The 252,459-nt window shown below is 45.0% G+C and overlaps 3 protein-coding genes and 1 long non-coding RNA gene across 53 annotated transcripts; 2 read left to right on the forward strand and 2 right to left on the reverse strand.

Annotated features, from left to right (window-relative positions):
* The first annotated feature begins 7,314 nt into the window (after nucleotides 1-7,314).
* PPP6R3 (protein phosphatase 6 regulatory subunit 3) lies at nucleotides 7,315-161,373 on the forward strand. 50 transcript variants are annotated; one of them, XM_034933199.3, is made up of 27 exons: nucleotides 7,339-7,491; nucleotides 8,290-8,363; nucleotides 49,737-49,863; nucleotides 64,041-64,191; nucleotides 82,490-82,722; nucleotides 89,667-89,853; nucleotides 92,900-93,037; nucleotides 95,954-96,019; nucleotides 98,983-99,095; nucleotides 103,411-103,524; nucleotides 109,220-109,349; nucleotides 111,944-112,096; nucleotides 114,671-114,820; nucleotides 115,963-116,027; nucleotides 119,319-119,434; nucleotides 121,168-121,253; nucleotides 128,214-128,300; nucleotides 133,095-133,192; nucleotides 135,834-135,888; nucleotides 136,749-136,879; nucleotides 142,109-142,230; nucleotides 146,356-146,509; nucleotides 147,879-147,985; nucleotides 149,357-149,507; nucleotides 155,639-155,656; nucleotides 155,932-156,051; nucleotides 159,073-161,373. In XM_034933199.3, exons 5-27 carry the CDS (start codon nucleotides 82,496-82,498, stop codon nucleotides 159,152-159,154), a joined length of 2,670 nt encoding a protein of 889 aa, XP_034789090.2. In that variant the 5' UTR covers nucleotides 7,339-7,491; nucleotides 8,290-8,363; nucleotides 49,737-49,863; nucleotides 64,041-64,191; nucleotides 82,490-82,495; the 3' UTR covers nucleotides 159,155-161,373. The 50 variants fall into 50 exon arrangements, with proteins under 50 accessions (XP_024786373.2, XP_054950581.1, XP_034789090.2 ...); XM_055094602.2 differs by having other exon boundaries at nucleotides 7,393-7,491; nucleotides 49,737-49,841; XM_024930605.4 differs by lacking the exon at nucleotides 8,290-8,363 and having other exon boundaries at nucleotides 7,315-7,491.
* On the reverse strand, nucleotides 160,654-166,351 carry LOC117974954 (uncharacterized). The gene is made up of 6 exons (XR_010113460.1): nucleotides 165,520-166,351; nucleotides 163,597-163,715; nucleotides 162,754-162,942; nucleotides 162,466-162,654; nucleotides 162,229-162,326; nucleotides 160,654-162,059 (listed from the first exon to the last, which is right to left on the reverse strand). It is a non-coding gene; the product is annotated as an uncharacterized LOC117974954 (long non-coding RNA).
* Nucleotides 166,352-186,052: 19,701 nt separating this feature from the next.
* LOC129392996 (uncharacterized) lies at nucleotides 186,053-198,032 on the reverse strand. The gene is made up of 5 exons (XM_034933220.3): nucleotides 197,987-198,032; nucleotides 197,584-197,700; nucleotides 197,309-197,488; nucleotides 195,953-196,501; nucleotides 186,053-190,359 (listed from the first exon to the last, which is right to left on the reverse strand). Exons 1-5 carry the CDS (start codon nucleotides 198,030-198,032, stop codon nucleotides 190,058-190,060), a joined length of 1,194 nt encoding a protein of 397 aa, XP_034789111.2. The 3' UTR covers nucleotides 186,053-190,057.
* A 31,359-nt stretch (nucleotides 198,033-229,391) lies between these two features.
* Nucleotides 229,392-239,362, forward strand: GAL (galanin and GMAP prepropeptide). The gene is made up of 6 exons (XM_003828754.6): nucleotides 229,392-232,929; nucleotides 233,121-233,201; nucleotides 233,797-233,851; nucleotides 236,213-236,299; nucleotides 237,044-237,121; nucleotides 239,097-239,362. Exons 1-6 carry the CDS (start codon nucleotides 232,225-232,227, stop codon nucleotides 239,165-239,167), a joined length of 1,077 nt encoding a protein of 358 aa, XP_003828802.4. The 5' UTR covers nucleotides 229,392-232,224; the 3' UTR covers nucleotides 239,168-239,362.
* The last annotated feature ends 13,097 nt before the right edge of the window (nucleotides 239,363-252,459 follow it).

Below are 252,459 nucleotides of genomic sequence, written 5' to 3' on the forward strand. Positions count from 1 at the left end.
CGTGCCCGGCCGGGGAGCTAAAAATTAATACAATTGAACTCATAGAGATAGAGAGTAGAAGGATGGTTACCAGAGGCTGAGAAGGGTAGTGGGTTTGGGGGGTGAGGTGGAGGAGGGATGGTTAACGGGTACAGAAATACAGTTAGATAGAATGAAGAAGATCCGTATTTGGTAGCACATCAGGGTGACTGGAGTCAACAATAATTTATTGTACATTTAAGAATAAATAGGCTGGGCGTGGTGGCTCATGCCTGTAATCCCAGCACTTTGGGAGGCCGAGACGGGCGGATCACGAGGTCAGGAGATCGAGACCATCCTGGCTAACACGATGAAACCCTGTCTCTACCAAAAATACAAAAAAAAAATTAGCCGGGCACGGTGGCAGGCGCCTGTAGTCCCAGCTACTCACGAGGCTGAGACAGGAGAATGGCATGAACCCAGGAGGCAGAGCTTGCAGTGAACTGAGATCATGCCACTGCACTCCAGCCTGGGTGACTGAGGGAGACTCCGTCTCAAAAAAAAAAAAAAAAGAATAAATAGGAAAGTATAATTAGATTTTTTTTGTAACACAAAGGATAAATGCTTGATGTGATGGTTACATCATTTACCCTGATGTGATTATTATACATTATATGCCTGTATCAAAACATCATGGCTGGGCGCGGTGGCTCAGGCCTGTAATCCCAGCACTTTCGGAGGCTGAGGCGGGCGGATCACGAGGTCAGGAAATTGAGACCATCCTGTCCCACATGGTGAAAGCCCGTCTCTACTAAAAATACAAAAATTAGCTGGGTGTGGTGGCGCGTGCCTGCAATCCCAGCTACTCGGGAGGCTGAGGCGGGAGAATCGCTTGAACTGGGAGGCGGAGATTGCAGTGCGCCGAGATCACGCCACTGCACTCCAGCCTGAGGACAAAGTGAAACTCTGTCTCAAAAAAAAAAAAAAAAAAAAAAAGTTTCATGTACCCCTAGGCTGGGCGGGCACGGTGGCTCACGCCTGTAATCCCAGCACTTTGGGAGGCTGAGGCGGGCGGATCGCTTGAGGCCAGGGATTCAAGACCAGCCTGGGCAACGTGGCGAAACCCTGTCTCTACTAAAAAAACAAAATAATTAGCCAGGCATGGTGCGTGCGCCTGTAATCCGGCTACTCAGGAAGACTGAGGCAGGAGAATGGCATGAACCCGGGAGGCGGAGCTTGCAGTGAGCCGAGATCATGCCACCACCCTCCAGCCTGGGCAACAGAGCGAGACTGCGTCTCAAAATAAATAAATAAATAAAATAAAACAAACAAAACACACACACACACACACACACACACACACACACACCAACACAAAGACCTGGAAGAAGTGCCTGGAGAGAGTCTCCTGGCCTCCCAACAGGACCCCAAAAATTGAACCCTTGATCAATGGGGCTGGATGTGCAGAGGTGGTGACAGCCCAGGGAGGCTGGGTCTCCTGAACCCGCCTTTCCTGCCCACGCAGTCAGCTGGGGAGAGTGAGGGGCTCATCCGCCGGCTGCCTACCCTCTGCCAAGTACATCCTTCAGTAAGTGCCTGAAGCGGGCACAGCCCTGCCCTTATGCCACTTATGTGCTGGGAGACCCAGAGATTAGTCAGGTGTGGCTCCTCCCCTGCATTTGCTCCAAATCCCGGAGACAGCGGGGTTCCAAAGCCATAAGGAAGCATTGTTCTAAGGTACCCTAGAGCCCAGAGGGCCGTCATATTCACACGGGAAGCCAGAGGGGGCTTCTTGGAGGAGGCAGCGTCTGAGCTGTGTCTTAAAGGAGGAGGTGAAGTTAACCTGGCTTATTTAAACTTCACAACAGTCCAGCCAGGTAGGGGGTGTTCCCAGAATCTACTTGAGGGAACTGAGGTTTGGGTAAAAAGAAGCTAAGCCAACATTTTTTTTTTTTTGCATCCGTTTAATCATTTATTTATCCAATACACGTTACTAACTGGCTACCAGGTGCTACTCAATGCGGCCAAAAAGGCATGTACCTTCTCTCCAAACCCTCTCACCTCTGCAGTGACAGCCACTACTCCCCAAGTCTCTGTCACCCCTCACTGAGCCCTGAGGGGTCTCTTGTATAATGGGCTCCCTCCCCACCAACCAGAGCAGAGATGGGTCCTTTGCTCAGCTCAGCCTTCCTTCAACCCCTCATTCCAGAATGGGTGTGGGAGCTTCCTGCCTGCCCTGGGGCACTGAGGCAGCATCGCCCAGGCAGTTGAAGAAAGTCCATGTTGCCAGTTTGGCTATTTCCACTGCCGGGGAGGCCACTGTGGGAGGTCTTGTTCCTGAGAAATGTGGGTGGTTAGGACGGTGGCTAGGGCTTGGATCCCACTCAGCCCCTGTGAGGTTCCCTCTCCTGGGCCACTCGGCTGGCAGCCTCTGGACCTCCTGGTTGGGCCACACCTTCAGATGCCACCGGGGAACCCCCTCACTGTCCTCTTTTCTGTGGTCCTCTCCCAGAGTGCCACAGCTTGATCTCTCTCCTTCCAAATGTCCTCTTCTCTCTTTCCCCATAGGCTTGACGGCAGCCCTAGTTGTTAGTAACTCAGCGGCTTCACTTTCTCCCAACACTCAGGCTCCCAACCATCCTTTATAGGAAGGGAAATACCTGCTTCCCAAGCGGGATTGAATCTTAATGCAGTGAAGAAGAAAGAGAAGCAGAAGAGCTCAGTTTCCACGTTGAAATGGGCCGACCCCTCATATCCTACATGAGACCGTAGCTGGCCTCTCCCGTCCAGCTTCAACACCTCTTGACCTGACCTGGCCTGGGCTCCTGAACACCAGCCAAGCCCTTCCTGGCATGTCCTCTTCTGGGGCAGCCCCTCTCCAGCCCGTGGATCAGCGCCAGCCTGGGATGGACTGTGCCCTGGTGACATAACAAAGGGAAAGACAATACGGCATTTTTCCCTTCAAGTTGAACTTCTTGTTTTTTTTTTTTTTTTCAGACAGAGTTCCGCTCTTCCACCCAGGCTGGAGTACAGTGGCAGAATCTCGGCTCACTGCAACCTCCGCCCCCAGGTTCAAGTGATTGTCCTGCCTCAGCCTCCCCAGTAGCTGGGATTACAGGCGCCCGCCACCACGCCCAGCTAATATTTGTATTTTTAGTAGAGATGGGGTTTCTCCATGTTGGCCTCAAACTCCAGACCTCAGGTGATCCGCCCACCTTGGCCTCCCAAAGTGCAGGAATTACAGGTGTGAGCCACACACCCGGCCTGAACTTCTTCAATTTAAGCTCTTCTTTATTCAGAGCTAGTTTTTCCTGTGTTAGTGTATGTGTGTGTTAGCATGTCCTTTCTTTTATGAAATTATGATAATAGTAAATACTTAAAAAAAAATCATTACAGAATTAAAATTGGGGGCCGGGTGCGGTGGCTCATTCCTGTAATCCTAGCACTTTGGGAGGCCAAGGCAAGCGGATCACCGGAGGTCAGGAGTTCAAGACCAGCCTGGCCAACATGGTGAAACTCTGTCTCTACTTAAAACACAAAATTAGCTGGGCGTGGTGGTGTGTGCCTGTACTCCCAGCTACTCGGAAGGCAGAGGAAGGAGAGTCGCTGGAACCTGGGAGGCAGAGGTTGCAGTGAGCCAAGATTGTGCCAATGCACTCCAGCCTGGGCAACAAAGCAAGACTCCATCTCAAAAAAAAAAAAAAAAAAAAAAATTAAAATTTGGCAGCTCTGAGTCTGTTCCCAAAATTTAAGTCATGATAGCCAGGTGATGGGTGCGTGAGCATGCAGCCTGCTCTTCTCTCTGCTTTTGAATATGTTTGAAACTATTCAGTTACATGCGTTTTTTTAATAATTTGTTATTAATTTTTGCAGGTACATAGCAGGTACATATATTTATGGGGTTGTTTTTTTTTAAAGTCTAGATGGATTGAAAAGTTGAATATTAATATGAAACATTAAACTACAAAAGGATCAGGAGGAAAGACAGAAGGTGGTGATCCCTGAAATCTAGAAGTTTTAGGGTAGAGACGTCAATCTGTGTAGAATGCAAAGCTTCTAAGTCATTCCTCTGTTTAAAGCCTGTCAGTAGCTCCCCATGGCTCTCAGGACCCAGGCTGAGCTCAGATACCTCCTCCTCCAGGAAGTCCTCCCTGACTTCAACCTTCTGGTTAGGTTAGAAGCAAACCATAAGTGGAGACCTTAGGGGCCCACTTACGTTGGGCAAGGTACTGTATGATTTCATTATAATGTATATGGCCCTGTGACCCACCTCAGAGTCAGGGATGGAGGAGCCTGGTGCAGATACTGGCAAATCCTTTGATGATGAGTGAGTATAGGGATGCAAGTGTCGGTGGGGGTGTTGGGTCCTCCCTGGGCTCCCCAGCAGGGAAGGACGGATGGGAGCCCAGCCCTGGCTGCCCCCTCCTGCCCATGGCCCAGCCTCCCTCTCAGGCACCAGCCAGTCCCAGGACTCTCTGCAACCTTTCCCGGGCTCCTTAGTCCAGCTCCAAGCTGCCCCTCTGGCCCTGTGCTACACCTGGTGCTCCCTGCTCTCGCTTCCAGCCATCTTCTCTAGAGTATGGCCAGCCCTTCTTCTGCCCGGAAGCTTTCCTTGGCTTCCATGGTCTGAGCATAAACCCAGGTTCCTCCGCCTGGCTTCCAAAGCCTCCATGGTCCCTTCTGCACCTGCTTCTCGTGCTGTTGCCCCAGACCTGAGATCAGCCCCACCCTGCCTTCCACGGGGTGTGCTCCTTCCACCTTGCTGCCTCGGCCTCTCTCCCTGGTATGGCCGCTCCCGCCCTGCCCAGGTGATCAGCCTGTGAATCCCCTCCCTAACCCCCGCACAGAGCACACCTCCCAGGCTGGCTTCCGGCTTGACTATGTTCCTCCATGCCTCTCTGAGTAGCAGGATCAATGTGAGAAAGGTCTGCCCTGTCTGCAGCCTCCCCAGAAGCACAGTACTTTTGGTGGCGCGTACACGGGCTGGTAGATACAGTTGTCCCTCTGTATCCGTGGGAGATTGCTTCTGGGACCCCCAAGGATTCTCAAGTCCCGTATATAAAATGGCTTAGTACAGTTAACAACGGAGATGTGTTCTGAGAAATGCATCGTTAGGCAATTTTGTCCTTTGCAAACATCACAGGTATACTTAGCACAAACCCAGATGGTCTAGCCTACTACACACCTGGGCTATATGGGATAGCCTATCGCTCCTAGACTACACATCCATACAGCATGTTACTGTGCTGAATACTGAAAGCAGCTGTAACACAATGGTAAATATTTGTGTATCTAAACATAGAAAAGATCCAGTACAGCTGGGCGTGGTGGCTTACGCCTGTAATCCCAGCACTTTGGGAGGCTAAGGTGGGTGGATCACCTGAGGTCAGGAGTTCGAGACCAGCCTGGTCAACATGGTGAAACCCCCATCTCTACTAAAAATACAAAAATTAGTGGGACATGGTGGCATGCACCTGTAATTACAGCTACTGGGGAGGCTGAGGCAGGGAGAATTGCTTGAACCCAGGAGGCAGAGGTTGCAGTGAGCTGAGATCACCCCATTGTACTCCAGCCTGGGCGACAGAGCAAGACTCCATCTCAGAAAAAAAAAAAAAAAAAAAAAAAAGTCCAGTACAACTACAATATCATAATCTTATGAGACCAGTCTTTTTTGTTTTTATTTATTTATTTTTTGAGACAGAGTTTCGCTCTGTCGTCAAGTCTAGAGTTCAGTGGTGCAATCTCGGCTCACTGCAAGCTCCGCCTTCCGGGTTCACGCCATTCTCCTGCCTCAGCCTCCTGAGTAGCTGGGACTACAGGCGCCCGCCACTGCGCCCGGCTATTTTTTTTTTCTTTTTGTATTTTTAGTAGAGACGGGGTTTCACCGTGTTAGCCAGGATGGTCTCGATTTCCTGACCTCGTGATCCACCTGCCTCGGCCTCCCAAAGTGCTGGGATTACAGGCGTGACCGCGCCGGGACCTCCTGTGGATTTTCATGGGACTCTGAGAGGCGCCTCAAATCCATTTTGGAATAAGGCAGGTTATTAGCATGGGGTCTAACCGTGGGCTGTCTCGGTGTCCCGGGCTGGCTCTTGGGGCGGGGGTCCTGATGTCCGGGACCTCGGTCCTACCTGGGAGGCACAAATATGGCGGGGAACGGGAAGCCCGGGGGAGCATTTAGAAGCTCGTGTGCACACGGAAACCCTGTCTCTACAAAAAATTAAATTAGCGGGGCCCAGTGGTGCGTGCCTGTGGTCCCAGCTACTCGGGAGGCTGAGGTGGGGGGACTGCTTGAGCCCAGGAGGTGGAGGCTGCAGTGAGTCATGATCACCCCACCGCACTCCAGCCTGGACAACAGAGCAAGACCTTGTCTCAAAAAAGACCCCAGGCCAGGCGCGGTGGCTCACCCCTATAACCCCTGCACTTTGGAAGGCTGAGGTGGGCGGATCACCTGAGGTCAGGAGTTCGAGACCAGCCTGGCCAACATGGTGAAACACCCGTCTCTTCTAAAAATACAAAAATTAGCCGGGCATGGTGGCGTGCGCTTGTAATCCCAGCTACACGAGAGGCTGAGACAGAACTGCTTGAACCTGGGAGGCGGAGGTTGCAATGAGCTGAGGTCGCACCACTGCACTCCAGCCTGGGGGACAACAGGGAAACTCCGTCTCAAACAAAACCAAACCCCAAAAGTTCTCGTCTAAATCCTTCCCCCAGGACAAGGGCACTTATCTCTTGGCGGTGCGTCACAGGTAGAGATATTCCGCGATCCCTCACCTTGGCCCCGCTACGAGGACAACCACCTCTATTCGGGTAAAGAGACCGCAATGGGAAATCATTCTGATAAAATTCCCCTGCGGCGAATGCGGGCATCGATCCCGTTACCTCTCACATACTAAACGAACGCTTCTCCACTTAAGCTGATTCCCTAGCTCGGCCTAACCTTTGCAGCCGGCGCATATTGTGGCTCACGTCACCACCGGTGTCCCCCGCCGCCCCCGCCCCGCCCGGCCAGCTCGCCACCCTATTGGCTCCCTCACGGCTCCGGCTCCACGGCCATGATTGGCTTGGCTCAATTTAGTTTGAAAAAGCATTGGCCACTCGGATTGGTGGTCCGAAGCGTCCGTCAAGCGGAGGACCTGCTGTTGCTACGGCGTAGGGGGACCCAGCCAGGTTTCTCCCCGTTTCTGATTTGTTTCTCAGGCTCCGGGGTCCTAGAGGTTCCGGATCCGTCAAGTCCATGGGAAAAGAATGCGCCCCTCGCGCTTGACTGACGAGGCTTGCGGGCCAATCGGAACGGAGTCAAAGGAGCCGCTAGGCGATCCAATAGGTAGTAGGGGGCGGGAGAGAGGGGCCAATGAGCCTGGAGCTGGGGGCGGGGACAGGGCCGCGACTGGCTGAGAGGCGGCCAGAGGGAGGGCGGGGGGAACTCAAGGCCTGCTTGATACGTCCGCCATTTTGGGCGCTTCGCTGATGGTGTCGGTGAGCGCGTTTCCCGCCTGAGCGCAACTAGCGGCGGGTCGTGGGCACCTCCAGGTAATGGGGGTGGGGGAGGCGCCGGAGCAGGCCGCGGCGCGGGGTGTGCGAGGCGCGCGGGCAGGCGCGGGGCCCCTCCACCTGGGCCTCGGCGGCTCAGGGAGGGAACGTCCCGGCCCCTCTCCCCTCCCCCCCGGAATTCGTCGCTCCGCGGGCCCGGGAGGCGCGGCGCCGAGTCCTTCCCGGCCGCTCCCCGTCCGCTCCTGTTAGCCGGGGGCCCCGCCAGGACGGGCGCCGGGAGCGGGACGCGGTCGGGGCGGCGAACTTTGTGCCTCGTTGACGTTCGCGGCCTGGCGCGGCGGGCGGGCGAGGCGCGCCCCTGACCCGGCTCTGGCTCCAGCCTTCCCGCCCGCCGGCCGCGGCCCGCAGTCTCGCCCCTCCCCGGCCCGCGCCCGGTCTCCGCTCCCGCTGGGCCTCCCAGGGGCCTCGGGGAGCGCGTCAAGTTGAGGCAGCAACTCGCCGTCAAGAGTCGCGAAGACCATTGTTGGACTCTGCTCTTCGGGAAACAAGTTTTGTGGGTTTCTGTTAATTCGCCGCAGAGTCATCGGGATCCACACCAGCCAGTTCCGAGGCTCCCAGTACCCTTCCCAGTGGCTTTTTAACTCCTGTGAGGTGGCTTGTATGTAAACTGTCTCGAATGCCTCCCTGGTGTATTTGAGCCGGGGGTGGGGGGGTGGGTGGTCCTTCTTGTGGCTTGAAGTCCATCCCTCTTAAAGAAGCCCATTCACTGTTTACTTGGAGGTGTTTCCTGTTGAGGTCCTGCTGGCTGTGATCACAATTTGGACTTTTTAATTATAGGTGAACGGGATGGGTCTTTGGATGTACCTCCGTGCCCTGACGTTTCAACCGCGTGACTTAATGTCATTTTCCTGGTACTTCACATTTTCTCTGTGGGGCTTTGGGTCTGTTTTGCTTTTATGGGAGGGGGTGCTTGACAGGCGTTCCCTTTCATCCTCGCAGCACTTGTTGACGGGGTGGTGTCCTTTATTCGTGGGACGTTTACTTTGATTTTGTCCTCAAGGTCATGTTGTAGATAGGCTTCAAGGGGGACAGGGACTCCAGGTTTCCAACCACCGAACTGTGCCTCAAGTAGCAAGTGTATGAGACCCAGTTATGGTGGTGGTTGGGTTTTCCTCACTGTGGAGTGGAGTCAGTGACCACTTTTTAGCTCTGTGACCTTGGGCAAGTTACCCAGCTTCTCTTTTTTTTTCCTCTGTAGTATGGGAATAATAATAAGTGTCCCAGCCATAAGTTTGTCAGGATAATTGCGCTAATACATGTAAAACAGCTAGAGCCGTGCCTGGCACATAGAATCACCTCAGTGGCTGATTAGTGGTTAGGCTAGTTAATGGCTATTATTGTTTAATTTAAATTTGATTTTTAAATGTTTAGGTACTATTGGGAAGTCAGATGAGCATTTGAGTCCCGAATCTTGGTGACTGCCTTTAGAAAGCTATGTGTAAGACTCAGTTGGGCTGAAAAAGTAAAACTATAAGTTATTTTAATTTTTTCAGGACAGGGGTTTTGACCATTCCTTAAATTAGGAACATTTACCGGAGTAATTAATGAGTAGTAGCACCTCATAATGTTTAAAGAGATGGTTAAATACAGAAAAGCCCATCACAAGCTTAAGTCGGGCTTTATTCCTCATGTGCTTTTGGATACTAGTTTCTGGGTGACTGCCACCCGAATCAGTAACTAGGGTTTCTTAGTGTAGTCCTCCTTGTTACTGAAGACTGTAAGGGTGCCGTGGATTGCAGTATTCTTCAGCAAAGATAGTTTGGGAAATAGCTTTTGTCCTGGAGGGATACTTTGGAAGGTATTCTCCACTTCAGCATGTCTGGTCAGGGAGTCTAGAACATTGAACAAAATGCCTGCACTCAGTCAGAAATAAACTCACAATCCTTTACCGCTTGCCCGATACTCTCCTCCATGGTGCTCGAAACCTTGCGTGCACCTTCCCCTGGTATTGTTGTGTTTACTTGGGACTTGGTTTGCTGTATTGGAGATGTGTGTTTTGATGGACTCAGTCTTAAGTAGAGATGAGTATCTTGCTGGTGGAACTTAAGGACAGGAAGAAGATTGTTTTCGGTTTAGAAGTCTAGCCTTTGTGTAAAGTATAGCAAAGCAAAGTCAACAAGCAAAAAGTTGTTAGTTTCAATGAACTAATTGAGAATTTGAGAATCAGACCATAGCTGAGCAGAAAATGAATAGAAGTAACATTGACAGGATGAGGTTGCCTAGCTTTTTAAGATAAAGCTTTGGCCGGGCGCGGTGGCTCACGCCTGTAATCCCAGCACTTTGGGAGGCCGAGGCTGGCGGATCACTTAAGGTCAGGAGTTCGAGACCAGGCCAACATGTGAAACCTTGTCTCTATTAAAAATACAAAAATTAGTCAGTCATGGTGGCGTGTGACTGTAATCCCAGTTATTTGGGAGGCTGAGGCAGGAGAATCGCTTAAACCCGGGAGGCGGAGGTTGCAGTGAGCCAAGTCCAGCCTGGGAGACAGAGTGAGACTCAGTCTCAGAAAAAAAAAAAAAAAAAAAAAGATAGGGCTTTGCACCTATTTGGTAGAGAGATTATGTGCTTGTTACAAATAAACATCTCTTTAAAACAAGTGTCACGATCGGTATTTTATTTCTATGACAACTTTCATCGTCTAGTTCTATATTTTCAGTATTTGAGAGGCAGCCTCTGTGTGTGTTTGTGTGTGTGTGTGTTTTGGTCTAAAATTTTACAATATTTTACTAAATAAGAGTAAATGATAGTGAAAATAAAGCTCTTCTATCTGCTCAACTAAAACTCAGCATTGACTTGGTCCTTAGAAGTTATGGTCTGCACCCCAGTGTTGGCTGCTACTTTTTCTAATGTTGTACTGAAAAAAAGATCTGGCCTCTTGGCTTTAAACAGCTTTCATATTTCTTTCCTTTCTTAACTTCAAATGATTGTTTTTTGATTTACTCTAGTTCAAGAGTTCTCAGTTGGGGGTGGTTCCCCCCTCACCCCCCAGGAAACATTTGGCAGTGTCTGGACATATTTTTGCTTGTTACACCTCTGGGAGTGGGCAGTGTGCTTCTGGAGGGTAGAGGCCAAGGATACTGCTAAACATCCTACAGTGTCCAGCATAGCCTCCTCCCTGCCCGCCCGCAAAAGTATCCAGTCCCAAATAGCAACACTGCTGAGGTTGAGAAATCCTGCACTTAGATAGATGTGAGACTGGCCTGCATTAGAATAAGCCTGCATTAGAATAATTAGAAATTTTTTAAGACCATGGATGTTGGACTCCACCTCTGGAAATGGTGGGATTGAGAATCTTATTAATTTTTTTTGAGATGAGTCTAGCTCTGTCGCCCAGGCTGGAGTGTGGTGGTGCCATCTCGGCTCACTGCAACCTCTGCCTCCTGGGTTCAAGCAATTCTCTGCCTCAGCCTCCCGAGTGGCGGGGATTACAGGCACCCGCCACCATGCCCGGCTGTTTTTTGTATTTTTAGTAGAGATGGAGTTTCACATCTTGGCCAGGGTGGTCTTGAACTCCTGACCTCGTGATCTACCCGCCTCGGCCTCCCGAAGCGCTGGGATTACAGGTGTGAGCCACCATGCCCGGCCACGAGAATCTATTTTTTAGAAGCTTCTCAGACAATACTGAAATGCAGCTGAATTTTGGAACCACTGTTTTACACCACAGGTTTAGGGACTGTTTGTGAGTTAAGGGTTCCTTTCGGTGATCTGTGAACTTGGTCTTTGCAGTACCTAGATCCTGCCTTGGAGATTATTTAGTAGTGGGGATTATTTAGATGGTATACTTAACCATTTTTCAGATGCCTGAAGACTGAACTTTAGAAGCATTTGTTAAATAAATTGATTTTATAAAATATCTTAGGACTTTTTTTTCTTAACCTCGTGAAAATACATTACCATACTGTGCTGAAACTAAGCAAAATTCTTAGATATTTAGAGTTTGCTTCTGTGCTGAATAATCTTACACTACTGTAATTTTTGAGTTAGTATCTTTTGCCCTCCTTTTGTCAGTCAGCAGTCAGGTCTGGTTTTAGATGCCAGCTTCAACTTTTTTTTTTTTTTTTTTTTCGGAGACAGTCTCACTGTGTCACCCAGGCTGGAGTGCAGTGGCATGATCTTGGCTCACTGCAACCTCCGCCTCCTGGGTTCAAGTGATTCTCCTGCCCTAGCCTCCTGAGTAGCTAGGATTACAGGTGCGTGCCACCACACCTGGCTCATTTTTGTATTTTTAGTAGAGATGGGGTTTCACCACGTTGGCCAGGCTGGTCCCGATCTCCTGACCTCAAGTGATCCGCCCGCCTGAGCCTCCCAAAGTGCTGGGATTGCAGGCGTGAGCCACCATGCCTGTTTTTTGTTTTTGTTTTTGTTTTAATAAAGACCTATTCCCAGAGAATTAGCCCTGGATCAATTTACCAGTTCTGCCCATTGAGGGCACAGATAGGCATACAGTATGCTCAGCCTTTAACACAGTGATCCTGCCCACTGGTAAGTTGGACTCTTCTGTGCCCTAGACTCTGATCCCAGCAGAGAAGTGTTCTTTTCTCCTGGGGAGATGAGATGCAGTGGTAGAGAGAAGGGTAGATCTTTTTTGCTCATATTAAAATTTAGATTATCTACTTTATGGAATGGAAGAATATTAGGAAAACTATAAATTTTTAGCAGCTAAATGTTAATATCTGAAGTTACAAAAGGTCATGGAGGCATTTTCTTATTCTTCATCCTGAAATTCGGCCTGTGCCTATGTTGAGAACTACCAGTGACCTCCATCTACTTCTAATGTCCATTTATTTCATCATCAAATACATTAATTGAGTCCTTACTCTGCTAGGAACTGTATTAGGGATTCACTGATGAACAGGCCCTTAAGGACCTGCAGTCTAGAGGAAGAGGCAAACAAGAGACGACAAAGCTGTTAAGAATTGTACATGGTGTCAGTGGGGCCTGGGAGGAAAGAGCTTCTGTTTGCTGGTCAGTTGGTTGATTTGTTTAAACTTTGGGTGGTTGAGATTGCCAGAAGTTTTGCAAAAGAATAAGATGGTTACACTTTGTTACTCATTTATAAGAAATGATTACTTCGACTTGCCTCCTTAGTTTGAGGAGTCTTAAAAAGCAGTGCCATTCTTCCCATACTGAAGCCGTTTTGTAATGACAGATAGGTGTTTATAGCTCCCTACACAACAGTTATCCTTTGACCAAACCTCAGACACTGACTCTCTGGTTCCAGACCCGTCCGAAGCTTGCTGTAGGTTTTTGCAAAATGTTTCCGGCATTCTTGAAATAGATGCTACTTCAAGTGGGAGTGGGTGTTTCTCCTGCAGCATTATGGATCTAGGTTGACTGGAGATTTTGTTTTGGCCTTTTGACTTTGGCTTAGATTTATTTGTCATGGAAGCCCCCTTTCCTACTTCTCACCCCCTTTAGTTTTATGAGGAAGGAGATAGTTGCTAGTTAGATCAATACTCAGTTTATTTCAGGTATTGAAAGATTACAGACTGACATTTGGATACCAGGTAGATTGGCTACGTGGTAAAGAAGCAAGTAAAAGGGCATTTGACAGTATGTGGAAAGGTATCTTATCTCTATGCCTAGCTAGGACATTTTCTTTTTTTTTTTTTTTGTTGAGACGGAGTCTCGCTCTGTCACCCAGGCTGGAGTGCAGTGGCGCGGTCTCGGCTCACTGCCAGCTCTGCCTCCCGGGTTCACGCTATTCTCCTGCCTCAGCCTCCCCAGTAGCTGGGACTACAGGCGCCGGCCACCATGCCCGGCTAATTTTTTGTATTTATTTATTTATTTTGAGACGGAGTCTCACACTGTCGCCCGGGCTGGAGTGCAGTGGCGCTATCTCGGCTCACTGCAAGCTCCGCCTCCCAGGTTCACACCATTCTCCTGCCTCAGCCTCCCGAGTAGCTGGGACTACAGGTGCCTGCCACCACGCCCGGCTAATTTTTTTTGTATTTTTAGTAGAGATGGGGTTTCACCGTGTTAGCCAGGATGGTCTCCATCTCCTGACCTTGTGATCCGCCCGCCTTGGCCTCCCAAAGTGCTGGGATTACAGGCGTGAGCCACCGCGCCTGGCCATTTTTTGTATTTTTAGTAGAGACGGGGTTTCACCGTGTTAGCCAGGGTGGTCTCGATCTCTTAACCTTGTGAGCCGCCCGCCTTGGCCTCCCAAAGTGCTGGGATTACAGGCGTGAGCCGCCGCATCCGGCCCTAGCTAGGACATTTTCATGTCACAGACTGGGCAAAGAGCTGGCTTTACCCTGAGTAGAGGCCATTTACTAATTGTCACTTACGGCTGGCTAGAGTTGACCTGTTTTAGATGCATTAGTGAAGACTATACAGTTGACTGAACTTAGGCAATTAAAGTTCGATAGGTTCTGAACATCTTTTTACAGATATAAGGAGGCTCTGATTTTGTACTTCACAGTAACTCTGGGGAAAACCACGGGATTATTAGTTCCAGAATTTCTTACAGTGGAAATACATAGTGACTTGAAGTGATTTGAATTCCCCAGAGATTGACTGCCGTGAAATCTGATGGCCCAAGAAAAGATGAATGAAAGATTGTTTTTAGGAACATTAGAGAGCAGGACTAAAACGGCTGCAGACTGATGTTGAGTCAGACAGACTTGGAGAAAGCTGTGTGGGACTGTTAGTTGGAGCCTTGGGTTTCCTATACCTACATGTAAATCTGAACAAAAATTCTGGTGGCAGAGACACACTTTGAGAAAAAAGAGCTTGCCTGAGAACACATGTCACACTGAGACCCTAATCAGGGCAGTTCACACTGCCTGCTCCATGGTTGGCTGGTCAGATTGGTTGGGCTTTGGTCCTCAGATGGGTGTAGCGGGAGGAACACTGACTAGTCTTGACAATTGACTGAGGCTTCCATTCGTGAGAATCATGGTTTTGGGCTGCAACAACACTTAGACGTCATTTATTTTCTATTTATTTTTTTTTTGAGACGGACTCTCACTCTGTCGCCCAGGCTGGAGTGTAGTGGCGTGATCTCGGCTCACTGCAACCTCCGCCTTACAGGTTGAAGCGATTCTCCTGCCTCAGCCTCCCGAGTAGCTGGGACTACAGGCGTGTGCCATCACACCCAGCTAATTTTTTATTTTTAGTAGAGATGGAGTTTCACCATGTTGGCCAGGCTGGTCTCAAACTCCTGACCTCTAGTGATCCGCCCGTCTTGGCCTCCCAAAGTGTTGAAATTACAGGCATGAGCCACCATGCCCAGCCCATTTATTCTTACAGAAAAATGGAGGCCATGCAGAAGAATGGAACCAGAAGGAGCAGAGAAATCTCAGCCCCGGTGATTCCATAGGATTGTGATGTTCCAGACCACAGTTTTAAGTGCTATTTGTTTCAAGAGTGACATCACAGCTGGATTTTACTTAGAATTCAGAATAAGTGGTTAACGTCTGGAATTTTATTTTTGGTGGTAGTATGTGTCAGTTTTTTGTCACTGTATAGTAGTTGAGGAGTTCTTTTTTGTTGACATAGAGATACACAGGGTTTGTATTGCCTTTGGACAATGGACGGGTCTCATCTGTCTCTTTTGTCTGCAAATGAGACCCTGCCCCTTCTGAGTAAACAACACTCTGTGAATGACTGTCCCTTTTCACTGTGGACTTCTTGTTATTACACCCTTAGATGGACTCAGCAGCTATGAGATCCTCCTATCATAGGTATAGTATTTTGTAACAGAAGTACAGAAACACCTCCAAGGTGCAGTGAATGATCTCAAGGAGAGAAATGGAATATTATAGGATCATAGAGAGGCCTCGAGGTCTAACCAGCTGCTCTGCGGAAGTCAGGGTGATGGTGGTTTCAGTGTTGGGGAGGTTACAGAGTTAGTGTTGATATGCAAATTTTCTTCCTCCAAATTTGGAGTATGTTATATATGTTTTAATGTATATAACTGTGAATATGAATATAACATTAGAACATATATAACATAATTTCTGCTGGTGGAGTAGAGATCATAAATTTGGTTTGCAGTTTGCTTTCTAAAACATCTTTTAAGTTTATTCTTTTCTGGCACACAGGACGTTGTAGGGTAACTTTGCTGTGGAGTCTCACATTTTATATAGAATCATTTTTTCAACATAGTGTGGATAATCACATACGCCTTGAAGGATCAATATATGTTAACAGATGATTGGATCTTTTTGATTTTGCACTTAATTTCTTTACAAATTCTGCATTATAACCAGACAGCTCTATTGAAGGTTTGCAAATTTTTTCTGTAAAGGACCAGTTAGTAAATATTTTAGGCATTGGAGGCTAAATGGTCTCTGCAAGGACTCATCTCTGCTTTTGTAGTGTGAAAGCAGCCATAGCCAATCTGTAAACAAATGAAGGTGGCTGTCTTCCAATAGGACTTTACTTATAAAAGCAGACAGAGGGTTGGATTTGGCCTGTGGGTTGTAGTTTGTCAATGCCTGCTCTAATCTGTTTTGTCTTTGTTTATCTTTTTGAGATAGAGTCCCAGGCTAGAGTGCAGTGGTGTAATCTGGAGTGCAGTGGTGTAATCCCAGGCTAGAGTGCAGTGGTTTTTGTTTATTTTTTTGAGATAGAGTCCCAGGCTGGAGTGCAGTATAGCTCACTGCAGCCTTGACTGACCTCCCTGGCTGAAACGATTCTCTCACCTCAGCCTCCCGAGTAGCTGGGACTGTAGGCACATGCTACTACACCCAGGTAAATTTTTTTTTTTTTTTCTTGTAGAGACAAGATCTTCCGATATTGCCCAGGCTGGTCTTGAACTCCTGGGCTCAAGCAGTCCTCCCACCTTGTTTTCCCAAAGTGCTGAGATAACAGGTGTGAACTACCATGCCTGGCCTCTAATCTGTTTTTTATTTTAACTTGTAATTGGACTATGAATTCAAAGAGTATATATCAGCATGTGCCCAGATATTAAACATTAGAACTGACACTTGTGTACCCACTAACCAGCTTAGGAAATAGAAGGTTGCCATACCTTTGGCTCCCTGTGTCCTCGTCTCACCACTTCCCTCTTTCTGACCTCCCCAAGGCAAATACCTTGTATGTATCATTTTTCTGCTTTACTTTATGGTGTTGCAAAGTATGAATGTATCCTTATATAATGTGACTTCATTTTTGCATTCCTTTAGACAATGTAAATGGAGTCACTTTGTCACTTTGTTCTTTTTTTGCCCCCACTCAACATTGTTTCTGTGATCCTTTTATTCAGATGTTTGAGTACTTACCATGTCTTAAACACTGTTCTACTGCTGGGCATGTTAACAGTAAGCAAAGCAGATGAAAAGTCCTTGTTTTCATGGAGCTTACATTTTGGTAGGGGAAAGACAGTTAACAGATAAATGAAAGATACAGTAGCCATATGGTAATACAAACAGGGAGAAAAGTAAACCAGGAGAGGTGGGGTGTGGGGGAGTGCTTGTCTGCAGATTGAAATACAGCAGTCAACAGAAGGAGTGGAGGGACCCAGCCACAAGGCTGTGGGTGGCAGTGGGGTAGGGGCAGCATTATAGGCGGAGGGTCAGCAGGACAAGGTGCTAAGAAGGAGGCATGTCTGCTGTGTTGGAGGGGCAGCGGAGGCCAGTGTGGCTGGAGTGAGGAGCCTGAAGGAGAGTGGGAGGAGGGTAGGCCAGATGGATGGGGGAGATGGGGGGAGGGGGTAGGTCACACTGGCCATTGTTAAGATTTTGTCTTTTTCTCTGAGTGAGATGGGTAAGTCATTTGGTGTTTTGAGCGGAGGTGTCACATGATGTGGTTTCTAAAGGTCCCACTGTCCTGTGCTGCTGGAGGGAGGTTGGACGCTCTGGCAGTGATCCAGGAGAGCAGTAATGGCAGCTGAGACTGAAGGGGAGCAGGGGTGGGAGTGAGAAGAGGTTGGCTGCTGAATCCTTCTTGAAAAGGAAGAGCAGACCGGATTTGCTGGCAGATTGGAGTGGGTGTGAGAGAGGAGTAAAGGATGATACCAGGGATTTTTGTAGCTGGTGGGCGTTGCCATGTATAAGGAAAGGGAAGACTTGGGAAGAACAGCCTGTGGAAGTAAGATCAGGAGTTGGGTTTTGTGCATGTTCAGTTTCTGAAGCTTTTGGAGAGCAGATTGGAGATATGCTGGATTGGGGTGTTCGCTGCTCAAGGGAGAGATCTAGGCTGCAGATAGAAATAGGAGTCTTTGGGCCGGGCGCGGTGGCTCACGCCTGTAATCCCAGCACTTTGGGAGGCTGAGACGGGCGGATCACAAGGTCAGGAGATGAGACCATCCTGGCTAACATGGTGAAACCCCGTCTCTACTAAAAAAAATACAAAAAAATTAGCCGGCTTAGTGGTGGGTGCCTGTAGTTCCAGCTACTCTGGAAGCTGAGGCAGGAGAATGGCATGAACCTGGGAGGTGGAGTTTGCAGTGAGCTGAGATCGCGCCCTGCACTCCAGCCTGGGTGACAGTGAGATTCTGTCTCAAAAAAAAAAAAAAAGAAAAAAAAAGAAAAAGAAATAGGAGTCTTCAATATTTAGGTGGCATTTAACAGTCCCGAGGTTGAGTGAGGCACTGAAGGAATGAGGCTCTACGGCAGCCTAGAAGGTGGAAGGAGCAGCTTTGAGGCCTTAGGAAAGTGTTGTCACGGAGGATGGAGTGGGGACCTCTGCCAGTGCTGCTGCCGTGAGGTCACCTGAGATAAGGACCAAGACTCGTCTCATGGCTCTGGCAGCGTGGAATTCATCGACGATCTTGATGAGAGCTGTTCCCACATGGTGGTGCAGGAAAAGCCTGGAAGGGAGCATTCACAAGGATTGAGAGAAGAGAAAGGCAAGTAGAGCTCCGTCATGGGATTTGCCACAGTGATGAAGGGATATTTGGGATCCTGAGGTGTTGAGGTGGGAGAAACCATACCATTTTTGCAGTGTTGGTGAAGTAATTCTCTAGAGGATGAATGACATGATGAATCAGAAGAGGTGACCCTTGCTGGAGCCACATTCTTGGGAAGGCAGCAGGAAGTGGGTGGGTGCCCATGTGGAGAGTTGGCATCCATGGGCTCCTCCCTGGTAGGAGGAGGGAGAGCAGACTAGGGGAGATGGGATAGTGGGAGCATGTGGACGTTGGCTTCTTTTTTTTTTTCTTGGTGAAATGGAAGAGTTCTCAGCAGTCAGTGAGAATGAGGGGGTGTCAGGGCTGGCGGGGTGTGAGGAGAGAGGAGGAAGTATGACATATTCTGTGGGAAAGTAAGAATGTGTGTGAATGGAATGGCCTACCTGAGGGTAGCAGTCCTGAGTTGCAGTGAAGACAGCACGATTTGTTATTTTTCCTGGAAGGAGAGTAGGCATTGCTTCATTTAACTGGGGTTGTGGTTTCCCTAATCAGAAATAGCAAAGCAAGAGAGAGGCCAGGAAGTGATGATGTTGGTGGGACGTGGTGGTAAAGCCGGGAAGGGAAGGCGTACAGACGGAGAGGTTTGCCCACATTGGTGCATGTGGTTGTGGTTTATCCTTCTTCACTTCTCTGTTACATTGCAGACTGAATATGTCTCATTTTCTTCTTTATCCTGCCATTGGAGAATATAATTGTTTCTAGTAAGAAGGAACGCTGCCTTAAACAAGTGCAGATGCATTTCTCCAGGGTACCAGCCATGTAGATAATTGCAGGGTAGTGCGACATGTACATCTTCAACTTTACTAGATGGTGCAAATTGTTTTCCAAAATGATTGTACCTCTTTACCTCACTACCAGCACCGTCCTACATCCTTGCTAGCCCTTGGTATTGTCAGACTTCAATATTTGCAGGTTTGGTGGATGTAAACTTATATCTCGGGGTTTTTTTTTTTTTTTAAATGACAACATTATTGAGAAGTAATTCACAGACTATTCAATTGATCAATTTAAAGTATACAACTGAGTGGATTTTAATATATTCACAGAACTGTGCATTTATCACCACAATCTAACTTTGTAACATTTTTGTCACCCCCTCAACGACAACAAAACCACCTTGTACCCATTGGACTATTCTGGACATTGCTTATTAATAGAATCATACAATAGGTGGTCTTTTGGGACCAGCTTCTTTCAACTTAGCATGTTTTCAAGTTTCATCCATGTTTTAGCATGTATCAGTATCAGTCCTTCATTCTTTTTAGTTGCTGAATAGTGTTCAATTGTATGGATATACCACATTTTATTTATCCATTCATCAGTTGATGGACATTTGTTTCCTGTGAAATATATAGTTGATTTTCATCCTTGGCATAGTTTCCGGGCATACAGCTCCTAAAATCTTTGGACTTTCCAAAATGATAAGTGTCTTTTTGTATGCGAATGAGTTGACTGATGGCTAGCTGACCTAGGTAGCTTCAGGTTAGGGGCTGGTCACTGGAAAGACCATGATTAGAGGGTTGGGACTTTCAGCTCCACCTCCAGCCTTCAGTGAGAGGAGATTTGCTGAACATTGAATTGATCAACTGCCAATGATATAATCAGTTGTGCCCAAGTAATGTCACTGCCATAAAAATCTGGAAAGACTGGGTTCTAGAAACTTCTAGAACACATGGAGGTTCCTGGAGGGTGGTGTGCCCATAGAGGGCATGGAAGCTCTGAGCCCCTCCCCTCTTACCTTGCCATGCGTATCTCTCCATCTGTATCCTTTGTAATATTGTTTATGATAAACTGGTAAACTTGTTTCCCTAAGTTCTGTAAGCCACTCTAGCAAATTAATCAGACCCAAGGAGTGGGTTATGGGAACCCCAGTTTATAGCTGTTGGGGGGGAAGCACAGGTAAAACAACCTGGAGCTTGTGATTGGCGTCAGAAGTCGAGGGCAATCTTGTGGGACTGAGTCCTCACCCTGTGGGATCTGACTCTGTCTCCAGGTAGATGGTGTTGGAATTGAATTGGAGGACACCCACCTGGTGTCTGCTGCAGAACTGATTGCATGATGTGTGGTCACATAAGTATCCTGTGTTGATTGTTAAGGGAAAGAATAGGAAAAACACTCTGCTTTGTTATTTTTGTCTCTTTATTACTGGATTTCTACTTTTTGGCTATTGTGAGTAATACTTCTGTGAATATTTGCATACAAATCTTTGGGTAGACATGGTTTTATTTCTCTTGGTGTATACGTAGGAGTGGAATTGTTGGATAATGTGGTAACTTTAACATTTTGAAGATTTGCCTTTTCCTTATGGCTAATGCTGATGAGTGTCTTTTTACATAGCTTGTTGGCTATTTGCATGTTAAAAAGCAATTACCTTTTTTTTTTTTTTTTTTTTTGAGACAAGGTCTTGCTTTGTCACCTAGGTTGAAGTGCACTGTGGCATGATCATAGCTTACTACAGCTTCAAACTCCTGGGCTCAAGGAATCCTCTCGCTTCAGCCTCCCGAGTAGCTGGGACTACAAGCACACACCACCATGCCTGGCTAATTTTTACAATTTTTGTAGAGACAGGGGTCTTGCTTTGTTGCCTAGGCTGGTCTCGAACTTCTGGCTTCAAGCAGTCCACCCACCTTGGCCTCTCAAAGTGTTGGGATTACAGGCATGTGCCACTGCGTCCAGCCTGATTATCTTTTAAATATCGTATTTGCTATTTGTATATCTTATTTAGAGGAAAGCTCACTTAAATCTTTTGTCCTTGCTTTTTTTTCAAAAAAGAAATGCTGTATTTTTCCTGTTTTTAACTTACCTAATGCCTTATGATTTATGTGTCCATGTTCATGGTGAGATTGGCCTGTAATTTTCCTTTTTTTATATCAACCTTGATGAGTTTTATTATCAAGATTATTCTAGTCCAATAAAACAAATTGTAGTATTTCCTCATTTTTCTCTTGAGAGTTTATGTAAAAGGGAATTATCTGTTCCTTGAAGGTTTGGTAAGCCTTGCTGGTAAGACCATTGGGGCCTGGTGTTTTCTGTCTCAGATTTTTAAATTACTTATTTGGATGTTTTAATATTTATAGGATTATTAAAATCTTTGTTTTTTCCTGAGTCACATTTGTTAGTTTATGTTAAAAAGTTTGCTTATTCTTGTCTGTATTTTCAAATATATTGGCATAAAATTCTGACTTACTATCTTTTGCATCTCTATCATATTTGTAATCACTAATATTTAACTTCCTTTTTTTAATTTTTTTAATTTTTATTTTTTTCATTGATCATTCTTGGGTGTTTCTCGCAGAGGGGGATTTGGCAGGGTCACAGGACAACAGTGGAGGGAAGGTCAACATACAAACAAGTGAACAAAGGTCTCTGGTTTTCCTAGGCAGAGGACCCTGCAGCCCTCCGCAGTGTTTGTGTCCCTGGGTACTTGAGATTAGGGAGTGGTGATGACTCTTAAGGAGCATGCTGCCTTCAAGCATCTGTTTAACAAAGCACATCTTGCACCGCCCTTAACCCATTTAACCCTGAGTGGACACAGCACATGTTTCAGAGAGCACAGGGTTGGGGGTAAGGTCATAGATCAACAGCATCCCAAGGCAGAAGAATTTTTCTTAGTACAGAACAAAATGAAGTCTCCCATGTCTACTTCTTTCTACACAGAGACAGCAACAATCTGATTTCTCTATCTTTTCCCCACCTTTCCCCCTTTTCTATTCCACAAAACCGCCATCGTCATCATGGCCCGTTCTCAATGAGCTGTTGGGTACACCTCCGAGACGGGGTGGTGGCTGGGCAGAGGGGCTCCTCACTTCCCAGAAGGGGTGGCCGAGCAGAGGCGCCCGCCACCTCCCAGACGGGGCAGCGGCCGGGTGGGGGCTGGCCCCCCCACCTCCCTCCCGGACAGGGCGGCTGGCCGGGCGGGGGCTGCCCCCCACCTCCCTCCCGGACAGGGCGGCTGCCAGGCGGCGATGCTCCTCACTTCTCAGACGGGGCGGCTGCCGGGCGGAGGGGCTCCTCACTTCTCAGACGGGGTGGCTGCCGGGCGGAGGGGCTCCTCACTTCTCAGATGGGGTGGCTGCCGGGCGGAGGGGCTCCTCACTTCTCAGACGGGGCGGCCGGGCAGAGACGCTCCTCACCTCCCAGACGGGGTTGCGGACGGGCAGAGGCGCTCTCCACGTCTCAGACGATGGGCGGCCGGGCGGACGGGCAGAGGCGCTCTCCACGTCTCAGACGATGGGCGGCCGGGCAGAGATGCTCCTCACTTCCTAGACGGGATGGCGGCCGGGAAGAGGCGCTCCTCACTTCCCAGACTGGGCAGCCGGGCAGAGGGGCTCTTCTCATCCCAGACGATGGGCGGCCAGGCAGAGACGCTCCTCACTTCCCAGACGGGGTGGCGGCCGGGCAGAGGCTGCAATCTCGGCACTTTGGGAGGCCAAGGCAGGCAGCTGGGAGGTGGAGGTTGTAGCTAGCCGAGATCACGCCACTGCACTCCAGCCTGGGCAACATTGAGCACTGAGAGAACGAGATTCCGTCTGCAATTCCGGCACCTCGGGAGGCCGAGGCTGGTGGATCACTCGCGGTTAGGAGCTGGAGACCAGCCCGGCCAACACAGTGAAACCCCGTCTCCACCAAAAAAATACGAAAACCAGTCAGGCGTGGCGGCGCGTGCCTGCAATTGCAGGCACTCGGCAGGCTGAGGCAGGAGAATCAGGCAGGGAGGTTGCAGTAAGCCGAGATGGCAGCAGTACAGTCCAGCTTCGGCTCGGCATCAGAGGGAGACCGTGGGGAGAGGAGGGAGGGGGGAGGGGGAGGGAGAGGGCTATTTAACTTCTTAAACAGTATGTTTAGGTCATTAATTTTCAACCTTTTAATATACTTATATGTACATACATATCTAAATAAAGTAGTAATTTCCTTTTAAGCACCACTTTAGCTATATGCTATAAGTTTTGCTATGTATAATTTTTATCTTTAATTCTGAATATATTCAGATTTTCATTATGATTTCAAATCTTGGCATATGTATCTTTTTAAAATCTTTGTTATTGATGACAAACTTAAATTGTGTTAATAGGGCTGGTGTGATGGCTCACACCTGTATTCCCAGCACTTTGGAAAGCCTAGGCAGGAGGATGCTTGAGCCCAGGAGTTTGAGACCAGCCTGGACAACATAGTGAGACCCCAGCTCTACATATATATATTTTTTTATTTAGCTGGGCGTGGTGGTTTGTGCCTGTAGTCACAGCTACTCAGGTGGCTGAGGTGGCAGGATTGCTTGAGCCCAGGAGTTCGAGGCTGCAGTAGTAAGCTATGATTGCACCACTGTACTCCAGCCTAGGTGACAGAGTGAGACCCTGTTTCTTTAAAAAAAAAAAAAAAGTGTTAATAAAATGTGGTCTAATGCGATTTTGATACTTTGAAATTTGTTGAGGCTAGTTTTAGTTTGTGCAGATTTTCATCACTATTCTATGTGTGTTTAAAAGAATGTGTATTTCCAGATTATAAGGTGAGGCTTTTCCATCTCTGTTCAAACTAGTATCCTTAATTTTTTTCTGCTTGTTCTGTTAGTTGGTGGGGGATGGGGGTGGGTGTTAGAATACAACACCGGATGTCCCTGACTTGCCATAGTCTGACTTAGGATTTTTCCACTTTATGATAGACTTATTGGGACATAACCCCATTGTAAGTTGAGGAGCATCTGGACTTCATGATGGCTCAATTTATGCTTTTTCAGCTCTGTGATGAGTTTATCAGGGTATTAAATTCATTTTCATCCAGATGCAGTGACTTATGCCTGTTATCCTGACACTTTGGGAGTCTGAGGTGGGAGGATCAATTGCTTGAGTCTAGGAGTTTGAGACCAGCCTGTGCAACATAGGGAGACCCCATCTCTACACAAAATTTAAAAAATTAGGTTGGTATGGCAGCGTGTGTCTGGAGTCCCAGCTACTCAGGAGACTGAGGTGGGAAGATCTGCTTGAGCCCAAGAGGTCGAGGCTGCAGTAAGCTGTGATTGCGCCACTGCACTCCAGCCTGAGAGACAGAGAGAGACATTGTCTCTTTAAAAAAAGAAAAAATATATCTATATATATATAATTTCCAACTTACAATCGATTTATTGGGACATAACCAACCCCATGGTAAGTTGAGGAGGTTCTGTACCTTCTATGATGGGATTTGTCAGATTCTGTAGCACTCAGTTTTTGCTTTTCATCTGTAAAGTTTAGATTTTTTTGTGTGTGTAGAGACAGGCTCACTGTGTTGCCCAGGCTGGTCTTTTTTTTTTTTTCTTGAGACAGTTTTGCTCTTTCGCCCAGGCTGGAGTGCAGTGGCGTGATCTTGGCTCACTGCAACCTCTGCCTTCTGGTTTCAAGCGATTGTCCTGCCTCAGCCTCCCAAGTAGCTGGGATTACAGGCACCCACCACCATGCCTGGCTAATTTTTGTACTTTTAGTAGAGATGGGGTTTTACCATGTTGGCCAGGCTGGTCTCGAACTCCTGACCTCGTGATACACCTGCCTCAGCCTTCCAAAGTTCTGGGATTACAGGCGTGAGCCGCCGCGCCCGGCCCAGGCTGGTCTTTTAACTCCTGGGCTCAAGCAATCCTCCCACTTTGGCCTCCCAAAGTGTTGAGATTTAGAGGTGTGAGCCCCGTTGCCCAAGCAAGTTAAGAATTTTAAACTTGCCTGTGACTTGCACAATTTGTCATTCTGTAAATCTTCATTTCTGTGAATATTTTCCCACTAAAGTATATATATAGGCCGAAAACTTAAGTATCTTTTGTCAAGGTGTTATGTAACTATGACAAGTGACTTTTGGTTACTATTTGCCTTATATATCTTTTTCTGCCCTTTTACTTTCAAGCTCTTTTGTGGCCTTAACGTTTTAGGCGTGCCTTTTGAAAGCCACACATAGCTAAATTATAGTTTATAATTTGACTCTCAACTGATGAGTTAGTGCACTTGGTAATTTTTTTTTCTTTTTTTTTTTGAGACGGAGTCTTGCTTTGTCGCCCAGGCTGTAGTGCAGTGGTGTCACCTCAGCTTACTGCAACCTCCGCCTCCCGGGTTCAAGTGATTCTCCTGCCTCAGCCTCCTGAGTAGCTGGGACTACAGGCATGCGCCACCATGCCCAGTTAAGTTTTATGTCTTCAGTAGAGAGGGGGTTTCACCATGTTGGCCAGGATGGTCTCCATCTCCTGACATCGTGATCCACCTGCCTCAGCCTCCCAGAGTGCTGGGATTACAGGCGTGAGCCACCATGCCCGGCCAGTCTGAACGTAATTTTATACAATATTTTCATATATGAAAGAAGTGTGTATACATTGAACCATCAGAAAGCAAAGGTGTCACTCAGCCATCCATGTTGACAGTCTGTGGTTGCTAGACATCACTATTGTTCCTGACATGAATTTATAGGCTATCAATAAGCAATCATTTTCTTACGATTATTCACATGTAAGTACTTAACAGTAAGGGATATGGCATACCATTAATACAATTAAAAAATAATGCGTGGAGGGTAACTAAGCAGCATAGTTGTATCACTGGAATACCTGTAACCGCTATTAAACAGCAGCAGATGCAGGGGGCTGGGGGGGTCTTTTTCCCCTTGGAGACGCGGAATAAACTGTGTTGTGTGCCTGCATTTTGACTGTGGTCTGTCACATGAGGTCAAGGTGGAATTTTTTACTTGTGGTATTAAAAATGTTTGGATTTTGGAGCATTTCTGATTTTGGATTGTTTGATGAGGGACGCTCAACCTATACTTTTATATTGTCATTCTTAAAAGGTTGTTTTGCCTAATACCCAGTTCTGGCTCGATGATTGTTTTCCCTTAGCACTTTGACAGCACTTTCATCTTCTTTTTCCATTGCTGGTATTGAGAGTGATAAGAAGTTAGATGTCAGTCGTTTCTCTGCAGGTCATCTCTAGCTTCTAACCTCTTTCTTTCATTTTTTAAAGTCTTTTTTTCTCCTTATTCTTCAATTTCACTAAGAATTATTTATGTAGAGTTCTTATTTCTTATCCTTTCTCTGCCTGAGTGTTGGTTTCTTTCTTTTTTTTTTGAGACAGGTCCTTGCTCTGTCACCCAGGCTGGAGTGCAGTGGTGCTATCCTGGCTCACTGTAGCCTCGGACACCTGGACTCATGTGATCCTCCCACCTTAGCCTCCCGAGTAGCTGGAACTACAGGTGCAAGCCACCACACCTGGCTAATTTTTGTATTTTTTTACGAACAGGGTTTTGCTATGTTGACCAGGCTGTTCTCTTGGGCTCAAGTGATTATCCTGCCTTGCCCTCCCAAAGTGCTGGGATTACAGGTGTGAATTATCGTGCCTGGCCTGATATATTTCTTCAATTAAAAAAAAAATTCTCAGCCATTTTTGCTTTGATATTTCTCACCTGCTTTTTCAGTTATCTCTTTGTAGTACTCTGTTTAGATCTTATATTTAGTATATTTTCTATAATGTGTTGTTTCAGCTATACGGACCATATATTCTGTAGGTAATACCAGTGGTTGCATGCTTTTCTGCTCTGATCTTCTGATGTTTCTTTCTGAAAACTTACTTCCTCTTGTGTTTGCCGGTTTTGATTTTGTGGCAGCCAATCTTTGTCTGCCATGCTCTAATTTGATGAGAATGGCCAAATGCCCTCAGTACATTTGTAGTCAATGTTCAGCAAATATTTATTGAGCTCTTCTGTACCAGACACTGTCTGGGCACTTGGTATTTACCAAAGAACAGAATGGATAATATTCTGCACCTTGGCGGAACTTAGCATCCAGTGAAACAAACTTCTAGGGTAGGGATGGAGGTAGCTGTGAGAATTTTCTTGTTTTTATCAGCCTAGCTTTGCATTTAAAGAGGTGTTTTAATATCGTGTCCAGGATTTTTACATATTCTGGGCTTAAAGTCCTCCTCATGTTGGCCAGTCCAGCAAATGTTTGTTTTGTTTTATTTTTAGGTTGCTGGTATTATCTGCTATTTTGGATTATTCTTTTGGTGTCTTGATACGTCCAAATAACCAAGTACCAGATATGTGTTTTGAATAAGCGTCAGCTAGTATTCAAAATATTTTCAAAATTACAATAGGGGATTTTCATTTTGCTAAGAGTTAGCAAATATATGATTTTTTCCCCCTCCTTCAATATGGAGTGTTCTTGTGTCAATTTCAGGAATTTCTTAGAGATTTTCAACTCTTTTACATTAGTTAGCTCATTTTTTATATCCAGAAATGGGAATGATTTCAAGGATAATTACCATTTTGAAATGGGATCATTTGCTTGCTAGAAAATGTTAACATTGACTCCAGCCAAGTACAGAACATTAAAAACAATCTGGAAAAAGGGATGTGGATCAAAATAGATTATGAGCCAAATCTGTCTCGAGGAAGGAAGAGAGTAGAGTTTAGCATTTATAATACATGGCCTATCCCAAGAGAGGGGAGGGACTATTTTATACATAAAAAAATATTAAAAGCCTTACTTTGGCCAATAAATTAAAAAGGGGCCATCAGAAACAAGAGCCATGGAGGGACATAATGACACATAGGCTGGGGCTAGTACTGGAGTTCATTTTGTGACACTCTGGTGGCAGATCCTGTCAGTTCTGGTCCTGTCTCTGCCTCTGCCATGGCCTTCATTGAGGAGGGTTAGGGGATTTGGTGGCAGCAGGAGCACACTGCTGATCCCAGAAGCATAGGGTTAAGAACTAACTGCCTTGAATACGATCTTAGTGATTTTCAGTGGAGCCAAGGAGTTTGAAATGCATAGGCAATGTAACTTCATCAAACTTCAAAGAGCCAAGCTTGATAATCTTTCAGGGTTGTGAGAAAAGGATGAGAAAGGATTGTAGAGGACATGGGTTAGAGAGAGCGAGCTGGTTTAGCAGAATTGTTGTGAGGATTAAAGATAAATATTGGTGGGCATGTTTGTATCTATCTCTAGAAGAAACTAGAGTCCATTCTCTGTTTACCATATTGTCAGGCCTAACATTTTTCACTTCTTGGTATCAGTTACTAGTAAAGTGCCTCATGGTTAGTGTAAACCTTCAGCAGCCTGCCGTGCTTACTTACCTCCACTTGCAGGAGGTAGGTGTGTCTTTATTTTGCTTGCTGAGTCCCTGCTATTAAATTGTCACTTGCGCTTGATTCTTTATATGTGTTACTTTTAACTCTTTATTCCTTCTAGATGAGTGTGAGGTAGTCATCTTGAGATGAAGCAGCTGGGAAGCAGGGAGGCAGTCTGGCCATAGCGGTTAGGAAGAGGGTCATTAAGGTGGTCAGAAGTGGGATAGAACCTTGGTTTGACCACTGACTAGCTGTCTGACCTTGGGCAAATTATCTCACCTTTCTAAGCTCCAGTTTCTTCACATGTAAAATGAGAATCATACTAAAATTATCCCGGCTGGGTGCAGTGGCTCATGCCTGTAGTCCCAGCATTTATCACTTTGGGAGGCCAAGGCAAGCAGATCACCTGAGGTCAGGAGTTCAAGACCAGCCTTGCCAACATGGTGAAACCCCATCTCTCCAAAAAAAAAAAAACCAAAAAAAACTGAAAAACAAAAATTAGCTGAACGTGATGGCGGGCGCCTGTAATCCCAGCTACTCAGGAGGCTGAGGCAGGAAAATCGCTTGAACCCGGGAGGCAGAGGTTGCAGTGAGCCAAGATCATGCCAGTGCATTCCAGCCTGGGCAACAAAGTGAGACTGCCAAAAAAAAAAAAAAGAAAAATTTCCTCTCTTTCCCATAGAAAATGACTTTGGGTAATTTGAAATTGTGGAGTGTTTTGTTTTTGCAAGTTTTCTAGTGTAGAAGTCCTAAACTTACACAGAATAAGTGGTTAAATGTTAATGAATAGTAGCCTATTTTATGGACTCTGGCTTGGTTTTGAAGTCTTGATTGTAGAGGTAGGATATTGTAAACTTTTTTATTCAACTGACTTTGTTTTTTTGGTTTGGGATAGAAAGTCTTAGTTTTTAAAAAAAAATAATATGTGATATTTATTTTGAAAACAATTATAGAGAAGGCTAAAATCCATTCTGATCACCTTTTCCAAATCCTTTTCCATCTTCTGTTGTTACTGGTTTTGTGTCTCCTTTCTTGATTTTTTTTCTGTATATTTGCATATATATGCTGGGTATGTGTGTTTTATAATATAATAGCACCATACTATTGTGCCGTTCTTTTTTCATTCATCTCTTTTCACTGAGTCCCATGTAGTACTAATAGGTCTACCTCTTTCTTTTTAATAGCTGCATACTAAGGGTATACTTTATAGCCATTTCCCGTATCAAGGGTCTTTAGATTTTGTTGTTATTATCACAAACAATTCAGCTGGCTTTTAGTTCAATGTAATAAAGTTCTTTGTTCTTAAAAGCCTTTAGAATTACATTGTTTAGTGCAGAAATAAAACACTAAGTTACAAGCTGAGTTATTTTGCTTTTTTGTCTTTGCAAGTAAAGTACAAATGTTTAAGCAAAGGGAAGAAAACTTTTCTTAGAAAAGTATTTTGTTTACCTCCTTCCAAAATGAGATACGACATTGCTTTTAAATTCTATAAATGACCAATTATTTAGCAAATCTTTTAAAATTGTGGGAAAATACATAACATAAAGTTTGCATTTTCACCATTTTTAAAAAAGTTCCCAGCAAAATTGAGCAAAAAATACGGAGGAGAGTTCCCATATACTCCTGTCCCCACACTTCTGTGATAACATCCCTCTGGAGAATGGTGCATTTGTTAGAGTTGATGAACCTACACCAACACATTATCATCCAAAGTCCATACTTTAGGGTTTACTCTTGGTGTTACACATTGTATAAGTTTTTTAGACTGGAGTGCAGTGGTGTGATCTCGGCTCACTGTAACCTCCGCCTCTCAGGTTCGAGTGATTCCCCTGCCTCAGCCTCCTGAGTAGCTGGAATTACAGGCATTTGCCACCAGACTGGCTAACTTTTGTGTTTTTAGTAGAGACAGGGTTTCACCATGTTGGCCAGGCTGGTCTCAAACTCCTGACTTCAGGTGATCCGCCTTCTTTGGTCTCCCAAAGTGCTGGGATTACAGGCGTGAGCCACTGTGCCCAGTCATATTCTAAAAGTTTTGAAAAATGTATAAGGACATTTGAGACTCAAAAAGAGTCTCAAAAAGAAAAAAATTAAAGCAGCCTTAAATACGGGATAAATATTTGGTTGTGGTATATAATTTTTTATATATAATGCTTTTTATGTATAATTATTTTTATATATTGATTCAGTTTTCCCATATTTTGCTGAGGATTTTTATATCTGTGTTCATGAGAGATATTGATTTGTACTTGCCTTGTAGTGTCCTTGTCTGATTTTGGTATTATGGTTATGCTGACCCCATAGAATGAATTAGAAAGTATTCTGTCTGCGACTGCCGGGTGCAGTGGCTCACACCTGTAATCCCAGCACTTTGGGAGGCCGAGGCGGGTGGATCACAAGGTCAGGAGATCAAGACCATCCTGGCTAACACGGTGAAACCCCGTCTCTCTTAAAAATACAAAAAATTAGCCGGGTGTGGTGGCGGGCGCCTGTAGTCCCAGCTACTTGGGAGGCTGAGGCAGGAGAATAGCGTGAACCCGGGAGGCGGAGCTTGCAGTGAGCTGAGATCACGCCCTGCACTCCAGCCTGGGCGACAGAGCAAGACTCTGTCTTAAAAAAAAAAAAAAAAAAAATTCCGTCTGCTGCTTTCTATTTTCTGGAAGCAATTTTAGAGAATTGGTATTATTTTTTCCTTAAATATTCAGTAGAATTCACCAGTGAACCCATGTGGGCCTAGTGCTTTCTATTTTAGAAGGTTATTATTCAAATTTTAAATTTATAGGCCCTTAAGATGATCTCTTTTTGTGTACATTTTGGCAGATTGTTTCTTTCAAGGAATTGTTCCATTTCATTTAGGTTATTAAAATTTTGAGCATAGAATAGTTGATAATATTTCCTTATTCTTCTAATGCCCATGGTATCTGTAGTAATGTCATTTTTCATTTTTGGTATTGGAAATTTGTGTCTTCTCTCATCTCTCTTTCTCCTCAGCCTGGCTAGAGTTGCGCTGATTTTATTGTTGTTTCCTGAAAACCACCTTTTGTCTTTTTTTCTCGATTTCCTGTTTTCAGTTTCATTGATTTCTGCTCTAATTCTTCTTTTCTTATGCTTACTTTGGAATTAATTTGCTCTACTTTTTCTGGTTTCCTAAGATAGAAGATTAGATTATTGGTTTTGGATCTTCTTTTTTAGTGTATTACTCAATGCTATAAATTTCCTTCTAGACACTGTTTTTGCTGTATCCCACAAGTTTTGATAAATTGTATTTTTCAAGGCCAGGCGCAATGGCTCATACCTGTAATCCCAGCACTTTGGGAAGCTGAGGCGGGCGGATCACTTGAGGCCAGGAGTTTGAGATCAGCCTGGCCAACATGGCAAAACTCTATCTCCACTAAAAATACAAAAATTAGCCGGGGCATGGTGACACATGCCTGTAATCCCAGCTACTCGGGAGGCTGAGGCATGAGAATTGCCTGAACCTGGGAGGCAGAGGTTGCAGTGAATGTAGATTGCACCACTGCACTCCAGCCTGGGCAACACAGCAAGACTGCCTCAAAAAAAAAAAAAAATTGTATTTTTTTTATTTAGTTAAAAATACTTTCAACTTTCTCTTGAGATTTCTTTTTTGACTCCCATGTTACTTAGAAGTATATTATTTAATCTTCTGGTATTTGGGGATTTTTCAGTTATCTTTCTGTTGTTGATTTCTAGTTTAATTTCATTGTGGTCTGAGCATACATTGTATGATTTCTGTTATGTGTTTTAAGGCTCATAGTGTGGGCTCTCTTGGTGAATGTTCTGTATGAACTTGAGAACTGTAATCTGCTGTTTTTGAAATAATGTATAGATGTCAATTATACCCAGTTGATTTGATGGTGCTATTGAGTTCCATCATGTCCTTACTGATTTTCTACCTGCTGGATTTGACCATTTCTGATGGAGGGGTGTTGAAGTTTCCAACTATAATAGTAGATTCATCTATTCTCCCTTGCAGTTCTATCAGTTTTTGCCTCATGTATTTTGACACTGTTATTAGGCAAATACACATTAAGGATTGTTATGTCTTCTTGGAATATTTCTTCCTTTATCATTATGTAATACCTCTCTTTAGCCTTGATAACTTTTCTTGTTATGAAGCCTGCTCTATCTGCAATTAATACAGCTACTCTTGTTAACTTTTGATTGGAGTTAACATGATGTATCTTTTTCCATCCCTTTCTTTTTTTTTTAAACAGGGACTTGCTCTATAGCCCAGGCTGCAGTGCAGTGGCACAGTCATAGCTCAGTGTAACCTCCAAGTGTGTGCCACCACACCCAGCTAATTAAAAAAAAAATCTTTTTTGTAGAGATGGTGTCTCGCTGTGTTTCCCAGCCTGGTCTTGAGCTCCTGGGCTCAAGCAGTCCTCCTATCTCGGCCTCCCATCTCGGCCTCCCAAAGAGTTGGGATTATAGGTGTGAGCCCAGCCCCCCATTCCTTTACTTTTGATCTACGTGTGTCTTTATATTTAAAGTGGCTTTGTTTTCTTATTTTTGGTTTTTATATTTTTATTGGGAGCTACAGGGGAACGGCTTCTTCCCTGTCAATGGAGGTGCTCACAATTTTCTCAGCCACTCCAAGCTTGGGCCCTAGAGCACCTGGGGGGTCCTGATGGTGGCTGGACACATCAGGCATGTTCTCATCATGTAGAAGGGGCACTGGGTAGTTGTAGGGTGTGTCCTGATTGATCATGATGGCCTACTTGGTGTAGGGGCTGAGTAGGGGCAGAATCACAGAAGCTGGTGATGGTTAAGGACACATTGGCTCAGGCATTCTTGAGGAATGCAACAAGTCTCGCTGCCATCTTGATCTTGAAGGTGGCAACAGCTAGGTTCCTTGTAGACAACATATAGTTGGGTCTTATTTTTTGATACATTCTGAAAATTGCTCTTTTAATTGGTGTATTTAGACCATTGACCTTTAATGTGATTATTGATATAGTTGGATTAATATCTGTGATATTTATTGCTGTTTTCCAGGTTTTGCCTTTTTTTTTTTTGAGGCAGAGTCTGCCTCTGTTGCACAGGCTGGAATGCAATGGTGTGATCTCGGCTCACTACAAGCTCTGCCTCCTGGGTTCATGCCATTCTCCTGCCTCAGACTCCAGAGCAGCTGGGACTACAGGTGTCTGCCACCACGCCCGGCTAATTTTTTTGTATTTTTAGTAGAGACGGGGTTTCACCATGTTAGCCAGGATGGTCTCGATCTCCTGACCTCATGATCCGCCCGCCTCGGCCTCCCAAATATTTTTTTGTTTGTGCTTTTGTCACATACACTTTTTCTGCCTTTTTTGGTTTTAATTGATCATTTTATATGATTTCCATTTTTATCTTCTTTCTTAGCATATTTGTTAAACTTTTTTTAGCTTTTAAAGGGTTACACTGGAGTTTGCAACATATATTTGCAGTTAATCCATGTCCACTTTCAAATAACACTACAGAGGTAGTGCACATACAGGTATTATACCTCGTTTTATTGTGGCTCACTTTCTTTCACTTTGCAGATACTGTGTGTGTGTGTGTGTGTGTGTGTGTGTTTTAATGAACAAATTGAAGGTTTATGGCAACCCCATATTTGCCAGGGTATCAGCGCCATTTTTCCAGTTGTATGTGCTCACTTCATTAGCATTTTTTATTGGTAAAATACTTATAATTAAAGTCTGTGCTTTTTTTTTAAGACATAATGGTATTGCACACTTAATAGTGTAAATATAATGTTTGCATATGGGAAACCAATATATTCGTGTGACTTACTTTATTGTGACATTTGCTTTTTTTGATGGTCTGGAACTGAACCTGTAATATCTCCAAGGTATGCCGTTACCAGTAATAACAAATATTTCTGATTCCGCCTTCCTGTCTCATTGTTGTCATTCATTTTACTTATAAGCATGCATAAATACATAAGGAAGCATACTTAATCGAGTACATTGTTATTGTTATTTTGAACAAACTACTTTTAATTAAGAATAAGAAAAATCAATTTTTTTTGAATCTTCACTTAATTCCCTCTCCAGTACTCTAATCTGTGTTTCCTACCTGGATCATTTTCCTTCTCTCTGAAGTAATTTTGGCAACATAGGTTTACTGGAAACAAATCCCCTCAATTTTGTTTGTCTCTTTCACTTTGAAGGATACTTTTGCAGGGTGCAGAATTCTAGGTTGGTGTTATTTTTCCCCCTCTCAGTACTATAAATATTTCATTCTACTCTTTCCTGCTTGCATGGTTTCTAAGAAGTTAGATGTAATTCTTGCCTTTGCTACCCTGTAGGTAAGGTTCCCTCCCACCTTGATTTCTTTTAAGATTTTTTTTTTGTTTTTGATTTTCTGACATTTGACTATGATATTGCTCAGTGTTTTTTTTTGGTGGGGGGTAAGTGGGGAGGTCATTGCTTGGCTTTTTATTGGCATTGTTTCCTGAACTTTCTGGATCTATGGTTTGGTGCCAGACAACAATTTGGAAAAATCTCTGTCGTTATTACTTCAAATATTGCTTCTTTCCTCTTTTTTCCAGATATTACCATCACATATGTTATACCTTTTGTAGTTGTCCCATAGTTCTTGGATATTTTCTGTTTTTTTTTTTTTTTGTATTTTTTTCTCTTTCCTTTTCAGTTACGGAAGTTTCTATTGTCATATCCTAATGCTCAGATTCTTTCTTCAGCCGTGTTTAGTCTACTGATAGATCCACAGAGGGATTCTTCATTTCTGTTACAGTGTCTTTTTCTCTAGCATTTCTAATTGGTTATTTCTTAGAATTTCCATCTCTCTGCTTATGTTATCTTTCTGTTCTTGCTTGTTGTCTGCCTTTTTCACTAAAGCCTTTAGCATATTAATCATGTTTTTTACAAAATTGCTAGTGGCCGGGCATGGCCTGTAATCTTAGCACTTTGGGAGGCTGAGGCAGGCAGGTTGCTTGACTCAGGAATTTGAGACCAACCTGGTCAACTTGATGAAACCCCATCTCTACAAAAAGTACAAAAATTAGCTGGGCGTGGTGGCACACACCTGTAGTCCCAGCTACTTTTTGGGGCTGAGGCAGGAGGATCACTTGAGCCTAGGAAGTTGAGGCTGCAGTGAGCCTTGTTTGTGTCACTGCACTCCAGCCTGGGTGACAAAGCGAGATCCTGTCTCCAAAAAAAAAAATTGCTGGTTTGGTAATTCTGCCATTGCAGCCGTATTTGACTCTGGTTCTGATGCTTGTTCAGTGTCTTTAATTAAAAAATTTTTTTTCAGAGTCTCAGTGTTTAAACCAGAAGGTTGTTAAGTGTCTTCAGCTGTGTGTGTGTGTGTGTGTGTGTGTGTGTGTGTGTGTGTGTGTTTGAGACAGAGTCTTGCTCTGTTGCCCAGGCTGGAGTGCAGTGGTGCAATCATCTTCTAGGTGCAAGGATCCTCCCACCTCAGCCTCCTGAGTAGCTAGGACTACAGTCAGACACCACTGTGCCCAGCTATTTTTTTAAAAAATTTATTTTTTGTAGAGATGGGTGTTGCTGTGTTGCCCAGGCTGGTCCTGAACTTCTGGGCTCAAGCAGTCCTCCTACTTCAGCCTCCTAAAGTGTCGGGATTATAGGTGTGAGCCACCAGTCCCAGCCCATTTTAACTGTTTGGAGTGTACCGTTCAGTGGCATTAAATACATCCACATTGTTGATCAACCATCACCACCATCCATCTCCTGAATGGTTTTCATCTTCCCATACTGAAACACAGTAGCCATTAAATCATCTTTTGGCTTCCCTGGGCCACATTGGAAGAAGAGTTGCCTTGGGCCAAACATAAGTTACAGTAACACTAACGATAGCTGATGAGCTTAAAAAAAACCACACAAAAAACTCAACGTTTTAATAAAGTTTATGAATTTGTGTTGAGCCTCATTCAGAGCTGTCCTGGGCCACAGGTTGGACCAGCTTGCATTAAACACTAACTCCTGCTCCCGCCCAGACCCTGGCAACTGCCATTCTACTGTCTCCATGAATTCGATTACTCTAAGTACCTCGTGTAAATTGCATCATACAGTATTTGTCCTTTTATCACTGGCTTCAAGCACAGTGTCTTCAAGGTTTACTCATGTTGTAGGATGTGTCCGAATTTCCTTTCTTTTTTTATTTTTAAATTTTTTAGAGGCAGAGTCTTGCTCTGTTGCTGGACTACAGTGGCATGATCATAGCTCACTGCAACCTCATACTCCTGGGCTCAAGGGATCTTCCCACCTCAACCTCCCTAGTAGTTGGAACCATAGGTGTGCATCACCATGCCTGGCTAAGTTTTATTTTTATTTTTTGAGGTCTTGCTATGTTGCCCAGGCTGGTCTTGCCTGGCTTCAAGTGATCCTCCCACCTTGGCCTCCCAGAGTGCTGGGATTTCAGGCGTAAGCCACTGCGCCTCACTAGAATTTCCTTTAAGGCTGACTTATATTTCATTTTATGTATATACAACATTGGTTATCCATTTATCCATCAATGGACACTACATTGCCTCTGCCTTTTGGCCATTGAGAGTGATGCTGCCATGAACATGGGTGTATAAATATCTGTTCAAGTCTCTGCTCTCAGTTCTTTAGGGTATATACCAAGAAGTGGAATGGCTAGATCATATGGCAGTTCTCATTCTACTTTTTTGAGGAGCTGCCATACTGTTTTCCATGACTGTACCATTTTACATTTCCCCAGTGGCACATGAGGGTTCCACTTTGCCCACATTAGCTAGCACCTCTTTTTGAGTGTTTATAGACATGAGCTGTACAGTGGTTTTCAAAGCATTGTTGGTTGCTTAAATCTTTCTGGCAGCAAAATCCAGGGAGGTTTTCTTTGTAGAATTTACAAGGTCTGTGTTACTATATTTTCCTGGTTTTCTTCCTACCATTCTTGGCCTCTCTTAATTTTCTTCTGGGCCACTTTCACATTTTTTTCTCCAGCCTTTCTTATTTTCCACACTGTTTCTTGGGTGGTCTCCACTTTCATGGCTGAACTTACCAGGTATGTGCTAATGATGCTCATACCTACTTCTAACCCTGATTTTCTGTTGAGTTCCGGTGCTTACTGGGCATTTCCACTTGTGCTCATTCTGCCCTCAAAGCAGTTATGACCCTGGATATGTAGGGTCTAAGTGCTAATGAGCCTGAATCCTGATACTTCCAAAGACTAGTTATTTGCTCTCTGAGCTTCAGTTTCCTCGCTTACATATGGGAAGGATAACAGTTATTTTAAGGATTAAATGATAGTTCATGTAATGTTTATATTACAGTATACATTGGTGGTAGTTAACATGTCTAGCCATTATCACTATTATTCTTTGTATAAATAATTTCTCCCTCTATTTCATAAATTTTTAAAAATTGTCATGCGATTATGTAATAAAAGGTGCTGCCGTTTTTAATTTTTAATTTTTTAGAGACAGAGTCTTGCTTTGTCACCCAGGCTGGTGTGCAATGGTACAATCATAGCTTGTTGCAATTTTCAGCCCTGGGTTCAAAGTGATCCTCCTGCTACAGCCTCCCAGTAGCTAGGACAATAGGTGTGAGCCATTATGCTTGGGGTAAAAAAAAAAAAAAAAAACCATATATATATATAATATAGATAATATATATTATATATTATCTATATTATATATAATCTATATATTATCTATATTATCTATATTATATATATAAATATAAATATATATAATATAGATAATATAGATAATATATAGATTATATATAATATATAGATAATATAGATAATATATATGAAAAAATATATAATATATAAATATATATAATATATATACAAAAAAATACACACACACACACACACACACACACACACACACAGAGTAGAGATGCCCAGGGTGGTCTCAAACTCCAGACCTCCCAAAGTACTGGATTACAGGTGTGAGCCACTGCACCTGGCCAAGGTACTGTTATTTTTATTAATCTTGTATGTCATTATAGTACTCTTTTAAAAAGCTAGCACCCGGCCGGGCACTGTGGCTCCTGCCTGTAATCTCAGCACTTTGGGAGGCTGAGGTGGGCGGATCACAAGGTAAGGAAATCAAGACCAATTTGGCTAACACGGTATAACCCCGTCTCTACTAAAAATACAAAAAAATTAGCTGGGCGTGGTGGCGGGAGCCTGTAGTCCCAGCTACTCTGGAGGCTGAGGCAGGAGAATGGCGTGAACCCGGGAGGAGGAGCTTGCAGTGGGCCAAGATTGCGCCACTGTACTCCAGCCTGGGCAGCTGAGTGAGACTCCATCTCAAAAAAAAAAAAAAAAGAATAAATAAAAAAGTATAATTAGATTTTTTTGTAACACGAAGAAAGGATGAATGCTTGATGTGATGGTTACATCATTTACCCCGATGTGATTATTATACATTACATGCCTGTATCAAAACATCATGGCCGGGCATGGTGGCTCACGCCTGTAATCCCAGCACTTTGGGAGGCTGAGGCGGGCGGATCACAAGGTCAGGAGATCGAGACCATCCTGTCCCACATGGTGAAAGCCCATCTCTACTAAAAATACAAAAATTAGCTGGGTGCGGTGGGACACGCCTGTAATCTCAAAAAAAAAAAAAAAAAAAGCTGGTACCTATACGCAAGTGTATCAGCAATAGATGAGTAGACCTGTTTCCCTATATTCCCCTTCTAGTGTTAGTTTTAATTATTTGTGATTTGTTTGGTGGTTCACTGGATATAAAGGAATACCTTATGAATTTTCATTAAGAAAATTAATGAAAAATTAATAAAAAGCTAAATATTAAATATTGGCTTGCATTTTGGTTTCTTCTTGACTGATTGCTTGATTACTGGGTTTCTATTTCTTTGGTTCCCACTAGGTATTGTATAAGCTTAAAAATTATCCTCTGGTATTTTGAGTTTACTCCCCCTTTTGAAAGGACTTTCTCTTTTGTTTTAATCTCTGTACTTCATGTCATTGCTCCTCTATTGTCTGGATCTTAACCGCCCCCCAGCCCCATTATTGAGAACTGTATTTACAGCAAGCCCCTTAAAAACAAATTTTATGTTTGTTTTTACAATATACAGTTAATTTCTTAGTGTCATCAGCTATAAATGGAGTTATGAGAAATAAGTGAAAATTGTTCAATAAATATTTCAGTGCCTGTGAAGTGCCAGGCTCAAAAATGTTTAAGAACTGCCTGGCACATATGAGATCCTCTGTAGAAGTAGTAGCCATTGTGATGTACCATAAAGTTTACTTTTCATAATTTGGGAGGCAGTAGCATGATGGAAATAGGGTGTCATTTTTGTGTTCTTCCCTAGCCACTTCCCTACTGTGTTACCTGGATCAGTTACTGTCTCTCCAGCTCAGATTATTTGTAAAAGATGATATAACTTACAATACAAGATTGTGAGGGTCAAATGCAAATGTGTGAATACATTTGGTAAAGCAAAGTACAGATGCTAAAACCCTTAAAAAACAATCTTTTCTTAGCACCTTCCTTTGCAAATATAGATTGCATTATTGTTTTGTAACAGCTTTATTGAGACATAACTCACCCACTTAACGCATACAAGTTAATGTTTTTTAGTATATTCATGGAGTTGTACAACTGTCATCACAATCACTTAGAATATTTTCATTATTCCACAGGAAACCCTATACCTGTTAGTAATCACTTTTCATTTTTCTCTCATCCCGCTATACCTAGGCAACCACTACTGTACTTTCTGTTCCTATAGATGTGCCTATTCTGGGCATTTTATATAAATGGAATCATACAAACGTGGTCCTTTTTTGGGACTAGCTTTTCCCCTCTTAGCCATGTTTTCAAGATTTATCTGTGTAACATGTATGAGTACTTCATTTCTTTCTTTTGTCAAATAATACTCATTATGTGGGGAATATTACCTTTTATTTATTCATTCATCAGTTGATAGATACTTGGATGTTTCTGAGTTTTGGCTTTTATGAATAATGCTGCTGTAGACATTTATGTACAAATTTTTCTGTGAAAGTATGTTTTAATTCTCTTGGATACATACCTAGGAGTAGAATTGTTGGGTCATATGGAGCTCTGTGTTTATCCTTTTGAGAAACTGTGAGACTATTCTCCAAAGTGTCTACACCATTTTACATTCCCACCAGCAATGTGTAAGGATTCTGATTTTGTCACATCCATGCCAGCACTTTTGTTTTTTGAGACAGCGTCTCACTCTGTTGCCCAGGCTGGAGTGCAGTGGTGCAGTCACAGCTCACTGCATGATAGCCTTGACCTCCTGGGCTGAAGTGATTCTCCCACCTCAGCCCCCCAAGTTGCTGGGACCACAGGCATATGCCACCATCTCTGGCTAATTTTTTTGAGTTTTTCTTTTCTTTTTTTTTTTTTGTTGTTGTTAAGACAAGGTTTCACTACATTGTCCAGGCTGGTCTTGAACTCCTGGGCTCAAGTGATCCTCTCCTCTCGCCTTGGCTTCCCAAAGTTGTTGGGATTACAGGTGTGAGCCACCATGCCCAGCCTTTCCCATCCCTTCCCATCCCTCCTTCCTTTTTGAGACGGGGTCTCTCTGTATTGTCCAGGCTGGACGGGGACTCATGGATTCAAGCAGTCCTCCTGCCTTAGCCTCTCTAGTGGCTGGGACTGTAGATGTGTGCCACTGCGCTTGCCTCATTTGGTTTTTTTTTTGGAGACAGTCTTACTCTGTCACCCAGGCTGGAGTGCAGTAGTGCAATCTCAGCTGGCTGCAACCTCTGCCACCTGGGTTCAAGCAATTCTTGTGTCTCAGCCTCCTGAGTAGCTGGGATTACAGGTGTGTGCCACCGCATCTGGCTAATTTTTGTATTTTTAGTAGAGTCGGGGTTTTGCCATGTTGGCCACGCTGGTCTCAAACTCGGCCTCAAGCACTTCACCCACCTCGGCTTCCTAAAGTACTGGGATTACAGCAGTCTACTGTGCCTGGCCTCGCTTGCCCATTTTAAAATTGTGTTGTTTGTCTTTATTACTAAGTTGTAGGAGTTTCTCAATTATTCCATATTCTTGTCTTTTTTTTTTTTTTTTTTGAGACAGAGTCTTGCTCTGTTGCCCAGGCTGGAGTGCAGTGGTGCAATCTCGGCTCACTGCAAACTCCGCCTCCCAGGTTCACGCCGTTCTCTTGCCTCAACCTCGCGAGTAGCTGGGACTACAGGCGCCCACCTCCACGCCCGGCTAATTTTTTTGTTTGTTTGTTTTGTTTTGTTTTTTGAGACGGAGTGTCGATCTTTCACCCAGGCGGGAGTGCAGTGGTGCGATCTCGGCTCACTGCAAGCTCTGCCTCCCGGGTTCACGCCATTCTCCTGCCTCAGCCCCCCGAGTAGCTGGGACTACAGGCGCCCGCCACCGCGCCCGGCTAATTTTTTTTTTTTTTGTATTTTTAGTAGAGATGGGGTTTCACTGTGTTAGCCAGGATGGTCTCAATCTCCTGACCTCGTGATCCACCCACCTTGGCCTCCCAAAGTGCTGGGATTACAGGCGTGAGCCACTGTGTCCGGCCTCTGTATTCCTGTCTTTTGAGACAGGGTTTCACTCTGTCACCTGGCTGGAGTGCAGTGCTGCGATCACTGCTCACTGCAGCCTCGACTTCGTGGGCTCAGGCGATCTTCCCACCTCAGCCTCCTGAGTAGCTGGGACTACAGGCATATGCTACCACGCCTGACTGATTTTTTTGTATTTTTTGTAGAAATGGGGTTTTACCACGTTGCCCATGCTGGTCTCAAACTCCTGGGCTCAAATGGTCTGCCTGCCTCGGCCTCCCAAAATGCTGGGACTACAGGCATGAGCCACTGCGCCCAACCTTGTATATAAATCTTTTATCAGATATATGATTTGTCAGTATTCCATTCTTTGGGTTTTCTTTTCACTTCTTGATGGTGTTATTACTGAAGGATGAAAACTTTTAATTTGAAGTGCAATTTATCTTATTTTTCTTTTATCTCGTGTTTTTGGTGTCATATCTAAGAAAGTTTTGCCTAATCCGTGGCCACAAAGATTAACTCCTGTGTTTTTTTCTGAGTTTTGATTGCCTCATTTTTAATGACTGTATTTCACTGGATAGATAAAAGAACCTTGGTTCAGATGAGATCATTGTTGTTTATTGTTGGATATTTAGGAACCATGTATTTGTGGATGACCTGGATTGTTTGTTCTGTGGTTTTCCCCACAGTGTCATCTTCCTCTATATTTAGACATTTCTTTTTCTATTATAAGCTCTTTGGACATTATTATATATGACTTTGTGCTCAGTATAAACACCTTAGAATAAAAGAATAATTGGACCAAGGGGTATATAGATTTTAACACCTTTTTGTTATCAGTGGCCAGAAAAATTACCCCAGTTGCTATTTTACCAGCAGTTCCAGTCAGTTTTATGTTAATACATTTTAAAACTTGTTTTATTAGGGGTAAATTTGGACATGCAGAAATTGAACAGTATAATGAAACTATCAGTTACCCAGCTCTAACAACCATACACTCAAGGCCAGTCTTGTCCCACTTAACTTCCCCATTTCCCACTTCTCTTCTATATTATTACTATTTAAAAACTCTATTGAATCACAATAGAAATACGGAAAAGTACATACAATAAGCAGATTTTCATAAGCTGAAATCCACCCGGGCAAGCAGCCATCACATGTCTCCTTGTGTCCACTTCCAGTCACACCCTCTTTAGGGGCAGCCGGTATTCTAACAGCTAACAGCACTGATTAGTTTTGCCCAGTTTTGTTTCTATTAAATAGAGTCTTACAGTAGGTACTCTTGTGTCTTTCTCTTGCCATTGTTTGTAAAATTACTGAAGTCATTGCATACAGTTGATTATTTGTTACTGTTGCTTCACGAAATTTTGTCATATGAAATTGTTCTGTTGTTGATGGACATTGGATAGATGGTAGTTTTGGGCTGTTACAGATATTGCTGCTCTGAACATTCAGTTTGTGTCTTTTGGTCAACAACATACGTATGCATTTCTGTTGTTCAGTATACCTAAGGGTGAAATTGCTAGGGCATAGAGGTATATGTATAGTAGTGGCATCTACTAAAGCTATTGTACCAAATTAGGCTTCCATCAGCAGTGTGTGAAAGTTCCACTTACTCTGGATCCTCTCCAGTATTTCATCCTTTTCATTTTAGCCATGCTGGTAGCTGTGTAGAGATGTCTTACTTAGGGCAATTTTAATTTACAGTAGTGAGGTCATACGTTTATTGGTCATTTGGATATCCTTTTTTATGAAACATATATTTAAGCCTTTTATTTTTTTCTATTATCTTTTTTCTGTTTTTATTACCTATTTTTTGCTGCATAATAAATTATCCCCAAACGTAGTGGATTAAAACAGCAATAAACATTATCTTGCAGTTTCTGGGAGTCAGAAACTTGGGAGTGGCATGGTTGTCTGCTTCTGGCTTGGGTGTGATTAGCCCTCTGAAGCCTTCATAGATCCGCTGGAGGATCTGTTCTAAGGTGGCTCATTTACATGCCTGGCAAGTAGGTTCTGGTTCTGGCTGTTGGTGGGAGACCTCAGGTCGTTTTCACATCGGCTTTTGCCAGGGATGTCTGAGTTTCCTGTTCTCAGGACATGGTGATAACTTCCCACTGAGAGAGTGATTCAAGAGAAAGAGCCCCTAAGTGGAAGCTATCATTTTTGTGACCTAGTCTTGGAAGTCACGTAGCATCTAGCTTTGCCATGTTCTGTTTGTTAGAAGAGAGGCACATTGTGGACTTTTAAAAAAGTGACAGGGTCTTATTCCGTCACCCAGGCTGGAGTGTAGTGGTGCAATCATAGCTCACTGCAGCCTTGACCTTCCTGGCTCAAGGGATCCCCCCACTTCAGCCTCCTGAGTAGCTAGCTGGGCCCACAGTTGCGCGCACCACCACACCCGGCTCAGTTTTGTATATTTTGTAGTTGGAGTTTTGCCATGTTTCCCAGGCTGGTCTCAAACTCCTGGGTTTGAGCATTCCTCCCACCTCGGCCCTCCAAAGTGCTAGGGATTTTAGGCAAGAGCCACTGTGCCCAGCTGAGATGTATTTTAAAACAACACTTAGTAGGATTTTTGTATTTTGGACAGGCATCTCTTGTCAGATGTATATATCGTGAATATCTTTACCTATTCTGTGGGTCCTCATTGTGTCTTTTGAGGTGAAGGAGTTCTATTAAATTTTTTTTTCTTTATTGTCAATTTTGTCCATTATATTTTGAAGATATTCAAATAATTATTGCTTCTTCTATAAATATGTTAGTATATGTTCTCAGAGAATAAGGACTCTTAACTGTAACAACCACAAAGCCTCACATCTTAAAAATAAAATGAACACACATTTGCTTGATATTATTCAATACTTAGACTTGAAAGTTCTAGTTTCATGTGATAACTTTTTTGTGTGATTTTCTAATTTTGGCAGTGGCAAATCAGGATCCAAATAAGACCTACCTTTTTTTTTTTTTTTTTTTTGTCTATGGGTTCCTCATTTTTTGCTCTTCTCCCACCATGCCTTCCATTTGTGGGAGGACTGGGCTCTTTTGTTTTGTGGTATTCCCCACAGTGTTGTGTAGCCTCTGTTTTATGTGCACTGGTAGTTGGATCTTGAGGAAGTTTCTCTTGGAGAATACACTTTGTTGGACTCTCACTTTAAAACTTTTTTATTTTTTTGAGACGAAGTCTCAGTCTTTTGCCCAAGCCGGAGTGCAGTGGTGTGATCTTAGCTCACTGCAACCTCCACCACCTGGGTTCAAGCAATTCTCCTACCTCACCCTCCCAAGTAGCTGGGACTACAGGTACGTGCCACCACGCCCGGCTAATTTTTGTATTTTTAGTAGAGACGGGGTTTCACCATCTCGGCCAGGCTGGTCTTGAACTCCTGACCTCGTGATCTGCCTGCCTCGGCCACCCAAAGTGCTGGGATTACAGGCGTGAGCCACTGTGCTCAGCCTAAAACTTTTATCTGAAAATGGTGCCGTTTCTTTGGTTGTGATCTGTCTCTGGAGGTTGAATGTGGAGCTAAACTGAAATTTTTAAGGGCTTCTAACCTAAATCACATTGAAATTCATTTAGACCAGAGCTGTTCAATACTTGAAGGGTGAGGGTTCATTTTGGAAGGCACTTCCGCCGCCTTCCTTTTCTGTGTGTACGGGAGGCCAGTGGCAGTCTGGTCATCTTGAGTGCATCACGCCCTCACTGGCAGTTCAGAATGTTGCAGGGCATCGTTAGCATGGATTTTGCTGTTGTTAGTTTTTTCATGTTTATTGTCTACTTGTTTTCTCCTCGTGCTGTCTGCTGGCTTTCCTTCTCTTGTTGCCAGTTTTGGAGTTGTGATGAACAATATGTTAAGGGTTGATAACTCAAAATTCTTAAGTTCTTTGTGGGTTAACATTGAATTTGTAGTGTTCTCCAGTCTCTTTCTTTTCTAACAGAAACTTTCATGATGAAAAATTAGAAGAATAAATTACAATGTGATTAACCCTGCACATTGAAGAAGTAGACAAATTATTAGTGTTATTTTGAGACAGGGTCTCACTCTGTCATGTAAGCTGGAGGGCAGTGGCGGGATCTCGGCCAGTGCAACCTCTGCTTCCCAGGTTCAAATGATTCTCGTGCCTCAGCCCCCTGAGTAGCTGAGATTACAAGCATGCACCACCACACCTGGCTGATTTTTGTAATTTTAGTAGAGATGGGGTTTCACCATGTTGGCCAGGCTGGTCTCGAACTCCTGGCCTCAAGTGATCTGCCCGCCTTGGCCTCCCAAAGTGCTGGGATTACAGGCGTGAGCCACTGTGCCCAGCCTTCAAATTATTTCTTAAAATGCGTGTGTATCCAGAGTTTAAACTGAAAGAGCAGTTTTCTTAATTCCAACTGTATTTTTAAAGTATCATTCAACTTCAAGTAATAATTAAATTTTTCATGTTTTGTTTATAAGTGAATGTATGTAAATGATACCAATTTTTGGCCACTAATTCATTCAGCAGATACCTTGGGTGCCTACCTGGTGCCAGTCCTAGCGCTTCCTGTGCTTTGGTCATACAGTAAGTCCTCACTTAACACCATTAACAGGTTCTTGGAAGTTGCAAACTTAAGCAAAATGACATAGAACTGAACCAGTTTTGTCTGCCTCATCAGTGTTATAATGGAATGGTGTTATTCAAGAACCTGCTGTATGTTGTTTTGCTTAAAGTCGCAGTTTGAAAAAACGTGTTGACACTATTAAGTGAGGACTTACTGTGTACATGGTTAAAGATGATGGACATGGTGCTGGTACCCTCATGAAATGCTCAGGACAGTGTTTCTACGAAAGACAATGCAGGCTATGTATGTAATCTTAAATTTTTTAATAGCCACATGAAGAAAGTAAAAAACGCGTAAAATTAATTTTAATATGTTTTATACAACCCATTATGTCCAAAATATTATTTCAGCATATAATCAGTAGGAAAATTGAGATGTTTTCACATTTTTTATACTAAATCTTTGAAATCCATTGCATATTTTATACTCTTAGTACCTCTTAGATGAAACTAGTCATATTTCAAGTGCTCAAAAGCCGTATGTGGCCACCATAGTACAGAGCATATATCAGAATTATTATCATTATTGTTCATGCTCACATGGGAGTTGCAGGGGGCGCTAACCAAGAACCCAAGTAAACAGTGGGTTGGAGGGGCCAGAGGAGACTGGGAGATGAATTAGGAAGCTGTGTCCAAAGGGTATCTTAAAAGATCTTTATGGATGAATGCACACTCCAGTTTACCTTATTCCAGGTGTGGCAAAAGATGCAGAGAAGGGAAAGTGTAAGGCGGAACTGACAATGTTTTGGTGAATTGGATTGGAAGGGAAAAGAGGAGCCAGGGCTGTTTTCCAGGCTGCCTTTCACAACTAGGGTGTGCCTTTTACTGAGATGGGGAGGGCATGGTGAAGAGGAGGTTTGGTTGGATGGGCAGTTTGTGATGGAGAGCAAAAGCTCCATTTTGGAGATTAAATACCATGTGCTTGTGAGATAACCAAAGGGAAATGTCTACTAGTCATTGGGTTACCTGTGTTTGAAATGCCATGATGGTTGTTTTGGTTTTATAAATTTGGACCTTAGTTGTGTTTATGGAGAGGAATTTTTGTTTGTTTGTTTTTGAGATGGAGTCTCACTCTGTTGCCCAGGCTGGAGTGCAGTGGTGTGATACTGGCTCACTACAACCTCCGCCTCCCAGGTTGAAGCGATTCTCCTGCCTCAGCCTCCCGAGTACCTGGGACTACAGGCGCACACCACCACGCCTGGCTAATTTTTGTATTTTTTAGTAGAGACAGGTTTCACCATATTGGACAGGCTGGTCTCAAACTCCTGACCTCGTGATCCGCCTGCCTCAGCCTCCCAAAGTGCTGGGATTACAGGCGTGAGCCACCGTGCCCGGCCTGGAGAAGAATATTTTAAAAACCCACGGAAACGGCTTCGTTTATTCAACAGAACTTGTCTTGAATCTCCCAGCGCTTTGTTTTAGTTGCTGGGGAAACAGCACAAATAAATGTGAATTTACTTCGAGCAAATGTGCTGCACTCAGGGAAGTGTGCTAGGTCCACAGCCTGACCTCTGTGGGAGCCTCTGTGTTATCAGTGGGACAGAAGAAGGAAGGAAGGAAGGAGAGGAGCAGCCCTCCAACTACGGAGACTGAGAAATGGCCAGTGAGAAAACAACGAGTGTGTGACATCAGAGAAGCCAGGCGAGGAGAATGTTCTAATGAGGAGCATCTTCTGGGGGACTGCCTTGCATGCTGCTGAGAGTGAGGTGTACGTGAGGACAGAAGAGTTTCATTTGGATTTAGCCTTGTCTGGAGGTTGTCAGTGACCTGAAAGAGCAGTTTGAGCTGAGTGGTAGAGAGATCGCAGATTGGAATGAGGTGAAGAGGGAATGCTATCAGACAAATAACTCTTTTTCTTTTTTTAAAATAACCCCTACAAATCATTGAGAAGACCAACCCAGTAGAAAAGTAGACAAAGGATATAAACAGACAGTTGGCAGAAAAGTGAAGTATAAATGGTTCTTCAATATATGAACAGTGCCCATCCTCACTGAAGAGAAAAGCAAATGCATTGTTGACCAGGTGTGTGGAAACAGGCTTTCACACATCACTGGGGGAATATGGGTAGGGCTGACCTCCATGGAGAGCCACTTGGCCATGTACCTCATTGGAGAGCCACTTGGCCACGTGCCTAATTAGAAGCGCACATTCTTTGATCCAGCAGAGCCACTTCTGGAAATACTGGCATATTTTGTAATAGCAAAAAGTGAAAACTAAATGGTCATCAGTGGTGGCCTGGTTAAATCAGCAGTAAAACAAAGGAATGTCTATATCAGGTAAAGCATTATATTCTTGAAGAAAGTAGAAATTGTTTTTTTTTTTCTTACTATGCTCTAAGTCAGGTTCTTTGAGAGTTACTTTTTTTCATTAAAATTTTTCAAGATTGAGAAATATACAGGTGGGTCTGGTATAGGCCACACAATGTATATAGAAAGGTGCCTTTGAAAAGAGCTGTGTAGAGCTTGTCCTTCTGCCCTGACCCTCTACTTTTTCACGTTTCACTTAAGTCAGTAGGCTATATTCCTTTCTCCAGATACCTGTTAGGATTCTTTCGAGTGGATTCTTTCCTATTTCATATATGTACTGAGTTATACGCCATAGGAAAGGATATCTTACAATATCTTTATGGATGAATGCACACTTCAGTTTACCTTATTGCAGCTAAAAGTAAGTGTACCCCCTGTCAAGAGAGCATCCCGTTTTACTTGGTTTGGCTCACTGACAAAGTAAGCAAGCTCCTGGTGCAATTTGAGAGCCCTGAAAGCAGCAATGGGGATTCTACTATAGCTGTCTAGTGTAGGAAGATTTTCTTGGTCAAGTTTTTGTTGGGGGAAAGAACAGTCCAAACCTTTGTGAGCTGTGTGTTCTCATCCCAGCTACACGCACCTGACTGTATAGAACTTTTTGCAGTTTGGCCTTCTTTGGAGATAGCAGTGTGTTTTTACGTGTGGACTAAAGCAAAAATGAAAAACTAGGCACGTGCCAGTAGACCAAATCAGCCTCCTAGCAGAGCACATTGACATTGTACAACTTTACAGCCTCTGTCATTGGGGTCTGGTTTCAATTTACTTCATTTCTTAAGAGTTTAAACTGGTTTTTATAATTTTTCCTTATTTCTTTGAGTATCTTGGTTTCACTTATTTGTTCTTTTCTATGTCTTCTTAGATCTAAAGGAATGAAGAATTTTAGGATTTGAAGTGTCTTAAGTAATCATTTAGTCTAAACCTCTCATTTACAGATAAGAAAACAAGCTCAGAGAGATGTGGTGACTTGCTCAAATAGTGACAGAACTTCCTCGGCCATATGGAGGGGTCATATAATACCCTTGTGTCTTCAGTTTGAGGTACCTCCCATAATTTTAAGGGGTATGTGGCTTTAATTACATTACTACTGTTTGAATGAAGAATATTAATTTATATGCTGCACTAGTTCATTTAGAATCGTGGACACAATCGAGTTGAACTCTTACATTTTTTGGTTGAGAAAGTTAAGACCTAGAAGATGAGAATTTATTCATCTAAGATTACAGGCCATAAACATTTATTCTGTGCCTAGATTTTTAAAAATTGAATTATTGTTTTTTATTTATTTAGAGAGAGAGGGTCTTGGTATGTGTGTGCTTAGTTTTAACGTGAGTCAGAGCAGTGCTGTCTAGTAGAACTTTGTATTAGGTTGGTACAAAAGTAATTCCAGTTTTTGCAATAAAAAGTAATGGCAAAAACCATGATTACTTTTAACCAACCTAATATAAGTAGTTAAAATTAATTTAAAATTCAGCTCCCAGGGGAGTGGGGTGGAACAACAACAAAAAACCAGCTCCTTTGCCTTCCTAGCCATGTTTCAGATGCTCAGTAACTGTGTGTGGCTGTGGAACTGGACAGCTCAGCCGTAGAGTGTTTCCCTTTCTTGTTAATCTTTTTTTAGAAATGCTAATGGTGGAGACTAAGGCATACAAGTATGACTAGAATTGCCAGCTACACGTTAGAAGGTTTAGGTTCAAAACTGGGAGTAAAGACTTAACTCTTGGAGCTTGGGATAGTGCTACAACTAGTCCTGGCCTGAGCCTTTTCTTCATTCATGTTTTATCCTTTTTTTCTTTATTTTTGGACACTGATAAGAACCTGTATGAGATTGTTTCCTTTTTTCCCCCCGCGTTGTAGGTAGCTTATTTTGCCAGTTTATTAGGTTGGTGCAAAAGTAATTGTGGTTTTTGCCATTACTTTTAATTGCAAAAACCACAATTACTTTTGAACCAACGTAATAAAAATCCCACCCTTAGGCTTGAGTTCTCCTGTGCTCAAGCAATTTTCTTACCTCGGCTTCCTGAATAGCTGGGACTATAGGCATGCACCACCACGCCTGGCTAATTTTTATATTTTTAGTAGAGACGGGGTCTTGCTATTTTGCACAGGCTGATCTCTAAGTCCTGGCCTCAAGTGATCTTCCTGTTTCAGTCCCCAAGGTGTTGGGATTATGGGCATGAACTGCTGCACCCAGCCCTTTATACCTAAAAAAAAAAAATTCCTAACTGTAAATTGATAAATTATAGCTGTTATTTATAGGGTACAAAGTGATGTTATGATTCATGTATACAATGCAGAATAATTAAATCAAGTTAACATTCATTACCACAAATACTTTTTTGTGGGAAGAAAATTGGAAATTCTCTTTGTGATTTTGAAATGCACAATGGGATGAGTATTTACTACATTCACCATGCTATGCACTATATCTCAAAGAAAAAAACCCCTTTTTCCTCCTAATTAAGGCTTTGTCTCCCCTGACCATCATCTTCCCCATTCCTCTCACCTTTCAGCAATCTTTGTACACTTATCTCAGATAATAACCATTTGATTGCCAAGATTCCATATAAGAAGTTTTGGTCTTTTTTACCTTTGTACTATGGATTATGGAAGTTTCAGCTTTTACATCAAATTAAGCTTGATTGTATACCTTGGCTGAGCCCACTAAATGTAGCTCAGTGATTGGGATCATGTAGTCATTTGTACCTTTGCTGTGCGTCCCTGCCCACTGTTGTTACAACAGGCAGAGGTAGTTCTTTGGGCCTTATTTTAGATGTTGATGTACTAATTTATGACTTGGCTCTGTTTTAATAGCAGCTTAGATTGTGTTGGCTTCATATATGCCTGCAGTGATTTGAGTGTCCATTAGGGTGCATAGCCAGACAATGATGTAGTCCAATTAGGTGCCAAAGTCTTTAATTCAAGTACTTTACATACATGATTTTGCTTTTAGGAGGTGATAGTATGGATTTACTTTGGGTGTTTTGTACTTTACACAGTAGTCTTTTTGCATTTTTTTTTTTTTGGTATAGTGATTATTGATTAATGGCTTAGAAGTCTTGGTGTTCCTACCTCGGCCTGTACTAAAATGGTTGGTGTTTCTGAAATTGGCTGATTGAGTTGCCTGTCTATAGTTATTTTTGTTGGAAGATGCCTCTGAAGACATGGGAATTAGGTTATTTATCAACAGTCATGGAAGTTGTTTGTTGCCTGATTATGGGCATTTATGCAGTTATTTTTGATGATTTTTGTATTCAAAATTTTGTGGATGATTTTTAAATTTACGGTGTGCTAGGCATTGAAGGTAAAAATGGTGAACAAGTCCTTGTAGAGATGAATTATCTTCCCATCTCATTACCTTCGTCTCTTCAAACTTGAGTGCTTTAGAAAACGTGTGAGGGTACTTGCAGCAATGGGATTTTTGAGATTTGCATTAGGAGGGCATTCTGAGGTGGCCTGTCCTGGGACTTCCTGATGCCAGTTAAAAACTAGTGTTTCTTGCTTTTGTGTATCCAAGCTTTGCGATACCACCTGTCTGTCTAATGGAGAGTGCATCTTTAGTTGTGTATGATATGTGCTCTCAGGAGAAAATGCTTTCTTGCATGTTATGCAATAGCTATGATTTCCTCTTATGAGTTTACATCAGGAATATCATGGTATTTATATTAGAAATTTATATGAGGCTGGGTGAGGTGGCTAACACCTGTAATCCTAGCACTTTGGGAGGCTGAGGTGGGAGGATCGCTTGAGCCTAAGTGTTTGAGACCAGCCTGGGCAACATAGCAACACCTCATGTGTAAAAAAAAAATTTATATGAGAGGATAGGGAGCAGATTACTACTGCTTTTTTTCCCTGGCCGAAGTGAGTTTTTTGGCTTTTTTTTTTTTTTTTTTTTTTTTGAGATGGAGTCTTGATCCATCACCCAGGCTGGAGTGCAGTGGCACAGTCTTGGCTCACTGCAGCCTCTGCCTCCTGTGTTCAAGCAATTCTCCTGCCTCAGTTTCCCGAGTATCTGGGATTACAGGCACCAGCCACCAAGCCCGGCTTATTTTTTTTGTATTTTTAGTAGAGACGGGGTTTCACCACGTTGGCCAGGCTGGTCTGGAACTCCTGACCTCATGATCCGCCCACCTCCGCCTCTCACAGTGCTGGGATTACAGGTGTGAGCCACCGTGCCTTGCCGGCTTTTTGTTTTTAAATGAATTTAGTGTCCATATAAGAGTGATTTGGGGTAAATCCTTTATTTTCCTGGACTATAAAACAGGGATGATAATAATAGGATGGAAAAGTACTTGCACAGTGCCAACGCAAAAGGTTTGTAAGGATAGTTTTCATTCCTGCTGCTCTCAAATTTTGTGATTAAGCAAGTTCACTTAGATGCTGTTTAGTTGAGAATTTGTGGTTTTGGTGTTTTAGTCCAAAGCAGTCCTCATTCTTAAATGTTATTTTTATATTATGTTGCACTTGCATTCTCTTTATTGGTGTTATCAGAGTCAGCAGTACTGAAAAGAAGAGAAATCTTTTGACAGGGTTAGGTTGTGTGACAGGGTTAGGTTGTGTGACAGGGTTAGGTTGTGTGACAGGGTTAGGTTGTGTGACAGGGTTAGGTTGTATGACTGTTGAGAAAAATGCAGTCTATTGAAGGAATGATTGGTTGCAAATAAAAGTATACTATTTTCTTTTCCTGTCTTGATTTCTTTTTTGGAGAGAGGGCTTTGGATTCATTTCCTCTAAGAGAATAGTCTAATGCTGTCAACTACTGAACCACATCTGATATTATTGATGATTAAAACCATAGTCTTCCTCGTTAGCTTCCGTGATGCTGTGCAGCAGCTCCCAGTGTTTCAGAATAGTCTTACTCTAACCGTGTCCTTTTCTCACCCTGTCCTTTGATTATGATGTAAATAGAAATTAAATACTTGGAGAATTCCCCCGTTTTCACCTTTAGTGTTCTTTAGGGAGAACCTTTCATCATCCTTATGGATTCCACCCTCATCTGTTTGTGTTTAACTTTCAAAGCATCTCTTTGTGGCTTAGCTTTTTTTAGTGGTGTTGTGCTGTAGTATGTCTGGATACTGTCAGTTAAATTCTTTCCCTGTGAGGATAGGAAACCTTGGATCTTGATTTCTTCAACCGTGCTTGTCTGACTTCTCTTTCACCATCAGTACGTTCTCAGTCCCTCTGGGCTTAAAGCAGATTTTATTTTTTTATTTTACTTCTCTATTTTTTTTTTTTTTTTACCAAGTCCTGCTTAATTTTTTCTGTAGCCACTGGTACCATGTTTAAAGCTTTGATTATTTTTATATTATAATATAAATTGTTGAAGCAACAAGAAAATTTAGAGTTAATTTACCCCACCTCTCTTATTTTTATTTTTGAGACAGGGTGTCACTCCTATCACCCAGGTGAGAGTGCTATGGCACAATCTTGGCTCATTGAAACCTCCGCCCCTTGAGTAGCTGGGACTAGACATAAGCCACTGCATGTGGCTAATTTTTTTTTTTTTTTTTTTTTTTTTTTTTTGAGACGGAGCTTCGTTCTCGTTGCCCAGTTTGGAGTGCAATGGCACAATCTCGGCCCACTGCAACCCCTGCCACCTGGGTTCAAGCGATTCTCCTGCCTCTGCCTCCCGAGTAGCTGGGATTACAGGTGCCTGCCACCACACTCGGCAAATTTTTTTTTTTTTTTTAAGTAGAGACAGGGTTTCACCTTCTTGGCCAGGCTGGTCTCAAACTATTGACCTGAGGTGATCCACCTGACTTGGCACCTCCCAAAGTGCTGGGATTACAGATGTGAGCTACTGTGCTCGGCCTTTTTTTTTTTTTTTTTTTTTTGATAAGTTTTGTAGAGGTGGGGGTCTCACCACGTTGCTCAGGGTGTCCTCTAACTCCTGAGCTCAAGTGATTGGTCCACCTTGGCCTCCCAAAGTGCTGGGATTACAGGCATGAGCCCCTACTACACCTGGCCTATTTTATTTTATAGATGAAGAAATCGATACTCAGGTTAAGTGATTTGTCTTAGCTTCTCATTACCTGTGTGACCTGATATTACAGCTCTCTGGTCTCTCAACATTTAATACCTCTTCCCAGTCCAACATTCTTCTTTGTTTTTTTTGAAACAGGGTTTTGTTAGGTAGCCCAGGCTGGAGTGCTGTGGCGCGACACAGTTTACCGTAGCCTCAACCTCCTGGGCAAGTGATCTTCCTGTCTCAGCCTCTCGAGTAGCTGGGACCACAGGCGTGTGCTACCATGCTTGGCTGATTTTTAAAATTTTTGTAGAGAATGGGGTCTTGCCATGTTACCCAGGCTGGTCTCGAACTCCTGGGCTCAGGTGATCCTCCTGCCTTGGTCTCTCAAAATGTCGTGATTATAGGCATGAGCCCCAGCATTTTTTCTTAAAAACTTTATGTTTTTCTTTAAACTAAAGCTTTATATGTCCATATTTCGGAGTCACCTATTCTAGATTGGGTAAGACAAACAGGAGTCCTTAAGTATCCCACTCTCTTTTTTTCCCTTTCCTGGAGATAGTGTAATACTTTGGACTGTTTTAACCAGTTAAAAATACTTATTTACCTCCATATGTCTGAAGACTGTATTTGAAGGGTTCATACTTGTGTGTATACTTTCTGATTTTTTTAGTTCTAACCAGTGTCTATTGATTTTCTGACATGGAAGATAAGGATTGGCTCTCTCTTCTCTCCTTTACTGCACCTTCATCCCTGTTTTCTGTCTTCCCTATCCACCCAATAGAGGTTTGTTAACATTTTGGTTAAATCACTATTTAGTTTTTTCATTACAACCACGTATACTACATTACGACCATGCATACTTTTTTTTTTTTTTTTTTGAGGCGGAGTCTCACTCTGTCGCCCAGGCTGGAGTGCAATGGTGTGATCTCAGCTCACTGCAACCTCTGCCTCCCGGGTTCAAGCGAATCTCCTGCCTTAGCCTCCTGAGTAGCTGTGATTAAGGCATGCGCCACCACGTCCGGCTAATTTTTGTATTTTTAGTAGAGACAGGGTTTCGCCATGTTGGTAAGGCTGGTCTCAAACTCCTGACCTTGTGATCCGCCCGCCTTGGCCTCCCAAAGTGCTGGGATTACAGGCATGAGCCACCGCGCCTGGCCCATGTATACTATTTATAGCTGTTAAGTGGTATAAATTACAAATACTTTCCTTTCCTAAACAACTTTTGGTTTCCTCTTGAAATGTGTTACTGTGTTAGAGTGTGTGTGTGTGTGTGTGTGTGTGTGTGTGTGTGTGTTTTGAGTTGGAGTCTCACCATGTTGCCCAGGCTGGAGTGCAGTGTCGCGATCTCAGCTCATGACAACCTCTGCCTCCTGGGTTCAAGCGATTCCCCTGCCTCAGCTTCCTGAGTAGCTGGGATTACAGGTGTGTGCCACCACACCTGGCTAATTTTTGTATTTTTAGCAGAGACGGGGTTTCGCCGTGTTTGCCAGGCTGGTCTTAAACTCCTGACTTCAGATGATCCACCCGCCTCGGCCTCCCAAAGTGCTGGGATTACAGGCATGAGCCACTGCGCCCAGCCGTGTGTGTGTGTGTGTGTGTGTTTTAAATGTACTTATCACTAATTTAGCCTCAGACTTTTAGCCAGTTACATATTCAGATCTTCCCTCATCTTTATCCTTTTGAAGGAATCTTTCTAGTTTGGACTGCTGGCTCTCCCATTCTGCGACCTTGGGGGTTCTTTTTACCTCTTTCTCCCCATTGGATCTCCTATTCCTGTGTTCTGTGTTACCTTGTTGCTCTCCTTAGTTTTAGTGGAGCATAGTTGCCAGTAGTTTTCAGTGAGAAAGGTGTATAGGAGCTAGATCTGTTGAGACTGTGTGTCTTTCTGTGTACTCGTGATTGATAAAGTTTGACTGTGTATATGCTTTTGGATTGGAAATAGTTTTCCTTCTATATTAGTCTGCTCAGGGTTGCCATAACAAAATATCATAGGCTGGGTGGCTTAAACAACAGAAATTTATTTTCTCACATTCTGTAAGCTAGAAGTTCAAGATCAAGCTTCTTGCCAATTTGGTTTCTAGAGAGTGGCCTCTTTCTGGTTTAGAGACACCATCTCTTCTCACATGTGGTGCCAATCATCATACCAGATGACACAGTCTGGAGCACCATAATCCCAAATGTTGGAATACCTAAAGATCAGAATCCCTGAAGATCAGAATCCTTAAAGATCATAATCTCTAAAATCCTGAAAATCACAAAAGATTAAAATCCTGAGTGTTGAAGCCCTGAAAGCCAATTACTGGGGAAGGGACAGTATGTTTTTGGTTGTGCGTAGGATAGTTGCATCACGTTAGACGGAACTATTACCTTGTTATTGTCTTTATTCGTAAATTAAGTATGGTTTAAGGAGATGCGTGTGGGTGCCAGGTTGACAATAGGTGGACTTGTGGACTCAGTTTTAGATGGCACCTTAACTAAGGAGTACCTAGAAACCTGGTGAAACATTAGGTTTTGGGTGTGTCTGTGAGAGTGTTTTCAGAGGAGATGGAAAAATTCTCAAACAGCATCTAAACGCACTTGCTTAATCACAAAACGTCAGGTATGAATGTCTGCCCTTACAAACCTTTTGTGCTGGCATTGTACAAGTGCTTGTCCATTCCTGTTATTAGTTATTATCCCTATTTTGTAATTGATAATACCTCACTCACTAATGCGTGAGTCTGAGTGGGCTGCGGGGAAGATCTGCCCTCAGTGTTGGCAGGTACCATCCAATCAACCAGGGTCCAGACTCTTCTGCTGCCTTGGATGTGAGAAATCCAGGGTTGCCAGCCTTTGGACTCCAGGATATACACCAGCAGCCCCCTTGGGTCCTGAGGCTTTTGTGGACTGAGTTAGAGACCACTGGCGTCCCTGGTTCTCAGGCCCTTTGGACTTGGATTGAACCTCGTCACCGGCATCCCGGGGGTCTTCAGCTTGCCTGTCATGGGACTTCCCAGCACCATAATCGTGTGAGCTCATTCCCCGCATAAATCCCCTCTCATGTATCTGTATACATATCTTACCAGTTCTGTCTTGCTGGAGGAGCTTAATACAAATCTGGTATTGGGGAAGTCAAATATTCCTTCTTACCGTGTTTCTTAAAACACAATGGAACAGATCTGTGAAATTGTTCCCTTGCAAAAAGGCTGTGATAAGTGTATGAGGCTACGTAATGGTGAAAGATAAAAATGTTAAAGTTAATTATTATTGGGGCTATGAAAGCAGAAAATTGCTTAATTGCAACAGCTGGACATAACAGACTTTGAAACAGACAGCATGTACTTAAAGAGTTTGAAGACCACAACCACTCTTCAAATACAAGTGCAACAAGTGTTTCGAAGATCATAGACGTAGTGAAGACAGACAAAAACTACAAGAAATCTCTTCTGCCAAATTATTCAGTCCTATAAGACTTCTGCCCATTCACACATAGCGCCAGTTTGCTATGCTATATATTTAGTCTTCACATCATATTCAATACTGGTGGTATAAGTTGTATATATTGTTTTTGTTTTATGCGTTTTTTGCACATTTGACTCCACAGAAGTACATTTTTACAGTGTTGACTTTGTGTGTAAGCGTTGTACATATGTGTAAAACAGTTGAAACTTCCTCAGTAAATGAAGAGATTTCCTTTTTTGTATATCTGCATTTGTGAAAGATAAAATTAAAGATCTTAGCTCTCTGAGCAACTGCATATGTGATGTTGATCCATCGTGGTTTTTGGTAGATCTCATCAAAAGACATAGGTTGTAGATGACTGCAGTTGTAAAGCTGATTGCATACAATTACCACCCGTAGTTATATGCATTTTAATGTATGTACGAATGAATGAGTGAAACAAGGTCTTGCTTTGTCACCCAGGCTGGAGTGCAGTGGCGTGATCATATCTCTCTGTAACCTCAAACTCCTGGGCCTTAAGTGACCCTCCTGCCTTAGCCTGTTGAGTAGCTAGGACTGCAGGTGCTTACTCCAAAGTCCAGCTAATGAAAAAAACTTTTTTTTTTGTAGGGGTGGGATCTCACTGTGTTGCCCAGCTGGTCTTGAACTGGCCTTAAGCATTCCACCCGTCAGAGCCTCCCAAAGCTCTGGGATCTCAAGCCTGAGCCACCATGCTGGCTGTTATATGCATTTATGCATTTTGCTTTTTTTTTAACCTATTTCTTTATGAATGTAGTTTGTCTGCTCATGACTGTTAGTCTACCCATGTGACTGTCATTATTAGACTTGAATTATACCTTGTATCCTTGCAAAAATATGCATGTGATTATTGCCTATTTTATTGTGTAAAGTGACCTATGACGTATTCTCTCATTTTTTTTATGTTTCTCAAATCCCCCTTTATTTTTTATTTTTTGAGACGGAGTCTTGTTCCGACGCCCAGGCTGGAGTACAGTGGTGTGATCTCGGCTCACTGCAACTTCTGTCTCCCAGGTTCAAGTGATTGTCCTGCCTCAGGCTCCCAAGTAGCTGGGATTACAGGTGTGCACCACCACGCCCAGCTAATTTTTGTATTTTTAGTAGAGACGGGGTTTCGCCATGTTGGCCAAGCTGGTCTTGAACTCCTGACCTCAGGCGATCCACCTGCCTTGGCCTCCCAAAGTGCTGGGATTACAGGAGTGAGCCACCATGCCTGGCCTGAAATCCCCCTTTGAAAATATAAATACATGTCTTCCGAAAGTTTTTTTAAATTATTTTTTTCCAGAATTATATTTTTGGGATTTTGATCTTTTGGGATTATAATTTTCAGGATTTTAGACTTTAGGGCTTTTGATCTTTCATGCTCAAAAGGAAAGAAAACATCTCCCAGGACCAGATGTGGAGTAGATGGGAGTTGGAGAGAAGCTGAAGCCCAGGCCCAGCAACAGGCTGGGGGCCCAGGTGCTACGGGGGTCCCAGCCATTAACAGAGCTTCGTGCAGGTGGGCAGCTGGAGCCAGGGGGGCTCACTCTCTTGTGAAACAGGCAGAAAAACAGGCCAAACTCTGCTGGGGGCTGCAGCCTTTAGGGAGCAGCTGGTCTCCTGAGGCAAAAGGACACATACTTTGTTGAGGCCAGGAACTGGACCAGCCTGTCGGGGGCTTGGTAACTCCATCCAGAACATCCTCAGGGTCTCCACAAGGCAGACACAGCACAGTACCACAGGAGATGGCTGGGACAAAGAACCAGGAGCTGGAGGGGTGAGGCAGTGGGGGGGCAGCAATCCTGAAACAATGAGAACATGGAGAAGAGAAAGAAAAGTCATACCAGCTCGGAAGAGCTTGCAAACCGACGTTCCAAAACACGCCCAGAATTCTAATGTTCCCAAAGTTATCCAGTCAATAATTAGAATCCACTGCAGATGAGCATTCAGCATTCGGGATTGTGGCATTCAGGATTGTGTCTTTCGAGATTATGACCCAGACTTTCTCAACATGGCCTTTCCTTGTGTTCATGTGCACGTGGTGTCTCATAAGGACACTAATCCTGTCAATTCAGGGTCCCACCCTTGTGACTCCATTTAACTGTAATTACTTCCTTTCTCCAAATATAACCATGCTGGGAGTTAGGACTTCAACATATGAGTGGAAGAGAGGGAGGACAGACATTCAGCCAGAACGCATCTCTTCAGAATTCTTTAGACATTGCCCCATTATCATTTTTTTATTGTAATAAAATACATATTAAAAAATTTACCATCTTAGCCATTTTAAGTGTACAGTTTAATAGTATACCTTCATAACATTGTGCAATCAGCACCATCCTCCATCTCCTGTTCTGCTTTCTGGCTCTGATTTTGACTATTCTGAGTACCTCCAATAAGTTGGAATTACATAGTCTTCTGCCTTTATTCAAAATACATTTTTGTCATTTTTGTGACTGGCTTATTTCACTTGGCACGTCTTTATGGTTCATCTACATCGTAGCGTATATCAAAATTTCCTGTTCAAGACTGAATAAGATTCCATTGTATGTATATACAGGTTAAAGCATCCCTAATTGGAAATTTCGAAATGCTTCAAAATCTGAAACTTTTTGAGTGCCAACACGATGCCACAAGTGGAAGTTTCCACACCTGACCTCATACAACACATGTGACCTCATGTGACTGGTTGCAGTCAAAATATAGACACACAATACACAGTTAATTTAAAATATTGTGTAAAATTACCTTTAGGATATATGTATAAAGTATACTTTAAACACAACTGAATTATATGTTTAGATTTGGGCCCTATCCCAAGATATCTCATTATGTATATGCAGATATTTAAAAATGCAAAAAAATTGAAATCTGAAATACTTCTGGTCTCAAGCATTTTGGACAGGGGATACTCCGTCTCTACCATACTTCACTTGCCCATTCATCTGTTGATGGACACTTGGGTTGCTTCCATGTTTTAGCTGTTGTGAGTAATGCTGCCATGAACACAGGTACACAAATATCTTTTCAAGACCCTGCCTTCAGTTCTTTTGAGTGTAGAACCATAAGTGGACTTGCTGGGTCATATAGTAATTCTATTTTTAATTTTTTGAGGAATGAACGTAACGGTTTTTCCACAGCTGCTGTACCATTTTGCATTCCCACCAATAGTGCGCAAGAGTTCCAGTTTCTCCACATCCTTATTGACACTTATTTCCTGTTTTTTTTTCTTCTTTTCCTATAGTAGCCATCCTAATGGATGTGATGTGTTACTTCACTTTTTTGTTTTCTGTTCTTGAGAAATCTGAAACTATTCAGATTTTTGGTTGTGGAAGACCTAGGCTCTTCTTTGTGCCAGGGTCATGCCGTTTAACAGTGATGTTCCTTGGTATGGGTCTGTTTTAAGTAACGGTTTTGAGAATTATTTATCTGATTTCCTCCCTTCTGTTTTTTTGTTCTTTCTTTTTTTTTTTAGAACCCCTGTTGGTTGGATGTTGGAAAATGTTGCTAAAATGTTCCATTTTAGGCTTTCAGTTTTCTTTCCTGTTTTCTGATTGTCTTTTCCTCTAACTTGCATTTTTCTGTTTGTTTTGCTACTTTTTATGGTAGAGGCTTTCTGGAGGTGTCTGGTAATCCTTGGTTTTCATTCATATTTAAAAGTCAGGGATACACAACAGAGTTGGAGCATATGAAATTGACATTCCTTCCCAGCTTTGTTTGCTATAAAAGGACAGAGGAAGTGACAGCCTCAGTATCTATGAACGTACTTTGCTCTCAGACCTTCATTTTTAAATTATCCCCCACTAAAAGGAACCAAGACTCCTTGGAGAAATGGCAGATTTCAAAGCCGAACAGAGAATGCATAAGACAAATCCAGAACATGTTACATGAGGAAATAAGGAAGTGCTTGAGAACTGTGAAAAGCACACAAGAGCATGCAGGAAGGGGCTCCCACTGGCCAAATGTGGGACAATTTGAACATCAGAATGAATAATGATGTTAATTGGCCAGGCACAGTGGCTCACACCTATAATCCCAGAACTTTGGGAGGCCAAGGCGGACGGATCACTTGAGGTCAGGAGTTTGAGACCAGCCTGGCCAACATGGTGAAATCCCGTCTCTACAAAAAATATAAAAATTAAGCAGGCATGTTGGCGGTTGCTTCTAATCCCAGCTACTCAGGAGGCTGAGGCAGGAGGATCACTTGAGCCCAGGAGGTGGAGGTTGCAGTGAGCTGAGATTGCACCACTGCACTCCAGCCTGGGCGAGAGAGCAAGACCCTGTCTTCAAAAAAAAAAAAAAAAAGTTAATAAAATACGAATCTATGAGTCCATACTGATGACATAAGGAAAGAATAAGTGGGGAGAAGGGAGCATCCCTCACTGAAGTTTGAATGTCAGGAGGAACAGTAGAGCCTCAAAAACCTCATCATTTTCATAACTGAATATCAATTGATTAAGACAAGAATTGCCAGTTGGCACTAAAACTACTGGATGAACGTTGTAAGAACATAGTCTCTTAAGTATTGTTCTACATATTATGAATTAATTACAAAGGAAAATCCTCAGTTTATAGTGAAGAAATCTGGCAAATATAATTTTAACCAAGTGATTGAAATTATCACCAATAATGGGGCAAATTGACATCATCTTGTCTCTTTCTGTGATGCTCCAGGAGAAACAAAGCTTCATTTATGTAGTACTACTGCCAGAAGCACATAACCCATATTCTTCAAAGATGTCAGTGAAATGAATGGAAAAAAACGTTGAACTGTTTCAGATGAGAGGAAATTAAGGAAATAGGACTTTAGATGTGATACATGATCCTAAATTGGAGGGAAGAGGGATTTGCCATACAGGACCTTTCTGTTTTGTCTAAGGACTCCAGCAGCACAGCCACATGGTCTGTTCTCATTTTAAGCAAAAATTTGGATGATTATACTTTTTGCAGTGTATAGTCAAAAACCACCTAACTGGTAAAATATTTTATTTTTAAAATTAAATATACTCGTTTTAATTTGCACCGAGGCTTGTTACTGTTATTTTTGTTGATTGATTTTAACAAATGTTTAACATGATTTATTATCTTACTTGAGGGAAAATGTTGCTATCACAATGTAGTATGAGTTTTATGGGGGAAAGGCAGTTTTGGAAATGCTTTGTAGATTGCATTCTTAGAGGATTTCTTTTTTTTTGGCCCTGTCAGGCTTCACTACTTAGAGGAATTCTAATTAGTTCAATGTCCACAGTTTAAGTCTTTTTCCACAGTATTAAGCTATATATGAAGTGCATACCTTGAAAGATAATTTCTATTCTTTTCATGTGCAGTGTTCGGTTAATTGACACTAGAGACTGAATTTGAGTATAGCTAGAACTTCAGTGATCTTAATGTTCTACTCACGCTTCCTGATAAAACGTATTAAGTGGACTGCCAGGGGGCATTTAAAGGAAGGAAATTGTAAAATTTTAGTATTTGAAAGTGTGGTGCCTTTATAGTGGACCCTATGTTGGATAAGAATAGAATTGATGCTTTCAGAAGACAAAGGTAAGAATATGTATTTTTCTTCTTCACTCATTGATAGTGCTATTATGACATCTGTATTTACTTCTGAGCTACTGTTTAGGGTAGGATAAAAGCTAAGGTAGAGAGATGACAGTGCTTTTTTTCTTATGTTCATATAGAAAAATTTTAGTGATTAACTAGAACTTTTTAATTCCCTGCGGTATAGTTCTGTGTGGCCCAAGACCCTGACCCAGTATGCTTTAATGGCAGCTATCATTACACCAAAAGAGAACATATGTGATTATCTGCTTTTTTTTTTCTTTTACAGGAGAGCTTGTTTCATATCCATATCCCACTTTATTCCTGCTAATCTGCTAATGCAGTAAATTGGAGGAAAACTGTTACCAGGATAACCTGTAATGGGCAAGGAGCCACAAAGAAGAAAACATTTCTTTTAATTTTTAAACTTGGTTTGAAAGGTAAGACCATTACGATTAGCAGGAGTTTCCTTCCATTAATGACATCAAGGAAAGCTATGGTTCTATTGTGAGACCCTGGAGTCTTAGCAAACCAGGTGGAGACCAGTCTCTCTGAGCTAGGTACAATATGATTCTGTGGTACTGTGGTATTTTTAGGAAGTTAAATGACAGCCTCTTCAGTCTGCTTTGGTATATCTTAAATCTACAGAACTCAAGGGATTCTAAGTTTATAGGGGGTTATTGAGAGGGGCGCCAAAGACCAGCCAGGCCTAGTAAGCTGAAGTAGTAGCATGCAGAGAAAGACTCGCCGCCCAGGCCACTGCTTCCAGGGCACCGGGACTCTGTCTCTGTGTGTTTTTGTTTTATACCAGCGAAAGGACGTTTGACTTCTGGTCAGCCACTTTTGTCTTTCTGAGTCCTAATCTCCATCACTTTAGAATTTTTTATTAAAGATTAGAGATTGAATTTGCATATTTGACTTTTGGCTCAGTTGGCATTTACTAGGAAGTGGCAGAAGTGGCGCAGTAGGTCCTTTTGGGGGACATGCAAACATAGTTAATCAAATTTCACTTGTCCCCATTGTATCTCTAGAAGGTAGACAAAAATCATTTAATCATCTACCTTCCTGAACTGGTGCTGGTGCTAGCTCTAAGACTTGAAATTTTAGTCACTTTTTACTTGGCTTTCTTTTTATCCTGATGAGCAGTGATTTACCAGGGCCTATTGGTTCTACTGTTGACTCTTGCAACTGTCTTTTTCTTTTTGTTACCACAGCTGCAAAGCTAGGTCAGACTTTGTTGCCTGGAGAGATACTATGGTGGTTTTGCTGTGAGGGGTCTCTGCTTCTCACTGGCAGGTGGATGTTTCCTAGGCATCTGAAGTACTACTTTGCATATGATGTCTCCTCAGCCCCAGCTCCTGAAGAACAGTCCTACTCAACCCTTGCAGGTTCCCCTTGAGCTTAAACAGTGATGTCCAATTCTTGCCCCTGATATTCAGATTCTCGTACATGACTTAGGATTTCCTCAGCTTTACCTCAATATTCTTCCGGATGAATCCCATGTGGAGAATTCTCTGCAAGTATTCATTCCCCTTGTGGCCCCTTGTCTCATAGAGTTTTTTTGTTTGTTTGTTTGTTTTCTGAGATAGGGTCTTGCTCTGTTGCCCAGGCCAGAGTGCAGTGGTGCGATCTCGGCTGACTGCAATCTCCACCTCCCGGGTTCAAGCGATTATCCGGTCTTGGCCTCCTGAGTAGCTGGGATTACAGGCGTGCACCACCACGCCCGGCTAATTTTTGTATTTTTTGTAGAGACGGTGTCTCACTATGTCGGCCAGGCTGGTCTTGAACTCCTGGCCTCAAGTGATCCACCTGCCTAGGCCTCCCAAAGTGCTGGTATTACAGGCGTGAGCCACCGCGTCCGGCCTCACAGAGTTTTATTATTGTTCTTTGTATTTGAATTCATGTCTTCTGGGGCTCAGCTTTCTTCCTGCCTTTTTTGTCAAACCACCTTGGATTGTTCCAGTTCCCTTGTGATCACTCCTTTGTGAACTCTCAGAGCATCTCATTAAGTTATTTTAGAATTATTTTTTTCTCTTAACTACATTTTAAGTATTTTGTGAGCAAACAGCTGTAACTTCTTTGTATCTTTAGTACTTTTCACAAAATAAGGTATCATTAATTGTTTGGTGGTAGGAGCTAAAATGTCAGAGGCATTTCTCAGGATAATATTTGAGACTTTCCCTCTCTCTCCTTGTTTATTTTGTTTTTCTTTGCTGATAGAGATTCTTAGCTTTGGCAGCTTGTGGAACAATTTCTTACCTTTAGTTATTCCTCCTCCTCCTTTTACACATCTCTGCTCGTCAGCATGCTGTCCTACACTAGAGTGAACCCTTCAAAGTCTCCAGGAGTCCTAGAATCAATGCCAGGTGGTTATGAGAGTTCCTGGAGAGGAACAGCACTGTAGGTATAGGGCACTTTAGACCAGGGGCTGGCAAACAAAGCATTTATTGCAAAGGCCAGTTAATAAATATTTTAGGTTTTGTGGGCCAAGAGGCAAAAAAGAGGATTTTATGAAGGTATTTATATACGAAGAGACACAACAATTTTTTACAGGCTTTGTTATTGATGAGATTCATAATGTAATAATTTAGTTCAATTTTCTATAATACAGCTCTCTCTTACTAGTGAGAAGACTGGAATTCTTTATTCTAGGGGGATAATATTTCACCTAATTGGTCTTTAAAGTCAGAGTTGCTCTCATCAAAATCTATTGCAAAGGTACATCTAATCTATTAATATTGATCTGCAGCAAGGTTTTACATTTTTCATCTTTGGAAATGTCTTTTTACAGAGGTAGGTACTCCCACATTCTCTATCAGTCCCCAAGCATATTACTTCAGTTGAGTATATTCATTATTTGGAAGGCATATGTAGAATTCTCTTGGATTCTTCTCTTGATACTTGCTTTTTAGCATGTCATTACATAGTAAATTAATCATTTCTAATTATAGTTTAGGCGATAGCTCCTTACTTGCACAACTGAATGGATTTTGAAATATGGAGATTGCCTTTGCCTTTGCATCAGGATCTGCAAAATGCTATGTAACTGTAGTTTCAGCTCAGAAAACATGTCCACTGCCAATCTGTATGAGAATGGAGAGCTCATCTCCTACAGGAAGTGTATGAAGCAGCTTGACCTTCCTTATCAACCAAAGTTGTTTAAATGACGTTAATGTAGTAGATGATTCACATGTCAGCCATTGAGACTTCAGCAAAGGCAGATTTCTATAGCTATCCAGTGTTCAGTAATTGTCATTTACAACTGTTCTTCTTGTTCAGAAAAATTTCGTTCTTTGCCCTGTGCTCAGAAAATCACAATAAAACTTCACCACATCAACCTGCTGTGGGATAGGGCAAACTGGGATGGTTAAGTCCATGAGTGCATGAAGTTTACTGTTGGTGCTACTGGTTCAGTAACAGGTGATGGATTTCAAAAGTCTCCAGATGCCTGCTGGCGAATAATTAAAGAATAACTGTAAGCTTTAAACACCTTACATTTTTATAGGTTTTCTAAGTTTGTTGAACTAAGCCCTTTTCTGTTCTATACACAACCGGAATCAGTTGTAGCATGTCCTATCAGATTCTACTGTAGGTTGTCTTTCTCAACTTCTTTGAAAATATTCTGCCTGTAGTTCTTTCATGAAGACTGTTCATGGAGGCTAAAAAGTCAGAGGTGTATCACAAGGTTTATAGCAAAAAATAACAATTGTTCCATCTTTCTCATCTCTGAATTACTCACTTGGGACTGCTACCTTCATCACTTAGCTGTTTTCCCTTATTTCCACATTTCTAAATAATTTGCCTATATGTAGCTGTTTGTAATCTACTTGGCTTCTAATGATGAAGAGGAGGTTTTAGTTCTTACATGGATAGCTCCTTCCCTCCTTCACCTTTTGGATAAAGTCAGTATTAAAGGTATGTATATTTTGGTTAATTATTCCCGGAATCCCTAACAAAATTTGCAAAATTCTCTTCAGTGTGGTCAGATACATCTGGCAGTCAGCTGTGTCTCTTTCTTGGACTCACTTTTTCCAAACCCTCTGCCTCATGCCTTCCTCTGTACTGGTTGCACTTGACCTTCTCCGTAACTGCTGGTGTTTCTCCTCACCTTTCTTCTGGGAGTCGTCTATCTCTTGATGTCTCGTATTTCTGGTTTTATGTATTGTCATGTTTTGGTGAAGAACATTCTGCAGTAGCTACCTGAAAATGTGTGAATAGATCCGTCAGACCTTCCATGTCTGAAAACGTTGGTTTCAAGAATTGATCCTAAGTTAGGTCCTTTTTTTGTGTTGTTTTTGTGAGTCCCCCTCCTCCCCACCCACCATTAGAAGGTTTAGATACTTCATCTCTGCTACCATGGAACTACACTCAGTACCTTGGGAGGATCTGTCGCACCACTCATTGTGATGGCCTGTGCAGGCCCTAAGGAGAGCCACATTTGTTAAGCTCTGGGAAAATTGCTTTCTTCTATTTCCTACCCATGCCCCCCTGCCCCCCCCCCCGACCTTTTTTTTTCCCTTGGCCAAGAGGTGGGTGATAGATTATAATATGTTATTCTAAAACTTCTTTTATTTGAATATTGGACTTCCTAAATTGTTTAAGTTTTTTGTCTTTTCATGAATTGTTGGCGTTCTTGGCTGTAGTTTCCTTTTTTCTCCTTTGTCCTTTATTTTGTTGTGTTACTAGAGTTTCCAGAGCAGTGGAGAATGCGTGGGGTTCAACCCACTAAGCATCTGGAAGGTTACATAATCTTTTCTATTTTCTTACTGGAGCTCCATGTCAGCCCAAATGTAGCCATGTATTGTACCTTTTATATCCAATGGATTTTGAGATTTATAAAACAGCATGTTAATCATTTAGTACAACCTTCCTGTCCAGAACAGGAACTCCTTCTGTTCCTATAGAAAATCATTCAGGCTTTGCCAGGGCGCCTCCAATTGAGAGGCCTCTCATGCAGCCACAGACCTCATCTTTAGCAAGTTTTGCTTCTACTGCTTGTAGATAATTTGCACTTTTTACTTACTGGTTCTTATTTCATCCTTGGGTACAGTACAAGACAGGTCTTCTCTTCTAAGCTTTTAAATATATTCAAAGGTAGTTACTTTATCCCTCCAGGTAGTGAGCCTTTCTGCTGTCCTGGCCATCTCTTTGGATGCCATGTGGTTGCCAGACTCTTTGTTTTCCTTCAGAACAGGATATGCTATTTCCTGGTGTGACGTGATGTGCTCAGGGTAGGCCACAGTGGGATTAATTTCTCCTCTGGTCCTAGACATTATTTATCTGTTACTATATTCTGAGATTTCTTTGCTTATTAGTTACATCGTAATATTAGAACTTTCTATTGGACTTATAATGAACTGAAATCTTTGGACTTTTTTGTTTCTTTTCTTCACTTCAGCAGTTTTCTTCTCCCTGGCGTTCTTCCTATCTTGTTTTTCAGTTTTTGTCTGAAAAGGACTTTATATTCATTCATGTTAAATAAATTTTTCTTGATTCGTTGTGTCAAATAGTGTGACTGCTGACTTACCCATTATTAGCTCTTCCTCTTAGCTTTGTGTTTTCTGTGCATTTTGACAAGCCTGTGGCATCCTGTGAATCCATGCCATCAGAGCCCCTGGCCACAAGAGCTGAGCTTGTCCAGAGCTCTTCAGGCTGAATGCCCAATTGTCTTGTCTGGGAAGTGATTCTCCACCCTGTGCACAGAGACACATGGTTCCTCTTCGTGAACTTGTCCTGAGAGCCATTGGATTACAAGGCTGACCTGCCGTTGCTGCCTTCTACAAGCTGAGGCCACACACAGCTGGCTGGGCTGGGGTCATGCTCTTGATGACTGCTTCTTTGACTAGGAAAAGTGCACACTTTGGAGCTAGTCAGACCTGGGTTTGTGTCCCATTTCTGCTAGCATGTTTACTAGCTCTGGTCTTTAGTAGTAAGTCATTTGACCTCTCAGAATTTTAGTTTTTTTCCATCTGCGAAATGAGAACAAAACCTTGAAGGTATGAAGTATCTTGTATCTAAAAGCATGAAGCCCAGAGTCTGGCAGTATGGTAGGCACCTAATAATTGGTAGCTGCTGTTAAAAATTATGTTTCCACCTTTATATAAAGTTGCAGTGTCCAGACAGTTAATGTGATTGTGGAATAGCTAGGAGAGATTGAAGATTGTTTTTCATAAGGAGCTATAAAGACCATTCTCTGTTGAGCTTTTATTCCTGAGCAGTCTCAGTAGTCTATGAATCTACTTTAACTTTTCTTGCACATTAGGTTGCATACTGTAAAACATTTACAAAAGAAAGAACTTCCTGAAGGTTAACAGTTTATTGCTGCTAGCCTGAAGCTGTTGAGATAGCCCTGAATACTTCAGGGTTATATACATTCTGATCAAAGTTTGCTAGGGAAGGAAGATTGACGATAATAGCTAAAACTTTAAAAAAACGGGCTTTTGAAAGATTTTTTTGTGACCAAGTTGCCAATCTGTCTTTCATTATAGAATTTGATAGCTCTTTTCTTAATCTGAAGTCTGCTTCTTTTTGACCATTTGCCAAAAGCATCTCAGTGTGCTCCTGAATTTCTACTTGATTAGGAAAGGCCATTTTCTTTGGGTACCTTGTCTGAAAGATATTTGAATAATAAATGACCATTGTCACTTACCTCAAGTTGGGTGAGTTATAAATGGCACATAACTGGGTTTCACTTAATACAAACCACACTGACTTGGATTTTCCAAGCTTTGCCTTCACCACGTTAGTATAGAATTCCCTTTCTAGCCAAGCAGTTTCACCATTTTTCATTTGCTGAGGACCACCTCGTATCTCTTCAGTTTTGGAGACTTAGAAACTTTTTGTGTTGTTGCAAATAGCCATGCCAATCATAACCATGTTTCCTACTCTCCTCCAGTTACCTGTTGCTTCCTTTCTGATGTTTGACTCATTTGTTCGCTCTTGGAATCCTGCCCGGTTTCAGAAATTCCAAGAATCTTGGATGCTTCAGATGGGAAACCTTTCTAGGGCCTATGAGAATTTACTGATTTTACTTTGACTAAAATTTTTTTTTTTTTAATTTTGAGACAGGGTCTTACTCTGTCAGCCAGGCTGGAGTGCGGTGGCGTGATCTCTGCTTCCCAGGCTCAAGTGATCCTCCCACCTCAGCCTCCTGAGTAGCTAGGACTACAGGTGTGCACCACCATGCCCGACTGATTTTTTGTACTTTCTGTGGTGGAGACAAGATCTCCCTTTGTTGCCTAGGCTGATCTTGAACTCCTGGACTAAAGTGATCCACCTACCACTGTCCCCTCCAAAGTGCTGAGATTACAGATGTGAGCCACTGGGCCTGGCTAACGTTGACTTTTATCATACCATCTTACCTGTATTCACACACCCTCACCTCCAGCATGCACACGTGCATCTGGAACCAGCTGGGTGTTCCTTGCCTCTCCTCGGTTTCCTTCATCTCTTAAGAAGACAACTGGCAAAAACTCGACTACCATTGTGCCATCCTTATTACTTGCCTTTCCCCACACAACCCCTCAGTCTCACTTCAATGAAACTTGTTCGTAGTAGAAATAACCCATGCTTTGCATATACTTGGACTGAAGTTTTTGAAATTGTGGAAAATAGGCACAGAAATTCCTGTACATTCAAGGTTTCATAATGAGAATTTGTAGAGGAACACGTTACTGTAATTGCTTTAATTTGAACTAGTTGACAAAAGTAAGGCTGGATTTTTTGGTTGGTGGTTGACTTTAAAAAAGTGAAGTGAATGATAAGGTTGTACATCTTGTCTTGCTGTTAGCATCTTAGCAGTGTATTTGGAGTTAGTACGGGGTGTATATATAGACATTTGCCTTCTGAGGGTTGTGTATTTCCCAGACAGCTTAGAATTCTAAAGGCAAGTATAAATTTGTATCATTTGACACCAAAGTACAGCTCCAGAATGAAGAAAAAGTGGAAATTAGACTTGGAGGAGGCAGAATGCTGGTGACATTGGAGAAGTTAATGGTCATTTAGTGTGAAATCTTGTAGCGGATACCTTGGCTTTGAACGTAGATGCCATTGCAAGGCATCATCTTCTGCTCTGGTGGGCCCCTCTTCATTAGGCTCACCCCTCTCCAATCTGTCTTTCGCGTTATTGACAGTTAACGCATTCACACTCCAGATCTGCTCTTGCAGACTCCAGTGTCTGTCTTAGCACCGTGGCCAGTCTCTACAGTGCCCCACCTCAGGCGTCTTACCTTCATCCCCTTCTTTCCTGTCCCATATTTAAGTCATATTCACACCTGGCCAGACCCAAAAGAGGTTTGTCCTCTTCCCTCTGTCTTTACCTTTGTAGGAAATATGAACTCTGTTGAGAGTGTACTAACCACAGCATCAGTGTCATCTCCACTTCACTTCCAATGTCTGCTTCTGTTCAGAATTGTTTCTGTATGTTATTAAAATACTTTGTTTAATCTCTGCTGTAGATATTTTAATGCATACTTTCCTCAGTTAAAACTCACTGGATCTGTCTGCTTCTGCAGCAAGCCTGCACAGTGCCGTGCATTCACACACAGCCCTTTGTGGTCTGGCCTTGTGTTGCCAACCTAATCCTACCACCTACCCAAAGGCTCCTTCCTGTTGTCCTCAGGGCCTTCTCACTGCTGTGACTCCTGAAGCTACTGGGTCTTCCTGTCCACTGCTTTCAGGGAGGCATCGCCTGGCCTGGAATATGTTATGCAGCTCCATTCATCACCTCCTAGCTCCCTGTATTTTGAGGCTCAACTTAGGCTTGATATATAATGAGGCATTTTTGGCCAGGTTGTCCTCCCTTGAGCTACCTTTCTGTGGAACAAGGTTGAAATGTATGCCTGCCTGTCTCTGTTTTCTCTGTTCTCAATTTTATTGTATTTTTCAAGGCTTTAGGGACCATCTGTCATATTACTCCTGTATTCCTTAGCATAATTCATATTAATACTTTAATACCTGTTGATTAATATAGCATATTAAATGGATTTGATTTCCTTTATTCTCAAAGAAATGCTTGAAATATCAAAGCAGTTTCAAGTTGAAACTGGAAAAGATTCTGGAATACCTGGGTGGTAGAAAGCTGATTGCTTTTGACACCTTCTTTGGAAGAAGCAGTTGCAGAGATACGATAAAACTGGGTTTGAGTTTGTATTACCCTCTTCTCTAAAGAAATATATTGACTCTAGTAGGCACCTGATATTTGATTTAATTTGTGTGTGTAGGGGGGGCTGCACCTTTATGAAATTGACACTTCACTAAGAATGGAGAAACAGCTACTGCGTGAACTTTCTGTGTTTTGTGGTCTTTTTCCTTAGAAGTTAGTGAGAGCTGCTTTCAAAGACCAGCTGCTTTTACTCCTTTGTGTTCCATGTTTCTGCCCCTTCTTGTGAAAATTTCCCTGGGCATTGAGCTTTGCTGTCAGGGGGAAGAGTTTCTCATTAACTTACAACACTAAGAGATAACTTCCGTGGGAGTGACTCTGCTTTTTCCTGTTAATAGACACTTTCCTCCCTGGCCCCTTCTTAGTGGCATGCAGCTTTCAGCATGCCTGGAAGCAGTCACCAGACCCTCCTGGAGCCCACAGTTTCACATTTGGGTCTTGTCAGGCACTGTTCAACTAAGCTTCCTGCATGGGTGAATCCAAGCCTAGAAGGAAGTCCTCAGCCTCCAGGTGTCTGGACACTGCATCAGTAGATGAGCCAGTATGAACAGCCTTGCCTCAGCTTGGTTGTTCAGTACATCCTGTTCCCCAGCCTGCTTATAAACTCGGCCAGAGGTTCGGTGTAAACACGTCTGCCGCTTATGGAATAATCAAGGGATGCTGTGAGGTCTGTTTTCTAGAGGTTGAGTGAGAATTCTAGTTTTTTGTCCACACTAATCAAGTATCTTTGTTTCCCAACATTTTCGAGTGGCCTAGGCATTGTTCCTTCTTCTGAAAATATATTTTGAATTAGCTTATAAAATGAAATCAATTCTCAGAGATATGTACCTGTTTTTGGGTGTGTGTGTGTGTGTTTTTCCAGATGGAGTCTCACTCTGTCTCCCAGGCTGGAGTGCAGTGGCACAATCTCGGCTCACTGCAACCTCTGCCAACCGGGTTCAAGCGATTCTCCTGCCTCAACCTCCCAAGTAGCTGGGATTACAGGCGACTGCCATTGTGCCCGGCTAATTTTTGTATTTTCAGTAGAGATGGAGTTTCACCATCTTGGCCAGGCTGGTCTTGAACTCCTGACCTCATGATCCACCCACCTCAGCTACCCAAAGTGCTGGGATTACAGGTGTGAGCCACCGCGCCCAGCCGGCATGCATCTGTTTTTAATTTTGGCTCCTTAAGTCTAAACCAGTGATGACCCACCTGTGCCTCTTGATGCAAGATCCAGCTCTTTGCATTATTTCAAGATGAAGGATTTGAAAACTTTCTTGTTATTGCTATAAATGTTTCTAGGTATTAGAGGCTACAAAACAGTTGTCGTTTTCTTGTGATCTACTTTTTTGAGTTGAAGAATATCTGCCCAAGTTGTTACATTTCAAGAATATACATGATATCTCCTGTATATTTCTATTTTAAAAAAGAGGAAAAACATGGCCTATAACCTCTTCTTACCTACCCCACATTGGCCCTTGTGTGGAAAACATCGTTAGTGATTGTAGCTGTGGAAGGAGATGGGGGCCATTTCAGTGCTGAGAGAGACTGAATCATAATGTCATTAGAGTGGGGCTGTCTAGTACAGCAACCACTGGCCATGTGTAACTCTTGAACATCTGAAATGTAGCTGGTTGAAATTGAGAGGTACTGTGAGCATAAAATACACATCATATTTGGAAGACTTAGTACCAAAAGAAATAATATAGCCCTGTTGGATATATTCTGTTAGATACTTTTAAATTTAATGTCATTAGTTGTTTTTTACTTTTTTGATGTGGCTACTAGAACATTTAATGTGTGGCTCAAAAGTTTATTTCTTATTTCTGTTAGACGGGTCTGACTTGGATGACAGAGCTTGTGTAGTTCTAGTAGTTTTAATAGTGGTGAGAGAAGGGAGTGCTGAAGGGAGACTTGGGGTGTATAGGAATTAGAACTTGGGCAGCGTGTGCTTGCATGTCTTTGTATAAGATTTTGTGAAATTTGTGTGTCAAATATTTTCTTCGTAGTGTTTTGTTAAATATATAGTATTAAAAGTCAATAACACATTTTGTTGTCTTAAGTCTTTCTTGTGTGTTTTCTTGGGTGGAAGCAGCTGCTTCTCCTATTTTGTTCTGTTTGTGCTCCATATGTTTAGGTAGCGGCAACTTCTACTAGAAATATCTTATGTGTGTTTATTGCCAGTCTGGCATATGATATCAGATATTCACTTCGATGTTGCTATCTTGAGGATTCCAATGGGGCCAGTTATTAAAAGGTATAGACAGAGCTGGTTTGATGGGTGTGTGACCTGTGCAGTCTCGCATGCTCAGAAACACTTGGATTAATGCTCTCCTGTTTGGGTTCTGTCTTGAAAGGCATCATAATCTTTGAATCTTTTTTGGAATCTCTGAACATTTTGCTCTGGGCCCAGCTAGTCCTGGGTACAGTTATTTCGCAGTTGATAGTGTACAGTTTATTGTACTTAGATATAAAGTTGCCAAATTTAAGCATAGTGAGTTCATATGAATAGGAGATTTTGAATTTGAAATTCATTGACGATCTTGTCATCCCCACAGTTGACTGCTCGTTTGTGGGTAGGATCACCAGTAGTTTCTTTCTTCAGGGTTCTAATAGTTTATCTTTTGTCATGTTTATGGTATGGTATGTTCTGCCTCTGTCTTGTTGAATGAAAACCCACTGATATCAACTTTTTCAGAGGTAGTTTCTGAAATAACACAGTACTGTTTGCACTAGTATGCTTTTCCTATGTTTTTCATGGCTGTATAATTATTTTGAATATATGTATTTAAATTTGTGAAGATGTAGATTAAAATGATCCTCCATTTATGAATTACAAGCTGTCAGCAGTGGTTTAAAATCAGGCATCAGCAGCATCTGGGAACTAGAGATGCAGAATCTCAGGCCTGAGCCCTGTTTTATTGAGTCAGAATCTGAGACTGTGTTTTATTTATTTATTTATTTATTTATTTATTTATTTATTTATTTATTTAAATTTTAGGACAGGGTCTCACTCTTGTTCAGGCCGGTTTGCAGTGGTATGATCATAGCTCACTACAGCCTCAACCTCCCAGGCTCAGGTGATTCTCCCACCTCAGCCTCCCGAGTAGCTGGGACTACAGGTGTGTGCCACCTGTTGCCCAGGCTGATCTCAAACTCCTGGGCTCAAGCGATCTGCCCATTTTGGCCTTCCAAAATGCTGGGATTACAGACGTGAGCCACCATGCCCAGCCAAGACTGCATTTTGACAAGGCCCTAGACTATTCATTCCTGTGCCTATGAAAGTTTGGGAAGCTTTAAAGCTCACTGATTTCATTGTTGGATATATTCATTGCCTTAGCAGCTTCTGTTTGCCTGAGTGTGTGTATGTTGGTGCCTGTATGTTCTAGCTGCTATTGCGGATCTTTCTTATTGACTCTCTACAACCTGTTTTGCTAAGGATCCTGAGGCTTAGAGATGAAGTAGGTTTCCTGAGGCCTCAGGGCTAGCCATTAGTGGAGCTGGTGTTAGAATCCAGGTCTGTTAAGATTCTTAGTAGTCCTAGAAGAGGTTGAGAGGATTTGTATATTTGATGAAAACAAAGGGTTGTAGGTGGTTCACATAAATTATAATTGGACCCCTATTGAATATGCTAGCATTCGACTAGCAGTGCCTTGGCAAATTTTACAGATAGACTGATGTTCTTGTTCTACCTCTTATAAATAATTTAGCCACTTTACCAGTTCCTAGTTCCTGTGTCAGAGACAGGGTGGCACCTTTTTCCAGAGAGTGTCACTGCTTGAATGCCTTGAATTCAAGGTACTTGGCCTCAGATTTTGAAAGGCTTTGATATCATGAAGGTTTTAAAACAATTTTAGAGGGTCATTAAGTAAAGCAGTTGATCTTCGATGAATAGATTTACTCAACAAATGGATCCTTTGATCCTATTTTGTGTATATAAGATGGCAGTTTTCACTTGTCTTACGTTACAGGAAGGTGGGGAACAGCAGACATTGTCATCTGTGACATCAGGTAACAAATGACTCCCCAGTGAACTGCTTTCTTAATCTTAGCCCTTTTGGAGGAAACTCCATTTTCAAACTACTTAATCCAACTTACAAAAAACTCTAGGATTTTGAAGAAAGATTAGAGGGTAGTTTGGCTTTACTAAACCCTTTGCCCCACTGACTGGTTTGTTGGAAGAAATTATCCCTAATTTTAAGAACAGTCATATGCTGCATATATGACAGTGTTCCCATAAGGTTATAATGGGGCTGAAAAATTCCTGTCACCTAATGACTGATACGAATGAAAATTCCTGTTACCTAATGACTGATATGAATGATTAGTTTTGGGGGATTCTTTTTTTTTTTTTTTTTTTTTTGAGATGGAGTCTCGCTCTGTCGCCCAGGCTGGAGTGCAGTGGCGCGATCTCGGCTCACTGCAAGCTCTGCCTCCCGGGTTCACGCCATTCTCCTGCCTCAGCCTCCCGAGTAGCTGGGACTACAGGCGCCCGCTACCACGCCCGGCTAATTTTTTGTATTTTTATTAGAGACGGGGTTTCATTGTGTTAGCCAGGATGGTCTCGATCTCCTGACCTCGTGATCCACCCGCCTCGGCCTCCCAAAGTGCTGGGATTACAGGCGTGAGCCACCGCGCCCAGCCAGTTTTGGGGGATTCTTTAAGGTGATTTTGCTACTTCAGCTAAACAACATCTTAACATGGTAGTGTCTGTTCAGATACACAAGTACTTAGCATTGTCACTACTGCGTCTATATTTCAGTACACAGTAACATGCTGTGCAGGTTTGTAGCCTAGCAGCAATAGGCTATACCAGATAGCCTAGGTGTGTAGTAGGCTAGACTGTATAGGTTTGTGTAAGTCACTCTATGATGTTTGCACAACGACGAAGTCACCTGACGAAGGATTTCTCAGTCTGTATCCCTGTCATTATTTGTTGTGTGACTGTGTAGTCTAGGTTGTGAATTTTAAAGGATAGTTATGTTTACTAAAAACAAGTTGTTGAAGTTCTGACTTTTTGGTTTTTCTGTGTAGTTTAGAGTAGTTATATTTTTTAAAGGACTCCATTTTACCTCAGGGCTCTGGCCAGTTGAACTTTGTAACTGTTATTTCATACCTGGTTTCTTTCTACTTGAAAGAGTACACATAGAAGCAAAGGCCCAGCAGGGGTGACTAATTTACCAGTGCCATTTGTTTCCAGTCAGCTTGCTGTTTGGCTAAAAGGTAAAATACATAATTTTTGCATAAGGAATTAGCTGTGGATATATTTTGGTTTTGAGTTTGTAGTATGTCCAATACAAAGAAAACTCACCATGAAAATGTATTTCAAGGTGTTCTTATTTGAAAAATGCTATTCTAACTCCGAATAGTGGGGAGCAAAAGGAATTAGCTGGCTGAGTGTGGTGGCTCAAACCTGTAATCCCAGCACTTTGAGAGGCAGAGGTGGTCGATTGCTTGAGTTTGAGACCATCCTGAGCAACATAGTGAGAACCTATCTCTACAGAAGTACAAAAAAATTAGCCAGGTGTGGTGGCACGGGTCTGTAGTCTCAGCTACTCTGGAGGCTGAGGTGGGAGGATCACCTGAGTCCTGGAGGCAGAGGTTGTAGTGAGCCAGGGTCATGCCACTGCACACCAGCCTGCGTGACAGAGCAAGACCTTGTCTCAAAAAAAAAAAAAAAAAAAAGGAATTAATCACTTTACAACAGATAATTGCTAAAGAATTCCTTTTCTTGTGTTTAAATCTCAAGTTTAAAATCAGCGTAGTAAACCCACAAAGTGATGGCTGGGGAATTGGAGGACCTCATTCATCAGTTAGGCCACGCTGCTGGAGCACACGGGCTCTGCTACAGGAGTGTTGCTTCTGGCTCACTGGAACAGCATGGGCAGGAACTTACAGCAGTAGGTGGCTTTCTTCCATGTAGTGATTTGGGGACCACGGCACGTTCCATGTTTTGGTTCTACCATCCCTCAGGTTCTTTTGGTCCTCAGCATTTAGCTAGATACAGGTGAAGGACCATGGGAGGTTTGATGGTTCCTGGCACAATGGAGGAAACTCTGTCATGTGGCCACACCTACACGGTGAGTGCCCCAGGAAGGGGAGAGTAGAGACGGGTGACTGTCAGCACCTCACTGGGCAGGGCGCAAGGGCTGTGGGGTAGACGTTGGGTGGATTCAGGAGACTGCAGAAAGCAAAGTGGGTGTTAATGGGACTTTTATTTCCTGTGGAACAAAGGACACTACACTTTCCTGCAAAAGACCAAGTAGTAAATATTTTAGGCTTTGTGGGCCGCAGATGGCCTCTGTCATATATTCCTTTTTTTTCTTAAAACAACCCTTAAAAAATGTCAAAATCATTCATAACTGGCAGGCTGTGAGCTGGATTTGGTTTGCCAACACCTTCTTATTTCATCACAACTAATTATCACTCTTCTTTAGAAATCCAGTGTTTAATGAGTTTCCTTTATAATAAGGTTGAGATTTGGGAAGTCAGTTTTTACTTGAGGCAAAAAAGTTGTATCTTGATTCATAATTCAGAAGTGTCATTTTATCTAGGTTTTAGGCATAGCTTCTCACCTGATTGGTGAATGTATACCCTGTTTATTATTAGCTAAAAATAAGTGCTTGATGCCAGATTCACTTTTTTTCTGATTTATTTCTTAGTATTTTTCATACTTTGCCTTTAATACTAAGTGTGGGGAAGAGTAGTAAAAATATATTTTAAAAAAAGGTTTTGTGATTTTTAAGAACGTAGAGGTGCATGAGCTGTATTATTCCACCAGAAGCATGGTGGGTGGCACTGGCGTTGTTATTCTGTGCCCTCAGACAGCGAACCACTTCTCTTCCTCTGGGGAATGAATGGAAACCCAACTTTTTCCCTCTTCCATTGAAGTTATCTTTTGGTATACTTTTGTCTTTTTTTCTACTTGTTAGTTGTATTAGTATCAAATGGCATAATAAAGTTACTTTGTTTACCATTTCCCACTCATCTGAAAATCACAAAAAAACATTTATTTCTAAGATTTATATCCACTGACCTTTTCCCCAAAGTTATTTTCCTGTTACTTGTATTTCATCTTTGCCCTTATTTCTTTAATATTTGTATTAGAAGTAGCTTGCTCTTGTTTCCTTCACTGGCAAATGTGTTACATTGCCCACTGGGTGGCTTCTGCGGATGCCCCTATCCACCCCTCGTCTGGAGCAGAGAAGTCCTGTTAGCCTAGCAGCATAGTGGCTGCTGTCAGTGCGAGGAGCTGTGCTTCTCTAGCATGGTCTGTGATGTCATCTGGACATAATTATTAGACTAATCGAATAGAGGAACAAGACAGCCCTGCCCCCGACTGTGGGCCCCCGCTTTGTGTCATCCCACAGAGCTTTGTGCTGAACATCAGTCCTCCACATCGACTCCTCTTGTAAGATGTTGTGTCCAGGTGGATCATCACAGTGGCTGCCATCCTTAAATATGTCTTGGTCCTGTTGCTGCTAATTGATGTGAGCTTGTTGCCATGTGTCCTTTAAAGCATTTAAAGTTTTTTTTAGAAACAAGACTTTTATAACACCCTTCACATTTTATAATATTCCTATTTAAAACTTGTTCCTTAAGGAGCTTTTGGAAGCTTCTTTAAAACTGCTTGGCCGGGCACGGTAACTCATGCCTGTAATCCCAGCACTTGGGGAGGCTGAGGCAGGTGGATCACTTGAGGTTAGGAGTTTAGACCAACTTGGCCAACATTGTGAAACCCCGTCTCTACTGAAAAAAAAAAAAAAACAGCCGGGTGTGATGGCATGGTGTAATCCTAGCTACTTGGGAGGCTGAAGTAGGGATTACTTGAACCTGGGAGGCAGAGGTTGCAGTGAGCTGAGATCATGCCACAGCACTCCAGCCTGGGTGACAGAGCAAGACTCTGTCTCGCAAAAAACAAACAAAAAACTCTGCCTATATTTTAAATTATATGCTCATATAAAATGTTCAGTGATCTCACTGCCTGTCCTGTGAAGTGGATCTACTTTTTACAGAGCCTTGAGTAACCATGGTACAGAGTTTGTTTTCCTTCTGTTATTCCTGGATTGATCAGTGTTTATACTAGCAGTGTAAATGATTTTGCCCTCTATGATCTCTATTTAAAAAACATTTTTTTTTTGAGGCAGATGTTCATAAAAGCATAAAATCAGGATGTATTCCTGTCTGATCTCCTAAAGTGGGTGGGTTTTTTTTGTTTTGTTTTTTTCTTTGTTTTTTTTGTGGAAACAGGGTCCTCACCCTGTTGCCCTGCTGGAGTGTAGGAGCACAATCATGGCTTACAACAGCCTCAGCCTCCTTAGTAGCTGGTACTACAGGAGTGTGCCACAATGCCTGGCTAATTTTTTGAATTTTTTTTTTGTCTTATAGAGATGAGGTCTCACTATGTTGCGTAGGCCGTTCTTGAACTCCTGACCTCAAGTGATGCTCCCGCCTTGTGCCTGCCAAAGTGCCGGGATTACAGGTGTGAGCCACTGTGTGCCTGGCCCAAATACATACTTCTAAAAATGTGTGCTATACATGGATTACCATCCTTTGCAGCCTCCTTCCTTTTACCTAGGCTCTTTTAAATAGCATGTGGATATTCATGCTTTTTTGGAGATAATGATAATGGTACACCTCACTAAGTGGGTAGTGAAGCTCCAGCTTATACGTAGGTTTTCGTTTGGGGGTTACAGAGAGTCAGTATGTATTAACAAACTCTGGTTTAAGAATTCTGCAGTGAGCATATAGACAGATAGGAAAGGTCTTTGAATGGTCTCTACTGAGGTCTTTTCCTGTGATGCTATCATCCTGTCATGTGTCTCAGAAGTGGCATTTGAGATCATCCCATCATGAATGGCAGCCTTTAGATCATGTAGTGAACCCTCTGTTTTATATTTCCATTTGTAACAAATAAGTACTTTTTTAGCTCTATAATTTGAAGTAGCAAACTCTGTTTTCCTTGTTGAGGAAGGATGGGCATGAAGCTGAGGAATGAATATGTATGTGGCGTAGTGATTAGGTTTCATTGTCATGTTTTCCTAGTAAACAGAGGAGAATCAGTTTCTCTAACTCCTCAAGAATTAGTTTTCAGTTTTTAGTAGTATATTAAGAATGGCACAGATTTTACCAGTTTATTGCTTCAGGCTTTTGACTATGAAAGTACTGGTTTGCAGTGATCATTTAGTTCTTTAGTCTTCTGAAGCCTTCTAGATATTTAGGCCTCACTGCTTATCACTTGTTGCTGAAGATATTCTGTTCTTCACCCTTAAGAAAAGGGTGACTTTTCTCCTTTCCCAGCATCACTTCTTAACAGTATGGATGAATTACTTTTGCAGGTTAAAATCATCCCAAGTTTTAGCTTTGAGCATTTTCAAGTCAAAATTTTTTATCTATTAAAATATTTTCTTTTCTGAGAAGGAAAAAATTCTGCCAGTAATGCATTAAAAAGTATTTTATAGGTTCAGTGTGAAGCTTATTTAACTTATGTGAGCCAAGTTGGCATTTTAGATTGTAAAACTGAACTGAAATATGAATTATGGAAAATTAATTTGTAAAGTTGAAATTTTATGAAATACTTTCTGCATTTTGTTTAGACCAGCATGTTTTGGAAATTTGATCTTCACTCATCATCCCACATAGACACACTTCTAGAAAGAGAAGATGTAACACTGAAGGAGTTAATGGATGAGGAAGATGTTTTACAGGAATGTAAAGCTCAGAACCGCAAACTTATAGAGTTTCTGTTAAAAGCAGAATGTCTCGAAGATTTAGTCTCATTCATTATAGAAGAACCACCTCAAGACATGGATGAAAAGATCAGATACAAGTAAGACAATTCAATCTTCTCTGTAGAGTGGGACTAAAGTGAAGTGGGGGTAGAATATACAGCTCTTGTTCAAGGATTCTCCAGTGTGACTGTTGCCATTTACAGAAGGGTAAGATAGTCAAGAATGACAGGCTCGGTGGAGCGCAAAATCCATTCTAGCAGTAAGTCCAGGGAATCACAAGAGTTTAAAAATGAGCGTTCTGAATTTCATTCAAAGGTTTTCTGGAAAGGCAGCGTGCTTTGTAAACAATGATGATAAATTTCTCAAAATAGTAAAATGATTAAAATATTTACTTTGCAAATAGGAAGATGGACATGATGTGACTATGCAAAATCGCACAGCAGATCTAAGTCAGAGCTTGGGGTTGTGAAGAGCATTGCTTATACAATACATTCTGACCTTTCATTCACTGAAAGTAAAGGAATGGGTACCATGGGTAACTACAGTGGATTTTGTCTGCTAGTTTAATCTGCTTACAAAGAGAACGACAGTACAGTAAGAATCCTTTATTACCATCACTGTAACACTTTTTCTACAAACCTCTGGAAACTCTCCATAGGTATGTAAAGTATTGGGGTTTCAGTTAATTATTTCTCCATATCCAACTCTATTGAAATATTTGGCTCTTTTCCCCCCAGAAAATAGAGCAACTTCAGAAACAAAAATTGATGCATTACATAAACTTAATAGAACAGGAAGAATTAGGCTTTTAGTAGTGTCTCTCTTGCCATTTGTCCCTCAGTTTACCTTTCTTTTCAGACATCTTTTCCTTTCTTCTTGGGGAGAAATGTGCTGTTAGGGAAATAATACTTGTTAATGCTTTCAAGTTGCTAGTGGCTTAGGTCTTCAGAGATGTCATGTTCTCTGCCAACCATTAACATTGACACTTTGCATTTAGTGAAAGCCTCCACTCAGAGATTAGTGTCTTAATAAAAGAGGAGGAAAGGCTGGGCGCGGTGGCTCATGCCTGTAATCCCAGCACTGTGGGAAGCTGAGGCAGGTGGATCACCTGAGGTCAGTAGTTCGAGACCAACCTGGCCAACATGGTGAAACCCCGAGTCTACTAAAAATACAAAAATTAGCTGGGCCTGGTGGCAGGCGCCTGTAATCCCAGCTACTCGGGATGCTGAGGCAGGAGAATCACTTGAGCCCGGGAGGCCGTGACAGACCTACTAGTGTGCTGTCATCCCCCAAATGATAGACACTTTGCTACTTGGAAATCCCTTCACAGTGAACTAGCATGTGGGTGGTGCTACTTGAATTGGGGCTTATCCCTGATGGAGGAGTGTGGTATGCATCAGAGAGCACAGATTTTGGATCAGCCTCCTCAGAAGAGTATGACCCTCTTCTCTTCCAATCTCTGAGAGCTTGGGCAGGGAGCTTACCCTTCTTGGGTCTGTTTCCTCATATGCTGAATGAGGCTAGTAATGTTTTAATCATTGAAGAGTAGGCATGCCTTCTATGAAGGGCTTACTTTCCACAAAAGTACTGCGCGCCCCCCGCCGTTATAACAGTGTGGCACTTGTATTATATTGCTTCGTCAGTGTTTTTGCCTTTGAGGTTGCAAGAGCAAATGCACCTCCTCTGGACACAGCCTTCTGCACGGTACCATTTTGAAAGAGCACCACTTGAGTTGGATAGGGCAGTACTCTGCCATGCTTCTGCCCTGAGCAGAGTCACCACCTGTGTGTAACATATCTTGGATGATGCCACAGCTAGATTAGCATAGAGGGGTTTTTCAGCTGGGATCTGAAAGTGTTTTCGGGTTATGGTTGACTACAGTCATTTAAGGAAGTTTAGACTGGGATTGTGTAGTTTTGGGATGACGGAGTAATTGCTGTATTGGGGTAAACCAGACTAAAAAGTCCCCCAATAGTTTTTCAGATAAGACCTCTGGAGAAAAATGAAGGATGACGAGACAGGGACTGCTGAAGGTGGTGGGGTGGGCAGAGGAGCTCAGGGAAGGCCTAATTAAGATGGTGCCATCTGGTCAGAGCCATGCAGGAATTAAGGGGGTTGCCAGGTGGGCACTTACAACCAGGAACATCCAGGCAGGGGGAACAGCAAGTGTGGAAGCACTAATGTGCTCATGTGCTTGGTGTGCCCCAAGAACATCTGGGCAGCCAGAGAAGGGGCAGCATTGTGAATGAGGGAAAATGGAAGGAGGGAGGGTTGGAGTGAAGGTGGAGCACCTCTGGAGACAGGCCATGCAGGGCCTGGTAGGCTCAGCCAGGATGCTTGCTATACTTGGGATGAGATGGGAAGCCACCAGAGGGTTTTGAGCAAATGTGTGCATGTTGGGGAATCTGCCCCGATATTCACGTAGGTTCTTTTCTGTTTTCCCTAAGCGTCAGTCGGCTTGAGAAATAAAGGGACAGAGTTCAGAAGAGAGATTTTAAAGCTGGGCGTCCGGGGGAGACATCACATGTCAGTAGGTTCCGTGATGCCCCACAAGCCACAAAAACCAGCAAGTTTTTATTAGAAGTTTTCAAAAGGGGAGGGAGTGTGCGAATAGGTGTGGGTGACAGACATCAAGTACTTAACAGGGTAATAGAATATCACAAGGCAAGTGGAGGCAGGGCGAGATCACAGGACCGGGGCGAAATTAAAATTGCTAATGAAGTTTTGGGCACCATTGTCATTGATAACATCTTATCAGGAGACAGGGTTTTGAGATCAACCCGTCTGACCAAAATTTGTTAGGCGGGAATTTCCTCTTCCTAATAAGCCTGGGAGCATTATGGGAGACTGGAGTCTATCTCACCTCTGCACTGACCATAAGAGATGACCACACCCAGGGGGGCCAGTTTAGAGACCTACCCCCAGGTGCGCATTCTCTTTCTCAGGGATGTTCCATGCTGAGAAAAAGAATTGAGCGATATTTCTCCCATTTGCTTTTGAAAGAAGAGAAATATGGCTCTGTTCCGCCTGGTTCACCAGCGGTCAGAGTTTAAGGTTATCTCTCTTGTTCCCTGAACATCGCTGTTATCCTGTTCTTTTTTTAAGATGCTCAGATTTCATATTGCTCAAACACACATGCTGTACAATTTGTGCAGTTAAGGCAATTATCACATGGTCCTGAAGTGACATACATCCTCCTCAACTGACAGGATTAAGAGATTAAAGTAAAGACAGGCATAGGAAAGCACAAGGGTATTGATTGGGGAAGTGATAAGTGTCCATGAAATCTTTACAATTTATGTTTAGAGATTGCAGTAAAGACAGACATAAGAAATCACAAAAGTATTAATTTGGGGAACTAATAAATGTCTATGAAATCTTCACAATCTACGTTCTTCTGCCATGGCTTCAGCTGGTCCCTCTGTTTGGGGTCCCTGACTTCCTGCAACCTGTGCCATAGTCTGACTTTGTTCCTTAGGAGTGCTCTGCCTGCTCTGTGGTTAGGGACTGTAGGAGGACAGAAGTGGAAGTACAGTTGGCTGCAGTGATCAGCAGAGAAAAACAAGATCTTAGTGGACCTGATTGTTGAGAAGCGGTCAGATTTCCAGAGGCACTAGATGAAGTTAGAACTGAAGGGGTTTCCTCTAGGTATGGAATGGGAGATAAAGTGTCAAGAGGACTATGAGGATTTTGGCCTGGGCAGTTGAGAGGATGGAGTGGCTTTATGGCAGTGAAATAAGATTGCAGAGGGAAAGGGCAGGAGTTTGGGTCTGGCCCTGTCACATTTGAAATGCCTGTTAGACATGAGGTGGAGATGAGGCCTAGCAGTAGGTGGACAGAGGACATGTAAAGCCACAAGGCTGAATGAGATCGCCCGCAGAGCTGATGGAGCTAGAAGAAAGCTTCTGAAACTGGAGATGGGTAGTGTGGGCTGGCCTGGGTTCCACTGAGGGATGGAGGAGTGATTGGACGCAAGAGAAGAACCTGGGGGCTGCTACCCTGGAAACCAAGGGAAGTCTGGCTTCAGGAAGGAGGGGGGACAGTGGGTTAGCGGTACTGCTCATAAGAAACCACTCAGTTTGTAACATGGAGATCATGGGCCCCATCAGTACAGGTTCTTTGGAGGGGCCCAGGTGAAAGCCTGGAGGCAAGCAGAGACAACTCTTTGAAGTGATTTCTTGTAACAGGAGCAGAGAGGAAGTGGTAGGTCGAGGCAGATTTGGAGTCGGGGTGGTGTGGGGTTTTGTTTTTTCCTAAATGGAAGTGATGACCTGTGAGAACGTTGCAGCACAGAGGAAACACAGCCAGTGTGAGGGAGCAGGCCGCCGAGTGATGCGTTGTGCTGGAGTGGGTGGGGGTGGGGGCATGTGGTCCAGAGCATACATGCAGGAGATGACCTCAGGAGCAAGGGCCACTCCCCTGGAGCGAGGAGGAAGTGCCTAGCTGTAGGTCGGGATGTGATAGGGCTGGGTTCCCTTCTGATTGCCTTCTCTGTGTTCTCAGGCAAAGGAAGCGAGGTCAGAGCCTATGGAGGAGGAGGGGTCTTGCCGAGGGTGGAGTGGAGGCATCTTTGGGTGCTTGAGAAGCTGCTGTTTTTTTTTGTTTGTTTGTTTTGTTTTTAAGACAGAGTCTTGCTCTGTCATCCAGGCTGGAGTGCAGTGGCGCAGTCACAGCTGGCTGCAACCTCTGCCTCCCAGGTTCAAGTGATTCCTGTGCCTCAGCCTCCTGAATAGCTGAGACTACAGGCGTGTGCCACCATACCTGGCTAATTTTTGTGTTTTTAGTAGAGATGGGGTTTTGCCACATTGGCCAGGCTGGTCATGAACTCCTGACCTCAGGTGATCCATCCATCTTGGCCTCCCAAAGTGCTGGGACTGTTGGTGTGCGCCACCGCGCTCGGCCTTGAGAAGCTTCATGAATGTTAAGGAGGGAGGGAAGGAGAGTAGCCCCAGCCTGTCTGGAACCAGAACTCTGAGCTTTTTGTGTAATGGCTAACATTATGCATGCTTCTTGAGTTAGGTCATACCACCCAGTCACCTAGAAAAAGTGAACAAATTTTAAAGTTGCTCATCTGGACTTTCTCTGTCAGAGTTTGGAGAAAACACTCATGCATTTGATTCACAGCCAGGAGTCCGCTGCCTTTTACTGATCTTCTGTTTGTCAGCAGTTTCCACATTAAGACAGTTGAGTGAGTGCATCTCCCCAACCCACTCTAGCAGCATTCTGCCATTTTATAGTGAAAATAAAGAGGAATGAAAACAGCTGTCATTTATTAAACACTTATTTACTTTATGCCAGGCCCTCTTCCCAGCCTTTTTTACTCCCCTCCTCCATAAGATAAGGACTATTGTCTTAATCTTACTAACTTGGAAACTGAGGCCCAGAGAGGTTAAGTAACTTGTCCAACGTTATACAGCATGTAAGTGGTAGAGGCCGGTTTTGAACTTAGCTAGTGTGACTCTAGTAGCTGCACCTGTAACTGCTGCATCAGCCCACTCCTGGGATAATGGTTACTTTACAGGGGTTTATATTCTGGCATCTTGAAGCCCATGCTACGTAAATTGAGGGAGGAGACTTTACTTCCCAAAGACCCATACATCTGCCAGGTCTGTTTTTTTTTTCCTTTTCTGTTTTCTTTATACAAAGACTCATTTTGGGACCTTCTCATACTCTTCTGTCTTTAGGCCTCACACCAGAGCCTGTCAAGTGCCGTGGCTTTCTGGTTCGTCACCAGTGGTCTTTTTGTGCCAGGGTCTTGCTGCAGGCAGCACTTGCTTGCCTTGGATACCCCAGGTGTGTCGTATACGTGTCCCTCCCGCCCCAGTCTTCCCTGGTTTCTTTTGTCATGCAGCCACGTTTGGCTATTTTGCCATCTCCCTGTCTTGCTCAGCTTTTGAGCTTGCCACTCCTGATGACTTGTTGGGGCGCTGGGTCCTGGCTGTCCAGCAGGGAGGAGTGTAAGAGCAGAGTAATTCTGGGTCAGCTAGAGTATCGTCTGGATAGGCTCAACGTCTCTGTTGTTGCTAGTGAAAACAGACACGGGATTGTCATAGTAGGAGTAAGTGGAGAAAATGGACCTGCTGCCTGTTTGCAGAGGGTCAGTGGTCTGGTTGTCAGAGGCAAGCATTTCTAAAGCCATGGGGTCTGTAGAAGAGCCTGTGTGGGTCCAGATAGAGCAGGTGTCATGTTCTTAGCCGTGGGCCTTCTACAGGAGAGACAGCATGGTGAAGACTCATGGTGGGCTGACTTTGTGTCTGTGCTGATATCCAGATACTGGAAGGCTGATGTGGAGAGCACTAGTTTTGTTTTGTTTTGGTTTTGACACAAGGTCTCACTCTTGCCCAGGCTGGAGTGCAACAGTCATAGCTCTTTGTAGCCTCAAACTTGTGGGCTCAAGTGATCCTCTAATCTCAGCCTCCTAAATAGCTAGGACAAGATTTTTTTTGTATACTGCTTCCTGCCTTGGTAGCCCAGGCTGATGTCCTGTTCCCCCCTTCATTATAGTAGGATGCTTACTCTCTTAAGATGTAATATAGACTTAGTACCATTTACAACCCATCTAAAGATAAAGGCTGGTCCAGGTCCCTACAGAGTGCCTTAAGTCATTACAAGGTGCTGCATGCAGTGCAGTTTCCTGGAAACCAGTGTCCTCCACAGTTGTCCGCAAGCTTTGCTGCTTCCCATGCCAGAGGAGGCTGTAGCCTGATGGCTCGTACGTCCAGCCGCTTTCCTCGCTGATCGTGGAGAAGGCCCGGGCCCTGCAGCATGACCTCTCTGGGCTTCTGAGTACTAGGTGTGCTCTAGTTTCTTCAGGGAAAATGTATTCTTATTAAAGCTTGGTTTAAAAACAATTTTTTAGATAGTAGAAAATTTATTTTAGTCTGGAGGTTGGTTGAACAGAATGGATTGAAATGATTTCCTGATTTCCAGTAAATGATTTTATTTTTTTCACAAAATCTTGGGAAGCCTTTCTGATTTGTGTTTATCTTTATGTAATTAAACTGTTAATAAAGATGATGATGTAAATATCCTGTTCTTCTAGGTATCCAAATATATCTTGTGAGTTGCTCACTTCTGATGTCTCCCAGATGAATGATAGACTGGGAGAAGATGAATCCTTGCTAATGAAATTATATAGCTTCCTCCTAAACGATTCCCCTTTGAATCCGCTACTTGCCAGTTTCTTCAGCAAGGTGCTAAGTATTCTTATCAGCAGAAAACCAGAACAGGTAAATATGATTTTCCAAAAGGTAAGTATTAGGGCTGATCATCCCCTTGAGGTGATCCCCCAGTACTTGTTGCTTTAAGAGTTCTAACTTTGCCTTAAGTTCAGGTTCTATAAGAGAATGTATTTTAAACTTTAAACATTCTAAGCACTCACATACTATTTGTATGTTAATGAATATTTCTAATATGGCATAATCTCAAATTTCACTTAATTTGTTAGCATACTTTGGTTTCCTCTTTTGAGAAGTGGGTAGAAGATGAGAATATTGGGTACCCATTTGTGAAGACAGGGCTTAACTAAGATGGCAAGTATAATAACTAAGCAGTTGAATATGTCACCAAACAATTGCTTTGTTTTGTTTTTCCCCCATTGATGATCAGAGATGAAGCTTAAACCAAAAACCTTTCCCACAAATGTAATTGGTGATTGGTTTGTACTAATGGTGATTCTGTTTTGATTCTACTCAAAACTTCTCCAGGGTCAGGCTTGAGACATCTGAGTGTATAGACTGCTGTGTACATTTGTAGCTGTGCTGTTCCTATCCAGTGTGGTTTGACAGAAACTTCACTTGGTTCTCTAAGTGTGGTCCCTGAACCAGCAGCCCCTCAGTATTACCTGAGAATTTGTTAGAAATGTAAGTTCTTGAGTCCTATTCCAGACCTGCTGAATCAGAAACTCTGAGAGGTGGGCCCAGCAGTCTGGGTTTTAGCAAGCCTTCCAGCTAACTCTGATGCATGCTAACATTTGAGAACCACCGCTTTAGTGGATATTGTTGTGAAAAAGGATCTGCTTATCTGGAGATTTTAGTCATTTTATGGAAATAGGCACTCAGGGAACAACTAGAGCCTCAGATATTCAAGTATAAACTATAGCAGATTTGCCAGAATTGCAAGTATAGGTGTGATGATATGGGGTAAAAGTGGTCAAACCAGTTGGTCCTGCCATCCTTCATGATAGAAAATGGCTCTGGGTGACCCATTGTTGCTATCAGCACTTGTGGAAGGACTGGAGCTATTTTGGGCCCAGTGTGTCCTGTCCTATGCCAAGGCAAAGTGGATACATGCTTTATTTTAGAAAGAGATATTTCTTTCTTTCACTTAATGGAGTAGGATAAGCTTTCTAAGTTGATTGGAAATGAGATTCTTTTCACTTTGGTAATAATCCCCAAATCATGATTAATGTAGATTGTCTCTTTTTTTCTGCCTTCTAGTTAGAAATACAAGAACTGCTGGCTGTTTTAGGAGAGTGGAAGCCATCCTATCACCCTGATATTACCAGGCAGTTCTCAGGGATGGTTGTTGTAGCCATTATCCAGACATTATGCTTCATTGTGCTTTTTCTCCTCACTTCTGTGCTGTTGGAATCCAAGTTTGCGAGCCCCGATTTTCAGTGTACACATAAAGAGAGAGAATACACTTAAAACCTTGCCAGTTATGTTCTGAGACAAGAGCCCCTCGGCCTTTTGCTTGTTACACTTCCCTGTCAGGACTGTATGAATGATAGCAAGAGGATTCAGTGGCTGTGAGTTAAGATCAAACTTGGCATTTCTTTATCCTTTGTAAATTAGGAGTGTAAATAAAGGTTTTCTGTTATGTGATAGTATTAGTAGGGATGTATGCAACTGTAAGTAAGGACAAAAATTGAGACTCAACTGGCTTAACCAATAAAGGCATTTGTTAGCTCATGGAACAGGAAGTGGGATGGTGGGGCATCTTCAGTGCTGCATGAGTCAGCACCCCAGTGGGGTCATCTGTGCCACAGGTCCCTGTTGACAGTGCTGTACTGTCCACCACACTAGCTGGGATTTATTCCTTTGGGCTCCAGGTTTGGTGTTTCTGGCACTGAATTACAGAATACTTGGGACACATGTGACTTTTTTCGTCCTTTCTCCTCTACTGTCCTTTTAAAAACTTGTGGGATCCAATTGTGAGTGCATTATTTATGTGTCATATCATTTCTTGAAGTTTTATATCATAATGCTTGACCTCATTGTCTAGAGAAGCAATGTGTGTTGGTTAATCCTGTATTTATACCTAATTGTATGAAGCAGTTTTAGTTGTCATTTCTGGCTATTAGACTTCATGTGGCATAATGGAAAGATTGTGGCTTTTGTGGCATACATATCCAATTTTAAATCCCAGGCAGCCACCTTTTAGCTCTGGAAGATAGTTTCTGAGCCTTGGTTTCCTCATCTCTAATGGGGTGTGGCGGTGGGGGTGAGTTATCCAACCCCCCACGCCCCGGGGCTTTTGAGAAATTTTAGTGAGATCCTGTTATATAGCAGCTGCGACACTCCCCCTGGGACTCGTAGAGGGTTTGGGAATAGATGACACGTGCGCACGGACAGAGGCAGAGGCAACAAGGCTATATGGGACACAGGGATGCATGGGACAGAGTCATCTCCCTGGTCTCCCAGAGCAGAAGAGACCAGCAACAGGGGCCTGATTTCCGTGGCCATTCTCACGTTCCTTCAGGGTAGCTCTCTGCCTCTCCACCAGCTGCCCTTCTTGTGCTAAGCTATTGGAGTGAATTGGTGAAGTCAAAATCAAAGGCGATGTTTGTGTAGCCAGGTGAGTTAGTTATTTTGACTGGAGTAGAAATCTTTGTTTTGAAATTTTTTTCTCATGCTTGTTAGAGTCCAATTAGGATTTTGAATATTACTTATTTTAGTGCAAAATCTAACACACGCTTTATGTTCATAAACTGTAAAATGGTATATTCTCTTGCTCTTTATAGGCATATTAAATTTTTGATCACCATTCTTTGAGAATGAATAATGAAAGTGAATAGAAATAAAAGATTCTGTTAAGTTGTATTTGTATTAATGGACATGTGCTAATTTAGGGGATTTTTTTCCAAGGGGTATTTTGAGTATTGTAACTATTAGCCAGGCTTTCCAATTTGATACCTTGTTGCTAATTCAGCATTTGCCATTTCTCAACCTAAAGTAGTGGTAGAATTTGGAGGAGTCGGGGTTGGGACTTAAAAGGTAAAGTTTATAGTTTCCAAGTTACATGTCTTTCAGTTTCTGATGTGTTCTTCTCTAGATTGTGGATTTCTTAAAGAAGAAGCATGATTTTGTAGACCTTATTATAAAGCATATAGGAACTTCTGCTATCATGGATTTGTTGCTCAGGCTCCTGACGTGTATTGAACCTCCACAGCCCAGGCAAGATGTGCTGAATGTGAGTAGAATTCTGACCTGCTGTTGACTGGGGTTAGGGTGCTGGCATGTGAGCCCACCAGGCTGCTGTGTGCTGGGAAGGAATGCATGGGATTAGGGTTGGTAGCAGAGGGTTGTCTGGGGAGCAGGTAACAGGGTGGGGAAGAAAGGTTGTTCCAAGATAGGAAGAGATCCAGATTTTGCAGAACTAGAATTTCAGATGGGCACATCCCTAGGTATGTAGGATGTTTTGTTGTGAGTATTTTTTCCTTTTGCTGGTTTGCTTTTTATGGGGGTGGCGAGACTTTATGGGTTGAGCATTTGTCTTAAAGCTGGTTCTGATGGTAAAAGCAGAAATGAGAGGGTTGGGAGCTCTAAGTCCCATTTGAGTATGTTATGAGGCCACACTCTTCAGGGCCACCTCTGAAGGTCAAAACGGAGAGATGTTGATGTATCCAGGGATTCAGGCTTCAGAAGTAATTCTCTTCTCATGGGTACAGAGGAGCAAAGGATAAGGAGAACAGAGTTTACTTTGAGAAGGACATATTTTAAAATGTAGACAGATGCTGATTTTTAGGATGTGTGCCTCTTGAATAGATGTCTCAGGTAGAATTTGGGTGGGAAGAGGGGAGGGTGTGAGTAACTTGAAAATAAGGTTTCTCCCAGGCTCCCATCTCTGCCTTCTCTTCTTGTCTTTTGTGTCTTTCCCTCTTCCTTTCTTTTTTGAGTTGGGAGTCTCACTCTGTCGCCCAGGCTGGAGTGCAGTGGCGTGATCTCGGCTCACTGCAACCTCTGCCTCCCGGGTTCAAGCAACTCTCTTGTCTCAGTCTCCTGAGTAGCTGGGATTACAGGTGTCCGCCACCACACCTGGCTAATTTTTGTGTTTTTAGTAGAGACAGGGTTTCACCATGTTGGCCAGGCTGGTCTCGAACTCCTGACCTCAGGTGATCCGCCCGCCTGGGCCTCCCAAAGTGCTGGGATTACAGGCGTGAGCCACTGCTCCCAGTCCCCCTCCCTTTCTTCCCTTTCTCAGAAGCTTTGCAGAACCATGCTTCAGTCTATCCATCTTTAATACTAACCTGCAACCTTAGAACTTACTCATTTCTTTGGAAATGAGTTTTATTGAGAATGCTAATTATTATTTAAGACCTCAAGGACTAGGAGGGCCTATGAGGAGGAAGGTCTTTCAGGTGGTGCCCAGGGCAGGGCATGTTCCAGTGAGGTAGGGAGGTGTGCCAGGTGTGCATTTATGTGATGGTGTCAGGGCTGGATTTGTTGGTGACCCAGGCACTGTGATCACTGTGAGTAAACAGCTGGGTGTGTCTAGTGGGTGTCCTGGGACTTGTCTGTTGGCAGGGACCTTAAATTGGGACACCTGTTTCCTTTTGGGTGTGTCTTTGTAGATGTATCTTTTCTCAAAAGAGGTTGAGGATTCTGGGGAAGACTGAGGACAGGGAGGGGGTTATCACCTTTATATTGGAATTATCATAGGGAGAGATTTATTCAGGATGGTTTACTGGAACCAGTTTATTCCTTTGGTTGCTTCTGGGTTCAAGTTTAGGACCTGTCTGGTTTCCAAAGGAATCAGTGTGTTTCTGGAGAGAGAGAGCGTTAGGAGGTTGATAAAGGTGTAGGTTGGGGAAAGGTTAGTTAGAAACCCCTAAATGTCTTTTGATTTTGTGGGTCCACAGTCGGGGATGACTACAGAAGTGGGCTTGGAATGTAGGTGCCTGTGAATAGTTGTGGAGACAGCAGGGGTCTGGGATTGATTAGTTCGCCGCCTGGAAAGTTTCCTGGTTTCTCCTGTAGTGGTCAGGAATGCCCCGCCCCTCACATAGATGTTTACTCTCCTCTGTTTCAGGACATTATTACTCAAAGAGTGGTCCTAGACATCACTTGTGAGCTTGTTAGAGATCTGTAATCTCAGGTCTCTTCCTTGGCCTACTGAATCAGAATATACATTTGAACAAGATTCTCGGAGAATTTGTGTGCACATTTTAAAACAGATATTAAAATATGAAGTTGGGCCTCTACCTCTGTGGTGCCTACCTAATAGCTTCAAATTTTCCTTTATTTGGTGTTTTCATTGAGCAGCCAGAGAGTGTCAGGGTTTCTTCTCTGTTCTTTAAGCAAATTGTGTTTGATTTCTGCCCCCGCTGCCCGCCCTAGTCTCCTTCAGCTTTCCGGGCTTTTTATGAGCAGAGGAGGGGTGGTGTCCTTTCTAGGTAGTGAGCTGCCTTGTTGATGATGGTGTTTTGGGCTTCTTATGGCATTAATGTTAAGCCAGATGATTTTTCCTTTATTTTTTCTGAATTTGGATTCCTTTTATGTTTTCATTCACTGTAGCATTTCATACCTGGATTAAAAGGAGATGGCCATAGCTCTTTGCCAGCACATGACAGGGCGGAAAAACTCTGCCTCTGTGCTTCCTCCAGCCCCCACGTTTCCTGCAGTGGGTTTGGTTTTGTAATCTAAAAGTCCCGTTTGTTCATCCTGTGTTTTTCTTAACCCAGAGACTTGGTGCTAAATATTGCTCTTCTCAATCTTTCTGAAGCTTGGAATGAACGTGCTCTTACAGAAAATGTATAAATTCCATCCTTCTTAATCTCCCAGCCCTCTCTTCTTAAGAACTAACCTACAAACCCTTTTAGTCCTAAATGTCTGGGGGTGACCTCATGGCTAAGAAGCTGATATATAGAATTTTAGTGTGTGGGTATTGTAATTTGGGGAGTTGTTGGTACTGTTGGCCATTGTTAAAACAATATATTCACTGGCATTTTCCTTGGGGGACTTTTAATTTTCTGTAGTGTTCAAAGTCCAGAGAAACCTGTAACATTCTACTTAAAATGTGATGGATATTTCCAAGTATGTTAATCTACATTGGGGCTTGAACAAGAGCCACTCATTGCTATGATTACTTCTACAATGTGTTTTACAGTGGTTAAATGAGGAGAAAATTATCCAGAGGCTTGTGGAAATAGTTCATCCATCGCAAGAAGAAGATGTAAGTTCACTTGTGTGACTGTAAACTTGATTAGAAAAAAAAAAAACTGTTTATTGGGCACAGAGCATACTTATATTAAATGTGAACATGATCAGAGCATACAGGGAGAATAGCAGCGATCTAGTGTTCTTAAGGTTGATACTTTCCTAAACAATATTACACTTTGCCAATACTCAGAAAATTTCCAGAAGTGTACAACAGCAGGCCCTTGTTATAGCACCATCTCCTTTCTAGAGCCGCTATTTCATGCTGAACCAGCTGGTTTTTGTACAAACCTTCTTTGTTTATGCTCCTTTTTACTTTTTTTTTCCCCTTTGAGACGGAGTCTCCCTCTGTCGCCTAGGCTGGAATGCAGTGGCGCGATCTTAGCTCACTGCAACCTCCACCTCCCAGGTTCAAGCAGTTCTCTGCCTCAGCTTCCCGAGTAGCTGAGATTACAGGTGCCCGCCACCACCCTGGCTACTTTTTGTATTGTTAGTAGAGACCGGGGTTTCACCATCTTGGCCAGGCTGGTCTTGAACTCCTGACCTTGTGATCCACCAGCCTCGGCCTCCCAAAGTGCTGGGATTACAGCCGTGAGCCACTGTGCCCGGCCTCCTTTTTATTTTTATACCCATCTGTAGCAGTTGATGTGGCCACATTTGCATTTGTTTTATCCAGTCTGATTACAGCTTTGCAGGCAGTGAAGTGGGATGTTGGTCACCATTGAGCCCCTACAGTAACTTTGTTATACTTCCTAGCCGTGGCTGTTAAGCTCTGACAGGTTTGGCCTTAGTCCTAGGTGCTAAAGGTTGACTTGGGTGTAGGATTGAAGCTAGATTTGGAGTTTGCAGATTGAACTCTGTGCTGAGGGAATGCCTGTTAGGGAATGCCTGTTGGGACCAGTGGGTGTGTGTGTCTCTAGAAGAGATCTATAAGGTTACCACCTTAAGTATCTCGGCCAAGCCGTATAAAATTGGCAGTAGTCATCCATTTTTACCTACAGACATGACAGTTCTCTATGGTTCAGCCTAATATCTACAAAGGAGTTGGTTTAAGGGCAATTCAAAGTTTGTCCTGAAGCTGGGATAATCTCCTTGTGTGCCTCTAGGTTGCAGGTTAGATGGGAGAGCGAGCACAGCAGAGGAGCTGTGCAGAAAGAGACATGCAGTGGAGGCTCCTCTCTCTCACAGAAATACATTTTCTGTGATAGTAGAGCGAAACCCTTTCACTCTGATCCATTCAGAAACTTTTCATACCTGGACTTTATTAAAGGGACTGTCACTTCCCCATTATCCCTCTTTGGGAGAATGCAAGGTATGCTCCTTTGCAGTAGTTGTTACTGTTAGCAGAGTTGACATTGTGGACACATCCAGTGCAGACATGGATTGGGAATGTGGGAGCCCCTGCTTAGAAGGTGCTCTCAACCTAGCTGGGGTGATAAGCCCTCCTCCTGTGGGCAGGGGAGTGTGGTTCTAGGAGCAGGTTTCCCTGTGATGACAGTGTGGCCTGTGCAGGCCGTGGAGAGCCATGACAGGAGTGTGGCCTGCCCCGTTGACAGGGAGGAGTTTCCATGAATGAGGCTTACTCCTTGCTAGGTTCATGTTCTTGAGCAGAGGAACTTGATTGCTCAATGGGCTAGGAAGAGGATTGCTCAGTAGGGACTGTCTGAAGGGCCCAGGAGAAATTGATAATGGAGAAGTCCAATTCTGCAACAAGTTTTTTGAGAAGGACACTGCATTGTGGACATGAGTACCTTCTCTGCATGACTTACAAGAAAGTTAATTTTGGTTTTTGGACAGTCCTGTTGATACTTCTGTTTTGTATTAAGTGATGAATTCCATGTTAAAATTATACTGGCCAGTTGATAGTTACCAAGGAAATGCTAGGCTCCTGATTCCAGTCAGTGGGTTTGGATATCCTAATCTGTGCTCTCCTCTCTTCTAGAATACAAGTGTTCTGCCTGTATTGGGAGCACATTGCTCAGTCTTTGAGTTATGCTCAGTTTCTTATTCCAGAGAATAAAATGTGTTTGGGTGCTGAGATTTTAGAGCTTTTCTGTAAGGTCAATACACTGAGAGAAGGCTTAATATTTCTTATCCATTGGCATTTTCCAGAAAACTGTATTTGCTTTTACTTTTTTTTTTTTTGAGACGGAGTTTCGCTTTTGTTGCCCAGGCTGGAGTGCAATGGCGCCATCTCGGCTCACCGTCACCTCTGCCTCCCAGGTTCAAGCGATTCTCCTGCCTCAGCCTCCCGAGTAGCTGGGATTACAGGCATGCACCACCACGCCTGGCTAATTTTGTGTTTTTAGTAGAGATGGGGTTTCTCCATGTTGGTCACACTGGGCTCGAACTCCTGACCTCAGGTGATCTGCCTGCCTCAGTCTCCCAAAGTGCTGGGATTACAGGTGTGAGCCACTGCACCCAGCTGTACTTTAACTTTTTTTTAATTCAAAAAAAGTATGTGCATCCTTCTATGCTGGTAAGAGTGTATTTTGGGGATACATGTTGAGTATCCCTTATCTGAAATGCTTGGAACCAGAGGTATTTTGGATTTCAGTTTTTTTCAGATTTTGGAATACCTGTATTTGCATTATACTGGTTGGGCATCCTGGACCTAGAAATCTGAAATGTTCCAGTGAGTATTTCCTTTGAGTGTCATGTTTTAAATTTTGGAGCATTTTCGATTTGGGATGCTCAATCTGTATTTTTTCCCAACTATTTTAGAAATTTTTCCTCATCAGAACCTTGACGACATCTCCCTGCACATAGCAGTAATGTACTGTGCACTATTATAAAGCTCATTCACCTGACAAAATACAATACTCGTGATGTGATCTCTCTTGGCCTTGACCTTTTGCTCACTGAAGCTTATGGCCAGTGTTAATTTGTTATTTCTTAAATAACTTTCCCTTTCATTTTTAAATTATAAATTTAACTTCTAACATGTTTTATGGTTAAAATTGTACTTTTTTCCTTTAGCGACATTCAAATGCATCACAATCACTTTGTGAAATTGTTCGCCTGAGCAGAGACCAGATGTTACAAATTCAGAACAGTACAGAGCCCGACCCCCTGCTTGCCACTCTAGAAAAGTATGTGTAAAACTCTGTTCTTGTTCTTCTTTCATATTGATGCTGTTCCATGTGTTACCATTGTGAGTGATTGGTAAGTGTTCCTTATGTGGGAATCATGTGCCTTGAAAATAACCTTGGGTGGGTGAGAAGGTAGGGAAACCTGCTTCTTTTATCTCAGTAGAAGTTTGGCAGGGTAAGAAGATAAATGACATTTATATCTAGACTTTGAGTTTTCCAATTATTTGTAAAATGGAATTCTGTAGAGCCATCCTAAGATGTGGTAGTCATTTAGAAATAACTGTAGTCACAGCTTCCAAGGGTCTTTTGATGAAGAATAGTCTTGTGTAAGTACGAATGTTGTGCATTTTATTCAGCAGCTTTTGTCAGATGATGTTTAAGGATTTATTGTATCTTTGCAGCCGATTAGGGACAGTTATCTCATGTTTAGGTTGAAGACAGCTTGGGGATGGGGTGCTGTTTTTTCTAGATTCACATGTTTTTAAAAAGAATGTTTACTGTCAACATGGGCATGTATATTTGACCTGCATTCAAACAGCTGAACGTTATTTTAATAGAGAATAATCAGGCCACTCCTCACTATGGGAGAATAATTGGGAAGTATGCATACAGCTAGCATTGTTAAGTACTAATGGCAATCTTGCTTCGGTTTACTTCTATTGTTGTTTTTAATGCTTTTGTCAATCCGTTTTATTCCTGCTGTATATTGAGGCTCTTTTGCATCTTTGGCTTAACTACCTATAATGCCGTTTTATTAAAATAAAATGTATTATTTCCTGGACATATGTAAGACAGGCAGGGAATACATTACAGACAAGTTAATGTGTCTTCAACCATGTCTTTGCGAAGTGGAATTGTGTTTTCCTAGCATGTAGAATACGAAGGGGTTGAGTTCTCTGAAGTAGCAAAACTACAAAAGATTGCCGGCTTCTGAGTAAAATGGCATCTTACCTGTCCCATTTTAGTAATTCTTGCACTATGGCATATATAGTCCTTTAAAACATATAAGACACCCCACATTCAAATACTAAGTGTGATATTAATTAGGTTGAACCTTGTAAAATTGCCATTTCAGTAGGTTAGAAATGTTGAATATCAGCAGTTTCATATGGCTCACTACAGTGCTGCCCAGTGGAAATAGAATCAAAGCCACATGTAATTTAAAATGTTTTTGCCCAAAGTCTTGGAAATCCAATGTGTATTTTACACTTAGAACATGCCGGTCAGACGAGTTAAATTTTGGGTGCTTGATAGCCACATGTAGTGAATGGCTCCCATAGTAGACAGTGCAGGTTCTGCCTGAATATCACACTGCTTAGTAGTCATTGCTAAGTTCTTCAGTGCCGCTCCAAGCCTTCCGTCCACACAGCTTTATTTGGACCCAATGTGTAACCTAGCCACCAGAGCCCATGTGCACACTAGCTTTTATATTTCAAGCTGTGTTTTAGTCCTAGATCAGGTAGCTAATTTCTGGATGAAGATAGGTAAATGCCTAGGATTTACATCATTAAATTAGTTGGAGTAAATGTGTTCAAATACATGGACCTGATGAATCAATGGCCCTGTTGCCAAGTAAAACCTCCATTGCATTTAACAGTGGAAAGAAAATCTGTCACAGTGCTTCCCACAGTCTGTTTGAGAATAAGAACCAACCACTTCTAATATTTGACACACTGCACATCTTTTTAGTGTCTGTTGATTCAGACAATACACAGTGAGAAAAGACTTCCATTTTAGTAAACTTATTAATCATAATAGCATCTGTATATATTTGATATATTATGTGATAATATGTAATATCTATTTGATAAATCATAGTTATTTAATAATGATGATATTACATTATTAAATCACTGTACTGGCAATACATAATGTACACATAGCTTGCCGAGCTCTATATTATGATGCCAGGTAACCCACAGTGTGGACTCCACTGTATATATGAACATCACATGCGTAAATGTTAAGCACAGATAGCACATATGGAAAAATTTGAAATGAGCTAAGGTTAAAGAAGATGCTAAAGAGCAGGTACCAAGAAATCTCAGAAAGCGGACTGAAGTGTTAAATAAAGAATGTTTGGCTTGGGAAGCAATCTGGGCTTAAATTGAATGCATTTTATTTAGTGACTGGAAATTTTTGAAGTTCAAAAATTTTTAAAAAACAGTTATGTTAGAATAGACTCTGTATCTGAATTCTTGATACTAATGACCTTATAACAAGTTGGGTTTGATCCCATTCACTTGAGCCAGTTGGTTTTTTGTAAGTGAATTTCTCATTAAAAAAAAAAAAAAAAAAACGAAAAAAAAAAACAATGAGCCATTGTCCCAAAGGCAGGGATAAAGAACCTGGATGGCTTCATGCAGGAAACAGCTCATATCATGAGTTTTAGTGATGTCTATCCAGAAACTGCTATTTTTTAAAATGTGAAAGTGAATATATTTTCTCGCATGTAATTAAATATCTTTTTATTGAAAGAATGTGAAGGCATTCCTTTTATTTTGTTTGATAAGCTTCAGTCCTTTGGTTTATTATTTCTTCTGGGTTTGGTGATACTTGCGTGTTTAGGTAAAACTCAGAAGATGGCGTAGCTATTGTGGTATTGTATTTTGACTGTCAAGTTTTCGCTGGTTATTATGTTTTTCTTGTCCATTAGTAGAATTCTTTCATGGATACAGTAGACTTCCAATTTGACACAGCGGTGAAATGGCTAGGGCCTCTGTTAGCCATCTTCAGGCATCTGTATTGACGAAAGTGACAGTGCCCTCTGATGAGTAAGAGCGCTATGGTTGAATGAAGAGAGTGTGGACCTCCACAGTCACATGCTGTCAGTACCCCTCCACCTGGGGTGAGGCTGCTGTTGAAAGAAAAACATGTTTATTTTAAAAGATAGTTTGTTTTCCAGAGCTTGGTTCCAGACCTAATAGTTAGTGTATAGACTGCTGTGTGTTAAGTGACTTTTATAGTACTCTTTTGGTGAGAGATCTCACAAGCAATTATTGCTGGTCTGAGAGTACTTGAAAAACCTCTTCTTGCAAGGGGACCTTCTCAAGTTCGGTTAGATACTAGTTTTGTTTCCCCAAAATAGAAAGAGATTCTCTCCTATTTCCTGCCCTACGTTGGCAAGAGGTGGTCAAGGAACTGGTGTACAGTACACTGAACACAGCTATACCTTGGGATGAGGTGTCAGGTGAGCAACCAAGGACAACCCAGCTGCATGTCACACTGTAAGGGAGATTCCATTTCTTTTTCTTTTCTTTTTCTTTTTTTTCTTTTTTCTTTTTTTGAGGTGGAGTCTCGTTCTGTCACCCAGGCTGGAGTGCAGTGGCGCGATCTCAGCTTACCGCAACCTCTGCCTGCCGGGTTCAAGCGATTCTCCTGCCTCAGCCTTCTGATTAGCTGGGATGACAGGCGTGCACCACCAGGCCCGGCTAATTTTTGTGTTTTTTAGTAGAAATGGGGTTTCACCATGTTGGTCAGGCTGGTCTCGAACTCCTGACCTTGTGATCCGCCTGCCTCGGCCTCCGAAAGTGTGGGGATTACAGGTGTGAGCCACTGTACCTGGCGTCCATTTCTTAATTCACATGGATTTCGAAAATTACTGAGAGGCTAAGAAACTAAAGTTTTCCTTTAGAATGTTCATATAAATTCAATGAACTGGTTTATGTTAATTGTTATCTTACTATGTATGAGAGAAGTGTAATGGAAAGAGCCTGCAGATAATGCTTTTTGGACATTTAATTTAGTCACATTTATTTCATTGCTGCCATTTTATTTTGCTTTTTCAAATTTTATTTGTAGAGTAAAATGCAACAACTGATGTTTTCTTTTTTCTGTTTTAGATCTTTGCTAATTACACATTTATGCTTTTGTAGGAAAACATTCATGGGTTCTAATTAGCCTTTCTGAATGTTTTCCCTTCTTTAGTGAGGGTGAAAGGTTCTATGTCTTCTTGCCACCCCCAGCCCCAGTCATCATCATCATCAGAGTCTTGGTTTGAGTAGGAGGTGACTTTGTCTTGAGATTCTGTTGGCTCTCAACAAAATTGGCAAAGACAAGCATGGCCCAGGTTATTTTGCTGAGGGAAAGAGATAGAAGGGTGAGTGAGTGAGTGTGTTTGTGTGCGGGTGCATGTGTGTAATTTATAAATAGGATCAATTGCCTACTTTAATAAGTATATAGAAATAAAATAGTAAAACAAATATGCCCAAGAATGAACTCTTCAGTGATGCTTGTCTTGTACCGTCGTCTTTTTTTCTGAGGTTGTTGGTGATAAGTGATACTGCAGTTAGTGATTATTGATTTGTTTCCCTAGGCAAGAAATTATAGAGCAGCTTCTATCAAATATTTTCCACAAGGAGAAAAATGAGTCAGCCATAGTCAGTGCAATCCAGATATTGCTGACTTTACTTGAGACACGACGACCAACGTAAGCTTTTCTTATATCTTACAAAATGAACCATGTTGTTTTGCTTTCAGATTTAAGAGTTAAATTCTTGGTGGATAAGCTGTAATAGCGTACCTTTGAATTGCAGTTGCTGATTCTTCTTCTGCTATATAAACCATAGCCTAATTTTATATGAATACCACATATTGGGATGCAGTTGAAAATTATGTTTTGGTGACACTATTTATTGGCAGTATTTAGACTCTAGTCATATATTTTTTTGGTAGTGGTAGTTAGGAAAATGCTACTATAATAAATGCTATAATCAAAAACATGTATAATGGCTGAAAAACAGAGAAGCTTATTTCTTGCTCATGATAATTAAAAATAGGTGTTCCTGGTCAGTGGGTAGCTCTCCTGGCCATTCAGAACGTCTCTCTGTCTTGTGATTCCTTTCATTCCTTTCTGCAGATACTTAGGCCTTTAGGTGGTGTTTTCCTGGGTTTCACATTTGAAGGCACTTGAGCAGAGGCTGTCTTAAAATGCGTGGGCAGGTGGCTTGAGCTTTAAGGACAAATTTCTTCTACATGTTTTATAATCAAAAATAAAGTCTTGTTTTTCACATGTGTGGCCTTCGCCCCTGGACCAGCCATTTCATGTGTGTCATGTTATTCTTTATAATTTATGTCCAGTGCAGATTTACTCATTATCAGAGTTTTCTAACTGCTCTTAGAGCATGAGAATCTGAAGAGGTATGTATAAGTTTTCTGGGATTGTGTGATGTAGAGGTTGGAATTTTGTATTTTTTACCCCAAAATTCATTCATTAAGCAAGGGACAGAGTCCATCCTTAGCATATGAAACTTCAGCCATTCAGGGTTTCTGGATTTACTTTTAGCAGTGTAATTATGGTTTCTAGCAAAATAGTGAAGATAACCTTACCAACCAACCCCTGCTTCCCCAATTCCTGATCTCTGTTGCTGCTTTGCCTAATCTTTGGTCAATACTAATGGAAGGGCAGTGTGATGGCACTGCTTCAAGTATGTTGTAGTTTGGGGGTTGTTTGCCTACCTGTCTCTTTCTAGGAAAATCAGTACCATCTTCCTACCCCAGGGGTACAGTGCCCTCTTCCCACCCCAGGGGTACAGTACCCTCTTCCCACCCCAGCGGTACAGTACCCTCTTCCCACCCCAGCGGTACAGTGCCCTCTTCCCACCCCAGCGGTACGGTGCCGTCTTCCCACCCCAGCGGAACGGTACCCTCTTCCCACCCCAGCGGAACGGTGCCCTCTTCCCACCCCAGCGGTACGGTGCCCTCTTCCCACCCCAGCGGTACGGTGCCCTCTTCCCACCCCAGCGGTACGGTGCCCTCTTCCCACTCCAGCGGTACAGTGCCCTCTTCCCACCCCAGCGGTATAGTACCCTCTTGCTACTCATGCTACAAGGCCATCATTGCATTGTGGAATGCTGTTAAAGCAGTAGAAGGAAATTTATAACATTAAGTGGTTATATTAGAAAAGAAGAAAGAATGTGTGTCAATGATTTAAGCTCCTACCTTACAAATTAAAGGTAAAGGCAGGACAAATTAAACCCAAGGCAAACAGAAGGAAAGAAATAATAAAATTCAGAGCAGAAGTCAGTGGACTTGAGATGAGAAAAATAATACAGAATATCAGTGAAGCCGAAAGCTCGTTCTTTGAAAAAATCAATAAAATTGATAAACTTCCATCCCAATTAGGAAAAAAGTAGAAAAGAGACAAATTACAAATAATAGGAATGACTGTGTGCTATGGACTTTAACACTGTTTCCTGTGGAGTTCAGATGAATAATAAGAGAATACTACAAACAATGCATTAAACAGATTCAGCAGTTTATATGTGATGGACAACTTCCTTAGAGGAAATAATTGCCAAAGATCACTCAAGAAGAAATAGGTAGCATGAGCAGCCCCATATCAGTTGAAGAAATTGAACTTATATTGAAAACCTTCAACAAAGAAAACTCCTGGCCTAGATAGGCTCAATTGGTGAAGTCTACCAAAGATGGAAGAACTCTGTCAGAATACAGTAGAGGGAACTCTTTCCAACTCATTTTATGTAGCCAGCATCACTTTGAAACTATAGTGAACTACACAAAATCATGGGAACAAAAGCTATATTTGTTCCTCTGTATCTGCTGAGGATTGGTTCTAGGACTCCCATGCATACCAAAATCTGCAGTTGCTCAAGTCTCGTATAAATGGCATAGTATTTGCATGTAACCTACACATATCCTCCCGTGTACTTTAAATCATCTCTGGTTTCCTTATACCTTTTTTTTTTTTTTTTTTTTTTTTTTGGGGAGACAGAGTCTCGCTCTGTCACCCAGGCTGGAGTGCAGTGGTGCGATCTCGGCTCACTGCAAGCTCCGCCTCCTGGGTTCACACCATTCTCCTGCCTCAGTCTCCCGAGTAGCTGGGACTACAGGCGCCCGCCACTACGCCCGGCTAACTTTTTTTGTATTTTTTAGTAGAGACGGGGTTTCACCGTGGTCTCGATCTCCTGACCTCGTGATCCACCCCCCTCGGCCTCCCAAAGTGCTGGGATTACAGGCGTGAGCCACCGCGCCCAGCCACTTATACCTTATACAATGTAAATGATATATGTTAAGCTGTTTCATTATTTTAAATAGTATTATTTTTTGTTTGGCATTTTTTTCCACCTTTTTTTAGAGATGCAGTCTCACTATGTTGTCCAGGCTGGCCTTGAACACCTGGGCTCTAATGATCCTTCCGCCTCAGCCTCTTAAGTCATTGGGACTAGGTGAACCACCTCGCCCAGCTTTCTCTGAATATTTTTGATTTCCAGTTAATTGAGTCAGTGGACATAGAACCTGTGGATACAGAGGGCCGACTGCAAGTAACAAAATGCCACAAGAGCTGAAATGTAAAATTCTCAAGAAAATATGAGTGAATCAAGTCTAACAGTATATTGTAAGGATAATATATATCATAACAAAGTATGGTTTGTCTTGGGAATGCAAGGCTCATTCATCCTTCAAAATCTTCACATCAACAGACAGCAGATCTGATCACATCAGATCAATGAAGAAAAAACATATCATCATTTTGTTAAATTCCTTTATGATAAAACATCTCAGCAGATTAGTATTAGAAGGGAACTTGGATGAAAACTGATAAAGCCCTCTTTCATTTTATTTATATTTTTTGAGATAAGGCCTGCCATTCAGACTGGAGTGCAGTGGCACAATCATAGCTTACTATTGACTTGATCTCCTGGGCCTAAGTGATCTTCCCACTTTAGCCTCCTGAAGTAGCTAGGACTACAGGCACAAGCCATCATGTCCAGCCAAATTTTTTTTATGTTTTGTAGCGATGGAGTCTGTGTTGCTACATTCAGAGGGGAAGGGGCGATGTGAGACTGCATCTGTTCACAGATGACAGGATTGTCTTTGTAGAATATCCTAAAGAACATTAAAGAAAAAAAAACGCATACTCCTAGAACTAACAAATACATTTAGCAAGATTGCAAGTATGAAGTCAGCACTCAAAAGTTAATTGCATTTCTATGTACTAGGAATGAGCAGTTGGAATTTGAAATTTTTTCGAAGTATTATTTTTTATAGCATAGAGAAAAGAAAATACTAAGATACAAACCTAACAAAATGTGTGCAAGGTTTAATGCCCCAAAACTATAGAATATTGATGAAATCAAAGATGACCTACATAAATGGAGAGAAATACTCTGTTCATGGATTAGAAGACTCAGTATTGTTAAGATGTCACTTCTCCCCAAATGGACCTGCAGATTCAATGCAATTCCGAACAAAATCTAAGCAGGATTTTTTAGAAATCAAGTGAATTCTAAAACTTGCACAAGAATCAAAGTACAGTAGCCAAAACAATTTTGCAAGAGAAAAGGACTCACACTCTGATTTTGAGACTTAATACAAAGCGACAGCAATCAGGACAGTGTGGTGAAAGAATAGACATACAGATCACTGGGACAGAGCAGAGTCCAGAAGTAGACCCATCCCCATGATCAGGCGGTTTTTAACAGAGGCATGGGGGCAGTTCAGCGGAGAAAGGACAGCGTTTTCAGTAAATCGTCCTGAATAGTTAGGTATTCTATGCAGAACGTTGGACTTTGATATATGTTTTGCAGATTATGCAAAAATTAACTCAAAATGGATGATAGAACTAGACATAAAACTAGTAGTTCTAGAAGCAAACAGGAGAAAATCTTTGTCTCAGAGTCATGTACAGATTGTTTAGATACATTGCCAAAACCCAATTCATAAAACAGAAGTTGATAACTCAGACTACACTAAAATTTTAAAATTCTGCTCCGAGACTCTGTTAAGAAAATTAAAAGATAGGTCACAGACTGCCAGAAAATATTGAAAACGTGTGAGAAAAGACTTACATCCAGGTATATGAAGAGTACCTAGGCTGGATGTGGTGGTTCATGCCTAGCACTTTGGGAGGCTGAAGGGGGAGGATCACTTGACAAGGCCCCATCTCTACCGAAAAAAAAAAAAAAGCCAGGCATGGTGACATGTGCCTGTAGTCCCAGCTACATAGGACGCTGAGGGAGGAGGATCGCTTGAGCCCAAGAAACAACAAAAACAAAGCAGTAATTTATCCTCTCACAGTTCTGAGTCCTAGAAGTCTAAGATCAAGGTGTTGGTGGTGCTAGATTCCTTTCAGAGGTACTAAGGCATTCCTCTTCCAGCTTCTAGTAGTTCTTGGCATTCCTTGGCTTGTGACCCCTCTGCATCCTCTTTACATCGCCTTCCCCTCTGTGTGTCTGTCTTGCCTCTTCTCTCTTCGAAGCATAGTTATGATGGCATTTAAGGCCCCCCTGGGTAATCTAGGATAATCTTTCATCTCAAGATCTTTAATTAATTTCATCTTCAGAGATCTTTTTTCCAAAGAAGGTGACATTTGCAGGCCCTACGTATTAGAATGTGGACGTATGTTTTGGGTAGGAGAGCATCATTCAGCCCACTACTTAGCTAAACCAGACAGACAGAATAGACAGTACTCAGTGCAGTATGCAGGGCAACTGGAAGTCACACACATTACTGTTGGGAATGGAAAGTGATACAGCCACTTCATAGAAATGTTTGTCAGTTCTTAGAAAGTTAAACATTTATAATGTCACCCAGAATTCTTATCCTTGAGTATTTACCCAGTTCTCATTCTACCTGTAATTGTTTTCCTGTAAGAAGTAGGTTATAATGAGTATAGATTGAACTTTATGTAGAATAATTTTAAACCTTTTAAATAGGAAATAATGTTGATTATCTAAGAAAAACTGTATGGAACAAGTATAGGCCTATTCATTAATAACACCCCAAACTGGCAGGCAATTTGGGGTGCCCTATAATCCAGAGGTTGGATCCCTTTCGCTTTCCAAATTTCCTGGTCACTTAGAGACTTGTTATTGTATAATAGTTATGAAGACTTAGAAGGTTTAGAATGGGAAGAAATCACATGTAATTTCTTACCTGATACTGTAGCTGTTTGGGTTGCAGGTTATAGAGGCTGAGCCTCATGGAGGTTTTATTAACCCTCTTCTGCCTCATTATGCTTTTTTCCTAGCCTTTTTTCCCGCAGCCAGAAAAGTTGATATAATCATTATTATATAATCATTAAGTAAAGACATATATGGTCGATAACCTTGAATGATTTGTTCTGAAATTATAATAACTAAAATTCCTTGCTTTGTTTCAAGATTTGAAGGCCATATAGAGATCTGCCCACCAGGCATGAGCCATTCAGCTTGTTCAGTAAACAAGAGTGTTCTAGAAGCCATCAGAGGAAGACTTGGATCTTTTCATGAACTCCTGCTGGAGCCACCCAAGGTAGGGGAGCTATGTTAAGCATGGCTGCCCAGCCAGTAATTTGGTTGAAACAGTCATTCGAATGTGTACGGGCCTTAGGAGTGGCAGAACTGGCTGTGGTCTGCATGTACAAAATGAGTGAAAAGATAACACTGCCAGTGATTTTTACTGCTTTTGAGTGGAGAATGGAGAATTAAACAAAATATTCACCTGTTTAGGAAGTTTACCTTTTCATTCTTCTGTAAATTCTTGGGTACTTACATGCCAATAAAGAAAAAAGAATTTTCTTCTTGTAGCATATTATTTTTGAATGTTTCAGGAAAAGCTAATCTTTCAGAAACGGATCTTTGAAATTGTGTTTTCTTACTCAGAGTTGGAGCAGTGTATGTCTGATGTATAGTCGACCTTATTTAAGAAAGAGTAGGTTGAAGTTAGTATACAATTTGGAGAGAATATGATTTGGGGGTTTTTCAGTACAGAGCCTCCCATGTGCTAATTTTAAATGACTGTTTCCTCAGTGAAGACCCACAAGAGTTTTGTCAGCAGTCTATAAATGGTGTTCTTTCGCCCCTTGGATTGATACAGATTTAGATTAGGGTGATAATCACTTGCTTTTGGAGTCTAGGGTGGAAGATTCAGTTCCGTGTGAGTTCTGTTCCCAGTAACAGTTCTTAAGTTTCCTTTTTTTTCCTGCCCTATATCATTGAATCTGGTGTATCTCTGTGGTTATCTACTGTGTGAGTTATTGGGAATTTAGAATACTAGTTTCTCACTTGTAAATTAGATGTTTTCTGTTTATTTAACTATTTGGAGTTGGGGGAGCACAGGATAACTTACATAACCAAGGGAGTCTAGTTCAGCTCCAGATCATCTTTTCAGATACCTGATGCCATTGGTGAGCAGGTCGTGGTTCCATCACTGTGCTCACAGTTTGCGTTACTCTGCTGGTTCCATTCCAGCCACATCTTATCTGCATTCAGCCTGTGTTGGATGTGGACCATAGTGTTGGTGCTTGCCCTTAGGGAAAGTGCCTCTGTTGGTGTTTGACAATGATGGTCAGTGGCATCCTTCATGCCAGTCCTGGGAAGAAAAACAGAGTAAGGAAAGAAAAAGAAAAGATTTAGAAGAGGAGAGAACATCACAAGTGGAAGACGGAGGTGGGAGAAGGATCTGACAGGGAAGAAGGTGTGTGAGGAAGGGCCCGACCTGTGTCTTAGGTGGCCCACCCATCTTCTTTCTGGGTGGACAAACAGGTGGCATCTGGTTCTGGGCCCCGATTCAAAAGTAAGGCAGTGTCTTGTTTGGACTTCTCTGTTACTCCGAGAACTGAGTGAGTTCCGTTTGCACCTGGTTTTACTGTATGATATGTCTGTCTCGGAGTACCGTTTGCACCTGGTTTTACTGTATGATGTGTCTGTAAGTAGATCCATGAAGTTTTTTACAAAGCCTGCCAATTAGAGCTGTTTTCCATAGAGAGCAGAACTGTGGGCCTTACAGCTCTGTGAGTCCTCGGGAGGATGGGAGCCAGAGGGATGAGGCTACTGATGTGGATGGGGAGGGGCAGAAAGGGCAGCCTGACCTAGGCCGTTACGTGCCACCCTTGCCTCTCAGACTTCTAAAGTTAGGAAATGTTCTGCTTCTACTTTTGTGATTTCAGACTATAGAAACTCCTGTTGATGGACAAGAACAGGTTTAGATTGATCACATTTCAGGTTTGTGATCCAGAGGCAACGTCTGAATTTGCATTTTTATCACAGATTTGGCTCAGACTGAGGATTGTATTCCAAAACCACTTGTAGCAACTACTACCACCACCACCACCACGGCTGCTGCTGCTGCTGCTGCTGCTGTTGCTACTACTACTACTTCTTCTTCTCCTTTATTCTTCCTTCCTCCTCCTCCTTCCTCCTTCTCCTTCCTCCTTCTCTTTCCTCCTCCTCCTCCTCCTTTTTTCTTCCTTCTTCCTTTTTTTGTTTTTTTGAGACAGTGTCTCACTCTCGCTCAGGCTGGAGTGCAATGGCACAATCACAGCTCACTGCAGCCTCAACTTCCGCAGGCCCAGGTGATTCTCCCACCTCATCTTCCTGAGTAACTGGTACTACAGGTGTGCATCACCATGCCTGGCTAATTTTTGTATTTTTTGTAGAGACAGGGTCTCACCATATTGCCCAGGCTGGTCTCAAACTCCTGAGTTCAAGCGATCCACCCACCTCGGCCTCTCAAAGTGCTGGGATTATAGGCATGAGCTTCTGTGCCCGGCCATAACTTCTTTTAGTTTAGATTTCTGGTCAGATTTTGAAATATTGTACTTTTTCCTAGGATATTCTGTAGCCTTCTGCTTTCTTCTCATAACAGCTTGGAATGTTGAGGCAGGGAGACACTTGATTTCTTATAAAATTTATGGTCCAGGGAAATTCCTTGCTTTTTTTTTCCTTTTTCCTGCTTGGTTATTTCATTGTATCTTACAGATATCAAGAGCAGCTTTAGATGTTGTTTCAGGTGTAAAATTCAGGCCATGTTGTTTGCAGGGTTTAAACTAGTGTCATGTCTTAGCAAATACACCATTTGCTTTGTTCATTTAACTGAATTTAATTGGAAAGCTTTTTCTTCTTCAGAAAAGTGTGATGAAGACCACATGGGGTGTGCTGGATCCTCCTGTGGGGAATACCCGGTTGAATGTCATTAGGTTGATATCCAGCCTGCTTCAAACCAATACCAGCAGTATAAATGGGGACCTTATGGAGCTGAATAGCATTGGAGTCATATTGGTGAGATTTTCCCTGCTCACAGACATTTTAATTTGCCATTGATATTTCATGGATATTTAACCAAGTTACAACCTTACAAATTTACATTATGTCAGTGACTTTTCTTGGTCTGAGCATAAATGGTGTTTTATGTAGTTTTTGCCTTGAGTTTATTATAAATTTCGAATGCTTGTAATTGTTCACTAGGCATCTACTGTTGCTTTATATAAAGAATTGTAACATAGGATTTTGAAGATGATTAAAGACATCGGCTTTTCCCTCGTGCTCCGTCTCGTGGACAATGACTGCTGGGTGCAGCATTGTTTTCTGTTCATATTTAGTGAGGGGACAAACCTTTATCTTCTTGCCACTGGGAGGTATCTGTATAACGTACCTGATGCCATATGGTCTTAATTGATTTGAGTCTGGATTGACTCTTCCTTGAGACACAGTTATTAGCCTGCTTACTGATGGAAGGAGAAGGAAAAGCCCAGGGATGATTTAGGTCTCCGTGACCCCTGAATTCCCCAGTTTCAGAGTCTGTGCTTAGAATCCATAGGCCCAGCTCTGGAGCCCATGCTTCTTCTCTCTGTGCTGCCACCCACAGCACAGAAAGCGCGAGGGTTAACACTTTAGCAGGTTTCACAAGACATCTGGTCACATCATATATTTGGGGGAGATGTGGGGGAGTTTCAAAGGAGGTGTTTGTTCACTGTATGACAGGCATTGTAGTGTTCATCTTATGTACACTATTCATGTGATCCTGGGCGATCTCCAGGACCCTCAGGTGAACATTACAGTGAGAGAGAGGATGTGTTTTTCAGATCATGCCCAGAGAGAGGATACATTCCATGGCTAGTGAGTGGTGAAGCCAAGATTTGAATTCACCCAATTTCAAACCCATACGTGCTTTATCAACCACATCATTGTGCTTCCTAGCGTCACCGAGATATTTTTGTTAGGTTTCAGCTTTGGGTTAAATCAGTATAGAGCACAGAAAACAGGAGCAATTTGGAAAAAGAGATGAAGATTTAAAGAATTACAGTTTCTTTGATAGCTAGCATGGTCATTGCCTTCTGGGGATGTAGTTTTTGTCCTACCTTCTAGTGTATAAAACTCCGGGAATATAACGTTCCTAAGTCATTGATCACTGGTCTTTAATTTTACTAATAACAATATACAGTTATTGTTAATTTATTCTGTTAATCTTTAGGACTACTTCTGATGAGACTAAATTTGATAAGACTACTGGAGGAGTTACTCATTACTTCTTCATTTTGAGATTAGATAACCAGACCCAACCATTTCCTAAATATGACATACTAAATTGACTTCCAAAATATGGCATTTTGTACTTTTAGAAATTCTTTCCCTTTTGTAATGCTATTACCTTTTCAAGTAATTTGAAAACCCTTGTACTTCCAGGAGATTCACGTTACTGCCTCTCGTACCATTTGTTTTTGCTGATAGCTCTAGTTTTTGTATGCTGGAGTTGAGTCATGAGCGCCTCAAGACTGTGGACCGTATTTTTGTGTATCTCTGTCTGCCATGTTGCATCTCATACAATACCCTGCACAAAAACCATCAGTAAATATTTGTTGCATCAAAATGAAATTCTTACAATTTTTTTTTTTTGAGATGGAGTCTGGCTCTGTCGCCCAGGCTGGAGTGCAGTGATCTTGGCTCACTGCAAGCTCTGCCTCCTGGGTTCACGCCATTCTCCTGCCTCAGCCTCCCGAGTAGCTGGGGCCACAGGCGCCCACCACCACACCCAGCGATTTTTTTGTATTTTTAGTAGAGACGGGGTTTCACCGTGTTAGGATGGTCTTGATCTCCTGACCTCGTGATCTGCCCGCCTCGGCCTCCCAGAGTGCAGAGATTACAGGCATGAGCCACCACGCCTGGCCTCTTATAAATTTTTTTGAAAATTGTAGAAAATTTACCACGCTAACTATTTGTGTTAGTTGCTTTGAAGAGAAAAAAGATACTCCCTTTCTCTTGGAGAAACGTACTCTTGTCTTTGTATGTTTGTTGTTGGTTTTTTACTAGATTCCATACCAGTTCTGGCATGTCAGATAAGCAGATAGCATGCCATTTAGGCTCTAAAGCAATACTTCACATCCCCATTTAGTCCTCGTTATTTGTGAGGGATACCTTCCAAGACTCCTTTGGATGCCTGAAACCACAGCTATCGAACCCTATATATACTATGTGTTTTTCCTATACATACCTGTGACAAAGTTTAATTTATAAATTAAGCACAGGAAGAGATTAATAATAACTAATAATAAAGTAGAACAATTATAAATCTATACTATAATGAATGTTATGTGAATGTCATCTCTTGGATTAGCATGTCTTACTGTATTATACTCACCTATTTTCAGATCATGGTTGACTGTGGGTAACTGAAACCACAGAAAATGAAACTGTGGTTATGCAAGTACTAATGTGAACTCAGGTTCCTTTTAATTGGTCCTTTTGGACTGAGAGCACATCATTTTTACTTTATTAAATCACTGTTCTGTAAATGTATTTAAGTATTGGCTTAAACATTGAGGTAACCGAATAAAACATGGTTTTTCTTTTTTGTAGAACATGTTCTTCAAGTATACATGGAATAACTTTTTGCATACACAAGTGGAAATTTGTATTGCACTGATTCTTGCAAGTCCTTTTGAAAACACAGAAAATGCCACAATTACCGATCAAGACTCCACTGGTGATAATTTGTTATTAAAACATGTAAGCTTATTTGGTCTCGTTTTTCTCCCACTCTCTCCTGGTTATAGCAGTTTTCCACTTGACTGTGATGTGAATTGAGGTTTAAAGGGCTTGAGGTTAGATTTCAGAGTCTAAATATTTGACTATCATGTGTTCGTTTCACTTTTAACATGTAAATCATTATATAAATCAAGTACTGGACAAATAACTATTAAATGAACAGTCTTGTAAGAAAAAAGGTAAGTGGCCCCCTTATTTGGTAAAATTAATAGGTTTGAAGATATATAAATTCTTTGATGATTTGAAGAATCATAGAAATTTAAATACTATGGAAAACATTTGCACTATTATTTGGCAGACCAGAGTGTAGTTTCTTTGCTGAATACGTGACTGAAAGTCAGGAGAACTGAGTTCTTTGTGATGTTGAGAGTCTCTTCCTGGGGTCTCTTTTTCTCTTCTGTCAAATATGAGATAATTTTACTAAGTCAGTCTTCAGATTTTTTCTTGCTTGGTAGTTCTATGGTACTTTTAAAATTTCTAGCCCACACTTGGTTTACTCGCAAACCTAAAATGTAGAAAAGGCTAGCTTGGAACAGCCAAGTTGATGGGAAAGACAAATGACACCTGAGAAGAACTAGCCCTGCACATTCCAGTATTGCAGCCTACAGCAGTTGTCACTGACTTGCAGACTTTGGGCAAAACCCACCTGTTTTTAATGTTAATGCAGTAATGTTAGTTCATCTGGAAGTAAGACTTGCTCACATTTTAAAAGTACAAGCATTACTTTGGATTCTAAGTTAAATTTTTGCCAAGGCATAGTTTTCTTTATTCCATTTTAATTTAGCTCAGGTTTTATATTTCTGTTCTGAATTTTCACAGCTAATAAAACCTGGCTTTCCTTTATAGTTAACTATAGGTAGTTAACTGCACTACCTATAATACTGAGTTTCCTGTAGATGTTCTGTGGAGGGTGTGGATCCTGATTTGAATCTCTGTAGTGTTGTGGGTGTCTGCAGTAGATTGATGATCACATTGCATTTGGCTTAGTAACATTTAGCTTGCTAGATTATGCATACTACTATTCTCTTTAACCTAGAGTTCTGTTTCACTTTAAAGTTTTGATGCTTTGAAGTATTAACTGGAATATTCTTTTTTTTTTTCAGCTTTTCCAAAAATGTCAATTAATAGAACGAATACTTGAAGCCTGGGAAATGAATGAGAAGAAACAGTAAGTAAATTGTTTTTTTGAAAGGAATTCAGTTTGGTTGGTAATATGAGGAAAATAATACCTCCTTGCCCTAGTCAGAAAAAAATGGAAATAATTACATGATACTGGCCATTTTACAATTTAAACTTTTCCCCAGATTATTTCATTGTAACAGTTGTTTTTATAATACTAGTAATTTCTTGTTAGGTCCTCTTGTTTTTGGGGCAAAACCAGTGAGTTCGGAGTGTTCCCCACCTCTGTGCTGCCTTTGAAACTTCCTGGTCCTTTTTGAATGGCTACTGTTCTAAGAGTTATAAGGTTAAAGTTAAGTCCTTGATGATGTGACTTAGTGTATTTGTCCTGGTCACCTTATGCTCAGAACAGAAGGTATCACGTACATATTTTCATTGCAGAGAAGAGTTGCTTTGTACAGGGACCTAGAGGAAAAAAATTGCTCAGTGTTTTCTTTTTAGAAAATGTTTGTTAGCTGATTGGCAAGGTTATGTGAAGTATTCGTTGATACATGTAAGTAGCTTTGTTACACAAAACGTTTTCTTACAGGTGTTGTCTGTAACAGCATTCCTCTCTAGTGCTCTGGGAGCCTTTATGTCACCCTGTAGATTCTGAAGCATGGTGGCATAAGGGCGTGTTTGGGAAACACTCTAAAGGCATGCTTCTGTGTTTGTTTTTAAGACAGGTTTATTGAGATATAATTCTCATATGGTAAAGCTCATTTTAGGTGTACATTCCTAGGAATTCTGACTGATGCCTGAAGTCACCATCACCACAATCAAGACATTTCTGTCACCCCCAAAATTTCTCTCATGGTCCTTTGTAGTTGATCATTTCCCAGCATTCTTGTTATGTGTCTCTGTGTCTCCAGGAAAGCTAGATGACTCTTGGGAGTCAGCCTTACTTTGTGAGGTTTGATTTTTTTTAAAAAATCATTTAATAAGCACTGCTACTAGGGTTTTGATTTGGCTTCATGTGGGAAATTGGCATTTTGTTTGTTTGTTTGTGGCAAGGGGCTAGTATTGGTAGACCTCAGATACATTCTTCCAAATGGAGCTCTTTGGAGATGCTGTTTGTGGCCCAGTTGACATCTCTGGTTATATGTCTGACTCCGTCTTGGCTTCTCTGTGCCCTTCCCAACCTCCAGTCTTGCTGCCTCCTCATCTGGCCAGGGCTCAGATATCCTTTGTGCCCTGCTCTCCTGGTGAGTCCCGTTTTCTGGAGGCCTGGTGAATACCATTCCCTCTATCTAGAGGGATCCCGAAAGAACTTTCCTTGTTTCCTTGCACAACAGCCTGAAGCAATTTGAAGCTGTGGGTCACCTTAGAGATGGGCCTTTGTTTTCTTTCACTTGTGTACTTGAGGGAGTGCAGGCGAGTGACTCAGTTGCCTGTAGGTAACACCTGGCTCTCACTGAAGAACTAAAAGAGACTCTGAGCAACTCAGTGAAGATTGACTCTGGCCAGGCACGGTGGGAGATGCCTGTAATCCCACTGCTTTGGGAGGCTGAGATGGGAGGATTGGTTGAGGCCAGGAGTTCGAGACCAGTCTGGACAACATAGGGAGATCCTGGCTCTATAAAAAATTAGCCGGATGTGGTGGTACTTGCCTATAGTCCCAGCTACTCAAGAGGCCGAAGTGAGAGAATTGCCTGAGCCCAGGAGTTTGAAGCTGCAATGAGCTGTGATTGCACCACTGCACTCCAGCCTGGATGACAAGCAAGACCTTGTCTCTACCTAAATAATCAACCCTGTACTTTCTTACCCTTAGGCACCCCCAAGCCCTCTAAGATTCTCTAGCAGATACTTTATTTTCCAAGCAAGCCTTCAAGCATAGGATGTTTTTTTTTCTTATTGCTCCTGAAAGGCTTTTCTCTCTCTAAGCAAAAATCTCTGCAGTGTTTGTTTCCTGCTATCTGCAGTCAAAAATCTTTCGTTTGATAGAGCTTAAAATCTTGGCACTTTGTAAATAGGTAGAGAAATCAGATTAATATGAGTTTACTTAATATATATATATATATATATATTTTTTTTTTTTTTTTGAGACGGAGTCTTATTTTGTCACCCAGGTTGGAGTGCAGTAGCACAATCCTGGCTCACTGCAGTCTCTGCCTACCGGGTTCAAGAAATTCTCCTGCCTCAGCCTCCTGAGTAGCTAGGATTTCAAGTGTGCACCACCACGCCTGGCTAATTTTTGTATTTTTAGTAGAGATGGGGTTTTGCCATGTTGCCCAGGATGGTCTCAAACTCCTGACCTCAAGTGATCCATCTGCGTCGGCCTCCCAAAGTGTTGGGATTACAGGCGTGAGCCACTGTGCCTGGCCTGATACAAATTAAGTGTAAAGATTGATCATGGTTGGGAAGATGAGACCCTAAATGGGAAAAGGACAAAGACTGTTTGTTTGCATGTGTTCAGAATGGTGTATGGTCAAGTACTAGTTGACTGTCTCCTATCTTGGCCAAGTCTCACATCAGCTAATATCTTAACTTGAGACATGTCATTGGTAGATAATTATTTCTATTCATTGATATAATAAAAATTTGCTATCTTTTAAGAAAATGAACCAGCAGAATTCTTACCTCAGTTCCTTATAATCTGATTAAGGTTTTTTGTTTTTGTTTTTTTTTTTTTGAGACGGAGTCTCGCTCTGTCGCCCAGGCTGGAGTGCAGTGGCGCGATCTCGGCTCACTGCAAGCTCCGCCTCCCGGGTTCACGCCATTCTCCTGCCTCAGCCTCCCGAGTAGCTGGGACTACAGACGCCCGCTACCACGCCCGGCTAATTTTTTGTATTTTTAGTAGAGACGGGGTTTCACCGTGTTAGCCAGGATGGTCTCGATCTCCTGACCTCGTGATCCGCCCGCCTCGGCCTCCCAAAGTGCTGGGATTACAGGCGTGAGCCACCGCGCCCGGCCATCTGATTAAGGTTTGAAAAAGTTTCATTAAAAAGATGTAAAATAAAATCACAATAACATTAGGCATCAGAGAAGGTTTATTTGATCTTTTAAAAAATAATGTGTTATTGACAGTGAGTGATGATTTTTGAGATTTGAATAAACTGTGGCCTGTTGACTGAGGCTGCCATATAATCTTTTACAATTTCACACCCCTCCCCGACCATGCTGCATGGTCATATTCTGGCACCTTCCATTCCTTTGTTTTTCTTTTCTTTTCTGTCCATCGTCATTTTCTTCAGTGCCTTCAGGGTTTAAAATGATTGTTTAAAAGTCCGCAGTATTTACCGAGTGTTTCATCACTTCATCCTATCAGGAATCTGAGTATTTGTCCTTTACCTCTTGTTAGGGCTGAGGGAGGAAGACGGCATGGTTACATGGGACACCTAACGAGGATAGCTAACTGTATCGTGCACAGCACTGACAAGGGCCCCAACAGTGCATTAGTGCAGCAGCTTATCAAAGGTAAGTTATTTGTGAAATTTGAATTACATTTTTGTTGTGTTGCAGGAAGGATTTAAGGGTCAAGTAGAAATGCATGTAGCATTTTTAATAGTGATTTGTGGGACTTCTTTATATTTGGCAAATTATGTATTTGAATGAGGTTCTTGAGAATGTGTTTGAACAGTGTTGTTTTTTGGCTGTATTTATGTTCATGTAGTTACGGATCATTCCATAAGCATTGGCAGGCTTGGCTGGATTCAGCATATAAGAGTCACCTATTGTCATTCTTAAAGAGCATTGCTTGGTGAATCATGCTTTTGAGTATTGTGAGTGTGAAGTACTCATATGCTAGCAGTTGAGCCACCTCAGCTATAATTTTGCCTTTTATTTTCTGAAGGCCTCTATATAGCCTCTGAATTAAGTTTCTTTAACTGGAATATTAGGGCATTTATCAGCATTTCTTTGATGTCGCTATCACTAAAATGAGGGGTATTGGCTTCTAAAGGACTCTTTCTGTATAGCATTTCAGTTTAATCAGCCCAAGCTTATTTGGAAGAAACTATATGGATGCTTTTTTACACTGGTCCCAAGCCATGAGCCTTCTTCTAAAATGAGAGAACTGTGTACTCTGGGTTTTTGTACCAACAGGATTACCAATCCTGAGACCTATTCTGAATGTGAACAGTCTTTAACATCCATGGTAAAGAATTTGTTCAGTTAAAATCATTTCCCAGTGGGTCTTCCATTTTTTCTTAAGAATGTTTGTTTGTTCAAGAGGCTATTCCCTGTTGAATGTGCACTAAAACCACAGTTGTCACCAGGGATGGAAAAAGCGGTGTGTGCCCACTTCTAATTTTGCTTCTTGAGAGAGGCATAAGAGGTATAAGCGTCTTCCTTGGGCCATTTCACCACACAGTTTATCTTTATGTCCTAACTAAGAAGAAATGGCCATGTGATATGACTGAGTTTTTAGATCAGACTTTCCTTTATGGAAGCTGCTTGCCAGGTGGTACATGTGTACACTTGTGTGAGTGTGCACACATGCATGGCTGTTTTAAACCAGAATTATCAGATGACTAGTTAGGCCTCTAAAATTACGTCATGGTTTCTCATGATTTTCTCAGAAAAGCAGTTGTTTATCCTTTTCTTTAACATTTCTCTAGAAGGTAGAATTTCACTATTACCTATGTATCCACGTTGGCCCATGACACAAATATTTAGGAAACATGATCTTAGAGCAATTTGAGAAGCCATACTAGGTTCTGTGGAACATTCATTGGCCAGCTGCCAATGAGAGCATTTCAAGAAAGTGTGCAGGAGCTGTCATTTGCAGCATTTTCTAGACTTAACTTGACCATGGAAAAAGATCCCCCTACCCCCGACACGTTAAACACCTACCACCTTTCTCAGAAAAGCTTGTTGGAAACACACTTTCCAGGTTAAGCTTCTACCAGAGCATTTTCAGAAACTTGTTAAGTTCACAAGCTACCTTAGGGCTCTTGGCCTAATCAAGCCTATACCATTGGGTAGGGGGATTCTGGTTCCTGAAAGTCCATGGGATTTGGGCCTATGGAAGGTTTAATAATTCCATTTCTCTAAGAGCACTGGGCTGGCTGTCACCCAGTTTCTCAGCTGGGTGACTCACCATTGATGAACCAGGTGAGTAGGCCCACTTTTATATTACCTGCTTACTTTATTTGTCTATGTGGAGGTCATTGTGGTGATAATGCTTTTTTGCTTTTCTCACTCTGAAGATCTTCCCGACGAAGTCAGGGAACGATGGGAGACGTTCTGCACAAGCTCCTTAGGAGAAACTAACAAGAGGAACACGGTAGATCTAGTAGGTTTTACAAGGTTACATTTTTATTCTTTCAGTGCTCTTAGCCTTTGCCCATTTATTCAGAAAGATGTAAAAGATCTTCCATTTACCTCAGTAACTGTGAGCCAAAGATAAATTCTTATCTCTTTACCAGGGAGAGAGGTCAGTATTCACAATATTCTTGCCCATTTGTCTAGTCCTCTCCTAATTACCTGCCTGGGATGACAGAAGGATATTGAGAAGTCACTGATTTCTGCTCCACATCCTACTTAGTGTCCATTTCCCTCCATGCCCTGCTGCCGAGCACCTCAACAGCCTCTTGCCTTCCTTTCATTCTGCTGGGTTTGTGGCCACATGCCACTGATAACCCTGGGTGCTTAGGAAAGTGAAAGATTCAGTTGGATATTTTTCTGATATTATTGAGTTGAGTATACCCTCGTTTTACATCATTCCCAATGGGGGAATATTTTGTAGATGACTTTGAAACCCCAGCTTTAAAATTTTTTTTACCAGAATTGGGACTTTGAGCCAGGGAATAATGGCATTGATAATTTTTTAAAAAATTATATTGGACTTTGGAATGTATTTTTTGGTTTTTAAACACATTAAGTTTTAAGGTAAGTATTGCTTTGTTTCTGCTTTTAAAGATGGGGAAAGCATTTCCTTTTACAAGTACATGCCAGCTGATAGTCGAGGGGTAGCCTTTGCTTAGACAGAAGCAGCACGTGACTCGACATTGAAGTGTTTATGTTTGGCGTTTAATTCTATATTTCAAATTTGGCAGTGGCAGTCTTGAATTTCTAATATGCAGTAACACCTTGACTGTTAGGAATTCAATGATCTGGCAGCCTGAAGCAACAGGGAAGCAGGCTCTGAAAGCCAGAGAGCAGCCACTTGGTCCTCCTGTGTCACTCCCTGGAGGGCTGTGCCTCCTACTTTGTAGATTGCCTAAAAATATGGTCATCTTTTTCCAGACTCCTGACAGAGTCACACTTTTTAAGCGGGGAATAATGATAGAATTAGGAAGTATTAAGAGTTGGAAGAATTATGAAGTTGAGGTAACTATTAAAAGGAAGCTATGTGGGTCCATTTAATTAAAATAGACCTAAGGCCTAATAGCCCAAGTGTCTCTGTGTACCACAGCCCAGCTGAGAAAATGACATTAGTATTGACAGCCCTGGGTCATCAAGGAAGGGTTAAGTCATTTTTAATGAATATTTTACCCATTGTAGATAGATACTCGGACTATCGTTTAACTTGAGTGTTCTGGATAATCAGGGTTTTTTTTGTAGAATGGAATTGTCCTCTCCCATACTGTTAAATCATACTGCTTAATTTTAGAGGTTCCCATGTTGATTCCTTTGCAGGCAATATAGTCTCTTTTAAGGGGACTATTGTCTTGTCTTATAAAGGAATATTTAGTAATCTGATTTTGTTTGGGAAACTTCTTTTAAAATTATCCTTTGATTGGCTTAAAAGTTAGAAGTCAAAAATGTCCAATTAAGCTTGTTACCAGACTTTTAAACAATTGTTTTTATCTTAGGTAACTCAAGCATATTTCTTTTGTGAGCAGTTCTGTAATAAAGAAGGACTTCATTACAATTCAGATAATGCTCACTTACTATATAGTATGCTGTCAGCAGATCTGCTCTGGGATTGTGTGTAAATGTTACTACATATATCCCCGTAGAAGGGTGTGGTCATCCCGCAAAAATAAAACGTTCAGCCCCTGGTAGACTGTGTTAGAAAAAAATTATTTTGGGCTCCATCTGTCACTCAGATTGCGTCTCGGTTCTTCTTTGCTTGCTCTGCTTTTCTGCCATCATACTCGGACTGCATAATCTAAAGTCAAACAAAATCATAAGTTGGCTTATAAAGCAAAAGTGGTTAGATTGATAGGGCCCTTTAACATTACCTATATCCCCTGTTGAGTTAGCCCCACTCCAGAATTTTGCTGTCTGTCGAGACTTTCAGGTGAATCTAAAGACTTCTTCAATTCTTTATTCCCGAGCCCTTTCTTAAATACCACTTCCGTTTAGTCTTAAGTCCTTCTGATAGGGAGTTTTGCTTTGTAGTATTGTGAGGGCTACAGCTATTCCAAGTGTTTAATATGCTTATATAGTAGGTCTAGGCACCAAGGAGATTTTAATTGTATCCTCCAGGCCATTCATTTTCCTGTCCAGAATGTGTTCAAGCTGTATCTCAGTGGGGTTGGGTACCATGTTCCAGGAAAATATGCAATTGTAAATATTATTATAAACACAACTTGGTAAATGCAGTGGGCCTTACCCTTGCAAAAGTGACATAGAAAAAGAGTGCCCATGTTTGAAATGTGGTAGTTACACTTGCCTTCTTAACATGCTTGTCACTGGAATTGGTAGTTAAATAATAGCTTGCTTATGCCCTGTTCCCTTTCCCAAATAGATAAGATTAGATACACTGCCTTGACTTCCTTGATTTTAGAATAGCTTGGCTACCTCTCTGGAAGTCATTTCAGGTATATTCATAGAAGTGGAGTCAGCCCAGTTCAGCACCACGTGCTTAAGTTAGTGCATTGTTAACCTGACATGTTATTTTTCTGTTTACAGCAAGGATACATTCATTTATACACTGAACACTTTCCTGTCCTATTGGCTGTGTACCTGAGGACTTGCTCACTTCTTTTGGATAAGCTGTGCCCAGCCCCAGGCTCCTATCACTTCTGTAACATTTTAGTTAAATTCTCTCTGAGATACTCAAAGTGCTTTAATCTTTTGGCTCCATCATACCCAAATACGTGCACAGCAGATTCATATACTCCCTGTGTTTTTATGTTTGGAGTTTATGATGAACAAAAGTTGGTGTTTTAATGATATCCAAAGACCTCTGTGTTTTGACCAAGTCCCCAAACTAAAAATTGGCAAGGATTTAGGTAGAGTGAATTTAGAGAACATAGGACATGTTTTTGTACTGACTTTGAAAAATTTGAGTTTGTTTCATTTTTTGCCCTCTTCTCCAAGGGGGAAAATGTATTTAAAATTGTTGATGCTTCTTTCCCATCATTGACAAGACAGTGTGTAGAAGAAGAGATGTAGAATGATCTGAATGTGTGCCTGTATTAATCACCAGGAGTTTCCACAGGTTGGGGTGAAACCTGAAAGTGGGTGTTTCTAACTAACCCTAGGTTATGTTGATGCTGGGGGGTCCTCAGTGGGACCATACTTTGAGGATCAAGGAATAAGTCTCTAGCTTTCACTTGTCACTAATACGGGCCTCAGAGTTTAACAGTCATTTCACACTTCTGATTTCCCTTGGGAACCTAATCAGCCAAAGTAAACACCAATTTGCTTTTTCCTGTAACAACAGTTAACGAAAATTTTATTTCGAAAGAAGATAATATCTCCGAAACTGTGTGCACTACAATAAGAGTGCACTTTACTTACGGTATATCTAGCTTGGCAAGAGTGTTATATACTTGTTGCTTTTTGCTGTATTTGTTTATATTCAGTGATTATTAGTACTCATTAATTCGGTAAATATTTGAGTGCCTACAATGTGCCAGACACTGAAGATACAGTACTAGACAAGATTGGCAAAAATTTCTGCTTCAGTGGAGATGGATAAACAATGAGTAAGAGACACGTGTGCACACACAATATGTGTAATATACAGTCATGCACTGCATAATGTTTCGGTCAGCAATAGACCGCATATATGACAGTAGTCCCATAAGATTAGAATACTCGATTTTACTGCACGTTTTTTATTTGTAGATACACAAATACTTATCACCATGCTCCAGTTGCCTCAGTATTCAGTGCAGTACTGTGCTGTGCAGGTGTGTAGCCTAGGAGCAATTGGTTGTAGCAGATAGCCCAGGTCTGCAGTAGGCTCTACCATGTGAACTCTATGATGTTTGCATGATGACAGAATTGCCTTTGTCACAATGTATCCTTGTCATGAAACAATGCATGACTGCGCGTGTTTCAGATGGTAAGTGCTAAGGAGCCAACGCATGGGAGGGAGTTAGGGAGTCTTTGGGGCAGGTGTACAGTTTAAAATCTGGTGTCAAGGAAAATCTCACTGGGAAGGTGCATTTGTGGAGTGGAGAGGGAAGAGCAAAATGCAGAGGACTCGAATTTGGGTTGTTCCTAGTGTGTGCAGGGACTTGCATGTTGTCCCGTGTGGATGTAACAGTAAGCAAAGGAGAGAACAGAAAGACTTGAGGCCAGAAAGGCGCCAAACAGCCAGATTTTCTACAGCTTTTTAGTCTATGGTAATTTTGATCTAATGAGAATTTGTTAGGTTTTGAACTAAAAAGTGCCATACCTTGATGTATATTTTTAAAAGATGGCTATGGCTATTGGGTTGAGAACAGACTGCTAGGTGGGGCAAGAGCTAGGAGGAGGGAGACTGGGGAACTGCCAGCCGTGACATTAGTCCAGGTGAGGGGAGTGCTGGCTTGCACTGGGGAGCTGATAACAGACTTGGTGAAGGGCGATGGGTCTGGAGAGGGATTTTGGCTCCATTTTGAAGGTAGAGTGGACATGGTGGGTGGGCTGGAGGAAACAAGATGACCAAGGTTTCTAGTTGAAGAAGAGTGAAGGTGGCAGTTACTGAGCTGGAGATGCCTCAAAAGGAGTGTGTTTGGAAGTGTAGATCAGGAATTCAGTTTTGTATACATCTGAATAATGAACCGATGGGATTCTGATTAGCAAGTTTCCCCCATGGGTAAATAATCTTTTTTTTTTTTTTTTGAGACAGAGTCTTGCTCTGTCACCCAGGCTGGAGTGCAGTGGCGCGATCTCAGCTCACTGCAAGCTCCGCCTCCCGGGTTCACACCATTCTCCTGCCTCAGCCTCCTGAGTAGCTGGGACTACAGGCACCCGCCACCGTGCCCGGCTAATTTTTTGTATTTTTAGTAGAGACGGGGTTTCACCATGTTAGCCAGGATGGTCTCGATCTCCTGACCTCGTGATCCGCCCGCCTCGGCCTCCCAAAGTGCTGGGATTGCAGGCGTGAGCCACTGCGCCCAGCCTAGGTAGATCATCTTTTTAGCTCATTTTGTTAATGATTTCAGACTCAGATGGTGTAGGTAGAATCAGACTCACATCTTCCATTAATGTAATTGTGAAGATGTGTGTGCATTGTGTTACTAATAAGTTGCTAAAACTAGTTTCATTTTGGAGAAAGCATTTTTAAATATCTTCTAGTATTGCTTTGAGGATCCAGTTTAAGTAGAACATGCGAAGGGGAGGTCACAATGTCTGGCACATAGTAGTTCAATAAAAGTTAGTTTCTTTCTCATCTTTAATTAAAGAGTGTTAAAATCTTATTTTGTAGGAAAAAGCGAAAGTGTGAATGAGGATACATCGAATCCTATTTTAACTTAGACAGCAAGACTTGGCTAAGAGTCGCCGACTGTGTTTTGTCCTATTTTGCTCAGTTCTTTGCATGGCCTTCTATTTCTGTGCCCCACCATGGGGTTACACCCCTAAAACACACTGGCCCAGCATGATATGTGTGCTGGCTTGCCAGCCAAGTGGCCCAAAGCTCCTCTTGAGTGCACTGCAGTACAACCACTTGACCTGCTCTTTAACATAGTCCTGTGAGATGCCAGCTGCCATGACCAAGCAGTATTCCCACTCCTCCTCTACACTCTGGCAAGGCTTTCCTGGAACATCCCCATGCCCACATCTTTACCCAGTAACTCACTAAAGCCACTCTTGACTCAAGCAGGTACCGTTCCTTGATCACGGAATCTACCTTTGATTTCATCAGGCCAGATTCACAAACAGAATGGGAGTGCTTTATCTATACCTTTGAGAGGATGGAGAGTGAAATAACTGGAAACACTGGGTTATCACAGCTTAATTTCATCCAGGCTTGGTGTCTTTACCAAAGATGGTTGGGGAAAGGAAGGGAGATTCTTCTTGTTCAGGCAGTGATTTGCTCAGAATTTTACAAGACATACCCTATACAGACCTATTTGAATTCTACTGTGGGTTTATTGAACCAATGTTGGAACAACTTCGCAAAACAGACCAGGCCAGTTAGGTACAGCTTCATGAGTTGGCAGGTAGCAGCAGCCCGTGTCTTCCCTAAGATGACATTCCCTGCCCAAAACACTTCTATGAAAAGTACAGAATAAACAGCTCAGAGAATACAGTGTAAGTTACCCGCAGAAATATAGTACTTCTTTCTAGAAGTTTACAAACTGTCCATGTTTATCCCTTGCCATATAGCAATCACTACTATTAGTGCTGTACTTAATTATTTGTTTATCTGATTTCTAATTGTTAATGCTTCCCCCAAATATTGTGTGACATTTGTAATTAATAAAAATCACTTAACGATGAATTGGTGAGCAGTTCATGTTTGTGTTTTTGCTTAATTACTGAAAGTTGGTTGTAAGTTCTGGGGGCAGGGTGCACATTTTCAAGGGTAGATGATTTGGGGTCTTTTGTGAGTGGGAAGCTGTCGACTCAAGTCACATTTAGTACTACTAGACAGTGGTTTTCTTAGTGTGGGCAGGAAGTCCAAGAATTTGAAATGGTTATATTTAAACCTGACCTTTTGAGTGGCGCACTGGTGATCCCTGGGGATTGCAGTTGGACCCTGCAGGCCCCGTACATAGAAAGGGTTTCTATGTTTCATCTGTGCCATTACCTCTGTCTTTCTTTTTGTAAACATTTAATTGGAGGTGATTATCAAAATCACTTAAATGGAGTAACTCACCTTTCTTCTTGTCTGTTTCCTGGTGATGTCAGTAGTGAGGAGTGGAATAACTAGAAGGGAGTGGCAGGGCAGCAGCCTGGCCCGAGGGAAGGAAGGGTGCCCTTGACACATTGGGCGGGTTTGGCAGCTTAACTGTGACTGACTTTCATTTTTTTCTGTTACACGTTGAGAAAAAAACTAAATGTGATTTTTCCATAAAAATGCTGATACAAATGTCCAAAACTTTTCTATGTTAAATAGTCTTTTACATTTTTATGCATATAGGTTACAACCTGCCATATTCATTCATCCAGTGATGATGAAATTGACTTTAAAGAAACGGGTTTCTCACAGGATTCTTCTTTGCAGCAAGTGAGTCACGCCTAAAGCTTTGCTTTTTGTTTTTATTTTAAATGCTTAGTTTAGTTGCCTTTTATGAATCAGCTTCAGAGTCAGATTATGTATTAGAATGTGATTTGGGGTTTCTTATTAGTTAGACCAAAGCATTTAAAATAGGAAGTGCTGGGTAAATGAAAGATAGATTTGTATTGGTTATGTTTCAAGGGATTGTTCCATACCTTATAACAGTGATGAGTCAAGTACATTTTCAGAAGATTTGAATGAACTGAATAGTTAAGAAGGCATCTCACACATGCTTGTTACACAGACCTTTACAATAGTTGAGTTGTTGCTTAAAGATTTGTGTAGTAGAGATCTGCTGGTAAAAATAATAGAAATAAGACGTTTAAAATGTAAGTAAAAGTAAACTCTCACGAATACCCCTGATGTAAGTTCTATTATAGTTACATCTAAAGTAAATTTTTAGTTGAAGTAATTCATTGCAACCCTTCTCTGCCTGCCCCTGAATTTATCATCTCCCTTTACCACCTGCTTATAATCTTTGTGGGGGAAAGCCTCGATATGAATAATAAATGTACTGATTTATCATCCATTGTTAGTTCTTGGAGAAGTGACAAATGATTTCACTTCTCTGCTAGGTATGGGAGTGAAAAACAGAAGCCCTTTTGCAGGCTATCAGCTTTTCATATGGAGAAGTTGTCCTTAGCCAGGACCAGAATGCCTTGGCTTACATGTTGCTTTGGTGCAGCAATAGAATTAACGGGGACACCTTCCCACCCAGCACGGAATGTTGTTGCTTGGCTTCTTTTTTTTAGTCTCTAAGCTTCGTCTTAGATGAAGCTTCACATGCTTATGCTGGCCCTGTCTTTTGGCTTGTAAGTCTTACACCTGTCATATTCCAGTATTGGTTGAGCTAAGCAATTGTTTGATTTTAATACTCAGACAGTTTAGAGTTTACCTTTCCCAAATAGGTCTGAAGTAGCATTTCAGCATTTGGCTGACTTCTCTGTTGATTCTTGACACTTCTGCCTTTGACAGCAGATTTCCGGAGGTTAGGGTCAGGAAGTAGCCAGTCCATAGAGGGCACTGTTGAGCAGCTCTCACAGCTTCCTGCCTTGGCTTGCTATTAGGCTGCACGGGCCGTGGCGGTGGCCCACCATGGCTCATTGTGAGCCCTTGTGCCTGCAAGCAACCCTTTTCCCAGAGCGCTCTGGTATTGTCCCAGGAAGCACCTGGACAATGGGCTCTCCCTCCACTGAGGCACCTGTAGAGTACTGAAATAGTCCACCCAGTTGGCCATGAACCTGAGTGCTGTACATTGGTCCACCCCTAGAATGAAGCTTGATGATATCAAATGTAAATTATCAAGGTAATTTTGTACCTGTTGAAATACAGCTTTAAGAAAAAGAACACCTTACTAGTAATAATGATAAACTTGGAACTTCGGCTGTCAATTTAGTCTAGATTTGGTTAAATTTAGGCATTTGGAAAGTGGATTCCTTTATTTCTCATGATATCTGGTTCCAGGGTCATACCTGTTCTGGGGAGAGTTTTCTTACATTATTTTGTTTGTTTGACCGACAGCTCACGTGCATACGAAGCCATTTCATTCACAAAACTAACTTACAACAGCCCTTGCCAAGCTCTTAGCTTGCAGAATTTACCCACTTCATATGAACTTTTCAAAGTGGAAGAATAATTACTCTTTTCTGATTGACAAGCTTCCAGTACATTTTTCTTTGTATGTTTAAACCAATCATGGATCATTTTGAAAATAAATACACTCCAAAGCACTTCTTAAAATTTTGAGAATGCAAAAAAAGTCTTGGTTAATTTATTAGAGTTTCATCATAGTCTCCATTAAGATCAGAATATTAGTTTGTAGACTTGAACTTGAAGTTGTCATTCACGTTTGAGGTTGGGCATCATGTTGATAAAGTCCCCGAATGTAGAGAGCTCAGGGCAGATAATTTAACCAGGTAACCCAGCCACGTCACCAGTGGGGAGTGCCTCCAGGCGTTTGTGCCCTGCCCATTTGCTTCTCCCTTTAGCCTTGTCTGGTCTCCTAAAGTCTGGTGTTTGACTCCCCACCTCCCTGATTCTGCCTTATAGAGTTTGGAGGGTGAGGCCCCCATGGAGGTCTGGAGAATTCAGACTGACTGCCGCATATGGGCTCTGAAACACTGACTCATCATTTCTCACTACCTCACATCACATACGGGCTTGCTGGTAGGCAATTAGGCCACATTTAGTTGACCAGTAGTTTCTGTTGCCTGGGTGGCATTACTGTTAAGAGATTTGCTTAAAGTGGTTGGGTCACTTCTCAGTGACTTGAACAGTTTCTGACTTTGGCCAGGATGACAGTACTAGGAAAGTGTGCTTTTTAAAAATAATTATACAGTTATATTGTGCTTTCCAGATATAGGTTTCTCAGAGTTCAAAGCACTTTTTATATACCTTTAAATAGGATACAATAACAGTCTTCACTTACATATATTTGTAAGTTTTGGTAGCTTTATTAGTAAAAATGAGATTTGAAATGTGAAGTTCTTTGCTAGAAGCTGTAATTGACTTAGAACTAATGAGGATTACATCTCATCATTTTCCTTTTTTCTGTGCATTATTGCATGGAAGTTACTGGTGTCTGTGTCAGTTGCTATGCATCTCTCCAGATGGATGAATAGATAAATATATGTATATGTATTCTGTATGTACATGTATGTATGTATACATTCGTATTTAGTATTTGCATTCTATTTTTGAAGCATTTAAAATATAACAACATTTTGGGGAATATTTCTTCCCCTTTACACCCAGGAGAATCACATTAGGATCACTAGAGGTATAACAATTTTGAGAGAGCTGGCTGCGATGGCATGCACCTGTAGTCTGGCTGCTCTGGAGGCTGAGGTAGGAGGATTACTAGGAGGTAGGAGTCTAGGAGTTTGAGTCCAGCCTGGGCAACATGGCAAGACCCTGTCTCTTAAAAAAAATTTTTTTTTCGAGGGGAAAAATAAAACAATTGGGAGGGAACTTTTCCCTCACGTGACCACATTTCTGATCTGTAGATAAACTCAGAGCATGGTTCATGCTGCTTACTCAACAGAATCACTCCATGGTTCTTTACCAGATCTTTGAGGTACTGAGCATCTGTTTTGCCTCATAAAAGATAAAGCTGCAGTTCAGAAGAACTGATTTCTTTTTGATGTAATTAATATTAATGCTGGCTGTCATTGTCCATTCATAGGTCCAGAACTCAGCTCAGCAGCCCAGGACTTGTCCCTACCCTTCTGCTTTCAGCCAGACCTCCATGCTCAGCCTTGGTTTACACTCCATGCCTTACCAAGTGGCCATTCCACAGCCAGTCGCTTGCTGCCCCCTGCTCCCTGCCCCCATGTGCTCATCTAATATCACCTCTGGGGGCAAGAAAGGGGGCAGCACAAAAGTGGGAGTGAGCAGAGGGGCAGTGGGTGTGCTGTTGTCTTGCATGAGCGACAAGGGAGGTTTTGGGTTCTCTCTGTCTAGTCAAACTAGACATATAGAGCTTTTCTTCAGACCTAAGCAGTATAGATACCTTCCAAAGCCTAATATAAGGTTTATTTTTAAATTATCTGCAATAATTATCCATGCCATAATTCCCTGCCACCAGAATGAGTAATCAGGAATTAATGGTAGAGGCATTTCTGCACTGTACATCTGCAAGGTGGAATCTGGAGGCTCTGCCCATATGTGGAACCAAGGAGAAGGTGGTTTAATACAGTTACAGATGCCTCCTTCCCAGCAAATGCCAGTGGGAGTGATGCCTTCAGTTGAGCCAACAGCCGCCTCCCTGCCCCTCATGGGCCCACCCACAGAAAACGGCAGTCTCATCTGTATGCAGCTCTGGTCACTGTATTTATTGTTTGGGTTAGAATGAGGAGGTGGCACTAGTTTGTCTTCATATGTTCTTTACTCCTGATTAATACGTAAGAACATACTTGCTGATTTCACTTGCTTCTTTGGGCCTGCTTGTTTTAAATTAGAATATCAACATTTTCCTGGGGTCCATTATAACACCCCCACCGCCCCCCATTTTCAACTAAAAACCCGAACAAGTCTGGTACTCTCTAGATTTGGTGTTAAGGAAACAGAACTGGCTCCTCTGTGGGTCTTCTAGTGTTAGAGAGTTTTCAGAGTGATTTTGGATAAATAGTCAAACGTTTACTCTCTTCATAAGGTAGGTAGGGTAGAAATTATTTTCGTTTTATATTCTTCCCAGCCTCTAAGACTTAATTTTTTTTAAAAAAGAAATGAAATGTCCCTGAACATTTTGTTTCTAGGATTATGCTTGTGTTCATCAGTCGGTTTTCCTCTGGTGTGATTTTGCTGTAGTAGATTGGGGGTGGAGGAGGTGGCAAGGAGGGAGGGGGTGGTCACCACTTGTTGGATCTTAGGATAAAGTTGGTTGTGTCCAGAGGTGACTGATACACCTTATAATTTCAGACTGTTCCATGTCATGTGATCACTTTAAACTAGGCTTAATCCAAACCTCTCTCTAAAGATAATTCACAATAGAGGACAGAGTGGTCACATAGTGTTTCTTACAGTGACATGTGCATTAGAATGATTTGTAGACCAAATTTCAAACGTTTCCTTTTTTGGCAAATTGTGTCTGAAATTATTTGATTTTTCTTTTAGAAAAACACACCAACTTTTATAGCCCTATGGCTATGTAAATAAGATGATTTCTGGAACACAAATGGGCAAATAGTATGTAGAATATCATTAGAATCATTATATCACTGTCACTGGTCCTGGGGTTGCCAGGCCTTTTCTGATTATCAGATGCAACAAATGACGTCCAATTTTATTGACCAGTTTGGCTTCAACGATGAGAAGTTTGCAGATCAAGATGACATTGGCAAGTGAGTATGTTTTTCTGTTTCCGCTGTTGCTCTTGCACACCCTTGCTCTTGGTAGATGTATGTGTGATTCTGCGGGATTCTTAGTCTTGAGCATTCGTGAGTGGGAGGAACCTGCTCTTTCCACGGTGTTCCTCTAGTTCCAGCAGATTGGCCCTGGGACTGGATAATTAGGACTTAAAATAACACTGCAGTGGCCGGGTGCGGTGGCTCATGCCTGTAATCCCAGCACTTTGGGGGGCTGAGGCAGGCGGATCACTTGAGGTCAGGAGTTCGAGACCAGCCTGGCCAACATGGTGAAACCCCGTCTCTACCAAAAATATAAAAAATTAGCCAGTTGTGGTGGCGGGCACCTGTAATCCCAGCTACTCAGGAGGCGGAGGTTGTAGTGAGCTGAGATGTGCTATTGTACTCCTGCCTCAGTGACAGAGCATGACGTGGTCCCTTTTTTTTTGGAGACAGAGTCTCATTCTGTTGCCCCGGCTGGAGTGCAGTGGCGCGATCTTGGCTCACTGCAAGCTCCACCTCCTGGGTTCACGCCATTCTCCTGCCTCAGCCTCCTTAGTAGCTGGGACTACAGGTACCCGCCACCACACCTGGCTAATTTGTTGTATTTTTAGTAGAGACGGGATTTCACCATGGTCTCGATCTCCTGACCTCGTGATCCGCCTGCCTCGGCTTCCCATAGTGCTGGGATTACAGGCGTGAGCCACTGCGCCTGGCCGAGACTCGGTCTTTAAAAAAAAAAAAAAAAAATCACTGCAAGGAAAGAAGCATTCACCTATAGGGTTTGACCTCTTTCACAGAAGCCTATTTTTATTAGATTACACTTTTAGGAATTCAAGTCACTGTTCTTAATTCTAGCTCTTAACGTTAAATAGTATTATCTATAAAGTCCTTAATCCTGGCCTGGCACAGTGGCTCACACCTATAATCCCAGCACTTTGGGAGGCCGAGCCGGGCGGATCACTTGAGGTTAGGGGTTCGAGACCAGCCCGGCCAACGTGGCAAAACCCTGTCTCTACTAAAAATACAAAAACAATAGCCAGGCTGGGTGGTGTGTGCCTGTAGTCCGAGCTTCTGAGGAGGCTGAGGTGGGAGAATCACTTGAACTTGGGAGGCAGAGGTTGCAGTGAGCCAGGATTGCACCACTGCACTCCACCCTGGGCAACACAGGGAGACCCTGTCTCAATAATAACAATAACAATAATAATAATAATAATAAAATTATTAATCCCTGTGTTGTTGACTGGGGCATCACGTTCCAGCAGATGACCAGGTTGGCAGGAAAAGCTCTGCCCTACATGTATTCTCATCTCTAGGTGACTCATCAGAAGGTAGATTTGGGTTTTTTGCAAGAGCCAGACACACTAACCACTCATTTTGCAGTCAGGGTAAGAAGCAGAGAAATGAGAATTATTGATACTGTACAGAATTAACGAGTAGAAAATGTGTAGGCAGTTAATAGAAATGAAAACAGGTGGTCTAGCATCTGACATTGGGATAGAAGAGATTTATAAACAAAATATTTTAAGGTAGATATTATAGCTCATTGACACAGAGTTTAAGAAAAAAAATGAAGGCAGCTGGTATTTGAATATTGGATGATGATTCTCACAGGAGACACGGTTATGCCACAGACACCCAGTATCTGCTGTGGTCTTTGGAAGCAGTAAATCCTCAATAATTTGTTGAACCACAGCCAGTGGAGCCTGTTGTTTGTCACAAATTGCAGTTTGCAGTATGTGAGAAGCTAAAATATTTTTACAGCACGCTCTTAATTGTGCTATAAACATGCCGTATGGGCACAGTGGAATGGAGGTGCCGCTGTAAACAGCAGGAGTTGAAGGCTGTTACGTGCCTTGAGAATTGGCTCATTTTAACCCAAAAAGAGCAAGAACACAAGATATTCTGTCCATACCCCAGGAGCATTCTACTCAGGCTAGGATCCACCACCTCACACCAGACCCTGCAGGTCCCTGTTTGGTGTCTCGACATTCACGTGCCTGGACTCTTGCTTCATCTTCCTATTTAGGATCTGTAATCTCTTTACAGTCTGTATTGCATGCTTGGACTAGTGATTGAGTAAAACAAACCTTTTAAGAATCATAAGATAGCCCCTCCTCTTCAAACTTATGTTTAATAAGCAATGAATTCTTTTACTCCCTCCTTGCTTTTCTAGATGATATCTTGTTAACAGCATAAGATTTCATGGGTGTCTATGTATTTTGTGTATGAGTTTGACTATCCCTGGAGAAAACTCAAGTGTCTGACAGCTTTTGTATACTTCATGTTTTGACTTGGTTCTTTGCAAATAACCTTTTTCTTGGTTATATTAGTATGGCCCATGGAACTATGGTTGTTATCGTAGATGTTAAAAATCTTTTATAGGAAGGATTCAAGGGTGTCCCAAAGGCTTTATGTCTCAGAAGGCTTCTATTGCAGCCCTCCTATCCTGCATAAATTCATTAATACCAAGGGAGCTGGCATCATTTAATATAAGAAGGTTGTTTCTGTTTGTTTTTTATTTATAGAGATTTTGATGATAGTGTAAATATCTTAAATTTGGAAACTTTCATAAATACGGTTTCTGTGAGCTGATAGTAATTAATGCTTCCTACACTTTTATTTTGTTTTTTTACAGTGTTTCTTTTGATCGAGTATCAGACATCAACTTTACTCTCAATACAAATGAAAGTGTAAGTATAAACTCTGTTGTGAGCAGTGTGGCACATGAGAGGTTAAAAATTGGGTGAGTCCCTGTGTGGATGCCACATGCTGGGACCCCTGTGCTCTAGAGCCCTAATCCTAAATTGGTGTTACATACTTCACTCTGTCCCATGGCCTACCTGGCACCTGTGGGCGTGTGATTTTTGCAGCCCTGGTTTATGACTTGGTGGAGCTAATAAGACCAGGGTCACTTGTGATTGCAGCGTAGACACTTGACTTCAAAGAGAAGGCTGCAGTTTGACACCAACCCACTGCCTTTGACTCCTTTGTATTGCCAGGAGAGAAATGTGGACTGGGTCAGGGCAAGCCCCTCATTACTAGGCATTTCTGTGGAAACACCGAGACAGTCATGTCACCTGAATGGAGACAGTTTATTGATTTTATGTTGACTAGCATGAGAGACCACTGGCTTATTTGCTGATGGAGTAAGGTAGGAACTGCTGATTTGAGCCATTGAAGGTTATCACTGCTCAGCTGGACTAGTAAAAGCAAATAAGTACGGTTGCTTTTCCTTGCTAGGACAGACCTGGGACCGCATCTCCAGGACAGGGGAGGCTCCTGGGATTACAATGATGCTTTGATGAGATGAAAGAGGATATGGTCTATGCTTCTTTTTGCTAGTCTTTTTAGGGAAACCCAGTCTTTTTTAGGGGAATTCTTGTTACGGACACAGAAACTAATGTTAGGTGTTTATATTTTATTTTGGTGTATGTGATAGGCACCATATTGTAAAGCAGTGAAAAAATGCAATTTACATTGGTAATGCTTAAGAGAAGATAACTTGACTTTAAATTTATTGTGTTATTTTTTTCCTCTCATTTTTATTTAGGGAAATATTGCCTTGTTTGAAGCATGTTGTAAGGAAAGAATACAACAGTTTGATGATGGTGGCTCTGATGAGGAAGATATATGGGAGGAAAAGCACATCGCATTCACACCAGAATCCCAAAGACGATCCAGGTGAAAGATAGTTGGTTATAGTTGTAATTATAGCGAACCTGTAAAGAAAATGATTATCATGAGACATACATTGTGTCATCACCAAACATACATGTTAACCCAGAAACCAGTGTTTTCTTTGTCATGGCCAGAAATGCCCTTGTTGGCGGGAGTTGGTGCTTCCACTGTGACAGTGATCTGCTGGGAAATGCTGCAGGTGTTTAGACACAGTTCGTGAGGTGTTGGGGCCCAGCGTCTTCCAAAGGGGAAATGTTGCAGACAAGCGTAGTCACATAGTGCCTTTTACTAAATAAATGTTCCGTCATCAGTAATTACAACAGCAGTTATGTGTTGTTTCTTGTAAAAGATGGAAAACTTCCCAAAGGAAGGGGAAATTGTATTTAAAAGTTAATCTATTTGGGGAAGATAGGGCCATGTCAATTAATATATCTGGGTCAATCCAGTCCTTTTTTTTTTTAAATCATCCGTATCACAGGAACCTAAATAAATGATGCTTCTGTACACAGACAAATCTTGTTATATGAGCATTCATTGTCAGAATCTTCATATTTAAGAGAGAGGAATATTTGATCAGCAGCTTAAGAGAGGAATATTTGAACAGCAGCTGAACTTTCATTTTTATTTCATTTATTGTTACTCATTTTATTCATTTACTTATAATAAGTAATGTTTTCACATGGCCTAGAATTCAAAGGGAATCAAAGAGTATGCAATGAAAAGTAAAACTGTCTCATCCCTTCTTCCAGCCGTCCAGTCCTCTTGCCGGGGAGTCCCTCAGCATCACCTCTCGCTGCCAGTTATGTTGCCTCTTGTAGGAATGCTTGTTGCCACAGGTTATAGCAGACTCAGCGGTGGCTTGAGCAAGTAAAGCTGTGTTTGTCCCTACAGTCCAGAGTTGATAAGGGAGTTGAATAAGGCTGTTAGACCGGGCATCTTTTATTTATTCCTGCTCTCGTCTTCTGCATGTTGAGTTATCTCCTATGATCACAAGATAGCTGCTATAGCTCCAGAGCCAGACAGCAAAAGAAAAATACCTTCATGGCATTTTTGTTTGTTTGTTTGGATAAAGTCACACTCAGACTTGTTTGCCATCATTTACTGAGATTTTGTTTCTTATGTTGAATGGATTCACTAAATGATGCTTGCCCACAGCATGACTAATATGTGTGAGGACAGTAATACAGTATATCTTCACAGAGCACCACGTGTGGAAGGCACAGAGAATTTAGTGTGTCAGGGAAGACTGTGTCCTGGGGGAGATGACACCTGATACCCAGAGGGAACACTGATGACAGAAGGCAGCTTTTATTATTTAACAACTCTATTGAGGCATACTTGACGTAAACTGCATTTATTTCAGTTGCACAGTGTGGAAATTTCAACATGTATATACATCCGTGAAACCATTATCCCAATCAACATCATGAACTTAACCATCACCCCAAAAAGTCTTCTCATGATCTTTTGTAATACCTTCCTCTTTCCTGTCTCGTCCCCCACAACCATCTGTTTTTTGTTCTATTAGTTTGCATTTTCTAGAGTTTTATATAAATGAAATCAATACATTATACTTTTTTTGTCTAGCTTCTTTCACTCAGCATAATTAATGTGAGAGCTGTCCATGTTGTCTAATGTATTAGTAGTCCATTTCTATTTTTGTGGGGTTGGGCAGGGGCTGGGTAGCATTCCATTAAGAGGATACACTACAGTGTGTTTATTCATTTTCCTATTCATGGATGTTTTGGTTGTTTCTGGTTTGAGGCCTATAATGTCACTTGAAGATAGATTGTGGTGTTAAAGGTGCATACTGTAAACCCTAAAATAGTCACTAAAATAACAAAACGAAAAGTTATTGTTAATAAGCCAACAAAGGAAATAAAATCAAATCATAAAATACAAAAGAAAGCAGAAAAAGAACAAAGGGCAGCCTGGACAAACAAAACTACTGAGCAGCAGAATGATAGAGTTAGTCCTAAATAACCATGTGAAACAAACGATGCAGACACCCTCATTTAAAAGACAGAGATTGGCTGGGCACAGTGGTTCACACCTAGAATCCCAGCACTTTGGTTGGCCAAGGCAGATGGGTTGCTTGAGCCCAGGAGTTTGAGACCAGCCTAGGCAACATGGCAAAACCCTGTCTCTACAAAAAATACAAAAATTAGCTGGGCATGGTGGCGTGTGCCTGCTGTGAGGTGAAGCAGGAGGATTGCTGGGAAGTCGAGGCTACAGGGAGCCAAGATAAAAAAACAAAAAACAAAGATGGTCAGTTTGGATAAAAAATGAGGCCTAATTAATGCTGCCTATGGGAAATGATTTAAATACAAAGAAACAAGTATATATGAAAACACAAAAAAGAACAAGATATGTTAACACTAAGAAAAAGCCAGAAGGTCTGTATTAATCTCAAAGTAGATTTCAAAGGAAAGGGATAAAGAAAGTGATATAATGATAAAGGGGTCAATTCATTAAGAGGACATAGCAACTTTAAATGTTTACACAACCTAATAACGGAGCTTCAGGATACACAGAGGAAAAACTGGTAGAGCTGTAGAGAGAAGTAGAGCAGTCCCCAATGATGGCCAGATATTTTAACACCCCTCTCTCAGAACTGATGAAATGGGAGGTACAAATCAGTAAGGCTGTGGAGCACTTGAACAACACCATCAACTAACTTGCCCTCCTTGCACGTTTATAAAGAATCCTACCCAACAACCACAGAATGGACGTTCCAGTGTGTGAAATATTTACCAAGATAGACCATAAAGCAAGTCTCAGATTTCAAAGGGTTCAAGTCATTTTCTGACCAAAATGGAATGAAATTAGTAATCAGTAACATAAAGACTTTTGGTAAATCCCCCAGCTTTTGTTTTGTTTTGTTTTGTTTTGTTTTTTTGAGACGGGGTCTTGCTCTGTCACCTAGGCTGGAGTGCAGTGGTGCGATCTTGGCACGCTGCAACCTCCACCTCCCAGGTTCAAGTGATTCTCCTGCCTCAGCCTCCCAAGTAGCTGGGATTACAGGCGCCTGCCACCAGACCTGGCTAATTTTTGTATTTTTAGTAGAGACAGCGTTTTACCATGTTGGCCAGACTGGTCTCAAACTCCTGACCTCAGGTGATTCGCCTGGGCGACAGAGCGAGACTCTTGTCTCAAAAAAAAAAAAAAAGAAAATTTGCTGGAATCTACAAAAAATCTACTAGAACAATTAAAATGACTTTAGCAAAGCTGCATGATACAAGATCAGTATAATTGTACCTCTTCATACTGCAACAAATGGTTGAAATTGCTAAACAAGCTGAGCATAGTGGTGCTTGCCAGTAGTCCCACCTGCTCGGGAGGCTGAGACAGGAGGATCCTTTGAACCCAGGAGTTTGAGGCTGCAGCACGCTATGATTGCACCTGTAAATAGTCACTGCATTCTAGCCTAAGCGATATAGACCCCAATCTCTTAAAAAAGGGAGAGAGAGAGAGAGAAACTACTAAATAATACTATTCATAGTAGCACCAACACTATTAACTGTATTAAATATGACTGGGCATGGTGGCTCATGCCTACAATCCCAGCACTTTGGGAGGCCAAGGCAGGAGGCTCTCTTGAGCCCAGGAGTTCGAGACCAGCTCGAGGAACATAGGGAGACCCCATCTCTATTTTTTTAAAAACAAAAAATTTAAATATGTAGGGACAAATCTCACAAAACATGTCCAAGACCTGTATGCTGAAAAGCCTAAAGCATAGCTGAGATAAAGACAACTTGGTAAATGTTTATAAGTAGGAAGACTCAGTATTATAATACTAAGCTGCCAGCTCTCCTCCCCAGGTTGAATCTGTAGATTCAACACAAACAAAATCCTTCCAGCCTTTTTTGTAGCTATTAACAAGCTGCTTCTTAAATTCATATGGAAATGAAAAGGATCTAGAATAGCCAAAACAACTCTTATAGAGAACAACAAAATTGGAGGACAAACACTACCTTATTTTAAAATTCAATAGTTAAAACAGTATGGTATGGGCAAGAAGGTAGGGCATAGATCAGTGGAACAGAATAGAGAGCCCATAAATACAGGCCTACGCATATATGGACAACTGACTTTTGATAGAGGCGAAAGGCAATTCAGTGGAGAAAGGATAGTCTTTTCAACAAATGGTGCTGGAACCATCAGGCATCCATATTCAAAAAAGTGAACTGATCCATACCTCTTACTATATAATACATTAACTCAAAATGGATCTTAGACCCAAATGTGAAACATTAAACTATAAAACTTCTACAAGAAAACTTAGAAAATCATTGTGACCTTGAGTTAGACAAAGATTTCTTAGATGTATCACCAAAAACACAATACATAAAAATATTTTTTTTTTTTTTTGGAGACGGAGTTTTGTTCTTCTTGTCCAGGCTGGAGTGCAGTGGCGTGATCTCAGCTCACTGCAGCCTCTGCCTCCCAGGTTCAGGTGATTCTCCTGCCTCAGCCTCTGGAGTAGCTGGAATTACAGGTGCCCGCCACCACACCCAGCTAATTTTTGTATTTTTAGTAGAGATGGGGTTTTGCCATGTTGGCCAGGCTGGTCTCAAACTCCTGACCTCAGGTGGTCTGCCCGCCTCAGCCTCCCAAAGTGCTGGGATTACAGGCGTGAGCCACCACGCCCATCCCTAAAAGAATGATTTTAGTAAGCCGAACATCATCAAAATTTAAAATTTTCACTCTTCAAATGACACTTTTAATAGAATGAAACGACAAACCATGCACTGGGAGAAAACATTTGCAAATGACACATTAGATAAAAGACTTGTGTATAGAGTTAAGAAATCTCTTTACTCAAGAAAAAGACAATTCAGTTTTTAAAAAGCACAAAAGTGTGAAAAGACAAGATATAAGATGGCAAATAAGCATTTAAAAAGATGCTCAACCTCCTTGGTCATTAGGAAAGTACAAATGAACACCACAGTGAAATGAACACCTCCACCCCTTCGAGAAGGTGGTTCTTAGATTGTGGCCTCCACTTTAAGCAGAGCCCATGTGTTCCTGTGGTGGAGGCTTAGTGTGAGGTTGGGCAGCACGCACGCAAAGCTGAGTCTTCCCGGGCATCCTGACCACGTGGTGCTCAGACAGATGTGATCCTGCTGAAGCACCGCAGGACCTTTTGTTGCTGGATGACTGTTAGAATTTTCTGGATTTAGCTGGTGGCTGATAAGCAGCGTTAAATACTTGGGTCTTGTTTTTCCTTAGCTCGGGGAGTACAGACAGTGAGGAAAGTACAGACTCTGAAGAAGAAGATGGAGCAAAGCAAGACTTGTTTGAACCCGGTGGTGCCAACACGGAGGATAAAATGGAGGTGGACCTGAGTGAACGTAAGTGGATTCATTCTTCAGATCAGCTGCCCTGTGTTGGAATTAGGTATTGTGAACAATTGGCAAAGGAGCAGTTCACAGCATCTGAGATGATATCTGAAGGAAAGGTTGGGTTGAAGCGTGTTGTCAAGTGAATTCCTCTTGGAGGTTTAAGTTTCAGAGACAGCTTCAGGGAAGGAGCACAGAATGCATTTGTGGATAAGGTACCTCCCCTTCCTGGTAGGAAATGAACGTCAGCTGTGTGGGTCTGGCTGGAGGACAGAGCCCACTGCTAGGTCAGTCTTCTGGCTGTGTACCCTGTGTGCTCTTGCAGAAGGAAAAGGCCCTGTGTTGGTGGGAAGAGGAGGACATGGTTGTGTTGCGTGGCTTCGTGAGTGGAATCAGCCAGGGGACGCAGCCTTAGCTTAACAAGCATTTCAGTGCGTTCTTCGTAGTTGATTTCAGAAGCTCACAGCCTTGAAACTTGTCCAGCTGAGTGCTTGCTTGTGCCCTGCTCCTTGCTAGGAAGACTTGAGTTAGCTGGCCTTTTAAAAATACTTTAAAAACTTCTGAAGGTTTGGGAAACAAACGTTCATGTGAATGAGCCGTATGGGCTGATAGCGAGGCTTGCCCCAAGCCTGGCCAGTCTCTGATTGCCCTGCAAGGCCTTTTTTGTGTTCATCCCAGAGGCTGAAGCCCAGCTAGGGTGGACCTTGTGGTGACTTCAGAGCTAGATGGGACCAGATCAGTCATCCAGCAAACTGCCACATGTTGCAGATAAGGAAACGGGATGGGAGAAGAAGAGAGATCTTTCTGCTGCCTCTTTTCCAGCCCACACTCAGGAGGAGGAAGTGGACTTTTCTGTCCGTAATTCAGTTTCAATCAACATGCCTTTGTCAAGTTCCTACTGTATGCCAGGTGTTAGGCCTGTAACTGTGAACGGGCCACAGACTCTGCCTCCAGGGGCTTGGGGTCGGCTGGGGAAGCCGATGGGCAGTGCAGGGGAATGGGGACAGGGTGCTAGAAGAGGGGAGCCTTCCATTAGGCCTCTTTGTAGAGGCAGGTGGGTATGAGGCTGAAGGACCCGTAGGGATTTGCCCGTGCGAGAGAGAAAACAGCTAATCCAAATGCCCAGAACGTGCTGTTTTGCATGGCTCGGGGATGAGGTGGCGGGAGCAAAGGCCAGAGGCCAGATCAGGAGTTGTATTCTGAAGGTTGTAGGGAGCCCTTGAGGATTTGAAAGATCATTATTGGTTCTGTTTCAAGACATTCATGGCAACAGTGAAAAATGGACGAGAAAACGCATGGTAGAGACAGGAGAACCATGAAGACATTGAACTGTTACACATGAGAAATAATGAGAACTGCAAGATGGGCTCCAGGCAGCAGGGAGGTGTGAGGAGGAGACAGGGCAGATGCCCTGATCTGTTGGCTCTGGAATCTGTAGGGTTTGTTGTTGTTGTTGTTGGTTTTTTTAATGTACAGTTCAAGGTTGGGTGCAGTGGCTCAGGCCTGTAATCCCAGCACTTTCTGGAGGCCGAGTCAGGCGGATCACTTGAGGCCAGGAGTTCGAGACTACCCTGGCCAACAGGGTGAAACCCTGTCTCTACTGAAAAAAAAAAAAAAAAGCTGGGCTTGGTGGCATACACCCATAGTCCCAGCTACTCGGGAGGCTGAAGCAGGAGAATCGCTTGAACCTGGGAGATGGAGCTTGCAGTGAGCCAAGATCATGCTGTGCACTCCAGCCTGGGTGACAGAGTGAGACTCCATCTGGGGAAAAAAAAAAAAGTACAGTTCAGTAGTATATTCACACTGTTGTGTAACAGATCTTTAAAACTTTTTCATCCTAAACTAAAACTCTGTACCCATTAAACAGTTCCTCATTTCTACTTCCCCAGTCCCTAGCAGCCTCCATTCTACTCTCTGTTTCTCTGGGGTTGACTAGTCTAGGGATCTCATATAAATGGAATCATACAGTATTTGTCTTTGTGACTGGCTTGTTTCCCTTAGCATAATGTCTTCAGAGTTCATCCCTGCTGTGGTGTATACAGGATTTCCTTTTGTTCGAAGGCCGAATGACATTCTGGAATCTTTGGTTCTTTCAGCAGGCTGGGTATGGTTAAGTGACAGGGAGGGAAACACACTTGGCTGGACTGCGTGCCGCTGCTGCTGTGACTGTGGGCCTGGGTGTAGGGATAAGCAGCGAGGAGGCGAGCACCCTGGATGAGGTTCGCGTTTACCTACCTCCCGGGGTTAAGTGTGGCAGGGAACCAGGCCTCCTGCTTCTCTGTTCCTTGGGAAAGACAGCTTTTGCATCTTCAGATCTCTGGAGACACAAGTGGGTAGGGTTGGGGAAGATTCTCTCTCAGGGCTTCAGGGCTACAGGGTTGCCCCAGAGAGCCTCTGCCATTCCACCAGTCTCTGTGGCTTCTGTTGGAGGTTTTGTGGACATTCAGAATCGTTTAAAATGTTACACGGACTCTGAGGAGCTCATCTGGGAAAGACTATCTCAAAGAGATAACAGAAAAGTCATTTGTGTGTAATATAATTTAGTTGTAGAGTAGAACTCAGATGGAATGATTCCAGAGCTTTGCATAGAGTGGGCAGGCAAAAATAACTGTCAAGTTGACTTTTTGGAGGTTTCAGGTGAGATTTTCAAACATTCAAGCATTTATTCCTTCTTGGTGTCAGTGGAGCCCTGTGACACTCACACAGGTAGGTGGGCAAGAAGCATGGAGCGCACCCTAATTAAATGCCTACTCTATGCAGGCCCTCCTGTGATCTTTGCTAAGTGAATAGTCATTATGAAATCAAACAGATGAAGTCAGATACCTTGGGGAAAGTCACAGTCAAGTCTGTCTTTAAACTCAGAACATTTCTATTCTACACGGGTACTTCTTAATCTTAGTCACTTGTGTCTGGGTTAAGCCCTTAAATAACTTATACCAGTTTCCCTAGCATTCCTTCCTGCAACCTAGAGATTCCTAATTATGATAATATCCCTGATGGAATGCAGTGGTTCCCACATCCGGCTTGTCCCCAGCAAAGAATTGAGGATTCAGCACTCTGTGAAGGAAAAGCATGGTGTGCAGTTAGAGCAGATCCACAGTGACCTGACTTCATCAGAAGGGACACATGTCTGAGGAGGTGACATTTAAGGAGAGACCTGCAGATTAGACCCAAACTTGGCCAGCAGGCAGCATAGTAAGAAGAGCCCCACAGACCGTAAGTGTGCTCAAGCAAGTCCTGCTGCTTCAGCCTCTGAGGCCAGACCTGGTTCTGCAGGACTTAGGAAGCCTAACTGCAGTGCACTGCAGGGAGCCCGCAGAATGGGCAAAGTGCAGTCAGACCTGGACTGGGAAGCATTAAGGTTATTTCTAGTTTATTGGAGTTGAATAATCAACATGTTCTTTTTTTAGAAAAATAACCTTTTTACTTTTGAATAATTTAGATTTATAGAAACATTGCCAAGATAGTAAGTCCCCATATATCCTTCACTTAGCTTCCCCAAGTATGAATATAGCCATGGTACGTTTGTCAAAACTAAGAAATTAACATTAATCCCTCTTTGTGCATGTAGCTTTGAATCTCTGTGTAGTATTTCTTTTGGAACAGTTGTTAGAAATGGGAGGTTTGAGGCCAGGCGCGGTGGCTCACGCCTGTAATCCCAGCACTTTGGGAGGCCGAGGCGGGCGGTTCACGAGGTCGGGATATTGAGACCATCCTGGCTAACACAGTGAAACCTGTCTCTACTAAAAATACAAAAAATTAGCCAGGCGTGATGGCAGGTGCCAGTAATCCCAGCTACTCAGGAGGCTGAGGCAGGAGAATGGCGTGAACCCGGGAGGCGGAGCTTGCAGTGAGCGGAGATTGTGCCACTGCACTCCAGCCTGGGCGACAGAGCGAGACTCCATCTCAAAAAAAAAAAAAATAATAATAATAAAAAGAAATGGGAGGTTTGAGAATGTGGGATCATTGTTAGAGTGCCCTCCAGGTGGCTGTGCCCTGTCCGCTCCTGCCCTCATTGGTGAGAGTGTCTTTCTCCCACAGCTCCAGTCTCTTTTGCTAATGTGTTTTTGATAAATACCTTGTGGTACATGAAACGACTGAAGTGTTTTCCAAATAGAATTTCTCCCCTCTTTTTAGCACCCAACTGGTCAGCTAACTTTGATGTCCCAATGGAAACAACCCACGGTGCTCCATTGGACTCTGTGGGATCTGATGTCTGGAGCACAGAGGAGCCGATGCCAACTAAAGAGACGGGCTGGGCTTCTTTTTCAGAGTTCACGTCTTCCCTGAGGTGAGCGAACATGTGCTGTCTCTACACCCTTCCACGGGGGACCTGGGAATGGTCAGGTGTTTGCTGTTAACGTGTGTTCTTCACCTTGACTGACTTCCAAGTTGAATATACTGCCCTGAAAAAGATTAAACATCAGCATACTAACACAGCTCTGTGTTGTAAGAAGAACAATCACCATCTTCCTTTCCTTTCCTCCTGGATTAATTGGAAATGGGAGTAGTTCTTGAACAAAGTAGCTTGTGAGTATGCGGTCCCAGGGAGTTAGCAGGACGCAGCAGAAGATGCATCTCCGCGAGCTTTTCTGGCTTCACAGAGCTGTCAGGACAGAATTGAGGAGAACAGGAATGAGGTGAAGCCAAGAAATCCTGACAGGCACAGCACCTCTGTGTGGGGTGTGGCAGGCAAACAAAATGGATCTTGAATTCAGTAGATAATATGAACTTACAGTTCACTTGCAGCTAATCCAGTGCTGTCAATTAAGGGCTCCCAATCATTGGTAACTCGGAAGATAGGAAGACAAACTGTTTTGGGCTGACAGTTAGTGTCTTAGACAAACTAAAGAATAGGCTGAAACCCATGTTGCTTTGTAGTAACCATAGTAATAGCATTAAGTTACTACTCAGAGGTACAAGTGAGATTTGTGAAAAATGTCTCCAAAATAATGAGTTATTTCGTCTACCCCGCTTTTCAGTACAGGACATACATTTCCGCCTACTCCTTTTTTTGGTCTGTTTATAACCCGAGGATAAGAGCCTTTGGTTACTTGAGGGTGTGATTGAAGCAGCTTGCTTCTCTTTACCCTCTGTGTGCACGTCTCTGAGTTTGTGGGAATGAGGGATAAAAGAGGAAGTGTAATGATCTCCCTCACCCCCACCCCTTACTGCTCAGGCATTTGGTGTTTTTTTACTATGTTTCCACAGTTCCAACAACAAATATCATTAAGAGGGCCAGTCTCTCCCAGGCAGTGTGACTGAAAACAAGTAAAGGTTTTTGTAAAACCAGTCAACCTGATAAATACCGTTGCCATTGCACAATGTACGTCTTTGCTGTTCAAGCTCTGGGAGCCTCATAGTGACTATGGTGGGATGAGAAGTTGGGACATGATGAGCCTGTCTAGAATGCTTTACAAAGTCCCTGTCTTACTGCCTTGCTGGCTTAACAGAACATTTGCCTGCCCGCACTCATCTCCTTCTTCAAACAGCTACTGGCACTTAGATCCATGTGTCACTGGAGTTTGTAACCCAGTGACTCTTACACAGATGCTAATGTCTCCTAACAAAAACTTAACTTGTAAAGGCTTATTGTGAATCTTGGGGTAACTGAGGACCATTCCCTGCTGCTAATATCTGAATTTTCTCTTTTTTGAAAGCACAAAAGATTCTTTAAGGAGTAATTCTCCAGTGGAAATGGAAACCAGCACTGAACCCATGGACCCTCTGACTCCCAGTGCGGCTGCCCTGGCAGTGCAGCCAGAAGGTGCGTGCAGAGAGGCCTGGGTACACGCCAGGGTCACGTGGCTGCTTTGTCAAACCAGACCTGATTCTCAGGCTCAGGGGCTAGTGGAGCCCGGGAGTGAGATGGTGGGTCTGATGTCCACAGGGCAGCTGATGAAAGAAATTGTGCCTGTCCTTCTAGAACCACAGCATGCTGACTCTGGAAAGAGTAAGGGCTCTAAGTTACCAGGCATGCAGTGTGCAGATTAGGAAACTGAGGTCTAGAGGGAAGAAGGCCTGAGCCCATAGTACCCAGGGTGAATAAAACTGGAATTAGACGTGTGCAGCCAAGCCTGTGTGTAGTTGTCCCTTGGAGTTTGCTTTGCTCAATCATGTAGGTGTATCTGGGTTTGTTTAGAGCTATGGGGCTGGTTATTTTCACTTTGCCATTGTAAGCAGATTGAATAGTCCTGGGAATCTCTAAAGTTCCAGTGGGTTTTCCTATTACTCTACCTAGTCAAATGTGTTCCTTGCACGGCCCTGAACTGTTTTCACCTTGATGGACAGGGCTTTGGGAGGAGGGGGATGCTAGCAAAGGGAGTGTGATGGGAACCAAAAGGATGTGGAGGGCACGAATCATGAGGTGGGCTTAAGGAGTGAGTTCTTAGAAAATGAAATGAGGTTTTGGTAGAAGGTGTGAGAACCCTCCTTCCCAGGGGCAAGGGAAAGGAATAAAACCAATAACTAATGCCGGTTTCATCATCCTCCTGAACATTTGATACAGATTCCCGCATTTGACTCCTCAGTGGTTCTGTAAGTGGGTTCACTGATCCCCTTTCCTGGATGAGGAAACTCAGGTTATAGATGAGGTTCCTTGTCCAAGTAGTCTACAGCTAGGAAGTGGTGATGTCGATGTTTGAATCCAGGAAGCCTCACCTCAACCAGGCTCATCACCTATGTTGGCTTCCCATTAGAGAACAAAGAAACGATCCACCAGCACCACCACAAGAAAGTAATTTTTAAAACAAAGAAAAGCAAATAGAGCCCAACTGAGGAAAACAAGTGAGTAGAGGGTAGAGTGTGTAACTGCCTGCTCTGCCTCACACTGGAACAGTTAGGAGCACAAGTGTCTGCTGGGAGAAGCTGGGTATGGAGGTGGACGCTGAGCTGGGAGGGATGTAGGGGACTTGCTAGTCTCTAGTAAAGAAAACCCATGAAACCCCTCTTTAGTGGGCATCTTTAAGAAGTCTCTCCCCATCAAGAATGTGGCCCAGACAACAGCAGGCAGAAGCCATCTCACTCTTTTTTTCTTCAAGCAGTAGATGTCACGTTGGGTAGATGGGTTTGTACAGTGGTGGGGTGCCAGTTCCTTTTCGGGCTTGCTGTGTGTGACCATCAGCTGTGTTCTTTTCAGCGGCAGGCAGTGTGGCCATGGAAGCCAGCTCTGACGGAGAGGAGGATGCAGAAAGTACAGACAAGGTAACTGAGACAGTGATGAATGGCGGCATGAAGGAAACGCTCAGCCTCACTGTAGATGCCAAGACAGAGACTGCGGTCTTCAAAAGGTAACCAGGGGTGAGATCCTGCTGGTAGCTTCAGGTTATTGGGAGGATGGTGGGGCAGAAACCTCAAACATTAAAATTTTTAATTTGATTCAAATGAATGTTCAGATACTAGCTTGATGTCTTTCTGTGGTCTCCATTAAACACAATAAATCTTAATGAAGAGATGGAGAGTTTAGGCCCCTAAGTGCCTTTTCCCCCATAAATGTGTTCAGAAGACTGTATTTTACATCTAGCAGTTTGATAGAACTATGAGAATTGATAAATCTTTAATCACAATAGAAATTGGCTTGTGTAACAGGCTACAGAGCATGGCCCATGAAAACCGGTTTCAGGTTGACTGGTTTTACAAAAACCTTTACTTATTTTCAGTAACATACAGATGATTATCTCAGGACATAATGCAGTCATGAAAATTCAGTAGCAAAATGATAGCTTTAAAAGAACGTGACCCTTAGAAATTCACTTCTAAACTCAAAAAAGGAATTGTAATGGATATTAAAAACCTAAAACTGAGAGAATAATGGGAAAAATGTCTGTCAAAACTTAAGGACTGAAGCTAAGCCTGTGCTTAGAGCTTTAGTCTTAGAGACCATTCCAGCCATTACAAGAAGGAATGCCTTCCTGCTTATTGCGAGGTCACTACAAAACAAGGAGTGAAAGAAGAAAACTGACTGTAGACTGATTTCATACATGAGCAATTATTCTCAAAACTTAAGTTAAAAGCTAGCAAACCAAATGTAGCAATGTATTTTAAAGTCATGACCAAGGATATGTGCTCCAGTGACACAATGTAAACGCCAGTGTGTACATGGTAAAAATTATTCAGAGTAATTCCCAGACAAAAGGAGAAAAGCATTTGATTACAAATTAAAGCTGTTCATGATTTTCTTTGCAGCCTAGGAATAGAAAGTAAATAGGTGAAACTGGTAAGTATCTCTAGAAAATCTAGAGTAGACTTGATTCTTCACAGTGAGGCATTAGAAGTATTCCCTTTAAAGACAAGAACCAGAAAGTGGGACCTACAGTTGCTATTTGTCTTCAGCACTGTGCTGGTGGCCTTAGCAAATGCAGCATTCCAAATAAATAGTCGCTGTTGATAGGCTATGATTTATACGTAAAAATTCCAATGGAATCTGTAGATAAGGATTAATAGAAAAGTTTAGCAGGTTTACTGGAGACATACAAAATCACTTGCATCCTATAAATCAATATAAGATATTCCATATGTGCCTGTTTTTAATAAAAATGTAAAACCTTATCTATAACTAGGAATATGACCTTTATGGGAAAACAGTTTAAAATCTCATTGAATATATTGAAGACCTGAATATAAATACCAAGATTTGCCATGTTTATCAATGTGAAGATATTTTTAGCATTTCTGAACAAGTTAGTCTATGAAATTAATGAAATTTCCATCAAAATCCCAATAGAGATTTTCATGGAAATTGAGAAACTTATTGTAATAGTCATAAGACCAAAGAGAGCCAGGAATAGCCAAAAACATTTTAAAGAAAAAAGTGAGGGGCTTCACCATATTAGATATCAAGACTTAGTAAAGCTGGCCGAGTGTGGTGGCTTGCACCTGTAATCCCAGCACTTTGGGAGGATTAGGCAGACAGATTGCTTGAGCCCAGGAGTTTGAGACCAGCCTAGGCAGCGTGGCAAAATCCTGTCTCTGCAAAAAATACAAAAATTAGCTGAGTGTGGTGGTGTGTGCCTGTGGTCCCAGCTACTTGGGGGTGCTGAAGTCGAGGCTGCAGTGAGCTATGTCCCCCACTGCACTCCAGCCTGGGGGACAAAATGAGACCCTGTCTCAAACAAAAGCGAAAACAAAACTTAGTAAAGCTACTGAGATGGTGTGGCTTTGGCAAAGAATTATACAAAGAGACCCCCTCCACTACATGAACTTGTTACATGTTAGAATGCCATTATAATTCAATGAGGAAAGAGTGGACTAGTAAATAGTGATTATCCACATAGTAGAAAAATAAAATTAGATATTTTGTCTCAACATAAATATGAAAAGCATGAACTGTACAGCTTTTAGAAGACAACAAAAGAGAGTACCTTTACAGTTTGGATGTAAGGCATTTTTTTAACCATAAAAAGCCAAACCATAAAGGAAAATCTTGGTAAGTTTGACTTTAATTTCTAATATCCCAGAAGACATAAAATGAAAAGACAAGCCACAACCAGTAAAGAACCAGTAGCCCGGATATTAGAAATAACCTTATATCAATGAGAGATAGTCTAATTTTTTTAAATGGACAAAGGATGCAAACAAGCAACTGTCTGTGGAGGAAAACAAGGAGCAAACCAAATCCAGAGTAAATGGGACCTGTCAGTTACAGTAGTAAGTAAATGCTATTTCATGCTCACCAGTCTACTAATTCCTATCTTAAGTTGTTAGAGAAAATAGAAAAAGTACAAAACCTGCCCAGCTCTTTTTATGAGGGCAGTGAAATTTGAATTCCAAAACCAGATAAAGATAATTACAGAAAATGATCAGTTCATGCCACTTACAGGCTACTGAATGCAAAAATCCTGTGTAAGGTATTTGCTGACTGGATCCAACAGTGTATTAAAAATAATTTATAATGATTAGTTAGGGTTTATCCTGGAAGGCAAGGATGACTCAAAGTCAGAGAAATCTGTCAGTTTAATCTCCATATATGGTGTTAGACAGAAAGTCAGTCATTTGATTTTTTTTATAAGGTTCCATAGCTATATATGATTAAAACTCCAAGAAAACCAGTAACAGAAGTGAATTTATTTTTCTTCTTCTTTCCTCCTCTTCCTCCTCCCTCCTTCCTCCTTCTTTCTTCTTCTTTCTTCTTTCTTCTTCAAGATGAGTGCAGTGATGTGGATCTCGGCTCACTGCAATCTCTGTCTCCTGGGCTCAAGCCAGCCTCCCACCTCAACCTCCCAAGTAACTGGGACTAGGACTACAGGCACACGCCACCATGCTCAGCAAATTTTTGTAGTTTTTTTTTTTTTTTTTTTTTTTTTTTTTTTTTGTAGTGATGGGGTTTCACCATGTTGCCCAGGCTGGTCTCAAACTCCTGAGCTCAAGCAATCCACCTGCCTCCACCTCCCAAAGTGCTGGGATTACAGATGTGAGCCACCGCACCTGGCCATGAATTTCATTAACTTGGTATAAGTTAAATACCAATACCAAAATGCTACAGCAAAACTAATACCTAATGAGGAAAGTTTAGATGCATTCACTTTAAGACGAAGCCTTAAAGGATGTCCATTTTCATTGCCAGTGTTAGGCAGTCCTGGAAGGAAAAGGAAATAGAGTTATAGGTAAAGATCAGGAGGAAGTGGTAAAACTGTTGTTCTTTGCAGGTGGTAATGATTACCTACAACCAAGTCAGTAGCAAACTTGTAACTAATAAGAATTCAGTAAAGCTATTGAGTAAGAAATCAGTTTAAAAAATCAGTAGTCTTTTTCTTCATCAGTAGTAAGCAACCAGAACATAAAATAAAAAGCAAGGTATTATTCCAAAATACCTCAAAATATAAATTATTCAGGAATGATCTTAACCCAAGTCTCTATAGAGAAATCTGGACAAGTGGAGACCATGGCATAGCTTAGTGCTGCAGAGACATCTGCCATCTTGAAGTTAGTGTTTAACGCAGTCTCAATCCAAATTTCAGTTGGATTTTTAGAAGTAACTTAATACTCTAAAATTTATATGGAAAAATGAAGGTTCCCAAATTGCTTAGAGGTAACCAAAAGGGAAGATTGAAAAAGGGACTTGCCCTGCCAGATAGTCACGCTGCAAAGTCACAGTGATTGGAACAGTTTTGATATTAGTGTCCAAACAGGTACAGGTGTCAGTGTGATTAAATAGAGGGATTAATAATGGGGAAGGGAGAGGAAGGGCTGGTTCACCAAAAGGAAAAGTCAGGCAAGATCCTCCCTAATCTACATTCTAAAACAACTCCAGCTGGATTAAAAGACAATAAGAAAAACATGTGCAGTGCTTTCTGTGCACCAGGCCCTGCTCTCTACACTCTCCATGTGTGGTAGCTCATGGATTATTCTTAGGAACCCTATAAGATAGGTACTGGGATTATTATCCCTGCTTTTCAGGTGAGGAAACTGAGGCACTAGAGTTAAGTGATGAGGCCGGAGGCCAGAGTCTCATGATGGTTAATAAAAGAAATAGAGAATGTCTTTTTAACCTGTGTGCAGAAAGGGACTTCTGTATCTATCTCATCTGTCTGTCATCTATCTATCTGTCTGTCTGTCTGCCTATCTAATCTATCATCTGTCAGTCTATATCTAATCTAGATTTTTTTTTTTTTAACACGAGGTCTCGCTCTGTTGCCCAGGCTGGAATGCAGTGGCGCAATCATAGCTCACTGTAACTTCCAACTCCTGAGCTCCAGCAGTCCTCCCACCTCAGTATCCCAAGTAGCTGGAACTACAGTTGTGTGCCACCACTCCTGGCTTAATTTTTTTGTTTGTTTACTTTTTTATTTTTGTGGCCCAGGCTGATCTCAAACTCCTGGCTTCAAGTGAGCCTCCTTCCTCGGCAGGACTTCTTTAAAAAAAAAAAAAAAGCCTTCAAAAACAGAAACTATAATGCAAAGAGTTGAGTTAGATTATATTAAAGTTAAGAATTTCTGGTTGATAAAATGCTGCAGACAAAATTAAGAGGCTGATGGCAAACTGAAAAAAACATCTGTAGTAGCTAAATCAACAAGAGACTGACATTATATATTCAAGGACTTCCTATAAACTAGTAAGAAGAAAACCCAAATCAGAAAATTGGCAAAAGATAAGTTTATAGACAAGCCTTAAAAGCTAAAACAAACAAACAAAAATGCTCAAAACTCATCAGAGAATTATAAACGATAACAATATAGGACTTGATACTCTTCTTACACGAGCAGCAGTTAAAGGTGGATGATGTTGAGTGGCGGTGGGCGGCAGCCTGCAGGGCCCTGGTGGCCTGCTGGTGAGGAATACAGACCAGGGCAGTCATTCTGGGTAGTAGCGTGGGCTTCTTTGTAGGTAGAAAAATGGCCTACAACTCTTCACTCCTGGGTGTCAAGTACTGAGAAACGCCCAGACAGGTCTGCCAGGGGCCGTGGACAGTGATGGTCGTCACAGCACCCTGCATGGAAGTGTGAGGTGGAGGGCAGCTTTGGTTGGGAGAAGCCATGTAGAGTGGTAGGTGCACACCACGGGTGCTGTGCCACAGTCAGTGGGGACAGTGGGTCTCCCCGACTTGCTGAGTTAAGAGGTAAATACAATGAGATGTAGAGTTGAATCCATCCCAGTTAGCGACTCAGAATACACATTATGTTATGACTATTTTTTAAAGAATTAGAATTAGAAACACATTAGTTGCTTTGAAGGGAAAGGAGTGGAGAATGGGGATGAAGAAGAGTAACTTTACAAAGAAGGAACCAGGTAATTCAGAGGATCACTAAATCATATGATTTTAACTCATTTTCCTACTTATAAATTGCTTGGAACTATCTGGAAACGACCCAAGAATGCATCCTAATATGAGATTTTTCATAAGCAAAATCCAGGACAGAATCAGCTCTGAGTGATGGACCTTTCACTCTTATTAGTGCCATTGTGATTATGTAAAAAGGGGAATCCCAGACTGAATAGGCAGAGTCTAAATTTCTAGCCCACAGAGCTGAGGAGAGTGTCTCTTGTGTCTTTCTCCACCAAGAACCATCTAAGGAGGAAAAACAGTCCTTCTGGGTCTCATTTTACCCAAATCCTCTGTGTCCTTAGGATCAGCTCTTGGCCCCCTCTTCTCCCTCTGGCGTTTGTGCTTCTCACACATTGTTCGAGGGCAACTCGAGGAGCCGTGAAATCCGATGCAGTCAACACGGTGACCTCATGTGACTGAGGCTTCCAGCCAGCAAGCTGATGGGGTCTGTCTTGCTGCTTTAATGGTGGGCTTGGCCCCAAAAGCAAAGTGCTTTAACTAAAGACTCATTCCTTCAAACAGGTTCTTTGACACCTTCACCGAGTCTGCAGTTTTGCTTACGTGCAGTCGTGGACATATTATTCCCCCAAATTCCTCATTTCTAGGAGTATTCTGAAACTCTTGTACATTTCTTTTTCTGTTTTGCACACTGGGCTTCAGAGTGTTGAAATCCTATCGGTATGTACAGTGTTATGGGACCGTTCTTTATCAGACGCCAGCCACATTACATTGTCCCTGTTTTGGTTCCCACCTGTGTGCGACCCTTTCCTTTTGTGATTCCCCAGTCACTGTCTGTGGTTGTGTGATCGTGCACCCTGCGCATGCTCAGTCCCAGGATGCTTTGCCTCCGCGGCAGTCATGACTCCAGAGCCATCTGCATGTGACCTCATCCTCTGGTACCTAGGTGCTGGTCCCTAGGGTGTTTGATGTGCCTGTCATCCTCTTTACTGCAGTGAGGAAGGGAAACTGTCTACCTCTCAAGATGCTGCTTGTAAAGACGCGGAGGAGTGTCCCGAGACTGCAGAGGCGAAGTGCACCGCGCCCCGGCCTCCCAGCAGCAGTCCCGAGCAGAGGTAACCACCCGCCTCCTCAAACCCACCCTGGCCCTGCCCTGCCCTGACCTTGCCTGTTGCTTCCTGGGAGTTGGGAGGGGACTAGAGGGATCGTTTACAGCTGTGCTCAAGTCTTCGGCCGCTGACCTGGCAGGACAGGGTTTTCTCAGTCCTAAATGAGCTGAGTCCGACTGAGCTGAGAACTTAGAAACAGCAGTTCCTCTCCTTAGCGCAGAAACCGAAAACCAGTTTTTAGAGACTCTTTAACATCACTCGCTCTTTTAGAAGTGGCTCCGAACAGAGGGGTCTCCTCACCCTTGTTGTTGAGGTACTGAGCTGAGGGTGGCATTGAGCCCCTCCAGGACTTGAGTTCTCATTGGCCCCACTAAAGTCATCCAGCCGCCAGGCACGAGCAGATCGTGGTGCCTATTTGCCCACATTCCTGCCCTGTGTGACACAAGGAGAACTTGCTGGAGCCCTTTCATACATGTAGCTAAATAATTCTTAGTGCTTAAGTGACTCCCTGTAATCTTAAGTATGAAATGCCCACTCCCAGAGCTGTGTGACTTAGAATGTGATGTTTTGTTTCTAGTCACTTTTTGCTTAGCCTGAGCCAGTGGTCTGAAGGGATGGGCCAGTCTAAGTCTCAGCCACCCGGAGCCCATGCCAGGCCCTTAGCAAGATTGAGCATGGCCCAAAGATGAGGCTGCACCCCTGGGCCACAGGAAGTTTTGTTCAGCACTTCCCACAATTAACTTCTGTGAACAAATGTAGCTGAGATTGTATATTCCTTCCATAAGGAATAAAATGACCTTTAAAGCTATTTCAGAGAAGTTTTAACCCCCCACCCCCACCCCATCCTCCCCCAAATCTTGCCAGCATTGTATGAGAGCATAACCAGTGGGAACCAGCAGGGAGCACTCTTTGTTGGTCCAAAATCCTGTATTCACAGTGTAGCAAGCTGTTTGTGTTCCTCCTGTGGAAATCGTAGCCAAAATAAAGCCTTTGTTTTTGTGATTAAAAATATTTTTTTTGCATATAAAACAAACAAATTAAGAACTATTTGAGCATGTTGGCTCTAGTGAAGGCTTTTGGGGGAAGAGGCAGGGTGGCCCTCTAGCACTGGGAAGCTGCCTCAACTCTGCTTCTACGGATTGGGCAAGTCACTCTCTTTCTTGGGGTTTCAATGTATTTTTTAGTGGTCCTTTATAGGTCTCATTCCCAATCAATTATTTCAGCTCTCTGATTTCTACCTATAAATTTCCTTTATATTGAGGGCTGCCTAGGCAGGATCGTCCAGGTCCATCCCAGTTTGGGGCAGTTGCTTCAGGGGAATATTCTTGGTTTCTCTGTCATAAGGATGCACAAGGCTCTGGAGTCATTTCCTTGGCTTTCTGAGCACAGAAGAATTGTTTGCATAAGGGGAAGCCACTTGCTCTCCTCTGTGGCTGGGAATGCCTGCTCTGAAGAGCCCTGCCCTAACCTGCCGGGCCAAGGGATGGAGGAAAAGATGGGGTCAGCCAGTGGAAGAAGAGGGGCATCACTTGGGTCCATGCCTTTATCCATCTGTCCTTCTTTCCTCTGACACACGTTTGTGTGTGGTGGCCACTAGTCTAGGCCGGGTCATAAAGCTGCAGCACACGGACACCCAGTGATCTCGGGGCATACTAGAGGCACATTCATCAAGAAGCCACGAAAAAGGGACAGGGGTCCATGTGAGCTGGGGTGCGGGGGAGAGGATCTCTGAGGTGACGTTGGAGTGGGCATTAGGGCAGACCTAGAGTGCGTCCTAGATTGCACGTGTTCTAAAGTGACGTATGACAGCATGGGATATTGAAGCTCACCCGTCTTCCCTGTGTGGTTCCCGTCCCAGCCAGATACCACAGTTCCTTGGATTGGCAGGCGCGCTGTTTCCTGTCACACTTAAAGATCTGCATTGCCACATGATCTCACTTTTCACAGCTGTTTTATCAAGCATGTCCTTTGTGCTTCTGATGTGCTGAGCATGCTGCACACATTATGTACTTATTTCATATGTATACTAGTGAAGCCCTGTGGGGCGTGGGGAGGGTTATTTTCCCATTTTACAGAGGAGAAAACAGAACTGAGAGGGGCTAAGAAATCTACTTATAAGATCACTCAGCTTGTTAAGTGAAGGCAAGTTATATACCAGTTATGTCTAGTTCCAGAAGTCTCGGTTCCTATGTCTCTCATACGTGGAGCCACCATCAGATGTAAGTGAGCAGAGTGGATTGTGTGTGCAGAGCTGACTTTTTGGCTCACTGTATAACCAGCAGGTGTAAGGCATGAGTAGCATTCTAGCTGTAAATTGTGAATGCTAGTGGAAAAGTGCTTGTGGGCATCCCAGTTACGGCCCTAAGCACCCTTTCCCAAGTCAAGTCTGCTTGATAAAATTTTGGTCAAGCCTTCCAGAATAGGTTATATATTCAGGTTGTAATTTTGGCAGGAAGGCAAAACCTGGACACTTTGTTATATACTGTCCCACCTGTTATTCCCTCCCAGTTTTGAGCCTAACATTTGCTTTGTGGGACATGTTCTTCAAGTGGACACCTTTTTTTTTTTTCCCAGTAATTTATTTGCAAACCTTCTTTCCTTTCCCTTTTCCCCCCCTTTCCTAGTAGCAGAATCCTGTTTCCAAGTGAAATAGTATGTGGATTCCAATCTGTGGGTCACATAAAAGCTTTCTTGAAGGAACGGTGAACACATAGCTCCTGAAGGCTCTGGAAGCCACAGTTTATACCCCACTGACCTAGTCACTCCCTGTGCTTCTTGGAGGCCGCAGTGGGGCGGTTCTCCCAGAGCATTTGCTCTGCTGCTGCCCTTGCTGAATGCCTGCTCACCCGGTGATGAAGCTTAGATGCACTCACATTTTTCTAGAGCTTTTGCTCCATTCGTTTACATATCAATCAATCAGTCATTTTATTAAAAACTTACTAAGTTCAAAACAATGTTAAAATAAGTTGTCCCTGCCCTTGGGGAGCTCAGCTAAGTAGGTTTTGTTTTTCATATTTCTGCTGCAAGTGCCTCCGATGCCTGTCTGTTGCTCCTTAGGACTGGCCAGCCAAGCGCACCAGGTGACACTTCAGTGAATGGCCCTGTATGACGGGTGACGTCTGCTGCTGCTGACTGAGGACTGCAGACCGCCACCACTCAGGGGCTCTGGAGGGGTCAGCTGGAGCCCACCAAGCTGTCACTGCTGCACTCACTCTGCAAGGGATCAGGACCAGCAACCTTTATATTCTAGATTCTAAGACATTGTACAGAGAAATTCAGAAGTGTAAAAATATTGCACATTGACAAATACCAAGAATTTTTGCGTATGTTTATATTGTATTGTTCTAAATAATGGGTAGCCTGTGAAATAAGATCTTGCCACCCATGTAATAATAGTAGTAATACTATAGTTAAAATGGCTGTAAGAATAGTTTTATAAAAGTGAATACACAGATCTATTGTATTTGAAACATAACTATTTGACAATTATTAGTGTGACCAAAGTATTAGGCGGTTTTCATACATTTTTCACCTTGTACAAAATTATGAATTCATTTTTCCTCCAGGCCGACAAGGAGTTGTAGAATGAAAATGCCCTCTAAGTGTTATTTTGGTTGTTCTAACTTACAAAAGTGGTTTTGAATAAGAAATATTTGGTGTTCTTTTTATAACCAGTTTTTGATTGGTAATTGTTTTCTGTATTGTTTAAAACGGATCAAAAATGTAAGTCTATTGGTAGAGATTAAGTATTTATTGCTACATCATAGTTGATAAATTGATGTTATTGTAAAGCCATATGTTCTGTTCCAGTCTTGTTTGCTTGAAATGATTATTCCTACAAGTGAAACACTAGACTATTTAGAGTGTATATGGCTTGTGTTTTGGGATTTTTTTTTTTTTTTTTTTTGGCTTTTGTTTTTGTTTGTTTTTTTGTTTCGTTTGGTAGTTCATCTGCCTTTTAACCCATTCACCAAAATTTACCTTGTTAACAAGCATCACCAATGAACATTTCAGAGCAATCTGCATATTTAACAGACCTAAAATAAATCCTATTAGGCAAGTCAGTTGAAAATGCTCGTGCTGCTAATGGAATTAGAGTGCGTTCATTTTACAGGCTAGTATTTTAAAAGTAGAAATCAAAATCTGGCACCGAAGCATGCTAATTGTTTACTGTACCTTGTGAGGTTTTCACTCATAAATTTAAACCAGTGTGTTTTTTTAGAACTGGTTTGTGTATATATATAGTGATTATGGATACTAATTCAATGTAATTTATAATTTTCTATGTCAATACAAAAATACATCACAGCCTTCTCAAACAGCTCAAGCAATATATTGTATATTGCCATATCGTCTGGTGAAAGGGTTAAATTACTTCACCTCTTGCACTTTTAGATGCAAATCAGTTTTTCATTTCTGTAATAGAAAATTATTCACGTATTTTTACATCATTTGTTTTTCCTGACCAGTATTTAAAACCAAAAGGATATTCTGAAAAATGGCCAATAATTTTTTTAGAAATAGCATCCCAAGCAGCGTGCCTAAACATTACATTGCATATGGAAATAAAAGAATCAAACGTCTAATGCCTTATTATTTCTGATTTCCTTTTTCATTTTAAGTGGTGTGGAGATTCCAGCACTCTCAGGACAGTGGAGTCAGCAGTAAGCCCTGGGACAGGTGGCAAGGGTGGGTCCCTTGACCTTTGCACGCCTCCTCAGGAACCCCCTTTCCCGGGTGAGCCCCTCTCTGAAGAGACTGTCCTTGGGCCTCCTCTGGAAGCAGCACCCCCAGAGGACAGGGCTCCTCCTGCTTGCCTCAGGGCTGCCTGACTTGAATGGCGTTGGACCTCGGGGATTACTGGTAGATAATATGCTCTGGTCTCGCCTGGTGGCGAGTTTTGCCAGCCATGGCCAGGGTTTGGCTCCACTGGTGGCACACGTGGCCTCCGTGGTATGGACCTGGTGGCTTCTCCATCCCACTGTGGCCTCTGTGGTATGGACCTGGTGGCTTCTCCATCCTACCCAAGGTAACAGTGTCTTGCTTCATCCCACTGACTGCTGGGAGAGAGCCTCTGGGACTTTTCTTTCTTTGGGGCAGCATTTTGTTTTGTCTTTCGTAGCAGGGAAAGGATATGACAATGGGGAGGACAGTTCTTTTGGAGGTTGGAGGGGCCAAGCCAAGGACAGGAGCAAGTGTGCCCTCATTTTGTTTCTATTTCTAATTTCTGTGTGTTGGCCATACTGAATTATGAGACTAACAGATGTCTACAATACAATACCTGTATTCAAAATAACAAAAATAAACCTGATTCTTTGTTTCTAGAAATCTCTTGTACCTTGCTTGGATTTTTAATGGGTTGATGTGTCCTGCCATTAGGTCCCGTGTTACACTAGGTCCTGTGTGAGAAAGACTGCACTGCACTGTGTGAGAGAGTGGCCTCTGGGATCAGGGGCTCATCCTCCCCACTGCCATAGCCCAGGTGCCCAGAAGAGGTGGTGCCTGACACCGGCTCTCAGTCTTGGGACAGCTCCAAGGGTTCCTCTGGACCTCCAGCTTGTTACTTTTATGTGCAGCGTGTCCCACCTATGTTGTTTGGCTCCCAGCCCAACAAGTCACAGTTAGGTGCTCCATAATGATTCTTAAGATGTGATGCTTATGTAGCTCCTTATTTTGCATTTTCCCTTCACCTGTTTGCTTAAAAACATGTTCTCTAGTCATTACCTCCTAGCAGGTCCTCTGCACAGCCTTTTGCTTTCTGGGCACGCATGCACCCCCTCCGTGCCTGGGCCCACAGGCATCTCACACAGCACTGAGTACACACCTCTGCATGCTGGGCCCGCAGGCAGCTCACTCTGAGCTGTCTGGGTACCCACCTCTACATGCGAGTTCATAGGCATCTCACTGGCAATCGTGTAACCAGGGCACAAGCTCTCCAGCCGGGTGGCTCATCACAGCCCAACTCAGCCACTCATGATGGTGTGACCTTAGGCAGGTCTTGGTGTCAGCTTTTTCTGTTGGGTGGGGAAACAATAGGAACAAGTTCAAAGACTTGAATAGCTTTTTACTTATGGTAAATGTTTAACAAACATTAGCTAACTTTTACTCACTTAACCCCATAATGTCACCTGCTAGCCTTTCTAAATTTCCACTTCAATCCCACCTATTATTTAAAACCTTTACCTTCAGAAAAGTTGAGCATCTTAATCAGATGGGTTTCACTGCCCTTCAGCTTCCAGGGTCAGCTGCATCCGTGTGCCAGGTCTGGCCACCACCTGTGTCTGAATAAAACTGGCTATCCGTATGGAAAGACATGAGCCTTTTTTCCTACTGCACGTCATACACAAGAATTCATCCAAAATAGATTGCAGATCCAAACATGAGCGCTTAAACAGTGAAGTTTTTAAAAGAAAAAATTACCTAAATTGTGGGATGGGCGAAGGCTGCTTTGGATGCAGAGCACATACCGTAGAAGAAAGACATCGGGGCTTCCATCAACGTGAAAATGTTCTGCTCTTGAAAATGGACAAGCAAGGAACGGAATGCCAGGCAAGAAATCACACTGTGTGTCCTGACAAAGGACTCAGACCTCGGATATAGGGGAGAAAACTGCAAATCAAAATTAAGATGAAAAGCCCAATTTAACAAATGAGCAAGAGACTTGAACACAGATATTCACGAAGAAGGGACAGATGTTCCCTGACTTACGATCCATGCCGGCCACTTCCCCTCGCGATGGCACAGCTGGCTGGGACTGCTGCTCCCTGCCACCGCTCAGTACTGCAGGAGGGCACTGTGCTGCGCATCCATCACCAGCCCAGGAAAAGATCGGAATTCAGAGTGTGGCTTCTGCTGAGAGCTTAATGCTTCCGAAACGCCATCGTAAAGTCCAAAAACCTGAAATTGAACCGTCTTAAGTCAGGGACCTGTGTATACATGAGTGGCCGATAAGAACATGAAAAGTTGTTTAACATCATCACTTCCTAGGGAGGGCAAGTTAGAATCACAAAAAGGTCCCATTTTCCATCTATTAGTGTTCAAATGAAAAAGACATCACCAGATAGGAGAATGTGCAGCTGCTAGAACTCACCTATTACTGTCTAAAATAATACTTCCAGTTTAGGAAACTAGTGGGCAAATTCATTTTTTGGTTTGGAGGTTTTAAAAAATTAGACATACTCCTGCAGACTCTCCTAGATACTCAGTGCAAATATATGTCCACAGGTGATTTGTACAAGGATGTTTATTGTCACTTTATTCGTAATATGTCTAACAACAGGAGGGTAGATAAGCAGATTCTGGTGTAGTCATACGATGGACTTCTACTTAGTAACCAACGGGGGTGAACCGTGATGAATGCAGCCATGTGTATACGTCTCAAAAACGTTGAAGGCTGGACACAGTGGCTCACGCCTGTAATCCCAGCACTTTGGGAAGTCAAGGCAGGCAGATCACCTGAGGCCAGGAGTTGAAGACTAGCCTGGTCAACATGGCAAAAACCCGTCCCTACTAAAATTTTAACAAAAATTAGCCCAGAGTGGTGGTGCACACCTGTAATCCTAGCTACTCAGGAGGATGAGGCACGAGAATCACTTGAATCCGGGAGGTGGAGGTTGCCGTGAGCTGAGATCGTGCCACTGCACTCCAGCCTGGGTGACAAGAGTGAGAACCTGTCTCATAAATAAATAAATGTGTTAAGCAAAAGAAGTAAGATATGTAAGCATCTATACGAAGCTCTAAAACCAACCAAACGAATTGATGGGAGAAATTCGAATAGTGTTTTCTCCTGGCAGGGAAGAGAGAAGGATTGGCTGAAAAGAGCACAGGGACACCTTCTGGGGTGAGGGAAGTCTTCCGCAGCTTGTTGGTGATGGTGGTTATGTGAACGTATACATGTGTCCAAACTCATCAAAACCTACACTTAAGACCTATGCATTTGATTGTATGTGATTTGCACCTTAATCTTTTAGAAGACCTAAGGAAAAGGAGAAGATAAAAGTACAGCATAGAAAGCATTGTGAGGGAGAACACCCCCCATGGCATGCACCGTGGCCCCGGGACTGCCTTTCCTACCCCGCCAAGGAGAGACCGAGGAGCAGGGCACGCTCTGGGCTCCAGCCTGGATTTGCCCGCCCATGGAGAGGACACGTTCCGGATCGTCCTCTTCCACACAGTAGACTTTCTGTCCTGCCGAAGGGGGAAGTCTGCATCCCTGGGTTAGACACGTCTCATGGAGTCCTCTGCCCGTGACCGGGGGGGGACATTTGTCTAATCCAGGGATGAAGTCAGAGAACTCATCCAAACCATGCCCCTCAAGCAAGGTTTAGTTTTAAAAAGAAAAAGAAAAGGATGTTGAATCCATTTGTCCGTCGTGCCTTATTTCCCAGAGGGCACTTCAGGAGGGCTGAAGGGGGCATGACCACCTCGCCAGGCATTGTCACAGGAGGCGGTGGGAAGCAGTGGTTTGTATGGAGGGAGTGATGTGAAGATGGGAGAACAGGCCGTGCCGGCTGCTGCTTCCCTTCTCGGGGACAGCCACGCTCTGACCGCGGCTCCAGGGCTGCATCTAATGGTTCAAAGGCCCAGTCACGGGGTCCTGTTGGGAGGAGGTGCTCATGCCCTGGCCTCATGTTTCTCTGTGGGATCTTGGCACTAGGTGAGTGCCCTTGGCCTCTCCACACTCCACTCTAATGGGAGCTTAGTGACTTCACTGAGAGATTTTGGTGAGGATTTGCATTTTTGGTTCAGTCAAAAATGCTTTCTAGGCTGGGCAGGGTGGCTCACGCCTGTAATCCCAGTGCTTTGGGAGGCCAAGACGGGAGGATTGCTTGAGCCCAGGAGTTCGAGACCAGCCGGGGCAACACAGTGAGACCTCATCTCTGAAAAAGTAATAAAAATTCAAAAGCCAAACTAAGGAGTTCCCCCCGCCCATTTGTCTTTCAAGTCCTAATTCTCACTTGTTTCTGAACCTTGGTGTCCTTTCCTAAACAAACCAAGAAATACATTGTTACACTAAATCTGTTTTTTCTCTTTAGAAGACAGGTGGTCAGATTGGGGTTGAAACTAGAACCCAGGAATATGCTGTTGATGTAATAATCATAAAAGCGACAGGCTGAAAATAAGTGGATAGAAAAATAGGGTACAAGCAGAAAATAAGAGTATTCATATCAGGCACAGCAGAGTTTAAAAGCACTGTGCAGGGGTAAGATGCTCTTCATCAAACTATAAATACCGCAGTGGAACAAAACAATTAGAAATGCAAGGAAAGGGTCTTCTGTTTCTAGTTGTAAGAGTAATTTTATCAGAACGCACATCCTGCCAATGATGAAAGTTGGGCTTTTTAAAAACCGGCTTTAAACTTTTTACAACTAGATTACTTGAGCCCAGGAGTCCAAGACCAGCCTGGGGAATGTGGCAAGACCCTGTCTCTACCAAAACAATTTTTTTAAATTAGCCAGGCGTGGTTGTGCGTACCTGTGGTCCCAGCTACTCGGGAGGCTGAGGTGGGAGGATTGCTTGAGCCAGGGAGGTCAAGGCAGCAGTGAGCTGTGATCATGCCACTGCACTCCAGCCTGCGTGACAGAGCAAGACCCTGTCAAAAAAAAAAAAAAAAAAAAAACACACACACACAAACAAACTAGGAACAGAAGGAAACTACGTCAACGTAAAAGCCATATGTAAAAACCCACAGCAAACATTTTACTCATTAGTGAAAGACAAAGATTATCCTCTAGGAACAAGAACAAGGCAGGGATGCCCTCTTTCGCCACTTCTATTCAGAGCACTAAAAGTTCTAGCCAGAGAAATTAAGAAGAAAAAGAAATACAGGGCATTCGATTTGGAAATGAAGAAGTAAAATTATCTGTTTGCAGATAATATGATTTGAAAATGTAGAAAGCCCTAAAGTGTCCACACACACACACACACACACACACACCAACTATTAGAACTAATAAATGAATTCAGCAAAGTAGCAGGATACAAAGTCAACACACAAAAATCAGCTGAGTGCGGTGGCTCACACCTCTAATCCCAGCACTTTGGGAAGCTGAGGAAGGAGGGTCACTTGAGCCTGGGAGGTTGAGTCTGCAGTCAAGCTATGATCACATCCTGCACTCCAGCCTGGGCAATATTGTGAGACCCTGCTCAGAACACACATGCACACACATCAGTGGTGTTTCTATATGATACCAATGAAGAATCTAAAAAAGGAAATTATAAAAATAATCCCTTTTACAATAGCATAAAAAGAATAAAATACTTAGGAATTAACCAAAGAAGTGAAAGGTGTGTACAATAGAAACTACAAGACACGGCTGAAAGAAATTAAAGAAAACATTAAGATATGGAAACACATTCCCTGTATATGAATTGGAAGACATAACATTGCTAAAATGTTAATACTACACAAAGCATCTACAGATTCAATGTAATCCCTATCGAAATCCCAATGATATGTTCTTGCAGAAATAGAAAAATCTATTCTAAAATTAATAGAGAACCTCAAGGGACCGTAAGTAGACAAACAATCTTGAAAAAGAACAAAGCTAGAGAACGCATACTTCCTTATTTCAAAATTTACTACAAAGCTACAGTAGTCAAAACATTATGGTACTGGCATAAAGAGAGACATATAAACCAGTGGAATAGAATAGAAGCCCAGGAATAAACCCTGGCATTTATGGTCAAATGATTTTTTTTTTTTGAGACATATCCCTCTGTTGCCCAGGCTGGAGTGCAGTGCAGCTCACCACAACCTCCACTCCCTGGGTTCAAGCGATTCTCCTGCCTCAGCCTTCTGAGTAGCTGGGATTACAGGTGTGCACCAGAACACCTGGCTAATTCTTTTTGTATTTTTAGTAGAGATGGGGTTTTGCCATGTTGGCCAGGCTGGTCTCGAACTCCTGACCTCAAGTGGCCACTTGCCTTGGCCTCCCAAAGTGCTGGGATTACAGGCATGAACCACCATGCCTGGCCTATGGTCAAATGATTTTTGACAAGGGTGCCAAGACCGTTCAGTGGGGAAAGGACAGTGTTTTCAACAAATGGTGCTGGGAAAACTGGATATCCACATGCAAAAGAACAGAATTTGACCCTTACATAACACTATATACAAAAATCAAAATGGATCTAAGACCTAAAACAAATTCCTAGAAGAAAACATAGGGCAAGAGCTTCACAGCACTGGATGTGGCAGTGATTACTTGGATATGACACCAAAGGCACAGGCAACAAAGGAAAAAAATAGACAAATTGGACTTCATGAAAAATTTGAAATGTGGTTCATCAAAAGATACTGTCAATAAGCCAGGTGCAGTGGCCCATGCCTGTAATCCCAGCACTTGGGGAGGCCAAAGTGGGAAGATCCCTTGAGTCCAGGAAATGGAGACCAGCCTAGGCAACATAGGGAGACCCCATCTCTACAAATAATAATTAAAAAAAAATACTGTCAACAGAGTAAGAAGGCAATTCACAGAACAGGAAATATTTACAAATCACGTCTGATAAGTGATTAATATCCAGAATATTTAGAACTCCTAAAACTCAAGAACAAAGAAACAACGTGATTCAAAAATGGGCAAAGGACGTGAATAGACATTTCTCCGAAGAAGATATACAAAGGACAAACACATGTAAAGGTGCTCATCACTAATCATTAGAGAAATGCAAATCCAAACTACCACCTCACATCCGTTAGGATGGCTACTGTAACACATGCACACTCACACAAATAAATGTTGGCAAGGATGTGGAGAAATCAGAACCCTTGTGTGCTTTGGGAATGTAGAACGGTATAGTCGCTGTGGAAAACAGTATGGAGGTTCTTCAAAAAGTTAAAAATAGAATTTCCATATAATGCAACAATTTCACTTCTGGGTATATATATGAAATAATTAAAAGCGGGGTCTTGAAGAGATATTTGGACACTCACGTTCATGCCAGCATTATCCTCAATACCTGCAAAGTGGAGACAACTCAAGTATCCACTGACAGATGAATGACTAAGCAAAATACTGTGTATACAAAAAGTGGAATATTATTCAGCCTTAAAAAAGAAGGAAATGGTACAACATGCTACAACATGGATGAAACTTGAGGACATTAGGCTGAGTGAAATAAGCCAGTAACAGAAAGGCAAATACCACAGAATTCCATTTATTTGAGGTGCCTAGAGTTGTCAAATCTATAGAGACAGACAATAGAGGGGTGGGTGCCGGGGGATGAGGAGTTAGTGTTTAATGCTTAATGGATATAGAGATGAAGTTTTACGGGTGAAAAGAGTGCTGGAGACGGATGATTGTTGTGGTTATACAACATCATTAGGGGAATTTAATACCATTAAACTGTAACTTTTTTTTTGTTTTTGAGATGGAGTTTTGCTCTTTTCACCCAGGCTGGAGTGCAGTGGTGCAATCTCGGCTCACTGCAACTTCTGCCTCCCAGTTTCAAGCAATTCTCTTGCCTCAGCCTCCCGAGTAGCTGGAATTACAGGCACAAGCCACCACGCTCAGCTAATTTTTGTATTTTTAGTAGAAACGGGTTTCACCATGTTGGCCAGGCTGGTCTCGAACTCTTGACCTCAGGTGATCTGCCTGCCTTGGCCTCCCAAAGTGTTGGGATTACAGGTGTGAGCCACGGCACCCAGGTGAACTGTAACTTTAAAAAATGGTTAAGATGGTATATTTTATGTTATGTATATTTTACTGTCAGGCCTCTGAGCCCAAGCCAAGCCATCACATCCCCTGTGACTTGCACATATACACCCAGATGGCCTGAAGTAACTGAAGAATCACAAAAGAAGTGAATATGCCCTGCCCTGCCTTAACTGATGACACTCCACCACAAAAGAAATGAAAATGGCCGGTCCTTGCCTTAACTGATGACATTCCACCACAAAAGAAGTGTAAATGGCCAGTCCTTGCCTTAAGCGATGACATTACCTTGTGAAAGTCCTTTTCCTGGCTCATCCTGGCTCAAAAGCCTCCCCCACTGAGCACCTTGAGACCCCCACTCCTGCTCGCCAGAGAACAAACCCCCTTTGTAATTTTCCTTTAGCTACACAAATCTTATAAAATGGCCCCACCCCTATCTCCCTTCGCTGACTCTTTTTGGACTCAGCCCGCCTGCACCCAGGTGAAATAAACAGCTTTATTGCTCACACAAAGCCTGTTTAGTAGTCTCTTCACACGGACGCGCATGCAATTTGGTGCCGTGACTCGGATCGGGAGACCTCCCTTGGGAGATCAATCCCCTGTCCTCCTGTTCTTTGCTCCATGAGAAAGATCCACCTATGACCTCAGGTCCTCAGACCAACCAGCCCAAGAAACATCTCACCAATTTCAAATCTGGTAAGCGGCCTCTTTTTACTCTCTTCTCCAACCTCCCTCACTATCCCTCAACCTCTTTCTCCTTTCAATCTTGGTGCCACACTTCAATCTCTCCCTTCTCTTAATTTCAATTCCTTTCATTTTCTAGTAGAGACAAAGGAGACACATTTTATCCATGGACCCAAAACTCCGGCGCCGGTCATGGACTAGGAAGGCAGCTTTCCCTTGGTGTTTAATCATTGCAGGGACGCCTCTCTGATTATTCACCCACGTTTCAGAGGTGTCAGACCACGCGGGGATGCCTGCCTTAGTCCTTCACCCTTAGCGGCAAGTCCAGCTTTTCTGGGGGAGGGGCAAGTATCCCAACCCTTTCTGTGTCTCTACCCCTTCTCTTCTTTTCTGGGGGGCAAGAATCCCCCGATCCCTTATTTCCACGCCCTAACCTCTTATCTCTGTGCCCCAATCCTTTATTTCCGTGCCCCGACCTCTTATTTCTGTGCCCTGATCCCTTATTTCCATGCCCCGACCTCTTATCTCTGCACCCTGATCCCTTATTTCCATGCCCCGACCTCTTATCTCTGCACCCTGATCCCTTATTTCCATGCCCCGACCTCTTATCTCTGCACCCCAACCCCTTATTTCTGCGCCCTGACCTCTTATCTCTGTGCCCCAACCCCTTATTTCCATGCCCTGACCCCTTTCCTGCTTTTCTGGAAGGTAAGAACCCCCGAACCCCTTCCCTCCGTGTCTCTACTCTCCCTTTTCTTTAAACTTGCCTCCTTCACTATAGGCAAACTTCCACCCTCCATTCCTCCTTCTTCTCCCTTAGCCTGTGTTCTTAAAAACCTAAAACCTCTTCAACTCACACCTGACCTAAAACCTAAATGCCTTATCTTCTTCTGCAACACCGCTTGGCCCCAATACAAACTTGACAATGGCTCTAAATGGCCAGAAAACGGCACTTTCGATTTCTCCATCCTACAAGACCTAAATAATTTTTGTCGAAAAATAGGCAAATGGTCTGAGGTGCCTTACGTCCAGGCATTTTTCACGCTTCGTTCCCTCCCTAGTCTCTGTTCCCAATGCGATTCCTCCCAAATCCTCCTTCTTTCCCTCCCGCCTGTCCCCTTAGTCCCAACCCCAAGCGTTGCTGAGTCTTTCCAGTCTTCCTTTTCTACAGACCCATCTGACTTTTCCCCTCCTCCCCAGGCTGCTCGTTGCCAAGACAAGTCCCAATTCCTCCTCAGCCTCCACTCCTCCACCCTGTAATCCTTCTACCACCTCCCCTCCTCACACCCGGTCCGGCTTACAGTTTAGTTCCGTGACTAGTTCTTCCCCACCTGCCCAACAATTTCCTCTTAGAGAGGTGGCTGGAGCTGAAGGCATAGTCAAAGTACATTTACCTTTTTCTCTATCAGACCTCTCTCAGATCAGTCAGCGTTTAGGCTCTTTCTCATCAGACCCCACTAAATATATACAGGAATTCCAATATCTAACTCTGTCCTACAACTTAACCTAAAGTAACTAAAATGTCACCCTGACTTCTACCCTTTCCCCAGATGAACGGGAAAGAGATTTTCTCTAGCCCAATCTCATGCTGATAACCCCTGGCTTCACAAGCCAGGCCTCCAGGAAGGCATTAGAGCAGTTCCCTGAGAGGATCCCCAATGGAACTACCAGGCAAATTCCCCAGGTATAGCTAGGCGAGATTACATGATTTCCTGCCTAGTTGAAGGGCTTAAAAAGGCAGCTTACAAAGCTGTTAATTATGACAAGCTTAAAGAAATTACCCAAAGTAAGTGGGCAAAGGATATGAACAGACACTTCTCAAAAGACGACATTTATGCAGCCAAAAAACCCATGAAAAAATGCTCATCATCACTGGCCATCAGAGAAATGCAAATCAAAACAACAATGAGATTGCATCTCACGCCAGTTAGAATGGCGATCATTAGAAAGTCAGGAAACAACAGGTGCTGGAGAGGATGTGGAGAAATAGGAACACTTTTACACTGTTGGTGGGACTGTAAACTAGTTCAACCATTGTGGAAGACAGTGTGGCGATTCCTCAGGGATGTAGAACTAGCAATACCATTTGACCCAGCCATCCCATTACTGGGTATATACCCAAAGTATTATAAATCATGCTGCTATAAAGACACATGCACACGTATGTTTATTGTGGCACTATTCACAACAGCAAAGACTTGGAACCAACCTAAATGTCCAACAACCATAGACTGTATTAAGAAAATGTGGCACATACACACCATGGAATACTATGCAGCCATAAAAAATGATGAGTTCATGTCCTTTGTAGGGACATGGATGAAACTGGAAACCATCATTCTCAGCAAACTATCGCAAGGACAAAAAACCAAACACCGCGTGTTCTCACTTATAGGCGGGAATTGAACAATGAGAATACATGGACACAGGAAGGGGAACATCACACACCGGGGACTGTTGTGGGGTGAGGGGAGGGGGGAGGGATAGCATTAGGAGATATACCTAATGCTAAATGACGAGTTAATGGGTGCAGCACACCAACATGGCACATGTATACATATGTAACAAACCTGCACGTTGTGCACATGTACCCTAAAACTTAAAGTATAATAATCATAATGAAAAATAAATAAATAAAGTATATTCCTCAAAAAAAAAAAAAAAAAAAAAAAGAAACTGCCCAAAGTAAAGACGAAAACCCAGCCCAGTTCATGGCCCACTTAGCAGCAACCCTTAGACGCTATACCGCCCTAGACCCAGAAAGGCCAGAAGGCTGCCTTATTCTTAATATGCATTTTATCACCCAATCCACTCCTGACATTAGGAAAAAACTTCAAAAATTAGAATCTGGCCCTCAAACCCCACAACAGGAATTAATCAACCTCGCCTTCAAGGTGTATAATAATACAGAGGAAGCAGCCAGACGGCAACACATTTCTAAGTTACAATTACTTGCCTCTGCTGTGAGAAAAAACCCAGCCACACCTCCAGCATACAAGAACTTCAAAATGCCTAAGCCGCACACACCTAAGCTCAGCAGTCAAGCATTCCTACAAGACTTTCTCCATCACGATCTTGCTTCAAGTGCCAGAAATCTGGCCACTGGGCCAAGGAATGCCCGCAGCCCAGGATTCCTTCCAAGCCATGTCCTATCTGTGCAGGGACCCACTGGAAGGCAGACTGCCCAGCTCACCCGGCAGCCACTCCTAGAGCCCCTAAAGCTCTAGCCCAAGGCTCTCTGACTGACTCCTTCCCAGATCTGCTCGGCTTAGTGACTGAAGATTGACGCTGCCTGATCGCCTCAGAAGCCCCCTGGACCATCACGGATGCCAAGCTTCAGGTAACTCTCACAGTGGAGGGTACGTCCATCCCCTGTTTAATCAATACAGGGGCTACCCACTCCACATTACCTTCTTTCCAAGGGCCTGTTTCCTTTGCCCCCATAACTGTTGTAAGTATTGACTGCCAAGCTTCAAAACCCCTGAAAACTCCTACTCTGGTGCCAACTTAGACAACACTGTTTTATGCACTCTTTTTTAGTTATCCCCACCTGCCCAGTTCCCTTATTAGGCTGAGATATTTTAACCAAATTATCTGCTTCCCTGACTATTCCTGGACTACAGCCGCATCTCATTGCCGCCCTTCTAACCCAAAGCCTCCTTCGCGTCTTCCTCTCGTATCCCCCCACCTTAACCCACAAGTATGGGACATCTCTACTCCTTCCCTGGCAACCGATCACATGCCCATTACCATCCCATTAAAACCTAACCACCCTTACCCTGCTCAACGCCAATATCCCATCCCATAGCACGCTTTAAAAGGATTAAAGCCTGTTATCACTCGCCTGCTACAGCATGGGCTTCTAAAACCTATAAACTCTCCTTACAATTCCCCCATTTTACCTGTCCAAAAACCAGACAAGTCTTGCAGATTAGTTCAGGATCTATGCCTTATCAACCAAATTGTTTTGCCTATCCACCCTGTGCTGCCCAACCCGTACACTCTTTTGTCCTCAATACCTTCCTCCACAACTCACTCTTCCATTCTTGATCTTAAAGATGCCCTTTTCACTATTCCCCTGCACCCCTCGTCCCAGCCTCTCTTTGCTTTCACCTGGACTGACCCTGACACCCATCAGTCCCAGCGGCTTACCTGGGCTGTGCTGCCACAAGGTTTCAAGGACAGCCCTCATTACTTCAGCCAAGCTCTTTCTCATGATTTACTTTCTTTCCACACCTCCGCTTCTCACCTTATTCAATATATTGATGACCTTCTTCTTTGTAGCCCCTCCTTTGAATCCTCTCAACAAGACACACTTCTGCTTCTTCAGCATTTATTCTCCAAAAGATATCAGGTATCCCCCTCCAAAGCTCAAATTTCTTCCCCATCTGTTACATACCTCGGCATAATTCTTCATAAAAACACACGTGCTCTCCCTGCCGATCGTGTCCGACTGATCTCTCAAACCCCAACCCCTTCTACAAAACAACAACTCCTTTCCTTCCTGGGCATGGTTGGATACTTTCGCCTTCAGATACCTAGTTTTGCCATCCTAACAAAACCATTATATAAACTCACACACACAAAAAAAACCCTAGTTGACCCCATAGATCCTAAATCCTTTCCCCACTCCTCTTTCTGTTCCTTGAAGACAGCTTTAGAGACTGCCCCCACCCAGGCTCTCCCTGACTCATCCCCACTCTTTTCATTACACACAGCCAAAGTGCAGCGCTGTGCAGTCAGAATTCTTACACAAGGACCAGGATCGCATCCTGTAGCCTTTTTGTCCAAACAACTTGACCTCACTGTTTTAGGCTGGCCATCATGTCTCTGTGCAGCGGCTGCTGCAGCCCTAATACTTTTAGAGGCCCTCAAAATCACAAACTATGCTCAACTCACTCTCTACAGCTCTCATAATTTCCAAAATCTATTTTCTTCCTCACACCTGACACATATACTTTCTGCTCCCCGGCTCCTTCAGCTGTACTCACTCTTTGTTAAGTCCCACAATTACCATTGTTCCTGGCCCAGACTTCAATCCAGCCTCCCACATTATTCCAGATACCACACCTGACCCTCATGACTGCATCTCTTTGACCCACCTGACATTCACCCCATTTCCCCACATTGCCTTCTTCCCTATTTCTCACCCTGATCACACTTAGTTTACTGATGGCAGTTCCACCAGGCCTAATCACCACTCACCAGCAAAGGCAGGCTATGCTATACTATCTTCCACATCTATCATTAAGGCTACCGCTCTGCATGCCTCCACTACCTCTCAGCAAGCCGAACTAGTTGCCTTAACTGAAGCCCTCACTCTTGCAAAAAGACTACGCGTCAATATCTATACTGATTCTAAATATGCCTTTCATATTCTGCACCACCATGCGGTCATATGGGCTGAAAGAGGTTTCCTCACTACACAAGGGTCCTCCATCATTAATGCCTCTTTAATAAAAACTCTACTCAAGGCCGCTTTACATCCAAAGGAAGCTGGAGTCATTCACTGCAAGAGGCATCAAAAGGCGTCAGATCCCATTGCTCTAAGCAACACTTATGCTGATAAAGTAGCTAGACAAGCAGCTAGCTTTCCAAATTCTGTCTCTCACAGCAACACTTATGCTGATAAAGTAGCTAGACAAGCAGCTAGCTCTGCAACTTCTGTCCCTCACGGCCAGTTTTTCTCCTTCACATCAGTCACTCCCACCTACTCCCCCGCTGAAACTTCCACCTGTCAATCTCTTCCCACACAAGGCAAATAGTTCTTAGACCAAGGAAAATATCTCCTTCCAGCCTCACAAGCCCATTCTATTCTGTCGTCATTTCATAACCTCTTCCATGTAAGTTACAAGCCACTAGCCCGTCTCTTAGAACCTCTCATTTCCTTTCCATCATAGAAATCTATCCTCAAGGAGATCACTTCTCAGTGTTCCATCTGCTATTCTACTACCCCTCAAGGATTGTTCAGACCCCTCCCTTCCCTACACATCAAGCTCAAAGATTTGCCCCCGCCCAGGACTGGCAAATTGACTTTACTCACATGCCTCCAGTCAGAAAACTAAAATATCTTAGTCTAGGTAGACACTTTCACTAGATAAGTAGAGGCCTTCCCCACAGGGTCTGTGAAGGCCACCGCAGTCATTTCTTCCCTTCTGTCAGACATAATTTCTCAGTTTGGCCTTCCCACCTCTATACAGTCTGATAACAGACCAGCCTTTACTAGTCAAATCACCCAAGCAGTTTCTCAGGCTCTTGGTATTCAGTAGAACCTTCATATCCCTTACCATCCTCAATCTTCAGGAAAAGTAGAAAGGACTAATAGTCTTTTAAAGACACACCTCACCAAGCTCAGCCACCAACCTCAAAAAGATTAGTTAGTACTTTTACCTCTTGCCCTTCTCAGAATTAGAGCCTGTCCTCAAGATGCTACAAGGTACAGTCCATTTGAACTTTTATATAGACGCACTTTCTTGCTTAGCCCCAACCTCATCCCAGACACCAGCCCTCTAGGCGACTATCTTCCAGTCCTCCAGCAGGCTAGACAGGAAATTCACCAAGCTGTAATCCTCTCTTGCCTACTCCAGATCCCCAGCCATAAGAAGACACCCTAGCTAAACGATCAGTTCTTGTTAAAAATCTGACCCCTCAAACTCTACAACCTCGATGGACCGGACCCTACTTAGTCATCTATAGTACCCCGACTGCCGTCCACCTGCAGGATCCTCCCCACTAGGTTCACCATTCCAGAATAAAGCTGTGTCCATCGGACAGCCAGCCTAATCCCTCCTCTTCCTCCTGGAAGTCGCAAGTACTCTCCCCTACTTCCCTTAAACTCACTCCTATTTCTGAAGGACAGTAATAACCCTTATGAGCCTAATACATCCCTTCATTCTATTAGGTCTGTTCGTCCTTACCCTACTTTTTGCAACAATGAAGTCACCCCCACCACTTAGGCCGAGCCCCAAAAAACTTGTCATCCATACTATTTTCTGTCTAGTCATACTCCTATTCTCCTTTCTCAACTACTTATAAATGCCCTACTCTGGTTTACACTGCCAGTTTACACTGTTTCTTCAAGCCATCACAGCTGATATCCCTTGGTGCTATCCCCAAACTGCCACTCTTAATTCCCTCTTAAAGTAAGTAGATGATCTTTGCTGGCAGGGCACCCTCCAATACTTCCACCCTGATGAAGTTCTATTCTTTACTTTTATACTCACTCTTATTCTCATTCCCATTCTTATGCCACCCTTTACCTCTCCCCAGCTATCTCCACTACACTATCAACCTTACCCATTCCCTCCTAGCCACCTCTAATCCCTCCTTAGTGAACAACTGCTGGCTTTGCATTTCCCTTTCTTCCAGTGCCTACACAGCTGTCCCCACCTTACAGACAGACTAGGCAACATCTCCTGTCTCCTTACACCTCCAAACTTCCTTTAACAGCCCTCACCTTTACCCTCCTGAAGAACTCATTTACTTTCTAGACAAGTCCAGCAAGACCTCTCCAGACATTTCACATCAGCAAGATGCCGCCCTCCTCCGCACTTATTTAAAAAACCTTTCTCCTTATATTAACTCTACTCCCCCCATATTTGGACCTCTCACAACACAAACTACTATTCCTGTGGCCGCTCCTTTATGTATCTCTTGGCAAAGACCTACCGGAATTCCCCTAGGTAATCTTTCACCTTCTCGATGTTCCTTTACTCTTCATCTCCGAAGCCCAACTACACACATCACTGAAACAATTAAAGCCTTCCAGCTCCGTATTACAGACAAGCCCTCTATCAATACTGACAAATTTAAAAACGTTAGCAGTAATTATTGCTTAGGAAGACACTTACCCTGTATTTCACTCCATCCTTGGCTACCTTCCCCTTGCTCATCAGACTCTCCTCCCAGGCCCTCTTCTTGTTTATTTATACTCAGCCCCAAAAATAACAGTGAAAGGTTTCTCGTAGATACTCAACGTTTTCTCATACAACATGAAAATTGAACCTCCCCCTCTACGCAGTTACCCCATCAGTCCCCATTACAACCTCTGACAGCTGCCGCCCCAGCTGGATCCCTAGGAGTCTGGGTACAACACACCCCTCTCAGCACTCCTTCTCACCTTTTTACTTTACATCTCCAGTTTTGCCTCGCACAAGGTCTCTTCTTCCTCTGTAGATCCTCTACCTACATGTGTCTACCTGCTAATTAGACAGGCACATGCACACTAGTTTTCCTTACTCCCAAAATTCAATTTGTAAATAGCACCAAAAAGCTCCCTGTTCCCCTCATGACACCGACACGACAAAAAAAAAAAAGACTTTCTGCCTTCACTATTGCTCTCAGTATTAGAATAGCAGGCATTTCAACCTCTGTCATGACCTTCCGTAGCCTGTCTAATGACTTCTCTGCTAGCATCAGACATATCACAAACTTTATCAGTCTCCAGGCCCAAGTTGACTCTTTAGCTGCGGTTGTCCTCCAAAACCACCGAGGCCTTGACTTACTCACTGCTGGAAAAGGAAGACTCTGTATATTCTTAAATGAAAAGTGTTGTTTTTACCTAAATCAATCTAGCCTAGTGTATGACAACATAAAAAAACTCAAGGATCGAGCCCCAAAACTTGCCAACCAAGCAAGTAATTATGCTGAACCCCCTTGGGCACTCTCTAATTAGATGTCCTAAGTCCTCCCAATTCTTAGTCCTTTAATACCCATTTTTCTCCTTCTTTTATTCGGACCTTGTATCTTCCGTTTAGTTTCTCAATTCATCCAAAACCGTATCCAGGCCATCACCAATCATTCTATGCGACAAATGTTTCTTCTAACAACCCCACAATATCACTCCTTACCATGAGATCTCCCTTCAGCTTAATCTCTCCCACTCTAAGTTCCCACGCCACCCCTAATCCTGCTTGAAGCAGCCCTGAAAAACATCGCCCATTCTCTCTCTCCATTCCACCCCCCAAAAATTTTTGCCGCCCCAACACTATTTTGTTTTATTTTTCTTGTTAATATAAGAAGGCAGGAATGTCAGGCCTCTGAGCCCAAGCCAAGCCATCGCATCCCCTGTGACTTGCACGTATACGCCCAGGTGGCCTGAAGTAACTGAAGAATCACAAAAGAAGTGAATATGCCCTGCCCCGCCTTAACTGATGACATTCCACCAAAAAGAAGTGAAAATGGCCGGTCCTTGCCTTAAGTGATGACATTACCTTGTGAAAGTCCTTTTCCTGGCTCTTCCTGACTCAAAAAGCTCCCCCACTGAGCGCCTTGAGATCCCCACTCCTGCCTGCCAGAGAACAAACCCCCTTTGACTGTAATTTTCCTTTACCTACCCAAATCCTATAAAACAGCCCCACCCCTATCTCCCTTCGCTGACTCTCTTTTCAGACGCAGCCCGCCTGCACCCAGGTGATTAAAAGCTTTACTGCTCACACAAAGCCTGTTTAGTAGTCTCTTCACACGGATGCACGTGAAATTTACCACATTTGAAAAACATATTGCATTACAGAGGAGTGAGTGGGTGGCAGAAAGGAGGGCAGAAATAATGGCCACACTTAAAGATCTAAAGGATGGGTGGTTCCTATCACGTCTCCATTTAATTCTCCGGTCTGGCCTGCAGAAGCCAGATGACACTGAATTTAACTAGAGTTTAGAGCCGACTTAACTAGCTCATAGCCCTGGTGGCGCTGTTGCGCCAGATGTGGTATCTTTGCTAGAGCAGGTAAATGTGGCCTCAAACACACAGTATGTAATCCTTTGATGAGGCTAAGGTCTCCTCTAGCCCAAATCTTAATGTAATCATGGGCATGATATCTCATCACATTTGCTGTATTCTACTAGTTAGAAGCAATTACGATATCTTGTCTATTCAGGCTGCTAACAAAATACCTTAGCCTGAGTACTTTATAAACAATAGAAATTTATTTCTTGCAGTTCTTGGGCTGTGAGGTCCAAGATCAAGGTGCCAGCAGATCTGGTGTCTGGTGAGGGCTGGCCCTCTGCTTCCACGATGGAGCCTCGTTCCTGTGTGTTCACGGGGCAGAAGGGGCAGGGGTGCCTTTTGACCTCTTTTATAAGGGCACCAATTCCATTTGTGAGGGTGGAGTCCTCATGACCTAAACACCTTCCAAATCCCCACCTCTTCATGCTACTCTATCGGGCCGCAACCTTCAACATTTGAATTTTGGGGGATACCAATATTTAGACTGTAGCACACAAATCCCACCCACAATCAACAGGGGAGATTATACAAGGACATGAATACCTGGAAGCAGGGATCATGGGGTTCCCTTAACGTCTGTCTACTACACCTTCTAAAATAAAAGACAGGCTGAGCACCGGGGCTCACGCCTGTAATCCCAACACTTTCAGAGGCCGAGGCAGGAGGACTGCTTGAGCCCAGGAATTCGAGACCCCATGTCTACAAAAAATTTAAAAAATTAGCCAGGTGTGGTTGTCAGGCCTCTGAGCCCAAGCCAAGCCATCGCATCCCCTGTGACTTGCACGCATATGCCCAGATGGCCTGAAGTAACTGAAGAATCACAAAAGAAGTGAAAATGGCCTGTTCCTGCCTTAACTGATGACATTGTCTTGTGAAATTCCTTCTCCTGGCTCATCCTGGCTCAAAACCTCCCCCACTGAGTACCTTGTGACCCCCACTCTGCCTGCCAGAGAACCCCCCTTTGACTGTAATTTTCCTTTACCTACCCAAATCCTATAAAATGGCCCCACCCCATCTCCCTTTGCTGACTCTCTTTGGACTCAGCCCGCCTGCACCCAGGTGATTAAAAGCTTTATTGCTCACACAAAGCCTGTTTGGTGGTCTCTTCACATGGACGCCTATGAAATTTGGGGCCGTGACTCAGATCGGGGGACCTCCCTTGGGAGATCAATCCCCTGTCCTCCTGTTCTTTGCTCCATGAGAAAGATCCACCTACGACCTCAGGTCCTCAGACCAACCAGCCCAAGGAACATCTCACCAATTTTAAATCGGGTAAGTGGCCTCTTCTTACTCTCTTCTCCAACCTCTCTCACTGTCCCTCAACCACTTTCTCCTTTCCACTCTTCAATCTCTCCCTTCTCTTAATTTCAATTCCTTTCATTTTCTGGTAGAGAGAAAGGAGACACGTTTTATCCATGGACTCAAAACTCCAGCGCCGGTCACGGACTAGAGAAGGCAGCCTTCCCTTGGTGTTTAATCATTGCAGGGGCGCCTCTTTGATTATTCACCCAGGTTTCAGAGGTGTCAGACCATGCAGGGACGCCTGCCTTGGTCCTTCACCCTTAGTGGCAAGTACTCCAACCCCTTCTCTCCGTGTCTCTACCCATTCTCCACCTTTCTGCGGGGCAAGAAACCCCAACCCCTTCTCCTTCACCCTGAGTGGCAAGTCCCGCTTTTCTAGAGGAGGGGCAAGTACCCCAACGTCATATCTCTGCACCCCAATCCCTTATTTCCATGCCCCGACCTCTTATCTCTGCACCCCATGCCTTATTTCCACACCCCGACCTCTTATCTCTGCACCCCAACCCCTTATTTCCACGCCCCAACCCCTTTCCTGCTTTTCTGGAAGGTAAGAACTCCCGAACCCCTTCCCTCCATGTCTCTACTCTCTTTTCTCTGGGCTTGCTTCCTTCACTATGGGCAACTTTCCACCCTCCATTCCTCCTTCTTCTCCCTTAGCCTGTGTCCTCAAAAACTTAAAACCTCTTCAGCTCTCACCTGACCTAAAATCTAAGCGTCTTATTTTCTTCTGCAATGCCACTTGACCCCAATACAAACTCGACAGTAGTTCCAAATAGCTGGAAAATGACACTTTCAATTTTTCCATCCTACAAGATCTAAATAATTCTTATCATAAAATGGGCAAATGGTCTGAGGTTCCTGATGTCCAGGCATTCTTTCACACATCGGTCCCTCTCTAGTCTCTGTTCCCAGTGCAACTCATCCCAAATCTTTCTCCTTTCCCTCCCACCTGTCCCCTCAGTCCCAATCCCAAGTGTCGCTGAGCCTTTCTAATCTTCCTTTTCTACAGACCCATCTGACCTCTCCCCTCCTCCCCAGGCTGCTCCTCGCCAGGCCGAGCTAGGTCCCAATTCTTCCTCAGCCTCCGCTCCTCCACCCTATAATCCTTTTATCACCTCCCCTCCTCACACCTGGTCCGGCTTACAGTTTCGTTCTGTGACTAGCCCTCCCCCACCTGCCCAGCAATTTACTCTTAAAAAGGTGGCTGGAGCTAAAGGCATAGTCAAGGTTAATGCTCCTTTTTCTTTATCCCAAATCAGATAGCGTTTAGCCTCTTTTTCATCAAATATAAAAATCCAGCCCAGTTCATGACTCCTTTGGCAGCAATCCTGAGACACTTTACAGCCCTAGATCCTAAAAGGTCAAAAGGCCGTCTTATTTTCAAAATACATTTTATTACCCAATCTGCTCCCAACATTAAATAAAACTCCAAAAATTAAATTCTGGCCCTCAAACCCCACAACAGGATTTAATTAACCTTACCTTCAAGGTGTACAATAATAGAAAAAGGTTGCAATTCCTTGCCTCCACTGTGAGACAAACCCCAGCCACATCTCCAGCACACAAGAACTTCCGAACATCTAAACCGCAGTGGCCAGGCGTTCCTCCAGAACCTCCTCCCCCAGGAGCTTGATACAAGTGCCAGAAATCTGGCCACCAGGCCAAGGAATGCCTACAGCCCAGAATTCCTCCTAAGCTGCGTCCCATCTGTGCGGGACCCCACTGGAAATCGGACTGTTCAACTCACCTGGCAGCCACTCCCAGAGCTCCTGGAACTCTGGCCCAAGGCTGACTGCTTCCCAGATCTTCTTGGCTTAGCGGCTGAACACTGACGCTGCCCGATTGCCTCAGAAGCCCCCTAGACCATCAGGGATGCCAAGCTTCGCATAACTCTCACAGTGGAAAGTAAGTCCATCCCCTTCTTAATCAATACGGAGGCTATCCACTCCACATCACCTTCTTTTCAAGGGCTTGTTTCCCTTGCCTCCATAACTGTTGTAAGTATTGATGGCCAGGCTTCTAAACCTCTTAAAACTCCCCAACTCTGGTGCCAAATTAGACAGTACTCTTTTAAGCACTCCTTTTAGTTATCCCCACCTGCCCAGTTCCCTTATTAGGCTGAGACACTTTAACTAAATTATCTGCTTCCCTGACTATTCCTGGGCTACAGCCACACCTCATTGCCACCCTTCTTCCCAATCCAAAGCCTCCTTTGCGTCCTCCTCTTGTATCCCCCAAACTTAACCCACAAGTGTAAGACACCTCTACTCCCTCCTTTGTGACTGATCATACACCGCTTACCATCTCATTAAAACCTAATCACCCTTACCCGGCTCAATGCCAATATCCCATCCCACAGCATGCTTTGAAAGGATTAAAGCCTGTTATCACTTGCCTGCTACAGTATGGCCTTTTAAAGCTATAAACTCTCCTTATAATTCCCCTGTTTTACCTGTCCTAAAACCAGACAAGCCTTACAAGTTAGTTCAGGATCTATGCCTTATCAACCAAATTGTTTTGCCTATCCACCCCACGGTGCCAAACCCATATACTCTCCTATCCTCAATTCCTCCCTCCACAATCCATTATTCTGTTCTGGATCTCAAACATGCTTTCTTTACTATTCCTTTGCACCCATCATCCCAGCCTCTCTTCGCTTTCACTTAGACTGACCCTGATACCCATGAGGCTCAGCAAATTACCTGGGCTGTACTGCCACAAGGCTTCACAGACAGCCCCCATTACTTCAGTCAAGCCCAAATTTCTTTCTCATCTGTTACCTATCTCAGCATAATTCTCATAAAAACACACGTGCTCTCCCTGCTGATCGTGTCCGATTAATCTCCCAAACCTCAATCCCTTACAAAACAACAACTCCTTTCCTTCCTAGGCATGGTTAGTGTGGTCAGAATTCTTACACAAGAGCCAGGACCGCACCCTGTAGCCTTTCTGTCCAAACAACTTGACCTTATTGTTTTAGCCAAGACATCATATCTCCGTGCAGCGGCTGCTGATGCCCTAATACTTTTAGAGGCCCTCAAAATCACAAACTATGCTCAACTTACTCTCTACATTTCTCATAACTTCCAAAATCTATTTTCTTCCTCATACCTGACGCATATACTTTCTGCTCCCCGGCTCCTTCAGCTGTACTCACTCTTTGTTAAGTCCCACAATTACCACTGATGCTGGCCCAGACTTCAATCTGGCTTCCCACATTATTCCTGATACCACACCTGACCCCCATGACTGTATCTCTCTGATCCACCTGACATTCACCCCATTTCCCCATATGTCCTTCTTTCCTGTTCCTCACCCTGATCACACTTGATTTATTGATGGCAGTTCCATCAGGCCTAATCGCCACACACCAGCAAAGGCAGGCTATGCTATACTACAAGCCACTAGCCCACCTCTTATAACCTCTCATTTTCTTTCCATCATGGAAATCTATCCTCAAGGAAATAACTTCTCAGTGTTCCATCTGCTATTCTACTACTCCTCAGGGATTATTCAGGCCCTTCCCTACACATCAAGCTCGAGGATTTGCCCCCACCCAGGACTGGCAAGTTAGCTTTACTCAACATGCCCCGAGTCAGATAACTAAAATACCTCTTGGTCTAGGTAGACACTTTCACTGGATAGGTAGAGTCCTTTCCTACAGGGTCTGAGAAGGCCACCGCAGTCATTTCTTCCCTTCTGTCAGACATAATTCCTCAGTTTAGCCTTCACACCTCTATACAGTCTGATAACAGACCAGCCTTTATTAGTCAAATCAGCCAAGCAGTTTTTCAGACTCTTAGTATTCAGTGAAACCTTTATATCCCTTACGGTCCTCCGTCTTCAGGAAAAGTAGAACAGACTAAAGGTCTTTTAAAAACACAACTCACCAAACTCAGCCACAAACTTAAAAAGGACTGGACAATACTTTTACCATTTTCCCTTCTCAGAAGTCAGACCTGTCCTGAGAATGCTACAAGGTACAGCCCATTTGAGCTCCTGTATAGACGCTCCTTTTTATTAGGCCCCAGTCTCATTCCAGACACCAGACCAACTTAGACTGTGCCCCCAAAAAACTTGTCATCCCTACTATCTTCTGTCTAGTCATACTCCTATTCGCCATTCTCAACTACTCATACATGCCCTGCTCTTGTTTACACTGCTGGTTTACACTGTTTCTCCAAGCCATCACAGCTGATATCTCCTGGTGCTATCCCCAAACTGCCACTCTTAACTCTGGAAGTAAATAAATAATCTTTGCTGGCAAGACTATGCTGAACCTCCTTAGGCACTCTCTAATCAGATGTCCTAGGTCCTCCCAATTCTTAGACCTTTTATACCCGTTTTTCTCCTTCTCTTATTCCATTTAGTTTTTCAATTCATACAAAACTGTATCCAGGCCATCGCCAATAATTCTAAATAATAAACGTTCCTTCTAACAACCCCACAATATCACCCCTTACCACAAAATCTTCCTTCAGCTTAATCTCTCCCACTCTAGGTTCCCACACGGCCCCTAATCCCGCTCGAAGCAGCCCTGAGAAACATCGCCCATTCTCTCTCTCCATTCCACCCCCCAAAAATTTTCGCTGCCCCAACACTTCAACACTATTTTGTTTTCTTTTTCTTATTAATATAAGAAGGCAGGAATGTCAGGCCTCTGAGCCCAAGCCAAGCCATCGCATCCCCTGTGACTTGCACGCATATGCTCAGGTGGCCTGAAGTAACTGAAGAATCACAAAAGAAGTGAATATGCCCTGCCCCGCCTTAACTGATGACATTCCACCACAAAAGAAGTGAAAATGGCCTGTTCCTGCCTTAACTGATGACATTATCTTGTGAAATTCCTTCTCCTGGCTTATCCTGGCTCAAAACCTCCCCCACTGAGTACCTTGTGACCCCCACTCTGCCCGCCAGAGAACCCCCCTTTGACTGTAATTTTCCTTTACCTACCCAAATCCTATAAAACGGCCCCACCCCATCTCCCTTCACTGACTCTCTTTTTGGACTCAGCCCGCCTGCACCCAGGTGATTAAAAGCTTTATTGCTCACACAAAGCCTGTTTGGTGGTCTCTTCACATGGACGCACATGAAAGTGGTGATGCACACCTGCCATCCCAGCTACTCCCGGGGCTGAAGCTGGATCACTTGAGCCCTGGGGTTCCAGGCTGCACTGAGCTGTGATCACACAACTGCACTCCAGCCTGGGCAACAGAGCAAGACCCTGTCTCTAACAAATAGAATAAAAAGGCAATTGCTAGGCCAGGCATGGTGGCTCATGCCTATAATCCCACCGCTTTGGGAGGCCAAGGTGGATGGATCACCTGAGGCCAGGAGTTCAAGACCAGCCTGGCCAACATGGAAAAAACCCATCTCTACTAAAAATACAAAAAAAAAAAAAAAAAAAAGCTGGGCATGGTGGTGTGTGCCTGTAATCCCAGATTCTCAGGAGGCTGAGGCGGGAAAATCGCTTGAACCTGGGAGGTGGAGGTTGCAGTGAGCCGACATTGCACTCCAGCCTGGGTGACAGAGCAAGACTCCGTCTCAATTGCTGCATCTTGAGTCTCCTATTGTTGCTGTTGTGAGACCTTGGTTCTCATCTTCTTAGTTTAAAATAATTTAAACAGGAGACACACAGCAGAGGAGAGGTAACATAGAGTAATTTATTGCAAAAGAAAAAGAATATTCTGAAAGTTAGATGCCGAATAGACAGTACACCCTGAGAGAGAGAATTCGGGGTGGGCTGCTTGTGAGGATGAGACAGCAAAGACTGGGACTAGGTGTGAGAAACAAACTCGCCTGTCCAAACCCAAAGGATGGACTCAAGAGACCCAGAGAACAGCGGAAGTGGGACTCTTAATGATGGTCTTGTAAGCTCGGGTGTCTGATGAGTAGGCACACCCAGCACGGTTTCAACAAGCAATTTATCCCCTAGTGCACAGGTCTCTCCCCCGTTTCCTCATAGGCTGAGTACTACGGGTCACAGTCTTCCCAGACATCGCCTATCAGTTGTTGGGTTGGGGCTGTAGGTGTTTTATTTTGGGGGGTTGTCCTGCTGCATTTTGTTGCAGCCCAAGCATCTTCCATGGAAGAGGCACCGAACCACCAGGCAGACAAGATCACTCAACCCACTGATGGGAGCCAGCCTTAGTGGCTACACCAACCCAACAAAGACAGGCACATGGACAGAGTGGCCACAGCTGAGACAGAGGGCAGGCATGAGGCCAACAGTGTGGACTGCAACCTCCCAAAACCATCTGGCTCCTTCTCTTATCTGAATGTCCAACCTGCCAGCAACAGGAGACCAGCATCCCACTGCCAGTGTGGCCCAGGTTCACAGGAGACCAACCAGCCACTTGACAGCAAGTGGACCCACTGGGCCTCTTTCATTCTGGAAAGGCCAGTGGTTTGCACAAAAATAGACATCTCTTCTAGGTAGGAGTTTGTCTTTCCTGGCTCCAGGGCCTCAGTCGGCATCACTGTCCAAGCGCTTAAAGAATGTCCTGTTCATCGGCATAGAAGGGCTCACAACATCACTTCTGATCAGGGAAGCCACTTTGCAGTGAAGATGTGGGAAAGGGTCTGTGTCCCTAGGATCTACTCATTGCGTCTCATTGTTCGGAAGCTGCTGGACTGGCTGGGTGTTGGAGTGGCCTCCCACACGGACAGCTGAAGCAATGCCCTGTAACTACAGGCCCCGTCATCCCGGATGGCGTGGGGACATTGAGTCAGAGGCCTTCATATGGCACTGTGTTCTCAGCAGAAAGCACACATGGGTCTGGGAGCTGAGGGGTGGGAGCAGGGCGGCCCACTCAACATCACTCCTGGTCACCCCTGTTTGTGTTTTCCATCTCCCCAGTCTTGGCTCTGCAAGGTTAGCGGTTCTGGTTCCAAAGGAGGTGTTTGCTTGCCAGAGGACAGAACTACAAGCTGTAGCTTCCACCAGGGTACTGCAGGCTCCTTTTGGCCCAGCCAGCAAGCCCTAAGAGGAGCCACCCTCTTAGTGGGGATGCCTGGCCCTGAGCAGCAGGGGGACATGGGGGCTGCTGTCACCTGAGAGCAGGCGGCAGAGAGGAATACATGTGGGACTCAGACACCCGATGTGGGCAGGCGCTTCTTGGCACCCCCTCTTCCGATTATGACCGGAAATGGATCTGAATAGCAACTCTGACCCCAAAAGGGCATGGTTAGCAGGGACTCACAGGGGCTCACAGTCTTCAGGAACAAGGGCTTGGGTCCAGCCACCAGATGCACCTGATGCCAACAGGAGACAGCTGAGCGCCAGGGCAATTTAGAACAGAAAGTAGAGGAGGGGACAAGAGGGACCACTGTGTTCCCAGATGAACGCAGTTGGCTATGGGGCTGTCATTTTTTCCATTAATTTCCCTCTTCTAAGTACACAGAGAGAGGGGCCCTGGAGGGGTGGTTTCCCACACGTGTGGAAAAGGGGATCTGGCCAGTGCAAGGGCGGATAATGGCAGACACAGGGCAGAATCAGACCTCCTTAGACAGAGGACGCTCTGCCCAGCAGCTGCGAGGCATGTGGTCAGGGGCAGCCTCCAGCTGCCAGCTCCCCCAGGGTTTGCCTTCCCAGCTCAGCACAGCCAGGGACTGAGCAAGGCAGCAGGACCAAGGTCACTCTCTTATGAGGCGCTCCCCCCAAGTGCTAAGCCCAGCCATCTCAGGCCAGCATGGGGCTGTTCTGCTGGCCAGCCTTCACCCTGCACTCCTGGCTGGGCGGGGATTCTTTCTCGGATCTGAGTTGTGGATTGCAGCATCCCTGCCCGACCCTTCTCCCCAACGAAGCTTCGCACTGCCAACACCATCTGCGAATTCCCACGGCACATCAAAGAGGGCAAAAAATGAGGGGAAGGAGGGCAAAGAACACAGAGACAGTGGGCGGCAGGTCCAGACCCACATCTGTGTAACTGAATTCACTTCATTAGATATAAATGGAGGCCGGGCATGGTGGCTCACACCTGTCATCCCAGCATTTTGGGAGGCTGAGGCGGGCAGATCACCTGAGGTCAGGAGTTCAAGACCAGCCTGGCCAACATGGCAAAACCCCGTCTCTACTAAAAATACAAAATTAGCCAGGCGTGGTGGCAGGGGCACCTGTAATCCCAGATACTCAGGAGGCTAAGACAGGAGAATTGCTTGAACCCAGGAGGCAGAGGTTGCAGTGAGCCCATATTGCACCACTGCACTCCAGCCTGGGTGAGAGTGAGACTCCATCTCAAAATATATATATAGACAAAATGCTCCAATTAAAAACAAATATTGTAACATTGAGTAAAATATTATATTCGATCGTATGCTACTTATAAGAGACATGCACATAGAAAGTCACAGAAGGGCTGAAGGGGACTGAAATCATACGCCATGAAGATGCTAAATGAGGAGAGCTGATGTGGCACTATTAACTATTGACACCAAAGGAGGCTGCAAGGGAAGAAGAATTACCAGAGTAAAATACAGACATTTCATCAGCATTAAGAGGGCCAGTCCACCTGGACCATGTAACAATTCTAAATGTGTGTACACCTAATAAACCTGGTCTTAGAACACAAAGCAAAATCTTACAGATGTAAAAGGAGTGGGAAATTAGGATGTAGACATCTGGGTGAGGGCCATTATCCTGCCTACAACCTATGGGTTAGTTTTCTCAGATGTAAATCATACCACAGCCAGGCATGGTGGCTCATGCCTGTAGTCCCAGCTACTTGGGAGGCTGAGGTGGGAGGATTGCTTGTGCCCAGGAGTCGGAGGCTGCAGTGAGTCGTGATCATGCCACTGCACTCCAGCCTGGGCAACAGAGCGAGACCCTGACCCTAAAAATAAGTAAATGATAAATAAATAAAATCATACCACAGTAAAATTGATCTTTTCTTTTTCAAAGTGACCGAAATCCTCTTGGAAATGTAGAAACGCTCCTTGATAATCTTTGCCATAAAATGAAAGCTACCAACTCTCTCGGAAGCATTAAGAAGAAGCACACTTCTTCACAAAGTAGATAGCACACGGCAGAGTGGGGGCCAGAAGACGTGGCTCACCTCAATGCCTGCCTTGTTCTAGAATTTTTTTTTTTTTTTAGTAACAGCTCTTCATTTTAAGAAACTGGAAAAAGAACAACAAAATATACCAAAAGAAACTCAGAAAAAAGATAAGATACAAAGATAAAAAGCTGCAAATGTGGAAAGAATAAAGTGAGACATTATAGAACAGCTTTGAAAGCTGCATACAGGTATTTAAGGCTGTATGCACCCTGGTGCACAGCAGCGTTATTCATCGGGCAAAAAAAACCCATCAAACCATGAAACAAAAACACCCACCGCCTGGGGAGCACTGGATGCCGCGGAGTTTTATGCAGCTTTTAAAAAGAATGATTTGAACGTCTGGTTAAGGTGGCGCTGTGCATTCACACTTCGGCCCTTCGTCTCCACAGACAAGATAAACTCAGCACATTCGACACGGCCCGGAGGAATGATCCATGGCCTCGACAAAGAGAAAACTAAGAAGACATTGCTGGGCTCAGAAGGAAAGTAAACATCTCCCAGGACCACATGTGGAGTAGATGGGAGTTGGAGAGAAGCTGAAGCCCAGGCCCAGCACCAGGCTGGGGGCCCAGGTGCTACGGGGGTCCCAGCCATTAACAGAGCTTCGTGCAGGTGGGCAGCTGGAGCCAGGGGGGCTTACTCTCTTGTGAAACAGGCAGAAAAACAGGCCAAACTCTGCTGGGGGCTGCAGCCTTTAGGGAGCAGCTGGTCTCCCGAGGCAAAAGGACACATACTTTGTTGAGGCCAGGAACTGGACCAGCCTGTCGGGGGCTTGGTAACTCCATCCAGAACATCCTCAGGGTCTCCACAAGGCAGACACAGCACAGTACCACAGGAGATGGCTGGGACAAAGAACCAGGAGCTGGAGGGGTGAGGCGGTAGGGGGGCAGCAATCCTGAAACAATGAGAACAGGGAAGAGAAAGAAAAGTCATACCAGCTCGGAAGAGCTTGCAAACCGATGTTCCAAAACACGCCCAGAATTCTAATGTTCACAAAGTTATCCAGTCAATAATTAGAATCCACTGCAGATGAAATTAATTTTGTAGAATAGTCTGATAAAGACTAAAATAAATGTGCTTGGGAAGCTCAAGGAGAGAAATGAAGAAACCTAGAACTGAAGATACTGTTCCCCAAACAGGAAGGAAGGAAAGAAGGAAGGAAGGTAGGAAAGAAGGAAGAAAGGAAGGAAAGAAGGAAGGAAGGAAAGAAAGGAAGGAAAGAAGGAAGGAAGTAAGGAAAGAAGGAAGGAAGGAAAGAAGGAAGGAAGTAAGGAAAGAAGGAAGGAAAGAAGGAAGGGCAGAGGGAGGGAAGGAGGGGGAGGGAGGGAGGGAGAAGGGAAGGAAAGAAGGGAGGGAGGAAAGAAGGAAGGAGGGGGAAGGAGGGAGGGAGGGAAGGACAGGAAGGAGGGAGGAAGAGAGGAAGAAAGGAGGGAGGGAGGGAGGGAGGAAGGAAAACAAAAAGCTTAAAAAGAACCAATTAGAAATCTTGAAAATAAAAAATGGTCACTGAAATAAAAAACGTGCCTCAATAGACAGGCTAAACTCTAGACTAGACATAGGTAGAGAGCTGATGAATTGGAAGCCAGTGCTGAGAAATTCAGCCAGAACCCTGCATAAAGAGAAAAAAGTTCTGAGAGGAGGAAAGGGCTGCTACGCAGTCTGAGGAGAGATCCAGAAGACCATGGAGAAGCAGTATTTGAAAAAATATTAGCCCTGAAGTTTGCAGAATTAGGGAAAGGCATGACTCCTCAGCTTGAAGCTGAGGTTTGAATACAAAGCAGGATAAAGGATAGTCTCAACCCTTGCCCAGTTGTCACTGGATATCAGAGACAAAATGCCATTTTCCAGAAAGTGTGTAAAACGTGGTCTCATTAAAGAAAGAACAAGTGAGCACAGGGCACATCCTCCGGAAGATTCTATGATGGTGTGAGCCTGGGGTGAGCACAGAACACACGGCAGGTGGTTCGTCTGGGTTCCTAGGGGAGGACGGCAGGGCTGGAGGGGACCCAAAACAAAGCCCAGAAGCCGCCCAACCATGTGAAATCATAAAATGTGGTAACTACTTAAAAATGTGGGCCGGGCGCAGTGGCTCACACCTGTAATCCCAGCACTTTGGAAGGCCAGGGCGGGCAGATCACGAGGTTAGGAGTTCAAGACCAGCCTGGCCAATATGGTGAAACACATCTCTACTAAAAATACAAAAATTAGCCAGGTGTAGTGGCAGGTGCCTGTAATCCCAGCTACTCGGGGAGGCTGAGGCAGCAGAATTGCTTGAACCCGGGAGGCAGAGGTTGCAGTGAGCTGAGATTGCGCCATTGCACCCCAGCCTGGGTGACAGAGCGAGATTCTGTCTCAAAAAAAAAAAAAAAAAAAAAAAAAGTGTAGTTACAGCCGGGCATGGTGGCTCATGCCTGTAATCTCAGCACTTTGTGAAGCTGAGGCGGGTGGATCACTTGAGGTCAGGAGTTCAAGACCAGCCTGGCCAACATGGCGAAACCCCATCGCTACTAAAAATACAAGCATTAGCCAGGTGGGGTGGTATTAGCCTGTAGTCCCAGCTACTCATGAGGCTGAAGCAGGAGAATCGCTTGAACCCAGGAGGTGAAGGTTGCAGTGAGCCAAGATTAGACCGCTGCACTTCAGCCTGGGCCACAGAGCAAGACTCTGTCTCAAAACAAACAAACAAAAAAACAAAGTGTAGTTACTGAAACATCAAGTATCGGCATACGTTCTTTAGCATCTCTTGCAGTGAAAATCAGCTGGAAAAGAATTCTCCCAGCTTTTGTTTACCTGAAAAGGTCTTTCTTTGGCTTTCATTTTTGTAGAACAGTTTCACTGGAAATAATCATGATGACAGCTTTCATTTTCTTCCGGCACTTTGCATATGTTGTTTCATTTTCCTCCAGGCACATATTGTTGTTCCCCTGTATATAATGTATTGTTTTTATTCTCTTGCAGTTTTCAAGCTTCTCTGTTTGTCGTTGGGTTTTAGTAGCTTGTCTACGATGTGTCGAGGTTTTTGTCTGTTTGCTTTATCTGACTTGAGGTTCACTGAGCTTCCCGAATCTTCAAGTTAATGTTTTTAATCAAATCTGGGAAATTTTAAGCCATTATTTCTTCAAATATATATATTTTTCCTTTCTTTTCTTCTCTCCTCTCCTTCTGGGATTCCAATTACATGCATGTTGGACTGCTTGATAGAGTCTTGTGGGTCTCTCAGGATATATTTCTTTTTCTTGGTAAAAAATGAAGTCTTTTTTCTTTATGTTCTTTGCATTAAATACATTTTATTGACCTATCTTCAAGGTCATGGATTTTTTCTCCTACTGTCTCCAATAAGCTATTGAGTCTATCCAGTGAAATTTTTATTTATGTTGTTTTAATTTTCAGCTTGAAGAATTTCCATTTGATTCTTTTTTGTAGCTTCCATTTCTTTGTTGAGGTTCCCCTCTGTTTATTCATTAAGACTATATTTTACTTTAATTATCTGATCATATTTAAAATAGCAGCTTTGAAGTCTTTGTCTATGAAATCTAACCTTTGGGTCCATTCAGAGTCCACTTCTATTCACTGTCTTTTTCCTAAATATGGATCATACATTCTTGTTTCTTTGTATGTCTAGTTATTTTTTGTTGGTAACTGGACATTGTAGGTAGTATTTTGTAGCAACTTTGGATTCTGTTATGTTCTTCTGAAGATTGTTGGGTTTTGTTCCAGTAGGCAGTTAACTTGCTTGATCTGAAACTGTAGAGTCTGCCTCCTCCACAGTGTGTAGTGGCTGATGTCTCTGCTCAGCTTTTCAACTTCCAGCTGTAGTCTTTGTAGCCAACCCTTTGCACCCGTATGCTCAATATTTAGCCAAGGATTTGAGCAGAGTTTATGTTCAGATTTGGCAGCTCACCCTCTATGTAGTTCCCTTGCTTTGGGGGTTCACCCTTAATTTTCCAGCTGCTCAGCCAGCCCTACACTTTGTCTTCTGACACCTCAAACCAATAAGGATTCAACTTTCTGCCATGCATGCTGTGCATGATTTGGGGAATACATGCACTCAAAGGAGCAGAAAACTCACGAGTATCACCTAGTCCTCTTATATCTTTCAGGGTAGACTCCTCTCTCATATCTCCCTCATTTTTCACCAAGCTTCCTCAAGTCTCTGATACGTGTTTGTAGTTTGATGGCCATCCAAGGATTGCGGCAGAGTTTAGACTCAGATTTGGGTCTCACCCCTTCTACAGCTCTCTTGTTTCAGGATTTCTTCCCTACATTTCCAGCTCCTCTGCCAGCCTTGTCCTCTGTACTCTCCCACCTTGAGCTTGGAAGACTGTGGCGCCATGGCCATGGCTGTGGGGTTAGGAGCGTGCTGAGGCAAAGGGCTGGCCTTTAATTGCCTGCATCAGTTCATCATTGGCTGTGATTTCCATCAGCTGAGGGCACTTCTGTATTGAGGGGGAAGCAGTGAGAGGTTAACAGCCAATGTTCACAGCAGCTGGGGGCTAGGGTGTACTAGGCTGGTCCAGGAGATTTGGGCAGGTACCAGTGGTAGTGAGAAAGAGTCCGTTCCAACTCTGCTTTGGAGATAAGTTGGGGCCAATTGCCCTGAAATTAGATTCCTCCAAAGAATCTCTGCTATGTGCCCCACTCGTGACCCTCCTTTCTGCTTGCCTCCTGACATATTCTTTGTTTTTTTTTTTCTGGAGACAAAGTCTTGCTTTGTCACCTAGGCTGGAGTGCAGTGGCCCCATCTTGGCTCACTTCAGCCCCCGCCTCCTGAATTCAAGCAATTCTCATGCCTCAGCCTTCCAAGTAGCTGGGATTACAGGCACACACCACCATGCCCGGCTAATTTTTGTATTTTTAGTAGAGATGGGGTTTCACCATGTTGGCCAGGCTGGTCCCTAACTCCTGACCTCAAGTGATCCATGCACCTTGGCCTCCCAAATTGCTGAGATTATAGGTATGAGCCAACACACCCGGCCCTCCTGACATGTTCTTTTTAAACCAAGAGGGAAACTGAAGTTTTCTCTCTGAGAACCCACACCTGTGCTTCTGGGTCCCTGGGGCTGAGGGATCACTATGAAAAGCTTTATTTCAGGGGATCTGACTTCTCAGCCCCATCAGTCCCATGAACTTTTGCCAACGTCCTTTCTCAGGAATGAAATTAAGCACCCAGGTTTTGTTTCACATAATTCAGCCAGACCCTGCCCCTGCCCCCAAGGGCTTCCTGTGCTCCTGGATGGAGAGAAGATACACAGAGAAAGCACCCAGATGAGTGGCTTCCTTGATGGGGATTTAAAATATTTTATTTTCATAGAATTTCTAGTGCCATAAAAAGGTATATATTTGATTGTTTTGCTTTCATTTATTTATTTGTTTATTTTTGAGACAGTCTCACACTATCGCCCAGGCTGGAGTACAGTGGTGCGATCTCGGCTCACTACAACCTCTGCCTCCCAGGTTCAAGTGATTCTCCTGCCTCAGCCTCCTGAGTAGCTGGGTTACAGGTGCACACCACCACGCCTGGCTAATTTTGTGTTTTCAGTAGAGATGGGGTTTCACCGTGTTAGCCCGGCTGGTCTTGAACTCCTGACCTCAAGTGATCCACCCCCCTCGGCCTCCCAAAGTGCTGGGATTACAGGTGTGACCCACCGTGCTCAGCTTTTGCTTCCTTTTAAAAAGCATTTTGGATTTTAGGGTCTTTCTTTTTCTATCGTGGTATTTCTCCAGTGGAGCCCCCCCTCTGAGTTCTGACCCCAGTTCTTCCATGACATCAGCATTTAATCCCAGTTGATAAGCTGCCACATCCTTTAAAAATCAGCCCACCTGAAATGTTCTACCCCAGCAACTCTGTTCTCACCTTTGAAAAGAGCACCCGACTACTGAATGCCAGGAAAAAGCGCATCCTTTTGAGAGAAATGCATATAGCCAAGGATGGAAATCCTGAAAGCAGATGTAAAATCCCCTCCATGTAGAAAATCATAGGCACCAGCGATGCTATTAGATATGTATGACTAATTGCGGTTAATGCTCGCTGCTGTCAATTAGCCTCATTAGCACAAGCAATTTGAGCACAGGACATTACTTTAATTACCACAAGCAGTTTGTTCATTTGTGGAGAATGTGCATTTCCAAAAATGTTGCGCTATTTGGAAATTAATCCTAACCTCTTGCATTGTTAAAAATTCAGGCAGATAGGGGAGAAAAAAACTGTAAGCAAGCAGATACAAAAATAAAGGTGACGAACGTTACACAGTCATTTTTACTATTATTTTTCTACTATTTTATTTTCTCTGCTAAAGCGGACTAGGGTCATTGTAAGCTTTCTTTTCTGAAATCTATGCGTGGGAGGTAAAATGACTGGCATTAGAGCTCAGCCGAGACATTAAGCCCATTAAGGGAGGCAATGCAGAAAAGCCTTCAAATCTGAGCTTTTATTCAACTCACCCCGGGGCCGGGAAAGGGCCGGCGATGACAGCCCCACCCCACCATACCTTCAACCTTCTTGCTGTGTCCCAGCGAGGACAGTTTCACTCCCACCGGACCCTCCAAGCCTCTTGCCCACGGCTGTGTCCTGGCCGCTGCTTCCTGCCTGGGCCCTGGAGTGCTCCGAGGACCCCTCCCCAAATCCCAGCCACCGCCGCCCTGTTTGGCGTCTCTGATGGAGAGCTGAGCTTCCTGTGTCCTCCGAGCCTGCAGGGAGCAGCACCCGCCACGGTAGCTCCCCTTTCCCGCCTGCTCTGCTGGATGCTGGGTTTCAGTCCAGGTCCTTCGGGCGCCCTGGAACCCCCTTCCCCTCCCCGACCTGGGCCTGTCATGGGCCACTTTAGGGCCCTGGATGGCGGCCCTGCTCCCTGGCGCCGCATCGGCCATCCGTGGCAGACTCCCGCCATCCGGATTCTCCCTTTCCTGCCCGCACCTCTCTTCTTGCGAGTGGCCCAGAAGCAGGGGTGGTCGTTCCGCTGGCTCCTGCTGCACACCAGGCCCTGGGGACATCGTGGCCCTGGGGACATCATGGTCCCTGCCTCCATGGAGCTGACGCTCTAGAGGAGCCGGACACAAAAGGCAAAATGAAAGCACGCGAGCTTCATCATCAGCCAGACCACAGGCTTAAAAGAGCGTTGGCGCCACAACTAAAATTCAACGGGCGGTGGGCGCGGTGGCTCACACCTGTAATCCCAGCACTTTGGGAGGCCGAGGCAGCTGGATCACCTGAGGTCAGGAGTTCGAGACCAGCCTGGCCAACATGATGAAACATCTCTACTAAAAATACAAAAAAAATTAGTTGTGTGTGGTGGCCGGTGCCTGTAATCCCAGCTACTTGGGAGACTGAGGCAGGGAGAATTGCTTGAACCCAGGAGGTGGAGGTTGCAGTGAGCCGAGATTGCACCACTGCACTCCAGCCTGGGCGACAGAGCAAGACTCCGTCTAAAAAAACAAACAAACAAATCAATGGAGCTGTAGTTCATAGGGACCCACTCGATGAATTTCTTGGCATGTGTGCCCCTGCAGAGCGGCTCCCAGAACATCAAGCGTCCCGAAGTCCCCACCCTGCTCCTTCCCTGTCCCCCTCCCGAAGGCAGCCCGGCCGAGGGCAAGGCTTGGTGGCTCCCGGGCTCCTGTGCTCTGAGCCTGTGCAATCCTCGTGGGGTGGTGGGTGGCGGGTGGCCGGAGCACTGCTGTCTTCGTTGCTCTGCAGTGTTCCATCCACCAAGTGAGCACAGTGTATTTTTCCATTCTGGTGGGAATGGTGACCTGAGTTACAGAAACAAAAAATGCTCATCTAAACAGTACTTTTAGGTGGCCACTAGGCTCTCCAGACCCAGGTCACAGCCAGCGCCCATCCTCACCCAGTGCAGTCTCGGGCCGGCTCCCTCCCGTCTTGGCCCCTGGCCTGTTCCAGGGCCCCTGAGAGCAGCTCCTGGCCATGCCATCTCCCATGGTGTCCCCAGGCCGGCACTGGTCCCCTGGCCCGTCCGCTGTGGGCTGGTTGCTAAGCCCCTCCCCGGGGGTTCTGATGGCAGTGGCTTCTGGCTCCCAGCAGCAGCTGGGGCTGGCCAGCAGGGGAAGTAGAGGTAGGAGCTGCCTCTCCATGAGAAGGGCCTCTGAGAGGTAAATTCCCTACCCACAAAGGGGGCCCCTGGCTTCTTGAAGGACCTGCCTGTCCTGGTGGGGCCCCAGTTGAACGGCCACCTCTCCTGGACCAGGGCTCCCACTGGGCCAGCCAAGCCCTGGCCTGATGCTGTGAGGCAAAATTACTCGCATTAGAGTTTAGCCAGACAGGAAGCTGGGAGGACATGAAGCCCCCAGCATCCCCAGTTTAGCAGGCAGGGACCGCAGATGGAGGGAGGGAGGGAGGAGAGAGGGCCCATCTCCGCTGCCGTGAGTGCCTTCTGTGGGCAGACGAACTCCTCCCTCGCGTTTGTCCTGCAAGGTGACATTTTAAGGCCCAGACACAATTCAGTTTTTATCGAGCAAGTGTCAACATGCTAGACAGGAATTTTGTAGTCTCCTGCCACTGTTCCTACCCGGGGACACAGAGTCCCAGAACAACGTGCTGTGTTCTCGCCGCATCCTTGCACCAGGAAGCAACCTGTGGGGGAGTTGGCTCTGAAAACGAGGGCAACACAGTGTGCCCAAGGGTGGGATTCTGGTGGCAGTCGAGTGTTTCTTCAGGTGGGCACCCTGCTGCCTGGGGGGCTGTGCCAGGGCCGGGAGGACCCTCCCATCAGACAGGAGCTCCGTGGACAGTGCCCCACCAGCCGGGCTCCTTGGGAGAGTGTTCCAGGACACGGCAGGAGCCCAGGTCAGCAGGGGCGTCTGTCCTGACTTGGCTGTGCCCTCTGACCTGACCTAAGTTGTCTCCCACAATGTGGGGGCAGTTTGAGCCCCTCCAGGGAGATGGTCCCCAGGCCCCCTTCATCTCCCCAGAGGAGGTGGGAGGTGGCTCAAGGCTTGTCCGTCACTGGGAGGGTATGGGAGTCGGGCCCCACCAGGAAGGGGGTAGGAAGGGGCCGCAGACGTCCTGCTCACCAGTGCCCCCTGGGACACCCTGGCCTTGGCGGCTAAGGGACCATGAAGGCTTGCTCTTAGATCCGTGTCACTTGTCCCCAGCCTCCTGAAAGACAGCCCTCATGACAGTCCAGCTCAGTATTCTGCCCCAGGGCACGTGCAATTTTAGGAGATGTTTTTGGTTGCCACACAGTGGGGAATGGGGAGGCTGTTGCTGACATCAGTGAGTGGAAGCTGGGGGGCCGCTCATGTCCTCCCAGGCATGGGACAGCCCCTCACAGCAGAGAACCATGTGGCCCCCAGTGTCAGTGGTGTGGAAGCAGAGGCACCTTGGCCTAATGGATCTACATCTGGGGCTACAGGTGGAGAGAAAGAAAAAGGAAATGAAAGCAGAGGCGTGGAAAGCAGCCCAGCCTCTGCCGTGCTGGGCCTCCTGGAAAGGAGAAGAGGGCGGGCTGGCCCCAGAGGCTCCACTGGGCAGAGCTCCCCTCCCTCAGCCCTGGGCCCCGCAGCTGGGTCTTTTGGGCCCCATTAAAGCTGGCCTTGGGTGTCCTTGGGCCTTGGCAGGACCTGCAGCCACCACAGGGGGTGGAGGCCTGCCAGGGTCCTTGGGTGGTGGCTCACGGTTTGGAGCAGGCCACCTGAGCACCCCGTGTCCAGGAGCAGCATCCCGTGCATCAAACTCCTCACATAGGGAAGGGTTTCCGAGGCCCTCCCTATACCTCGGCCTCGCTAAATGCCTGGGCGGGCTGAGCCCACTGAGCCCTAACCCCATCAAAACACTTGTCACCTTGTCACTTGGCTGTGAGTACTCAGTCCCTCTGCTCCCCACTAGCCCGTGAGCCCCTTTACCAAAGACTCCTCTCCTCCATCCCCACAGCCCAGCATGCACATCATTCATCCTCCCTGAGCACAAAGCTCGTTCTAATGCCCCAGCCTAGAGTCTCAGAGGCATCCCCGTGGACCAGTCCCGATGCTTTGCTGCAGGTGATAAAGGCAGATGTGACTCGCTCCGCTTCCCAGGGGGGCAGGCAGGGGCCAGGGTCCTCAGTGCTGGGGAGCCGTCATCTTCAGAACATTGCCTCTCATCCTCGTGTGTGTGACCTCATGGTCTTAAGATGGCTGCACAGCTAAAGGCATCACACCAGTGTCCCAAACAGGGAAGAGAGCTTCTCCCTACCCAGCTCTGCAGGCCAGGATGGGATTGCCTGGGAACTCCGTCATCAGGTGCTTGGCTCAGGCCTATCCCCAAGGGCACAACCAATGAAAGTTTGTGGGGTAAAGGAGGAGTGAGTGTAGCAAAGCAAAGCCCTTCGACGTTCTCACGTTTGTGGGGCCACATGTGGAGCGATGACTTCGGGCGCACCTCTGTGCTGCCTCCCACTGGCTTCCCAAACCTCAGGGTGCAGCCTGCCTCTGGAGGCAGGAGCAGGGCCCTGGCCGGCTGGGAGTGGCTGGAACTGGGGACATCACCCACACAGGCGGCCTGGGACACACTGGATGCGTGAGCCTGGAAAGGGGCCAGGAGGAGGGGTCTCCGCCCTTCTGGGGCAGCCTGAAACTGGCAGATGTGGCAATGCTGGTTCTGTTCCAGACCCCCTCCGTGAAGTGCCGTTTCCATGCTGCCCTCACTGGACCAAGGGCACAGCTGTGGAGGAGTGTGAGCGAGGGATCCCCACAAGGACAAAAGCAGAGACCATCCACTGAAGATGCACCTCCAATCCCTCCTGGTCACGCCCAGCCCCACGCCCAGGGGCCATCTCAGGAGATGCCCTGGCCAGGCCTCTAACCACATCCGGCTCTTGCAGCCACTGAGTCTAAAGCCACCTGGCTCAGGTCCTGGAATGGCACTGCAGGCTTCTGTGGGTGCCAGTGATGGCAGAGAAGAGGGTCCCCCAATGGCACCTGGACAGCCTGGGCAGATGCTGCCACCCAGCCTCATGGTCTCTGGTGGGGTGGCCGAGGATGGGTGGTGGGGTGCGCCTCTCTATGCATCAGCCCTAAAAGCCTAAGACGTGGGTCCTAGAAGTCACGCCTCTCCCCAGAAACCCTCCATGGCTCCCTAGTACCACAGGCGCATTCAGCCTCCTCACACGCTGGCCCCAGCCCCCACAGCCCCTCAACTTCCCTCCCCACTTCCCACTACACCCTCTGTGAAAGCCCAGCTCATCTTTCAGGCAGGCCAAACCCAGGTTTGCCGGGTCTGAGCTTATACAATCTGGGGGGCCTCTTTAAGAATAAGAATATAGGCTGCGCACAGTGGCTTATGCCTGTAATGCCAGCACTTTCGGAGGCCCAGGCGGGCGGATCACTTGAGGTCAGGGGTTCAAGGCCAGCCAGACCAACATGGTAAAACCCCCACCTCTACTAAAAATACAAAAATTAGCCGGGCGTGGTGGTGCACTCTTATAATCCCAGTTACTTGGGCGGTCGAGGCAGGAGAATTGTTTGAACCTGGGAGGCGGAGGTTGCAGTGAGCCGAGATCACACCACTGCACTCCAGCCTGGGCTATGGAGCAAGACTCTGTCAAAAACAAAAAAGAAAAAAGACAAAGAATATAAAATAACTAAGACAAACACAGGCATAGAAGTGAGTATCGCTTAGACTGAGAAATGAAGTCACAGAAAACTACAGATTTTAAAAAGCTGATTAGTGTCATCAACATTACAAAATGTGGAAAAATCACAGTTCTTCTTAGTCACCTGACTCGCTCTACAATACCTGTGCCCCGGTATTTTCGAATGTGTGTACTCATTGTTCATCTCTCATAGGACAAGGACTTTGTTTTATGATTTTCTGCTGAGAGAACAGAAAGATGATATGGCCTCTCCTCCTCCACGATGGATACGAATTTACTTTTCATTATTGATGGTGTAGAGAAAGTTCCTGAAGCTTCACAACCCAATGCTGGTGACGTTGTGTACATTCTTAGGATTGGTATCATTCGGGAAAGCCTCTCCTGAGTTTCTTTTGTGTGTCAGTGTCCACACATGGGCTCGTTTGTAGTGGGAGCTGCAGTTCCTTGTTCTGCAAACAGGAATTGTGACGAGTTTTGCTTTATTCAGTTCCCTTCACAAAAGGAAAGCATGTGCAAAAGTGGGTTTGTGGCCATGACTCGCGTGAGCGAGCGTATTCCTGGCAGGAAAGTGCTTTTGTCTGACTGGGCTGCAGCAGGGGCGGCCCCTCTGCTGACCATCCACATGTCTGCTGATTAGAGAGCGTTCCCATGGGCCAGCTTCAGTTCCATCCATCACCCAGGTTCCTGGGCACCCCTACCTCCATAGCTGGATGCTGTGGGATGGGTCATATACCACATCAGGCCTCACCTTTCTGCATCAAGCCAGCAAATTTGCACTTTGTCCCTAGACAGAGACATTCCCATGTGGGGAGGACCAGTGGCAAACTAACTGCACCAGAAGAGACCTTGAACCACATAGATATACCCCACTGTGGTGAGTTGAATTATATGCTCTAAGAGGACAAGTTCAAGCCCTGCAACTCTATGGAACTGAACTCAGCCAATGACCTGAATCAACTTGGAAGCAGATTCACCAACTGGGACTCCAGGAAGGAACGCAGCCCGTCCCGTCCCCGGGTTTCAGACACGTGAGACACAAGCTGAGGGCTGATGAGCCCTGCTGCACCCAGACTTCTGACTTGCAGCAGTGACGAGATCATAAATGGGCATTGTTTTACGGCGGGAAAAAACTGTCAAAGCCTAACCCCAGTGCCTGGGAATGTGACCTTCTTTGGAATGGGGTCTTTGCAGAGGTCATCAAGCTAAGATGAGGTTAGATTGGGTGGTGGTGGTGGGTGGGGGGGTCCTAAATCCATGACTTGTGTCCTTCTAAGAGGGAAACGTGGATTTAGGACACAGAGACACAGATACACAGACACGCAGAGGGGAGAAGACCAGGGGGACAGGTGGAGACTGGAGTGAGGCACCACCGCCATGGAGTGCCAGGCACTGCCACCAGCAGAAGATGGAAAAGGCAGGACACACCCTCACCGCTGGCCCCCTGGTTGTGAACTTCTGGCCTCCAGACTGTGGGAAAATAAATGTCTGTTGTTTTAAGCCACCCAGTTTGCGGTCATTTGTTACAATAGCCACAAAAAAATCTCACCCACCCACCCAATCCACACTAAAGGTGTCCCCAGCTCAACCTCCCCTCAGCCAGATCCCACAAATGTTTACAGCCCCTAGTACCACCGCAGCAGAGGGGACCTGAACTCCAGAGCGCAGCCAGCCTACAGTCCTCACCGACTGAACAAAGCGTCTGACTTCTGCAATTTTTGTTTTTTGAGATGGAGTCTCGCTCTGTTGCCAGGCTGGAGTGCAGTGGCGCGATCTCTGCTCACTGCAACCTCTGCCTCCGGGGTTAAAGTGATTCTCCTGCCTCAGCCTCCTGAATAGCTGGGACTACAGGTGCACGCCACCACGCCCAGCTAATTTTTGTATTTTTGATAGAGATGGGGTTTCACCATGTTGGCCAGGATAGTCTCGATCTCCTGACCTCATGTTCTGCCCGCCTTGGCCTCCCAAAGTGCTGGGATTACAGGTGTGAGCCACCATGCCCGGCCAACTTCCGCAAATTTTAAATGACTGTGTGGATGCTGCTGGGACCCTCCCAGAAGGGGTGTGTGCAAGAGAGGGGCTCTAAAAATTGAGGTCTCTCAGCCTCCAGGGAAATTGCCAGCCTTTAGAGCTCTGCTTAGTTCACCCAGCCTTCCCCAGGGGGCCTCCGTTCTGGCCCTCTGGGTCTGTCTCTTGGCACTGTGACCTGCGCTGGCTGTAGGACCCTTTCCCTTCCTCCAGGACCCCTGGAACAGGGCTTCCCTGGCAGAGCTCATCATGAGAATCTCCTGGGGGGACCTCAAGGGGCCAGGCCCCATCCTGCTAAGTCAGGGGCAGGGAATGTGGCTCTGAAACCCCCCCAGTGGGAGGCTGGGGGCAGCTGTCAGGGGCCCTGCTCACGGCTGGTTGTCAGAGAGGGGACCCTCTCCATGTGGTCTGCCTGCTGGAGGATAGGCCAGAGGCTGGAGGTGCCCAGGATTATGTGCCACTGGGACCCTCCCTAGGATGGGCCCCAGAGACCCTCCCTCCACACAGTTGGACCTCAGGACAAGGGCACAAGCACCTCCTCTCCCAGAGCTGGCTGTGGGGTGAACAAGCCCTGAGCTGCAGCGGCCACCTCATGGTGAGATGTGGGTTGCAGAGGCCAGGCACATCCCTGACGCGCAGTGGGTTCAGCCAGGCAGGCTGAGCCACACCTCTGAGACCATCAGTAACTCCCACTGGCCAGCAGGTCAGCCAGTAAAGGCCGACACCACAGTTCTTCCTACTCCAGCCCTGACCGAGTGTCTGGGTTCACCTCCACTCGGCAGGAAGCACCCAGATATGTGCCAGGATCAAGCCAGGAGAGAAGGATCAGGTAGTTTTCAGGTTGTTCTCATGTAAAATCCTGTAAACATGGCCAGAAACACGTGACTCTGATAGCTACAGATACACCTTTGATTCTGTAACTGGAGAGAGACAGGCTGGAAGAGGAAACCTCAGGAGGTGATAGGTCCAGACATGCGGCAGGGGAAAGGCAGGAGCGGGAGGAAGAGATGGGAGAGAAAGAGGCATGGTGGGAGGGAAGGCAGCCAACTTGCCGGGAAAGTGGCATAAGTAACAACTGAGGCAGAACTGGAGGAAGACAGAGAAGAGAGGCCCAGAGGAGCAGACAGGGATGCAGGACAGAGGGGAAGAACCCTTCACAGCCACGCATGGATCCAGAGTAGAGCTCAGAAAGCTACGGCCTGTGGGCTGAACTGGCCCGCTGCTTGTTTTCATAAATAAAGTTTTATCGGCACAGGGCCACACTTGTTCATTTCCGTGTTGTCTGTGGCTACTTTCATGTAGAGTTGAGTAGTTTTGACAGAGGCTATGTGGCCAGCTCAGCCTAAAATATTCACTGTCAGCCGGGCACGGTGGCTCACGTCTGATAATCCCAGCACTTTGGGAGGCCGAGGCGGGTGGATCACCTGAGGTCAGGAGTTCGAAACCAGCCTGACCAACATGGTGAAACCCTGTCTCCACTAAAAATACAAAAATTAGCCGGGCGTGGTGGTGCTTGACTGTAGTCCCAGCTACTCAGGAGGCTGAGGCAAGAGAACCCAGGAGGCAGAAGTTGCAGTGAGCTGAGATCATGCCAGTGTACTCCAGCCTGGGTGACAGAGTGAGACTCCGCAAAAAAAAAAAAAAAAAAAAAAAAAAAAAAAAAAATTCACTGCCTGGCCCTTTCTGGAAAACATTTGCTGACCTTTGGTTTACACCCATGTGGTTTTTGCTTCCAGGACTGTCCACCCTTCAGAGCTCATTGGGGAATCGAAGACTTTCCCCTTAGCTAGATCCAGGCCTGGGATGGGGAGGCGGCTGCCTGACGATCACACGTCTGCTGGCCCTAGGCAGCCCCGAGACCTCTCGGCACCCAGTCCCTTCTGTGTATGAATAACATCACAGATCCGAGGCGAGCTCTTGCGCAGTCTCCTGTGAGCTGGCCTCCACACGGAAGGGTCATTCGCTAGAATGTTCTCCGCTCACGTTCTGAATTCTGACAAATATTCTCCAAATGTGATTTTCATCGCTTCAAGTGAGACCCAAATCTTGTTAGGTGACGCCAAGGCGAATTCAAATATAAAACTCTATTTGCCTTTAACATTTTCAAATATTAAAGTTATCAACAGAAAGGCAAGTAAAGAAATAAAAGTGCAAATGCGATGGGGAGAGAATGGCCCGCAGGCAGGGGGCGGCGAGGCCCCTCCTCAGCATCATCTGTATCTTGCCCTGCGCTGGAACTTGGCCCACAGGACATCACGTTTGCCGGCACTGCCTGGGAGGTTCCGGACACAATGCAAGAGTCTGGGCTCATAGCCAAAGGCAGGGGCTCATGGCTCAGCTACACACACATCAAATAACAACAACAAGATCTAACCACAGAAATCCTGCTCCCTGGGGTTCATCTTTACCCTGTGTTCAGGGAAAACAGTCATCAGCCCTTGAGTTTCAAATGGCCCAAATTACCGATAATTTCAGCCTAAATTAGGCCATTATGTGCTCGCTGCCAGGGTTCCTTCTCTGATGAAAAGCAAGAACTGAGCGGTATCGTCCTCTCCGGGCAGATGGACGGGGCTGGGGGAGGACGGGGTCCCTGGGCCGAGCCCTCTCACCTCTCTTTTTGGAGGGTAGGGGCTGGTGCTCGGCCCACTGTGACTTGGGCAGGGACGGCAAGCTCTGACCTGCGTCGGCCCTCAGGCCCCAGGTGGTGGCTCCAGGAGGACTTCAGAGGACCAGGGCTCAGTGGGAGAGAGGCTCTGAGTGCCCTGACGGGTGGGCACTGCCCTTTTTGAGTTCCCTGGGGTGGGATTACCGACACACAGTGCCAGGCATCTGTGTGCCCAGGAGGGGCCTTGGAGGTGGAGGCAGAAGCACAGGGGCCGGGGAAGCTCGTAGTCGGGTGTTACAGACTGAATGTGTGTCCTCCAACTTCTTTTTTTTCTTTTTTTGAGACAGGGTCTTGCTCTGTTGCCCAGGTTGGAGTGCAGTGGTGTAATCACAGCTCACTGCAGCCGTGACCTCCCAGGCTCAAGTGATCCTCCCACCTCAGCCTCCCGAGTGGCTGGGACCACAGGTGCACCACCATGCCCGGCTAATTTATCTTTATTTTTAGTAGAGATGAGGTCTTGCCATGTCGCCTAGACTGATCTTGAACTCCTAGACTCAAACAATACACACCCACCTTGGCCTCCCAAAGTGCTGCGATGACAGGTGTGAGCCACCACGCCTGCTTCCCAAAACTCACGTCACAGCCCCGACCTCCAGTGTGATGAGAGATGGGGCCTTCTGGGAGGTGATCAGGAGGGTTAGATGGGTCAGGAGGGCAGGGCCTGGTCTGATGGGACTCATGTCCTTATGAGGAGAGACTCCAGAGAGTGGTCTCTCCCTCTCTCTGCGACCCCTTGAGCTTGCCCAGAGGTCATGTGAGCACACAGCCAGATGGCGGCACCCACAAGCCAAGAGAAGAGGCCTCAGAATGAGCCTCACCCGGCCCGCTCCCCGATTCTGACTTCCAGCCTCCAGAGGTGTGAGAAATAGACATCTGTGGTTTAAATCCCCCCAGCTGAGGGAGTTTGGGATAGCAGCCGCCCGCTGGGGAAATGGAGGCCCTGGGACCTCCAGGCCAAAGGCCAGCGCCTGGAAGGGCATCGCAGAGAGGGAACGGCATAAGCAAAGCTGCAGGGTGAGCAGAGGAAGGCAGGGCCAGAGAGAGCACCCCGTGGGATTTGGGGAGACTGTGAAGGCCAAGATAAAGGCTCTGACTTTATTTTGTTCTTTGGGCAGTAGGAAGCCACGGAAAGTCATTTTTTAGAGGGAAAGTGCAGAGGTGGACGGTGCTTTAAGGAATGGATTCCGGTGCAGTGTGGTTTGTTCTGTCACCTGCCTCTCCCGGCGCCGTTTCCCCATCTACTAGTCAGGGTCCCGCACACACCGTAGGACTCACAGCAGTTTCCCAACTGCAGCACCATTGACATTTAGGGCTGATTTTTGGCTGGAGGGGCTGCCCTGTGTAGTGTAGGACGTTCAGCAGCCTCCCTGGTCTCCACCCACTCGATGCAGGTAGCACCTGCCCCAGGTGTGACAACCAGCGATGTCTCCAGACATGGCCACGTGCCTCAGGGACAGAACCCCCCGACTGAGAATCCCTGTGTTACAGGATGAGAGCCAGGCCAGTGGACGTGCTTTCAAAGGCACAGTGTCCCAGCCTAAAGGGGTGCACAGACTCGGATGGGGGCCCTGACCCTGCCAGGGCGGTGCTGGGATGCCCGTCCTTGAAGCTTCTCTCTGGGTCAAACACCTCCGGCCACGCTCTCGCTCCAGATTTGCTCCAGGCAGGCGGGGGTTTGGTGGGGAGCGGAACCACTTTAGCTGAGTGTGACCAGCTGTATTGCTGAAACTGGGGCCGGGGTCATGGCTATGCCTTGGACTGTCCCAGATGGGGACAAGGTGCCAAGGGAGCATGAAATGAAGAGGGCTGTGGCAGAGACTGGCGTCCATGGAGCACCCTTCATGTCCCTGACTGTTCAGAGCTGGACACAAATCAGCCCGAATTCTCCTTCCACCCTGGGGTTGGGGATGCTGTGGGTCCCTGTTTGACAAGAGTGGTGGCTGCAGCTTTTGCTGGGTGGATGGGTGAGAGGGCTCTGTGGCCATTGCAGAGCCTATGGCACACGAAGCATGTGAGTGACTGGGGCCACTGTCATCCGAGGGACACCCTGCGACCCCAGTTGGGTTATCTGTGGCCCCGGGTGGCACAGTGGCAGCCCCGTTCCAGCTGTGGAGACCAATCACAAGCCCTGGGGAGGGGGGGCAACAAGGTGACTGCCTTCTGGTCCTGATTCCAATATTTACACCCACCCCACCATGGACCCACCTAGGAAAATCTGGGGTTCGTGTGTGAGCGGCCCCCTTGTGTCTGTTGGCTGGGAGGGGAGCTGGGAGTCTGGGCTGCTAGGGGAGGTTTCCACCAGCCCAGTGCCCCAGCTTGCACAAGGACCAAGAGATGCTCAGCGTTGAGCTGGGGCCATGGGGGCTCTTCTGGCTCCCGGAAGTCTCAGCTCTTCCCACACCTCATGTCCTGGGCCGGAGAGCTCAGGGTTTGCTCTCTGTAAGTCACCCAAGTCTGTAACAAGAGAAGCAGTCCCGTGGTCCACTGGGCTTTGCTTCTGATGTGTGGGAGGTGATTTTCTCTGTAAAGGAAATAACTGATCCGTAAGAAACAGAAGGTGGAGGGAAGTCTCTCCTCACTTCATCATCTTTTCTGGGGATTGACTTTTTGGTTTTGTTTTATGAAAAGTTCATTTGTGATCTATTATTCAATTAGGAAACGCGCCAGGCATGGTGATGCTTTTTTAAAAGGGCAGAGATAACCTAATAAGTCAAATTCAATTTGGGAAACTGGAGTCTGTACGTTTTCCAGAGTAATTGACCTGCCCATGGGCTGAGATCCAGAGGGAAGTGGGGATGGAGGGAGATGTGAGTCGTGATCCAGGCCCAGGGAGGTGGGGAGGCTGTGGGGGAGCAGGACACCCAGCAGGTGCCCCCAAGCCAATGCAGGAATGGGAGAGACAGTGTCCCTGACAGTGTCACCGCCCAGTGGATTTATTTTTTTCTTGCCCACTACCCAGATGAAGCTGATTGATCGAGATGGGGGAATTGCAGTGGAGAAAGTGTTTAATACATGTAGAGCTGGCTAAATGAGAGACCGAGGTTTTAGTATTCTTCAAATCAACCTCCTTGAAAATTCAAAGGATAGGTTTTTTTCAGGGATAGTTTGGCAAGCAGGGGGCTAGGGAGTGGGTGCCACTGATTGGTTGGGGCTGCAATCCCAGGAGTCTGGACAACAGTTCTCATGTGCTGAGCCTGCTTCTTGGTGGGGGCCACAGGACTGTTTGCGTCAGGAGTCTCTGGTCCAATGAAGTCATCTTGTCGTCAGAAATGTAAGCCTCAAAAGACATCTCAGAACACCAGTCTTAGATTCTAAAATGGTGATGTTATTTACAGGCATAACTGGGGAAGTTGCAATCGTGTAACCTCCTGAACGATGGCTGAGAATCCTGTTAACTCTGCCTACATCTTAGCAGAACTCAGGCCCCTCTCATAATCCTAACCTTGTGGACTTTTATTAATTGTATAAAGATGGTTTAATTTGGGGGAAGGGCTATTATCATTTAAACCATAAACTCAATTTCTCCCAGAATTAGCTTTGAATGACCAAGGGCAGTTTGGAGGTTAAAGGCAAGATGGGCTTGGTTATGTCAGATCTCTTTCACTGTCATCATTTTCTCACTTTATAATTTTTGCAAATGCAGTTTAAATGGGCAGCAGGGCCACCACCTGGGGAGAAGAAAAGAGTTGCCCCCACTCCAAGTCCCTGCACAGGTTGCCCTCTGACCTGCACCCCCTAGAGTCGACCCCCTCCTCAGGGCCTCAGCCCTGATTTCCTTGACATGAGCCCAGCAGGGCCAAAGATAGGAAGGTTGTTGGCACCAGCCAGAAGCAGAGGGAATTTGGTGACCCAAGGGTCAGGTCACACCTGGAGCTACCCAGGCAGACGCGCATGCACACACACTACGAAAGCACTGCAGCACACACCCTGTGTACACATGTGACACCACGTTCTGCACTCCCACGCTCATGCACACTCAGACACCTGCATGAATTATGTCTGTGCACACTCACACCATCAAACACGCTACACTCATGCTCACACACACCCACACACACTTACTCATGCATGTACACCTCCGTGTTCTTGCATGTGCATTCCCACAGGACCATGGCAGGGGGCACGACGTGTGGGAGCACCTGGGGTGCCGTGAGCAGCTGGGACCCTGGGCCGGTCCAGGGAAGGGCCTGGGAAGGACTTGGGTGGATGATGAGGGAAGGGCAGCCCCTCATCTCCACCGTACCCCTCATCTCCTGGTGGCTCACTCCTGTAATCCCAGTATTTTGGGAGGCTGAGGTGGGCAGATCACATGAGCTCAGGAGTTCAAGACCAGCCTGGCCAACATGGTGAAACCCCATCTCTACTAAAAATACAAAAATTAGCTGGGCGTGGTGGTGTGTGCCTGTAATCCCAGCTACTCGGGAAGCTGAGGCAGGAGACTCGCTTGAACCTTGGAGGGTGGAGGTTGCAGTAAGCCAAGATTGTGCTACTGCACGCCAGCCTGGGCTGCAGATTGAGACTCCGTCTCAAAAAGAAAAAAATTGACTTGCAATAATGAGTTGAAAAGGAGGACTTCTCCCAGGTGCATTTCTGGAACCTCAAGGGACAGGAAGGCAGCCAGGCCTCGGGAGCCCTGGAACCCGGGACGGAAGCGTGCCTGCACGTGCTCAGTCCCAGGCTCTACTTTCTGCCCTGTGGCTGTATTTCCTCTCTCTCCGCCCAGCCACCTCGAGGGCGGAAAGTGACATCCGGCAGGAGGCTTCCCTTCTTCAGACTGGGCTCCCCCAAGAGAACTCTTTCTTAGTCCCAGTCCCAAATTCTGAAGGGAGAGTTCTTGACTGACCCTAGTTGGAGTCAGGTGCCCGGCCTGGTCACTCCTATGATGGTGGGTTGGGTTGGGGACGGGGGACATCATGGTCCAGAAAGGCTGCCAGGCACTGGCCCGTGCAGGTGAGGAGAGGTGGTTATGGGAGTGACTGTGAGCTCATGGATGGTGCACACAGCTGATTCGAGTGAGGACTGGAGCCCAGGTCTTTTGAACTCCTGCCCTGGGTTGGGTTCCCTTCAGTGGCATCTTGGACATGGGCTTTGGTATAAGTGGTTTATGAGGGTGCCTGCTAGGAGAGCCCTGGAGTGGAGGGAGCTGGCAGGACAGAAGCAGCCAGGCCAGCCCCAGTCTGCTCCCCTGTGAAGCTCTGGTGTATGAGTGGCCCCTTGGGGTCGTCCCATCTTGAGGAAGGAAGTTGAGCTTTTCATCCAGCCATTGATCAGGGGCTCCACAGACAGGAGCTCCAGGCCTCACTGAGCCAGGCAGCTCCCATGGGCTGAGGGCAGTTCTGCAGAAAGGGTGCTGCAGTGAGTTGTGGGCACCAGACACAGCTGGGGACTGGGTGCACAGAGCCATAAAGCGGACCCCGGCACAGTGCGTGGGCATCCACAGAAATCCTGGGCGCTGCAGACCAGCTAACGGGTGGGTGATGGACAAGGGTCCAGGTGCTGGTCAGTGACGTGGGCTGGCAACGTGCATGCGGCAGCCCCCAACCACAAAGCGGGAGGAGACGAGGGAAGAGGGGTCCTGGGCTTGGCTTGGGTTTGGGGAGCACTCCCTCCTCTGTGGATGTCTGCCTGTGTCCCCCCAACTCAACACAGTCCCCCCACAGAGGGACCCTTGGGGGGAAACACTAACTACCCCAAGAAAATAAAGAGGCAGACACCATGCTGGGTATTTGCCAAGAACAATTCCATATTCAGATCCACTATTAACATGAAGCTAAATGCGAGAAGTGTTGGCTGGGATTTTCAAATCTGAACGATAATACTCACTTATGAACCTTTCCATCACAATGACCCAGAAATAAGACGTGAAGAAGTTGGGATAATGCCATCAAAAGGGTCACGGCGCCCTCATGATTCTCTTGACAGGCATGAATTTATATAATAATCAAAAAGCATTTTCACCATTAAGCAGCCCCACAGCCTGCCAAGGCCATCGTGGATGACGGTCGCATTACTCACGCGCGTCGCCACCCAACCGGCTGGGGCATCGCCGCGCTTCCCATTCTGCTGGGAACACGTAGAATTAAGATGCTAGGTTTCAAAATTATAAAAACATTTTTCCATATTACTTTTTGGGGGGAATTTGCTAAGAATCACATGACTTGAAGGATAATTATTCCCTCCAGTCATTTTATTCACTTGATAAAAAAGTGGGAAAACATAGATAATAGAATATTTACTGTTTTATACATTTCTTTTTTTTTTTTGGCAGAGTCTCACACTGTTGCCCAGGCTGGAGTGCAGTGGTGCCATCTCGGCTCACTGCAACCTCTGCCTCCCGAGTTCAAGCGATCCTCCCGCCTCAGCCTCCCAAGTAGCTGGGATTACAGGTGCCCTCCACCACGCCTGGCTAATTTTTTTTTTTTTTTTTGTATTTTTAGTAGAGACGGGGTTTCACTGTGTTGGCCAGGCTGGTCTTGAACTCCTGACCTCAAGTGATCTACCTGCCCCTGCCTCCCAAAGTGCTGGGATTACAGGCGTGAGCCACCGCACCCGGCCCAGATCTGCCCTTTCGTGTCTGGCTTATTTCAGTGAGCCTAATGAGCATTCTCACGTTTACTCCACATTGTAGCATGCGTCAGAATCTCTTTTCGCTTTTAAGGCTGAGCACTCCTCCACTGTGTGCATAGACCACCGTTTGCTTACACTTCAATTCCAGACATGTGAGTGCTTCTACCTTCTGGGTCCTGTGAACAATGCTGCTATGAACACGGGGTGCATCGTGCCTCCAGACTGAGAAGTTAGGGGTTCCCTGCCATCCTCCAAGGCTGGATTCCTTACAAAGGGTGGGGGTGGCACCGAGGCTCATTTCCGGCCTGGGGAGAGCTCCAGCTAACAGGAGGAGGCAGGAGAACCGATGGAGTTGGGAAGTTCCCCACTAATTTCAAGAGTCCTCAAAATGTTCATACTCTTTGATGAATAATTCCAACATCAGGCATTATACAGAGGGAATCAGAGATGTGGCTCAGGGCACTTGTCACAAATGTGGGTGATGCTGGGAACATTAGTTAATGGGCAAAATAAAGAAAAAACACTTTCTCTGCACAACCAAGTTGGGATATGAGTCCAATGTGCTCCCCAGGACACCTGTAAGCACACATGTATATGCGCATCAGAACAGACACGGGTATGCTGGAGACCCCCCTTGTAAACTGCCTAAAAGGCATTAGCTCCAAATGACCATCACAGAGGAGAGGAATCATCAGAGGAGACGAGGGGTGCGGAGGAGATGAGGAGCATGGGGGAGACCAGGAGTGCGGGGAAGACAAGGAGTGCGGGGGAGACGAGGGGTGCGGGGGAGACGAGGGGTGCGGGGGAGACGAGGGTGCGGGGGAGACGAGGGTGCCGGGGGGACGAGGGTGCGGGGGGGACAAGCGGTGCGGGGGAGACAAGGGGTGCGGGGGAGACCAGGGGTGCGGGGGAGATGAGGGTGTGGGGGAGACGAGGGTGAGGGGGAGATGAGAGTGAGGGGGAGATGAGGGTGAGGGAGAGATGAGTGGTACAGTGGAGATGAGGGGTGCAGGAGAGATGAGGGGTACAGCAGAGATGAGGGGCGCTGGGGAGATGAAAGGTACAGTGGAGATGAGGGGTACAGTGGAGATGAGGGGTGCAGGAGAGATGAGGGGTACAGCAGAGATGAGGGGCGCTGGGGAGATGAGAGGTGCAGTGGAGATTAGGAGTGCAGGAGAGGTGAGGGGTACAGTGGAGGTGGAGGGTACAGTGGAGGTGAGGGGTACAGTGGAAATGAGGGGTACAGTGGAGATGAGGAATGTGGGGGAGATGAGGGATCCCCACCCTCAGTGCTGGCCTGTCTTCGCCTGTATTCGTGCTCCTCCATCTGCCCACCCCAGGGTCCACCCACAGCTGGGGTCACAGCTCAGCCACCTGGGCTGAACTTTCCACATCAGGCTCCACAAGGCTCCACTCCCTCCAGCACCCCACTGGCCACCCAGAGCCCCAAGGCCAGAGCTGTCTTGGATCCAGCTCCCCACCTGCCCTCACCCCCAAAGTCACCTACAATTCACCGTGGGGGCTGGGTGAGACCAGAGGCCCTGCCCCTGCCCTCTCCACTTGGACCCACTTTGTCAACTGAAAAGTTTCTCCGAAAAAAACTGCACACTGGCAATATGTTTTGCTATGGGCCAAAAGATTTCCCACATCTGGAGTCTGAATCAACACACATACGTCCTCTGAGACTGGGAAAGCAGTCCCCATCCCCGTGCAAGTCCCCCCGCCAGCATGATCCCCAAACTACCTCGCCGGCGCAACACGTGCCTGGGCATTACGCTGAACTGCACCACCTGCTACCCCCCTTCCATGACCTGCACCCCCCACCCCCAGCCGTGCCATCAAGGCCTCTGGGCCACCGAGGACTTGGATTCAGAAAGAAAACAGCAGATGAAAGTCCTGTAATGGACCCCATTGTGCCCCATGGTGAGGCGCAGAAAGAAAAATCAAACCCAAAAGCAACCAAAGGAGTCAAATGATTGTATTTCAGACACACTGTAAAGAAGTCGGCCTTAATGCCACTCCAGGCAAACCATGCAAACCGGCAAAGTGGGTCAGCCCTTTGGACTTCTGAGAACTGAAAAGCTTTCATCTGTCTCAGAGCTCAACTGTTTGTGCCTGGAATTGCTGGTGTGGGGTGGGAATGAAGGGGTGCAGTTTCCCTCCCAGCCCCTCCTTTCCTACCCAGGTCCTTCTTGGTGGTGACTAAGTCTCATGGTGTGCCCACTGTCACTCATTCTGTTTTTAAGAACTTTTCTTTCTGGACATGTTATTCTTGGTGAATATATGTCTTTATTACTACATACTGCTTCTTGGGAACAGGAACATTTTAAGATAACTTTGAAATCTCTTCTTGGTAATGCAAACAGTCATTTTCACAGCAGAACTATTTTCTTTTTTTCTTTCTTTTTTCTTTTTTTGAGACGTAGTCTTGCTCTGTCACCCAGGCTGCAGTGCAATGGCGTGATCTTGGCTCACTGCAACCTCCGTCTCCTGGGTTCAAGTGATTCTCCTTCCTCAGTCTCCCAAGTAGCTGGGGTTACAGGCGTGTGGCACCACGTCCAGCTAATTTTTGTATTTTGGGTAGAGATGGGGTTTCATCATGTTGGCCAGGCTGGTCTTGAACTCCTGACCTCACGTGATCCACCCACCTCAGCCTCCCAAAGTGTTGGGATTACAGGCATGAGCCACCGCGGCCGGCAGTAGAACTATTTTCAAAAGGAGAAAGTGAATACTATATTCTTTTCTCCCTTGTCACAGTTATGAGACTAAATTCTCTGGGGGTTACCTGTGATTGTCTTAGTAATAAAAACTGTGTTCTTAGGCAAAGATGTCCTTTCATTGATCAAAACTGAAATAGCAAAATGAGCATAAATATCACAAATTACACGTATCTCACCCCGACTGGACGATCGTAAGCCAAGACAAAAGAGACCACTCTTCCTGCAACCATGGAGGGGACCACAGATCAGAGTGGGTTGGGGCCAGCTTTGCGGGCCAACTTCCGGGTCCTTCCTCGAGAGCCACTGTTGCTGGTGGCCCGGGCAAGGCTGCCGGCACCCTCCCCTGAGGCTGGCGTGACATCACACACTCTTCTGGAACAGAGAGGGGAATGTCTCCCTGCAGGACAGTGGCCGTTCTGCTTGTGCTGAGGACTTCTACCCCCAGTGCGCTCCCACACGGAGGGCAGTGGGTGAACGTGGGGAGCGTCACGGGTCCTTGGATGCCACCTGGAACATTCCCAGCTGCCCGGCGGCCTGCTGGTAGTGTCCTCCGGGGCCTGCTCCACACCCACCAGGGTCAGCTGACCCAGAGTTCTTTCCCTGGCTTGGGACTCAGACCCCTCCAGCTGTGAAGACAGCCCTCGGCTCTCACCCCTTCCCGTTGGAAGCTTACTTCGGAGCCCTTGACTTACCTTGGACCCGCCTGGGGCTGAGGCTGGGCCGGGCTGGGGAGCGGCCAGGAGCCGGGGCTTTCTCTGGGTCTTCCCCTCCCCTCTTCCTACAGTGGACAGCTTCCTGCTCCCCAGATCCCACCCTGACCCCTTTTCCCCAGCAGGGCCAAGCCCAGCCTTACCCAGCGTTGTGTCCTCAGGAAGGCGGTCCCCAAGCTGGGTTTCAGTTTCTACATCTGAAACCAGGGTGGGGAGGGAGGCTGACTTCCATGACGCGTTCTAGAACAAGGTTCGAACTCTGTTCCTGCAGGTGGCCTGACCGCCCCCAAAAGGCCTTCCCACCTGGGGGCTGTGGACAGTGGAGGGCGAGCGTCCTCCTGGAAGGTTTTCAGGCACAAGGGGGACCAAATTGTGGACACGCGTGAACAGGCCCTGGGAGTGAGCAAGAACCCCTGAGGCCCCTCCCAGGAAGAGGTTCAGCAGGGGACAGCATAGCCAGACCGTCCACAGTCTCGGTGGACCAAGGCCACGCCACAGACGCTCCACCCCAGGTGGAGAAGAGGCGGCTGGCAGGAGCCCTTTCTCCGGGGGCCCCCCCGGGCACTTCACAGCTCCCCCGCACGCTAGAGCTGCACGTTAGAGCTGGGCCACCGGCCTCGAGTTTCCTTTCATCCCCACAGAACCAGCTCTCGAGGGGCCCTGGGCGTGGGGACCACCCCGCCCTGCCTCTTGCTGGGCAGGCCCCGGGAGATCGGCCTTTGAGCCTGCGGCCTCTGAGCCAGGCAGGGCGTCCGGCACCCGCATCACTGCAGGAGCTGGCGTTGCCACGGTGGCCCTTGAGGCAAGAGTCAGACCCCACTCCGAGGGCCACGGGAGACGCGGCCTCTGGGAACTTGTTTAGAACCTGCATCCTGTGAAACTGCAGAGCCTCCTCAAGTCCCTTCCCCAGTACTGCTTTTGGGGACGGACGGGCGGAGGGGAGGACAGCAGGCAACTGGGTGCCGCTATGGGAGGCTCTGCAGTCCCCTTGGCCTCTCTGCACAGCTCCACTTCCCTTCACGATCACCTTCAGGCTGCAGTGATCACCTGGAGCCCCTCCCAGGGGACGTCTGGTATTTCTGTACCGTCTTCTAGAAAGAGCATCCTCTTGTGGCTGGGTTAGGATTGGCCCCGCCCCCTGCCCCTCAGAACCAGGTACCGGCACCTGACCCAGCCCAGGTTTGTCAAAGATCAGATGATTGCAGACGTGTGGTGTTATTTCGGAGGCCTCTGTTCTGTTCCATTAGTCTATATATCTGTTTTGGTATCAGTACCATGCTATTTTGGTTACTGTAGCCTTGTAGTATAGTTTGAAGTCAGGTAGCGTGATGCCTCCAGCTTTGTTCTTCTTGCTTAGGATTGTCTTGGCTATATGGACTCTTTTTTGGTTCCACATGAAATTTAAAGTAGTTTTTTCTAACACTGCGAATAAAGTAAATGGTAGCTTGATGTGAATAGCATTGAATCTATAAATTACTTTGGGCAGTTATGGCCATTTTCACGATATTGATTCTTCCTATCCATGAGCATGGAATGTTTTTCCATTTGTTTGTGTCCTCTCTTATTTCCTTGAGCAGTGGTTTGTAGTTCTCCTTGAAGAGGTCCTTCACATCCCTTCTAAGTTGTATTCCTATTTTATTCTGTTTGTAGCAATTGTGAATGGGATTTCACTCATGATTTGGCTCTCTGTTTGTCTATTATTGGTGTATAGAAATGCTTGTGATTTTTGCACATTGATTTTGTATCCTGAGACTTCGGTGAAGTTGCTTATCAGCTTAAGGAGTTTTTGGGCTGAGACAATGAGGAATGCTTCCAGCTTTTGCCCATTCAGTATGGTATTAGCTGTGGGTTTGTCATAAATGGCTCTTATTATTTTGAGATATGTTCCATCAATACCTAGTTTATTGAGTGTTTTTAGCATGAAGGGGTGTTGAATTTTATTGAAGGCCTTTTCTGCATCTATTGAGATAATTATGTGGTTTTTGTCTTTGGTTCTGTTTATGTGATGGATTACGTTTATTAATTTGCATATGTTGAACCAGGCTTGTATCCCAGGGATGAAGCCAACTTGATCGTGGTGGATAAGCTTTTTGATGTAGTGCTGGATTTGGTTTGCCAGTATTTTATTGAGGATTTTCGCATCGCTGTTCATCAGGGATATTGGCCTGAAATTTTCTTTTTTTGTTGTGCCTCTGCCAGGTTTTGGTATCAGGATGATGTTGTCAGGAGTCTTTCTTTTTCTATTGTTTGGAATAGTTTCAGAAGGAATGGTACCAGCTCCTCTTTGTACCTCTGGTAGAATTCAGCTGTGAATCCGTCTGGTCCTGGGCTTTTTTAATTGGTAGGCTATTGATTACTACCTCAATTTCAGAACTTGCTATTGGTCTATTCGGGGATTCGACTTCTTCCTAGTTTAGTCTTGGGAGGGTGTATGTGTCCAGGAAGTTATCCATTTCTTCTAGATTTTCTAGTTTATTTGTGCAGAGGTGTTTATAGTATTCTTTGATGGTGGTTTGTATTTATGTGGGATCAGTGGCGATATTCCCTTTATCATTTTTTATTGTGTCTATTTGATGGGTTTTTAAATTAAAAATAAGAGATATTTGACCCATTTATACCTGAAAATGTCCTATTCTGTTTCTGTTTTCATTATTGAGAAACAAATGATAAAAAAACCCTAGAGGGGAAAAAAGTGCTTTGAACCCCAAAATATAATTTTGTTTTCTAAGTGTACATAGAATAATAAAATGTGGCTGAGGTTGGGTGTGGTTTTTTTTGTTTTTTTTTTTTTTGAGACGGAGTCTCACTCTTGTCCAGGCTGGAGTGTGGTGGCACCATCTCGGCTCATTGCAACCTCTGCCTCCTGGGTTCAAGTGATTCTTCTGCCTCAGCCTCCTGAGTAGCTGGGACTACAGGCACCCGCTACCACGCCTGGTTAATGTTTTGTCTTTTTAGTAGAGACGGGGTTTCACCGTGTTAGCCAGGATGGTCTCGATCTCCTGATCATCTCGTGATCCCCCTGCCTCGGCCTCCCAAAGTGCAGAGATCATAGGTGTGAGCCACTGCACCCAGCCGGGAGTGTGATTTTTAATTGTCCTGAAAGCTTCAAGTTCTTCTGACCCAATGTCACTGTCCGTGAGCTCAGGCCGGCAGGGAAGCATGCTGCGTGTATAACATGTGTCCAGAACAAGGAAGTGCGTCCCTGGGAACAGTCTGGCCCAGGTGTGTGGATCAAGTGTTTGGAGTGGAGAAGCTGGGCAGCTGGAGGGATGCAAAGACAGGCAAGGGTCAGGCATTGGAGGGCCTCGAGTGCCACGATAAAACATTTGAGCTTGATCCTTAGAGAATAATGAAGCCACCAAGGTCTCCTAGCAAGAGGGAGTTATGGTGAGGGCTGCATTTTGCAAAGTTGGAGCTGGCTGCTACAGAGTAGGGACTGGACAAGGAAGGGCAGGCAGCACTGGATGGAGTGTACAGCAGAGAGCCAAAATTCTTTGAGATTTTGCCCACTGAGGGGTGGGGTCTGTTTCTCTACCCACTTGCATCTGGGCTGAGCTTGTGTATTCGTCCATTTTCCCGCTGCTCATAAAGACATAACTGATACTGGACAATTTACAAAAGAAAGAGGTTTAATGGACTCACAGTTCCATGTGGCTGGGGAGGCCTCACATCACGGTGGGAGGTGAAAGGCATGTCTCACAGTGGCAGACAAAAGAGCACTTGCGCAGGGAAATTCCCCTTTATAAAACCATCTGATCTCATAAGACATACTCACTATCATGAGAATAGCACGGGAAAGACCCGCCCCCATGATTCAATTACCTCCCACTGGGTCCCCCACAACATGTGGGAATTGTGGAAGCTACAATTCAAGAGGAGATTTGGGTGAGTACACAGTCAAACCATGTCAGCCTGTGACTGCTTTGACCTACAGAACATGACAGAAGTCATGTGCCAGTTCCAGGCTTAGCCTTTAAGAGGCTGCCCTTTGCTTCCTCCTGCTTGGAACACAGCCACCATACTGGGAGGAAGTCCAAGCAGCTACATGGAGGAGAATGAAGGCCCTGGCCACTGTCTCCAGCTGAGGCCTGAGCCTCCAAGCAGCACTCATTCACCAGCCATGAGTCTGCTTCCTTGAAAGTGGATCTGCCATGCCTGGAGGGGCCACCCCAAGTGATGCTGCATGGAGCAGAAATGAGCTATCCCCACCCATACTGCAAAATCATATTGTTTTACGCCACTAAGTTTTGGGGCAATTTCTTATGTGGCAATAAATACCTGAAACATTGCTCGTGGGAGGCTGGGAGGGAGAACTTTGCCAGGCTCTGTGGACCCTGAGCTGGGGCCTGGGCAGTGGCTGGGTGAAGCCTAGTGCAGGTTTGACAGCTGTTCCCGTGTTTTGTTTCCTGCGAAAATCACAGCAACCTCCTTCCCACCCTCGCCCCCACTGCAAACAGTGTTCAGTCTCCCTGGTGATGCAGCCCCACTCGGTGGCCAGCTGCTGGGCACGGGGCTGCCGTTCGGACAGCTTGCAAGACAGCTGTGCTCCCGGAAATGGAGGGCCCTGGCGATGGTAATTGGCAATGTCCTTCCTTTGGGAAGTCAGCCTGATTCTTCAAATACAATAACAGGGTTTGAGAATTTAATCTTCCCCCCAGGGATACTATTTATTCTGTTATTCATGCATCACGGAGAAGAAAGCTCTTACCACTAAGGATTTGTCAACTTGATTTTCTCTTAATCAGCGCTTATGTCCATCTTTCTGCCAGATCTATGTCTTCTTTGACAAAAACATGGAGCATAGCAGTTCTTTTCCTCAGAGCAGCGCTAGACCCCAAATACTTTTCGGTGGAGACGAGACAGCCCCATGGCCTGTGCTGCTGTTAGATATCTCATCCCTGCACCTCAGTGTCTCAGTCCTGGAGGATACGGGCTCCCCACCTTCCATGGACCCCGGCACTGCGGGTTGCACAAGAACCCAGGGCATCGGATACATTTGGCATTTCAGACAAAACAAAGAATGTCTTAGTAGGATACATCCCAAATGTCGCACGGGACGTACTTACACTCAAAAATCAGTCACTGTCCGTCTGGTATTCACATTTAACTGCGTGTTCTGTGTTTTTATTTACCTAATTGCGCCTGAGTCACCTAGGGGGACATTTGGAATAAAGGAGCCAACGACAAAAGCAGGAAGGGCTCAGGGAAAGCTGGGGTTCGGGTGGGCAGGAAGGCCCCAGGGGAGGTGCGACAGAAGGTCAAGGAGGACCCTGCAGGGAGGAGGGATTGGGCAGAGCCTGGGCAGCTCCACTAGATTTTCTTTTCTGTTTTTCTTTTTTTTTTGAGATGGAGTCTTGCTCTGTCACCCAGGCTGGAGTGCAGTTGTGCGATCTCGGCTCACTTGCACCCACCTCCCGGATTCAAGCAATTCTCCTGCCCCAGCCTCCCAAGTAGCTGGTACTACAGGCGCGTGCCACCATGCCTGGCTAATTTTTATATTTTTTTTTAGTAGAGACCAGGTTTCGCCATGTTGGCCAGGCTGGTCTTGAACTCCTGACCTCAAGTGATCCGCCCACTTTGGCCTCCCAAAGTGCTGGGATTACAGGCGTGAGCCACCATGCCCCCCCACCAGACTCTCTTTTCTTTCCTTTTTTTTTTTTTTTTTTCTGAGTCTTGCTCTGTTGCCCAGGCTGGAGTGCAATGGTAGGATCTCGGCTCACTGCAACCTCCACCTCCCAGGTTCAAGCAATTCTCCTGCCTTAGCTTTCCGAGTAGCTGCGACTACAGGTGCCTGCCACCATGCCTGGCTAATTCTTTGTGTGTGTTTTGGTAGAGACGGGGTTTTGCCATGTTCGTCAAGCTGATCTCGAACTCCTGACCTCAGGTGATCTGCCTGCCTCGGCCTCCCAAAGTGCTGAGATTACAGGCATGAGCCACCGTGCCTGGCCACTAGATTTTCAAAGAAGGTGAGGGAGCAGCCAATAGATTTGAAGGGAATTAGTGACCCACTGTCCCGGTTTGCCTGGGGCTTTTTGGTTTTCACCTGGAAAATTCTGTGTCCCAGGAAACTTCTCAGGGATTTCCAGCCTAGGGAACTGGGATGGCTGATCACCCTAAATAGGAAGGATGTTCTAGATAGAGGAATGTTCTAGACAGAGGAAACAAAGTGCAGAATCACCCAGGTGTCTTTGCCTCCTAGAAACAGCTTGACTCTGTCCTCTCTTCCCTTGCAGAGGGGCGTTGGGGAGTTGGGTTGGGTTGGGTGAGTGAGGCTCTTGCCTTGGGTACAAAACGTGCAGGGTGCCAAAAAAACTCAGTGATCAGGATAAATAATATTTCAGTGCAATATTTGTAAGTCCAAATTAATGTGAAATATCCATAATGAACAAATTATCAAACATTTAAATAATGTTCCTTAAACATAGAACTACTGTATCACCCAGCAACTGACTTCCCAGGTATAGGAATTGAGAACAGATGTCCAAACAGATCCTTGAACACAAATGTTCATAGCAGCAGTCTTCATAAATGCCAAAGGGGGAAGCAACTCAAGTGTTGATGAGCTGATGCATGGATAAAAAGTGGTCGATCCAGCCAGGCGTGGTGGCTCCCAGCATTTTGGGAGGCTGAGGTGGGCAGATCACCAGAGGTCGGGAGTTCTAGACCAGCCTGACCAACATGGAGAAACCCCCACCTCTACTAAAAATACAAAATTAGCCTGGTGTAGTGGTGCATGCCTGTAATCCCAGCTACTCGGGAGGCTGAGGCAGAAGAATTGCTTGAACCTGGGAAGTGGAGGTTGCAGTGAGCCAGGATTGTGCCATTGCACTCCAGCCTGGGCAAGAAGAGTGAAACTTCGTCTCAAAAAAACCACAAAAAACAAAAAACAAAAAGCAAAGTAGTCTATCCATATAACAGAATATTACTCAGCCATGAAAAGGAATGAAATATTCATGCTACAATATGGGTGAACCTCAAAACATGCTGAGTGAAAGAAGCCAGACCCAAAAGGCCATAGATTTTATGATTGCATTTATACGAAATGTCCAGAACAGGCAAATAGAGCAGATTTCCCCTGACAGCCCTCAGAAGCAAACCACCCTGCCGACACCTTGATCTTGGACTTCCAGCCTCCAGAACTGTGAGATGATGCATTTCTGTTGGTCAAGCTGCCTGGTGTGTGGTACTCTGCTATGGCAGCCCAAGCCGACGACAACAGTCTCGCTCGTCAGACTAGTGAAAATGTTAAACGTTTGCTAGCATCCAGCTGGGGATTTGGGGAAAGAGGCACTTAGATTCCAAGAGGCTGTAAATGGGTGAGTATTTCCAGAAGGTAATTTGGTGTTTTATTTTTTTTTTGAGACAGAGTCTTGCTCTGTCGCTCAGGCTGGAGTGCAGTGGTGCGACCTCAGCTCACTGCAACCTCCACCTTCTGGGTTCAAGCCATTCTCCTGCCTCAGCCTCCCGAGTAGCTGGGACTACAGGCACCTGCCACCATACCTGGCTAATTTTTATATTTTTAGTAGAGATGGGTTTTCACTGTGTTGGCCAGGCTGGTCTCCAACTCTTGACCTCTGGTGAACCACCCACCTCGGCCTCCCAAAGTGCTGGGATTACAAGTGTGACCCACCACACCCAGCCAGATTTGGTAGTTTCTAACAAAGGTTGAAGTTTGCACACCTTGTGTCCTCTGGTCCCAGGCTAAAATGCCATCATCTGATTCCGGAAGGCTTCTGCATGAGGACGTCCGTTATATCCCAGGACACTGGGAACCACATGAATGTCTATGGCTGGAGGGAGGTAAACTGAGAGTGTCATCCACATAGTGAAGTAATGCCTGGCTCGTGGAGAGAAAACAGCAGTCCTCACCTGGAAAGATATCTGAGATGCATAAAATCAAAGAGGCAAGTTGTAGAAAAATAAGCACAGCAAAATTCCATTTAGCTTTTTTTTTTTTAATTGCATGTATAACTGCAGCGAAAATTCAGAAACATTTGGAAGAATACACATTTGCAGAAGTTTGTTTGTTTGTTTGTTTGAGACAGAGTCTTGCTGTGTTGCCCAAGATGGAGTGCAGAGGTGCAATCTTGGCTCACTGCAACCTCCACCTCCCGGGTTCAAGCGATTCTCTTGCCTCAGCCTCCTGAGTAGCTGGGATTACAGGCACACGCCACCACGCCAGGCTAATTTTTGTATTTTTAGTAGAGACAGGGTTTTACCACGTTGGCCAGGCTGATCTCGAACTCCTGACCTCAGGTGATGCACCCGGCTTGGCCTTCCAAAGTGCTGGCATTACAGGTGTGAGCCACTGCGCCCGGCCACATTTGCAGGAGTTCTGCTAGAAGCATGAATGGCAGAACCTGCATCTCATTTTTTTAGATTTTTAAAGAGCGACGTGATTCTGTGTCATTTTCACTGTGTTTTATATTTTCCTTGTCTTTTGAAAATAATAATCGCTTTAACAATAAGCACTTAAACTAAGTCAATATAGAGACTACATTTCTATTACAGCTGGCTTTCAAGAGAGGGGTCCTGTGAGGCCTTTTCCTTCCCAGCGTCCTCTGAGGAGCTGCATAATTTTCTGGCTTGAAATCCAGATAACTCCAGATAACTGGTCACTACCCTTCAAAGCCCTGTGCTGGCTGAACCGTTCCTGCCTCATTTCGTTTCTATAGAGACCCTGTGGGGTAGGTCAAGGTGAGGCAGTGGTGCTTAGTGCAGGCTCAAGGCCTCACGGCTGCGCGTGCTGAGACCAGAGTTGAGCCTGGGCATCTCTGGCCTCTGCGTGGTTTCCTCCGCTGGGTCTGAGGATGAGCAAAGGCTGATTCCATCCAGCCTGACTCACCTGGGCTGGGGGGCGGTGTGGGGAGGAAGTGTCTCCTGTCAGCCCACATCCAAGATCACCACCAGCGGTGAGCTTCCCGGGGGTGGGGCTGCTGGTCAGCGCCAGGGAGGCTGGGGGGGGGGGTGACCCTCCGCAGGGGGCCCCTCCTTCCAGGAGGCCATGGTTGGTACCGCACAGCGAGTGGACTGATCTGGTTGTAGCGTTAGCTCTTCCCAATACCGCTTCCCTCCCGGTGACGCCGATGCACAGTGACCCGTGCGTCTGGTGGCTCCTGACTGATGGAATTCAACCGCTGTCCACAAAGCCCGGCGAGTTGGGGACAAATGGGGCGATGCTGTCACCCTCTGAAAGACAGCATCAGAGGGATGCCGCTGAGAGGAAGCGGCAGCTCAGAACGGCGGCCGACTCCACCCGTGGGGTCAGCCGCCGAAATGCGCCTGGTTCTGGATTTACAGCGACAGGAAGCAACAGAGAAGACGACCCCAGAAAAAACGGGGAGAGAGGAAGCAGACACTAATCAGAAACGCTGCAAACCCATCACTGAAAGTTTAGAACCAGGGCCAGTGAGTCGCTGCTGCGAGAAGTCTGAGGGTGGACGCCCTCGGAAGGAGGGACGCACCTGGAGAGCTGGGCAGTCGCACCTGGAATGGGGGCTCATTGGATTTCACCAAGAGGTTTTTAAATACTCATCACTTTTTAGTCCTCTAAAGTATTTTGGGGCCAGACGCAGTGGCTTACACCTATAATCCCAGCACTTTGGGAGGCTGAGGTGGGTGGATCACCTGAGGTCAGGAGTTCAAGACCAGCCTGGCCAACATGGAGAAACCCTGTCTCTACTAAAAACACAAAAATTAGCTGGGTGTGGTGGCGGGTGCCTGTAATCCCAGTGACTCCGGAGGCTGAGGCAGGAGAATTGCTTGAGCCTGGGAGGCGGAGGTTGCAGTGAGTCGAGGTTGTGCCACTGCACTCCAGCCTGGGCAACAGAGCAAGACTCTGTCTCAAAAAAAAAAAAAAAAAAATGTTGGGTCCCTGAGAAGCAGGTCAGAGCTTTTCCTGCACAGCTCAGGCCTCCAGGTGGAAGCACCCCTCTCTCTTCCCACTGCCCCTCCTTGTGGCCCCCCAGCTGCCTGTCCTCCTCCTGCACACCCACATCCTGGTAGCCAGATGGGTTCCCATATGGCCCTGGGTGCTGCTGATGGGCCTGACTCAGGGCCAGGAAACAGGGGCAGCTGTCCAGGGCCTGTCGCTGAGTCACCTACTTCCCGCCCCCACCCCTCCCAACTGCAGGCGTCAGCCTCTGGCGAGGCCATTAGCAGCCCCTCTTCCTCCAGGCTGAGCTACCCAGAAACCCCCAGCTGGATGAGTCACCCAGGGCACAGGTGGATTCACGGACTCCCGGCTGTGACCCTGCCTCTGACCAGCAAGGATGTCCCTGAGGAAGCCCATCTCCCATGGGATGAGTTCACCAAGGAGCAGGAGGGGAGGCTACATGGTGGGGGGCGGGGCTGGGGGCTGGGAAGGAGAGGCTTCCCTGGCACAGAGCCCAGGGCAGTGAAGGAGCGGGCCAGGGGTGGTCTGTTGGAGAAAGAAGATGCAGGTGGTGGGTTTAGGGAGGAGAGAGTGCCACACTGCAGACAAGGATGGCTCCAGCTAAAGAGCCCAGGACTTGTGAGCTGAGCAAAGCAAGACATCAAAAGCGACATCCCCCCTCCACTCACCCTGGAATTGGAGGGGAGAGTTGAGCTTGCGTGGAACTGCGTCTGGGGTGGGAGGTTGCAGGGGCATCCTGAGAAGCCACCGTGGCTCCCAAGACGCTGGTAGAATGTGTCCACTAATAAAAAGCTGACTAAACACTTTTCAAAGATGCAGCTCTCCAAATTATCCTAGTGACCCCAGGCTTGTCTCAAGCCCATCTCCCTGGGAGACGACAGCTTTCCACGAGGGCTGTGCCACCAACGCTGCAGCATGCGTGCCAGCCACACAGCTCGCGTTCCAGTGCTAGGGGAGCGGGTGCTTGGGCAGCGGGGCACTCCTAGAACTATTCCCACAGCAGACGGCGAGCGGCAACTCAACCATCCTATGCAAGTGAGATCAATACATCCTATATATATATAGGTGGCTATAAATACACCCACCATGATCCAGAACTAAATGCATCCCCAATCTAACTTCCCCTTAAAGAGCCTAGAAGTGCCTGTGGCCTTTCCAGCACCACATTGTCTGAGGGGAAACTGAGGAAGTGATGTGTCGAGAGACAGGTCTTAACTGGCTGTGATTATGGCCTGCTTTCACATTTCACAAAAAATTTACAACCACGAAAACACATGGACTTAGGGCCCTGCCTGTGGCAGAGCCTGTACTGGCCTACACCAACATTCCATGTCCCCCTCCTCCTTCAGCTCCAGAACTCAAGTGAGCTCAACACCATCCATAATAAAAGACCCTGTTTCCAACCTGTTTCCAAGCCTCCGTTGTGGCCGGGCATGACTCTGGCCAGCAAGATGCATGCAGAAAGAATCTTCCAGAAGGCTGCTTTAAAGATGGCATTCTGTTACCCAATGTCCTCAAACCTCCAAAACTTGCTCTTCCTCCTTTTCTCCCTTCTCAGCTTGCACTCGAAACTCCAATTTCTACTACCTTAACCCCTTAGTAAAAGCACCCAATTGTTTCTGTGAATGAAACAACGCTGTATAATGAACCCATTTAACAAGGTTCTGTCGAATAATCGAATACATATATTAAAAACTCATTCATAGAATGGTATAATTCTATCCATTGATACAACTTTCACCTTAGCCAGATCCTTTGCCAGCTACTCATTTTTTTAGGGGAGCGACTCTAGGGTCTTTTTTCATGACTGCTGTGTTACTGGAGTGGGGCTGGGTGGCGTGGAAATCAGGGAATGGGGGAATCAAGGACACAGACATTTGCAGGGTCAAAGAAATGCCAATTTTAGGTCATCGAGCCATTTCCTCATTTCTTGAGTAGTAACGAGATATCGTGGGACTGATAGGTGGTATCGTTTGTCACGTTATCATCCAAACCTCTCCCTCTGATGAGCCCGTCTTGCAGACATGAGCTTCTCAGCAGCGGTGGAGGTGGTGTACCCTCTCACGTGTTTTTATTCATTCATTCATTCATCAAACATTTGTTGACCACTGTGAAACTGATTGGAACAATTCCTACCGCACGTGATGGAAAACCTCTACGGGCCATTGGCTTAAATAAGAGAGATGCTTCTTCTCCTCTGTTGTGAAACAAGCCGGGAAGTGTGCAGCCCAGGGACCAGGCTCAGGGTCACTGGGACCCAGGCTCCCTCGGCCTTGATGTGTCACCTGAAGCCATCACCTCATGGTCCAAATTGGTTGCCCACCTCCAGCCTTCATGTCCACACTCCAGGCAGCAGGAAGAAGGAATGGAAAAGGACCAAAAAGGGGGCGTACCCATGTAACCCCCTCCACCTGGAGTGTGCTGGGCCTCATTCTGTACCCGGTCAGTCCTGCTCACCTGTCAGGTTCAGCTCCCCTAATCCATGCATCTCCTTCCCACGACAATGGGGTGGTTATTTGTACAATAACCATTTGTTGCATACAGTTGGCCCTCCATGTCCACAGTGGGTTGGTTCCAGGAAACCCCTGGCCACGCAAATACCGAAATCCGTGGATGCTCAAGTCCCTTATATAAAATGGCATAGTATTTGCATATAACCTATGCACATCTTCCCATATGCTTTATTTTTAATTTAACTTTTTTATTTTTGAGATGGAGTCTCACTCTGTCACCCAGATGCTGGAGTGCAGTGGCGCCGTTTCAGCTCACCGCAACCTTTGCCTCCCAGGTTCAGTTGTACAAGTGATTCTCCTGCCTCAGCGTCCCGAGTAGCTGGGATTACAGATGTCCGCCACCACATCTGGCTGAGTTTTTGTATATGTAGTAGAGAGAGGGTTTTGGCATGTTGGCCAGGCTGGTCTCGAACCCCTGACCTCAAGTGATCTGCCCGCCTCGGCCTCCCAAAGTGTTGTGATTACAGGCATAAGCCACCGTGCTGGCCCTCCCATATGCTTTAAATCATCTCTAGATTACTTATAATACTGAGTATAATGTAAATGCTACATGAATAGTTGTTATACCGTATTGTTTAGGAAATAATGACAAGGAAAAAAGTCTGTACGTATTCGTACAGAGAAACCCATCCTAGGCCTACCTACAAGGACCCAGTCCACAGTGGGTTGAACCCACAGCCAGGGAACTCACAGATACAGAGGGGCCAACTGTAATGGGTCTCCGTGAGGGTCTAACTCCACGAGGGCAGAGACCCTGCTGCTGATTTCACCACTGCAGCTCCACTGCCAGGCAATGGACGGTTGAACTCCCGTGCAGTGGGCATGGCCCAGGTGACCCTTGACCCTTGCTTGAGTTCTCAGCTTCAGGGTGGTTTTTCCTGGTGTCGGACAGCGCTTCTAAGGAAGATGGGCTGGCTCGAAGGCAGCGGGGGACATCAGGCTTTCTGCTTGATTTCGATTACTCTAATGGTGACCCACTTTGTCTGCTGCACACTGGGCTGTCTTCAAGATGACAGGTTGACAATGACTGCCATTGGGTCATTACTGAGCAAAGACCCATTAGCACACTGGCTGTGGTTCCAGCACAGTCTGTGCCGGGAGGCAGGTGTCTGTCATCCCAGGTGTGCTGGCCTCATTTGTCTGAAGGAATCTGCCGACCTCAGGAAACCCCAGCACGCCTTCAGGCCACTGCCTTGCTTGTCTGTAGCCTTCCCATGGTCACCGCACTTCCGGGCCAGGGTCCCAGCAAGGGTTTATACCGAGAACCACTCACCCAGACTAAGCGGGAAGCAAGACGGTGGGTGTCATCCCACGTGGAAAAAGAACTTAGGGACCTGGAGGAATCAGGCATGGGCATGTTTATTTTGAATACATGTGTCTAATTATTCAATGGAGCTTTCTTAAATGAATTCAAAATACATGTGAAGATTTGTTTCCAGTTGCTTAATGTCTTTTTAATAAGGAGGCTCTGACCAGATAACCTACCCTGAAATTTCTTTTTCGTTTGTTTTTTGTTTTTCGAGACGGAGTCTCGCTCTGTCACCCAGGCTGGAGTGCAGTGGCACGATCTAGGCTCACTGCAAGCTCCGCCTCCTGGGTTCACGCCATTCTCCTGCCTCAGCCTCCCAAATAGCTGGGACCACAGGCGCCTGCCACCACTCCCGGCTAATTTTTTGTATTTTTAGTAGAGACGGGGTTTCACCATGTTAGCCAGGATGGTCTCGATCTCCTGACCTTGTGATCCTCCCGCCTTGGCCTCCCAAAGTGCTGGGATTACAGGCGTGAGCCACCGCACCCGGCCTGAAATTTATTTTTCTTTTTTTCCTTTCTCTTTCCTCACTTTCCTTCCTTCTCTTTTCTTCTTCTCCTTCTCCTCCTCGTCCTCCTTCTTCTTCTTTCTTCTTCTTCCCTTCTCTCTCTCTCTCTCTCCCTCCCTCCCTCCCTCCTTCTTTCTTTCTTGACAGAGACTTGCTCTGTTGCCTATGCTGGAGTGCAGGCTTGATCGTGGCTCACTGTAGCCTCAACCTCCTGGGCTCAGGTGATCCTCCCACCTCAGCCTCCTGAGCTGAGTAGCTGGGACTACAGGCACGTGCCATCATGCTTGGCTAATTTTTTAAAAATATTTATTTATTTATTTTTAGTAGAGATGAGGCCTTGCTATGTTGCCCCAGCTGGTCTTGGACTCCAGGGCTCAAGTGATCTATCTACTCACCTCAGCCTCCCAAAATGCTGGGATTACAAGCGTGAGCCACTGCGCCCAGTCTGAAGTTTCTTTGAAAGCAAAAAAGGAAACAAAAAGAGTACATAGGCCCAAATGAAGACAGCTGAAAGTTTAATGTACCTCAAATTCCAGCCCATGACTAAGGGATGGACTTTGAGTCTCTTCGAATCCATCTCAAGGATTTAGGTTTAGAGTTTCTGCTCCTTTAAACAGACTAAGAGCCTCTGTGACAAAGTAAATAGAGAAAATAAGTGTAGTCAAGCTCTGGCAGGATTCGGAAGGGGGCCTAATGTGGAAGAAAGGAGAAGGCTGGAATTGACTAAGATGTGCTATGCACTGGGCTGGATTTGTTCTCAGCAGAAAGCAAGAAAGAGCTCTGGGATGGTAGCAGGGCTCCCACTACCACCGGGGGCCAAAGGTTGCAGTATTTCTCAGGTAGCCAAGAGGCACCCATGAGCCCAGCCCCTGCCCACTCCCTGATGTCATCTAGACACAAGGACATGGGGCATGAGAGGACATCATTGTCAATTCTCTGCAGAGTCACAGGAACGTGCCCTCTGCTCCTCCGCCTCTCGGCTGTCCTTCTGCCCACGGCTGGCCCAGACTCCCATGGCGACTCACTGTCTCCCACGCCCCCACTCCCGGCAGGAAACCACTTCAGGGTTTACTGTGGGCTCCGAAATCAGCCTGTGAGTCCTAGTTAGGGTCCCCTGTGCCTGACTCTCCTCTCCCCAGGCTGCAAGAAATAGGGATGACCAGAAGTCAAACTGTGCCCTTGGGAACACCCCACCCCTCACCACTGCCGTGCCAGGAGTCTGTTCCTAAGACCCCTCCCCAAGTCCTGTCTCCTCCTCTTCCTCCCATAAACCACAGCAGACACTCAGCCACCAGGCTGCAGCCCTGCACCTTCTCCAGCAGCCGCTGGCCTTCGCCAGAGTTCTTGAAAGCCCAGTTGTCCTTCCCCAGCCACGTGGAGGCAGACGGATCTCTCCTGGGGGCAGCCTGTAGCTGTCTGTGCAAAGGTTCCCAAGACTAAAGTGTAGAGGACAGGTAAGATGACACTGTCATGATCATCATTCGTCCTGTGCCCTGTGGACATCAACCCACAGATGTGACATCAACCCATCTGATATTGAGCCCAGTGGGTGGGGAGATCCTAACCCAGCTGCTGCTGTTGAGGACTTGGGTGGTGTCTGGCCAGTGGGAGGGGAGGTCAGGCGAGTTTTCAGCAGATGACCCCGTGCTCTTCGGAAGCCCGGAGGTGCCACATTGTACAAGTGTGATGCCTGGGATCCTGTGCTCCCCTGATGCCTGGGAACGGGGTGAAGGAACAGCCTAGGCTTGGGTTCTCTCCTGGGTTGTTTCGGGACTTGGCCCCAGCTCAGGAAGGGTTCGTGGAGGAGCCAAGGAGGGCCTTGTTCCTGTGGGATGTCTTTGCCTTGGGCACAAGGACAGCCTCTTGCTGCTGCTCTGCCCACCGCCCACCCCTTGGCGGCCTCTGGGAGTCTGGGCTGCTCTCCCTCTGGACCTAACCAGTCGCCCAGTGGCTGGACCTGCTTAAAGCTCCCTCTTACAACTGGACCAGGCAGCCAGGGGAGGCACTGAGAGGCCGAGCTTCTGAGCTGGTGCCTGTGGATGCTCGACGGTCCCGCAGCTCCCACAATGGGATGGCCAAGCAGACCCTGAGATCCACAGTCCCCCTTTAGTGAAACAGGAGGGAGGTCGCTGGGCACAGGGAGCCGGGAACGCCTGCCCTCCCCGCCATCGACGGCTCCCGAGGCCTGAACCTTCGCTCCAGCCCCAGCACAAGCCGGCCAGGGCGCAGGGCCAAGTGTTGCCCGCCATTCCCCGGGTACCCCATGACCTCCCAGCTGGGACTGGCTCGGACTGAGGAGTCGTACCTGCCCGTCACCCTCTGGGGTCTCCAGTGCCGCGGAGCTCAGCTGGCTCTTGCAGCGGTAGGGGCTGGGAGGAGAAGCTGCAGGGAGACCGCAGGCGCGGGACGTTGTGGGGGGTCAGGCTTGCTCTGGGGCTGGGACCCCGGGGGGAGCAGTGGGGTTGACGCCACAGCGATGACTTGGGCCGCGGGTCTGGGGGCTCTCCCGCGGGGCGATGGGGCTCTGTCTTTCGGGATTAGGGTCTCTCCCACCGGGTTTGGGGTTCTCTCTGCGGATTTGGGGGAGTCTCTCCCGCGGGATGAGGGGGGGCTCTCCGCCGCACCCGTCTATGATGGCCCAGAGGACCCGAGCTCGGGTCACTCCCGTCACCCTCGGGGCTCGGCGAGGGTGCAGGAGGCGGGCGCTGAGCCGGTGACGCGACTCCGGGCGGCTCCCGGGCGCGCCGCATATATAGCAGCGGCGGCGGTGGCGGCGGCCACACCGGGCGGCGGACACGTGGAGGGACCCGGCCCGCGCCTTCTGCCCCTGCTGCCGGCCGCGCCATGCGGTGAGCGCCCCAGGCCGCCAGAGCCCACCCGACCCGGCCCGACGCCCGGACCTGCCGCCCAGACCCGCCACCGCACCCGGATCCCGACGCTCCGAACCCGGGCGCAGCCGCAGCTCAAGGTACTACTGGCGCCGGGCCGACCCTGCGCCCCCGGGAGGCTTCCCCTTCGGCTTTCCTCTGCCCAGGGACGGTTCTGCCAGGGCCCTGGCCCGGCCGCCGCCTCTGCTCCTCCCCGCAGCCCCGGCACTCCTTGCCTCGGGGCGCAGCCCACTCCGGGTTCCGACCCGCCCGCCCTGTCCTTCCCTTCCAGATGGCCCGAGGCAGCGCCCTCCTGCTCGCCTCCCTCCTCCTCACCGCGGCCCTTTCTGCCTCTGCGGGGCTCTGGTCGCCGGTAAGTGCGGGGCGCGTCTCCTCCGAGCGAAGGGGACATCAGAGCCGGCCGGGCGTGGAGGGCTTCCTGGAGGAGGCAGTCTCCGCCCTGCCCGCGGGGATGGGGGTGGAAAGTGGAAAGGCTCGTGCGGGCGCTGTCCTGGCCGCGGGCGTCGCGGGAAGGGTCCGGGGCTCCCTGGGATTCCCCCCGCGCGCTTCTCCGAGTGTATCAACAGCCCCGGGCTATAACCAGGCCGCCGGGAGAGCTCTGCGCTTCGGGTCAGCGCCTCGGGAAAGCGAGAAGCTCGCCCGTTCCGCAGGGCTTAGTTAGAATGGAGGGCGAGGAGCCACTGGCGTGGCCTCAGCGTCACTAAAGCAGGTGCAGTGCGCTGAGAGTGCGCGGGCTCAGGCCCTCAAGTGAAGTATTTCGTAAATCAAGTGGTTCCATTTTCATGTCAAATATAGCCGACTTAGGGGTAAACCTGGAATTTCGCGAGCTATCCAAAAGCACATGCATTGTTCTAAGTCCTCTGCCATGCCGGGAAAGCCTGGGTGCACCCATTCAGCATCGGCTCCAGGCACAGCCCTGGCATCTGACCCCCTTTTCTCCCTTCAAGGCCAAGGAAAAACGAGGCTGGACCCTGAACAGCGCGGGCTACCTGCTGGGCCCACGTAAGTGACTGACAGCATGGCCTCCCCACTCCTGACCCCACCTGCCCCTCGCTTTGAACCCTGGCTCCTGCCCCTCCGCCTGCGGCTGGGCAGACCCTCTGGCCTCCCTCTTGACCTCATTGCCCGTCTCCATTGCTCTGCACACTTGATCTGTGTACGGTTCTTTCCAGAAGCTTCTCCTGCCCCGGCTCTGCCACCCTGTCCCGGGGTGAGATTCCCACCCTGGGCTTTGCTCAAGTTCTCCTGGGCTTTCCCGCCTTGCAGTCCTTACAGGCCCTGTTCTGGGCCTCTCCCCAGGCCCCCGGGTCTCCCAAAACACTCAACTCCTCGGCTTGCAGAGCACCCTAGGTCAGCGGACCCCAAATCCTGCCTCCCTCTTCCCTTTCTCCAAGCTCCACACGGGAATTGCCAGATCGCCTGAAGGCAGCCCAGACAGGCTCTCCTCAAAACAAGGTTCAGGTGACCCTGCCTGCCCAAGCCTGTGTCCCCTCCCTCTCCCTGTCCTGTTGTCACCTGTGTCAGCGGTGTCCCCTGCTGCCTGAGGTGAGCCCTAGCCCTAGATGGGACACTGCAGGCTGACACCTCCCCGTGTCCGCCCCCGCCCCTGTCCCAGGCCTCTACTTTCTCCACATCCTTGGTCTGTGCAGCAATGCCTTCTGACTTTCCTCCAAAGGAGGGGACAAGAGGAGGCCTTGGCTCCCTCCTGTAACTCACCTTCCCCTCCACACCTCACCATCCACCTTAAAAGCCTCCCTGTACTGCCTTCTGCCAGAGGAAGGATGTGAACAGCACGCAGGGCCTATCTGAGCCCCGGGAGCAGCAAATGGGGAGAATGGTGCTCTTCTCCCCATGCCAAGGAAAGCTGCCTTAGTTCTCAGTCCCAGAGTCGAATACAGCTTCCTCCTCCTGCAGACGCTTGTTTATCGGGGTCACTCAGAGGACCCCCAGAGTCAGGCTTTAAGAAACAGACACGGGGATGACAGAGCTGCCTGAGGCCGCATGCGGATCGGTCCAGGCTGTTCACCACAGGGCCTGCTGGTCTCTGCGCGGTCCTCTCATCCTCTCCCTGCCCATGGAGTGGCTTGACCTGCCTGAGGGTCGGCTGATTTCCTCAACCCTTTGCAACCCTGAGCTCTGCCACTCAGAGGGCACCTCATCTTTGTGTGCTACGGGCCCAAAACAAAGGCAGAACTGGTCAATGAGAACATTTATCTGTGTTGCTTTGGAATATTGAAAATCTATTTGTCAAGAAGAGTTTGACCCCTAATTAGAAAACAAACTCATTTTCGCCATCAATTTTACGGCCCTGTTCAGCTGTAGCTAGACGAGTTGTTTGTCAAAATACTTAACAATATGCCTTTGATTTCTAGGATCTGCTAGAAATGCAGCAAAAGCAATGTTTTTGCACCAGCTGCTGCTGAACGCAGTGTGGCCGTGGCTGAGGGTGCATCAGTGACATGAGGCGACCTATGATTCCTCTATAAATTTAGCACCAAGAACGGCATCTCTGGAAATACGAGTTAATTCTCCTTTGTCTGGCCTTGTAGACGGCACAGTCCACCCAGGCCAACCAGCTGGAAACACAGAGGCGTCCTCACCCTCGTCCCCATCTCTCATTTCCATTTCCTTTCCTGCACAGCCCCAAATCCAGCCCTCCTCTTCACCCCACGCCTCTTGGTTTACAGCCCTCATCGTTTCTTCCCTGGACTTCAGGGATCTCTGTGCTTGCAATCACAGTTCCTCCATTTTCGCACCACGAAACACACCCACACACACATGGGAACGCACACATGCTCCTGCACCCCCCACCCCCATCCTGTCTCCCTCTGTGACCCTCTCGCTCCCTCTGTCTCTCTCCTTCTCTCTCTCTGGCTCCAGTCCATCTTGCACACAGCTGCCAGAGTGAAAATAAAAATCGGGTTCAGTCACAACTTAAACTCTTCAGCGTCCCCCATGCTTTCAGGGACATGAGGACCCAGCTCCTGTTATCTGCCAGGGAGCCACCCAGTTTGATGCCAGCTCAGTGCCAGCTCAGATGCCAGCTCCTCTGGACCCAGGCGCAACCCCTGCAACAGGGCAGGTTCTGGGCCTCTCCCCCACTTCAGGAGCCACACCTCCCTTTCTCCCACCCACCCTGTGCAAACCCTCACATTCCCTTTGACCCTGGCGTGAGCGGCCAAGCTCTTACCTAAGCTGGGTGGAGAATCACTCCCTCTTCTCTGGTGTCTGTCCCTGGGCTCTATTTCACAGTCGAGTTGCATGTGTGTGTTGGCTACAGGCAGCCCTGTGTCCTTCTTTGGGTGTGGGGAGGGCGTGCATGACAGTCACACCCAGAGGCTTTCCTCTCTGATCTGCAAACAGATGCCGTTGGCAACCACAGGTCATTCAGCGACAAGAATGGCCTCACCAGCAAGCGGGAGCTGTGGCCCGAAGATGACATGAAACCAGGTGAGAGGACTCCTATCCCGGGCCCTGGGGCACCTCACTTCCACCAGCTCCCAGGTGCATACAGGGGACAGCTGTGGGTGTCGGGGCTGTCCACAGCTGCAGCCCAAGCCTGGCCATGACTTGACTAAGACGATGTGGCCTCGCCACACCGGTCAGCAGCTGCAAACAGAACCTGCAAACCCGAGACAGCAAGGGGTCCTTCTAGGCTGGGAGGCTGCCCAGGCACCAGGGCCTCCAGAAGAGCGGGACTGGGCACGATGGCTCCTGCCTGTAATCCCAGCACTTTGGGAGGCTGATGTGGGTGGATCACCTGAGGTCTGGAGTTCAAGACCAGCCTGGCCAACATGGCAAAACGCTGTCTCTACCAAAAATATAAAAATTAGCCAGGCGTGGTGGTGGGTGCCTGTCATCCCAGCTACTTGGGAGGCGGAGGCTCGAGAATCACTTGAACCTGGGAGGCGGAGGTTGCAGTGAGCCAAGATCATGACACTGCATTCCAGCCTAGGCAACAGAGTGAGACTCCATCTCAATTAAAAAGAAGAAGAAGAAAAGTGAGGCCTTGAACTGGATATCTCCCCACTCCCTCACATTGAACAAGGGCCTTGGAAAGCACAGCAGGGCCTCAGGCTGCTGGGATCAGATCATTGACCTTGCAGCGCCCAGCTCCTCTGTAAGGAGGGGGATGACCTGAGACACTGAAGCACCCTCTGCACAAGTCGTGAATGTTGATCTTTTCTCTTCTAGGAAGCTTTGACAGGTCCATACCTGAGAACAATATCATGCGCACAATCATTGAGTTTCTGTCTTTCTTGCATCTCAAAGGTATGTGAAATATCACCAACTTAACATTCATCTCTTAGCACACTGGAAACGTAAAAGGCCCATCGAGAAGAGAACCCATAGAATCCCCCTGGGAAGTAGCCGATTACTTATCTACATACAAAGTCCTGTTTGGCTGAGAATGTAACACTAGAGCTAGCTCCAGAGGGCTGGGATTGCGGCAGGGGCATTCTACCATCGTGGAGGGCCATCGGGCCAGCGCTGCTCCCAGGAAGAGAGTGGGCCTCAGGGTGCAGCTCATTCTACTGGAACCATATCTATTCACACGGTGACAACTGCTGTACCTTTTAGGGCACAGGTATACTACAGGCCAAGTTCTTTGTGAACCGTCCTAAACCTTTTCTCTTTTCTTTTTTCTCTGTCTTTTCTTTCTCTTCTCTCTTTTCTTTCTTTCTTCTTTCTCTTCCTTCCTTCCTCTTTCTTCCTCTCTCTTTCTCTCTCTCTTTCTTCCTTCCTTCCTTCATCTCACTCTGTCGCCCAGGCTCGAATGTAGTGGTGCAATCTCAGCTCACTGCAGCCTCTGCCTCCTGGGCTCAAGTGATTCTCGTGCCTCTTCCTCCCAGGTAGCTGGGAAAACAGGTGCGCGCAATTATGCCTGGCTAATATTTGTATTTTTAGTAGAGGCTGGGGTTCATCATGTTGGCCAGGCTCATCTTGAACTCCTGGCCTCAAGTAACCTGTCTGCCTCAGTCTCCCAAAGTGCTGGGATTACAGGCGTGAGCCACTGTGCCTGGCCCTAAACCATATTTTCTAAGCATGGGAAATTAATAGAAGCCCATATCTTAGACTGCAGTGTTTCTCTATGCAGCCTTCCTGCCAGGCAGGCTGCCTTGAAATCTAACTGGAAAGGCTCTGATCCTGGCTTCCAGTGTCTTCTGCAAACACTGGGGATGAGGAGACCTCCGCACACTACGCTTGGCATTCACTCCACGATGGGCATCTGGCCTTGATCAGATAACCACACAGGTCCTACTGCAGCAGTGGAGGGAGCTGGAAAGCGGCCCCGGTGCTCTGAGGGCTAACAGGGAGGTGGTGGTGGGGAGGAGGGATGGACCGCTTTGCCTCTCCAGCAGAGAAGACCTTCACCTGGTGCTCTGAGAGTTAACAGGGAGGCGGTGGAGGGGAGGAGGGATAGACCGCTTTGCCTCTCCAGCAGAGAAGACCTTCACCTGGTGCTCTGAGAGTTAAGGGGGAGGTGGTGGAGGGGAGGAGGGATGGACCACTTAGCCTCTCCAGTGGAGAAGACCTTCACCTGCTGCTCTGAGAGTTAACAGGGAGGTGGTGGTGGGGAGGAGGGATGGACCGCTTAGCCTCTCCAGTGGAGACCTTCAGTTGCACATCACAGTTTTGTCCAGTTTTGAAAAATCAAGGCTGATCCTTGGGTTCATTTTGGATCAGGATGTTTTTCATTTGCAGTGTTATCGGGCTGCACTTTAGGTGGCGATGGGGAGAGGGAAGAGGAGTGAGGGGAGGGGAGCGGGGGAAGGAGACTGCCAAAGAAGGTCTTGGAAAAGGCGGTGTTCATTAGAAATCTCAAAACCGAGTCACCAAGTTCCCTCTGTTGGAGCCCAGTGGAGCTTCTGGGAGAAAAGCTGGGGTGACTTTTCCTACAAGGGGCAGAGGGACTCTGCTAGATTTTTGTTTTTCATTTGTTTTTAATTTTGTAACATGGAAACTCTTTCCTTAGGATATACCAGCTCTTATTACTCAGCTAGGAATTATACCTCTTTAAAGCCTGAATTTAAAAGTCTGACAGTTTTAAATGCTTACTAACTGTGGGAGTTAAATCATTACGAAGTGAGGAATACAGAGTGTCGTCCCTGATTCTGGGTTTAATCTGGTAAGAATCTTTACAGAGGACGACCACACGCCGCTTCCTGTAGCATGTGTCGTGGTTGTAATTCTCTCGTGTGCATATTAAGAAGTTGCTGCTCAGATGTGGCTCTTCCCTTTGCAGAGGCCGGTGCCCTCGACCGCCTCCTGGATCTCCCCGCCGCAGCCTCCTCAGAAGACATCGAGCGGTCCTGAGAGCCTCCTGGGCGTGTTTGTCTGTGCGCTGTAACCTGAAGTCAAACCTTAAGATAATGGATAATCTTCGGCCAATTTATGCAGAGTCAGCCATTCCTGTTCTCTTTGCCTTGATGTTGTGTTGTTATCATTTAAGAATTTTTTTTTTTGGTAATTATTTTGAGTGGCAAAATAAAGAATAGCAATTACTTGCAATTGTCTTTTTCTTCCACACCTCTGTCTCATCACCAGCGCCACCCATGGGTTTTAAAAGATAAAGCTTGATCATAATCATGGATTAGACATGAATTTTAAACCCAAATTCTACCGTCAAGAGCATCTGAGACACCACCTCTTATTGCATGTCCAGGGGACATAAATTTATCTCCATATTAAGCTGAGTCAAATGTAATTATGAAGGTAAGTCTGTTACTGAGATGAACAAAAACACAAAACAGACAAAACCCCTGCCCTCGTGGAGCTGATATTTTAGGGAGATGGGAATGAAAAAGACTACAACAACCTTAAACAGATGGGTGAGTTGCGTGGTACTCATGGAGGTGGTCAGTGCTGAGAACAGACATGTTGGCCGGGTGGGAGGGCCAGGAGCAAGGCAGGAGAGGAGAGATGGGCGGGCAGGTAGAAAGGCAAGGGCAGGAGGTGTGTGCTGGGATGGTGCTCTGTGAAGGAAGGCCTGTGGGAATATCTCTTAACGTGACAGAGACTGAGTCTTTTGAGCAGAGATAAAAAGATCATCCCAGAAGTTTCGAAAAGAAGGCAGGCGACCTGTCGCGGTGGCTCATGCCTGTAATCCCAGCACTTTGGGAGGCCGAGGTGGGCGGATCACTTGAGGTCAGGAGTTTGTGACCAGCTTGGCTAACATAGTGAAACCCCATCTCCACTAAAAATACAAAAATCAGCCGGGCATGGTGGTGCACGCTTGTAATCCAAGCTACTTGGGAGGCTGAGGTTGGAGAATCATTTGCTCCTGGGAGATGGAGATTGCGGTGAGCCAAGATCACACTCTAGCCTTGGCGACAGAGCGAGACTCTGTCTCAAAAAAAAAAAAAAAAAAAAAGAAGGTAGGCGAGGGGGAAAAGCCGGACATTTCTGTCAACGTGGGAGGTGGTACACAGGCCTTTTTGGTTTCACCAGAGCTGGCTGTGAGGTGGGAGTGGGAGGTGGTTTCCCAGTTTCCCCCCATTGGCAGTTTGCTGCCTAAGACCTGTTTCAAGGGGCACAGAGCCCTGGCATCCCTCTCCCTGCTCGGTGACCCCCCCCTCCACCACCAGGCAGCTGTGCCCCAGCTCCATCCTGGCTGCCTCCCTCTCCTGCAGGCTCCACGCTCACGCTTGGTGGCCTTGGGTCGCCGGCGCTTCAGACCACGCCCAGCCCGGAGGTAGTGACGTCATCCACCTGGTGGGCTAAACACCTGGGCCCACCCTCTCACTTCCTGTTCACCATCCGCATTTATCCTTTTCCACTTTTTGTTTTGTTTTGTTTTGAGATGGAGTCTCACTCTGTTGCCCAGGCAACAGATCGTGCAGTGGCGCGATCTCGGCTCACTGCAACCTCCACCTCCTGGGTTCACGCCATTCTCCTGCCTCAGCCTCCCGAGTAGCTGGGACTACAGGCACCTGCCACCATGCCCGGCTAATTTTCTTTTGTATTTTTAGTAAAGACAGGGTTTCACCACGTTAACCAGGATGGTCTCGATCTCCTGATCTCATGATCAGCCCGCCTCGGCCTCCCAAAGTGCTGGGATTACACTCTTCCATGTTTTTTAAAATCTCTAGTTCTCCAACTCGGGCAGGCACCAGAACTCCCCGAGGCCTTGTCAGGAGGCAGTGGCTAGGCCCCTCCCCAGGGTGTTGGAGCCAAGAGGGCTGGGTGGGCTGGAGCTGATGGAGCTGGGCCCCCAGCAAGCTTTCCTGCCGCTGCTGCTGCTCACTGGAGGCCTGTGCACATGTCCCTCCCAAGGCCTAGGGAGCTCCTGGCATGGAGGAGGCAGATGAGTGGGTGTGTCTGGGGACCACACCTCGGCCACTGGGCTCCAGCCCCACGGTGTGCAGCCTGTCCTGTCTGGTCTTCCTGTAGCCTTTGCCCCCAGATCCAGTGGCCATGGACACCACCTCTGCCTCAGCCCGCCCCCCAGCCTCCTGCACTCAGTCCTGCAGACCCCACAACTGCGGCCCTGCCTCGCTGACCTAAGGCCTTTGCATGTGTCCCTCCCAAGGCCTGGGGAACTCCTAAGCAGCCCACAGGATTCCGCTCCAGGGTCACCTTATCCAGAGTGCCCTTCCCGTTCCTCCGCCCCAGCATGTGTGGTGCCACCCTAATCAGCATGCCTGTCACTCTGATTGTTTGCAGATGTGTCTCTCCTCACTACACCATGAGAAAGAAGTACCTGAAGGACCCGAGATTAATGACGCTGTGCTGAGTGCTGGGCTCTCCGCACTGCACGTGGCTCGCACGAGCCTCCTGAGCAGTGTTCAAAAAGGGCCAAGGAGCCCAGCCTCCATGCAGGTGTGCGGCCTCTGTGCAGGGGTGCGGCCTCCATGCAGGTGTGCAGCCTCCGTGCAGGTGTGGGACTTCTGTGCAGGGGTGCGGGCCCCAGGGTCAGCAGCACAAAGGTGTCGGACTCTCCCCCTGCGGCATCATCTACCTCCTTGTCTAAACCTTGCCTTCCTTTTAGGTATAAACGGAGTGGGGCAGGTGGCAGCCAGAAGGTGAGGGAAAGGAAGTGAGGGGCCAGGAGCGGCTGTGGTGCCATTTGCTGTGATGGACAAGGCTACAGAGGTGACGTCTTTACTTCCCAGAGAGAACGTGGTTGGAGCTGGCCGCAGCCATCCTGGATCAATCTGTTGCTAACAACAGCAGTCTTTTCAAGGGAAGGTGTTCTCCAGCCACCTCGGGAAGTGAAGAATTTACGGACAGGCCTGAGAAACACCAAGATGCCTAATGGAGAGGTGGAGAGTGTTGAGGTTGTGCACCTTGGGGGAGGTGGCTGTCTCCATCATAAAAGCTGATCAGCATGAAAGCCTGTCCACCCCCTACTTGCTCTATCTAACCAGGAGCAGAGCAGACGCCAGGGTGATGCTGCCTGAGGGCGCCTGGCATGGTGGAGGCGGGTGAGCGGTGGGCCAGTCTGAGGAAGAGGCCTGGGCTCAGGAGGTCCCTGGAGGAAGGAGGAAAAGTGCTTTGTTTAAGAGGAAGAAAGAGAGGCGGGGTGTGGTGTCTCATGCCTGTAATCCCAGCACTTTGGGAGACCAGCCTGGGCAACATGGTGAGACCCTGTCCGTATAAAAAGAAGTAATTAAAAATTTTTTTTAATTAAAAAAGAAAACAGGAGGGAAGAGAGAGTCTTACAGGGATAAGGAAACCCTAACGCCAAAGATGTAAAGAATTTACAGCTGATCATTTTCTAACATAGGGCCCAGGAAACTTTTATTTCAATGCAAAAAAAAAAAGGGGATTCTTGTACATTTTGGAGTCAGGATTGTAAGCCTCCAATAAAATTCTAAGCCGCCTAACCGACTGAATGGATCCCTCTCTTGGCCAAGGAGACCCCAAAGAAGCCTCAAAAATTAGGTCATGACGGGAAGGGAGGGGCCAGACATGCTCATTATGCCTCTTCCCCATGGAGTTTAGACACAGCTGACCAGGGACCAGCATTCACATTACAACAGAGATCTTGAGACTGACAAATCAGCCTCTTTTTAGCAATAAGATACCAAATTCCAGCCTGACTCTGGTATAGCATCACATGACAAATAACAAGCCCTGAAGGAAATGAAAGTATTTTAGCCCCACATATATTTCTTTGACATATTCTGAAATGGCCCTGCAAAGCTGACTCTTGTGGGGGAAATTTGCGTTCTATAGAGAATCTCCTTCCTAGTCTGACACCTTTCTAAGGTCTGGTAAGAGACATTCACCTGAATGTCTATTCTCTCTGGAGCCTGCTACCTGGAGGCTTCCTCTACATAACAAGAACCTTGCCTTCCACAACCACCCCCTCCCACCTCCATCTACCTTCCCTTAATTCAAGTTAACTTCAACTCTTCAGAAGGGCTTAACTCTTTCAACCAATTGCCAATCAGGAAACCTTTGAATCCACCTATAACCTACAAGCACCCACCCTACCCCACTCATTGAGATGTTCCACCTTTCTGGGCCAAACCAATGTATACCTTACATGTATTGATTTATGTCTTTGCCTGTAACTTCTGTCTCCATAGAACATATAAAACCAACCTGTAACTCAACCACCTTGGGTATATATTCTTAGGACCTCCTGAGGCTGTGTCACGAGCCATGGTCCTTAACTTGGCAAAATAAACCTCTACCTTGATTGAGATCTGTCTTGATACTTTTTGGTTTACAAGATTTTATCCTGTGTTATCATGATAAAAACTAAGAAGGCTCTAGAAACCAGAAAGCTTGACAGTCTCTGATATAACTTTTTAAAAAAAAAAAGATCCAGTGATTTCTGCTTCCAGGAGATGGAGTAGAGGTAGAATTTTCCTTTGTCCTTTTGCTAAGTACAATTAAAAATCCTGAACATCATATATAAAGCAAACATAAGAAGACTCTGAAAGCCCAAGCAATAGGCAGACCAGCTAGGAACTTCAGCCCGTGGTGAGTTCCCTGGGTTTTCTTTTTGCCTCACGTATCTTAGACTTGGGCTGAAGGAGCCAGCATCCTAGAAATGCCAACAGGCACAGACCACGAAGGCCCCAACAAAAGCTGCCCTCTCTAGATAAAGGACCAGGAAAGGGAAGCCTGGTAAGACGGAGAATTGTAGATAATGACCACTCTACTCCAGACAAACACCCCAGCAAACACTGTGGCTTCACCAGGCCAGCTAAGGCTAGGTGGGGAGCCTAGACTTACTCATAAGGCTGTGACAAGGTGGCCCAAACCCCAACCAGGGGAAAGTTGTAGGGTGCCAAGTAAAGAACCAGGACTTCATCCCCCACAACCACCCCATTCCTGGCAGTAACAAGACCCCCTATACAGTGTCAGCAGAGACCACCTGGGAGCCTGGATTCTGTGTCCCTCCTCCCACACAGTAATAGGCATACTTCTCTCCATGCATTAGGGTGGTGTCAGAGGAAGGTTAGTGGAGAATCAGCACTTTTACCGCCTCCCAGTGTGACAAGGCCACCCCCTTCTCCTGTGGTGTTAGCAGAGACCATGCAGAGGGGTGCAGTAAGAAAGCGCTCCTACCCCTCCCAGCAAGGGAGGTATTAGTGGGGAGCTGGAACTCCCACTCCTGCCCAGCCATAATGAGGAGCAGCCCACCCATGCCCAGGTGTCAGTGGAGACTGAGTGGGAAGCCTGGACTTCTGTCCCCACCTGGCAGTAATGAGGTGGCACCCCCAGCCTTTCCCCTCCAGGGCAATATCAGAACAAGCCAGCTAAAAGAGAAGGTTCAAATAAAATCCAGAGTTTCATACCATAGCACCCTAAAAGTCCGGGTTTCAAAGATCACTTATCATACCAAGAATCCAGAAGATCTCAAACTGATAAAAGACCATCAATAGATGTCAACACTGACATAGTGAGTATTAGAGTTATCTGACAAAGATTTTAAAGCAGCCATCATAAAAAAGAAATGCTTCAACAAACTATTTCAAACATACTTTAAACAAGTAAAAATACAAAGTTTCAGCAAAGAAACAGAAATTGGAAAGAAGAACCAAATGGAACTTTTAGAACTAAAAAATACAATAATTGAAATAGAAATTCCAGTGGATGGACTAAATAGCAGAATGTAGAGGGCAGAGGAAAGAACCTGTGAACTTGGTTTTGTTTGTTTGTGTGTTTTTTGTTTTGAGACAGAGTCTTGCTCTGCTGCCCAGGCTGGAGTGCACTGGTGTGATCTTGGCTTCCTGCAACCTCCACCACTGGGGTTCAAGTAACTCTCCTGACTCAGCCTAATGGGTAGCTGGGATTACAGATCTCACCATTGTACTCCAGCCTGGGCGACAGAGCAACACTATCTCAAAAAAAAAAAAAAAAAAAAGTATGTGTAAATATGTAAATATAATAAAACATGTTATCATTATATACTAAAAACTATACAACACTGATGAAAGAAACCAAAGGAGTTTTAAATAAATGTAGAGACATACCATGTTCATGTTCATGGATTGAAAGACTCAACACAGTAAATATGTCAGTTTTCTCCAAGTTCATATACAGGTTTAACACAATTCCTATCAAATCCCAGCAAGATTTTTTGAAGAAATAGATAAGCTTATTCTAAAATTTTTTTTTTTTTTTTGAGACAGAGTCTCGCTCTGTCTCCCAGGCTGGAGTGCAGTGGTGCAATCTCGGCTCACTGCAAGCTCGGCCTCCTGGGTTCATGCCATTCTCCTGCCTCAGCCTCCTGAGCAGCTGGGACCACAGGCGCCCACCACCATGCCTGGCTAATTTTTTGTGGTTTTAGTAGAGACAGGGTTTCGCTGTGTTAACCAGGATGGTCTTGATCTCCTGACCTCATGATCTGCCCGACTTGGCCTCCCAAAGTGCTGCATTACAGGCATGAGTCACCGCGCCTGGCCAGCTTATTCTAAAATTTATATGGAGAGGCAAAGAAAGTAGAACAGCTAAAGCAACGTTTTGAAAAAGAAAAATAATGAAGAGTCTACCTGAGTTAAAAGCTACAGTAATCAAGACTGTGTGTATAGATACATAGATCAACAGAACAGAGAATCCAGAAATAAACCCACCCAAATACATCCATCGGTTTTTGACAATGGCGTGAAAGAAATCAATGAAGAAAGGATAGCCTTTTCAACAAATGGTGCTGAAGCAATTGAGTATCTATAGGCAAAAAATAAAATCAAAGTTGAAGAAGAATTGTGACCTAAACCTCATACATTGTTTTTTTAATTTTAGAGATGGGATCTCACTATGTTGCCCAGGCTGGACTCAAACCCCTAGGCTCAAGGAATCCTTCTGCCTTAGCCTCCTGAGTAGCTGGAACTATAGCCATGCAACACTGCACCTGGCTTCACACCTTATTCTTAAAATTAACTCAAAATGGATGATAGATTTAAATGCAAAATGTAAAACTATAAACTTTTAGAAAATCCTTAGGATCTATGGCAAATAAAGAGTTCTCAGACTTGACACCAAAAGCATGATCCATGAAAGTTATATATAAAGATATATTAGACTTCTCCAATAAAAATACAAAAATTAGCCAGGCGTGGTCGTGGGCACCTGTAATGCCAGCTGCTCCGGAGGCTGAGGCAGGACAATTGCTTGAACCCAGGAGGTGGAGGTTGCAGTGAGTCGAGATCGCATCACTACACTCCAGTCTGGGCAACAGAGGAAGACTCTGTCTCAAAAACAAAACAAAACAAAACAAAACAAAAAACAACTCTGAAAATTCAACCGTAAAGAGAAAAAAAAAAAAAAGAAAAATAAGTCAAATTAAAAATGGGCAAATGCATAAACAGATATTTCACCAAAGAGGAGATATACATGGAAAATAAGCACATGAAATCATGTTAACATCATTGGTCATTAGGGAAATGCACATTAAATCCACAATGAGGTGTTGCTAACCACCTATCGGAATGACTAAAAGAAAAAACAGTGACAGCATTAAATGCTGGCAAAAATGCAGAGAAAATGTGTTGCTCACGTACCGCTTGTGGAAATGCAAAATGGTACAGTGCATTTGGAAAACATTTTGGCAGTTTCTTTAAAAACTAAATATACAACTTGGTTAATGGGTACCAAAAATAGAAAGAATGAATAAGACCTACTATTTGATAGCACAGTAAGGTGACTATAGATGATAATAACCTAATTGTACATTTAAAAATGAGTTAACAAGTGTAACTGGATTTTTTGTAACTCAAAGAATGTTTGCAGGATGGATACCCCATAACCCAGGACGTGCTGATTTCACACTGCATGCCTGTATCCAAACATCTCACGGACCCCGTAAATATATATACCCACTATGCACCCACACAAATTTCAAAACAATTAAATTTTAAAAATAAAAATAAATATGCAACTACCATACAACCCACCAATTGCACTCCTGGGTATTTATTACAAAGAATGAAGACTTAGCTTTACACGTAAGCCTGTACACAAATGTTCATAGTAACTTTATTCATCATAGCCCCAAACTAGAAACCACCCATATGTCCTTCAATGGGTAAATGGTTAAACTGTGGTACATCTATGCCATGGACTACTACTCAGCAATAAAAAAGAATAAATTGTGTGGCTTTTTGTTTATTTATTTTATTTTTATTTTTTATTTTTTTAGAGAAAAGGTCTTACTCAGTTGCCCAGGCTCCTGACTTGGCCCCTTGAAGCCATGGGATTACAGGCGTGAGCTGCCACACCCAGCCAGAAATGAGTTGTTGAAACACATAGCAACTTGGATGAGTCTCCAGAGAATTATGCTGAATGGAAAAAAGGGAAAAAATAAAAAACAGGCTGAGAGTGGTGGTTCATGCCTGTAATCTCAGCACTTTGAGAAGCTGAGGTGGGAGGATTTCTTGAGGCCAGGAGTTCAAGACCAGCCCGGACAATGTAGCAAGACCTTGTCTCTACAAAAAATAAAACATAAAAATAATTAGCCAAGCATGGTAGTGCAGTGCCTGTAGTCTTAGCTACTTGGGAGGCTAAGGCAGAGGAGGATCTCTTCAGCCCTGGAGTTCAAGGTTACAGTGAGCTATGATCACACAACTGTACTTCAGCCTGGGCGAGACAGCAAGACTCTGTCTTTAAAAAAAAAGTTCCCAAAAGTTACATACTATATAATTCCATGTATCCAACATTCTTGAGATGACAATATTACAGAAATGGAGAAGAGATTAGTGGTTACCAGGGGCTAGGGAGGTGATGGGGATGGTAGGAAAACGTGTGCAGGCAACTTGAACTTGAGAGACCTTTGAGGTGACAGAAATGTTCTGTCTCTTGACAGTATCAATGTCGCTATCCTGGTTGTGATATTGTCCTATAGATTTGTAAGATGTTATTATCATTAGGAAAACTGGATAAAGGGTACATTGCATTTCTCTGTATTATTTCTTCTTTCTTTCTTCCTTCCTTCCTTCTTTCTTTCTTCTTCTTCTTTTTTTTTTTTGAGATGGAGTCTCACTCTGACGCCGAGGCTGGAGTGCAGTGGCACGATCTCAGCTCACTGCACTCCTGCCTCCTGGGTTCACACCATTCTCCTGCCTCAGCCTCCCCAGTAGCTGGGACTACAGGCACCCGCCACCATGCCCGGCTAATTTTGTTTTTGTATTTTCAGTAGAGACAGAGTTTCACCGTGTTAGCCAGAACGGTCTCGATCTGACCTCGTGATCCACCAGCCTCGGCCTCCCAAAGTGTTGGGATTACAGGCGTGAGCCACCGTTCCCGGTCTCTCTCTATTATTTCTTAAAACTGCATGTGGGCTGGGTGCGGTGTCTCACACCTGTAATCCCAGCACTTTGGGAGGCCGAGGCAGGCGGATCACGAGGTCGGGAGATGGAGACCATCCTGGCTAACACAGTGAAACCCCGTCTCTACTAAAAATATAAAAATTTAGCCGGGTGTGGTGGCGGGCGCCTGTAGTCCCAGCTACTCTGGAGGCTGAGGCAGGAGAAAGGTGTGAACCCGGGAGGCGGAGCTTGCAGTGAGCCGAGATAGTGCCACTGCACTCCAGCCTGGGCGAAAGAGCGAGACTCAGTCACAAAAACAAGCAAGCAAACAAACAAACAAACAAAAACTGCATGTGAATCTATAGTTATCGCAAAATGAAAACTTTAATTTTTAAAGAAACAAGTTAAAATATTTTTGGAAGCCCTGATGTGTTCGTTGTTGAATTCTAGCAAACATTTAGGAAAGAAATTGTTTTACATTCTCTATAATCTCTTCCAGAAGATAGAACTGAAGGGAATATTTCCTGACTCATTCTATGAGGCCAGCATAACTCTAATACCCAAACCAGACAAAGACATTAAAAGAAAACTATAGACCAATATCTCTCATGAACATACAAGCAAAAATCCTCAACAAAATACTAGCAAGTTAAATCCAACAATGTGTAAATAAAATTATATGCCATGAGTAAGTGGAATTTATCACAGGTATGCAAAGCTGGTTTAACATTCAAAAATCAATTGATGTAATTAATCAAATCAACAAGCTAAAGAAGAAAGATCCGTTAATTATATCAATGCACACAGAAATAGCATTTTACAAAGTCTAACACCCATTCCTAATAAGAACTAGAAATAGAGGCGAATTTTGTCAACATGGTAAAGAACACCTACTAAAAACCTACAGCTAATATCATAGTTAATAGTGAGAAAAGAAGCCAAAGATGTCCCCTCTCATCACTCTTTTAAACATTGTACTGGAATGCCTAGTTAATGCAATAAGATAAGAAAAGGATATACAAAGTTTACAGATTGGGAAGGAATAAATAAAGCTTTGTTTGCAGACGTCATGATCATCTATGTAGAACTCTAAAAGTATCATCAACAACAACTACAAATGTCCTGGAATTAATAAGCAATTATAGCAAAGTTGCAGGATACAAGGTTAATAAACAAAAGTCAATAGCTTTCCTATATACCAGCAATGAACAAGTAAAATTTGAAATTAAAAATGCAATACCACTTACATTAGCACCTCCCAAAAATGTAATACTTAGGCATGCATTTACCAAAACCTATATGAGGAAAACTATATAACTCTGATGAAAGAAATAAATACAGAGCTAAATAAATGGAGAAATATTCCATGCTTGTGGATAGGAAGACTCAATATTGTCAAATATTAGTTCTTCCAAATCTGATGTATAAATTCAACACAATTCCAATAACAATTCTGGCAAGTTATTTTGTGGATAGCAAAAAACTGATTCCTGGGCCAGGCATGGTGGCTCATGCCTATAATCCCGGCACTCTGTGAGGCCAAGGCAGGAGGATCGCTTGAGCCCAGGAGTTTGAGACCACCCTGGGCAACATAGTGAGACCTTGTCTCTATAAATAATAAAAAAAATTAGCCAGGCATGGTGATGTACACCTGTGGTCCCAGCTGCTCAGGAGGCTGAGGCAGGAGGATCAGTTGAGTCTGGGAGGTCAATGCTGCAATGAGCCGTGATCACATGCCACTGCACTCCAACTTGGACAACATAGTGAGATCTTGTCTCGAAAACAACAAACAAACAAACAAAAAACCTGATTCTAAAGTTTATGTGGAGAGCCTAAAGACCCAGAATAGCCAAAAAAAAAAAAAAAAAAAAAAAAAAATTGAAAGAAAAGAACAAAGTTGGAAGGCTACTATAAAGCTACAGTAATCAAGATGGTGTGGTATTAGTAAAAGAATAGAAAAATAGATCAATGGAACAGAATAGAGGGCCCAGACTCATACAAATAGAGCCAACTGATATCTGACAAAGGAACAAAAGCAATACCATGGAGAAAAGACAGCCTTTTTGACAGAAGGTGCCAAAACAACTGAACATTCATATGCAAAAAAAGACTAGATAAAGCCTCTTATCCCTCTCACAAAAATTCATTCAAAATAGATCATAGACCTAAATGTAAGTTGTAAACTATAAAATTCCTAGAAGATTGGCCAGGTGCAGTGACTCACACGTGTAATCCTAGCACTTTGGGAGGCCAAGGTGGGAGGATTGCTTGAGGTCAGGAATTCGAGACCAGCCTGGCCAACATGGTGAAACCCCGTCTCTACTAAAAATACAAAACTTAGCCAGGTGTGGTAGCAGGCGCCTGTAATCCCAGCTACTCAGGAGGCTGAGGCAGGAGGGTCGCCTCACTTGAACTCGGGAGGCGGAGGTTGCAGTGAGCTGAGATTGCCCCACTGCACTCCATCCTGGGGGACAGAGAGAGACTCCATCTCAAAAATAAAATAAAATAAAATAAAATCCCTAGAAGATAACACAGGAGAAAGTATGGATGGTCTGGATATGGCAATGATTTTTTAGACACTATGCCAAAGGCATGATCCACGAAAAAAAAAATTGATGAGCTGGACTTTATTAAAAACTTTCGTTCTGCAAAATACACTGTCAGGAGAGTGAGGAGACAAGCCACAGACTGGGAGAAAATATTTGCAAAGGACGTATCTAATAAAGGACTGTTATCCAAAATATACAAAGAATTCTTAAAACCCAACAATAAGAAAAGAAACAACCCAATTAAACAATGAGCAAAAGACCTCAACTGACATCTCACCAAAGAAGATATGCAGATGGCAAGTATGCATATGGACATATGCTCAACATCATATGTCACTGGGGAACTGCAAATTAAAATGGCAATGAGATACCAGTACACACCTATTAGAACCGGCAAAATCCCAAACACTGACAACGCTAAGTGTTGGTGAGGAGGCGGAGCCACAGAAACTCTCATTCACTGCTGGTGGGAGGGAATACTCAATGAAACAGCTTCTTTGGAAGAAGATAGTGGTTTCATGCAAAACTAAATATATTCTTATTACATGATCCAGAATCATTGGGTAAATCCATTGATGTTTACCCAAAGGCATTAAAAACTTGCATCCACACAGAAACCTACATACAGATATTTACAGCAGCTTTATTCCGAGTTGCCCAAACTTGGAAGCAACTCAGATGTTCTTCAGGAGGGGAAGGGATGAACAGTGGTATATCCAGACAATGGAATATTATTCAGTGCTAAAAGGAGATGAGCTATCAAGCCATGAAAAGATATGAAGGACATAAATGCATATTACTAAGTGAAAGAAGCTAGTCTGAACAGGCGACCTACTGTATGATCCCACTTAAGTGACATTCTGGGAAAGGTAAAGCTGTGGAGAGAGTGAAAATATCAGTGATCGCCAGGAGTTGTGGGGAGGGAAGGATGAACAGGCAGAGCACAGGGGTGGTTTAGGGCAGTGAGACTGTTCTGTGTGCTGTATCCCTGGTTATGTGCCATTGTACATTTGTCAAAACCCATAGCATGTGGAATAACAAGAGGGAATCCTAACGTCAGCATGGGCTTTGGGTTTGTGGTGTATCACTTTGGATGATGGTGTATCACTGTAGGTTCATCAATTGTAACAAAAGGACGGCTCTGGTGAGGAATGTTGGTAGTGGGGAGGCTGCGGTGTTGGGGGGCATGGATTATATGGGAAATCTCTGCACTTTCTGCTCAGTTTTGCTGTGAACCTAAAACTACCCTAAAAAATACTCCAGTAAAAAAAATAAATAAATAGAGACCCAGCATGGTGGCTCACACCTGTAATCTCAGTGCTTCAGGAGGTCAAGGAGGGAAGATCATTTGAGG

This window comes from Pan paniscus, chromosome 9 (assembly GCF_029289425.2).
Source record: "Pan paniscus chromosome 9, NHGRI_mPanPan1-v2.0_pri, whole genome shotgun sequence".
Taxonomy (NCBI): Eukaryota; Metazoa; Chordata; class Mammalia; order Primates; family Hominidae; genus Pan; species Pan paniscus.

Bases quoted from the DNA above. Each gene is read 5' to 3' on its own strand.
- PPP6R3 (XM_024930605.4), top strand. From the start codon at position 82,496: ATGTTTTGGAAATTTGATCTTCACTCATCATCCCACATAGACACACTT. The intron at 116,028-119,318 runs GTAAGTAAATTG...ACCTCTTGTTAG, and splicing joins GAAATGAATGAGAAGAAACA to GGCTGAGGGAGGAAGACGGC. The intron at 128,301-133,094 runs GTGAGTCACGCC...TGGGGTTGCCAG, and splicing joins AGGATTCTTCTTTGCAGCAA to GCCTTTTCTGATTATCAGAT.
- LOC129392996 (XM_034933220.3), bottom strand. From the start codon at position 198,032: ATGCGGCGAGAACACAGCACGTTGTTCTGGGACTCTGTGTCCCCGG. The intron at 197,701-197,986 runs GTAGGAACAGTG...TTTGCCTCACAG, and splicing joins CTGGGACTCTGTGTCCCCGG to CATCAGGCCAGGGCTTGGCT. The intron at 197,489-197,583 runs GTAGGGAATTTA...GCTGGGAGCCAG, and splicing joins GCCAGGGGCCCCCTTTGTGG to AAGCCACTGCCATCAGAACC.
- GAL (XM_003828754.6), top strand. From the start codon at position 232,225: ATGACCTCCCAGCTGGGACTGGCTCGGACTGAGGAGTCGTACCTGCCC. The intron at 232,930-233,120 runs GTACTACTGGCG...CTTCCCTTCCAG, and splicing joins GGGCGCAGCCGCAGCTCAAG to ATGGCCCGAGGCAGCGCCCT. The intron at 237,122-239,096 runs GTATGTGAAATA...TTCCCTTTGCAG, and splicing joins GTCTTTCTTGCATCTCAAAG to AGGCCGGTGCCCTCGACCGC.